At 46.5% G+C, this 285619-nt stretch overlaps 9 protein-coding genes across 33 annotated transcripts; 5 read left to right on the top strand and 4 right to left on the bottom strand.

Annotated features, from left to right (window-relative positions):
* Positions 1 to 57069: 57069 nt before the first annotated feature.
* On the top strand, positions 57070 to 64537 carry LOC308623557 (trem-like transcript 2 protein; the record flags this gene model as incomplete). Its single annotated transcript, XM_081246131.1, has 5 exons — positions 57070 to 57130; positions 59464 to 59784; positions 62540 to 62975; positions 64052 to 64158; positions 64443 to 64537. 5 exons carry the CDS (start codon positions 57070 to 57072, stop codon positions 64535 to 64537), a joined length of 1020 nt encoding a protein of 339 aa, XP_081102257.1.
* An 18639-nt stretch (positions 64538 to 83176) lies between these two features.
* On the top strand, positions 83177 to 87803 carry LOC308624442 (triggering receptor expressed on myeloid cells 2-like; the record flags this gene model as incomplete). Its single annotated transcript, XM_081247650.1, has 5 exons — positions 83177 to 83216; positions 84692 to 85042; positions 86494 to 86584; positions 87322 to 87512; positions 87595 to 87803. The coding sequence occupies 5 exons, from the start codon at positions 83177 to 83179 to the stop codon at positions 87609 to 87611; spliced, it is 690 nt and encodes a 229-aa protein (XP_081103776.1). The 3' UTR covers positions 87612 to 87803.
* A 3784-nt stretch (positions 87804 to 91587) lies between these two features.
* LOC308624103 (trem-like transcript 1 protein) lies at positions 91588 to 96630 on the top strand. 3 transcript variants are annotated; one of them, XM_081247040.1, is made up of 7 exons: positions 91588 to 91680; positions 91866 to 92198; positions 94424 to 94538; positions 94926 to 95011; positions 95497 to 95549; positions 95909 to 95976; positions 96101 to 96630. In XM_081247040.1, exons 1-7 carry the CDS (start codon positions 91638 to 91640, stop codon positions 96123 to 96125), a joined length of 723 nt encoding a protein of 240 aa, XP_081103166.1. In that variant the 5' UTR covers positions 91588 to 91637; the 3' UTR covers positions 96126 to 96630. The 3 variants fall into 3 exon arrangements, with proteins under 3 accessions (XP_081103166.1, XP_081103165.1, XP_081103167.1); XM_081247039.1 differs by having other exon boundaries at positions 94929 to 95011; positions 95909 to 96630; XM_081247041.1 differs by having other exon boundaries at positions 91623 to 91680; positions 95909 to 96630.
* A 3038-nt stretch (positions 96631 to 99668) lies between these two features.
* On the bottom strand, positions 99669 to 142777 carry LOC308623381 (adenylate cyclase type 10-like). Its single transcript, XM_081245673.1, is given in 35 exon segments — positions 99669 to 99843; positions 100366 to 100573; positions 101097 to 101295; positions 101910 to 102027; positions 102294 to 102412; positions 102865 to 102961; positions 103051 to 103255; positions 104668 to 104824; positions 105378 to 105550; positions 107876 to 108001; positions 108343 to 108562; positions 109776 to 109839; positions 112064 to 112393; positions 113248 to 113517; positions 115963 to 116088; positions 116763 to 116905; positions 117430 to 117701; positions 119942 to 120028; positions 121227 to 121416; positions 121577 to 121730; positions 122432 to 122487; positions 122982 to 123171; positions 123271 to 123347; positions 127711 to 127832; positions 128557 to 128748; positions 129339 to 129427; positions 129524 to 129614; positions 129894 to 130099; positions 134710 to 134743; positions 134746 to 134766; positions 137667 to 137810; positions 138127 to 138272; positions 138993 to 139031; positions 141588 to 141692; positions 142617 to 142777. Coding segments are annotated over 35 exon segments (4995 nt in total). The 5' UTR covers positions 142774 to 142777; the 3' UTR covers positions 99669 to 99775.
* A 985-nt stretch (positions 142778 to 143762) lies between these two features.
* Positions 143763 to 170755, bottom strand: NFYA (nuclear transcription factor Y subunit alpha; the record flags this gene model as incomplete). 15 transcript variants are annotated; one of them, XM_081246129.1, is made up of 10 exons in its annotated part: positions 169712 to 169871; positions 163193 to 163340; positions 161079 to 161165; positions 158210 to 158356; positions 154455 to 154586; positions 154147 to 154252; positions 152819 to 152985; positions 150632 to 150805; positions 149751 to 149852; positions 143763 to 146377 (listed from the first exon to the last, which is right to left on the bottom strand). In XM_081246129.1, exons 2-10 carry the CDS (start codon positions 163265 to 163267, stop codon positions 146324 to 146326), a joined length of 1044 nt encoding a protein of 347 aa, XP_081102255.1. In that variant the 5' UTR covers positions 163268 to 163340; positions 169712 to 169871. The 15 variants fall into 15 exon arrangements, with proteins under 15 accessions (XP_081102255.1, XP_081102244.1, XP_081102245.1 ...); XM_081246118.1 differs by having other exon boundaries at positions 152819 to 152967; positions 161082 to 161165; positions 169712 to 169870; XM_081246119.1 differs by having other exon boundaries at positions 152819 to 152967; positions 161082 to 161162; positions 169712 to 169870.
* On the top strand, positions 170053 to 176302 carry OARD1 (O-acyl-ADP-ribose deacylase 1). Of its 7 annotated transcripts, none has more exons than XM_081246134.1 (7): positions 170053 to 170273; positions 170791 to 170994; positions 171092 to 171171; positions 171518 to 171662; positions 172693 to 172751; positions 173774 to 173886; positions 175279 to 175605. In XM_081246134.1, exons 3-7 carry the CDS (start codon positions 171133 to 171135, stop codon positions 175379 to 175381), a joined length of 459 nt encoding a protein of 152 aa, XP_081102260.1. In that variant the 5' UTR covers positions 170053 to 170273; positions 170791 to 170994; positions 171092 to 171132; the 3' UTR covers positions 175382 to 175605. The 7 variants fall into 7 exon arrangements, 6 of the variants coding, with proteins under 6 accessions (XP_081102260.1, XP_081102259.1, XP_081102262.1 ...); XR_014016837.1 differs by lacking the exons at positions 170053 to 170273; positions 170791 to 170994 and adding exons at positions 170345 to 170473; positions 175630 to 176302 and having other exon boundaries at positions 175279 to 175593; XM_081246133.1 differs by lacking the exon at positions 170791 to 170994.
* Positions 176303 to 177938: 1636 nt separating this feature from the next.
* APOBEC2 (apolipoprotein B mRNA editing enzyme catalytic subunit 2) lies at positions 177939 to 189430 on the bottom strand (the record flags this gene model as incomplete). The annotated part of the gene is made up of 3 exons (XM_081246668.1): positions 177939 to 178352; positions 180759 to 181322; positions 189300 to 189430. The coding sequence occupies 2 exons, from the start codon at positions 189428 to 189430 to the stop codon at positions 180779 to 180781; spliced, it is 675 nt and encodes a 224-aa protein (XP_081102794.1). The 3' UTR covers positions 177939 to 178352; positions 180759 to 180778.
* Positions 189431 to 194511: 5081 nt separating this feature from the next.
* Positions 194512 to 215862, top strand: UNC5CL (unc-5 family C-terminal like). 2 transcript variants are annotated; one of them, XM_081246114.1, is made up of 9 exons: positions 194512 to 194535; positions 207609 to 208054; positions 208580 to 208880; positions 209622 to 209884; positions 210592 to 210693; positions 210954 to 211021; positions 211889 to 211989; positions 212141 to 212254; positions 214108 to 215862. In XM_081246114.1, the coding sequence occupies exons 2-9, from the start codon at positions 207670 to 207672 to the stop codon at positions 214328 to 214330; spliced, it is 1557 nt and encodes a 518-aa protein (XP_081102240.1). In that variant the 5' UTR covers positions 194512 to 194535; positions 207609 to 207669; the 3' UTR covers positions 214331 to 215862. The 2 variants fall into 2 exon arrangements, with proteins under 2 accessions (XP_081102240.1, XP_081102239.1); XM_081246113.1 differs by lacking the exon at positions 194512 to 194535 and adding an exon at positions 203748 to 203812.
* Positions 198663 to 201961, bottom strand: TSPO2 (translocator protein 2). 2 transcript variants are annotated; one of them, XM_081246197.1, is made up of 4 exons: positions 201544 to 201961; positions 199947 to 200159; positions 199455 to 199596; positions 198663 to 199216 (listed from the first exon to the last, which is right to left on the bottom strand). In XM_081246197.1, the coding sequence occupies exons 2-4, from the start codon at positions 200117 to 200119 to the stop codon at positions 199016 to 199018; spliced, it is 516 nt and encodes a 171-aa protein (XP_081102323.1). In that variant the 5' UTR covers positions 200120 to 200159; positions 201544 to 201961; the 3' UTR covers positions 198663 to 199015. The 2 variants fall into 2 exon arrangements, with proteins under 2 accessions (XP_081102323.1, XP_081102322.1); XM_081246196.1 differs by having other exon boundaries at positions 199947 to 200139.
* Positions 215863 to 285619: the final 69757 nt, after the last annotated feature.

Genomic DNA, 285619 nt, shown 5'->3' with positions numbered 1-285619 from the left:
GGTCCACCTGAGTTCAATTTCCATAAACCTGATGATGGGATTTTGATTGGAACTGTATTGAATCTATAGATCTGTTGGTGAGAACTGATATCATTAAATTATGAATCTTCACATTCATGAACAGGGTATATCTCTTCATTTATTTAGGTCTTTAAATTCTCTCAATAATGTCTTATAGTTTCAGTGTAGAGGTCTTATACATTTTTCATTAGATTTATTCCTAGGCATTGGATGGTTTTTGTTGCTGTTGAAAATTTTATTCTTTATACGGAATTTTTCTAAATATCGGTGATGGGTAGTATAGGAAGGGGAGCCTCTGTAATACCTGCTCTTAATTTTTTTTAAGAATAGCTTTATTGGGCTTCCCTGGTGGCGCAGTGGTTGAGAGTCCGCCTGCCGATGCAGGGGACACGGGTTCGTGCCCCGGTCCGGGAAGATCCCACATGCCGCGGAGCGGCTGGGCCCATGAGCCATGGCCGCTGAGCCTGCGCGTCCGGAGCCTGTGCTCCGCAACGGGAGAGGCCACAACAGTGAGAGGCCCGCGTACCGAAAAAAAAAAAAAAAAAAAAAAAAAAAGAATAGCTTTATTGAGATACAGTTCACATACTGCATTCACCCATTTAAAGTGTACAATTCAATGTTTTTTAGTATATTCATAAATATGTGTAACCATCACAATCAACTTTAAAACATTTTACCACTTCAAAAAGAAACCTCAGGACTTCCCTGGTGGTCCAGGGGTTAAGACTCTGCACTCCCAATGCAGGCGGCCTGGGTTCAATCCCTGGTCAGGGAATTAGATGCTGCAATGAAGATCCCACATGCTGCAACTAAGACACGGCTCAGCCAAATAAATAAATAAAAATAAATATTAAAAAAACCCCTCATATTCTTTAGCTATTTACCTGCCAATTGTATTCCTTTTATAATATTATTTTCTATTTTTTGTTACTGGTATAGATTTATCTAAGTGTATCACTTGTATTCAGTGATGGCTAAGTACAAATATTAATTCTCGTAGTTTGTAGAGTGTTTTGCATTTTCTATGTATGACATGTCATTTATGAATAATAATATTTCAACTTTCCCTTTTCAATTCTAAGTCTTTTATTGCTTTTTCTTGTCTCGTCTTGGCTAGGACGTCTAATACAATGTTGAATAGAACATTGTTGTAAATGGACATCTGTATCTTTTACTGATCCAAAGGAGGAACCTTTCACTATTTTGTCATTAAACATGATGATTGCCGTAAGGTTTTGTTTGTAGACAGTCTTTATCAGATTAAGGAAGTTCCCTATAAATTTACTAAGTGTTTTTTTTTTTTAATCATGGAGTGATCACCTGGTTTCAAATCCTGAATCTTCCACTAATTAGTCATTCTACTCTGAGGAAATCACTGACTTTCTCTGAGACACAGTTTCTCCATCTTAAATTGGGGAAAGGAATTCCTATCTTGAAGCTTCTTGTGGGGCTTCTTGCAGTCCAGTGGTTAAGACTCCGTGCTTCCACTGCAGGGGGCACGGGTTTGATCCCTGGTTGGGGAACTAAGATCTCACATGCCTGTGGGTGTGGCAAAAAAACCCCAAAACTTCTTGTGAAATTGAGAATATTTATGAAGAACACCCAACCCATAGTAGGTGCTCAATTAAATACTTAACATTACATTATATATTGTTTTATTTATCATCCTCCTGCTCACCCCAGCCCCCTCCCATACGTATGCCCCATGAAGTTTTGCTTTGCCTCTCTTATTCAGTGCTGTATCCCTGGTGCTGAGAACAATGCCTGGCATATAGAAATTGCTTCAGGAAAGAAAATTTTTGATTAACCAATGTCTATTTCCTCTTTTCTGGAACCCTATGGCTATAAAGCATGGTTTTAGAGCCCAGAATTATATTTGTCCTTAGAGAATCACATAATTCTCTTGGGCATTTCCAAAGTTCAGTCCCAACTCTCCTTCTGGCTTTTAAAAAGTTCATATTTTCTGCTTCTAGATTATTTAATCAATTTCTGCAATCCCTTCTCCCTTAACTTGTTGTACATCAAGAATAGAGCTTGAGGATCAAGTCCCAGCATCCCCAGCTGCACTACATGATGGTGGACAAGTCCCTCCCCCTCTGACCCCTGAGACCTTAGGGGTTTCCTCCAATAGTGGTTCCAATGAGACGTGATACTTGTGGCCTCACAAATCTCCTGAGAATCTGCTCTGCTTTATCCAAGTCTCTCCTAAGAGCAGCAAAGAAACCAGATCCAGGATGAGCCTTCTAAACCGTCAGCAAGTTCTGAAATCAGGGAGGTGGACAAGAACTTGCAGCCTGAGGGATGAAGATTGGAACAAGGGCATCTCTGAACATTCCCTAATGCTGCTTGGCCGCAGTTGGTATCAGGAATTCCTTTCCCCTGCTGGAATGCTTTCCCATTGCCACCAAATCCTCTCTATCCTCCAGATCAAGGTTTCTCAACATTGGTGCCATTGACATTTTGGACCAGATCATTCTTTGTTGTGAGGGCTGCCCTGTGTATGGGAGGATATTTAGCAGCATCTCCAACCTCTACCTTCTAGATGCTAGGAGCACTGCCCACTCCACCTCACTGTGAGTTGTGACAACTAAAAATGTCTCTAGACAATGCCAACGGCCCTTGTTGAGAACCACTGCCCCGGATCATCTTTGTAAAGCCCCGCTTTCATCAGCCTCTCCCAGTTCAAACCGTCTCTTACTCAGTAGGCCTTTCCTGCTTCCCCCAACTTAAACTCATCCCCCTCTTCTCAGAACTCTGAGAAGCCCAAGCCTGAGCTGCCACCACCCCAGGTGAGAACATTGTCTAACATCTACGGAGCACTTATCCCATGCTGTTGCACAGACTATCTGATGGAATCCTCACAACAGACTCATGAGTAGATACATGTATGATTCACTCCATATTTCAGATACTGGAGACCAGAGAGGTGAAGTCACTTGTCCAAGTCACACAGCTGGTAAGTGGTGGATCTGGGATTCAGATTCTGACTGACAACAATCATAAAGCACTCACTTTATGCCACTGGATATTTCCTCATTTGTTTCGTATGTGTTCATCTGCCTCCAAACCCAACAGCAAACGCTTTGAGGGTGGGGACTAAAATACATTTGTGGATTTTCTGCTGTGCTCAGCACAGGGCAGGAGGGCCAAATACAACTTTAGTGATTGATTTCCTGCCAGTATGGAGTCTGACACATTAGAAGGCATGAGTATGTGATAGAGACACAGATGTAGAGAACAAACATATAGACACCAAGGGGGGAAAGGGGGGTGGGATGAACTGGGAGATTGGGATTGACATATATACACTACTATGTATAAAATAGATAACTAATGAGAACCTACTATATAACACAGGGAACTCTACTCAGTGCTCTGTGGTGATCTAAATGGGAAGGATATCCAAAAAAGAGGTGATACATGTATACGTATAGCTGATTCACTTTGTTGTACAGCAGAAACTAACACAACATTGTAAAGCAACTGTACTCCAATAAAAAAAAAAGGCATGAGTATGTGGATGAGACTGAGGATTGGGAAGAAGAAATTCTCAATTTTAGGCTTAAATAAATATATTCATGAAATGCATTGAACCGAGATGCACATCTCAATGAATTTTCACAAATTAAACACATTGTGTAACCATATCAAGAATCAGAGCATCATCAGCCCAGACCCCTCCCTCATACTCCCTTCCATTCATCCTCTCTTGAAGTATCTACCATCTTGCCTTCTAATAACAAAGGTTCATTTTAACTCTTTTTGTACTTTTAATAAATGGAACCCTGTATTCCTTTGTGTCTGGTTTGTTTTGCCCAGCATTGTGAGAATCATCCACGATGTTGTATGTAGCAATAGTTCATTCTTTCTCTTTTCTCTAGAGTGTTCCGTTGTGTGACTATACCACAGTTTGGTTACTGTTAATGGACATTTGGTAGTTTCCAGTTTGGAGCTATTGTGAAGAGCGCTATGTGACATTAGTGTACATGTTGTTTGGTGAACATAGTATGCATTTCTGTTGGGGCAATGCTTACCTATGGAAGTGCTGGGCCATAGGTATGCATCATGCTTCAGCTTTAGTAGATACTGAAAGGTTCTCAAAGTTTTTATATTTGGAGGCTTTTAAAGCATAAATGATGCGCCCTTCCCCCACCCCGGGTGTTTTTCTGAAGAGATGGGAGGAGAGGAGTAGTATGACCTCCCTGGAATCTTCCAGATGACTACGCCTGTACTTTAGTTTATAGGAAAATTATGTCAGAGATGAAAAGGACCATATAGATCTTAAGTCCAAGGCTTTCATTATGCACAGGGAAAAACTGAGGCTCAGAGACAAGGGTTGACTGGTCCAAGGTGGTGTGGTTCTAGCCTGGTCTAGAAGCCAATCTTCTGGATTCTAGATCCTCATTTTGCTATCTGAGTACTTGAAGAGACTGCTTATCTGGAAGGTGATGGGGTGGAACTAGATGCTGGATTGGACCCACCAGGATTATATGTGATGCGTGAGAGGTGGGGGTGGGGAGGTGGGACTGGGGACTTGTCTTGCTCCCTACATTTTCCTTGAATCTGGGCTGAAGCCAAGGAAAACACAAGCCTGGCTGCTCCTCCCACCAGGGGAAGTCAAAGTGAGGGGCTTTACAATTAGATCCTGGAAAATCTTCCACCTTACAGCCTCCTCCCCTCTCCCCTCTCCCCTCCTCAGTCCAGGGAAAGGATGGGGTGGGGGAGGACTCTGCTGGCAGTAGGGACTGGGGTTCCAAGGTCTGGAAACAAGATGGGCTTCCCCTTCAAGGGGCTCACAGTCTTCAGCAAAGCCAGACAGACTTTGGGCATAGAGCAAAACCCCACTTATTACGTACTGAAGTTCCATCCACTAGGAAACTGGCCAGAGCCTTGAGCCAACTTCCAGCGGAAACGGCTAAGCCCACGAGACTACCAGCTGCAGCCTCAGTCCTTACCTGGCGCCCCAAACCCACCCCTATTCCTGCAGTCCTCAAACTTCCGCATCCAGGTCCCTGCCCCACGGTCCACATCCGCCCCGCCTGAAATTCACTTTCCATTTTCATTACAGTGGTTTAAGCCAACCGTCCGGAAGGAATAGAAGATGTCCCCCTACCTTGCCCCAACTTCTCTTATCTCACACCTCCTTCCCAGATCCAGAGGTCCCCACCAGGTAGATGAGACCTAAGGGAAGGAAAAAAGAGAGGGGTTGCTTCTCTTTGCAAATTCTTTAGGCACCCCCTCTTCCCTCCCCATCTGCCTTCCCGCCCTGGCTCCCGCGCCGGGCTGGGGCGCCAGCTAAATCTGATCAAAATGCAATTGCCAAGTCGTTAAGGTATTTGAATTAAAAAAAAAAACTCCCGAGAAAGAAAGTATTTGATGGCTAATAATCTCATTTCAATATAATGGGACCTTCTTCTGCAGAGAGCAAGACAGGTTAAGAGATATAATTATGACTTTGCAAACTCTCTCCCAAGCGCGGGAGACGCACTGACAGGTCTGCGCGCGGCTGCGCCCGACTCCGCTCGCTCCGAGGGGAGACGCTTTGTCTGCAGGGCCCGTTAAAGAGACACGGTCCCTTTTCCCCCCTCAGCCTACATTACAATTTAACTGTCAGCCGCGTCTTCACCCCAGGATCGGCTCTGAGTCCCACGCGAGGATCGGGGGTGGGGTGGAAGAGGAAGACCGGACTAGGAGGAGGGGGAAGGAGAACGAGGGCTGACCTGTCAAACGCTGCCCCCTGGAACTGCGAGCTGGGCTGTCAAACCCGCTCCCTTAGTGGTCTCTTTAAGGTCACGTTTACACGATAGGGTTCCGGTGCAGCAATGATTGGGCGGGGCGCTGGTCGTGGTGGTAATTCAGGAAGCTCAGATTTATCTATCGCCCGTGTCCAAAGTAGCCCTTTCTGAAGGACCCCAAAGGAACAGATTCCTTCCTGTTAGAATTGCTCGGTTTCAGCTGGCGGAAAGGAACCGAATTAGGAAACTGGGGAAAGATGGCAGTGGTGCTGTTCATGCCTACCTTTTCCTTTTTCCTACACTCTAAACAAACTTTTTTACTCCCCTTTACTATAACGGGAGAAAAATACTCCTTTGAAGTCCAGATAGGAAATCCTTGAAGAAAGAGGGATTTTCTCGGTTTCACATCTCGCCCCTTCAAGAATGTGCGAGAAAGAAAATCTCTAATTCGGTGTATACGTGTGTGCCGGGTGGGTGGGGAGGAGGCAAACGACCGGCCCAGCACAGTTAGAGAGTATTGATTGCAGTTCGGGTCAAGAGACCGGGGGAGAGTCAATGCCAGAAGCGCGAGAGGTGTTTGAGCCGCGGCAGCCAACGAGCTCAGCGGCACAGCGGCGCCGAGCGACCCGGGGCCCCGACTTGGACGTGTGGGCGAGCGTCTGTGCGAGCAAGTGCGCACGTGGGTGAGCACTGCTTCCAGGAGAGCTCTCCGCTCCCAACCCAGCCAATAGTTGGAGCCAGAAATCGAACGCAGGGACGCACTAAAGACACACCGACAGACTGACACGCCTGTCCCGAGAAAAGGAGCCCGGGCTAAAGGGGACCGGAAGCCCGTGGGGTCCCTGTCTTCGCTTGTCCGCGACTCTCAAAGCAGACGGGAGATTTACCCTGGGTATTTCCCGCCGATCTCGGCGCCGCCCAGTTTTGCGCTGAAAGAATTCGGAGGAAGCGGGTGCGCCACCACCTCTCCCCAACACTCCAGGCCCCTCGAAGAGTGGCCGGGGGGACGCCGGCCATGTGGTCGCAAGGGGTGAGGCTCCGGCGAATCCCTGGGCCACTCTGATGGGCGGGGCCGGTAGGCCCAGAGGCGCCTCGACCCCTTCTCGAGTTGATGAGGCCGTGGGGCCGGGGTCCCAGGATTCCCTCCGATCCTCGCGCCCGGCCCCGAGGACTGTTCGCGACGCCTTGTCGCACATCAGCCACAGCGACTCCCTAGAGTCATTCGCGCGGCAGTAAAAATGAGGTTGGCACTGTCGTGTCCTGCGTGGACAGCACACCTGGCTGCGTATCCTTAAAGTGCGGTTTGTACGCGAGCGGGGTCACCCTCATTCGCAAGACGGCTCCCCCTGGCGGCCCGGGACGCAGATTTCCCTGGCCGCGGAGGATTTGGGGAGAACCAGGCACCCGAGAAAGAGAGAAGCGATGCTCACCTGGTTGGTTCGGGCTGAGCACCCGCCCCAGCTTATGCTGCCCCTTCGGCTTTGTCGGGCCCAGGGGGGCCTTACCCTGCTGTGGCGACCCTAGCTTCTCCCGCCGCGCACCGGAGGATGGAGAGGGGACGTATCTGGAAGCAGCCCCCCAACCCTACTCCACTCACTAGTGAATACTTTGCTAGGCGGGTTTCTGACACCCCTGCCCATTTTTTTTTTCTTGGTGTTCAATGATCCTATACGACAGAGGCCTGGCGCGCGGCCGCCGCAGGGGAGCGTGGCTGACGGGAGCCATGTGGCCGCGAGGGCGGGGGACTCGGTTGGGATTCCCCGGGTGGCGGGTCGGCACTGGGGACCCAGCCGATGGCTCTGGGGGCGGGGGCTAGTTCGGGGCGCCGAGGACTGCGGGCCTGGGTCCTGGCCCGGTGGGGGGCGCCGGGGAAGGCGGGCGCGGGCCGGGCGCGCCGCCGGCGGGGTCAGGGGCGAAGGGGCAGGCGGAGGGCAGCGCGCGGGGAGCCGGCGCTGCGTCTCGGGTTACGCGGCCCGGCCCTCCCACCCGCAGCTCGGGCGCGGGGGCCCGGGCGGACTCGGGCCGTCCCCCGCTGTTTGCATTTCTCTGGCAGGCGGCGGAGCTTGGGTTGAAAGGAATCGCCTCCATTTGGAACGTTGTTTATTTTTCTTAACTAGCCAGCGCCGACAGACGACCCCGAAAGCACGGCGGCCGAACCCGGCCGAGCCCTCGCTGGGAAGGGGGTCACGACCGCAGGCGGCCCGACGAGGGGGGCGCTGCGAGCCCCCGCCCGGGGAATGCGCCCGGGTCCCCTCGCGGCCGGATTGGGGGAAGGGTCGCGGTAGAGAAGAGAACGACTTTCTTCCATGTAGGAAAACCTACTTTCTCCTGTGGCAGTTACCTTAGTTTTGACCTTGCTCGAGGCGGGGCGGTGAAGTGGTTAAGCTTTCTGGCTTGGGCGTCCCGCCGCCTTGGATTTCAATTCCGCTGCCTCCCTTTTTTTTTAACCTCCGTGACCTTGAGCAAGCTGTCTTTGTGCCTCAGTTTCCTCAGTTTTCAAATGGGTATAACGTAGTGCTTAGCTCTTTGCGTTGTTGTAAGGACTAAATGAGCTCCTTCACATAAACCCTTAGCGCTGGGCCTGGAACCTGCCAGGAGCTCAGGAGACGTTAGCCCCTCTCGTCGGGGCTGCGGATGGTTGTTGGTTCTCTGGCCACGCGAGGGTGAGTGGGGTGGGGGCCGCCAGCAAATGTGCGGCCCATCGGGAAGAGGCTCGAGCTGGAGGCCCACGGCTCTCAAGCTCCGGGAGAGGTGCGGGCTAGGGAGAGTTCTGAGCGTTTTGACATGAAATGAATAAAATGCAAATGATTATTCCAAGACAGATGCTAATGAGGATCTATGCTTTGAGCGTCCACAGCCCCGGCAGTGCCCAGAACAGTGGCGGAGCTGGTGTGAACTCAGAGATGGACAGGGTCCAGCAGCCCGGGGCTCGTGTGTGTGTGTGTGTGTGTGTGTGTGTGTGTGTGTGTGTGTGTCGGCGCGCGCCTGCTCCGGAATGTGCGTAGCCGGCTCCGGGTGTGCTCGCGCCGTCATGAAAATGAGGTCAGGGAAGGTCGTTCCACTCTGCAGCATAAATCAAGGAGGAAAGGAGAATGGATGTGAGAGACAGTCCCTGGAGACCGCCCCGAGAGAAGCTGAGCGAGGGAAGCGGGAGGGGGAAAAGTTCTGCGGAGAATGGGCAAGAAGCGGGCCCAGGCGCTCGCCCTCCCCGCGCTTCCCGCCCGGCGGGTCCCTTCGCCGAGCAGCGGCGCCCCAGACTGAGGCGAGATCGTGCCTTTAACCCCCGCATCCTCCTCCCCAGGCTCCCAACACCTTTCTCTCCTTCCCCCCAACCCCCTAATTTAAATGGTCCTCATCTAAGCGCTCTTTGTGTGGACGGTGAAGCGCCTGACGCCCAGCCTCCTCAGGAGCAGATCAGTGCTCCCGCGCACACGCCAATTGCACTGCAATCGCACACTTGTTACTCCCACGCACAACCTCCGGGGCTCCCGGGGACGCCCTGCGGGGATCGGAATCCAACGTCCCGGAGCGGGCTGCTCTCCGCTGTCCTCGTGCCGCGCGACTCCGGCCCCGCGTCTTTTCTCCACGCAGCCCGCCTCCCCGGTCTCGCTGACACTCACTACCACCGTCCTCCAGCCCCTCTGGCTCTCCGCTTTCCACCAGCCGCTGGGGGAGCGCGATGCTCCAGGCCGGTGTTTCCCTGCGCGCTGTCCTGTGACCCCAACCGGGAATCTCCGGAGCCTCGGTCTGTCCTGGGCCGGAACCGAGGCACAAGTCCCGGGCAACCTGGCTCTCAGGGAAAGGGGGACCAGTGTGGGGCAGTCCGGTATGGGGGAGGGGGAGAGGGGGTTAGCTCTCCCTTCTTTCTTCGTGCTCCAGGCCCAGAGGGCTGAAAGTGGGGCAGGGCACAGTGCAGAAGGACCGCAGCCCGAAGCGCCTCTGTGGAGCCCGGGGCGCTTTGCTCTCCGCTGGCACGGTGGGTACCCGTCGCTCCAAGAACGTGAAGAGAGCAAGAAGGAGGGTGGACTGGACGGCACCCACAGTTGGAGCTTTGGGCCTGCATCGGATTTATTTCCCACTGCATATTCTTTTTATGAAAATAACAACAATGATGCCTAAAGCCTGTACGATAGGCACAAACTCGGCTCACAATAATATATATTGAATTAAATTTACATAGAGCTGTTAACCATCATGATTCTTCCTGAGCCTCCACATTTTGTAGATTAATTAAGTCATGCATTCCTTCAACAAATATTTAGTGAGCTCCTACTAAGTGACAGAGAAACAGAATGCCAAGAACCTGGCCCTCCCGGCACTTACATTCTCCTGGGACAGAAAGACAGTAAAAAACTCAGACACATAATACGACTGGGTATTAGGCTGGGTAGCCCTGTGTGCTGTGAAGGAAAGATTAAGGTGGGTTAGAGAGGGCCTCTCTGGGGAGAAGACAGAGACCTGAATGAAGTCAGGAAGTGAGCCATGCAGACTTCTGGAGGGAGAGGGTCCAGGCAGAGGGACCTGCCAGTGCAGAGATGGAGAGTTGGAAAGTGCCTGGGGTGCAGCCTGACAGGGAGGGGAGAGGAAGGAGGTGAGATGGAAGGTCAGGCCTGGCTTTGTAGGTCTTGGAGGGGAGTTTGGGATTATATATACTTGGTGTGATTGGGAAGCCACTTGAGAAGTTTTTAAAGAAAGGACTGACACAACTTGTGTTTTATAAAATTATAAACAAAGACAGAATTTAACTACTTTTTCCATGGTTTCCAGGTTTGTGAGTTTCTTAACCCAGACCTCCAGCTTTGTCCCAGTCCAACATGTCAGAGATGCATGTCTAGGCAAGACGGCCCCAGAAGGAGCCCGGGAGACATCTTGAACGGTACTCCGTTCCTCCCACCCATACTTTTAGGAAGGTATCCAGAGTGGGGCAGTGGGTAGGGTCTCTAAATCTGCCAGCCCGGGAATCTGGGCTGTGGGCGAGGACTCCCGGGCCTCCAGCTTGAGGATTCCTGACTCCCCACCCCACCTGTTGCCTCTGCTCTGCCTACCCTGGGCGTTTTCCGGGCTGTGGAGACTGCGAGGGCCACTCTGGCGCGAGAAGGTAAGATCCGGTCTCTCCGCGACGCTCCAATTCCACTGCTCCGGCTGCAGAAATCTTTCTCCCAGAGCGAGTGAGTCTGCCTTTGCGCACAGCCAGCACCGTGGTCCCACACCGCCTCCGGGTGGCCAACAGGGATACTGCAGCCGGCGTCGGTATAGGGTGCAGAATAGTAACCAGAGACCGCAGGGGGCGCCGGAACAGGCTTACTGATGGCCTACCAGGTGCCAGGTGTTGTGCAAGGCGCTTCGCTTACTCTATTTAACCATCAGAGTAACCCCGGGAGAGAGAGCTAGCATTTCCCTCACTCTACAGTCAAGGAAATTGAGGCCAAGACAGGCAGTGTGCTTTGGCTGAGAACATATAGCTAGTAAATGGCAGAGTGATTTACTCACTTTTGCACTGTCTCTTGGTGCACATAGGGTGTGTGAGAAGGGGCAAATATTGGCCTCCATCCTAGGAAGCTCTCCCTCCCTTTGGCCTTGAAGAATCAGCTAGAAAATGTCTTTAGCAGGTGCACTGAGCTTCTAGATCCGTCCCTGGGAATGTCCCAAGGTCTTTTCACCTTCTCCCTCCGAGCCCATTTCAGATGGGTCCATAGTCTGCAGGTTGAGATCAGTTCAGGCACAGCCGCACAACTCTGTCTTGCCTGCTGCATGACTGGGTGGTGGTCAGGGTCTCTGTCCCCTCTCTGAGATTCAGGCTGGTCGAGCACCCTTGTCCCTCACGGGCAAGAGCAAGTGTGCACTGAGTGGGGAGTTCTTGAACCTTAGATAGCATGATGGAAGGGAAGGCAGAGGGTGACCGCACTGAGCCCACTCAGTGCTCCTTTTCTATCTTGAGTCCCAAGGTCGGGAGATCTCTGATTGGCATTAGGGGTCCCTCTTATCAGGCCCTGGGACTGCTCAGGCTGGTTTTGCACCTGCAACCGGTGGGGAGAGGACGCCTGTGCAGAGAGAGGCTGCCGCTCCAGCGCGGACGTGGGCGCCGTTCTCCATCCTCTGCTGCCCCCTGGTGGGCTAGGATATGGCTGCCGCCTCCAGCCTCCTGCCCACCCAGCGGAACAACCTTCTCGTCTTCTCACCTTCCTTGCCTGGACAAACAAAGGCTCCTTCCCAGAAGCCAAAGGTATGCTGGGAGAGAGATGTGAAATTTCTGGGAAGGTTAGTCTGCACAACATCCCCGAGCTGTGTCCACAGAACACCAGGATTATTACCCCCAACAAATGTTTAAGAAGAGGCTACGGTGCACTACCCTCCCAGGGCTCACAGTTTAAGAGAAGACAGACCCCAAATGACTCCTACAATCTTTATTATTATTAATTTTTTTTTAGCTTTTAACTTTATTTATTTATTAAAACAATTCTTTTTTTTAGGGGGGGCACGCTGTGCGGCATGTGGGATCTTAGATCCCTGACCAGGGATTGAACTTGTGCTCCCTGCAGTGGAAGCGGGGAGTCTTAACCACTGGACCGCTAGCTAAGTCCCAGCTTTTAGCTTTTTTTTTTTTTTTAACATCTTTATTGGAGTATAATTGCTTTACAATGGTGTGTTAGTTTCTGCTTTATAACAAAGTGAATCAACTATACATGTACATATATCCCCATATCCCCTCCCTCTTGCGTCTCCCTCCCACCCTCCCTACCCTACCCCTCTAGGTGGTCACACCAGCTTTTAACTTTTAAATAATTGTAGATTCAAAGGAAGTTCAAAGATAGTACAGAGAGGTCCTGAGTACCGTTCTAGAGCACATGTAGATTCTTGTAACCATCACTGCAATCAAGAGGCAGAACTATTCCAGCACCACAAAAATCGCCCCCATGCTACCCCTTTATAGCCACACTCACTCCTCCCTCTCTCAACATTCTTAAGCACTGACAACTGATGTGTTTTCCATCTCTGTAATTTTGTCATTTCGAGAATGTTATATAAATGGAATCACACAGTATGTGACTTTTTGAGACTTTTTTTCACTCAGAAAAAAATATTGAGATCCATCCAACTTGTGGCATATATCAACAGTTCATTCCTTTTTACTAATGAGTAGTATTCCATGGAGGTACACATAAACAGTTTGTTTAACTGTTCATCCATTGAAGGACATCTGGTTGTTTTCAGTTTGGGGTTTTTACAAATAAAACTGCTCTGAACAGTCACGTACAGGTTTTTATGTGGACATAAATTTTTATTTCTCTCGGATAAATGCCCAAGAGTGCAATTGCTTATGGTTTCTTACTATAATTGTTTCTTATGGCAAGTGTATGTTGACCTTTTTAAAGAAACTGCCAACTCTAGCTTTCTTGACATTCTCTTAGCAGAGGCTTTTGCAGAGCAAAAGTTTTCAGTTTTTTTTTTTTTTTTTTTTTTGGCGGTATGCAGGCCTCTCACTGTTGTGGCCTCTCCCGTTGCGGAGCACAGGCTCCGGACGCGCAGGCTCAGCAGCCATGGCTCATGGGCCCAGCCGCTCCGTGGCATGTGGGATCTTCCCGGACGGGGGCACGAACCCGTGTCCCCTGCATCGGCAGGCAGACTCTCAACCACTGCGCCACCAGGGAAGCCCAAGTTTTCAGTTTTGATGAAGTCCTTTTATCAATTTTTTTCTTTTATGTATTGAATTATGCTTTTGGTGTCATGTCTAAGAACTCTTCACTAAGCTCCAGGTCCCAAAGATTTTCTCCTAGGTTACCTTCTGAACTTTCATAGTTTTATGTCTTACATTTAAATCTGTGCTTCATTTTTTTTTTTTTTTTTTTGCAGTACGCGGGCCTCTCACTGTTGTGGCCTCTCCCGTTGCGGAGCACGGGCTCCGGACACACAGGCTCAGCGGCCATGGCTCACGGGCCCAGCCGCTCCACGGCATGTGGGATCTTCCCGGACTGGGGCACGAACCCGTGTCCCCTGCATCGGCAGGCAGACTCTCAACCACTGCGCCACCAGGGAAGCCCTCTGTGCTTCATTCTGAGTCAACTTTTGTATCAGATGTGAGGTTTAAATCAAATCCTTTTTTTTTTTCTTATGGATAGCCAATTGCTCCAGCATCATCTGTTGAAAAGACTATACTTCCTTCATAGAACTGCTTTTGCATGTTTGTCAAAAATCAGTTGGCTTGTGTGATGTTATTTCTAGGTTCTCTATTCTGTTCCATTGATCCCCTCCACCAATATCACACAGCTTTGATTACTGTATATATATATGATTCCTTCCACTCTATTCTTTTTCAGAATTGTTTTTGTTCTTCTAGTTCTTTTGCCTTTCCTTTCCCAGCAAAAAAAAAAAAATTCTGGCTGGGATTTTGATAGGAATTTCATTAAACTTGTTTATCAATTTGGCGGAAACTGATTACTATGTTAAATCTTCCAATCCATGAACACTCCGTTTATTTAGATCTTTGCTTTCTTTCATTAGTGTTTTGTAGCTTTCAGCATACAATTCCTGCACATGTTTTGTTAGATTTATATCTAAGTATTTTATTTTTAGTGAGTGATTGTAAATGGTGTTGTATTTTAAAAAACGATTTCCACGTGTTTATTGCTCGTATATAGAAATACAATTGATTTGTGTGTATTGGTAGTTTGTCCCTTTGCATTGCTGAGTAGTATTCCCTTGTATGGATGGACCACAGTTTGTTTAGCCATTTGCCAGCTGGGTTGCTTCCAGTTTTTGGCAGTCATGCATAAGGGCACTAAGAGCATCATGTCTGTTTTTTTTTTTTTTTTAATGAATGTAAAGCCAATCTACTTGCTGGGTTGAGTAGTGAGTGATAAGTCAGGGGTGGGTGCAGAGCAGGGCGTCAGTTGGTCATGCTAAGCTCACTGGACGATGGAGGGGGGACAGAACATATGTGTAATTAAAGTGTTAGGTTGCCAATGAGACCACACCACACAGAAGATGAGCCTCCAGAGAGGACACTGAGACTTCCTGCCACCAGGAGACTAAGTCAGGACCAGACACACACAGCCTTCCACTGCTGTCCTGGGGCAGGGGGAGGGGTGGAGGGAACAAGGCTGCTGGGACCTCTGATGTCCTCACAATCCACTCACTTCAACAGTCATGAAAATATTGCCATCTTATTTTACCCAAGTGCATTTTATTGTAAAAATATTCAAACAATGCAGAACACAGGGTAAAATGTGAAAGTCCCTCTTCACTCACACCCCCACCCCTACCCAGACTTAACTCCTGTTAGCATCAGGAGGCAATCCTTACACACTCTCCCCTGTTTTTACACACACACACACACACACACTGTATCTGTAGATATAGATTTATTTTCATTTTAACTCATATTAATGAGGTGCTATGACTATATGTGTTGCTCAGCAGCTTGACTTTTTTTGCACCTAAATGAGCTGATCTATGTACATCAGCACACACAGATCTGCCTCATTCTTTCCAACCTGCTGCACAGTGCCCTGTACTAGTGAGGAAACAGCACCTACTTAGTTCCTTTCCTTGTCACGGTCAGTTGATTTATTTCTCAGTTTCATTGTTATGTAACATGTTGTGACACATAGCCTTTTATTTACCTCGCTGTGCACACGTGACTATGTTCTCTCATGTAGACCCCAGGAATGACTGAATTGTTTGCAGGAAGGGGATGCCTGTTTAATAGTTGATAAATCTGGACAAATTGATTTCCTAAAAGGATGCGCTAATTTATATGTCCGCCAACAACTTTTGAGACTGCCCATTTTCTCACAACCTTATCACCACTGGAAATGACCAATCTTTCAAATTCTTATTAATTTCATGGGTGGAAAAATGATCCCCTCTCTCAATTGTTTTAATTTGCATTTTCCTATTTACCAATAAAATGGATCCTGTCTTCTGTATAACTTTTCCATGGGTGTTTTCTTGGATTGCCATGTCTGTCCTTTTCTGTTTCTTCTGTAGAGTTGTTGCCCTACTTATAAAGTAATTCAGACCAGTAAATTTGCAGATCTAATTGGCTTTATTCAGGGATTCATGAATTGTCAGCATTCCATCTAGAAGGGCACTCCAAGGGGCTGTACAGAATAGAAGGTTGTTATAGGAAGAAGGGTGGGGGGCAAGGGAGCTGTTAGCAAAAGAAAATAAAGTATTATCTTAAGTCCTGGGCATCTTTTTTGGGGGGAGGGGAGAAAGGGTTTTATCATGCAGACGGCCTCTTCTTCCTCTGAGGGATTAGCTCATTAGTGCTGACCAGAACATTCCAGACTGGTTGACTGATTGTTCCTGGGGGAGGTTGAGACTGCAATTAGGTCAGCTACTAAGTCTAGGTTAGTTGTCATGGGCTTTAGCACAAGTGGTGCCATTTTGGGCCTGTGGTTTTTCTCTTTAACACCCTTTACTTACTGATTTTATGAGTTCCTTATACATTCTGGATATTTTTTGTTTTTGTTTTTTTTAAGATTTATTTATTTATTTATTTAGGCTGCGCCAGGTCTTCGATGTGGCATGCGGGATCTTTTAGTTGTGGCATGCAGACTCTTAATTTGCAGCAGGCATGTGGGATCTAGTTCCCCGACCAGGGATCAAACCCGGGCCTCCTGCATTGGGAGTGCAGAGTCTTACCCACTGGACCACCAGGGAAGTCCCTGGATATTTATTTTTTGTATAACATATATTATTTTTCTATCCTGCCACTTTTTAAAGACAGTGTTTATAGCATCTTTTGTCATACGTAAGAATTGGTTTTCTAAGTAGAAAATCTGTAAGGCTTTTCCTTCCTGGCTTCTGTGTGGGGAGCTGTTTGCATGGAGGGGCCAGTCCTCTGTGGAAAGGGTGAGAAGCATTTCTCCTGGAAGCCTCATGCAAGCGGAGACCCATTTCCTCAGGGAAGGACTTCACTAGGGACACCGTGGGCGATTATGAAATTTTGGCAGCTTCAGGGAGCCCTGTGTTTCCCACCACTGTGCCTGAGCTCGCCTCTTGGAGCCCAGTTAGGGTGACAGTGAAGCCAGACCTGGGCTGAGTGTGGGGAGGACACAGTCTTGCTTTATACCTGGGCCCAGTGACTGGCAGGTCCCAGTGATTTGCTGAGACTCCCTCCTTTACCCCGTGAACAAAGAACAAAGAACTTTGCTCACCATCCAGTTCTACAAGGGGTAAGTCATAACCCACTGCAGTTGCCCATGACTGTACCCTGAGAGGAATTCGGGGTGAAAAACAGCGTAGGGCACAATGAGCTTTGGATAAACGGGCCCCTAGAGAGTTAGACGCACATCCCAGGGAGGAGTCCAGTGACCCCAGATTCTTGCGTCTTCCCATTCACAGGAAAGCACTAAAATCATTAACTCAAAATATCTGTTCTTTGTGATAAGCAGTGATCTTTTACCAAGATGTAAGCTTGACTGCACATATTCCCTGGCCAAAACAAATCACATATAGGGCTTCCCTGGTGGTGCAGTGGTTGGGAGTCTGCCTGCCGATGCAGGGGACACGGGTTCGTGCCCCGGTCCTGGAATGATCCCACATGCCGCGGAGCGGCTGGGCCCATGAGCCATGGCTGCTGAGCCTGCGCGTCCGGAGCCCGTGCTCCGCAACGGGAGAGGCCACAACAGTGAGAGGCCCGCGTACCACACACACAAAAAATCACGTATAAACTGGCTTCTCCTCTACCTCTTTGGAGCAGTTTCCTCAGGGCTACTGAGCAGCTGTCTCTCGGGCTATAGTCCTCAGTAAGTGTCCCTGAATAAAACTTAAACTCACAACTCTTATGTTGTGTGTTTTTCTTTAAGTTCAACAGCCCTTCATCCTGGGGTAGGCATGGCCCTGCCCAGAGAAACCCTTCCCATTCCCTGGGGCTTGGGTGTCTCTCCCCAGGAGCCTGGGATAGCTACATGGCCTCAGGTCCAGAGGGCCCTCAGACTGGGGGAGGGGAGTGGCCTCCCATGTGCCACACTGAAACACACCTCCTGGCTGGCCCTCTGGCCGCAGGGCCTCGTCTCTCAGGTCCACCCCTTCCATCTCCTACCATCTCTCCTATCCTCCTCCTCAACCCCTCATCTGAAGTCAAGGGCAAGTGCAGGCCAGGTGGAGGTGGTGTTAGCAGAAGGGGTCCTCCCAGCCAATCCGCCCCCTGCCTTAGGCCTTGGGTGGGGTTGGAGGGTTGGAGGAATGATGTGGTCCCTGGGGAAGGGGCCTGATTCAGCCGGGCTTCCCCAGCACCTCTGAGAAGAAAGAATTGAGAAGGATAAAGGCCTCCTTAAGAAAGTGGGAGGCCTGGGGTGATGGGCTCTAAGGGCACAGGAGAGAAAGGAAGCAGAGCCAGGAGAAGCCCCTGTCCCCCAGGTGCACAGAACATCTCAGGGCCCTTAGAGACCTCAGCTCTGCCCGCCCTACCCCCCACCCCCCACCACAGCAGCCACAGGAAACTGTTGTGCTCTTGGCTCTCCTTACCCAGCTACCCCCTCCCCCCATTCAGGTGGGGCAGGGGTGGGGTGGGCAGGCAGGGGAGGAGTTGAGAAGTCCCCCGAGAACACTGTGGTCATCTCAAGGCTGTCCACTCTCCCCCGCCCCCGGCACTTTCTACACGGTGTCTCTCATTTCCTGGGTCCTGGTTTTATCCCCCCCACCCCCCGAAAGTTGGGCTAAAGACAGTTGACAAGGTCAGAGCATCATTTGGATCCTGACCACTGTCCTAAGCCCCACTGGACCTCAGAGGCCTCACACTCAGGTCTAACTGGTGGGTCAGTGATGTGTTTCCACCCTGGGAGGTTTTGTGGGTACTGGAGGGGAGAAAAGAGCTGGGAGCAAAGGAGGGGGGGGTGTGCTGAGCAGGGGTCCCCAGGGGGGCTGGGGCTGGCTCAGGAGGAAGGCTGGGAGGAGGGGAGAGGCAGCCTGGGTGCTGGGGGTACCACTGAACCCCAGCTCCCCCGCCAGAGGACATGAGGTTGGTGAAATGCTGCTTGAAAAAATAAGTAGATGAAAGAATCTAACCTACTTTCCTTTAATGAAGCCGAGGAATTTTAGAATCAGGAAAACATTGGTGTTTATATGTAATTTACAAAGAAAAGAGAAAAAACCCAAAAAACCTAGTGAGGTAGGTGCAATTCGAGGTGTGGTAGGTGCAGTTTGAGGTGTGGCCATTGCAGACAGCAGCCGACCAGTGCCGAGTTCAAGGCTTCACTGAAACGGGGCACGTTGCTAGGACTGTGGCTGTGATGGTGGCTGCATTTACTGTCATCATCTGTTGATACCAGATGGGACTCCCCAGCTGTGCCAGTCATCGGGCCTGTCCAGGGGGCACAGATGAGGCTGGAATACCACAAGGTGCTGCCCGAGTAACCCCCTAAGAAGGGGATGCAGTTTTCTAATCAGCAGGCCCAGAGAGGTGCCTTTTTGTAACCTCCCCACAGGAAGGGGGGACCATGTGTCTTATTTCCAGAGAGGAGCACGATGTGCCTGCTGTTGGCACTGTCATCAGAGCTCAGGGCCCAGATATGCCACTCTGTTTCTTTATTTTTAACTCACTGTATTTTTTATGAGGGAGTATTTAAAAATAAATTGCAGATATCCTGACATTTCACCTTTAAATAATTCAGTAGGCATCTCTAAAAAAAGAGCTTCTTGCTACATAGGAAATTAATATTATCACAGCCAATGCAATTAAAAATCATTTCTTAGTAGCCTGCGTTCACTAGTCCATATTCAGATTTCCCCAGTAAATTCAGCACTTTAACTTTGAGCAGGAACCCATCTTCCTGAGACCTCTGGCTTCTCCAGAATCCCCTGCCTTGGACCTGGAGCAGAACCTGGTCCCCAGAGGAGCCCAGAAAGAAGGCAGAGAACTGGAAAGAGGAAGTGGAAGACTGGGGTTTCTAAGGAAAAGACCCCAAAGCTGGGAGCCCAAGGACACCAGCATATTGCCAGACTCTTAGAGGTGAGTGTCAATGGAATGGGGGCTTTGGTACCTTCCTGGGACTATGTACCCTCTCCAGGAAACTGTTAAAAGAAAAAAAGAGACCTATTACAATGTTTAAGAGTTTATTTGAACAAAAACAAATTTGAATTGGGCAGCATCCAATCTAGCAGATAAAGAAAAGCTCTGAGCTTTTCATAAAATGAAAGACTTTTATAGGGGAGTGGAAACAAGGAAGTTATACTGGCAAAAAAGCAGGTTGGTTATTGCAAAGTTGTTTTCCTTTAGGGGATGGCAGGGGTCTATCAGGCAGATAGCTTAACTAGGGGTGATCAGGTGATTCCTGATTGACTGGCTTAAGATTTCATTTCTGGGAGAGCTGAAACCGTAGATTAAGTTTTGGTTTGGTGACGTGGGGCTTAGCATAAGTGACTCCATTTTGGGTCTGTTGTCTTGTTTTAACAGAGCTCATGTGAAGTCATGGCTATTCTGACTCATCTTCATCCCCTCCATTTTCTAGAGAAAGAAACAGAGGTTCAGAGAGGGGTAGTGACCTACTCAAGCCCACACAGGGAGAAACTAACCCGGGTCTTGGTTCCAAGCCTTGTTCACCCTGGACCCCTCCACTCACTGGGCTTATGTGCAGAGCCCTTCCCTGCTTCCAACAGCACCCAAGGGGCTCCCAGGCTTCCGGTTGGCCCACAAGAGAACTGAGGATCTGAAAGGGCGATGATGGAAAAACAGAGGGCAAAGTGGAGAAGGTGGCCCCCTAGAGATCAAAGGTGGGAATACAGGGCAGAGTTTTAGAGCTTGAAGGAAATGTAGGAAAAAATATACATTCACATAATTTTATAATCTACAAGGCTTGTTCATTTGCACTGTTTATCTTAATCCTCACAACAGTGTGGAGGTAATACGCATCTCCCTACGGGTGAGGAAACAGGTCCAGAGAAGGTCAGTGACCTGCTGAAAGTGGCAGGTGGCTTTTTTTTTTTTTTTTTTTTTTGCGGTACGCGGGCCTCTCACTGTTGTGGCCTCTCCCGTTGCGGAGCACAGGCTCCGGATGCGCAGGCTCAGCGGCCATGACTCACGGGCCCAACCGCTCCGCGGCATGTGGGGTCTTCCCGGACCGGGGCAAGAACCTACGTCCCCTGCATCGGCAGGCGGACTCCCAACCACTGCGCCACCAGGGAAGCCCGGCAGGTGGCTTTATTGGCGTCCGAGACTCCTGAGTGCCATCAGGATTTTCCATTGCACCTCCCCCTGCAGTCAGAACAGGAAGCCAGGAGGGGGTCATGGGCTGCTGCAGAATGGCACACAGACGCAGAGGCAACCCCGTCCCCATCCAATCGTATATCAGGTTGGTGGCCCCAGCCTCCTGGTAAGGAGGAAGGCTGCCCCTGGCTCCTGCTGACCAGAAAGGGGTATCGGTGAGGATGCGTGTGCTTTGGGCCCAGGTTGGTCAGTTTCTCACCCTGATTCTTTCCAATGTCCCCTCTGCTATCCACAGAGAAGAGGAGCTGACTTCCTGTAGGTCTGCAAGTTCACCGTCTGCCCACACATTATCTGTCCCTCCAGCTGAGATCAGCTCTTTTTTTTTTTTCTTTTTTGCGTTACGCGGACCTCTCACTGTTGTGGCCTCTTCCGTTGCAGAGCACAGGCTCCGGACGCGCAGGCTCAGCGGCCATGGCTCACGGGCCCAGCCGCTCCGCGGCATGTGGGATCTTCCCGGACCGGGGCACGAACCCGTGTCCCCTGCATCGGCAGGCAGACTCCCAACCACTGAGCCACCAGGGAAGCCCCAAGATCAGCTCTTTTGTCTCTGCTGTGTCACAGGCCAGTCCTCTCTCTACTATACCTCACTCTCTCTAAAGCTCCTCATTTGTTCTGATGCTTCATGAATAGATGATCCTACTTAGTAATCCAAATAGCTTGGCAATGTGGATACTTTCAGTTCTGTTTTTAAGCAATGAGGAGATTGGAGGTAGAGACCATAAGAACGTAGACCAGGTTCACTTAGCCAGTAGGTGAGGAGGAAAGGGGTCCCTGTCATGTGGTGGCAAAAAGTTTGGCAGCACTGCCACCTGCAGTAATGTGGAAAGTGGAAAATGTACCTAATGATCTGGGTGGTATAGCTGAGATCTCCAGGCAATGTGATGAGGGCACTGCCTCGTTTTTCTTGTGGCTTATTACGAAATGTGAGAGGAGAGAGAGAAATTACAGGCAGGGCTATTAAATGTGAAGGGAGCTGGGACTTGATGGCTTCGAAAATTCTCAGCCTCTCCAGACAGTAAATGTTGCTAAAATCAAATCCAGAGCACTCTCAGGAAAATATGGTCTAAAGATGAAACCAAGGCTATGATTGTAAAATCCTTTGTGAAGACCTCAGAAAGATCAAAGATAGTGCCTCAGATCGAAGGCCCTTAATGAGTTTAAGGGCATGTGCCTCACAGATTCTTTCAATCAAACATGAGGTCTTCTAAGAAGCTTAAAGGCAGTATGGAGGTTTCTAAAAAACTAAAAATAAAACTGCCCTATGACCCAGCAATTCCACTCCTGGGTATATATCTGAAAAAAACAAAACCACTAATTCGAAAAGATACATGCACCACAATGTTCATAGCAGCAGTATTTAGAATTGCCAAGATATGGAAGCAACCTAAGTGTCCATCAACAAATGGACAGATATATACATATATATACACATACATACAATGGAATACTACTCAGCCATAAAAAAGAATGAATTTTACCATTTGCAACATGGATGGACTTGGAGGGCATTACGCTAAGTGAAATAAGTCAGACAGAGAAAGACAAATACTGTATAACATCACTTATATGTGGAATCCGAAAAACACAACAAACTAGTGAATATGAAAAAAAAGCAAAGTCACAGATATAGAGAACAAACTAGTGGTTACCAGAGGGGAGAGGGAAGGGAGGAGGGGCAACATAGGGATAGGGGAGTAAGAGGTACAAATTATTCTGTACAAAATAAGCTACAAGGATATTGCACAACATAGGGAATATAGCCAATATTTTATGATAACTATAAATGGAGTATAACCTTTAAATATTGTGAATCACTATATTGTACACCTGTAAGTTATATAATATTGTTCATCAACTATACTTCAATTAAAAAAAGAAAGAAAAGCACTATTCCTCAGCAGCAGAAGCCCAAGGTACAGAAGAGATCTTATCTTGAAGAGATTTGTGGGGGTGGCTTTTGTCTAATTGAGTGAATCCCAGTAAGATACACAGGAAACCCACACTTTTTTTTAATTTTTAAATTTTTTTAGGAGAATAACATTCACAGAACACTGCCAGCTTGGACTGAAAGGCACGAGGGAGCATAACATTTAAAAAGGCCTTTGTGAAGATATACAGATTGCCAACAAACACATGAAAGAATGCTCAACATCACTAATCATTAGAGAAATGCAAATCAAAACTACAATGAGGTATCACCTCACACCGGTCAGAATGGCCATCATCAAAAAATCTACAAACAATAAATGCTGGAGGGGGTGTGGAGAAAAGGGAACCCTCTTGCACTGTTGGTGGGAATGTGAATTGTTACAGCCACTATGGAGAACAGTATGGAGGTTCCTTAAAAAACTACAAATAGAGCTACCATATGACCCAGCAATCCCACCACTGGGCATATACCCTGAGAAAACCATAATTCAAAAAAGTCACGTACCAAAATGTTCATTGCAGCTCTATTTACAATAACCAGGACATGGAAGCAACTAAGTATCCATCAACAGATGAATGGATAAAGAAGATGTGGCACATATATACAATGGAATATTACTCAGCCATAAAAAGAAATGGAATTGAGTTATTTGTAGTGAGGTGGATGGACCTAGAGTCTGTCATACAGAGTGAAGTAAGCCAGAAAGAGAAAAACAAATACCATATGCTAACACATATATACCGAATCTAAAAAAAATAATGGCTATGAAGAACCTAGGGGCAGGACAGGAATAAAGATGCAGATGTAGAGAATGGACTTGAGGACATGGGGAGGGGGGAGAGTAAGCTGGGATGAAGTGAGAGAGTGGCATGGACATATACACACTACCAAACGTAAAATAGATAGCTAGTGGGAAGCAGCCGCGTAGCACAGGGGAGATCAGCTTGGTGCTCTGTGACCACCTAGAGGGGTGGGATAGGGAAGGTGGGAGGGAGATGCAAAAAGGAGGAGATATGGGGATATATGTAAATATATAGCTGATTCACTTTGTTATACAGTGGAAACTAACACACCATTGCAAAGCAATTATACTCCAATAAAGATGTTAAAAATAAATAAATAAAAATAAAATAAAATAAAATAAAATAAAATAAAAAGGCCTTTGTATCCCCCAAAGAGAAGCAGGAAGCAGGCTGAGAAAGCTATGAAGGTGTAAGCATGGTCTGCCTTTCATGGAAAGTGGGCAGAATCAGAACCCAGAGGGAGGAGCCAAGAGCCATGGGAAATTAATCCCAGGTAGGAGCAGGGCAGAGTCCTCATCAAGGAATTTCCAACATTTGCCAAGCTGAATTTTAGCTTTTCCATGGATCCGTGACTCCTTTTAGCCCTTATTTCCCGCTCTTTTGAACAGGTACATCTATCAGGGTTATCTTATGTTGGTACCACTTTGTCTGTTGGGTGTGTGTCTGATAACTTGTCCCTCTAGCTCACAGGTCTGCATGTCGAGAACTGTACCTGAGGAGCCTCATCCACACCTGGGCTGGATTCAAATGACAATTTCCTGGACCTCATGCTGATGCCATAAAGGGATGAAACTTTTGGAGGCCTTTCAAGTAGATAAGCATATTTTGCATGTGGGAGAAATGTAAATAATTTGTGGCCAGACCATGTACTGTGGTAGTTTTAGAGCATGTCCACGAATTCTTTGATATACGTAGCCAAACCCCTCTCCCTCTGAGTGTGAGCTGGACCCAATGACCAGCTTCTGATGAATAGAATATAGCAGAGGTAGTGGTGTGTGACTGCAGAGACTAGGCTGTAAAAGGCACCATGACTTCCTCTTCACCTTCTCTGGGATCAGCCACTCTGGGCAAGGAGCCGAGACCTTGTTCCGGCTATCGTGTGGGTGAGCCACCCCGGAAGTGGTCCTCCAGGCACTGCCAAGCTTTCAGGTGACTGCAGCTCTTGTTGACACCCTGACTGCAACCACAGGAGAGATTCTGAACCAGGAACACCCAATTAAGATACTTCCAAATTCCAGACTCCTCCAGAGCACTCCGTGAGATAATAAATATGTCATTTATTGTTTTAAGCTTCTAAATTTGGGGGCAACTTATTATGCAGCATCAAATGAGTCAGGAGGAAAACCACGAGTCTTTCCTTTGCTTTCCTTTCCTTTGCCTTCCTCTCTTCTCCTCTCCTCTCCCCTCCCCTTCCCTTCCCTTCCCTTCTCTCTTCTCCTCTCCTCCCCTCCCTTCTCCTCCCCTCCCCTCCCCTCCCCTCCCCTCCCCTCTCCTCTCCTCTCCTCTTCTTTCCTTTCCTTTTCACTGGAAGCCACGAGAAGAAAGCATTTCAAGAAGGAAGGAGATGGGCTTCCCTGGTGGCGCAGTGGTTGAGAGTCCACCTGCCGATGCAGGGGACACGGGTTCGTGCCCTGGTCTGGGAAGATGCTGCGGAGCGGCTGGGCCCGTGAGCCATGGCCACGGAGCCCGCGCGTCCGGAGCCTGTGCTCCGCAACGGGAGAGGCCACAACAGTGAGAGGCCCGCGTACCGCAAAAAAAAAAAAAAAAAAAAAAAAAAGAATGAAGGAGAGGTGAACCATACCCACTGTCGCTCATCTTTCCAACATGATGATGTTTGAGTATTGGCCACTGGATTCAGCAGTGTGGAAGCCATTGGAGACCGTGACAAGATGTTTCAGGGAGTGGTACAAACAAATTGGTGTGGGCTCAAGAGAGCACAGAAAGAGCAATACTGGAGGCTGAGAGTGTATGCAGCCCTTTTGGGGGGTTTTGCTGTGAAGGGCAATAGAATGTGGAACAGTAACTGGAGGTGCCATGGGGCCAGGAGAAGGTTTTTACTGTGTCATAGCCCGTCGTATTCTTTTTTTTTTTAAATTGGAGTATAGTTGCTTTACAATGTTGTGTTAGTTTCTGCTGCACAGCAAAGTGAATCAGTTATACGTATACATATATCCACTCTTTTTAAAGTTTCCTTCCCATTTAGGTCACCACAGAGCACTGAGTAGAGTTCCCTGTGCTCTCACTACTAGGTATAAAATAGACAACTAATGACAACCTATTGTATTCTGATTGTGACGACACATGAGAGAGGGAGAAAAAGATGATGCAGGAGATGGGAGAACTTCTAGAGTAATTTTCTCCCGTAGACAAGAGAAGAGGGGATTGGGGGCTGACGCAGAGAAGTCAGCCTGAGGTGGGAGCAGGAGAGTGGCGGGAAGAAGAGAGTGTGTGTGTGGTGGGTACAGAGGTGGGGTGACTGACAGGTGCGGTTGGACCGAATGGACATTTCTTTCTCAGGGTTGCACTGTTTTCAGTGAGGCAGGAGACACGGGCACCAGCCGGGCGCAAGGAGAGGGATGGGCAGCGGGGTTTGGGGGGCCAGGGGATGGTGGGAACTAGAGGTTTAGCCTGGAGACCACGGTTCACAGTGAGGTGTTTCAGCGTGATAGATTGGGTTTCCAGCCCCATTCAGCTTTGGGAAAGGATGCAGGACAGAGTAAGTGGGAAGCTGAATTCAACCAGGGTTGGAGTTTTGCTGGGGGTGTTCAGTGAGAGGGGAGACAGACAAAGAAATGGAGACTGTGTGCTAAAGCGTGATTATATGGCTGGATCATGGGATCCAAGGGGAGGGAAAGCATGAGTGGGGTGAGGGAGAGGGATAAGGTGGCAGGGCTAGTGGATCACGATCCCGTGGTGAGGAAGGGGCACTGGATCAGGCTAACAGGACTGAGCTAGGGAGACAGGCGCTGGCTGGAATGTGGGTATCTCAGAAATGAGCTATCCCAGGACGGCAGCAATCGTCCCAGCCTGGGTCCTCCCGGCTTCTTCTCCTTCCTCTCTCCATGGATCCAAGACTCCCTCTCCTCTGGCTTGGCTGCCCCCAGACACCAGGTCGCCGTGCCAAGAGCCTGCTGCCGTCAGCTCTGCTTGTGCTCCTGGGCTGCGGCCATCGGGTGAGTGGCGTGGGTTTGGCTTGGGCGCAGAGGGCAGGGTGATGGCCCTGCTGGGAAAGACAGTCGGCAGGAGGGAGCGAGGCTGCAGTCACAGAGGTGAGGTTTCACATCGTTTCAGATCCTGATTGGAATATCCCAGGGCTCCGCCCACCTCTGCCTGCTTGTTTGCTTGTCATAAGCCACCAAGGTCCTTTACCTCCAAACTCTCAGTTCTCTTGTCCAAATGTAGCCACGCCCACACAGGTTTTGTTTGTAGATTTTTTCAGGATGGCCATTCTGACCAGTGTGAGGTGATACTTCATTGTAGTTTTGATTTGCATTTCTCTAATGATTAGTGCTGTTGAGCATCTTTTCATGTGTTTGCTGGCAATCTATATATCTTTTTTGGAGAAATGTCTATTTAGGTCTTCTGCCCAACTTTGGATTTTTTGTTTGTTTGTTTGTTTGTTTGTTTTGATATTGAGCTTCATGAGCTGCTTGTATATTTTGGAGATTAATCCTTTGTCAGTTGCTTCATTTGCAAATATTTTCTCCCATTCTGAGGGTTGTCTTTTTGTGTTGTTTATGGTTTCCTTTGCTGTGCAAAAGCTTTTAAGTTTCATTAGGTCCCATTTGTTTATTTCTGTTTTCATTTCCATTTCTCTAGGAGGTGGGTCAAAAAGAATCTTGCTGTGATTTATGTCATAGAGTGTTCTGCCTATGTTTTCCTCTAAGATTTTTATAGTGTCTGGCCTTCATTTAAGTCTTTAATCCATTTTGAGTTTATTTTTGTGTATGGTGTTAGGGAGTGTTCTAATGTCAGTCTTTTACATGTAGCTGTCCTGTTTTCCCAGCATCACTTATTGAAGAGACTGTCGTTTCTCCATTGTATACTCTTGCCTCCTTTATCAAAGATAGGGTTACCATATGTGTATGGGTTTATCTCTGGGCTTTTTATCCTGTTCCATTGATCTATATTTCTGTTTTTGTGCCAGTACCATACTGTCTTGATTACTGTAGCTTTGTAGTATAGTCTGAAGTCAGGGAGACTGATTCCTGCAGCTCCGCTTTTCTTTCTCAAGGTTGCTTTGGCTATTCGGGGTCTTTTGTTTTTCCATACAAATTGCAAAATTTTTTGTTCTAGTTCTGTGAAAAATGCCATTGGTAGTTTGATAGGGATCACACTGAATCTGTAGATTGCTTTGGGTAGTATAGTCATTTTCACAATGTTGACTCTTCCAACCCAAGAACATTGTATATCTCTCCATCTCTTTGTATCGTCTTTAATTTCTTTCATCAGTGTCATAGTTTTCTGCATACAGGTCTTTTGTCTCCCTAGGTAGGTTTATTCCTAGGTATTTTATTCTTTTTGTTGCCATGGTAAATGGGAGTGTTCCCTTAATCTCTCCTTCAGATTTTTCATCATTAGGGTATAGGAATGCAAGAGATTTCTGTGCATTAAATTTGTATCCTGCTACTTTTCCAAATTCATTGATTAGCTCTAGTAGTTTTCTGGTAGCATCTTTTTTTTTTTTTTTTTTTTTTTTTGCGGTACACGGGCCTCTCACTGCTGTGGCCTGTCCCATTGCGGAGCACAGGCTCCGGACGCGCAGGCCCAGCGGCCATGGCTCACGGGTCCAGCCGCTCTGCGGCATGTGGGATCCTCCCGGACCGGGGCACGAACCCATGTCCCCTGCATCAGCAGGCGGACTCTCAACCACTGCACCACCAGGGAAGCCCCTGGTAGCATCTTTAGGATACTCTATGTATAGTATCATGTCATCTTGTTCTGCAACTTTTTATCTCTATATGAATGGAAAAGTGTTATACCCTTAAAGGTCAGAGCCTTGAGAATGGGCTATCCTGTATATTTCAGGCTGTAGGAAATCTTAACTGGAAACAAAGCAATAGAATACAAAGGTGAAAGTAAAAGAGACAGATCCAATACAGAGTCAGATTTGTTCTTCCCTACTACAGTACGAAGGTAAAGATTTAACACAAGCACACAGAATGCCTGAATTTAGAATTAATGGCAGTAATTCATGGGATGGGAGAGAAACTTCAAATAATTGAAATAAATATCCTCAGAGATATTTACAAAGACATTGTACCTTCTTACTACTCAGGCATTGACAAATGAAAGCAAATGGCAATATTGCTTTTATTTATTAATTTGACAAATTGTTAAAAAGATTCTCACACCCACTATTGGCGAGGGTGTGGGGAAGCACCTATTATCTATGTTTATAGTGGAATATAAGTAGTTCAGCAGTTTTGAAGGTGAATAGGAAGGATCTATGAAGTTTAATGTGCATATTCTTTGGCTTGCCGGTTCTACTTCTGGGTCTTCATCCCTGAGAAATACACACACACACACACACACACACACACACACATGGGCACAGAAGGACCTGGACAAAGATGTTCATCACACATTGTTTTTAGTAATTGTGAGCCCCTGTCGGGGGTTTAGCTAAACTGCCTGGTTGTCTTGCTGCCTGGACACCGATGTTGTTTGGCCAGGAGGCCTGTAGGGGCCTTAAACTGACGCCAGCCCCTCCTAGAAAGCAGTCCACAGAGTCACAAACAAACCTAAGTTCCCCATCTGACTTCCCTAATAGCCCTGTGGTCAAGAGCCTCCCCTGCAGCCCTGGGCTTTCCCTTTACCAAAACCCCATTCATTTTGGTTCGGGCTCAGCCTGGGTGCCCCAAAGCACTCCATCCACAGACCCTAATAAGGGCTTGGGCCCCAAGGTCTGTGCTCTGCCTTGACCTCCCTGTGTGGCCCCTCGAGGAACCTGTGAGTGATAACTTCTCTATTTCAATTTCCCTTGTGGCCTTTTGTTGAACACTCACTCACTATCCAGCATCCTTAACAACTGTTAATTTAACAAAGTCACAGCAGCCCCATGGGGCAGTAATAAGATAACCTGTGGTGCACCTCTTCCATTTGGTACCACGGAGCAGTTCAAAAAGAATGGGATTCATCTTAGATGTGAACGTAGCTCCATCTCTAAACCTCGTGTTGGATTTAATGGTTGTTGCAGAATGGCATGGATAGTATAATCCCGTATCTGTAAAGCAGAATCAACTCAGACTGTATATTTATTTGCCCATGCAAGCCTGTAGCTGTAGAAACCCAGAAATTGTCTGGAAAGTTACACATTCATCAAACAATGGGGGTACCTTTTGAGGGAAGGAGCTTGGTTAGTGTTGGGGGAAGGAGTGGATAAGGGAACTTTATCTGTTTACTACTGTGGTGCTTGTTTTTAAGAAAGAATCTTTATGTACATGGGGACTTCCCTGGTGGTGCAGTGGTTGAGGATCCACCTGCCAATGCAGGGGACATAGGTTCGATCCCTGGTCCAGGAAGATCCCACATGCCACGGAGCAAGTAAGCCCGTGCGCCACAACTACTGAGTCTGGGCTCTAGAGCCTGTGAGCCACAACTACAGAGCCCGCGTGCTGCAACGACTGAAGCCCGCGCACCTAGAGCCCATGCTCTGCAACAAGAGAAGCCACTGCAATGAGAAGCCCGTGCACTGCAACGAAGAGTAGCCCCTGCTGGCCGCAACTAGAGAAAGCCCATGTGTGGCAACGAAGACCCAATACAGCCAAAAAAAAAAAAAAAAAAGAATCTTTATGTACATAATTTCATATGTCACTGTGTAATGAAGATAATGTTTTAAATGTTATATTGTGTTATATTTTAAATGGTAAAGGAGGTGGGATGGGGAAAACGGGCATTTGCAGAGGACCCAGGAGCCTGTGCTCCTGGAGGCCAGTGCAGGAGGGGTGGGTGGTGACAGCCCCAGGGCAGGACACCCCGCCGAGGTGACAGGCTTCTCTGAAAGTCCAAGAAGAAGGTATAAATTGAATAAAAGCACAGGAGAACCAGTGAAAACACAATGCTCAGGAGATAGCCAGCAGAGAGGGGCTTTAGACAAACTTGAGACCAGGAAGTGTCATGGGGACTGGAGCCCTTGATGACCAGAAGAGGGGCTGGAGAAGGGCACGGTCAGTAGTGATGGGGTTCAGGGCAGGCCACCCCAAAATATGCCACTTTGGTATGACCATTTTGAATGAAAGTTACTTGGGAAACAGCTGGTACAAGAAGAACACTCTGACTGGCCTTTGTCTCCCTGACAGCAGGAAATTAATCTCCCATGTGAAGGTACCCTCCCCGTAGCAGGAGGAGACAGGGAGTTCAAGGCTGAGAAAGCTGTAGAAAGAAACTTTGTTACTTCTTCATTATTTGCAACCTCAAGCCCAAACCCCTTTGTTTTGTCAAACCTTCACAACTAATTGTTTCTTTGTCTAAAAGGTATAAAAGCTGCCTGCTTTGGTCACTTCTTTGAACCTCATGTCTTTGGAGTTCCCATACATATGAAATCAAATTTGATTGTTTTCTCTTGTTGATCTGGCTTCTGTCAATTTAATTATTAGATCAGCCAAAAAGAACCTAGAAGGGTAGAGGAAAATTGTTCCTCCCCTACAGTGGTCTGCTGGATTCTGCCTGGCAGAGGAAGAGAAGTCTGCGGCCAGGATCTCCACAGTGGAGCAGGAGTGTCACTAGGCCCTGCCCCAGGCCCTGGGGAATCTTTCCAAGTACCTTGAAGAGCCTCTGACTTGAGCCTGGCCTTGTCCCCAGTCCTCAGGTGCGTCCTGTGCTGTCCAGGTATCCTGAGTGAGAGGAGGTGACAGAGGGGGCACGGGGGGCACAAGGTCCACAATCTGGGACCAGAGGGGACAGTGCCCCTCAGCAGATGGCAGCCTTGAGAGACAAGGAACTCACGTGCTTGTTGGAGTCAAAGTCACGGGCAATTCTGGTTTTTTAAATGACTGCTCAGGGTTCCCCATGCAAATGGTTTAAACCCTTGCAATGGTCAAGATGGAAAAATTAAAAAAAAAAACAAATAAAATTATCTAATTAAAGAAAAACCCCCTTCAAGTATTTGTATGTTCCTCTGTCGTAGAATATTGGAAAACTTTGATAAATATGCAATTTGAATCAATTGTGTTAGAGCTTCAGGTCTGTCCCAATTTGTGTCGAACTTCAAAATTGCTTTCAAATACTCAGTTTCCTTAAGGAAATCTTTTTCAGTTTCTAGAATCCTTTTTCCGGTCTTCCCAGTTTCTGGAATCCTTGCTGCCTTGCCCAGGTCTTATCTCCTTCCACCTGGTTGACAGCAAGAGTCACCCAACTGGACTCCCTCCCTGCAGTGTGGGCTGTACCTCCTGTACCTGGTCTCTGGAGGTCACAGAATTAATGGTGAGCTTTAGAAGGAGCATGGAGGAGTGGAAAGAGCCCTGACTCAGTCTGATCGTGTGTGTGTGTGGGGGTGGGTGTTTGGGGGTGGAGAGGTATTGAGAAAGAAGAAGTTCAGAAGATCTGGTCCTGAGCACACTCCTCTGTGGGGGACCAGAGCAGAGGGCCCCAGGCAGGAAGACTCCAGAAAAAAAACATCTAAGGGAAGGCCACTGGAAGTGTAGCCAGAGGTATGGACCTCACGGACTTGATGGGAGAGACAGTGTAATATTCCTATTTTACAGACAGGGAAATTGAGTCCCCTCTGTCCCTGCAGCCTTACTAAGAGGGAGGAACGGCAGGTGGAGCTGCCTTTCCTCAGCCCTCCTGGGACTACTGTGGTCTCAGCTTCTCCCAGATTCCTCCCATGTCCTGAATCTTGGAGGAAGAAGTTACGGGTACTCCCTAGGTCAACAGAGTGGGTACGGGGGCCATCCTGGGCTGTTTCCTCTAACAGGGCCACAGACTATGCCACTCCTGGCAGTGACCCTGAGTGCCCCCATTTCCCAGGCACCTCCCAGAGTCCAGTTCCCACAGAGCCACCTGCCCCCAGCTCCTCCTGGGGGAGCTGCACCTGTGAAGAGGAGATGGATCTCAGAATTGGGGACAGAGACTGATTTTGGGCGTTCTCTTTCTGCAGCTTCTATTCCCAGAGATCCCACTGAGCTTCCAACAAAGGCACAGATATTCAGCAGAGTCTGCACCCATGGGGGCTCTGACACCTCGGCTCTGCATGAAGGATGCTCACCCCATTGACACTGGTGGGGAGACCACAGCTCAGAGAAATGGTGACCCCACCTTCCAAGCGCTCACTGTCTGTGGCGAAGGGAGGACCCCTTGTCACATAGCAAAGAGCAAGTCGGAAGGACGGAGGGCCACAGGGAGTAGGGTGTGGGGAGAAGGTGATCTTGGGACCCTGCTGGGAGGAGGGATCGGTGGGAAGCTGCGGCGCTGTTCACACACACACACGCACGCACGCACGCACGCACGCGCGCGCGCGCGCGCGATGGCTGTCGTAGCGCGCTTTGGCCAGCAGGGGGCAGGGCAGCCCGTCCATCACGCCAAGCGCACCCCAGGCTCCCTGGCGCTCCCCTGCTCTGCTGCAGACCAGCCCCGGCTGAGCTCCCTGTCCGGCCCGGGGAGGTACCGGCATGAGAAGGAGCTCTGAGCTCGGAGGCCTGGGCCCTGGTGATTCCACTAATTCACTGGGAAACCTTAAGAGAATCAACGAGACTCCCCGTGCCTCAGTTTCCTCACCGTGAAAGGGGATAGTGACAACTGCTTCACAAGGATTTTGTGGAAATCAGATTAGACCAGTGGTAAAAATAGATAGCTAGTGGGAAGCTGCCGAATAGCACAGGGAGATCAGCTCGGTGCTTTGTGACCACCTAGAAGGGTGGGATAGGGAGGGTGGGAGGGAGGGAGACGCAGGAGGGAAGAAATATGGGGACATATGTATATGTATAACTGATTCACTTTGTTATAAAGCAGAAACTAACACACCATTGTAAAGCAATTATACTCCAATAAAGATGTTTAAAAAAACAAAAAACAGAACAAAAACAGAAACAAAAACAAAAAACACTGATGCCTGGTCCCACCCCACTGGGATCATTTCATTGGTCTGGGTCTGGCGTGGGCATTGGCATCTTCTCACACCGCCCAGGTGATTCTAAGGTGAAGATTAGTTTGGGAATTCCAGAGTTAGATACTCAGGTGACCAGGCTTTGGAAACTCTAAGTTGAAAGTTTGTTTTTAACTCTTTCTCCTAAGATCCCCTTTTTTTACTACCTTGTTTTCATAAAATTCAAATTCCATCTTCTCTCTCTTTTTATCTTCCTAGCTCCTGCATAACCTCTCGAAATGGAAAATGTAGATTTCCCTAACAATCTGAACTCAAATTACTCAACTATGCACTCCTACCACCTATGATGTAAATAAACCTGTGATGTAAAGACACATGAACTCATTAGTTAGCCTGAGCTGAGGGCTTGTTTCCTAGGCTCCTGGGTGGTGTGGGGAGTGCAGGGCCAGATAGTTGTGAAATACCAGTTTCTTCCCAGGAAGGCGAGTATAAGAACAAAACCCGGGGTAAAGAAGTGGTTCCAGGTCATTGTTCCAGGTTAGTCACCAGCTCCAGGCCCCAGGAAATGGCTCAGAACTCTCATATTTTATCTGGGACAACCTGCTGCTGAGGAAGATGACAGACTCTAGTGGGAAGGAGAGACTTCAAGGAATGAAAAGGAACCTGGGCCAGGAAGAGGGTCTGATGGAGGAGAAAGCATGGAACAGGGAGTGAATGAACTTCACATCCTGAATTCCCTCCTCCTTCCCCTGCTCAAAAATAAACAAATGAGACCTAATGAAACTTAAAAGCTTTTGCAAAGCAAAGATACTACAAACAAGACAAAAAGACAACCCTCAGAATGGGAGAAAATATTTGCAAATGAAACAACAGACAAAGGATTATCTCCAAAATATACAAACGGCCCATGGAGCTCAATATCAAAAAAACAAACAGTCCAGTTAAAAAATGGGCAGAAGACCTAAATAGACATTTCACCAAGGAAGACATACAGATGGCCAAAAGGCACATGAAAAGATGCTCAACATCACTAATTATTAGAGAAATGCAAATCAAAACTACAATGAGGTATCACCTCACGCTGGTCAGAATGGCCATTATCAAAATATCTAGAAACAATAAAGGCTGGAAAGGGTGTGGTGAACAGGGAACCCTTCTGCACTGTTGGTGGGAATGTAAATTGATACAGCCACTATGGAGAATAGTATGGAGGTTACTTAAAAGACTAAAAATAGAACTACCATATGACCCAGCAATCCCACTACTGGGCATATACCCTGAGAAAACCATAATTCAAAAAGAGTCATGTACCACAATGTTCATTGCAGCACTATTTACAATAGCCAGGATGTGGAACCAACCTAAATGTCCATTGACAGATGAATGGATAAAGAAGATATGGCACATATATACAACAGAATATTACTCAGCCATAAAAAGAAACGGAATTGGGTCATTTGTAGAGACGTGGATGAATCTAGAGACTGTCATACAGAGTGAAGTAACTCAGAAAGAGAAAAACAAATATCATATATTAACGCATATACGTGGAACCTAGAAAGATGGTACAGATGAACTGGTTTGCAGGGCAGAAACTGAGACACAGATGTAGAGAACAAACGAATGGACGTCAAGGGGGGAAAGCAGCGGGGGGGTGGTGGTGGTGGTGTGCTGAATTGGGAGATTGGGATTGACATGTATACACTAATATGTATAAAATGGATAACTAATAAGAACCTGCTGTATAGAAAAATAAATAAAATAAAATTCTTGAGCATTCAAAAAAAAAAAAAAAGGCACTAATCCCATTCCTGAGGGCAGAGCCCTCATGACTTAATCATCTCCCAAAGACCCCCACCTCCTAATACCATCACCTTGGAGATTAGGATTTCAACATATGAATTTTGGGGGGACACAAATATTCAGGTTAATAATAGCAGCAATAGTTGTAGGTAGTGGTAGCCTGACCTTGGTAGTGGTAGGTAGTTTGACCCAGCATTACTGTCTAGCCCATTATTTGGTATTCCATGGAGGAAGGTATCCCAGGCCTGGGTGGATATACTGTAGTCTCTCAGTAAAGTTATAGAGCCCTGATGTGTCCTGCTGAAAACACAGACCTGGATCTTCTTACTCCCATTTGACTTGGCCCTCCCATCAGCAAGGCTCCATTAGACCAGACCAGAAAGTCATTCCAATTCTAGGTTCAACATCCTAGAGTGTGATTAAAACTTCTGTCCCTGTAATCCAAGGGTTCTCAGCCTCAGCACTGTTGACATTTTGGGTGGGATACATTTTTGTCATGGCGGCCGTCCTGTGCATTGGAGGATGTTCACCAGCATCCCTGGCCTCTACCCATTTGATGCCATTAGCACCCCCCTGCTCCCAGTTATAACAACAGAAAATGTCTCCAAGCATTGCCCCATGTCCCCAGGGGGAAAATTGTCCCCAGTAGAGGACCACTGCTGTGACTCCTTGACATCCTATAATATTTAGAACGCTTTTGGATGCAAGCAACATAAACCCAACTAAAGTAAAAATAGGAGGGGGGATTTCTTGGCTCAGACAGCTAGGAAGTATGAGGGGTGCTGGTTTGGAGCACAGCTGAGTTCCTGCCTCAAATAATGTTGCCAGGTCTCTGTCTTTCTCTCTCTCTTTTTACCTTTCTTTCTTTGCCTCTGCTTGGCCTCATTCTCAGGCAGACTATTTCCTCACAGTGGAAGTGTAGCAATTGAAGTTTCACATCCCACTGACCAATCAACACAGCCAGAAAGAGCTTTTTTCTCAATAGCGGCAGCAGTCTCAGGGAGGATTCTGATTGGCCCAGCCTCAGTCATGTGCCCATTTCTAGGCCAATCAGCATGGCCAGGATGATGAACTTCTTTGATTGGCTAAACCTGTGTCTGTGTGTCCATCCTGGAGAATAGGGTCAGCCCCATCAGTAAAGCTACATAGGATGAGAAAGATGAGCACCCTGGGCTTCCCTGGTGGCGCAGTGGTTGAGAGTCCGCCTGCCGATGCAGGGGACACGGGTTCGTGCCCCGGTCCGGGAGGATCCCACATGCCGCGGAGCGGCTGGGCCCGTGAGCCATGGCCGCTGAGCCTGCGCGTCCGGAGCCTGTGCTCCACAACGGGAGAGGCCACAACAGTGAGAGGCCGGCGTACCGCAAAAAAAAAAAAAAAAAAAAGATGAGCACCCTGAGAAAGAGGTGATCTGCTACCCAAGGAAGGGAGAGGGGAGAACCACACAGCCAGACATCAATGTCCACCATGTCCTTGTGATGGCTTCCTCACCGTTTTTCCAATAGTCTCTCGAACTGATCTCTCTCCCCTGACTTAGATGAAGTTCCTCTAGCTGTTCAGTGGAATCACTCTCTGCTAGTAGCATGTCTTCACATCCACTCTGCACCCTGCACATCCTTCCTCTATAATCTTTCCCTCCCATGATGCCCCTGTTACTCATGGTCTTAGCATGCATCCCAAGCTCTGTCTTTATTCAGGCGATTTCTTCCTCTCAAAAACAATCATTTATAAAAGTTGATTTGCACAAACCATATGCAGTCTAGCTCTTGTAGTAAAAACAAACAAACAAAACTCCATAAAACTACTCACAGTGATAAGATCTGGGGTCTAGTGCTAACTTGCAGGGAAAGTTGCATCTTCTCGGGACACCTTGAGGATCTTGTCTGAAAATTGGGTGATTGAACAAGTAAAAGAGGTGGCTCCTCTTTATTTTTTCCAAGAGAGATAAGCTATTCCTCACAGAGCCTAACTCTAATTCTCTGCTTACAGAAATCCAAGCTGCATCTGAACTACCCGAGGAAAAGTGTACTCTAGCAGAGGGGCAGACCTTGAAAGTGGACTGTCCCGTCACCCACGACACGGATTCCAACAGCCGGAAGGCTTGGCAGAGTCTGAAAGATAAAGGGGAGGTCCAGACGCTGGCAATCACAGAGAGAGTCTCGGGGGAGTTCAGTCAAATCCAGGTGGGGAGGTACTTCCTAAAAGACGTCCCCAGTGAGAGCATGCTGCACGTCCGAATGACCAACCTTCGAGTGGAGGACACAGGACTGTACCGATGCGTGACCTACCAGCCTCCCAAGGACCCCATCATCCTGTTCTACCCTGTCCACCTGGCGGACCAAGGGTGAGTAACCTGGGGGTGGGGGGTTGAGGGTGGGGAGAGCCAGGACGGGTGGGGGTGGAGCAGTGGTGGTAGCACCAACGGGGCTGTGGCTCAGGATTTCTAGAAGCCTGTGCTTCCCCAGAAGCTCCTTGTCTCTCATTTGAGGTCCTTGAGAGACATTTGGTCCAACAGTAAGAAGGGGCTTCTTTGTATGGGATTCCTCTTGGGGAGGAGAGCCTAACGTGCTGTGCTGTTGTAGGAAGAGGGTGAAAGTTGAGTGGTGGACTTGGGACAATTTAGTCTCCTTCTTCAGGTCTTCATGTAGAAGTCAATTCCTTGGGAAGCCTCTGTGAGTCCCCTCCCCCTCCTAAGGATGCATCTGAGGGCTCTCCTGTGTGCTTCCAAAGCAGTGCTCCCCAGACCTTACTGTGGGCATGAATCACCTGGGGATCTTATTTCAAAAGCAGACCCTGATGCAATAGGTCTTGGGTGGGACCTAGATTCTGCATTTCCGATCTCTTTGCAGACAATGCTGATGCTGCTGGTCCATGGCTCCCGTTTTGGGTAGCAAAGCTCCGGAGCTCACTTTGTGCCCCCTTTCATAGACAGCACTATTTCACTGGGTTTAGTAGTGGCCAGTTTCCTTATCTGTCTCTCCTATTCATATCTGAGAACATTGAGGGCAAGACCTGTGCCTTGTTCGGCTCTATAGCCCTAGCAACTAATGAAGTGCCTGGCACACAGTAGGGCCTCCATAGATGTTGATTGGATGAATTAAGGAAAGCAGATTAGAGGGAGGCGGGTTCAAATTCCTAGCACCTGTGGAATTCTAAGCCTAAGGAAGACAAGATACATATGCGATATATTAATAAAGATAACTTGTAAGGCAATATGCCACAGGTACAGGTGAGTGCAAGGCAGAGAGAATGGTATGAGGTAATCAGGGAATTATTCTTGAAGAAGGTGAGGGCATACGGATTGGTGAAGAATAGTAGGCAAGTGCATTTCTAAGGACATGAATAGCCTGGAAATTCCTTTCTTGTTCCTTATCCCCCTCCCTCCCTCTTTCCCACTCTTCTTCCCTTCTTCCCTCTCTCCTTCTCTCCCTCTCTTCCTTCTTTCTTTTTTACTGTCTCTGACCCAGACAGATGCCACACTATTTCTTTAATTTTAACAAAAGGAAACCTTGCTTCATGAATGGCCATGTTCATTTCCCTCCTGAGTTCCATTTACACTACCACTCATCCATCCATTTATCCAACCACCCAATGTGCCTTCTTACAGATCCTTCAGGAACCCCTGGCTCAGGTGAGAATCCTACCCAGAACTTGGCTCAGATTCCCACCCTTCCTCGTATCACCACCAAGTACTGAAGCAAGCTCCATCCCAGCCCCAGGACTGTGACCCAACCCTTCCCCATGTCAGCTACCAGCGTCTCCTCTCCTGGCCTCAAATTCCGCCCCCACAAATGTGACAGATGTCACCCGGTATGGTTTCCAGGTCTCTGGGCCCCTGGTTTGGACACCAAGCCCTTTGATTCCCAGTCCATGTGCTGAGAGTGAGGGATGGGAAGGGTGCAAGGCAGGGGTGGACTTGAGTCACCTCAGTTGGGTGGACCTTCCCAGGGGAGGAAGGAGGTGGTGCTGGAGTGAGGAGGCAATGGTGAGGCTGCCACTCTCCCCATGGTTCCCCTCTGTTTTGCTTCTTGCACACCAGAGGAGTAAGAGAGGAAAATAGCATCTTTGCTGAATTCCAGTGGCTCAGCCAACCCCTGATGGTGTAGTGGAAAAAGAGATCCTGGATTCTAATGTCAGTCAGACCGAGTGAAAGTGTAACTCTGGGCCAGTCAGGAGCCCTCTCTGGCTTCAGTTTCCTTGTCTCTGCAGTAGGGTGGGGTGGAGCTAGAAAAACCAGAGCTGGAAGCGACAATCTAGCCAAACAGCTCTGAGCAGCTGCTACATGTTAAGATTTCCTGGACTGTTAGCTTTGGCTATTTTTTTTTTTAATACTGATGCATGTGACCTACAGCAGACCAACAGAAGTAGAATTTCTGGAGGTGGGGCTGGTCTTAATATTTTTTCTGCGATCTTCAGGAGACATTTTTAATGTGCAGGCAAAGCTAAGAATCACTACCTTTGCATGCACACCCCTCTATACAGTTTATTATTAAATGTTGATTTATGTTAGAACATATTTATCATTAAATATTGAATTAACAGAGAAAGAAATATTCTTCCATATTCCCACTAATCTATCATGTCTTTTTTTCTCCGTCTTCTCTTCTAGTTTTTATTCATGCTTATACATATTTTAACATAGCAATAATTCTAATTATACACATTTTCATTATTTTTCTGTGCTAAAACTGTTCTCCAATGTTGCTACCTAGTCTTTGTAATTAGAATTTCAGCATACCTTTATCAATAGAAAGTCATATATAATCATTTGCCTGTTTTAGACATTGAGATTATTTTCATTTTTTGTAGCATTGATAACTCTGAGATGAACATATATTTGCAGATGTCTTTTCTTTTTTAAAATATTTATTTATTTATTTAGGCTGCACCGTGTCTTTGTTGAGACACGCGGGATCTTTAGTTGCAGCACGTGGGATCTTTAGTTGCGGCATGAGGACTTCCCAGTTGCAGTATGCAAACTCTTTGTTGCGGCATGCATGCAGGATCTAGTTCCCTGACCAGGGGTCAAACCCAGGTCCCCTGCATTGGGAGCTCAGAGTCTTACCCACTGGACCACCAGGGAAGTCCCCTTTTTCTTCTTTTAAATTGTTTATTCAAAAGAAATTCCCTTAAGAGAATTTGAACATTTATATTGTTCTGTATACATATTGCCAAATGGTTTTCCAAAGATTGGAAACAATTTGCAGTGGGATCCCTAATGCGTAAGGGAAGCAGCATCACTGCAGGCTTATCTACAGGGATTTGGTATTTTAAAAATATACTTGTCAAAATGTGGGGCTTCCCTGGTGGCTCAGTGGTTGAGAGTCCGCCTGCCGATGCAGGGGACACGGGTTCATGCCCCGGTCCGGGAAGATCCCACATGCCGCGGAGCAGCTGGGCCCGTGAGCCATGGCCGCTGAGCCTGCGCGTCCGGAGCCTGTGCTCCGCAACGGGAGAAAAAAAGATGTGAGCTGGGACCTGCTTTAATCTCTCTATTACTGTGGACTCTGAGCTCCAAAGCGTAGAGGCAGCGCCCTTTCCCCCTTATGTTGTGCCTAAGTGCCTGCTGCCTAGAAGGTGCTCATTAAATCTTTAAAATAAATGATCTAGTGAGAGTCAAAGTTTTTCTTTCTTCACTAATTTTCCAGCATGTAAATTGAGAGCGCAAACCTTCGCCTACATTCCTACTAAAGGCTGCATCTCCTTCAGCTATTTACCTGTTAACTAACAGGAACCATTCTATGAGTCAGAGTCCAGTCAGGGAAGCAGAAGCCACTGAGCTGTTTGAAAAAGAGAGAATTTAGAGGAGGGAGCCGTTTGTCCAGGTGATGGAAGAGCTGAGACACCAATCAGGGGATGGAGGGTGTGGTGCCCCTGAGGAAGCTACTGTCTCCCTGTCTTAGGAGGGTTCTGCTGAGGCAAGCCATGGGGAAAATCTTGTGCAAATGGTTTAGGAAGTGATCCCAGGTAAAGCCATTCAGGAAGTGGGACCGGGGAGGGAAGGAAACCTAGCAAAGGGTGTCATAACCAAGGCAAGTCACACAGGAAGAACCTTTGTTCAGTCCTGCAGGGGGTTCTGGGGACCACGGGAGTTGTCTGTATGGGGGCGGGCTGGGGAGCTGGAGTGTTCGTACTCCCAGAATTCAGTGAGGGGCCATCCCAGCGGCACAGGAATTCCCAGGCACTGTGGCTGGGGTAGAGGTGGGATGGGGTGGGATGGAGTGGGGGTGTCTGGCCACCTGCGTGCAACCTCAGAAAGGGATGCAGTTCTGGCCCTTGAGACCGGACACGTTCTAGGAGCTCCATGCAAGAAAATGTTCAAGGGCTGGGAGGGGATAAGGCAGGGCACCGGCAGGAGAGACTCGGAGAGGATGGAGTTAGCGGGGCTGGGACCTTCGCGCAGCAGGGCTGGAACCGGGCACAGGCTGGCAACGCAGAGGGCACAGCTGCGAGCTTGAGGGTCCAGAGAGCCGCGCTGCCTTCCAGGCCGTGCCCCAGTCCCCAGCCAGCGCTGCCAGCGGCGGAACTTGGCTGGGCTGCCTCAGACATCTAGTTCCCGGAGATGCAAGGCAGCGCCGCAGGCTGGGGGTGGATTTTAGCACAAAAGGACCTTTGCTGCTTTCTATCGCCATTCTGTCATTTCTCCCTTTGCTGGTTTGCACATTCAGTTTTAAGTTTTGCATAGGCAAATGTGCTGATTTTTAAATTATTGCTTTTATTCCTTAATTGTGCTTGATTCTATTTCCTGGTTACTTCTCTATTTTTTCCACTTTATTTTAATCTTAATCCATGGGAGGGTGTTATTTTACTTTATGGTATAAATTATAGAACAAATGCCTTTATCTTCATCTTTTTTTTTTTTCGGTACGCGGGCCTCTCACTGTTGTGGCCTCTCCCGTTGCGGAGCACAGGCTCCGGACGTGCAGGCTCAGCGGCCATGGCTCACGGGCCCAGCCACTCCGTGGCATGTGGGATCTTCCCGGACCGGGGCACGAACCCGCATCCCCTGCATCGGCAGGCGGACTCTCAACCACTCGCCACCGACGAGTCATGATTCTTGATGCTACCAACTGAATCCAACCCTGTCTAGCAAAGGAATTTAGAAAGATATTGGTAGCTCACAGAGTCGATGAGAAGGCTGAAGGACCCGTTTTAGAAAATGGCAGAAACCAAATTATAACTTGAGACAGTCCAGTAGTGTTGCCGTTGTCACTGTCCCCGTACACTTGAAGCCACCAAGTACTTGCCACCATACCATTCCTGGACTCTCAGTGCTTAAATTGCCTCTGAGTAAGTCACTTACAACTGGCCCTGCATCTTGTATCACACCCCTAGGAGCCAGAATCCTGGGCAGAATCATGCATTCGGCCGTACTTAGGTCAAGTCACATGTCTGTACCATAGGTGCCAGGGAGAAGGGGCAGGAGAAATATCTGCCTCCATGCTCAGTAGAAGGGGAAGTAGAGCTCTGTGGCCTCGTGAGCCCCACACATTGGGGCATATCCCCCAAACGGGAAAGGTATTGAGTGCTGGAGAGCCAAAAGATGACAAGTATTCATTACACAATCCCAAAGCTGACAGAATTAAATGAGATAACCTGAGTAAAGCACCTGGCACACAGTAGAAGTTCAATCCATGGAGGTCACTCCTAGTGCTGTTATAATTGTGGTCTCCAAGCTCATGCCTAGACTAGGAGCTCAGGGAAGCACACACCTCAGACACAGGGAGAGCACCTGAGGAATGCTTTGGGGCCCACCTGACTCATACAGAGCTTTTACAGGTATCCTCTGTTTGAACCACTTGCTTCAGAATCACCTGGGCTGCTTGTTAAACTGCTGGTTCCTGGGCCCTCTCCAGACTTACGAAATCAGTATGTCTGGAGTGGAGCCCAGGCACGTGTATGTTTGCTAAGCTTCCCGAGTGATTCAGCCACATGCCCACCCTTGGGAATTGTGGTGTGGCATAACATGAAAGGTGGTGGATCATCAGGAAGTCTTGACTCGGGCCTCAAAAGGCAAGTCAAATCTGGATGCACAGTGTCAGGCAGGCAGGGATAATGGTAGGAGGGGTTGTGGAATGCAGTGGTCAGTGGTCAATGATGCGAATGTCTTGGTGGCCTGAGGAAGTGCGTGGAGCAGAGGTGGGACGTCAGGTGGGTGGGTCTAGACCTGCTCTGGTAGAGAATGGGGAGCTACTGAGTGTTGCCCAATTGGGCTGTGACCAAATGAAAGCAGGAGGGAAGATGTCACAAGGGCAGTGATCTCTCCTTTCTTCTTCTTCTTCTGCATTTTCCCGAGCTGCCCCCTCTCATCACATTTTCCTCAGCGTTTCTCAGCTGCAAACTGACAACGAAGCCTCTCAGGGAAGATGGAAAACACCCAAGTGGGGCAACATCCTCCAGGAAATGGAAAAGGCACTGAAGCGACTGGCATACAGTGGGTCCAGGGAGCAGGATGGAGTGGAGGGGAAGGGCTCTGGGGGTGGCCATGGCTACTGCTGCTGCTGCTCTAGGTCTCAGGTAAGGAGAGGCAGGGAGAGGGATGTAGACGGCCAAGGGGCGGTACCTACTAAGAGGGGTTTTCTCTCATTTCTTAAGGAGGGACTGGAATGAGATCAGGGTATGTATGTGTTAGAGACAGGAAAGCAAGAAAGGAAGGTCATGAACGCAGACTGTGATGACTGACCCTGTCCCATCAGGGACTGGATGATGATATAGAAGTGGAGGTTCTTCTAGAGCATCTTGAGGTTGAGAAAATTAGGTGAAGTCAAACAAACAATCTCTCATCGCTGTGCTGATATCCTGGGAGATGTAAAGAAGTGTAAGGCAATCTCCCCCTAAAGGAATCAGGCGCTAAGGCATAGGAGCATTAATAGAGGAAAAGGCAAATAACGACAAAAGGGTCAAGCAGCAACATGAAGGCAAAACTACGATGGAAGTCACTCTAGCAAGCCACAGAGAGGGCATGTGGAAAGAAGGTAAGGGCAGACAGAGCTGGGCTCAAATCCTATCTCTGCCATTTTCTACATATGTGACCTTAGGAAGTCCTCTCTCCTCTTTGAGCTTCATTTTCATCATTTGTAAAGAGTACCTACTCAGAAGTATTCATTTGTAAATGGTACCTACTTCAGAGGGTGTCCTGAGAGTTTAAAAGCAGACTGATGTAAACTGCTGGCTCAGGATTTATAGCACAGTACGTGCCTAGTAAAAGTTATAGTGGATGATGATGATGTACCCAGGTGTAGGGGGATCAGTGGTATTGAGGGTTGAGAGGAGAAAGAGATAAGTGCCAGTGGACCTGTGCAGGTAGACTCCCCATGCTTTTCTTTTGTCTGTAGCTGAAGATGGTATTTAAGCCAGAGTTCTAAACTACCTTGGGGAGCTCCTCATTTAACCCTGGGTATTTCCCACATATACATGAGGTATACACATTTAAAAGCTTCTGTTTGTTTTTCTCTTATTAATCTTCTTTTATTACAGGGATCTCAGCTGAGAACTCAGAAGGGTAGAGGGAAAATGATTTTTCCTCCCCTACATCTGTCAACCTCTAGCTTCCTTCCTCCACTGAGGTCTCTCCAACTTCAGGCAGCCTTTTTGGACCAGATCTATGAAACCTAGGCTGGTGGTTTCACATAGGTGCAGCCCATATCTGGTCCATGGGACGTACCCATTTCATTCACCCCCAGCAAACTCATGGAGCCCTGGTGGATCCCCATACAGCCATCTTTTCTCCACTCTACCGTGGGGACAGTTAGCCATTGGCAGTCTCTGCCCATTGTAGTTCTCAGGTTTGAGTCAGACTCCAGTCTGCTGTGTTCCTCAAACTCCAGGGGACGCTTAACAAGCTCCCCAAGTTGTGACCCTGAAACCCCTCTCCCTAAGCTTGTGGTGGGCTGGTGTCCACTCCCTTCTGTCCCCAGGGTCACAGGACACCAAAACTGTCTCCAAAAGTCCTCTCCTAATCTTCAAAATCCCTACAACTTTATATCCTTGATGTGGGTAAGGTTTAGATACCTTTTTGCGTGTGTTACTCTGGTCTCCCAGCTCACTCTGGAATGTGGCATCTGTTTCCTTGGGACTTGCATTAGTCAAGGTTCGGTTGCAGACAACAAAATCCAATGTACCTATGTTAAGTAGAAAGGGATCCTTTTAAAATAGAATATTAAGTGGTTTATGAAATCAGATCCTACTCTGAGCTTCCGGGAATGACTGTCAAAGCCACACTACAGGGTGGGGAGATTAAGGGGTCACTGCTCTTCCCACAGTCAGGACTCGGAAGAATCAGCAAACTTGGCAAATCAGGAAGCTACTGGCATAGTTTCTCCAGACCCACCCCATGTCAGCCACACTCTATACCACCAAAATGGATACCTTTTTTCCTACTTAACTCAGTTCCAAATTTGTTTTATACAAATGCCTTTGATTGGTAAAGCCTAAATTATCTCTGGAGCCCTAGCTGCCAGAAAACCTGAGAAATGATTGTGCAGACCTTTCATAATAAAGAGGCCCACGAGAAGGAGGTGGGAATGGAATTTAATTCCACAGCATCTGCCCAAACAATCTCAGCAAAAACTGAGATGAAAATAGTTCAAATTTTAAAGATTTTCTTTCTTGCTGTCAATGAAAGACAAATTGAGTGGAAAACAAACACCCACTCTTTGTTGTGTTATGGCAAATACATTCTTTGATCTATTATAGAGTTATGTTATAACAGCAAGTTCCTATTCACCAAAAATAATATTTTGGGTATTATTATATGCTATATATCACCCTCAAGCCATAAAAAGATACAGACCCAGAGGATAAATTCCTCTGGGAATTTATAAATTCCAAAATTTATGGTACTTTTCTTGGAAACTTCAGTGTGTTCTAAAAAATGAATCCTATTTCCCTTCAATCTACTTTATGCTATTCCTGGGATACTGACATGATCACTCATTGTGCAGTGACATTTGGAAAATTCAGCTTCCACGGCAGTCACAAAAGTAAAAATAGTTCCACTTTAGCATCCCGTAAATTGAGAGTTTTCAGAACTCCATAAAATCAGAAATGAGTACTTTAGGAACCAAGTGCAGGTCTTTTGAGGTAGGGGTTGCTGTTTCTACCTATTGGGGCTATTATGCTCTGATCCTTCCTCAATCTTAATCCAGCCCCGTCTTTGAAAGACCTGCCTTGAACCAAACTTCCCAGTACATTCGGAACTTGCCTTATCGAAGACGCTCTCAGAGCTCTGTTGAGGCTGAGTTCTCCTTGACCTCAATCAGTTCAGCTTTCTCTTCTCAACACGTTGTGCTGGGGATATTTGAGAAGCCAGCATTGGACAATGTAATGAAATCCATCCATTTCCCCCTTATGATTTATGCTTTGGGATCTTATTTAAGATGTCCTTCCCGATCTCAAGCACAATACTATTCTCCGTATTGTCTCTTAGACAATGTATGAAGATATTCTCACACATTATCTTCTATTAGCTTTCCAGTTTTGACACAAACAGGACACAACAAAGAAATCTGCCCCTTAGGATGGTGGCGGGGTCTTGTTCAAGTCCACCTCCGTCATTTGGAGCTGTGCTAGTGCTCTAGCCATTAACCTCGTGTGCCTATTTGCATTTAAGTTAATTAACATTAAACGAAAAATGAGAATTCAGTTCCTCAGTGGCACTTGCCTCATGTCAGAGCTGAACAACCACACGTGGTGAGCTGTGCTACTGTGCTGGGTGGGCAGGTACAGAACATCTCCATTATTGCAGGAAATTGTGTCAGACAGCACTGCTTTCTGTATTTCTGTTTCAACGTAACTGGCCGGCTAACAAAGCTTTCAGTTCCTTGTTATCAATTTAGTGTCTTATTAACACAGAGCAAAACTTTTTATAGCACACGGTACTTCCACATCTGGGTAGTTTGCTTTAGTGTTTCCATTTAACTAAAGCAGATTTTCCTCTTAGAGAATCACACTTCTGAATGTTTACTTTCCTTTCTCAGAGAAAGGGTTTATATTATTTTGGTGCCTCAATCCTTTTGCCCTATTCCCCCCAAGTCTCCTCCAAAGCCTTCCTGCCCTCGCACAAAGCAAGTGCAAGTGCAGCCCATTTGGATGGATGAGGGGGATACACTGCCGGAAGCCAGGGTGCATGGGGGCTGCTCGGCAGTGGGCAAAGTGCTGGGGGGCCGGGTGTCGGAGGACAGGGTCCAAATGCCCAGCTCGGCTTTGATAGCTGTCTGTGAAGTCCATGAAACGTGGGCAAGTCACTGGCCTGCTCTTCAGCTCAGCCTCCACAAGAAAAAAGGCTGGAGACCCGCTCTGAGGTCCCCTCTGCATGCGATCAAGGCACATGCGTGAACAGCGATGCAGAGTTGAGCAAAGCAGGGCTCACGCGATTAAGTTAAGCCCCCTTGGCCCTCGGGGGACTCGCAGGCTGTCTAGAGAGGATGGAAGAATGTCCAGAACAGGGTGGTGACGGAACACAGCACAGAATCAGGGTCAGAGTGCAGCCAGACTATGTGCTCAGGGCAGGGTCGGATGGTGGCTGCAGGCTGGAGTCCCCTGCACCAGCTTCTTGCAAGAGGGCCCCCTTGTGGCCCAACACAAGTGAGGCTAGTTGGGGAGTAGCCCCCAGAGGCATTCCAGGGGCTGGAGAAGGGGACAAGCTCCAGCAGCCTGAGGCACGACCAGCATGGAGTGGGACCATAAGGGGACTGGACACCCTGGGGGCTAGAGACAGGGTGGGCACAGATAATGGGGTCTTAACGCAGACCCAGGCCTCTAACTGAGCAGAGAAGTCCAGTTAATGCAGGGCAGCTGAGCACTCTCGTGAGATAAGTAAGCAAGACACACAGTCAGGGACAAGTAGCTGTAGACCCCTCCCCACATTGTCCCCTCTTCTCTGGGCTGCCTAGTGACCACTTGGCCTCCAGGTGTCCTCGTTATTTTCTTCAGAAACTCCAGCTTCCCACCTCCTCTCTACTGTTGTCAGCCTTCTCCCTGGGGCTCCTGGAGGCCCAGCTCCACAGCAGGACCCGGGCAGGGAGACTTCTGCTCATTTTAGGGAGCTGAGATAATTATGTTACTTGAACAGGACACTGTGAATACCAAACACATCCAGGGAGAGCTGGGTTATAACCTACTGGGAAAAACAGTGAATTCAACACCCACTGGAATGTATGCCTGACCGGTGTACAGTGCAGCAAACCCACCTCAGGTAAACTAGTCACTTAAAATGACCCTAATCAGTGTTCTTTAAGCCTAATCAAACTAAGTGTTTTAAAAATGTTTTCTTTGTTAGTTATCAAGTACTTATACATATTTTGTACAAATAGTCTCTCTCCCTTTTTAAGTGAAATTTTTTGTTTTAGAGTAGTTTTAGGTTTCAGAAAAGTGAGGATATTACGCAGAGTTCCGATGTACCCCACACCCAGTTTCCCTTATTGCTAATATCTTACATTAATATGGTACATTTGTCATAATTACTGAACCAATAATGATATATTATTATTGACTAAAGTTCATACTTCATTCATATTTCCTTAGCTTTTACCTAATGTCCTTTTTCTGTTCCAGGGTCCCACCCAGGACACCCCATCACATTGAGTCTGCACATCTCCTTAGATTCTTCTTGGCTGTGACCATTTCTTAAAATTTCCTTATTTTTGATGTTTTTGACAGTTTGAGGAGTACTGGTCAGGTATTTCATAAAGTCTTTCATTTGAGAGTTGTTTGATGTTTTTTCTCAAGGGGTTTAGGGGCTTGTTTGTTTTTGTTTTGTTTTGTTTTTTGCGGTACGCGGGCCTCTCACTGTTGTGGCCTCTCCCGTTGCTGAGCACAGGCTCCGGACGCGCAGGCTCAGCGGCCATGGCTCACGGGCCCAGCCGCTCCGCGGCATGTGTGATCTTCCCGGACCAGGGCTCGAACCTGCATCCCCTGCATTCGCAGGCAGATTCTTAACCACTGCGCCACCAGGGAAGCCCGGGGTTAGGGGTTTGGGGGAGCAAGACTGCAGGGGTAAAATGCCGTTCTCATCACATCATATCAAGTGTTCATGCTATCAATGTGATTATCACTGTTGATCTTTTTTTTTTTTTTTTTTTTTGCGGTACGCGGGCCTCTCACTGTTGTGGCCTCTCCCGTTGTGGAGCACAGGCTCCGGACGTGCAGGCTCAGCAGCCATGGCTCACGCGCCCAGCCGCTCCGCGGCATGTGGGATCTTCCCGGACTGGGGCACGAACCCGTGTCCCCTGAATCGGCAGGCAGACTCTCAACCACTGCGCCACCAGAGAAGCCCATCACTGTTGATCTTAACCTTGACCACCAGGCTGAGGTGGTGACTGTCAGTCTCTCTTCCCCCCTTCTCCATGCTGTCCTCTTTGGACACTATGGATGGCCCACACTTAGGGGGTGGGGAGTTATGCTTTCCCTCCTTGAGGGCAGAGTATCTACATAAATTATTTGGAATTCTTCTGCATGGGAGATTTGTCTGCTCTCCCCCATTTATTTATTTATTCAGTCATTTCCTAGGAACCATCTTTACAGTTCCTCGAATTAAAACTTTGCCCCCCCAAACCTCCCAGGGTGGAAACACATCATTGACCTCCCCCATGCCTGGAACTGGGGGTCCCTGTATTGCCCCGGGGACCAGAGGGACTCAGGACTCAGCTCAGGCCACTAAGGGCCCCCTGACCACTCACAGGCAGAGCACAAAGTAAAAGAAAAGAGGAACAGCCTCTTATTTCACCATGGTTTCATTTTGGGCATCCTCAGGCTCCCCCAGCAACAGTGAAGGAGAGTGCTGGGGTGAAAGGTGTGAGCTGTGGAGATGGGGAGGAGTTGGGCCACAGGGAGCAAGTGAGGCTTTTTTCTTTTTTTAAATTTTTTGGTCACGCCACGTGGCATGTGAGATCTTAGCTCCCCAACCAGGGACTGAACCTGCACTCCCTGCAGTGGAAGCGTGGAGTCTTAATCTCTGGACCGCCAGGGAAGGCCCAGCTTTTTTCTTTAAAAGCATATTTTTTTTGAAGTATAGTTGATTTGCAATGTTGTGTTAGTTTCAGGTATACAGCAAAGTTATTTATATATGCTGGATTCAAGTTCTTTCTCCCAATCCATAGCTTGCCTTTTTGTTTCCTTAAATATGTGTTTGATGGGCAAAATTTTAATTTCTCATTAAGTCTAGCTAATCAAAATTTAAATTTTTGTGCTTAGTATTTTTTGTGTCCTATCTAGAAAACATTTGACTAGCCCAAAGTCATGAAGATATTCTCTAATGTGAGGTATTTTTTCCTTTTTTAAATTTTAAAAAAGAGGAACAGCCTCTTATTTTCTTCTAGAATGACATTCTAGAAGCTTTATAGTTTTAATCTTTACATTTAGGTTTATGGTCTATTTTGAACTAATTTTCATATATTATATGAGGCAAGACTTGAGGTTCACTTTTGTCCTTGATCCAGTTGTTTAAGCATCAATTTTTTAAAAAGACTTTTTTTTCTTATTTAATTACCTTTAGCAAACATTGATTTACTGTATATGTGGGCCTATTTATGGATCCTCTATTTTATTCTATTGATCTATTTGTCCTTACACGAATACCACGCTGTCTTGATTACTGTAGCAAATATTTACATCAGATAATGTAAGTACTTCAACTTGTTTTTCTTTTTCAAGATTGTTTTGGCTATTCCATAACCTTTGCACCTCTGTATAAATTTTAGGATCATATTGTCAATTTCAACAAATAAAATGTCTATTGACTGATGAGTGGGTAAACAAAATGTATATCCATACAATGGAATATTATTCAGCTATTTAAAGGAATGAAGTACTGATATAACGTTGCAGAAAGTACTGCTACGACATGGCCGAATCTGAAAACACTACCCTAAAGGAGCCGATCACAAAGCACCAATACTGTATGATTTTGTTTTCTTGGATTGTCCAGAATAGGCAAATCTATAAAGATAGAAAGTAGTGGTCGCCTGGGGCTACAGTGTGGGGAGAGGCAGGAAAAGGGAGAGTGATAAGCTGGAAAATGGCCTCCCCAAGGATATCCACGTCCTAATCCCCAGAACCTGTGAATGTTACCTCATATGGCAAACCAAGGGTCTTTGCAGATGTGGTAAGATAAGGATTTTGAGATGGGAAGATTATGCTGGATTATGTGGCTGGCACTAAATGCAATCACATGTATCCTTATAACGGGGAGACAGAGGGAGGTTTGAACACACACAGAAGAGAAGGTGATGAGGAGATGGAACAGAGAGATTTGAAGATGCTGGCTTTGAAGACAGGAGTGATACAGTCACAAGCCAAAGAATGTTGGCACCCACTGGAAGCTGGAGGAAGCAAGGGCTAGATTCTTCCCTAGAGTCTCTGAAGGGATCACAGCCTTGCTAATACCTTGATCTTGGATCAGTGATACTGACTTCAGACTTCTGGCCTCCAGAACTGTGAGAGAATACATTTCTATTGTTTTAAGCCACCACATTTGCAGTAGTAGGAAACTAATACAGGATGTGACTGCTAATGGGCGTGGGGCTTCATTTTGGGGCGATGAAATGTTCTAAAACTGGACTGTGGTGATGGTTGTACAACTCAGTGAATATACTAAAAACCACTGAAGTGTATACTTTAAATGGGTCAATTTTATATTATGTGAATTATATCTCAATAAGACTGATATACGATGTTTGTGGGGACTTCCCTGGTGGTGCAGGGGTTAAGAATCCGCCTGCCAATTCAGGGGACACGGGTTCGATCCCTGGTCTGAGAAGATCCCACATGCCGCAGAGCAACTAAGCCTGTGTGCCACAGCTACTGAGCCTGCGCTCTAGAGCCCGCAAGCCACAAGCACTAAGCCCGTGCGCCTAGAGCCCGTGCCCTACAAGAGAAGCCACCGCAATGAGAAGCCCACGCACCGCAAGTAGAGAAAGCCTGCGTGCAGCAACGAAGACCCAATGCAGCCAAAAATAATAAATTAAATAAATAAATTTATTAAAAAAAGACATATTAGACTAAAGAGCCCTCAACCTCATTAAGAAGAAAACAAACAAATAAAAATGAAAAAATCTGAAGAGACCCATCTCAAAGAAGATATGTTGATGGCAAATAGATACAATAAAATATACTCAGTATCATTAGTTATTGGAGAAATGCAAAATAAAATCACAATGAATACTACTACACACTATTAGAATGGGAGAAAAAATACCTGACAACAATAAAATGCTAGGAAGGATAGGGAGCAACAGGAACATCAATGCAAATGCAAAACGGTGCAGCCAGTTTGAAAAACAATTAGTCAGTTTTTTTTGTTTGTTTGTTTGTTTTCCGGTGTGCGGGGGCCTCTCACCGTTGTGGCCTCTACCGTTGCGGAGCACAGGCTCCGGACGCGCAGGCTCAGCGGCCACGGCTCACGGGCTCAGCCGCTCCGCGGCATGTGGGATCTTCCCAGACCGGGGCACAAACCCGTGTCCCCTGCATTGGCAGGGGGACTCTCAACCACTGCGCCACCAGGGAAGCCCAGTCTGTTTCTTTAAAATTAAACATAGGGCTTTCCTGGTGGCGTGGTGGTTGGGAGTCCGCCTGCCGATCGATAGTGGTGAGAGGCCCGCGTACCGCAAAAAAAAAAAAAAAAAAAAAAATTAAACATAATCTTACCATACAACTCAGCAATTTCACTCTAGGTATTTACCCAAGTGAAATGTAAACCTACGTTCACACAAAAACCTGTGTGTAGGGGGCTTCCCTGGTGGCGCAGTGGTTGAGAGTCCGCCTGCCGACGCAGGGCACACGGGTGCGTGCCCCGGTCCGGGAAGACCCCACGTGCCACAGAGTGGTTAGGCCCGTAAGCCATGGCCGCTGAGCCTGCGTGTCTGGAGCCTGTGCTCCGCAACGGGAGAGGCCACACCAGTAAGAGGCCCGCGTACCACACACAAAAAAAACCCTGTGTATAAATATTTGTAGTAGTTTTAAATTTTTATTTATTTATTTCTTATACAGCAGGTTCTTATTAGTTATGCATTTTATACATATTAGTGTCAATCCCAGTCTCCGAATTCATCCTACCCCCACCCCCCTGCTTTCCCCCCTTGGTGTCCATACATTTGTTCTCTACATCTGTGTCTCTACTTCTGCCTTGCAAACCAGTTCATCTGTACCATTTTTCTAGATTCCACATATATGCATTAATATACGATATTTATTTTTCTCTTTCTGACTTATTTGGAATAACCCCAAACTGGAAACCAAATCTGATTGTCCCTGAACTGGGAGGGATATGTATAAACAATTGTGATACATCCATACAATGGGGTCCTGCTTTTAAGTAAAAAGAAACAAAGTACTGATATACTCAACACACAACATCTCAAACGTGTCATACTAAGTGAAAGAAGCCAACTTAATATGCTTGGCTGGAGAAAAGGGAGCCCTCCTACACTGTTGGTGGGAATGTAAGTTGGTGCAGACATTATGCAAAACAGTATGGAGGGTCCTCAGAAAACTAAAAATAGAGTTGCTACATGATCCAGCAATCCCACTCCTGGGCATATATCTGGACAAAACTATAATTCAAAAAGATACATGCACCCCTATGTTCATAGTAGTACTACTTACAATAGCCAGGACATGGAAACAACCTAAATGTCCATTGACAGATGAATGGATAAAGAAGGTGTGGTACATATATAAAATGGAATACTACTCAGCCATAAAAAAGAATGAAATAATGCCATTTGCAGCAACATGGATGGAACTAGAGGTTATCATACTAAGTGAAGTAAGTCAGAAAGACAAATACCATATATCACTTATATGTGGAATCTAAAATATGACACAAATGAACTTATCAACCAAACAGAAACAGACTCACAAACAGAGAACAGACTTGTGGTTGCCAAGGGAGAGGGGGTTGGGGGAGGGATGGATTGGGAGTTTGGGATTAGCAGACGTAAGCTATTATATATAGAATGGATAAACAACAACGTCCTATTGTATAGCACAGGGAACTATATTCAATATCCTGTGATAAACCATAATGGAAAAGAATATAAAAATGTATATATGTATAACTGAATCACTTTGCTGTACAGCAGAAATTAACACAACATTGTAAATCAACTATACTTCAATAAAAAAAATATGCTACACACTGTACCAGTCCATTTTTATAACATTCTGGAAAGGGCAAAACTATAGAGGGAAAAAAAATAAACAGATCAGTTTCCTAGGAACTGAGGGTGGAGCAAGGGGAGGACTAAAAAAGGAAACGAGGAAACTTTGGCGGGTAACGAAACACTTCTATATCTTGATTATGGTGGTGGTTACAAGTTCCCATGGGTTTCTCAAACTCGCAGAACTTTCTACTGAAAAGGGTGAATTTTACTCTATGTAAATTAGACCTTAATTTTTTAAAATCCAAAATAGAAAGACACAAAAATATCCTGCTATGTTAAATTATTTTGTACATAAAAGCCTAATTAACGTATACACATTTTTAGAGATTTTGATAAATCCTTCCAAATTTCCCTCGGAAACATTGGATCCAGTTTTTACCTCTCTGTCAATGGAATGAGAGCATTTGGGTTTTTATATCCTTATCAACACAGCTATCAGTGACTGCACTTTTCACAAGGCCTCACTCAGGGCTAGGGACACAGCAGGGATTTAATAGAAGCATTTATTCCAAGCACATGAAGTCCCCACAAGAGATAAATGAGATTTTCCCTGAGTCCTGAAGCCATTTACTGTTCTGATGGAGGAAAGAAAGGAAGGAAGATACCATGTGTGTTGGGAGGAGAGACAGCCTCTGAACTCAGGGGTCTGAGGAGCAGTGTTAAACTGGGGGAGAATATGAAAAAGGAGGGGTGAATAAGGAAAGCATACCATGTCTTATGGGGGCTGAGAGGTCTGAAGCGACAACTGTATCTCATTTCTATACCCCAAATGCCCAGCACCAGGCACAGCACATAAGACTGTAAGAACAAACAAACTGATGAGTGAATGAATGAATGTTGAAACTAAAATTTGGGATCAGAAAAGATAAAACTTCCTTGCTTTGGGATTTGGGGGTTCAAGCTCAGTTTAAGACTGTGGCCATGCAAACTTGAGGACGTTTTACTCTTGAGTTCTATCTAAGGAGAAGAAAGTCGGCATAGGTGAGAAGGGGGAAAGGCACATAGTCACGAGGGTCCACCTGGGTCCCCACGCGCATATGAGACTACGACACAACTCCTGGATGTCAAAAGTCTATCCTTCTGATTCTCAGCCCTGGGGACTGAGTGAAGGGTGGGGTCTTGGGCCAAATGCTGGGTCATTTTAGCTGGAGCTGGGCGGCTGTATAGGAGAGATAGGGTTGGTTGAGAGGAAGTTGAGTGCGCATGCCTGCGTGCTGGCTGGGGGCTGGAGCAGGGGAAGAAGGGGCAGGGGGCGTGGTTTCTGGAGAAGAGGTGGGGGAGGGGAAGCATCGGGGCTGCTTTAGGAAGGCTGCAGCAGGGAGCCGGAGTCTGGACAGAGCTGGTGGGTGATTAGAAGTGTTGGTAGGAGAGGCAGAGAGAGGGATGAAGGTAAGGAGATGTGAGCATTGAAAAGGAGAAAAGGAGAGGCAGCTGCCGCTTGTGTAAGTATGAGACAGTGCGTGAGTGTGTGTGTGTGTGTGTGTGTGTGTATGAGAGTGAGCGTATGCATCTGTGTGTGAGTGTGAGAGTGTGTGAGTGTATGTGTGTCTGTGCGTGTGCGCGCGCGCATACGTGAAAGCACAGGGGCTCCTCCCTGAACCCAAACTTTATGCTCCGAGTCTTACAATTTGCATCTTCTTTTCTCCTGTCACTCTAACCATGACAAAAATAAGGTTGCATTTGAGCATATAAGGGGTCATTTGCAAGTGTGAGCATGAGTGACTGTTCTGATCAGCCAGGAGCCTGGGAGAGAGAGAGGCAGAGTGCTGGAACGAACACACACATGCACGAATGGGTGCATGAATAAACAAATGGGAGTTTACAAGAAGCTCCCTGTGAATGTGGGTTTGTGAAAAACGTTGGGTCTGAGATGCCCCACCCAAGCCCCATAGCCTATATCTCTGGGTCTCTGAGCCCAGAGAATTCCCGGGAAGTCTGTGCCTGAGGTTCTAGAAACTTCACACTAGCCCCCTAGATGAATAACTGGCTTCAGAGGATGGCATTCCTAATGGACCAGATTCCAGGAGGGAATCCAAAGAGGGTGAGGAGTCTTCTGACCCTGAGAGCCCTCCCTGGGCTGGGAGGCCCCGGACCGGGTGGAGCAGCCACACCTGCCTGAAGTTTTGAGTAAGAGGGGGTGGAAACTGCACCAGCACCGCCCTCTCGCAGGCCCTGCGGGCCCCTGCGGTCTGCTGGTCACAGTGGGTCCCACAACTTCCTCACTTCCCTAAATGGGCAACTTCATATTTAGAACCCCAGGTCTTCCCTGGCAGCCCCAAGTGGTACGTCCAGCATAGGCCTGGGGCCCTAACCTTGGATCCCTGCCCCCTGCTGGACTTGTGCCCATCCCCACTGCACGGAGCCATGGCTCCTGCCTTCCTGCTGCTGCTGCTGCTGCTGCTGTGGCTCCAGGGCCCTGTCGCAGGTGAGAGGGTGGGTGGGTGGCTTACGGGGGAGGGAATGGTCTGCTCCTGGACCCCCTTCCTGCTTTTCCTTGCTCAGTGATCTTGTGGGGTTGGAGGAGGAGGAGACGGTCTGGCTGACCTCGTAGCTCCCCAGCAGAGACCGGTGAGAAGGTGCCCTCCTAGTATCTGGCCCCGGGCAAAGCTAACCCAGGCCTCACAAGCTAAGATAAAGCTCTGGACCCTCTCTGCATGGGCCCCTTTATCTGCCTGTCTTCCTCAGCACCTCTGACCAGGGCCACCCCACTTCCTTACACACAACAAGCCCTCGTCCCGTGGCCTCTGTCGGAAGAACCCTGTTTGGTTCCTATGGGAATCATTACCTTACGTGTGTGCGCTTTGAACTTGCTTTTTCTTGGAATGTTGATGCCACGACCTCCGTCCCTATCCCCTGTCCTGGGATGGGGGTAGGGAAGCAATCCCTGAAGCAATCTCTCCCACCCCACAGCTACTAAATGCTCCTTGAGGGGGCCTCACCCAATCCTGCCTTGCTCGCTGCCATGACAACCAAGTTACCATTTCCTGTTCAGTTCTGGGCACCTCCTGTGTGAGGGGTGGAAGGTGGGCACACATAAACACAGTGCCCTGGAGACCCGTTCCAAGGTCGCCCTATCTGTACGCCTCTCCCAGAGAGACCCGCTTTTCCAGGGCAGAAGAGTGTCCCCTGGGGTCCCCCAAACCTGCCACCTGCCAAATAATTGAGTTGGATCGTTCTGTTTAACTTGCGTGGGACAAAGTGATACGAGAGAGGGCGTTACCTTACTCCAAGCCTCAACTCTAGTGGCAGCTGGGTTGGAAACTAAGGCGGATGTCTGGGGTGCTGGGCCCTTGGCTATCACAGCTCTGTGTTCCGTTGGGAAAGTCTGGAGCAACCTGCCTTTGGGAGAAGGAGACGTGCACTGAGCATGTACTACATTCAAGGCATTGTCCTGGGGCACAGTTTTCAGAGCCAGCCAGAGACAGAGAAGAAACAGAGACATTAAGTGATCTGCTCACATGGCTAGTCAGTGGTAGAACCCGAGTTTTAACCTATGTTTATTTAGACTCCAAAATGCCGTCCACTCTGTCCTACTGGGGAGAACTGTGTGCGTGTTTGCAGAAGGCTCGGAGGGTGTTAGAGGAGGAAACGCCAAGCTGAGGGTGGGTAGAGGGCTGGAGGGCCCTCACTGCAGCTGTCTCTCTCTCCCTGTCCCGATTCACCACCCCAGCCTTAGTTCTACTCCCTCCCCATCAGACCACGGGTTATGAAGCTCACTGACCACATCTTCTTCCTAGGCATAGAAGGCAACATATGAACAGTGAATAATTGTAGAATTCTTTGGTTTACACTCCATTGGGAGTGTATATAAATGTCTGAGCATATCGGATCTACGGGTTTTAGGTAACTAGAATATTTTAAAATTAAACATCACCGGGCTTCCCTGGTGGCGCAGTGGTTGAGAGTCCGCCTGCCGATGCAGGGGACACGGGTTGGTGCCCCGGTCCGGGAAGATCCCACATGCCGTGGAGCGGCTGGGCCCGTGAGCCATGACCGCTGAGCCTGCGCGTCCGGAGCCTGTGCTCCGCCACGGGAGAGGCCACAACAGTGAGAGGCCCGCGTACCGCTAAAGAAGAAAAATTAAACATCACCTAGAATGAACTCAGACAACTTGCTATTTAAAAGGTGACTAGAGTAAACCTGTTTGTGAAACAAATAACTACTCGTAATATTTTCAAAGATTGAATTTTCTTATCTACCTAAGTTCTTTGTGCTCTGGAATTTCAGAATGATGACTTGCGTTTTTGTCTGTGTCTCTGTCTTATTGAGGGCAGGACCTGACTCTTTCCCACAAGACCCTGAAGACAGGGCTTATTACTCTCCCATCAGACTAGAAAATGCCGCAAAGAAAACGGCTGCGTCTGCTGAAGTTCCCTGAGTGTAAGGGCTGAGTTTCCTTCATTAGACTAGGGACTCCCTGTGGGCTAGGCCTGTGTCTCCACCATCAGACTGGGAGTCCCCGTAGGGCTGGCCCTGTATCTTCCTCATCATTTTAGGATTCCCCAAGGGCACAGGACTACTGACTGTCTCCCCCATCAGTCTGGGAACTACAGGGCGGGGCTCGTGTCTCCTCCAGCAGACCAAGAGCTCCCTGGGGGAGGAGCCTGTGTCCCGCTCCTTCGGAGTTGGGCTGTATTTCTTTTCCACACTCTTGAGTTCCATGACAGCAGAGCAGTATCCACCTCCTCTCCCTTCACCACGAGCTTTGAGTTTCAAGATGCTTCCTTCCTCCTTTCTCAACAAGTCATGTCTCCCCAGGTGCCCCTGTCGAGAGCGTGTACTCCAAAGTGCGGTACTTTGAAGGGGAGACTCTGTCTGTGCAGTGCTCCTACAAGAGCCGCAAAAACCACATAGAGGGTAAGGTTTGGTGCAAAATCAGGAGGAAGAAGTGCGAGACTGTGTTCACCCGTGTTGGGGTGCAGGGGCCGCGCTATTTGCTGCAGGACGATACCCAGGCCAAGGTGGTCAGTATCACCATGGCGGCCCTGAGGCGCCAGGACTCGGGCCGGTACTGGTGCATGCGCAACAGCTCTGGCATCCTCTACCCTCTGATGGGCTTCCTGCTGGAAGTGTCTCCAGGTGAGCAGGCCTGCTGGGGCACTGGGATGCTGGGGGGGGGTGTCCTCCCCACCCTGTACTCCACTGACATCAAATATAACAACAATAATAATCCGGGCTTCCCTGGTGGCGCAGTGGTTGAGAGTCCGCCTGCCGATGCAGGGGACACGGGTTGGTGCCCCGGTCCAGGAAGATCCCACATGCTGCGGAGCGGCTAGGCCCGTGAGCCATGGCCGCTGAGCCTGCGCGTCCGGAGCCTGTGCTCCGCAATGGGAGAGGCCGCAACAGTGAGAGGCCCGCGTACCGCAAAAAAAAAAAAAAATCCATTAATAGGCATGATGTACAGTGGGGTTTTCACAATTCCTTTCCAGACACCTTCATGGGCATTCTTGTCACCCTTTTACAGATGAAGGAAATGAGATCTAAAAAGTCCTCGCGGCTCTGACTTTGTCCAGGGTCACAGAACTAGCAAGTGGACAAGATGAGATTAGAACTCAGGACTCTCTGTGCTTGTTTTATTCAATCATCTGTTCAATATATATTCACTGAGCCCTGATTCTGTGCCAGGCACTATTCTAGGCTCTGAGGATACAGTGGTGAGCAAAACTGGACCCATTCCTATCCTATGGGAGGTGACAGGCAATAGCACATTGTCAGATAAACAGTTGCAGATAACAATAAATGTTCTTAAGAAAATAAAACAATGTGATGACCTAGAAAGTTCAGTGGTGGGGGGGGAGCTACTGAGTTAGTGGGGAATCAGAGAAGACCTCCCTGAGCAGATGACATCAAGCAAAGCCTGCGTGTGATGAGAGCTTTCTAGCCCTGTTGAAAGTGGGTGATTCAAAGGGCTTTCCAGGTGGGGAGAACTGCATGTGCAAAGTCCCTGAGGTGAGAAGAAGCTGGTCCATACTGAGTGTGGGGCAGAGTGATAGAAGATGAGGTGGGTCAGGCAAACAGCAGCCCTAAAGTCCATGATTTGGGGTTTGAGTTTTATCCTAGGTAGAATAGGAAGCTATGGGAAAGTTTAGAGGTGGTGATACTGTGCCTTGTCTTTAAGGTTATCAAAACTCTCCCTTGAGTGTAGAAAAAGAGAGGAGGGCCAAGAAAGTAGCCCTGTGCTCCTGCCACATTTATAAGATGGGAAAGGGTGAGGAGCCAGACAAAGAGCCTGCAAAGAGCAGCCAGTGACTGTGAAACTTATTATTCACCCTTCCCTGTTCCCCTAACCCAACTGCATCCCCATCTTCTGTTGGGTCTGAGCTAGGGTAACTGCTATCTCTAAAATATGGAGCAAATCTCATTCCTTCCCTCTCCGGTTCTGATTTAGCCCTAGGGAAGTAGTCGAAACCAATTTATTGAAGTCTTAATTTGTAGGGATATAAACATGAAATGGTTTTATTTTTCCCTTAGTGTATCCCTCTGTTGTACTATGTCAGATCTCACTTTCCATCTCTTAACCACAGTTTGGGGCGATTCCAACTTTGCAGACCTTTTCAATTATTAGGAAATAAAAAATGCACAGGCAATTAAAAATGCGAATCTTCTAGCAATATATGCTCTTCCAGTCCCCCTTGAAAACCAGGTTTATGGCCCCAGGCACTTGAAGTGGAGAAGGGGGACTTCTGCTGTCCAAGTCCCCCTCCTTGATCTCAGGAGGTAGGGAAGGGGTACCACTCTCCATCACCTCCTCCTGGCCCTGCCCCTCCCAACGCCTTGGTATATTGAGGCAGGGATGAAGGACAGGGAAACGGTTGTGTGACTTCACTGACCCTTGTAGGAGGTCTCTCTCTGTTGGATGTCACTCCTTTTCTGCCCACTCTTAGATCCTCTGTGGCCAAATGCTGGCTCTCCCAAGGCACCTGTGTATGAGTTCTTTGAAAGGTCCTTTGGGGGTCTCTTCACACTGCTGAGTAGGATGATGTGGGAGATCTGGCTCCAGATCAGCCCCTTCCCCCATCCCCACCCTCACCAATGCCACTTGTTCTGGTTCCCTTGCCCAGAAAAATGGGTGCCTTCCATGGTGACCATCTGGCCCTCAGGAGTGCATCCTTGCGTGCATAGTAGTGGGATGCAGCAGCAGCCAACAGCAGCCCTCTCGCCCTCACCATCACCTCTCTCTTTATTTTCCTATTCCCTGATGAGAGAGACTCAACACTGCCTTCTAGAGCCCTTGCAGCTCCTACCACTCCCTCCTCTTCCACCATCCAAAGTCCAACCTTCTTCTAGAAAATGGGATGATAAAGGCCTGAACTGATGCATGAAGGTGGCAGGACCAGTTCCTGTGTCTCTTAATAAGCCCCCAAGGAAGGCACCTGGCCCTGCTGCTTATGGCGTTCTCTGGGATCTGGGCCTTTGATGCTTCCTTGTCTTCATCTCTGGATCCCAGTCGCCAATCATGGAGCAACTGGGAAAGTTCATGTTCAACATCAGAGCAGAGAAATCTCTGACTTACAGGAATGAGGAAGGTCCAGGCAGTGACAAGAGAGATGGGGGTGGGGAGGGAAGTGTCCTCTTGGCCCAGGTGGCCTGACAGGGGACACTAAAAATTTTATGCAAGACTCTTCCTTCTTTCCTGTGCCTACTTCCTCCTCCCTGACCTCACCCTCTGAACAAGCACACACCTGGTCCCTCAGCAGAGCAGAATCCTAGGTCCAAGGTCAAGGAGCAAGGCAAGGACAGGTCCTACCCAGACAAGTGTGGGGGCTGCCGGGAGCTGCTTCCAGCACTAAGGCCCCCGACTCAGTCTCACCTTCCTCCCTCTCTGGTCCCTCAGCCTCCACAACCAAGAGAAACACTCCTCTTACGAAGCTGCCCACCATCCTCCAGAGTGGAACTGTCGTCACAGCAGGCCCAGCCCTCACCTCAGGCCCTGATGCCCCTTTCACCACCAGCACGACGGTGTTCACACATGGACTCCTCACCTTGGCTAGACTCTTGCCCTTCCCTGCCTCAGGGAGCATCAGACTGACCTCTGTGACAGGCTACGGCTTCACTGGCACCAGCCCCTCTACCATGGGGCCCAGGAGGACCATGGGGTCCCAGACAGTGACTGCGTCTCCCAGCAATGCCGGAGCCTCCGCTGCTGGCCCAGCCTCCACCCCCACTAAGGCTGTGCACCTGTGCACCATGGGATCGCCCACCACGGGAATGTGCCCCACGGGAATGTGCCCCACTGGCAGGTCTCTCCTCAACCTATTATCCCCCAGCAGGTACCCGGGGGCCTGGGTTGAATGCCATTTTCCCAGACATGGCAACAGTTCTTGGTGCCTGAACAGACCCCAAGGTGAAATGTTGCAGCAGACCAGCCCCTTTTGCCCACCGGGAACTCAGTTTGGCCTGTTGCTGAACAGGAGGTGGGAGAGGGAAGCTGGGATGGACATGGGACAGAAATGATGGCAGCGGGAAAGGAGGGCAGGGGCTGGGTCAGCATAAGAGTCTGTGGATGAAGAGGAGAGGGTAGGGGCCAGACAAGGGGAGCAGCCTGGGGAGTAAGAAGTGGGAAATGGGGACACTTTAATTTGGGTTCCCTGAGGAGTGGACTCTGAGGCCAGGATTCACATTGTATTTGGAACACTGGAAAGAGCATGGGGAAGTGAGACAGGGAAGGGAAGGCAGCAGATAGAGACCTTACTGAGGCTGGTTATCACTGGGGGCAGCAAGAGCTCAATCCCATTGGGAAGACTCTAGGGTCCAGTGTCTAGCAGCCACCTGGAGGGCAAGGGAGCTGGGGTATTTATATACCCACTCTGTTGGTTATTGGTAGAGGGCTGCCTGCCATGTGTGGCATGGAGAGTGCCAGTGACAAGAGAAAGCCCTCAGGCCCCCCCAATTTTTAAATGGAGTTGCTGAGGACTGGTGTACATGGAAGTGATACAGCAAGGGAATATAGGCAGGGCACCTATAGCATCTGTTCCAGAGGACAAAGGTGGGAAGTGCCATCCTCAGTCACCACGAGGAGAGTAAGAACGTTGGTCTCTTCTGTCACAAATGGGGGTCTCTTAGAGCCCTTGTCCTCAGCAGATTTGGGGGAATAATGGAGGAGAGGTACTAAAGTGGAGAGGTGCTTCCCTTCTCTGGGGGGGGCAGGGGGCTTCATCCCCTGACCTCTGAGCATCTCACTTCCTTCTCCCACAGGTGGGTCCCCAAGGAAGAGAGGCCATCACTCCCCGCGGGGACTGGCAGGTTCCCCCTGGTCCCACTCCTCCCCCGTGGTGTGCAGAAAGACGTGGGCCAGGGTGGGGCACCCTGGTACTCACCTCCTGCGCACGCTGTCCTGTCTCCGCAGGCACCAGGACTTCTATCCTGCTGTGCTCGTGGCGGTGCTGGCCTTACTCCCAGTGCCTGTGATGCTGATTGTGGTCTATGGGTTCTGGAAGAAGCGACACATGGGAAGTGAGTAGAGCCCACCCTCCTGGCCCCCCGAGGACAGAGCGCTGGGGGGTTTGAAACCCTTTCCAAAGTGCCCGACTGCCCTCGGTCCCCAGACGGTGTGTCAGGAGGACTGTACAGCACCCAGGTGGGGGAGGTGGGTGGGCAGGCAGCGACAGCTCAGCGTAGCCTTCTGGGGCTGAGCCAGCAGGAAGCGGAGGGCAGAGGCAGAGGGGCTGCACTGGCCCAGGAGCTGTGGGTGGTGAGCAGGAGGGCCGGCTTTTTCATCTCTGTCCCCATCCTCGCAGGCTACAGCATATGCCGTGATCCTGCCAGATCCTGGAGGGACCCATCCACAAGACCGGAGCCTCCGTGGAAGCCTGCTTGGTCTGAAGCCACTTAACTGTACGGTGGGGGGGGAGCTTCTCCCAGAGGGGTCCCGGGAGACCAGAGGAGGAGTGAAGATGGGGACCTGTCTGAATTGGAGCCAGGCTGGGGATGAGGACTGTGCAATGCTGGACTCAGGCCTTCCCAGAACCGGAGGCTGCACTGCATCCTCTCAGTTCCCCTCGGCTGCCTGGAACATGGCGGGGGACAGAGGGCAGAGCAGGGGGCACCAGGGGGAAGTCCCTGGGGGTAGGGGGGAGCCACTGAGGTGATTCTGCTGAGAGCCACAGACTCCTGGCCCTGGCTGGATGGCAGAGAAGCCCCACGTGTGCTGTTTGCAGACAGAGACCTCATCTCCCATCGGCCTTGGAACCTCTTACTATCAAGCTGATGGGGGAGGGGTGACAGCTAGGGCTGCCCTCTCCCCACCCGGGGCTGTGTCCTCAGTTTCCCTCTGCTCTTTTCAAGTGTCTCCATGCCCTTGGGGGAAGAAAGAGTCCAGAAACAGCCTGTGTCCCAAGGGTCCCACCCTGGAGGAGAAGAAGGAACAGTGACTAAGAGTTGGGGGTCAACAGAGGTGTTGGGGATCCCAGAGCTGTCCAAGCCCCCCACCCCCTCGGCCGAGTGTCCTCTATGGGGCCTCTGGATGGGCTCTGACCTGACTGTGGCTGCTTGACGGTCGAGTCCTGGGAGCCAGCAGAGCCCACACTCCCGCTGCTGCTGCCTGCTGGCCGGCCCCTCCAGGGAAAGCTGTGACCAGGCAGCTGAGAGCCCCTCACCCGCAGGACCAGCCTGTCCCTAGACTTGCATGCAGAGGCTGATCAGGGCTCTCTCCCCCAGTTCCCACACCCTGGCTCCGGGTCTGAGCTCCTGAAGAGAACAGGGGGCCCTTGAGGGTTCACTGGAGGGGAGGCCATGGCTCAGAGAAAGGGGGGTCACCTTCCCTCTGGGGACTCACTGTCCCCTGGGAAGAGAGGACCCACTGGTGACACAGCAAAGACAACTCAGAGCTGACCACAGCCTGGAGGACTGCCTGGGCCGGGAGGGGCAGGAAGAATGGAGCCAAGGAGCCTGGGCCAGGGGCCCAGTGGCCGGGGGCGTCTGCCCCTGCCTCACTGGCTCGTGCCTCAGAGTTGGCTTCTTCTGCGGCGAAGGCTGAAGACTATGGACTGGATTCCTCCCCTAGGGAGGGGTATCCACCAGCCTGGAGCCACTGGAATGAGAGACTGGGGGGGGAGATGTGGCCTCTCCACCCTTGGCCGTGGGACACAGCCCTCCCAGGTGGGAGATCAAATGTCATAGTCAGGGGAGTGACACAGCTGGGGCCTTGGTGGGCAGCCAGCCTGCAGGTGCCACTGCAGGATGGAAGTGGGGAGAGAGGAAGGGGCAGGGGGCAATCCTGGGGGACAGCAGGGAGGCAGCACCTGTTTCCTATGTCCAGGAGAAGGCACTAGAGGGGAGACTCAGACTGAGGGACTGACAGGCCTGGTGCCAGGACACACACACACACACACACACACACACACACACACACACACACACACACACACACACACACACACACACACACACACACACACACACACACACACACACACACACGTCCTCCTGATCCTGGTGTGTAACTAGGACGGTGTTTATTCTCCACCCTAAAACCACATGCCGACGACCCTGCCCCGGCGGAGAGCGGGATGTTAGTGGGTGCAGAGGCTCAGGACCGGGACCCAGGGATGCCACTTGTCACTGTGGGACCCTGTGCAAGTCACTAACCGTATTGGGCCTCATTTTTCCTCTCTTGTGCAAGGGGACACTAATTCCTACCTCTCAAGACTGTTTTCAGGATAAAATGAATTAACACGAACCTCATACACTGAGTAAAAGCCTCATGCTGCTTGGTCCTCCAGTTCTTTTCCAGGTCTAATGCTTGTCACATTCTACTTTTAAAACCATCAGATCCTATTTCTCTGTTTTGTACTTGATGGGAAGGGGCTAGGGAGGGTGTCGGGGGCCATGGTCTGGTTCCAGCACCCACGGGATGTTCACTCTGTGAGCCCTGCTCTGATCCCACAGGACACACGTGTTCTTGCTGTGAGGCCAGCAGGCAAGCCTGAGGTTCACAGTCCCAGTGGCTGCAAATGTGCTTTTCACTCTGCATCACCCTGCGGGGCTGGACGTCGCTCTGTGCAGCCCGGCTCCTCCTTCGGGCTGATGGGCTTCTTGCCCCTGTGCTGGGAGTAGTGAGGGCGGAAGGCAGCCTCGCGCCTGGGGCAGACCCTTCCCAGGGCAGCCCCCCTACCCCCACCGATTGACGCAGGGGGTCTGAAGCCCCTGCACCCCCTGCCACCTTGGCAAGTTCTGAAGGGTATCCCATCTCCAGAATGGCTCCCAAAGTGACCTGAGCTTCCTGTGGCCCAAGGGCAGCCTCACTTCTCCTGCCTGTCCTGCTTCCCCCGCCCTTCTCTTCCCCAGCCTGGTCCCCGAGCACTTTAAACTTCCTGGTGCTAATGGCTGCCTCAGAGTCTGCTACCCACAAGCCCCATCGGCCCCTCTGCTTGTTGACAGGGTTGTCTCTTCTCTTTGTTGTTTCTCTATTAACCATAAACGGCCTGTGACAATTGTTTTTCTGTAGCTCATATAAAGACAATTTTTAAAAATGTGTTTGATTAGTGTGGCCTTTCAACAAACACTATGGAGTGACTACGGCAGGCTGGGAGCTGGGCCACAGGGATGACCTGAGGGGCAGAGATCCTTTCTCCTCCTCTCTCCCTCCCCCTCCTTCTGCACCCATCTCCCCCTTCCCCTCCCCTCTGATGTTCCTACCCCCACCTTTTTTCTCTCCCATCCTTGCCAGGGACCCTCCCTGCACCTCCATCCCTGGAAATGACTCTCCATCTCCCTTCCCCTCTTCCCTCAGTCCCCACGGAACTTCCCAATTCCCAGGCAGGCCTGGGCGGGAAGTTCCTGACCCCTGGGGACCTTGGAAGTGTCCCCTAACTCTGTCATTCACCTTCAGCCCCTGCTTTTCTTCGGTGTGGAGGAGAAAGTTGAGGCTTGGGAGGAAGTGGTAGGAGAGAAGGGAGAAAGAAGGAGGAAAGATAGGTTCTTAATTTGTTACCAAGTCCAAGCTTGTACTCCTTGCGATACGACAGGCCAATCCATGGAGAGACAAGTTGTTGGGACAAGGAATAGCGATTTCATTTGGAAAGCCAGCAGACAGAGAAGATGGTGGACTAGTGTCTCCAAGAACCATCCTAGCCGAGTTAGAATTCAGGCTTGCTTTATACTAAAAGGGGAGGGGGTGTGGATGGTGGCTGCAAACTTCTTGGTGCCAGCCAGACCCTGGAGGGGATGTGATAATCCTTTGTTCTTGTAGGTGTCCAGGCAGGTCAGGTCACCATGTTCCTGGAAATCTCCAACAAGACAAATGTGGTTCTGTGTTGTGCAACTTTGTATCTCTATATGAATGGAAAAGTGTTATACCTTTAAAGGTCAGAGCCTTGAGAATGGGCTATTATGTATATTTCAGGCTATAGACAACATTCTTTTTTCTTTTTTTTTTTGGGGGGGGTACCCCGGCCTCTCACTGTTGTGGCCTCTCCCGTTGCGGAGCACAGGCTCCGGACGCGCAGGCTCAGCGGTGATGGCTCACGGGCCCAGCCGCTCCGCGGCATGTGGGATCCTCCTGGACTGGGGCACGAACCCGTGTCCCCTGCATTGGCAGAAGGACTCTCAACCACTGTGCCACCAGGGAAAACCTATAGACAACATTCTTAACTCCAAGCAAAAGCAATAGAATACAAAGGTGAAAGTAAAAGAAACAGATCCAATATGGAGTCAGATTTGTTCTTCTGTATTACAATTTCACCATGGTTTCCTCCTGGGCTTTTATGGCTTTCTCCACCCCAGAGGGAGGGAGACAGGCTGACGGGGAAGAGGCTGGGCACAAGAGAGCCAGAGTCCCCTGGAGCCTCGATCTAGTCTCAGATGTAGCACCTGCAGCTGAGGGTCCCACCTATAGGCCAAGGTCTCCCCCTCTTCTCCAGGCAAGCTTCGGTGGATGGGCTGAATCCCCCTGGTTCTGGGTTTCTCTCCTCAGGGGCTTCCCTGCTCCCTTGCTTCCCTCCCTGCATCCCAACTCAAGAAGAGGGCCCATGGCCTGGGAGGCCACATACCTGCTGCCACCTGTCCTGCAGGTGCTCTTGGCCTCAGATGAGGGGCAGGCGAGGAGGGCAGAGGGAGCAGGGCAAGAGGAGGGGGAGATGGCTAAGTGAGATAGGTATGAGGGGGGCTATGGGGAGGAGAGGGCACGGACAGGGTGGCACTGTGGCCAGAGGCCGGCTCTGGGGCTCATTCTGAGTGTAGACACACAGAGGGTGGCTCCCTGCAGGGGGGAAGCCCTCACCTCACAGCCCTTCAGTGGCGGTTGGCGGGGCTCCCTGACCTGAGGGTTTATTCTCAGGCTACTGGGAACAGAAGCCACAGTTGCTGTGTAAACTAGAGGATGAGACAACTCTGTGAGATGCTGGTATCCACCCCAGCAAGGCTTAAAGATGAAAACCCACGCAGGGAAATATCAGCACATAGTTGTACTGTATTAACCACCGTTCCAGGCTCTGGACAAGCCCCAGTAGCTTTGATTCTCTAGCCAGGATGACCTCAGCTTGGGCTTCTTCATCATGGCTGAATTCAGGGTAAAGGACTGGGGGTTCTATTGGTGTGGAATCTACGAGTCTTCCAGGAACTCTGGTCTCAGAACCATCTGTCTGGTATATCCCAGGGTGAGTTCCTTTCCTCCTTTTGTGTGCCTCTCAGACTTCCTGAATCACAAGATGTTAGGGCTGGAAAGGACCCTAAAAATCACTTTCTTCAACCGTTTCATAGCTGAAAACTAGGGCCCCTTCCCCAAGGTCTTTGGTTGGTCGGGGGCAGAACCAGCACCAGAACTCAGGCCTGCTAGCTTTCGGTAGGTTCTTCTTTTCCCGTCACACACATTTCTCTGGGCCTTTTTGTTGCTACCAACAGGACTCCTCCATTGATGGGTGATGATTGCAGAGCTTCCTCAGGCTTGAACAAGACTGGCTTATTGGTCCATTCCCAGGCATCCCTACCTCGACCCTGACTCCCAACTTTCTCTCAAAGGGCTGTGCTCGAGATGGGTCACAGGTAACTGGGTGAGGGTCAAGAAATGTGGACAGGGGCTTCCCTGGTGGCACAGTGGTTGAGAGTCCGCCTGCCGATGCAGGGGACACGGGTTCGTGCCCCGGTCCGGGAAGATCCCACATGCTGCGGAGCAGCTGGGCCCGTGAGCCATGGCCGCTGAGCCTGCGCGTCCGGAGCCTGTGCTCCGCAACAGGAGAGGCCCGCGTACCGCAAAAAAAAAAAAAAAAAAAAAAAAAAATGTGGACAGACAGGAGACAGCCAGGTAGCGAGGCAGACATGAGGCCCTGGGGGTGGAGCTGAGAGGTGTAGCAGCCGAGGCCTCAGAGGGCCTGGACTTGCCCCTGATAGTAAGAGACCTTACATGTCAGAGTGGGAACTTTGGGGTCATCCCTAACCCAAGGCCCTCAGTATTCCTCCTGCAAACTTCAGAGTTGCAAAGCATCCCCTGCATTCTCTGCAATGGTCAGGGCTTGAATGACACCTTCCCAGACTCCTGCCCTATGGGAGCCTGTCCAGCCGTTTGGATGCCTGAGGACCCAGATCAGCGGCTGGGTCATTCACTGCCCAAGCCTTGGCTCATTTCCTTCTCCATGCAGTGCATGGGGCTAGGCTCCGGGAGGGGAATCAAAAACCTTGAGACCCCATCCTCAGCTGGAGGAGCCCACAGCCCAGCCAGGAAGACAGACAAGTAAATAAAGGATTATGATGCAGGGTGGTAGGTAACATCATAGAAGCATGTTGGGTGGAGGTCCAGTGAAGAGAGGAACAGGTTGATGGAGAAAGCCAGGGTTTGGACTCTCCTGGGGGACTCCCCAGAGGAGGTGACACCACCTGGGCCTTGTTGGATGAACAGGAATTTATCCAGGGGAGACAACACAGGTTGGGAGGGTGGAGGGAGCCATTAAACGTTGAAAGTGTATGACATGCTCAAATGAAAACAGAAGAGACTATAGAACACATCCAATACACAAGTGACACTGTGATGCCTAATCTAAAATTGTGGCACTTCGGGCTTCCCTGGTGGCGCAGCTGTTGAGAACCTGCCTGCCAATGCAGGGACACGGGTTCGAGCCCTGGTCTGGGAAGATCCCACATGCTGCGGAGCAACTAGGCCCGTGAGCCACAGCTACTGAGCCTGCGCATCTGGAGCCTGTGCTCCGCAACAAGAGAGGCCGCGATAGTGAGAGGCCCGCATGCCGCGATGAAGAGTGGCCCCCACTTGCCGCAACTGGAGAAAGCCCTCGCACAGAAACGAAGACCCAACACAGCCAAAAAGAAAGAAAGAAAGAAAGAATTATAAATAAATAAATAAATAAATAAAATAAAATTGTGGCACTTCACAGTGAAGGAAATCCAACACTACTGAGCATAACACCTCCATTCATCTGCAGGGCCATGTGTGGCCTCCTTTTACCCAGGCCTGGGGGCTAGAAGTGGGGAGCCCTGGAGTGTGGGGCAAATAGATAGAAGTGCTCCCCTCCCTGTCACCTCCTCCAGCTTCAACACTGCTCACCACCAGAAGCACCAGGAGGACCACTGGTGCCATCAGCCCTGTCATTGACAGGCACTGTCCCCTCACCCCTGTCCTCTCAGCCCTTCATTTCCTCCCACACACTGCTGACTGTGCCAAATGCCTCCAACTACCACATTCCCACAGATACCTGGCTCTTGGGATGAAATGGAGTCTGACAGTTCGCTTCCGGTCACTTCACCTCTTTGAGCCTCACTTTTCTCATCTGCAAAATGGGACCAATAACATTCCCACCTTCATCTGGGGTTCTTACCTTTGGCACTATTGATATTTGGATATTATTCTGAACATTTCTTTGTTGTGAGGGCCCATCCTGTACATTGTAGGATATTTAGCAGCATCCCTGGCCTCTACCCGTTAGATCGCAATAGCACAAATACCCCCAGACCGCACAGTTGTGGCAACCAAAAATGTCTCCAGACATTGGCAAATTTGTCTTGGGGGACACAACCTCCCCCAGTTGGGAACCACCATTTGACAGGGTTGTTGTGAAGATTAAATGAGATCATGGACTCAGAGGGCCCAGTGCCAGGCACGTGATCAGGGCTGCTTCTTTCTCCTCCTCCCCATTCCAGTCCTTCTCTACCTTTCAATACAAGCAGGGGAGCTATCCCGGAGCCGCAGGGGTCTAGGGAAAGGGCACACTCTGCGGTCACCACCACCCATGGCCAGATTTCTTCTCTAACCCCGCCTGATGGTTTCCAGGGGGATGATGACAGCGGAGGTGGCACAAGTGAGAGTCACTCACCCCGCCTTCCTCCTGGAGGAAGACCTCATCCTTACACACCTGCCCACCGGACCTCAGACCACCCTCCCTTCTCCTCTCCAACCCCTCACTCCATTTCTGGCCATGACACAGGTCCTATGGGCAAGGCGGACATCTCATTATGGTTGAGGGCAAGCAAGGTCCTGTCTAATAAAAACATTCCCAAACGAGCTGTCTGAGCAGGAGGCAGTGAGATTGCAGCAGAGGCTGCGTGACTCACTGGGATTTTGCCCAGGGGGCTTTAGCATCTGGTTGGCAGCTGGATTCGATGAGCTTTTACGTCACCCTGGAGAAGTGATGAATCTGCAGTTCCAAGTAATCTTTCCCATGATGTGGCAGAACATCACCCTTCTGCCCACATGGCCTGGAGTTCCCAGAGTTCTGAGTCATTCCTTGGGGGCACTTCTGTCTCTGTGTGTGACCATAGAAAAAAGAATAGGTGAACATACATCAAAATATCACTACGATTATCTCTGGGCAATGGGATCAGAGGAGGGAAGGAAAATTCCACTCAATAAAATGAAGAGGACTGGCTCTGGAGCCAGATTACGTGGATCTAAATCTAACTTCTACCTCATATGAGCTGTGTGATCCTGGGTAAGTTGTTTAATTTCTCTGGATCCCAGTTACCTGGAACAATAATATTATCTACCTGATGGGTAATAAGGTAATACATGTAAAGTATGTGTTTGCCTAGCACATAGTAAGCACTCAATAAATGTTAGTGTGTTTTAAGTGGTGGGATTATGGACAACTATTACCTTTTTAGAGTGAATTTTCATATATTTTTCTGATAAAAATTTACTGAATATAGCTTAAAAGCTATATAAATAAAATATAAATAAAAGCTATATAAATGCTGAATATATTTTACATAGTTATTCTTGTAATAGCCATAATCTCCCTTTAAAGCTGGGCACCACCTAAGTGTGGCAGCTGATCCTGGAGGAAATTGCATGTGGCTTGAAGGAATGGTGCTTCAACTGCACAAGAAGTATTTACCAAGTAACTGTTGATATCATTTGCTGTATGTCATCTACTTAGTAAGCATGGTTAAATCTTGAGTCTTATAATTTCAATACTAGGTCTTTAAAAATTATCAATTTTTTCTAAATTGAGACTTAAAAAATTCTGCTAAAATTTTTTTTCGAAACAAGCAAATTTCACAGCAACTAATTTGTCTTTAGGACTATTTTTGCTTTCTACTCTAATTAAGGCACAAATTATTGCTCCAGAACTCCTGTGGATGTCTCAAAATTTAGAGTAATTTTAAAAGGGTCTCATGGCCAGATAATGCTAGGAAGGGCTGATCTAGATGCACATTGGTCTCAAGATTTATTTCCTTATTGATCCCTGATTGCCCAACACACTCTGGGTGTAGAGGGAAGGACTTGTGGCTTAGCTTAGACCAGAGCATCACAGGGAAACAGTGCCACCATGTGGGGTCCAGTCTGTGCTGGAGGTGGGAATCAGCCCCTCCCTGGAGAAACTTTTTCTTTCTTTTCAGAAAGGCTGCAATTCTCTAATAATTCTCTTTCATTTTTAAGGCATTATGCATCCGACTATGGCAAGACCCATTTCAGTTGGCAGATCTCTTTGGTCAAAGCCTGGCCTGATTTCTACCCTGATGGGCATTCTGACCTCAACTCGATCTTGAACCAGAAGCCCAAATGTGCCTTTCTGGATGAGATGGCCAGATATGTCCCAGACTTTCTCTGATGACTCATTTGAGGGCCTTCCTTCACTCCCCAAACCCAGGTATTAACCTTCTAGAATCCAGCCACTACAGATTTTACAATATCAACATCACTTCCACATCTAGCAACAAAGAGGAACTACCTCTTGTTTATTGCATCTCCCTAGCACCTGGCGTGGTGCTTGGCATATGGTAGGTGCTTGGAAAATATTTGTAGAATAAATGAATGTGCCCCTGAGAAGAGTGCTCCAGCCTCTCCCATTCCCTTCTATAAGAGGGAAAGGAATGCCAAGAAGGAGGGGGCATTTGTAGGCCAAGTTCCCTTCCAGGAACAAATGGCTTACACAAAAGGGCTGAATTATCAATCATTTTAACAGGGTTCTTTACAGAGGAGTGGGCAAGAATAAGGGAACCAGTAAGGGAAGGGATCGTGATGCATCCAAAGACAGGGAGCTGTTAACACCCCCACAATTGAAAGAGCAGGGAGAAAGAATTGTGTTATTGGAACTGAGTGAGCACCAGAGCCATGGAAGAGGGACCACCAATAAGAGCTGTAGCTGCAGAGGAAAGCAGCCCCTGTTTAAACCACAGCAGATGTGGAGGGAGTAGGAGGAAGTAAAGACCCCAACTTATTTCTCCTCCTGGCCTCCAAACTCTTGCCAATATCTTCCCTTGACTCGACCCATCAGTAAGCCAGTAGGCTGGGAGCCTGGGTGATGCAGTCCAGAGGGGGTCAGTCTCCTTGGGACAGAGCAGGACTAAGCAGAAAGAGCATAGGTTGGTGGAGGGGGCAGGAGAGGAGAATAACCAGCACAGTGGTCAAGAATGTCAAAGGCAGCAGAAAAGCCAAGAAGGGGAGGACTAGGAGGAGGCCACTTGTGACTTCTAAGGATCAGATTCAAAGGCGCAGTTGAAGAACATGGACAGCAAAGCCATCTCTAAAATTTTTTTTAAATAAAAGAAATACAAGACACAGAAGCAAGAAGAACTACAATTCTGCAGCCTGTGGAAGGAAAACCACACTCACAGAAAGAGAGACAAAATGAAAAGGCAGAGGACTTTGTACCAGATGAAGGAACAAGATAAAACCCCAGAAAAACAACTAAATGAAGTGGAGATAGGCAACCATCCAGAAAATAATTCAGAATAATGATAGTGAAGGTGATCCAGGACCTCGGAAAAAGAATGGAGGCAAAGACAAAGAAGACGCAAGAGGGCTTCCCTGGTGGCACAGTGGTTGAGAGTCCGCCTGCCGATGCAGGGGACACGGGTTCATGCCCCGGTCTGGGAAGATCCCGCATGCCGCGGAGCAGCTGGGCCTGTGAGCCATGGCCTCTGACCCTGCGTGTCCAGAGCGTGTGCTCCGCAACGGGAGAGGCCACAACAGTGAGAGGCCTGCATACCACAAAAAAAAAAAAAAAAAAAAAAGATGCAAGAAATGTTTAAAGAAGACTTAGAGGAATTAAAGAACAAACACCTAGAAGAATTAAAGAACAAACAAACGGAGATGAACAGCACAATAACTGAAATGAAAAATACACTAGAAGGAATCAATAGCAGAATAACTGAGGCAGAAGAACGGATAAATGACCTGGAAGACAGAATGGTGGAATTCACTGCCACAGAACAGAATAAAGAAAAAAGAATGAAAAGAATTGAAGACAGCTTAAGAGACCTCTGGGACAACATTAAACCCAACAACATTCGCATTATAGGGGTCCCAGAAGGAGAAGAGAGAGAGAAAGGACCCGAGAAAATATTGAAGTGATTATAGTTGAAAAATTCCCCAACATGGGAAAGGAAATAGCCACCCAAGTCCAGGAAGCACAGAGAGTTCCAGGCAGGATAAACCCAAGGAGAAACATGCCAAGACACATAGTAATCAAACAGACAAAAATTAAAGACAAAGAGAAATTATTAAAAGCAACAAGGGAAAAATGACAAATAGCATACAAGGGAACTCCCATAAGGTTAACAGTTGATTTCTCAGCAGAAACTCTACAAGCCAGAAAGGAGTGGCATGATATTTTTAAAGCGATGAAAGGGAAAAATCTACAACAAAGATTATTCTACCTGGCAAGGATCTCATTCAGATTCGACAGAGAAATCAAAAGCTTTACAGACAAGCAAAAGCTAAGAGAATTCAGCACCACCAAACCAGCTCTACAACAAATGCTAAAGGAACTTCTCTGAGTGGGAAACATGGAGAAGGAAAGGAGCTACAAAAACAAACCCATAACAATTAAGAAAATGGTAATAGGAACATACATATCGATAATCACCTTAAATGTGAATGGATTAAATGCACCAACCAAGAGACACAGGCTCGCTGAATGGATACAAAAACAAGACCCATATATATGCTGTCTACAAGAGACCCACTTCAGACCTAGGAACACATACAGATTGAAAGTGAGGGGATGGAAAAAGATATTCCATGCAAATGGAAATCAAAAGAAGGCTGGAGTAGCAATACTCATATCAGATAAAATGGGCTTTAAAATAAAGAATGTTACAAGAGACAAGAAAGGACACTACATAATGATCAAGGGATCAATCCAAGAAGAAGATATGAAAATTATAAATATATATGCACCCAACATAGGAGCACCTCAATACATAAGGCAACTGCTAACAGCTATAAAAGAGGAAATCGACAGTAACACAATAATAGTGGGGGACTTTAATACCTCACTTACACCAATGGACAGATCATCCAAAGTGAAAATAAATAAGGAGACAGAAGCTTTAAATGACTCAACAGACCAGATAGATTTAATTGATATTTATAGGACATTCCATCCAAAAACAGCAGATTACACCTTCTTCTCAATCTTCAGGATAGATCACATCTTGGGTCACAAATCAAGCCTCGGTAAATTTAAGAAACCTGAAATCATATCAAGCATCTTTTCTGACCACAACACTATGAAATTAGAAATCAATTACAGGGAAAAAAAGGTAAAAAACACAAACACATGGAGGCTAAACAATACGTTACTAAATAACCAAGAGATCACTGAAGAAATCAAAGAGGAAATAAAAAAATACCTAGAGACAAATGACAATGAAAACACTACTATCCAAAACCTATGGGATGCAGCAAAAGCAGTTCTAAGAGGGAAGTTGATAGGAATATAAGCCTACCTAAGAAATAAGAACAATCTCAAATAAACAATCTAAACTTACACCTAAAGGAACTAGAGAAAGAATAACAAACAAACCCCAAAGTTAGTAAAAGGAAAAAAATCATAAAGATCAGAGAAGAAATAAATGAAATAGAAACAAATAAAACAATAGCAAAGATCAATAAAACTAAAAGCTGGTTCTTTGAGAAGATAAATAAAATTGATAAACTTTTAGCCAGACTCATCAAGAAAAAGAGGGAGAGGACTCAAATCAATAGAATTAGAAATGAAAAAGGAGAAGTTACAACAGACACCACAGAAATACAAAGCATCCTAAGAGACTACTACAAGGAACTCTATGGCAATAAAATGGGCAATCTGGAAGAAATGGACAAATTCTTAGAAAGGTATAACCCTCCAAGACTGAACAGGAAGAAATAGAAAATATGAACAGACCAATCACAAATAATGAAATTGAAACTGTGATTAAAAATCTTCCGACAAACAAATGTCCAGGACCAGATGGTTTCACAGGTTAATTCCATCAAACATTTAGAGAAGAGCTAACACCCATCCTTCTCAAACTCTTCCAGAAAATTGCAGAGGAAGGAACACTCTCAAACTCATTCTATGAGGCCACCATCACCCTGATCCCAAAACCAGACAAAGATACTACAAAAAAAAAAAAATTACAGACCAATATCACCGATGAATATCGATGCAAAACTCCTCAACAAGATACTAGCAAACAGAAATCCAACAGCACAAAAACGGGAATGAAGACGCAGACCTACTTGAGAATGGACTTGAGGATATGGGGAGGGGGAAGGGTGGGCTGTGACAAGGCGAAAGAGAGGCATGGACGTGTATACACTACCAAATGTAAGGTAGATAGCTAGTGGGAAGCAGCCGCAGAGCACAGGGAGATCAGCTCGGTGCTTTGTGACCGCCTGGAGGGGTGGGATGGGGAGGGTGGGAGGGAGGGAGATGCATGAGGGAAGGGATGTGGGAACAGATGTATATGTATGACTGATTCACTTTGTTATAAAGCAGAAACTAATTTAAAAAATAAATAAATAAACTTAAAAAAAAAAAAAATCCAACAGCACATTAAAAGGATCACACACCATGATCAAGTGGGATTTATCCCAGGGATGCAAGGATTCTTTAATATACGCAAATCAATCAATGTGATACACCATATTAACAAATTGAAGAAGAAAAAACATATGATTATCTCAATAGATACAGAAAAAGCTTTTGACAAAATTCAACACCGATTTTTGATGAAAAACTCTCCAGAAAGTGGGCATAGAGGGAACCTACCTCAACATAATAAAGGCCATATACGACAAACCCACAGCAAACATCATTCTCAATGGTGAAAAACTGAAAGCATTTCCTCTAAGATCAGGAACAAGACAAGGATGTCCACTCTCGCCACTATTATTCAACATAGTTTTGGAAATTTTAGCCACGGCAATCAGAGAAGAAAAAGAAATAAAAGGAATACAAATTGGAAAAGAAGAAATAAAACTGTCACTGCTTGCAGATGACATGATCCTATACATAGAGAAACCTAAATATGCCACAAGAAAACTACTAAAGCTAATCAATGAATCTGGTAAAGTTGCAGGATACAAAATTAATGCACAGAAATTTCTTGCATTCCTATACACTAATGATGAAAAATCTGAAAGAGAAATTAAGGAAATACTCCCATTTACCATGGCAACAAAAAGAATAAAATACCTAGGAATAAACCTACCTAGGGAGACAAAAGACCTGTAGGCAGAAAACTATAAGACACTGCTGAAAGAAATTAAAGATGATACCAACAGATGGAGAGATATACCATGTTCTTGGATTGGAAGAATCAATATTGTGAAAATGACAATATTACCCAAAGCAATCTATAGATTCATTGCAATCCCTATCAAATTACCAATGGCATTTTTTACAGAACTCGAACAAAAAGTCTTAAAATTTGTATGGAGACACAAAAGATCCCGAATAGCCAAAGCAGTCTTGAGGGAAAAAAACGGAGCTGGAGGAATCAGACTCCCTGACTTCAGACTATACTACAGAACTACAGTAATAAGACAATATGGTACTGGCACAAAAACAGAAATATAGATCAATGGAACAGGATAGAAAGCCCAGAGATAAACCCACACACTTACAGTCAACTAATCTATGACAAAAGAGGCAAGGATATACAATGGAGAAAAGACAGTCTCTTTAATAAGTGGTGCTGGGAAAACTGGACAGCTACGTGTAAAAGAATGAAATCAGAACATGCCCTAACACCATACACAAAAATAAACTCCAAGTGGATTAGAGACCTAAATGTAAGACCGGACACTATAAAACTCTTAGAAGAAAACATAGGAAGAACAGTCTTTGACATAAATCACAGCAAGATCTTTTTTGATCCACTTCCTAGAGTAATGGAAATAAAAACAAAAATAAATGAATGGGACCTAATAGAACTTAAAAGCTTTTGCACAGCAAAGGAAACCATAAACAAGACCAAAAGACAACCCTCAGAATGGGAGGAAATATTTGCAAATGAAGCAACGGACAAAGGATTAATCTGCAAAATATACAAGCAGTTCATGGAGCTCAATATCAAAAAACAAACAACCCAATCAAAAAATGGGTGGAAGACCTAAATAGACATTTCTCCAAAGAAGACATACAGATGGCCAAGAAGCACATGAAAATCTGCTCAACATGACTAATTATTAGAGAAATGCAAATCAAAACTACAGTGAGGTATCACCTCACACCAGTTAGAATGGACATCATCAGAAAATCTACAAACAATAAATGCTGGAGAGAGTGTGGAGAAAAGGGAATCTCTTGCACTGTTGGTAGGAATGTAAATTGATACAGCCACTATGGAGAACAGTATGGAGGTTCCTTAAAAAACTAAAAATAGAATTACCATATGATCCAGCAATCCCACTACTGGGCATATACCCAGAGAAAACCATAATTCAAAAAGACACATGCACCTCAGTGTTCATTGCAGCACTATTTACAATAGCCAGGTCATGGAAGCCACCTACATGCCCATCGACAGACGAATGGATAAAGAAGATGTGGTACATATATACGATGGAATATTACTCAGCCATAAGAAGGAACGAAATTGGGCCATTTGTGGCGACATGGATGGATCCAGAGACTGTCATACAGAGTGAAGTAAGTCAGAAAGAGAAAAACAAATTCCCTATATGTGGAAACTAGAAAAATGGTACAGATGAACTGGTTTGCAGGGCAGAAATAGAGACATAGATGTAGTGAACAAACGTATGGGCACTAAGGGGGGGAAGTGGCGGGGGGTGGTGGTGGGATGAACAGGGAGATTGGGATTGACATGTATACACTGATGTGTATAAAGTGGATGACTAATAAGAACCTACTGTATAAAAATAAATAAAATAAAATTCAAAAATTAAAAAAAAAAAGAAATACAAGATAATAAAAGAACACCAACTGAAGGGGCAGCAGAGACAAACGAGGGGTTTTCAGGACAGGTGAGACTGTGCCCATGTGAACACGGAGGAAAAAATGGCTCTGGGGTGGGAGGGTGGTAGAACTTAAGGATACTGGAAGAGAGAGGACATAGGTGAGAAAGCAAGTTCCTGGGGATTGTCAAAGGCAGGGAGGTGGGGAGAGAGAGACAGAAAGAGAGAGAGAGAGAGAGAGAGAGAGAGAGAGAGAGAGAGCAGTCATCTTAGAAAAGGAAAATGGAAATCTGGGATGGACATAGATAGGAGGAAGAAAGAAAGAATTTAGAGAAAAATATATTGAAGAGGGAGGAAAATAATGCCAGCTCCTTTTTTTGAGCACTTGACAATGTGCCACACACATTTACATACCCAGATAGTGAGGCCACCCGGAGAGTTAGGAAACCTGCCCAATAGCTAGTAAATAACAGAGCTGGGCTTACTCACCGTAAGAAGCAGAGCCTGTGTGCTTCACCCCTACTCTGTAGTTTCAATTTCTGTCCCACTCAGCCTACCAATCCTACACTCTGCCCCATGCTCAGGCTAGACATCTTCCCCTGCCCCTGCCAGATCTGGATCACCCCTGATCCAATCAAGTGGCAGGTGAGATTCCCTACACCTATGATGTCTTTCACCAGGTTCAGTGCCTGGGTCCCTTCTTCTAAGCTCCGGTGTTCTCAACCAGATCTTCCCTTTGGCTGGACATCCTGCCTCACTATGGCCCCTGGACAGGGGTTGAGATCTTTAGCTTAGAAAATATGAGATCTTAATAATGGGAGAATGGCCTCAGCTGGAAGTGGCAGAGAGTGACAATGCAAATACAAAGAGAGAGGTGGGAGCACGTCAAGTCTGTGAGGGATGAGAAGTGAGAGAGACTTTGGGGGTGAAAGGCAGGGGTTTGGATCCAGGAAGATGAGATCAAGCAAAAGCAGGACAGGACCAAAGAGGGAAGTGGGAAAAGGAAATCTTAAGTGGCTGCTTAGCAGCAGATGATGTTTGTAGGCTCTAATGTTTGTGGTTGGCGGTCCCAGCTAAGGGTGGAGTGGGTACCAAAAGTCACTCTCTCAAGCCCACTTCTCAGGCAGGGCTGGGCAGGGGATTTCCCAGGTTGGGCTGACGGTGTGCCTGGATAGAGTTTGAGTTGTTCCAGTTTTGAGAGGCTTATTTCCCTGCCAGTTGTTGGCAGCCACACCCTTCCCCATCCCAGGGCCTGTCTGGGTGCTGGCCATGGTCCTGACTGGACTCTTGTACTTCTCTGGCCGCCCAGGTTGGCGAGAGTGGGGATAACAAAGAATCTGAAAGAGGCTGAGGATGTTCACATATGTTGATCTTGATTTATTTCTAGGGAAGGAGGGGGAGGAGAGCGGTGTATTTGAGGATAGTGACGATTTGGAAGAGCTGCTCTAGGCAGTTTACTAGGAAACTTCCAGACATTCTGAAAAGGATTACCCAGCAGCTGTGAAGTCTTAGTCAAAGTTAGACATCAGGAGTATGTCAGGTGTCCAGTCATGCCTCTGGTTCTAGGGCTTCCCTCAGCAATGGTCACCGCTGTATCCAGGAACACTGAGGCTCCAAGAGACCTGAGTTCTCCAGCACATACATGGTAGTTGAATAAATGCATGCATCCGTGAATGATGGCGTTCAGCTGGACTGATGTAATAGAGAGGAAAAGATCTCTGTGCCCAAGTGTGAAGTGGCAGGTATCTTTGAACTCAGATTTAGCACAAGGAGAGGAAGGACCCTGTGCTTGGGAGTGGGGTGGTGCAGAAATGTTCCTATGCTCAGACATGAGAATTAGGGGATTGAACTACAAATGAGCACAAGCTAAGAGAAGAGAGAGTTTGATGTGCACATGCTGTGAATTCATATGCATGAATTGGCAAAGATTTCTTGGTGCCTGCCCTTTCCTATGAGGCTTAGAGGAATAAAAAATACGCTTTTCTCAGGTAGGAAGGATGTGAGAAGAAGAGGTCAGAATGGAGCACAAGTGGGCCAGAAAGTAAGATAAAGATTCATGGGATTTCTGAGTTCTGCTTCTGCCTAAGATACAGAAAGCTAGAAACATTTAAAATAGCACCAAAATCATGACATACTTAGATAGAAATTTAACAAAATATGTGCAAGATTTGTATGCTGAAAACTATAAAACATTGGTGAGAGAAACCATAGAAGAAATATGTCCATGGATTGGAAGACTCAATAGTGTTAAGGTGTCTAGTTCCCTCCAAATCGAGCTATAGATTCAGTGTAATCCCATCAAAAGCCTAGCAGGCTTTGGGGAGAGTGTAGGGGGGAGAAATTGACATACAGTGTCTAAAATTTAGATAGCAATGTTACTAGAACAGCTAAAACCATTTTGAAAAGGAACAATGTAGTTGGATTACTCACATCACCTGATTTCAAGACTTGTTATAAAGCTACAGAGAGTAGTCAAGATGGGGTGATATTGGTAAAAGGATAGACACATAGATCAATGGAACAGAGTAGACAGTCAAGAAGTAGACCTACATGTCAAGTGATCTTCAATAAAGATACTAAGGCAACTGAATGGAGAAACGGTAGTCTTCTAAACAACTGAGAAGGCTGGTACAGGCAGGACAGTGGACTGTCCTCTTGGAGGTCTGGGATCCGCTGCTGGGTTGCAGTCGTGGCTCCTCCTCTCCTCTCCTCCCCCACCCTACTCCCCCTCCTTGAATCATAAAGTCAGATCCCAGTCCTGCTGATTGCTCAACCTCCAGTAGCCAGTTCCTGTGGGCAGTGCCCGACGAGCCTGACCCTCTCCTTTCTGCAGTTCAAGGGAAAGACGAGATCTTGCACAAGGCACCCTGCGTCTGTCCTCCACAAGGGAAGGGTGACATGGAGCCTCTTGGGCTGCTCATCTTGCTCTTTGTCACAGGTAGGATTCCCTCCCTCCGCTGCCTCCTTTCCCTCTCCTTCCTTGAGTATATGGCAAGTGCATGGGTGGGTAGGGAGCACTGAGCCAAAGTGTGAAGATGGCTGAAATTCTCGGCATGTCCTGCACCCCCTCTTCTCACTGTGCCCCATATTCTTCATCATCTCCCTCTCTCCCCAGCATCAGATTCTTCATGTACACGGAAGTGTCAGAGGCTGGTGGATTCGGACACCTAGAAAGGGAAGGAGTTCTGATGGTGGCATCTCAGGCACTAGCTATTAGTTGGGGGAAGTTTTGGGGGGCACTGGTAAGAGCCCCTAAAATTATGAACCACTTAACTAGTCCCAGAAGAGTAGCAGCATGGGAGGGAGAAAAGAACCTGGTACTGGCAATCTGCATCTTTGGGGTGTCCCTCCCGTGCTCTGAAGGTCCTCTTGTCCTCAGCCCTGGATGGGAGGTGAAGGGGCTAAAGATTTTGTGATTGAGCTGGGGGGATTGGCACCCCAGGTTCTTGCACATGACGGCCTTTTCTCGTTGGGGAAGGGTGCCTCTTGCTCTCCCGGAGCGATAGACGTACCTGGGTGAGAGGAGAGACTGTTCCAATGGAGCTGGAGCTTCTTGGCTGGAGGTGGAGTAGGGGAAGGGGGATGCGTTGGCCTGCCCAAAGGCAGAGGGATGGTCTGGGTAGTATGGAGGGGGCACTGCTCACCAGGTCTCTCTGGTTACAAAAGACAGGTCACCAGCTCCCCAATCCTTTTTACAAGTTTCTGTCACCATGTGGTTGAAGATGTAGTTGAAGAGAGGGGAGGCTAAGGCAGAGGGCACTGGGCGATTCTCTTATAGCCCCTGCCCTGGCAATAGACTGGCACTCTAAGCCCACCCCAAGGAGGGTCCCTAAAATAGCAGCCTCATGTCTCTCCCAAAATAGTTCTGAGACGCATCCCTCTTGAAAGGGGAACAAAGGCACAGAAATAGGGAAGCTGGAAGCTAAAGGTCAGAAAGAGGAGAATGCAGTGCTGGTATGAGCGTGGGCAGCTGCAAAGTAAGCAAGGATGGTGGGCGTGGGGAGGGGGTGCCCAGCCCCACGTGGGACCAGGCCCAGGCCTGAGAGGGCCACTGGCCCTGCTCTCTTGAGATGGAGTGGGAGAGGGGAGGGCTTGATTTCATGTGACAGGAAGAACATGAGCGGACTAGGACTGGAGGGAACTTCAAGACCAAATGTCTCTGGAAATAGGCCCAGAGAGGGTCAGTTATTTCTCTAAAGATGTCCAGCAAGACCAATGGTGATAAAGCCAGATCCAGGACCCGGGTTTCCTGGTTTTCAGCTTCCTATAAACACATACCTGGGTTATGTCACCTTCTCCCAACCTGTGTAAAGGCCTGAGTTCCTTAAGTGCAGGATTTCTGTCTCTTCTGTTCATTGAACATAGTAGGTGTTCAATAAACACTTGGTAAGTGAATGAATGTCTCCTCCCCAGAGCTATCCCGAGCCCACAACACCACGGTGTTCCAGGGCATGGCAGGCCGGTCCCTGAGGGTCTCCTGCCCCTACAACTTCTTGAAGCACTGGGGGAGACGCAAAGCCTGGTGCCGCCAGCTGGGTGAAGAGGGCCTGTGTCAGCAGGTGGTCAGCACTCACCCCTCGTGGCTGCTGTCTTTCCTGAAGAGGTACAATGGGAGCACGGCCATCACGGACGATGCCCTGGGTGGCACACTCACCATTACGCTGAGGAATCTTCAAGCCCACGACGCTGGCCTCTATCAGTGCCAGAGTCTCCATGGTAGCGAGGCCGACACCCTCAGGAAGGTCCTGGTGGAGGTGCTGGCTGGTGAGTGGGCAGCTGACTGCAGCGTGGCCTGCCCTTGGGTCTGGGGTCGTCTTTAGTGTCTGAGCACAGGACCACCCTCAGGGCTTTCGGGGACCCTGGGAAATCCCACAGTGTGGATCTTGTCCCTCCCCACCCCACAACTCAGGGTCACCTCAGGGTCACTGTGGATGGTCGTGCAGGTTGCTAACTGCACAAGGGGTCACAGTCCACCCCTGCTGTCTCTCTCCAGGCTGTGCTCCCTGGTGGAGGACTGCATCACGTGCAGGAAGGGTACAGGTCTCTAATTTGCACAAGGCACCTTATGAGCTAGCTGTGCTCCTGCTTCCCCCAAACAGCGTTATCCACTTGGCATCTGGTTAGGACGTGAGCACTGAGGTGGTCCTTAAGGAGTAGGAGGATATTCATCTATTCCTTCACCCAACCACCCAATGGACCTACCAACATAGATTAAGCACCAACCTGGTACAGAGAAACAACCCTAGAAAGGAACACTGCTGTGACCCTGGGCAACGTGCTTCTCCTCTCTGGGCCTCCATTTCCCCATCTTTAAATGGAGGTGGTGGTGCCTGTGCTGCTGGCCCCACAGGGCTCCCATGAGACACAAATGACATGACAAAGTTAAAAGTGCTTGGGGGTGACAGTCGTTGCCCCAGCCTCCTGCTGCTAACTGCTTGGGATCCTCATTTTAGGCTTGACTAGGTGAGATGGGCAGTGGTGGGGTCCTTCTCATCCCTGAGCTTGCACAGGGGATGCCCTTCAGGAAAGCTTTCTGTCTGTGTCCCCAGAACGTGATTGTGTCCCAAAGGAGAACAGATCTGAGGTTACGTATCCCTTTTCTGACTCTCCCCTTGTCCAACTCCTCTCCCCAACATGGCCCCTCATCATGGAAATGAAGGTTGAAAGTAACATTTGTCTAAGGTGGGGAGGGTAGGGGACACTGCCTGCCTTAGACCCCAAACCCTACCTCCATGAGAGTAGGGGGCGAGGAGACACACAGATTTTCAGCCCTATCAGGGTCTAAGGCTCAGCTGACTCCCAAGAGGATAGCAGGAAAAGAATAACAACAACAACAACAACAACAACAACAATAACAATAATCCATAGCTGGTATAGGCAGCTTGACTGTTTACACAGGACTTTCAAAAACACCCATTATTTCGTTTGAGCTTCCTAAAGACCCTGTGTGATGGGAGGGTGGGAGTTGCAGTTACTGAGCTCCTGTGAGGGGATGGGCACTACACAGGATGCTTTCACTGTATCCTGCAACACTATTATTAAGAAGGTGTTCCTAATTGCCCCACTTTACAGGTGAGGAAACTGAGGCTCAGAGAGGTTAACAACTTGATCCACCCAGGGCCATGTCCCAGAGAGCCTCACCCCACCCAGAGAGGTTCTCCCCACTGTGGCATCAAGGAGGGGGGCTAGAAGCTCACAGGCTCTGTCTCCCACAGACCCCCTTAATTACCAGGACCCTGGAGATCTCTGGATCCCTGAGGAGTCTGAGAGCTTTGAGGATGCCCAGGTGGAGCACAGCATCTCCAGGTAAGGTGACAAGTCTTTCCTAAAATCCCTGGGCAGACCTCCACCCTGCAGAGCCAAGGCATGGGGTGGCAGCTGGGGGGTGGCATGTGCCAGGAGTACAAATTCCAAGGCAATTAGAACACTAAAGTGTCTGCATATGATCTTGTCTAAACACCCCTCCAACCAGCCAGCGTGTGTTGGTATGACTGTGCCAGTTGTTAAAATATTGCAAAACTTCCCTAACAGTTTGTAAGTAGCTGCTGCTCCAAGACTCCTGAACGGTCGGCCTCCCACCCCTTCCCCTGGCAGCCCTCAGACATCTCCACAATTCAGCAACAATGAAACTTTTAGTATTTTAGTACAAAACTGGTACCCTCAGACCCCTGCTTCCCTGATGGGACCAGAATCAGTTCCGACTGGTTCTTGATTGGTGTTTAAACACTGTGAGTATAACCATGAAGTGCACATGTGCACACAGACACACACACACACACCATACTACACCATCATGCAGAAAACTGCTCAGCAAGGGAGGTAATTGTTTAAAAGCAGTCAGCAGGCAGATCCATGCCTGGAACTCAGGTCTCCTAGCTACAGGCTCCCCCAAGCCCCGCAAAGCCTCATCCAGGGATGGTGCTGGATGGGGAGATATCCTCAGCCCCCGGAGCTCCTGGTGTCTCCCCATTCCTTCTATGAGGGCAGATTCCAGTCTGTGGGTCCCCTCATGGCCTCCCACATGTCCTCTTTTTTTCTCCAAGGAACCTTTCTGAAGAGAGCCCCTTCCCACCCATTTCCATCCTTTTCCTCCTGGCCTGCATCTTTCTCAGTAAGCTTCTGGCAGCCAGCGCTCTCTGGGTTGCAGCCTGGCATGGGCAGAAACGGAGGACACCCCATGCCAGGGGGCTGGACTGTGGCCATGACCCAGGTTACCAGCTCCAAACCTTGACAGGTGAGCTTGGCGAGCACAGTGGCGGCTGGGGGCTGGTGAGGTGGGGCTGAGAGGGGCCGAGTGAGTACTCTGTCTGTTGCAGAGCTGAGAGACACGTGAGAGGAGGACCCACGGTGGAGGAGAGGCCCAGGAGTGGTCTGCAAGGACCACCCCAGCCTGCTGCACACCCGCCCCTTGGCCACCAAGTCTCCTGGTTCTGCTTTCGCAAAAGGCCACTCTGCCTGTACCCTGCTTCTCCTGGCCCCTGGAAGCAGTGATTTGTGCATGTGTGTGTGTGCATGTGTGTGTGTGCGTGTGTGTGTGTGTGTGCATGGGAGGTGGGAAGGACATCTACCAACTTCTGGACATTGGACATTAAACACTCTCACAAATAAATCCAAGACTTCATGTTTAACCAATGGTTTAGGGCATCATGAAGGTCTTCTCTTTTGCTACAGGGCTAGGAGAGTGAATTCAGATGAGGAAAAGATAAAAGGTCTGGCTCCTTGGGGCCTAGGGTCTTAGGATGTCATGTCTCTCCATTCCCACAGGCTCCAAACTGGCCAATCGTTTTATTCTTCTCTCTCCCTCCCAGAGATCTGATTACCAAGCGCTGCCTCCTCCTGTGGAATTTCGCTAGCACCCTCTCCTCGCCTCCTCCTGCCTCCTGTCCATCAGTTCCCTAGGATGACTGCTGGGCCCCCTGCCCCAGGGCCCCTTCCTCCCTCCGCCGCCCTCAAGTCCATCCAATTCCCAGCTGACTCAAACCTCTAGCAAACCTAGAGGTCAGCTTTTATCATGTTACTCCGCCTCCGGAGAAATGGCAAGGGATTGGGTCGCAGAGTGCAGCGAGCCAGAGCTGGGGACTACTGGTGCAAGCCCCTTATCCTGTGGAAGGAAAACTGCGGCTCAAAAGGGAAAGGATTTACCCAAAGTCCCTCGCAGAGCCTGGAAATCCTACTTTCACTTGGCGTTCAAGGTGTCCTTCCCTCTAGCTCAATCCTACTCATTTATTTGTATATTTATTCAAGAAATATTTTCTGTGCCAGGTACTAGTCTAGGCATTGGAGACACAACAGTGAACAAAACAAGCAAAGATTTCTGCCCGCACAGAGCCATGTTCTAGTGGGAAGAGAGCAGACAAACAGAGTAAGTCAGTCAGTCAGATGGCTAGGAGTACGGGGAGTGCAGAAGGCACGGGGGATGATGCAGTTCTGAAGAGTACTCAGAAGGAACCACTTGAGAAACACTTTGAGGAAGCAAGGGGGGACGAGTATTTGGGGCACAGGGAACAGCCGAGGCAGCTCAGGGAACCTTATCTCTCTCTTCAACACACACATGCCACCTGAGGTGGAGTGAGGAGAGTGGGATGGAGACTACCCTGAGGGTGGGTTGCCCCGAAGAGGAGGAAACAAGTTGGCCACATCCTCAGGTTCTCTGTCCTGGGCCTCAGAGAGGTGGAAGCCCAGGAGCCCCTCTGGCCATGGCCACACGGGGCTGCGTTGCCCCCCAAGCTGGGGGTGGTTACCTGGGGTTTTGAATCACTGGGAAGGAGCCCCTGATGCAGTCCTGTGTTCCAGCCTCATGTCAAAACATCTCTCCCCTAATTGCAGTCCTGCCCCAGCCCCGCCTCACCCACTCCCTGCTTAGGCTGCTCCGCTGTCTCTGTCCCCAGCTCCAGGACTCTGGTCCAGTCTGTGTTTCCCTGGTGTCCCTGACTCAGCGGCACATGAAACTTCCCCATCGGGTCCTGGGGCAGTCGTCTCCTTCCTGCAGACACAGGCACAGTCTAGGAGCCAAGGCTGAACAGATCCCAAACTGAGCCCCCTGCAGCTCCCTCGCTCCCGCCCCGTCTGGGCACCGAGGGTGATGAGATGGAAGGGGAGGCTCCAGGATGTGCCTGGTGGTGGAGTGCCGCTGGAACTTTCCTCCCCTTGGGAGCTCAGCCTTTTCTCCTGCCTGCTGTGCCATGTCAGAGACATCTACCCTGGGATTCGGACTGCCATCGGGATCCCCTGCCTCGGACTCTCTGGAGTGCACACTGAACAGAAGGGCTTTTCCAATTTCAAGTTTGCCTCCTACTAAGAAAACTTAAGCAAATTCCTTAACTCCTCTGAGCCTCAGGGTCCTCGCATGTGAAAACAAACAAAAAACCCAACACCAAACCAAACCAAAACAACCCTACTTTGGTGGGTTTTTATGTGATTGAAAGGAATAACATTAAAGTCCTGGCCAGATGTCTGGCACATAGTAGGTCCTGGATAAGCACTGGCTTCCTTCCTCTTCTCTAATGCCCAGTGATAGGACACCTCCCTGGATCCTGGCCACCTCTGTCCTAGGCACCCAGCAGCTACTGTATCTGTTTTAGGCACTCAGTAAATATTGAAGAGAGGTCTCCTCCTCGCACAGCGCTCCCACATGGCTTGTTAGTGTGAAAACAATTTTCTTATGGGGAAATCAAAGAAAGCCTGATACATACTGGCAGGACAGATATACGTACTTCCATATCACTCACTGGGGAGACCCATCTGTCCAGTTAGCCAGAGACTCTGCCAGTGTTAGCACTGAAGGTCCTGTCTCCCAGAAAGACCCCCAGTGCCAGGTAAACAGGGACAGCTGGTCACCCTATCACCATGTCCATGAGGCTCAGCTTAACGTAGAAGCCGGCTTTCTCGGGCTCCTGCTCCCAGTTTCCCATTCTCAACTCCCTTGCTCCTGGAGGAAGGAGAGAGGCAGAGAGAGGGGAGGAGGAGAGAAAAGAGGACAGAGGAGGGAGGGAGGGTGGCTTTTTCATGCCCCTTTCCAGGTGTGACCATCTAGGTCAGAGCAGTGTGTCCTCCCAGCCATCCCCACCTTGACTGCTCCTGTCTCTCTGAGCACTGGTGCTCCCCCGGTGTCAGCAGGTTTATTACTCACATTCCATGCAGGATCCCCAAACCCCAGTTCTGCACAAGGTGACGTGAATGAGGGCCAGATGTTCCCTGTGCAGGGAGTGGGTTTGTGTCATAGGACAGGAACCCCAAATTATGAGACTTGGAGCTTATATAGAACATCTGGCACGTTGGCACTTCTTCCTCTCTGGGGAGGGAGGGAGGGAGAGAGAGAGTGAGAGAGAGAGATCTTTACTCTGGAACATGAACTAATCTTCTCCAGGGAGGGAGGGGAAGGGTGGAAGCAAATCTCTCTGGAGCTGACACACTGTCTCTAACTCCCAAGGCATGCTTGCTCTTCAGTCGCCCTGGAACAAAGCTTGTTCAGTGCCCTTTCCTGGGAAGGCCCGAAAATGTTCATAGAGAACTGTCTCCTAACAAAGAGGATAATGCATTCATGAAACAAAAATAATATGCTATAAATAAGAAATGCTTGGAGAATAAAAAGTCTTGTAAATTAAAAGCACTAAGGGATAAAAATCTGAAGGACAAGGAGAGAAGGGATGGAAGAAAAAGATGAGGCTATCTTCTAAGAATCAGAACAAAAAGATGGAAACTGAGAGAGAAAAGCTAGGAAGATGAGATGAATACATGAGGTTCAATGTCCAACTAATTATCAAAGCAATAACGCAAATTCTAGAACTGGAGCACGTGGTCCACACTCAAAGTGTCTAGGGAGCGCCCATCTGAGGGAATGAAGACAGGCCAGCCCAGGGCGCACCATCAGGGTGGGGCTTCCTGGAGATCTCCTGAGAGCTTGGGCGGGGCACTCACGCAGAATTTAAAATCAAGATGGCCTCGGGCATGAGAAGGACACTGTACTTCCCTCGTCACAGCTCTGCATCATCGGAGTCTATATTTGGAATACCCTGAGGATCATCTTCCCCCTTTCTCTAATGCTCTCTGGTTGTCACACTCCTCCTCCCCCTCTTCATTCCTTAGGGATGGGCAGGCTCCCAGCCTTCTGCTTTTCCTTGGGCCTTCTCACCCTACCTTGCCCATTCCTACCCTCAGGGATAGTTCCTGAGCACTGAACCAACCAGGGCTTGGAAGAGCTCCTTCTCCCCACCCACGGAGGGGCCCACCAGTGCCTGCTTCCCACCCCATGGTCACTGAGGACCCCACGTGACTGTCTGAGGCAAAAGTTTCCTGCCCCCAGGGGAATGCTGTGTCAGTGTCCAGGCAAGCCCCAGAGCTGACGTCTCCCTGCCCAGCCATGGGCCCCAACCTGCTGCTGCTGCTGCTCCTGGGACTTGCAGGTAAGGTTCAGAAGGAGCTGCACTCTGGGCCCCATGTACCCCGCTCCATGAGCAGGAATAAGGGCATTACCATGGCAACAATAACATGTAGGCCCAGAAGCTGGACCTCTAGATCCCTGTGCCCCTATGCAGTGGGTGGGCCAGGAGGTGCCCTGTCCAACATCCCTGCAACTTTCCTTCCCCAGGCCAGGGCTCGGCTGGGAGCCTCCCTGAGGTGCTGCAGGCGCCTGTGGGGAGCTCCATCCTGGTGCAGTGCCACTACCGACTCCAGGATGTCAAGGCTCGCAAGGTGTGGTGCCGGTTCCTGCCAGAGGGATGCCAGCCCTTGGTGTCGTCAGCTGTGGATCGCAGGGCCCCAGGGAGCAGCCGCGTATTTCTCACTGACCTGGGGGGTGGCCTGCTCCAGGTGGAGATGGTTACCCTACAGGAGGAGGATGCCGGAGAGTACGGCTGCGTGGTAGAGGGAATCTCAGGGCCCCAGACTGCGCACAGAATCAGTCTGGAGGTGCTCCCTGCAGGTGAGTTACCCCAGCCTGGTCACCACCGCTCTAACCTGCCTTCCTGCCCCACTAGCTGCTCTTGGGTCCTTGGTGGGTAGGGGCCCTTGTGGGGGAGGAATTGGGAGCAGATATCCTTTTGACAGCTCTGCAGGGAACGGAAACCAAACTGGGTGAGAAGTCTGAGATAAACCAGCCACATAGCAGTCCCCTTTCCCCTCCCGCACAAGTGGGTCTCCCCACAGGAAGGCAAATTCTCTTTCCCCACTGAGGGCCTTGGCCTCCTTGTCCAGCATTTTCAACATACTTGATGCTATTATTTTGCTTAGAAATGTTTTAAACAAAGTTTAAATCCAGACATCTCAACTGGAATTAATTTTTTTTACATCTTCCAGGTTTTTATTGCTGTAATAACAAGTCTGATGGCTTAAAAACTATTGAATTTATATCTTATTTAATTTTAGGTCTTCACTGAGCATCTAGTATGTGCCTCACCTACAGGCAGGGTACATTCAATGCCTGAATTCCTTCAACTCATTCCGTTTTAAAAACAGAAAAAAGTGTCAGCAATAGTTAATATTATAGGGTTGAGAATAGTTAATATTCTCAACCCTATTTTCAGTATAGAAACTATTTTCACAGGTTTCATTTTCACAGCCTGTAACTTTCTCATGTCTAAATATTTATTGAAAGTACATTTTAAAGTATTAATTTTTTTCCAGAAAAATAGGATATTGTAAAAAAATAAAGTGCTCTGTCGGGAACATGGTCAGCTACCTGAGGAAGCAGAAACTGTCCTACCTTGCACTTATGGATGCTGACATTTTTTTCATTTTCAGGTCTTCCTTTTTCAAGTAATTTGTGCCAAATGCCCAAAATAATGAAATTTAGAAAGGCATTTTTCCTTCTCTCAGTTTTTTCTCCATCTTTTAATTAGGAGGATGGACTAGGCTCTCATTAGAATCCCTCTTGAGTCCACAATCATTATTTATATTATAAATATACTTCTGTTAACCCTAGTCATCCTTTGTTCTCCTTCTTCCTTGACACTAAGGTTTAGTAACTCAAGGTTAGAACTCCCTAAATGGCAAGCTGTGACAAGACAATGCACTGGGAATAGGTGGCAGGGAGACAGGTACCTGCAGTGGGGCAGGTGCTGAGGACCCCAACAGCTGTAGAGAATGGATGTTCAGGCAAGCAGGTAGAGCATGGTATCCAGGGAGGATGTGGGTGATTTAAAAACCTCCAGGAGGGGCTTCACTGGTGGCGCAGTGGTTGAGAGTCCGCCTGTCGGTGCAGGGGCGCGGGTTCGTGCCCCGGTCCGGCAACATCCCACATGCCGCGGAGCCTGCGCGTCCAGAGCCTGTGCTCTGCAACGGCAGAGGCCACAACAGTGAGAGGCCCGTGTACCGAAAAAAAAAAAAAAAAACTCCAGGAGATCAGGACATATGCAGCAAGATTGGGGCCATAGCGTCTCCAGTTCCTGGATTGGAATGGGTTGGGTAGTGGGAATGGTGGATCTCTAAGAACACGGCAAGACTCTCCTCTCAGAGGGTCTAGAAGGACTGCCCGGGTTCCCAAGGCAGATCCTCAGGCCCAGAGAAACCAACCCTGAGTCCCACAGACAGAAGTTAAGCATGTTGTTGGGATGACAGAAACCTTGTCACAAAACTGAGTCTCAGGGTCCAAGCAAGGCTCTCAGCAAGGATCAGTTGGCATTGTGTCACATCAGGGCTGACCCTTAGCTCCTGAGCGCAGAGCTTGGGGTGGAGCTCAGCCAGCCTGCAGGGGCGGTCACAGGGTTGCAGGTATGTGGAGAGGTCTAGCAGGCTGGGCTGAGGCCCCTTTGGAGAACAAGTGATGAGAGCCAGGAGCAAGGTCTCCAATGAGATGAGTGAGGTTGGGTAGGGAGGTGGGCACAGATTACCCAGTAGGGTTTCTGCATAGTCTGAGCAGCTTGGGTACAGGTGGAGCAGATGGAGAAGAAATGCAGGGGGGGAGGGTTGGGAGCTGGTGGTAAAGGGGAAAGTGAGCATATTCACAACCAGATAAAGACATAAAGAGGCCATTCCCTGACCTCCAGAATGAGAGGCCCCTAAGGAATATCCCAAGCACCCCTTCTTTGTGCTCCTTACTTGGGACTTCTCCTTCCTCAGCTCCATCCCACAGTCCCTCAGATCTCAATAGGCCCTTGAACCCTGCCCACAATGGGTATGTTACTCATTAAGTATTTCCTTCTGACTCAGCTCCTGGCCTGAAAGAGGACGAGGAGAACCATCAGGTCAGCAGTCTGGCTGACATCTCCTCTTCAGATCCTGTAGGCAGTGCCAGCCCTTTGGATCCCAGCCGAGATAAGAAGAGGTACTGACAAGAACTGTATTTGGGCAGCTGGGAAGGGGTGGTGGTGAAGATACGGCTTGTTTAGAGCCCCAGACTAAATTGAAAAGCAACTTTATGATTCTTTCCACTCCTGGGGAATTTCTGACCAGGCAGGTAGGCAGACAGACAGACATACCTCCCTATCCCAGTTCAGCACTGACCCCCTTCATCCCAGATCTCCAGCCAGGATACCCTGATAGTGTCTCTCTCTGCCCTGCCTGAGTCTGTCCTCCTCATTCCATTCCAAAAATCTTTCTCCAACTATGGCTCACCAAGAACTGCACCTCTGTGCCACTTCTCTAGGATTCCTGGCAAGCAGCTCCCTGCCAGCTTCAGGGCTAAGTTCACCTACTCCTTTGTGTCTCTCAGCAGACCCTTGATTTGGGGTGTTGTGCTCCTGCTGGGCCTGCTGGTGCTGGCGGTGGTGCTGTTTGCTGTGATGGCCAAAAGGAAAGGTAGGTAGCTGTCCACCTGCCTATCTCAGGATGGCCTCCTGGTCCTGTATCAGCCAGTCTTGCATTCAAGGCTGAGAATCTAGGTCTGCTCCCCCTACAGATGGGCTTCAGTAAGAGTCTCCAGACCCTAGAATTCCCATGGCTAAGGGGTAGAGGAGAGCAGAGATTCAGTGGGAGGCGGCCTGGGGAGAAACAGGAATTGGAGAGGGTGAGACAGTGGGATTGGGGAGAGGTGACTGGAGGAGGTGGGGGATTTCGGGAGATGGATTGAGTGTTGAGGCAGGTTGAGGGGAGCTGTGGAAGCAGTAAGTGGGTGGGGGGAGAGTTAGGGCTGGCTGGGGAGATGGAAGGGGAAAACTTTGCTGGTGGGAGTGGGGAAGGTGAGTATGGGCTAGGACAGAGGTTTCCAAAGTTTCTGAAGGGCGTGAGGGGGGCACTGAGTCAGCACAAGAAGCAGACTGTGCGTCTGTCCTCTGCCCTGCCAGGGAACAGGCTTGCTGCCTGTGGACGATTTCAGAGCAGTGGAGTCTCAGGCTTGGTAAGAGACCTCCGCAGGCCCCCAGCCAAATTCCCCAGGCCCTCCCTCTGCCACAATTAATGAGAAGTCCCAGGATGATGGGGTGGAGAAAAGACTGGGACCCAGTAGAGGTCCAAACCCTCTCCCTAAATGCTGTAAACTTGGCAACAATGGGCTCCCACCTTCCCACCTTGCTATCCACCTCCCCAGATTTGTAGAGAAACCTGGGGCTTGAAAATCTTCAAAGTGAAGCCTTCTTGCCCACTGACATGCTCAGGATTGAAGAGACAGATCCAGTCTGGTCCTAGGCTTCCCATCTAAGGGAACTGGGGCAGAGGGAGGCATTTTCTCTTTGCCTGACTTGCCTGCTTCTGTTACAGGCCCCCTCCTCCGTGGTCCACCACATCAGTGACTCTGGACTGGCTGCTGACTTGCCATCGGATGTACCGTATGTTAGGCTCGACTCGCCACCTTCCTTTGACAATAACACCTACACCAACCTTCCTCTTGATTCCCTGTCAGGGAAACACCCACCCCCAGCCCCGTCCTGTTCGCCCCCTCTGCCTCCTAAGGCTGAGATCTGCTCCAAGCCTGTGACATACGCCACAGTCATCTTCCCTGGAGGGGACAAGAGTGGAGGAGCCTCCTTCGAGCCAGCCCAGGATCCACCTAATAGCGAAATTCCACCCAGCTAAGCTGTTCACCATCCTGTAAACTCACAGAGATCATCCCCAGGATTCTGTGTAGCCATCCACGCAGCCTGTGCCCTAGATCCCTAGGATATCAGAGCAACGAGGGTCTTTAGGATTTGATCTAATATCTTGACTTTTCTCACCTGGTGATACTTGGAACGACTGAGGTGTCTGGGGAAGCCCCCCCACGCTAGTTCCTCTGCCATTACACCACACGGCTAAATAAACTCTAAATGATAATATATGAGCTCTTGATGCTTGAGGGGGAAGGAAAGGGCCCAAGTTTGACTTCACATGGCCCGAGAACTGAAAAGACTGGTCCAGGGTTTCTGCTGTATGATCTCCTGCCTGTTCTGCTAGTGGGGAAGTGGTTTCCCTCCCTGGTCAGAATACTGCAAACAGTTTGAATTAAGGGGCATCAAGAAGACTTCTTCAAAAGTATTTCCTGCCTTTATCAGGATACCTGAAAGTATAGAGTCATTTGCTTGAGTCTAGAAATCTCTTCTGCTTTCTGCTCTATACCTTGTAAACAAGTGACATCTTGTGATGTAACGACATATGGTGGGAGAAGGGGGATAATAATTAGTTAAAGGAGACTCAGGACAGATGGGGTATGAGAGATGGAGTTGAAAAGAAACAGGAGTAAGATCAGAAACTGAAATAGATACCAAGCTTAATCCTTGGCAGGACAAAGGATTTTCAAGCACCAGGAAATAAAAGAACTTTGCAGACATCAGTTTTACCAGAGCTGGCTCTTTCTCAACTGGGTGATCATCTGGTAGTTCTGTTCCCTTTGGCCTGAACTCTGAGCCTGGGACGAGTCCAGTGGAAAAAGGGCATGGGGGTGAGGGGAGGAGGAATAAATGGTAAGGGTATGGCCATGGTTAAGTGTAAATGAAAGCTAGTCCAGGCTGGGGATAGGAGGCCCTTTAAGGTTTCTGCCATGATTTCTTCTCAACTGTTCAGTTTGAAAATATTTGCCCATACTGAGATGAGAGACTTAAATGGAGAAGATGAGGTGCTCAGGAACCCAGTCTTTTATAATCATGGAGAACTAAGCAAAAAGAGGTTTTCGCCATCTGGACCATCTGGAAGGGCCCTAAGCTTGGTCTAGGTATCTGAGGAGAAGGAACAGGCAGGGACTGTGTAAGTCTAGTGATGCTATTTTCAGGAAGCTCTGGCAGGATGTTCTGAGCTTCCTCTGATAAAGTCTCAGCCTGTGACAGAACCTAAATTTACTCTGTCCCTTAGGGAGGCAGGAGCTGCCCACCAATCAACTAAGCCCTCATTTCCCCTGGCTTAGATGACTGGGGACTTGCCTGGTGGGAAGGCAAGGTGGGGGGGGGAGGGCAGGAGAATGTGGGGGAAGGGCAGAATAGGTCTAAAAGGCACCCCTCTGGGAGAAACGTACCCTGGTCTGAATGTAGTTTGAACTTTTTAGAATGTGACAGAAGTAAAGGTATATTTAACAATACAAAAGAAAATACTAAGATAATCAATTGGCTGGAAGAGAAGAGGGAAGGAGAAATATATTAATTCCATCATTGCTTTGGTTGGTATTCATAGACTTCCAACCAGAGTCATAGGTGTAAAAGTAACTGCTAAGATGAAAATACTAAACTAAATTTCATTATAAGAAACACAAAAACAAAGCAAAGAAAATGCAGGTGACATGGTGAGATGACTGCTTCATATCAGAACCTTTGGAATTCAGTTAAAGAAGTTCTCAGAGGAAAATTCACACCCTTAACAAGAATTAAGCATCTTACTCAAATAGCTAGTTAATTTTAAAGGAGAAAAATGACATAACTAATACATAAATAAAAGAGCTTATTCTTTGAAGTAAAATGAAATAAAAGTGTTAGCTAACTTAACTCAAGAAGATGGATGAAATAAATGACAAGGGGGAAATCATCACAGATATAAACACAAGGAATATTGCTAAGACAGCAACTCTCTGCAAATTGATTTATAGATTCAACATAATCTCTATCAAAATTACAGCTCTCCTTTCTGTGGAAACTGTGGAAACTGACAAGCTGATCTAAAAGTCATATGGAAATGCAAGGGACCCAGAATAGCCAAAACAATCTTGAAAATGAATAATAAAGTTGGAAGACTCACACCTCCTGATTTTAAAACTTACTACAAAGCTGCAATAATCAGGACTGTGTGGATTGGCATAAGGATAGACACATAGGCCAACGGAATAAAACTGAGAGTTCAGAAAAAACCCCATACACCTAATAAAACCATAAATCAACAGAAGTGTTCAGTCATTTAAATGGGGGAAAGAATAGTCTTTTCAAAAAGTGGTGCTGAGAAAGTGTATATCCACATGCAAAAGAATGAATTTGGAAACTTACCATTCACTATATGCAAAAATTAACTCAAAGTAATCAAAGACCTAACTAAAAGCTAAAACTATAAAACTCTTAGAAGAGAACAGAGAAAAAGCATCTTTGTGGCCTAAGATTGGCAATGGTTTCTAAGATATGATACCAAAGTATAAGCAACCAAAAAACAAAAACAAAACAGATAAACTGGACTTCATCAAAACAAAACACTTTTGTGCTGCAAGACAGTACCATCATGAATGTGAAAAGACAATTTATAGAATGAGAGAAAATATTTGTAAATCAAATCTGATAAGGGTCTAGTATCCAGCATATATACGAAACTCTTCAAGCTCAACAAGAATGCAAATATTCCAACAACAAATGGACAGAGGATTTGAATAGACATTTCTCCAAGAAGATATACAAGTGGCCAATAAGCTCATAAAAAAATGATCAACATCATTAGTCATTAAGGAAATGCAAATCAACACCACAATGAGATACCACTTCACAATCACTAGAATGGCTATAATCAAAAAAACAAACAATAACAATTGTTTGTGAAGATGTGAAAAACTGGAATGCTTACACATTGCTGGTGGGAATGTAAATGGTACAGCAACTTTGGAGAACAATTTGACAGTTCCTTTAAGAGCTAAACAGAGAGTTTCTGTATGACCCAACAATTCCATTCCTAGGTATATACTGAAGAGAACTGAAAACATATGTTCATACAAAAACCTGTACACAAATGTTTATCGTAGCATTATTCATAATAACCAAAATGTGGAAACAACCCAAATATCCATTAGCTCATAAATGGATAAACAAACTGTGGCATATCCATAAAAAGGAATGTTATTCAGCCACAAAAAGGAATTCTACAACATGGAAGAACCTTGAAAAGATTATGTTAATGGATCTCACCTTATTATATAAGATGGAATCAGTTCATCTCAAAGCCTCCCGGGCCTCCGGTCTAGCTCTGGTTCTAATTTCTGCCATAGTTGCATTAATGACTGTTAAGAGTTAAGAAAGATCTAAGTTTCATGCTTTAGAAACACAGGCTTTTATTTTGACAAAGATATAGATAAAGGCTAGCATATTTAATATGTTTACTATACAGTATCTTAAAAAGGAGACTTGAGGGGCATATCTTTGTATTACATGGAATAAAAGAATCATGGTTCCTTCAGATGATTTTTGTTCGTTTGTTTTAACATATATATTCTTGAATTTCTTCTTCATCTTTATTCTCCTTGACATCAGCCACTCTGACAAATCCTGAAAATAGGAACATAAAGAGTAATACAAACACAAAGAATTTCCTCAGCAATTACAAATTTGACTCATGGCCTGGAATAGGAGGAGATTTGCTGGGCCCTAAAGCAAGAAACTATATTCTTTCCTCTCTTTTACTTGCCCATATCTTATCATTTACCTTCACAGACATTACATTGTGGTTTCTAAGGCCTTCTTTCTCTCTTAGTGACCATCCAGCTACTCCAAGGGAACAATCTATTTGTTTAAGCTGGGACCAAGGAGGAACTTCCTATGCCTAAGGGTTACAGATGCTGAAACAAAGGGCCAAGAGAGGCTCTTACACTGTTGAACAATATAAGGGGTCTCTGTCTAGGCTGGGTCTGGCACTGTGAGAGAAGGACAATTACCTCTGGAGCAAGGACTAATCCCAATTATCTGCATGTCCCTTCTTATTTGGAGGTACAGTCTTTGACTGCTTGTGAGTAAGAATCTGAGACTGTTCTTTATGTCTCTCAGACAAGGGTTCCAGGAAGGAATGCTTACTCTGCAAATTTCCTTCAAAGGAGTTATTTTCCTCCAGGAATTCTCCCTCTATCCAAATCCTGGTCAAGCAGGTGTCAAAAGGTCTGATGACGTTAGTCAAGGACATGGACTCTCTCTTTCCGTATCTCATTACAGAGGCTTTAAGCTCAGAGACCCACTGGTGATAGACAGGGCAGGTCACACATCGAGAGAAGAACTCCTTAAAGTACTGAAAGGAAGCGAAGGTCCATTAGCTCAGGGATTAGTACCTTCCTTCCTCCACTCCACTCCATCAGAACTTACAGCAGTCCCCACTCAGCATACTCACTCAGGGCTGGGTTAACAGAAAGGGGTACAAGTAGGCCCAGATGGTAAAGTAGGCCCAGAAAGTCTGCTTTGAGATACAGAGGAACTGGAATGTTTTAGACTCAGAAGGCAGGGATGCAGGGAGATGTGTCAAACTATAGACTGAGCCAGAGTGGTCCACTGAGAAAGGCTAAGGGTTAACATTTTAATGGTACTGGGTAGTAGCTGTGCAAATCCAGAAAGTTAAGGAATCCAGTCCTGACCATGCAAGAATATCTGGGAGGATACATGAGGTAGGTGGAAAGACTTTCTAGGTGGAGTAAAAAAAAGGGTTCAAGGGGGAAAAAAGGGACAGAGGCAGCAAGGAGAAGAGTAAGGGAGAGATGCAGGTGGCAGAAAGAGTACCATAACTTAGGTGTTAGTTGAAGGGTAACGGAGACAGGTACCTTGAGGGTTTGGCGGGGAGTCTCTGAGGGAGTATGCACGAAGACACCCTCTGGCATCTTCTGTAACATTAGCACATGGCATTCTAGGAATCGGACAAAGCCATGTGAACCAAATAGTGAGGCATTGGTTCTTTTCACCAACTGGCGAGCCTTGGAGAAGTGGTGCTCAAATAGCTTCCACTGTGAGTCCTGGGCAAACCTGAAAGGGAAGAATCACAGCTCTCAGCTCTCTCCCCTGCTTACCAACCATGGCTCTTTCATAGAACTGTCACTTTTTTAAGGCTCTAAGATCTCCTAGATAGTCAGAATTGTGATTCTGGTAAGTGGCCAAGGCTACTAACTCACATGTAAGGAGACTTAAAAGGAAACCAATGATACTCAGCCACGCCATGGGTTATCTTGCATTTAAATGTAACTATAAACCAAACCCTTAATCTATAAGCCCAAACCTGTTAAGGGACAAGAAGAACCCTACAAATAAGATGGGGGGTAAATGGGAGGTGGTCTTTAGAAGTGGGTTGGATGAGAGAAGCCGCCGCAATGAGAAGCCCACACACTGCAATGAGGAGTAGCCCCCGCTCGCCGCAACTAGAGAAAGCCCGCGCGCAGCAACGAAGACCCAACACAGCCAAAAACAAATAAATAAAATAAATAAATTTATAAAGAAACAAAACAAAAACAAAGAAGTGGGTTGGAGATGTGGAACAGTCCTGCCTGGGAGGGCAAAAGGCAATAGTTTAAATGAGTTCATGGTGTCCTCAAATTTCTACCCTTTCCCACAGCCCTGAGTAACACACTGGTACCCCACATTACCACATGGCTAGAGAGGAGTGGACCCCCAGCATGACATTGCTCTGAGAATTTAGAATGCAGCTGTGCTCATAATGTTGAATGAAATGCAGACATTCCCCAAAGGGCCGACACAGCCATCCTGTGGACAGAGAAAGTAACCAGGTTAGTATAAGTTGTCCAGGTAGGAAGTGGTATAGAAGGTGTGTAGTACAGGGGAGGAGGAAGCACCTGAAAGGCAGACATCCCTGAATCACAGCGTGGTTCCTAGACCTTAAGGAACCAGAGGCCAGGAGCAGAGGAGGCCATGCCTAAGGGACAGGCTCATGACTGCCTATGTTCCAAACCCAGGGCCCCACCTGAGGTCTGAATCCCTCAGGAGTACAGCAGAGCCCAGCACAAATTTACCTTTTCCATAGAGCAGCAGATCTAAGCAAGCAGAATAGAAGCAGGCCAGGCCAAGGACATCATGACCCTGGGAAATGAGCGCCCACTGACTCTCCAGCACACGGACACACAGGTCAAATCTGCCGAGAGACAGAGCCACTGGGACCGGCTAGAGAACGGGGAGGACAGTATAGGAGAGGAGGGGATCTTACACCTTCAAAGCAGACTAATATCCCCTAAATCTCCTCTCCATAACTCTATTTATATAGAGAGCATCTGTGCCTGGGATCAGACCTGTCTCTAAGGCAAAGGAAGTGGGAAAATGACTCGGAGACAATTTCCAGGGTCTTGATCAATTACCTACCTCCCTGCAGAAAAATGGGGGAAAAAAGGAATATTTGGTAGCTCAGACTCTGCATTTCTACTCCTGACGCCTCAAACTTAAGACAATGCTTCCTGGAGTGACTAGAGAAGAGACAGTCCTGGCTGTGGAGAGGGAACAGTTTCTCCCTCTCCACTCTAAGCTTCTCTGGAAGATCATACCCTCCCTTCTAAGGCAACAAATACAAAGGACAGAAAATGATCTTAATACTTTTTCTTCAGAAATGCAGATCTGAAGAGAACTGAGAGAACCAGATTCTCCAGAGCTGGTTTGTTGAGGTGTCTGCATATCTCACGAGCTTGAAGACCTAAGGAGGTTAAAGAGCGTCCTGTGAGGTCTAGAGGCGAACCTGGCCTCTCTAAAAGCCCTAGGCCCACCAGCGTCAGGCCCCATTACCCAGCCTGATGGAGAAGTCAAGATGGCCCAGGCAGAGCTTGGTGTAGGCCAAGGCCTGCACGAGCTGGGCTGTGGCCAACAATCCCTCCCTGGAGAACCAACATAGGCTGTTCTTCTGAATGGCCATCTGCTCACAATGCAGCCATTTCTCCTTGTCACCCATGTTCTGGGAGAACTGGGAGAGGGCCACGTAGGTAGAGACAACCTGCAGGGCAACAAACATGGGGTAAATATTCTGACTGTACAGTCAGGCTGCATCTCCATCTCGTCCCTTTCCTGCATAAGAGCCCCCTGCGTGCTTTGCGGCTCACTCAGTCAGCACTCCTGGGGGCCCCACCACTCACCTCAACTCCAGCTATGAAAACACACTCCTTCTCACCCCTACACTTCTAATTTGGTCATTCTCACTGCCTGTTCTTGAAACAAACCACTTTCTCCATCGGCGCCTCTTGTTTCTCCCCAATCCGAGACTTTCCCCTTCAAAACGCTGGCCAAACTGCACCTCTTCTATGTTTTCTCTAATTAAGTCCTCTGATTCTTGCCCCTTAGAACTCTTCAGAACTGCTGCCTAGATCTCTGTTATCAGTTGTGTGCACATGTGACATCATTGATGACACTCTTGAAACACTGTGTTCGTTAGGTTTCCAATAGAATAATCTTATTAAAATATAAGCAGACTCGGACACTCCACTTCTAAGAAGCCACTAACAGCTTCCCACCTTCTTTAGAGTAAAAGCCAAAACCCCTACAGTGGCCTCCAAGGTCGGCACCATCTCCCATCCCCCTCCCTAGACTCTGACTCATCTCCTGGGTCTTCCACCTCTCCTCCCTCCCCTCTAGTCACACTGGCCTCCTCACTGTTGCTCAAACACAGAGGACATGCCTTGTGCATTCGCTATGCCCTCGTCCTCTCCACTCTTCACTCTTCTCCCAGATAGCCATGTGGCTTACTTTCTCATCTCCTTCAGATAGTTGCCCACAAGCCACCTGCTCAGTAAGGCTTTCCCTACTATCTTATTAAAATCGCATCCCCCCCCCCGCCCCGCCCCGCACCCAGTTCCCAGAACTCCATGTCCTCTGGTCTTCACGTAATTTTTCTTCACTGTATTTATTATCACCTAACATAGGACATATTTCACTTATCTGTTTCCCTGGAACCAAGATCAGTGCCTGGCACAGAATAGGTGTTCATCAAATACTTGTTGAACAGATGGATAAAAGAGAGATATAGACAGATGGACACTAAAATTAGGAAGACATATTTCCCTTTCTTCTTTTTTCCTAAGTCAGCAATTCTGATCCTTTTTTTCGACCACTGGCTTCTTTGAGAATCTGATGAAAGCTATGATCCCTTCCCTACTTCCTATCACTCCCCAAATGCTCTTTTGAACATACACACACAAGTCAACATTCAGTGCAGTGTTCACAGATAGCTTCGTACCTGGAAGCCCATGTATAAACTGCCAATTGAGAACCCTGCTCAAACACAAGATCAGTGGTGTCCCGTTAAGTCTGGGTTACTGTGGAACCACACTTAACCAGGGACTTGGCAGGGTCTCTCCCCCTAGCATTTTAAGTTTCTGAGTGAGGACAGATGTAAACCAAGGGCTGGCTTACCTGGGCTTCACTGGCAGACTCCTTGGCTGAATTCTCCTGCATAAGAATGGCCAGGCAGGCAAACCTGCGGCTGCTGGCTGTGGCCTCCAGGTTGTAGAGCTGCCAGAGCAGGGAGAGGCATTGCACCTGCTGCTGCAGGATTGCCAGCTTCTTCTTACTGGTGTGAAGCAAAGGGTGGTTAGCATGCCCTTATTCTTCACCAGTGTCCGCTATCCTTCCCCACAAGAAATCTGAGTCTACTCACCCAGACTTTCAGACTCAGAAAGGTTCCTGGGATCCCACTACTTCTAGCCCAATATGCCTTTGAAATTCATCCCTCTCAACCAGGAAAAAAGTTTTCAGAGAGGTTTTTTAAAAAAGGTTTCATTCTTTGAATTGCTCTTTTGGTTGAATACATTTCCTATAAATTATTATAGCTCAATAACCAGGTAGCAACTTAGTATTATGTGTATATATATCCGAGAAATAATATTGATATTAAGTTGCCATATATGTGTATGTGTACACACAATACACATATATGTATCTTTATTTGAAAGAGACAGGATAATACCATACTCCAAAAACTAAAGAAGTCCTCATTCAGCTACACTGAATTGGCTGTAAAAAGAGCAGTCTTTATAGTCAAATAGGCAAAACTCCAGGCTGGGTCCTAGTTTAGTTCTCTGTGGCCCTAAATGGAAGCAGGACAAGTTGGCTAGGCTTCTCACTTCTCACTAGGATTGTCTGGGGGTTGGCTCTGGGAACAGGAACGCCAGCATTTCTCTAGGAATGTTTGGAAAATGACACCAAACCAGGTCCAAGGGAAACTCCTTTTCAGCAGACGAAGGGCTTGCCTAGCCAAGTTTTTGGCCAAGGTGATCTGTCCCATGTTGAAACAGACCTGGAGACGGTAAAATGAGAAACGGTAATGTAAATGTGGGAAGAGTATTGAGGACAAGGTTCTGGATGTAACACACTGGCTTTTATTTTGGAATGTGTACTTGGGGCCCTTGAGCTGCTAGAGTGAGCTGAGTTGGAGCAGAGCCTGGCCACGCTACCAGGCACCTGTAGGGCCACGAGCCAAGTAAAGGAGTGAGAAAACAGAATTAGGGAGAAAGCACTCTCCTTTCTCATCTCCCACACATTTGTCAGTGAGTAGTAGAGGAAGGCTGTGATTTAGAAAGTGATGCTGCTAGACTCAGATGGGATTATCATTTGGGCAGAGACTGAGATGCTTCAGGTGCCATGGAAAGCATCTGAGATATCACCAAATCCCATATCCCTCTTCATAAACAAGTTGTACCACCATAGTGCATTTGAGGGCAGGATCTGAGGAACTACCTTGAGGTTATCATATACCTGCATGTTCTACGGCTAAATCCTCCAAGAAAATGATAAAGTCTATGGTAATTTCTGAACAATCTTAGGAAGACTGCACAATAATTCTTTCTTATACAGGGAAAGAAATAATTATTTAGCTTTGCTCTAAAGACCTTTTGGTTGAAACACAAAGAATGCGATACCTTGGACAACTCTAACATTCCCTTTGGTGTTCAAAGGCATTTATACACATTAGGCTTACTCTCCTAACCAAGGTATCTTAAGGTTCACAGTGAAACTAGTTTTTATTTATTTTATTTTAAAGCTCGGCTCTCTAACAAAACATCCCCCATGGTTTTATGAAGTCATAATTTATAACTTGATAAATAATCATTCCAACATATTTTGTTCTGTTGGATTTAACAGTAATGAGGCTGGGAGAAGTTGCTGTTATGAGTTATTCATCCAGAATAAGTAAGTTTACCCTTATTTGTCTTTTGAAAATGCAATATCTCATGGCATGCTTTCCCCAGAGTTTCTATTTGATATACAAATCTCATTCCCTGGGGAAATTTGTTACAAATGATATAGAATGATCTACAAGGTATATTTATTTATTTATTTTAAAACAAGATGTGGAATGGAGTATAGAGAGCTCCTATTTGTATATAACGAAGGAAGGGGAAAGATTATATACATTTATGTATGCTGAGCCCCTCTGGTAGAATACATAAAGAGAGGACACAGTGGCTCAGTGGTAGGATTGCAGGGAGAGACTTTGAAATGTATGTTCTTTTCTTCCTCCTAGCTTTATTGAGATATATTTGACATATAACATTGTGTAACTTTAAGGCGTACAATGTGATGATTTTTTAAATTGAGGGATAACCGACATACAACACTGTATTAGTTTTAGGTGTATAACATAATGATTCGATGTATGTATATACTGGAAAATGATCACTACAGTAAGTTTGATTAACATCCATCGCCACATATAGTTACAATTTTTTTTCTTGTGACAAGAACTTTTAAGGTCTAGTCTCTTAGAAAATTTCAAATATACAATACAGTATTGTTAACTACCGTCCCATGCTGTGCATCACATCTCCAGAACTTACATCTTTTGACTACCTTCACCCATTTTGTTCACCCCTGCATCCCCCTGAATTAGTTTATATACACTCCAGTGAGCAAAGGACATGACAGGCAATTCACAGAAATAAATGACCAATAAACATTTAAAGAAGACTTATAATATCTGATGTTGGTAAGGATGTGAAGAAGTGAGAAAAACTCAAATTCATATAATACTGGACAATTTGGCATTATATTTATTAATTGTAAAATCATTCATATTGTCTGCCTTAGCAAAATTTCCACCTCTGGAAATTTCTCTTACAGAAACACTCTCACAAGGGAATAAAGAGATATTTACAAAAATGTTCACTGTAGAAATGTTTATAATAATCCCAAATTAGAGACAACCTAAATGTACATGAAGAAGGAAATGGCTAAGTAAATTTGATTTATGGATATAACGTAGTACTTGGCACCTGTAACTGTGATTGGATGTATGCCAATATGCAAATATGTTCCATCTGTATTTTTAAGAATAAAAACCAGATGCAGAAAAAAGACACTGTAGAATTATGATTCTATTTTAAAAATAATGGAAAACAATAATGATATGACTATGTGTGTACAGCTGGTGGAATTCGCACCAATTATTAACTATGCTGGGGGTGACATGGGATTAGTAAGTGCTCTTTCACTTTCTACATGTATTTCTGTTTTGAATTTGAATCACATTTATAACTGCACCCAGAAAAAGAGATTTTAGAGGAAATAACAGGATATTCCTCAAGGAGAAACAACCCAAACTTCAAGGTTACCCCGTCCTCACCTGTGACCGAAGACAGCAGAAAGTGGCCTCCTCAAACTGACAGATCTTCACCTTGTGCTTTTTAAAAAACGAGAATGCTGAGGGTTGGCCCAGAAGGCTGCCTGCCTTCCTCAAATAAAGGAAGGCCTCCAAACAAGACAAGGGATGGAGAAAATGGATTAGGATTTGGATGTTGCTAAGCGTGTGACTGGGGCGAGGGCTAGATCAAGGTTATGATGAATTTGAACTGGGGCAGGAGTTAGTTAGAACTGGGGAGCTGGACGGTGTGTGCAGGAGTTGGGGCAGGGCCGGCAGCACATGGTGCTCCTTCACTCCCACTTCATATTTTCTCCTAGACCCCTTACAGCTCCTTTCTCCCTCCCACTTTCCTCCACTTTTCATGGCAAGTTACTTGACGGGAAGAAATCCCTATAAAATTCCCCTAGTCATAGGGCTCAGCTCAGGGGCGGAGAGCAGGGCTTGCTCACCATGTAATTATCTGGCAGGTCCAAGGAGGCAGCGGCAGCCTCCAGCAGGTAGTACAACGCACACGTGGTGTCTCCAATGACCAGGCAGTGCTGGGTGAGAGGTGGCAGTACAAACTTCAGGACTTCCTTACAGTGGCAGGGCTTCGTGGTCAACACGTCTTTCTCGGGGCTGGCCTGAGCCAGTTTCCGGTTCACTTGATCGAGGAACTCTTCCTCTGTCCTTTGTGGAGAGACGATGAAGGGCTGAGAGTGGCCGCCCGGTAGCCACTCTTGCTGAGGCATTACCAGGTCTCAAAGCCACTTTGTCCAGGAAGCTTTCCGTTGTAATTTATTAATTCTGTGTCTATCTTTCTCCTCCATTGCTTCATAAGGTTTTGAAAGTCAGGGACCTGGTCTATAATGGCAAAGCCCCATTAGGGAGTTTTAAAAACCTAAAGCCAAAGTACCTCACAAACTAAAGGAAACGGCCACACCTGAAGAATAAACTAACACTGTTACATGGAAACATAAAAATGATACAAAGCAGTAAGTAATAATACCTTTGTCCAGTACCACATTTGAACTCCAGCATGGCATATCTGAATATTATTTTATACAATACCACCACCTTATCCTACAATAACCCTGCCATTCAGGGAGGCAAAAATTACCGCCCTCTTACAGATGAGGAAACTGAAGCTCAGAGAGGTTCAGTGACTTATGTATGACCTCACAGCTACTGGGTAGAACCAAAACTAGAGTTCACCTTTCTGACTACTAGTCCAATGCGCTTTCTAGAGGCACCACGAGTTCAAAAGAGGTCTGATCTCTCTGAGATAGAATGATCGAAAAAAGTGGGAACTGAGGAGGGCTTTGAAGGACGGTGAACATTCTGTTAACTGGAAGGATGCGGATGCCACTGAGTATGTTTAAAAGGGAGAACTGTGTGAGCAGAGACACAATACGTGTGGGGGTGATTCATGCAGAATATAGATTTTTGTCTGAAAACTGAAGGAAATCAGGTTGGATAAGTATAACAGGAAACTCGAGAGTGGCTGGTGAATTCAAGGTAGGAACATGTAAAACTGATAAGACAGGCATTAGAAAGCCAGGGAGTATATAGTTATGAAATGTAAAATCATTTTAATATCATCTGGGCTCAAAAGTGATTGAGAAGGCAAATTTATAGCTGAAAACAATCTGCTACATGTACAATACATTCGAGAGCTATTAAAGTTTTTCCTAATCACTAAAAAATAATTTCCCTACAAACAATCAAAAATTGCCTTTCTGATTCTCTGTTAACTTGAATTTTGGGCTGAGTACAAGAGTCACTGCTCCTGGGTGGTCAGATGCCTTCCTTGTCTGCAGGTAAGGTGAGTGCCCTAGTTTAATGGTTATCTGTCTCTCACTTCCTGGCCTCCTCCCCGCCCACTCTCAGCATCTCCATCTACCTGCAGTGTTCCCTTGTGGAGGCCTCCTGACTTCTGGGTGATTTTGTCTGGAACTGAAAACTGTCTGTAAGGAGAAAGAGATGATTATCTTTAATTGCGCATATTTGTATTAACTGAGAATATTTAAAATTCCTGACTACCTTTCCACTGCAGCTTAGTTCATGACCTAATTGCCTCCCCCGTTATAAAAATGATAAGTTTAGGTTTAAAATTAGCCTTACACACAAGATTAGGGTGCTAATTTTTTCCTTAAATGCAACTATTTGTGATTCAAGTAGTAACTCCTTTCATTCTCAAACTTCCCAAACCAATTCCTAATTCTGTTTGCAAAAGAAATGAATAAAGAATGTGTTCATCTGGTCTGATGACTAATTCTAATAGGAGAAATCCAAGAATATATCTTGATCAGATTTACGACTAGATGGGAGCGAACCACAGATCCTAAGACCTAGTGAAGCAAATCATGAGGGCGTAAGATGCCACGTCCCACCAGAGTCACAATGACCAGCAGAGGTTTTCAGCTTTACCTAGCTGGCCTTAAATAACCTTTATCTTCTAGATTTGCCTTTTTCTCTGCAGCTGTCTTCTGACCAAAAAGCAAAGACTGGGAATGATGTGGGGATGTTACCTATTTGGGCTCAGGAGCACAGGTGGTGGGACTGAAAAGAAGTCTAAGAGAATAATTATAGGGATGACTTGTGTTAAGTAAAAGGACTGGCTCTCTGGTTATTTAATGATGTCACCTAAGGTAAGGTAAAGCAAGGCTAAGGTAACTAAGGAAACTGGAATTTGGCAGCACTACTGCAATGCACAATTCTCAGGGCATCATCATATCACAGCCTGCGTGAATAACACCCTCTGTTCTACATGGTCAGGCACAACAGCCCTGGGTCTGAGAAGCCTCCTCACGGTTCGGATGTGCTGGAAAGGTCTTGGGCCTCTCTCACAGCTAGACTGACCAGGCTGTCGAATCTACAGCTGACAGTGACCTCTCAAAAACAAAAGGCCATATAGGAAATATGAATGATAGTGTGATTTCTTCATAATACCAACCAGGACATTCACTACTACTTTCCTCTTTCCCCTCAGAAAGTACAAAAGTGCAAATGACTGTAGAGCTCATCAGCCAGTGACCAATTTCTCCAAGTCACTGGTCCACCTTCATAGAGTCATAAGAATGTTATGGCCAGAAGAGGCAGGATCATAGATCAACATCTTCATTTTAGTCTTTTACCACCACCGATTCACCACCTCTCCCATATCCCTCTCCCCTGTCAACACCAACACCAACTTCTCTTTTATCAAAGTAGAAAAAGAGAAGATTTGCCTGGGTCTTGACAGCTGTCTTCAACTATGAAAGAAGGCACAACTCTGAAAAATGAGTGAAAAAGTTGCAGGAAGGTAGAGTTCATCTTGATGAAAGAAGCTTTCTAACAGCTACTGAGAATGAAATGGGATGTCCTACAAGGTAAGCTAGCTGAAAATGTTAAAACAAAGAGGGTGAACTCTTGGCCCTCAGCAGTGAAATCATGGAGTCCTAACCACTGGACCACAGGGAATTCCCGAGGGTGAACTCTTATCTGGGATGTGGTAGAGGGCTATAGGCTTTCGGGAACATCTATCCACTAATCCAAGCTTCTTTAAGTAGCTAACTCCTACTTATCCCTCAAATCTCACTCAAGGGAGAGTCTTATCTTACTCATTTCTCAGGCTGGGCTAATGGCCCCTTCTCTAGGTACCCCAACTCCTATGTAATCCGTTTTCATCACCTTTATCATGCCATATTGGAATTCTCTATTTATATGTCTGTATCACCCCCCAAAAGCTGATAATTTCATTTTATATTATTAACACCTAACTGCAGCATCTGATACACATAAGGGCTCCATAGATGTGTACTGAGCTGAATAATTACTGAGCTGAATAATTATAATAATAAAAACAATAACTAAAATGTATTGAGCACTAACCATGTGCCTGGCACTATTCAAAGCACATATTTTAACTCATTTAATCCTCACAACACTATGAAATGTGTATTGTTATTTTCCTCAATTAACTGAGGTTATGTAACTTGCCCAAGATTGCCAACCAAACCAAGAATAATCTCTAAAGTTCCTTTTAACTCTGGGATCACACTTTTCTTATTTCTGGTACTTCAGTGAGAAATGGCTCTCTCCACCCATCTTTCTCTTTTAATCTGCTTTCACCTTTTGAATAAAGAGCTCCAAGTACACGAATAAAGAGAAGCGCTGCCCACGTGTCCTCTTTCTGCCCCCTGGATTTACCTTGGGGAGAAGGCAGCTGCAATTTGTCTGGGATCACTTGTGTTAGTATCGAGCCAGTATCTTTGTAGCTACAGAATCGGGAGGTCCCACTGGATCTCTTAGTAGAACAGATGGCAAAACGGTGGAAGGGGACAAAGTCCCCCCCATGACAGCTCGCACAGCGGCAGGCCAAATCTCGAAGAAACCAGGCACATTCAAGGTGTAGGGCTGTCTGTTGTGCCTTGGGCCACAGCTCCCAAGCCGCTTCCTGCAATAGAGGCACTCCAAATTCTAGCACCTCGGTTTGAGGTAGGGATAGTTCCTCTTGTAGCCTGAGAGGAGAGCCAGCATCTGAAATATAGGAAAATCTAAATGAGAGTCTCCCTTAAAGTCCTTTTATGCTACCAGGCAGCAAACTCCCAAGCACATGCTGCTAGCGTATGAGAAAATTTTATTTATAATTCCTATTTGGTATTATGGCTTCCTTTGTATAAAGAATTTTATACCAATCTGAGAGTGATATTGACTGTATCTAGTATGAAGTACAACAGGGAAGAAACGACTAGTTGTAGAGAACTACACTGGATAGATTTCTTAGTTTTTCCTCCTAAATTGAGCTTTTTTACTGCAAATTATTATAAACATCAAATAATCAGAAAGGCTCTGCTCAAATATGAGGTCCAAACATATTTCAAAGTCAAAGGGAAATTATTTGTGGATTACATATGCTTTGGGTAGCCTATGTCACAATTCTATTCTTTTTTGTGGAGAATATGAGATTGCAGCTATTTAATTTATATCTTGCTTTGTTCATATGTTTCAATATCACGTGTGTTTAACGTCCTTGTGAATTTCTAAAATTAGAAACAGTTTATCCTATTTTCCTATTATTTATCCCAAGGAGCCAATAAAGGACTATGGCAATATTTTCTGAACCAAAAGTCAAAATACAAATACTTAACACATGGGGTTAACATGGAGCTAGAATTCTTGAAATTAAGACGATTCTGAAAAATACAGGCTATTCGTTCACTATAACCATGGGTCTTCCATGGTTAAAATAATTAATTTCCCCAACCTCTTAGACGTAAGCTTTAAGAGACTGAGGCCCATGATGTATGATATTGATACTCTTTCTGAACACAGATACCCTCACCCTGGGCTCTCTATTCAGTCCTGAGAACTAGGGAGCAGCTCTTCCTCACCTGACTTTCTCTCCTCTTTGGTTTGTTCAATAATCTCGATAGAGGAAGGCATTAACATTGGCTCAGCAGGAAGCTCTTGGCTCTTGTTGCACCAGCGGAGCACACGTATATCCACAAGAGCCCTCAGTACCTGAAGTAGCTTATTTTTACCCCAGCCAGGCAGGAGGTGCTGCAGCAGATCTATGTGGAAGGAGTGACCAATGACTGCAGCACACTTAACCAGCAACTGTTCCTCTGGGCTCAGTTGATCCAGTTGGTTCACTGCTATTTCTGAAGAAAAAAAAAATCTGCAATGAACAGGCTTTCTACAAACATAGAATACACTGTTAACAGTCCGTTAATTCAAAAAAAAAAAAAAAAGGCTTGCTTTTTTGTCCATCTGTTCTCCACTCAGCCAAATCTCTTGAAAGAGCCTTATCTCCATGTCCTCTTTTGTCCCCATTCCCCATTCATTATTCAACCAACAATCAGGTTTTCAGCACAACACTGAAACTGTTCCTCACGGTCACCAAAACCTTTTGCTGGTAGATCCATTTTCTTCTTACTTTCAACTAAACATGGAGGCTGGGCTTCCTGGTCCCAGAACTCTAATTAGTATAAAGATCTTAACTCCAAGCATTTTCGTAAATCTCTCCATATTCTGACCCATATATTAAAGCAGTTGGTATTGAACCAGTAAGTCATCAAGCCCAAAATCTTGGAATAATTCTAAACTTTTCCCTCTCCCTCACAACCAACTTGTCACCCACTCATTCTCTTTCTAAGTGTTCTGGAATATACTTCCTCCTAAACAATTTTAGTATAAGTAGTCATTTTCACCTGGATCACTATGCTACCCTGTTCTGAACATCTCTAATTTCCTCTCATTCTTATCTCAATAACACATTAACTAGTGGTAGAACTGTACACCTAAAGTACAAATATGGTCATGTCAGCTCCCTTCTTAAATACTTTTATAACTTACATGGCCTTTTACCATGTAGCTTTGGCCTTTCATTTAGACCAAGGCCTTGCTGACTGGACTGTTCATTTTAGCTTATGAATTAAATCCTTTTTCCTTCCCCGTGGACAACACTGATCTTGGGTTAACTTTCTAGCTGTTTCCTAGGATCCTTATAAAATTAGAATGTCAGCTGAGTTACCAGGTAACACTGCTTATGCAAAGAGTGATCCCTGATTGGAAACTGAATTTGGACTAGGAAAACTGTGAATAAGCTACAAATACCTGGTGGTAAGCCACAGCTTTGGGGTTCCTTGAGTGTAGTAATTCTTGTAACAGGTCACAGTGCCTAGAAACTATGCCTACAGGACTATTATAAGAGATACCAGTTCCTTGTTGGGAAATGGGGCGTCTAAGTACCCATCCATCATGGTCTCATCCCATCACATGTACGCTATTCCTTGAGGCTCCAGAGAATAGCAGTGGGAACTGCTGTGAGGACCCCCACTGAAGAAAGCCACTTGCTCCTGTTCTGCTACAGTGCTGTGTTTCCTGACCTGTACGCTTCTAAGTTAGTAAAGCCAATGCCAAGTGTGGCCTATCACAGTTGTAGGAATATGAACTGTCCAGGTGGACCTAAAACCACCAGAGTGAACAGCTTATAATAGCTAACAGTCATTGACTATTAATTATATACCATGATTTATTTCATTTAATCTTTAACTACCCCCATGAGGTAGGGGCTATCATTATCCTCACTTGAGTATGAGAAGACTAAGGCTTAGATAAGTTTATCTAATGTTTCACGGCTACTAAGTGGAGGAAGCAATGGTACCCAGGTTTTTCTGACGCCAGAGCCCTGGCTCTTAATTACCAATGTGTTCTGTACTGCTGTTTCACACGCGTGTCTTATATTCTCAGTAAGACCATGCTTGACTTGAAGACATGCTTATCCATCATAACATTCCTCAAGAAGGGTTAATGAAGTACACTGGCCACCAAACATTTGAACAGAACATTAAAAAAACCCTCCTCAGGGCCTCCCTGGTGGCGCAGTGGTTGAGAGTCCGCCTGCCGATGCAGGGGATACAGGTTCGTGCCCCGGTCTGGGAGGATCCCATATGCCGCGGAGCGGCTGGGCCCGTGAGCCATGGCCGCTGGGCCTGCGCATCCGGAGCCTGTGCTCCGCAACGGGAGAGGCCACAACAGTGAGAGGCCCGCATACCGCAAAAAAAAAAAAAAAAAAAAAAAAAAAAAAAAACCCTCCTCATCTCTAAAAAGAACGCCGCCTGTCTAATTATGCCTACCCAATTCTGACGACTTTATTCTTTATCTCATCAGTCATTATAAGCTTACTTTGCACTCTTTTTATTAACCCCCTGCTATGTCCCTAATACTGTCTCTTCACCAGCACCATGGATTTTCCTAAATCTCAGCAGCATTATCTCCCTTGCTTACTGTCTCCTCCAGCACAGGAATATGCACAAAGGGAAACTCAGGTCATAGTTTTTATTAAACAACTAGAAAACTTTCCCAGGTTATCAGGCAGCCTCAAAGAGAACAGTGGGCTCACGTACATAAAACATTACTCAAGTAGCATTACAAGTCTTTAAGAACTCTTCGGGCAGTGCCAGAATTTATTTCTGGAAGGCAGGTTTCTTTTTTGAAGAAATGAAGCTAGCATGATAATGAGGGATCTATAATCAATCATCCACCAAATTACTAAGTGCAATGACACCTGTAATTGATTCACTTGAGGTCTTCAAGGGACCTGCCTTTTAATAACAGTGGAAGGAGCACTGTATCCAAGTTCACATCATCCTTGACTGTGCAGACATAAAGTTCCTGGTCTTCAGAGCTGGCAGGAGAAATAGTATACATTGTGGATTTCATGGCATTGGCTGTAGAGAAAGAAGACTACGACTGAGGAAAACACCATGCTGAGTGACTGTAGTTTTAAAGGCACAAAACCACAAATATTTAGTCAAGAAACTGAAAGGATTAAGCTAAATGGAGCATACACGTTTAAAGTGGTTTACCCCACCCATCCTGCCTGTTCTCTCATTTTCTCTTAGGAACGAACATTTTCTGTTCTGTACCTAACATTCTCACTCTTCCTGTTTACCTTCCAATAGCCCTGTGTTCTATGACATCACAGCTCTAGGATGCCTTTGTGGGTTTACACATACTTCTATCTCTTTCTTCCTCCCTTCTCCCCTCCCCCACTCAAACCCTCAAGTCATCTTTCTCATCAGTAATGTGCAATTCTCCATTACACTGTCATGTTTATCAATCCTCTCTGATGTTTATAAATCCTATTTTCCTATCCCCGCCTCCTGGGCTGCTCAAAAAGGAACTAAAGTAGATTGACTCAATTACTTTATCTGAGGCAGGTAGTTGGTGTTTTCAACACAGCTGCCTATTATCTGTACAGTACACTTAGCCAGGAAGGTCTAATCTTGCTTATCATGGCAGCAGGGAAGAGGCACATGCCTAATTAGGACCAGGTGATGCCATGTTCAAGAATGAACTCCAGCAGTGGGATCAGGGTAGAACCCTGGGAAGCTCAGCTTACCTGAGAGGGTCTCCCACTTGCTGTTCTCCTCCTCCTCCTCCTCCTTTTGGAGGCCATGAAAGAGCAGTATGTTTTTAGAGAGAAGGTCCTGGCATAAGACCTCACAGTAAAGGGGGTTTCCAAAGCACCTGCGGAGAAGGTAGCTGTAGAGAGGTAAGCAGGGGATTGCTGACTAAAGATGCCCACTTGAAGAGAGCCAAGCGTAAGGGTATTTCATACTGAGGAATATTTCTTCTTTTGTTAAAGTCAGTTCTTGATGATATACACTAACAGAGGGAAGCAGCAGCACAGAAATGTACAAAAAGGTTTCTGATTGGTTTTGGCAGTAACTTTTCTCTCAACTATTTTGCTTCTGTTGATGTTAAAAGGAACTAACATCCCCTCGCTAAAGGGTCCGGCGGAAGTTGGCCTGACCGCACATAATGGACCTATTAAGCAAGCCATCCAAGTCCTAACTGTCCTGTGAAAACCTGGGTGAAGAGCCCAGGGGAGACAGCCCTTTACTGGGTTACTAGGAGACTGTCTACTCTTAAATGCAGTTTGGGGCCTCATCATGGTTTCTAATGCCATACTCTCCCCCAACTCCGGGGTGAGACCTGAGCCTTCTCTTACACTACGGCACTGGCTCCTCCCTTGATGAAGTGCCCAGCTAGTCCCAGCCACTCACATCTGCAGCTCTTGGGGGATGCTCACCACCCCCAGTTCCCAGCATGCCATTCTCAACAGTGAGGTCGCTGCCAACTTCGAAATGGGCACAGAGATAGCCCAGGGGCTCTGCAGGAAGTGCTGGGCCCAGCCACAAAGGGTGAAGGTAGGGGTCAATGTCATCACCATGATGATGGGCACACTGGAGAGCAAAGTTCCCAAAAACTCCCAGGAGGCTGCATCCATATACTGGGCCTCATCAATGAGGAAAATCAGTGGTGTTTCCCTCATTGCCTGGAAATAACAGTAAAGAAACAATGACAAGCTCTGATTCGAAATGAAGTCATCTGATTTTCAAATCTACCATGAATTTCCCATCAACAATTTAAATAAAATGTCAACAAAGGCTGGGATTTTCAGAGTAAAATGTATTCTCAGTCCAGGTAATATTTTACTTTATAAATATAAAATACAGCTTATATATCTAATTCCTAAAGAAATGTACTGAGTTTCTTTGAACAAGAAAATACTCTTAACTGAAATATGAAATAAGCATCAAAATATTCTCCAAATCAAACTTGAAGCTTTCAAATACTTCATTTTAGCAAAAGCTTCAAACTGTGTGGGAATTCACAGTATTTTTAAAACAGTAATTTCCAAACCAGGCTGCACACCAGAATTACCTGGGAGTGCTAGCTAAAGCTACCAATTATAATGCCTACTCATGTAGACTTTAAAACAAATGTATTCTCTCTTATCCACATTCCCTACTCCCATTCCATTCCTCACTGCCACAGGTAACCATGCCAATGTGTTTATCATATTACCTTCTGCTTGTATTATGTTCTTATAAAATGTGCATTGTTGTTTTGTCATGTAAAGTGTTTTTATGTAAATGGTACTGTATAACAGGTCTCATTATTTCTCTTTTTACTCAGGATTTAAAAAATTGGTTTATAACATTATATACTTTTTATGTGTACAATATTATATTTCAACTTCTGTATACATTACATTATACCACCAAAGGTATAGTTTCCATCCATCACCATACAGTTGACCCCCGTTACCCATTTTGCCCTCCCCCCACCCCCCATCCCCTCTGGTAACCAATACTTAGTTCTCTGTAACTATGTGTTTGTTTTTGTTTGGTTTGTTTGCATTTTTTTTTTTTTTTGATGTGGACCATTTTTTTAAAGGCTTTATTGAATTTGTTACAATATTACTTGTTTTATGTTTTGGTTTTTTGGCCATGAGCCATGTGGGATCTTAGCTCCCTGACCAGGGAAACCTGCACCCCCTGCATTGGAAGGCGAAGTCTTAACCACTGGACCACGAGGGAAGTCCCTGTTTGATTATTTATTTACTAATATTCCACATATGAGTGAAATTATATGGTATTTGTCTTTCTCCATCTGATTTATTTCACTTAGCATGGTACCCTCAAGGTCCATCCATGTTGTCACAAATGGCAAGATTTCACCTTTTTTTTATCCAGCTATTCCACTACTGGATATTCACTGGAAGAATATAAAAACCCTAATTCAAAAAGATATACGCACCCTTGTGTTCACTGCAGCGTTACTTAGGAGAGCCAAGATATGGAAACAACCTAAGTGCCAGTTGATGGATGAATGGATAAAGAAGACGTGGTGTATATATATATACACAATGGAATATTACTCAGCCATAAGAAAAGATAAAATATTCAGGATTGTTTTTAGATTACTCCATGTTGTTATGCTTTCATCTACTGCCTTACTTCTAACTTCTGCACTATAAACACTCCATAGTGTTCATCTATGAATTCATGCCAACACCTCCCTAACCTCCACAAACAAACACTGCAATGAACAGACTCCCCGGGATATATATGTCTAGGAGTGGAAGTGCTCAGTATAGAGGATGAATGTTATTAAAATTTGTCTGGTTACTTCAAGATAGCTTTCCCGAATGGCTACATCAGCATCTCCTCGTACAGATTATTGACTCTGTAATCCTAGGCTGGGGCCTGAGTATCTGTATTTTTAATAAATAGGAGGTAAAATAGCTATCAACCTGCATCCAGAAGCTACTGTTCTAAGTTACTAAAATTTCATTAAGAAACAGGGGCTTCCCTGGTGGCGCAGTGGTTGAGAGTCCGCCTGCCGATGCGGCAGATGCGGGTTCGTGCCCCGGTCCGGGAGGATCCCACATGCCGCGGAGTGGCTGGGCCCATGAGCCATGGCCGCTGAGCCTGCGCGTCCGGAGCCTGTGCTCCGCGGCGGGGGAGGCCACGGCAGTGAGAGGCCCGCGTACCGCAAAAAAAAAAAAAAAAAAAAAAAAAGAAACAGGATCAGGAAAGAGCAAAGACCTTTCCTTGTATGCTGTGCTGTAGGATGGATTCAAGGTTAAAGGTAGATAGAAACAATGAAGATATCAATAAAGAGGCAGGCCGAGAAATGCCCAAGTGAAGGTAAGATGTGGATAGATTGAAATGAGCATAAACCATCTCCACATATTAAGAGTTAATGGTATGTAGCAAAAGTACCCACCTTCTGCAGCACTTGAAAAAAACACGCTTTAACCTTCTTTTGTCTGGTCAGGTCATCCATGTGTGAAACTTTGAAGGATAAGGGAAACTGACCGGGAAAATTATTCATATATTATCATTCAAAATGACAATCTAATAAGAATATACAGGTTCTCAAAAGGGAACAGAAAATTATTCTATTTTGAGTGAGAATGGATTTCTACAGGATTAGGCATAGGGTTACAAATACCAATCCAATGTCAATATACAGTTCAGAGGGTGAGACTGAAAGTCCACAGGTGGTTAGAGAGAGAGAGCTCCTTTCCATACTGGACTCTGGCAAACTCTTAAAGGATCATGACTAAGCAATAAAGTGACAGGTCAGAGTTAGCAATGTCACTTTGGACAACTCCAGCACCCCAGTTATTCCAAGTATACCAGAATGAATGTGTGCATGAGACTTGTGAGAAAGAACTGCAATGGACATCTCCAACACTGTGCTAGGCTAAGGCACATGAGCTACAATGGACCTGAGAGCCAAAGTGAGGCTACTCCTTGACCACTTCGGCCAGGGCCCCAGGTAAGGCCCGTCTTAAGACAGGGCTATGCTGAGGGACTGGACAGATTTTTGTTTTCTCTGTTTTTCATTAGGTACAATGCCCTGCATGCTGGGTAGACTAGAAGTGATGGAGGATGGACAAATGGAATTGTGGACCAGGGAATTCTTAGCCTACTCGCTATTGGGTACCACATAAATCCTAGACCACTGGAAGCTTCTGAGTTTCAGATGCTGGTTCAAGTGACATACTCCATGACCCAGGAATGGAAAGGTAAGGTTAAAGAACAAAATGCTGCAACCAACTCAAGAACACATGCATATAATTGCTGGATATACGCATCTGGTCAATATCACACTGACAGATTTTAGTACTTTCACATTTACGATGCAGTCTCTTATGAACCACAATCCCCTAAAATCCATGCAAAAACCATATAAAGTACTACTACTGTCATTTCACAGGTGAAAAAAATTGAGGCTCAGAGAGGCCAAGTGATTTGTGCCAAGATATACAACTAGCAAGTTTCAGAGTCAGTCCTAGAATCCACTCTCCTCAAAAAGGAGAAAGCCTGGGACCTGGTGTCAAAGACTCTTCAAATCTCAATCCTGCCACTGCTGACTGTGTGTTCTTAGGCCGTATATGTATATGTATATGTGGGTGTGTGTTTTAGATTCGAAGACAATCCTGGGTCCAACTAGCCACCAAAGATATCAGTAATCCAGTTCAGAAAGCCACTGCCTTTGTTACCTTCACAAAGAAGAGGTCATTAAACAGGCAGTGAAGCGAATCCTCCACCATCCCATGGAGCTGTTTGTGGAGGCGCTCTTGCCGGTAATAGGCTGGGCACATATCAATCTCAAAGAAGATGGCCATGAGGGTCTGGATGGCATAGAAGCACTGCTTGGAATCTGCTTCCTTCAGCTTCAATGGCAACACCCTGGTGAATGTTACTATGGTCACTGGGAGTCCCCTGATCCAGAGAGGTTACTCAATCCGCCCGCCCAAGGATGCTGAATCTAACAATACAAGAGTCTCACCAACAAGGGAAAGGAGCCCCAGGAGAAAGAGACGCTAAGTCAGAAAGCCGGAGTCTTTACCTGTGCCCTTCTTTCTGGGCCAGGAAGTTTATTTCAGCCAACAGCTGACTTTTTCCATAGCCTTTTCCACCTTCATACAGAACTGCTTGACCCTTCTTCTGGTGCAAACTTCCCTGCTGTGCCATTCGGAAGGCTTCCAGTTCTTTCTCCCGGTCTGTAAAGAGACAAGGAGAACCTAACACTCCTGTGCTTTTTAGCAGACACTTATTTATTTGAATTAATTTGTAAAGGTAATTCTCAGAATGACTTTTTCCCCAGAATCCTTGACAGAATTCCATTATTTGATAAGCCTTCACGTCTTTTTCCAGAAAATCAACTCCGGACTATAAAGAAATGTATGCTGGGCTTGGGGGCTTGCTCCAGAGCCTACGTAATAACATTTAGATCAACTAGGCACCACATGGACATGGGGGCTACTACATCTTCTTAGCTTTTTGTAAAAATTTCCATTCTAACAATTTAGTGTTCAAGGTCTGTCGCTGCTATGTGAAACTAACGGACTAATGGATCTAGATAAAACAAATATAAAGATAGGGGACATATAGTGTGGGTGGAACAGTCTCGGTGCTATTGTCACTATCTCAGGATGAGGAATTTCCCTCTAAAGGTTTGTCTCTGAAGATGAGAATCCTTACAAAGATTTCGTACTAAATGTTGGAACCTGAAATTTAAACATTCAACATGGAAAAGAAATGGCAAGTCCTCTTCAAAATTAACATACATTCACTAAGGAGGTTGCTCTCTATTTTTTAATACAAGCTTAGAAGCATTTAGTCTCCAATTTTGCTTTTTAAATCACATTTAACCATGTACAGATGAAAACAATATGATTTAAGGTTAAAAAAGAAAACTTACCTAGCAAAGAGCGATTTTTATTTCTCTCTCTGGCCAGATGTCTCTTCCCAAACATTCTGGGAAAAAGGACAAAGGGAAATGTGTTAATTAAAAATAGACTGGGATAGACAGAGAATATGTTTTTAAATAGACAGAGGATGAGTTGTCCTTATAAATAAGTACTTTCAGACAACTAAAGAGGTCCAGAGTTCTGAAGCAAAGAGTTTTAAAAAAACAAAAAAATTTTGGAAGGGGAGAAAAACTATTCATTGTTCCAGGCTCAGGGGAGTAAATAAATTGTGAAGTACACATAGAAAAAAGAACATCTAGACTAGTGACCTACTGCTATTCTCTTCCTGTAGGACAGAAGTTGTTCCCTGAGGAACTAGCTAAGAGCTAAACTTAAAAGCTAAAGATCTCAGATATGAAACCCTCCTCTTATGTCTCTTATTCCATCAGGCCAGTACTAGAAGCATCTTTCTTTCTAATTTCATATAATCAAGCATTGATTATTCCTATGCCCTGATTCTATAAAAGAGATGGGACTGAACTATCACATGATGACACTCACATACATCTTCTATGGCCAAGGTATTCATACATCTTCCCTGGGTTGGAGATGTTTTTCATCATTTTCTCTGGCAGTTTCTTAAAGTTGTAAGCAGGTAGCATAGATCTTAGATACGTTACCTCATCACAGGACACCAAACCTGGATAAGCAGTTATCATTCTTGCCACAAGGCTTACTTTTGGGCCAATAACTGTATCAGGGAGACAGAAAAGGATGGAGAGTTTTTAGATCACCTCCTTTACCTTCACCCCCTAAGTCACAGAGCGAACAGTCCAATGTCCTATTCTACCTGCATATTCATGTCTTGCTACTGCCCCAACCATGCCACAGAATACTGGTCCACTGGTGATACTGATGGAAACACGCCTGGGGATCAGAAAAGCAACCGTGGGTAAATATGCACTCGGAAGCCACCAAGTCCAGCACTAGATCTGCCACTCCCTAGATCCAGAAGTCTAGTTTTAGAGCTCAGAATGCAAAAGGCCAGAGGCTGCTGTCAGTTTGCATCACATGGTGGGTACAAAGTACTGAATATTAGGGAAATAGTCAAAAGGAACAAAATGGTCCCCCTACTCTAGGAATTTTAGTTGAGGAGCTATTATTAGTAAAAACACTAAAAACACCTTATATCTGTCAGATACTCTTTATGTGCTTTTGGAAGTATTTTCAAATTCATTACCTCATCTGATTCTTTGAGGGATAATTAACAACAAACGTGTGAGGTACGTAGGGCAAACATTTAAAACCCATTTGACAAAAGAAAAAGAAAAACTGAAGCACTTAATTAACTTTCCCAGAGTTGTACAAGAGTTAATATTAGTGCCAGAATGAGAATCCAGGCCTCCTGACTCCCAGACCAGTGCTATTTCCACCACACCATGCTGCTTCACATGAAACCCCAAAATGAAAAGTAGATCAACAGATCTATACAGGGTTAATGGATCAAATAATGCCAGAATGTGAGAGTAAAGGAATACTCAGAATGTCAGGCTGTTGATGGAAGGCTTGCTGAAGCAAATTAGTCTTTGAAATAAAGTTTTTAAAAGGAGTAATATTTTTTCATTCATCCATTCACACATGCATACATTCACTCACTTAATAAGCTCTGAGAAGCATGTACAGTACCAAGTACTGGGCTAGGTGTTTAAAATACCCTGTCCTGGAGAAGCTCAGTCTGGGCTGGTGAAGGAGATTGAGGGAGGTGAAGAGATATATTCATAAGTTAGCAAGAAAATACTACATATTAGAGATCAATACCGCAATTAACAGAGCAAACAAAGGGATGCATTAACTGATACTGGAGATTAGAACTAAAGTATTCATAAAGGAGAGGACACACGATCAGACCTTGAAAGCTGAAGTACTGCCAAAGTGAGGCAATAGCATTCTGTCCAGTGGGAAAAGGCACAGGCTTTAGCAATCCTGGTGTATCTGTGCAAAACTAAGTAGTTCAAGATGGCTAGAACACAGGAGGTGTTTGAAATAGGAAGAGGTGGAAGGAAAAGTGGTCCTACCTAGGCCATGGATGGAAGAGCACTAGAAACATAAATTATTTTTAAAAAGGGCATATACTATTCCAGGTGAGGCAAAGGCTCAAAGGTGGCAATGAACAATTCATGCATAACAGAATCAGCAGATTTACTTGACTGACGTGAAAATTTCATGTGACAGGCAACAAGGTATACGTCTGGAGAAAGAAGGTGCAATGAAGCATAATTAACTTCAAGTTAAATTTACAAATAAACAATTTTCAGTTGTTCACGGAGAGCACGAAAAGTGGCAACAGTCCTAACACTGATGTCTCCCAGACCATCAAACTTTTCCTGTCTTCCTCTAAGGACAGGATTGAGGACTCCTACATTCACTCGCTGGGCCCACTGCCCAGGGTGAATCAGAGACACTCAAGACAAGAACTAGGCAGTTGGTTCTGCTACCACCCCAAGAATGACTGACCATCTGCTAATGTCTCACAATGCGTCCTTTGTCTAAAATACTCTTCCCCACTTTCTCCACCTGCTGAACGCCTTTCCTTCACAACTGGCTCAAAAATCATCTCTATAGTCAAGACTTCTCTAGTACCTCTGGGGAGAACTATTTCTTCCCATAGCACTTTTTTTTGTAGCTCCCAAGGCGTTTTATTCCTACATTTAAGTTTCACTGTATTAAAATTAGTTGTTTACAGAGCTGAGGAGGTAGTGTCTTATTTCTCTTTATGTCCACCACACCTAGCACAGTGCCTGGCTTGAGGCTTATTCAATGAATGCTTGTTGAATGAATGCATTTATGCATGCCAGAAACTCAGCTGTTAGCAAGACTATGATAATGAAACAAGTAATACTTTTTTTCACTTGGTTATTTCTTATTTCTTTCTGTTGTACTTTATAATTCCCCCTTGCTCTTCCTGGTGGTCCATGTTCTATCCTTTCCAAAAAATATTTTTAAAAGTGTTCTTCATTGAGGAAACATATATTATTTACTCATATATGTAAAGTATTTCTGGGGCTACAAAACTGTTATGATGAGATATGGAGACTGCACTCCCTGGGTCTCAAAAATATCCTGGAGAAACAGTCACAAACCAGAAAAGCCTGATCAATCACTGGACACAGGGAATCATCTTTCTTCTGTAAATGAACTGAAAACTGAAGGTTATTTCCTAGACTAGAAAGAGGAACTTAGAAGATGACCCAAGGTGAACAGGGTCATTGAGAAAGGAGACATGGAGGTGGTTTTGAGTCTGGGTGAGGCTGGTGCGATGCAGAGAGGCATGAGCAACAGTATCTGCTACCGACGCCACACAGGCACCTCTGAGACCCTGTCTCTAAACTTGAATTACAGGTGAAGAAGGCAAGCTTCAGCATCTGGTTAGTGCAGCATTTCCCAAAATATGCTCCTCAGAACATTCATTCTTCTGGGTGTTTACAGGTCTTGGTGTCTGGTGATCAAGTAAATTTGGGAAATGTTGAATAAAACAAAATATAACAAATTTCTTTACTGTAAGACTGCTCAGAAACTTTGATGTTAATGTATATTGTGAATCTTTAAGAAGGAAATATAGTTGCATCAATTCCCAAACATATTTGGCCATGAAAATATTTTTTTCAGGATTTTTTAAGGGACTAATGTTCTACCAAACACACTTCGGGAAATTACTAAATTAGTCATTATCTTCAAGGAAAAAAACACTGACCTGGAAACTAGCTTTTAACACTGTCAAACTATTTGGCTTTCCAACGTAACCTCTGGATCTTACTTTCCTTAAGTTAAGGAGGCCAAATGAGATGAACTCTTAAGATCCTATCTAGCGCCTAACATCTGCTATATTCTCAACTAAAAAAGACTGAAAAGACCAAGTTATGGTCTAAGAGTCATAGAAAGCATCCTTAAAGGCATTGTAAGATAGCCTCTAATGACCAAGAAATGACTGCCTTATTCAGGAGTAAGGGCTAACAGCAGGAATCTTGAAGACCAGAGGTCGAGGCAAAATTTGAAAACAGAATAGACCAGCACTGAAAGGAATGGCTTAGCACACTCACACTGGAGATGCGACTGGAAAGCAGGCTGTAGGAGTATCTGCAGATCTCACCGAGCCTGAAAGAAGTGCCACCACGTATCTGCTTTGGACTAAGAGTTTGAGTATCTATGAAGCAACTGTTAGCATCTTTGTTATCTATAAAATAAGGAGTTGGATCAGATAATCTCTAAGTTCCTTTTCAGTACTAATGTCCTATGAGTATGCCTCTACAATGGTATCACAATAGTAATATATGCTATCCTTTTTGGGGAATATTTGTATTTTATAAGAGGCAGCTGTGAGGTAATGAAAATAACACAGGATTTGAGGACAGAAGTTTTGGGTTTCATTACCAGCTTTGCTACATGCTACTAACTACTCTTCTGTGGTCTTAGTTTCGTGTGTAACAGATACAAATGTTCACACAGGTAGCATATACTAAAGTATTCTAAAAATGTTAAAGCATTATGTAACTATGTGAGATAATTTGTATTCATCTTGAATAAGTATGGCAAGCAAACAAATCTTTGACTCAGTGCTGACATGAGGAATGAGCGTTTTTCAAATCTATTCACGTACATGCTTTCCTCATAGCTTTCTAGTGAAAAAAGAAAAAAGGTCACTTGAAAAATTCCAACCAAATCATGTCATAGTTGCACTACAGAAAATGGAATTTTCTATAACTTCATTAGGGCTAGGCTTTTGTAGGTGGGAGGGTGGGGTGAATACGGAGGCAGGAGATCAGTTCAGTGTGAATTCCAAAAAAATCAACAGGACTGGGAAAGACCAAGAGTGAAAGCCAAGGAGAGCATTAACCAGCTGCGGTCCCTTCCTATCTAGGCAATTGTCCCACATCTGTTCCCACGCCTCCCCTCCCCATAGACAGGCAGCCTTCTCTTCACATACAGATGTATTATGTGCATATTAATTTATATGTTTGCTTGTTGCTTGAATCTTGCTATGCGTATTCTATAGCTCCCCCCTCCCACCCCACTGGACAGAAACTTATATCCATTTCCCCTGGCTATCTAGTACATAGTTCTGTACCTAGTAATTTCTTAATATGTCTTGTTTTCTGACTTCCCTCAGCATGTTCCCACTCCTTTAGGCAGACACTGGATGCCCTCAACCCGTGCTACTTGTTACTGCCTCCTACCCTGCCTGAAGAGCCCCCTGGGCCTGAGAAGCTCCTCTCTGCCCCACCTTCCTCCTCACTTGGTCTCAGCAAGATTCTCCCAGCAGAAGCTGAATATGCTGAAGGAGCTCTCCAGGGCATGTGCACACTCATCTGGCTTCTTATCCCCAGGAAGGCCGAAAACACAGAGGAACGTGCAGCCCTGAGATAGGTGACAAAGAAAGAAAAGGGAAATTGACCTGGGGAAGAAATATGGCTCGCCTCAACTGAACCAACTTCCCTAAATGAAGCCAGACCCCTTCCTGGCTGGTTTTCTATTAGGAATGTAGGATTCTATAAGATTCATGAAATGGACATTCTAGGCCACATCAACATGGACATTTTAAAAAAAGAAGAAAAAAAATCTTGATTTAACTATTTAAAGAACTGAAATTTAAAACATAAGAAAAATTGATGTTAAGAACTTTTCAAAAATTCAATTTCTAGTGTCTACCTTGAGCTAAGTCCATCTGCCTATATTTTGTTTACCTATAATGTCAAGTATGATACTGCTCTTTTTCAAGCTCCTAAATTACCTCAAAAGGATCTGATTATACTTACTTTACTAATAGAGCCAGAAAAACATTCTTCATGCTTTCATAAGGATTTTTCAACAAGAAGAGAACAAAAAAGATATGGAGGATAATACTCAGTTACCCTGAAAATTAAACCACCTAGAACATCCCGTTCCTTAAATATTATTACTTGAAGTTTTAATGTAACATAGCTTATTATAAAATAGGAAGCAGACAGTCTGACTTATGTCTGTGTTATGTGAGAGATAACATAAGATGTTATAATAATAACATAAGACTATTATAATTGTCTTAAGACTATTATTCCTCACTCACCTTTAATGTTGATATGTCAAGTTCCCTTGTACTTACTGTCTCAGACATAAAGATCCGGCTCAGCTGGCCACCCCCTTTCTCTATCACTGTGGAGATGTATAAGGCAGCCTCCTGGATAAGATGACACAAATGCAACATCCATGCTGTCTTGTGGAATTCTAGGCTGACCAAAACCATAGTCACAGTACGGAATTCGGATATATACTCCATAGGTTGGCCTTCATCAATCTACAAAGACACAGTGAGTTACCTTGACTGTATCTTCAACTTTTAGTATCATGTTTAGGCAGTTAAATTCTATAGTCCATGGTAAACATGAGAAAATGACTTAAAGATGTCAGACAAAAAACTTAAAATTCAGGTTCAAGAGGTATAGAAGATATACAACCAGTGCACTTGGAGTTAAAATCGTTTGACTTTAAACCTAATTCACTGATGAAATTTGCCAAGCTTTTATATTTCCTCTCTAAGACAGTTTGATGTCCCATTCTATTAGTCATTATATCACTTACTAAGGGATTCACATATAAACAATCAATCAACACTTATTTACCAAGCACATACTCTATACGCTGTTTACAGTGTACTGGTTTCTAGAGGGATGAACAAACAAAAACCAAATATGGTTTCTACTTTCTAAACTTATAAGACATGTCATCACAGTAATTGGTGCAGATGGGAAAATCTGCTGGTATTACAATGGGAAGCGGGAGATGAACTGGATCAATCAAATGGTTGTCACATTTGTACACGTACACTTGTTTACATAAACACACACACACAGTCTACACACAATGACTCAAGAGCTAGGAAATAACCTTCTTCAAAAGGTTTTTCATTATGTGCTTCCGCAGGGTTTGCTCAAGTGCAGAGTCTGGATCCAACTCCAGGGCAGTTCTTAGAATGTCTGAGAGAAGGAAAGCAAACAAAATGTCTCCAGCCATGTGGAAAATTAATCTTTGAAGTTTTGGGCATGGGTATAATAAAGGACAAAATAACTTACCAGCACTTGTCCGGTAATGTGGCAGGTAATCGAGGCACTTGTAAAAATGCTCATCAAAGTCAAATGGGTCAATGATCCGCATATCTCTTAACTACAGAAAGGAAACTGCTCAATTCTGTGCCCACCCACCGACTGGATTACCTTTGGTTCCCTAATAGAGGGGCTAAGGATGCCATCTCCCTTGTTTATCACTTATCTTTTCAGCCTTACTGTTCTGCCTCATCTGTCCTCCTGGGAGAATATCCCTCACCTCCCTCCAAAATAAAGTTCCAGTGGTTGGTTTGGTCTGGTGTTGAGCACCACCAGAGCACTGCCCTATGCAGTAGGAAGGCCTTTTCAGGACGTTCAACGGATGTGACCAACCTCTTACCTTCACAGCTTCATCCTCCCTCATGATTTCCACTTCAAACATGTACTGCTCACAGAGCTTCCAGCAGTTCCAGGACAAGACAATCTCATTTGCCTGGGCCAACCGCTGAGCTAACTGGACACCGTCTACATCGCGCCCAATCACCAAGAGGTACTGTCGCTGATCGTCTCCAACAATAACCTGGGAAATCCGACCTGCAGACAGACCTATCCAGAGAAAAGGAGACCAAGTGGTGAATAGGCAAACTCAGCTGGAAACTTATGCAAAGGCTGGGGTCTGGAATCCTCACACTGCTTTATGTATCACGCCATATCTCGTTATTACCCACAGTTGCAGAAATATTAGGTGAGCTCCCCCTCAAAAAGAATACCTTGCCCCAGATTTCCTTCTGTCTTAAACAGACCTAGAGACAGACATTCAGACCAGCCTGGGTTGTATGAGGGAAGAAACTCTTGGATCCTAGGCATCCAAGAGTCTTGTCTCTAAATTGCTCTTCTAATGGACAGCTAGGTCCTGACGGCAGAGACCAAATGATGATGCTCAGAAGCTGCTGCCACCGTGACCACACCAGCTCTCCTCATATGTAAACAGGGCTCGGTGAGTAAACAATCAGTATTTTACCACACATCGGCTTCGCCACACCCTTTATTTCTGCCTCCTGTTTTTCTTGTCCCGGGGGATTTCTTACTGCTAGTAACAGCTGAAAAACGGGTTTGCTTGCCAGGGAAGAAATTACTATAACCAGGAGAAGTATGCCCTTAGGTAAGTCACCCAATCCACACTAAAAACAAGGGAAAAAGCAGTTTTAAAAGAATGGCAGAGACATATACTTTTGGCCAACGTGCAGCAACAGACAGTGAATTTACTTTAATGCCTGGAACAACCAAGGAGCTGGAAAAATACACAAAACAACAGTTTTCAAGATACTGGACATTAGGTAATTAAGGATAGTATGCTTGAGAGATGAGAAACAAACAAGGCGAACTCTCTGATACCCCAGCTCACCACCGCCTAGAGGGAGTTTCCAGTATACATCTCAGGGAGGGTGAGCCCAGGTGCAGCCCCGAGGACTCCTTGAGTTGAGGAGACAGAGGTAGGAGTCTGAGGAGGCCAAGCTAGCTAGAGCTCACAGGGCACTGTGAGTGCTGGAGAGGAGAGTGTGTAGAGAGAAAATGCCACAGAACTCCAGAGAACTGAGTCCCCCTCAGGTCTTTAAGTGCATCAGTGTGAGGAAACAACCTGAGGCTAGGGAAAGAGCCCCCTGAAAAGATTAGAGGAAACAATCTTAGTATCACACGGGGCTGGGATATAGTTCCCATTTCCACTAGCCAGAGTATTAAACTTCATACTTCACAGGAATTAGGTACAGTACTCGGAAGTGGTCTGCCTCAGCAATGGGGCAAAACTAGCTCTGGACTAAACACTGCTCTGGTCCTATCCAACAAAATTTGAAAGCAAAACCTATTAAGCTAACCACATCTCAGAACTAAGTTCAAGAATATTTACAAAAATATTTAAAAATCCAGCACTCAACAAGGTTAAATTCACACCTGGCACCCACCAAAAATTACCAGGTATGCCAAGAAAAAGGAAAATATGACCCACAATGAGAAGAAAAATCAATCAATCAAGCCCAATGTAGAATAACATAGACGAAAGAATTAGTAGACAGGACGTTAAAAGTTATAACTATATTCCATATATTCAAGAACTAGAGGGCTTCCCTGGTGGCGCAGTGGTTGAGAGTCTGCCTGCCAATGCAGGGGACACAGGTTCGAGCCCTGGTCTGGGAAGATCCCACATGCCGCGGAGCAACTGGGCCCGTGAGGCACAACTACTGAGCCTGCGCGTCTGGAGCCTGTGCTCCACAACAAGAGAGGCCGCGATAGTGAGAGGCCCACGTGCTGCAATGAAGAATGGCCCCCGCTTGCCACAACTAGAGAAAGCCCTCACACAGAAACGAAGACCCAACACAGCTATAAATAAATAAATAAATAAATTTATTAAAAAAAAAAAAAAAAAAGAACTAGAGGGATACTAAACAAGTAGGGACATGGAGGATATGGTATCTTCATATCGATGAAAACCACAAGGCCTGAGATGAAAAATACACTACAAAAATACACAAGAAGATATATTAGATCAAAGGCAAATTAGACTTTTCAAAATAAAAGATCTGTAATCTTTAAAACATAGCAATAGAAACCATCCAAAATGAAACACAGGGAGAAAAAAGATAGAAAAACAAGGAACACAGCATCAGTGAGTCGTGGGACAATTTCAAGCAGCCTAATATGTGTGTAACTACACAGAGGAGGAAGAAGAGAGAAAAAATTATTTGAAGAAATAATGGCAGAACATTTTCTAAATTTTGTAAAAACTAGAAACCTATAGATCCAAGAATCTCAATGAGTCCCAAGTGTAAGAAAAATGAAGAAAACTGTACCAAGGTACATCACAATCCGATTACCTAAAACCAGTGATAAAGAAAAAATCGAAAAGCAGCTGGGGTGGAAGGGGAGGGACATTATATAAAAGAAACAAAAATATAGATGAAAGCAGATTTCCTGTTGGACATACTGCGAGCTAGAAGACAGTAGAACAACAGCTTTCATGTAAGAGGAAAAAAATACCTGTCAATCTAGAATTCTATACCCAGGGAAAATACCTTTCAAAAACAGAGGTGAAATAAAGATTTTTTTCAGACACACAAAAGCTAAACTAACCCATCTCCTGCAAACCCACACTATGAGAAACGTTAAAGGAAGTTCTGCAAACAGACAATAATAAATGTTGACTAGGACATGGAGAAATTGGGACCTTTACACATTGCTGGTGGAAATGTAAAATGGTACAACCACTTTGGAAAAAAGATAAGCAATTTCTCAACAAGTTAAACATGCATCTACCATTATGACTCAGCCCTTTCACTCCTAGGTATTTAACCAAGAGAAATAAATGCATAAGTCTACACAAAGACTTGTATACAGATGTTCATAGCAGCCTTATTTGTAATAGCCCCAAACTGACAACACTCCTATTGTAGATCAAAAAGTGTATAAATAACCCTAGTCAGAGAACTAAGATCCTGCAAGCTGGCTTAAAAAAAAAAAAAAAAAAGCAATGATAGAAAGATCTGTGGTTGCTTGGGGATGGGGAGGGGAGTAGTGGGATGAAGAGTCTATAAAGAGGCACAGGAAACTTTTTTCTTTTTTTTTTTAATGACTTTTTATTTTTTTTTGCTTTATAACAAGTTTAATCAGTTATACATATACATATGTTCCCATATCCCCTCCCTTTTGCGTCACCCTCCCACCCTCCCTATCCCACCCCTCCAGGCGGTCACAAAGCACCGAGCTGATCTCCCTGTGCTATGCGGCTGCTTCCCACTAGCTATCTACCTTACGTTTGGTAGTGTATATATGTCCATGCCGCTCTTTCACTTTGTCACAGCTTACCCTTCCCCCTCCCCATATCCTCAAGTCCATTCTCTAGTAGGTCTGTGTCTTTATTCCTGTCTTACCCCTATGTTCTTCATGACATTTTTTTTTCTTAAATTCCATATATATGTGTCAGCATACAGTATTTGTCTTTCTCTTTCTGACTTACTTCACTCTGTATGACAGACTCTAGGTCCATCCACCTCATTACAAATAGCTCAATTTCATTTCTTTTTATGGCTGAGTAATATTCCATTGTATATATGGGGGCACAGGAAACTTTAGTGAGTGCTGAATATGTTCATTATCTTGATTGTGGTGATGGTTTCAAAAGTATATAAATATGTCTATGTACAGTATCAATTATGAAATATCTATCAATAAAACAAAAACCAGAACAAAAAAAGGATGGTAGGATAGGAGAGATGCCATACAACTCACAATATGATTCTTCACTTCTGTTCCTCAAAATACAAATGAATAGCTAGAGCCAACTTTTGCCCTAACTTAGAAACCCCTTGAGGTTTCTGGACTCCTGAGAAGCAGTTTTTCGTATAGAGCTTTGCCTTCAATCCTGACTCTGTTGAAACTATGGCCTCTGTGTACAGCTTTTAAATTTCTATGGCATTATATTATATTTTTGATAATGTAATACAGTAACATAATTAAAAAACCAAACTATATAAAGAATATACATTGAAAAGTCTTGATTCCACCTATATACCTATCTACACTATTTTCCCCCAATAGGTAAATTTTATTCGTTTCTTATATATCTTTCCAGTGTTTCTTTATACAAATATAAACAAATAAGAAAAATTCTTATTTTTCCTCCTTACTCACAAGGTAGCATATATTTTTTTAAATTAATTAATTAATTTATGGCTGTGTTGGGTCTTCATTTCTGTGCGAGGGCTTTCTCTAGTTGCGGCAAGTGGGGGCCACTCTTCATCGCGGTGCGCAGGCCTCTCACTATCGCGGCCTCTCTTGTTGCGGAGCACAGGCTCCAGACGCGCAGGCTCAGTAGTTGTGGCTCACAGGCCTAGTTGCCTCGCGGCATGTGGGATCTTCCCAGACCAGGGCTTGAACCCGTGTCCCCTGCATTGGCAGGCAGATTCTCAACCACTGCGCCACCAGGGAAGCCCACAAGGTAGCATATTAAACACAGTGCTCTGCATCTTGCTTTTTCTCATCTATATTTTGGAGATACTGCTACATCAAAACAACTTTTTTTAAAGTGGCAGAGACTCTCATTGGGTAGACCTATTATTGTTTATTTAACCAGTCTCCTACAGATAATTTTCAACCTTTTATCACAATCTATGTTGCAATCAATAATCTTATACATATGATATTTTATAAATACTCAGGTATACCTATAGGATAAACGTTGGGGTTGAAGGATACATGTTAGGATTGCTGGGTTGAAGAATAAATGCCCTCTTGGCGCCCAGGGCTTCTCTGAGGTAAGGGTCGGCAGCCACGCTCTCGTGTCTCTGAGTGAGAACCTGGCCTTGTGGCCACCCAGTCGTGCTGTGAGAAGGAGCAGAAGCCTCAGCAGGGTAAGATGCCGGCAGGGCCGAAGAACAAGGTCGCCTCTGCCCCTGGCGACACCCGTGAGACTGAAAACCCCGATCCCAGTGCCTTGGTCCCCACAGTCTCGAGCAACCCATCTCCGTCAGGTGGCGGCGCCCCAGGCGGTGGCACAGCAGGTTCTTCATCCTGCAAGGTGGCTGCCGCCGGCGCCACTTTGCTCACCGGGGAGGACCCGGGGCCCCCCTCTGTGGACGGTGTGCAGGAAGGGGGGCGCCCCGACCTCCATGGCGGCGGGAGTCCCTACGCAGAGCTGAGCTGTGTGGTGCCCAGGACGGGCCAAGGCGTCCAGACAGTGCCTGTGCTCAGTGGGGCCGCCATCTGGCAAGCCGCTGGGGGCGCTGGCCAGCGTCCAACCCAGACCACGAGCCCAGGGGATGGACGTGGGAGGAAGCGGCCCAGGCGCGAGGAGGCTTCCGGGTCGGTGAAGCCATCTTCTCCAAGGTCTGAGCCCAGCAGTAGTGGCCATTTTCAGGTTTCTCTGGGGAACCACGCATCACAGCCGGGTCCTGTCCTTGAAAGCCAGGCTAAAGCACCAGGCCCTGCTGTCCGCAGTCAAGCAGTCAGACCAGGCCCAGCCCTCTGCCGCCACGCCACCCAGTCTGGCCCTGCTGTCCGCAGTCCTGCTTCGGTGCAACGCCCTGCTCGCCGCGGCCGCACCTCCCCGTCGGGTCCCGTTCTCCGCAGTCAGGCAGCCAGGGTAGGCCCTGCTCTCTGTAGCCACGCATCCGGGTCCAGCGCTGCTCTTGGTAGCCGTGCAGCTGAGCAGAGACCTGCTCGCCGCCACCACCGTTCACCCGAACAAGGCGCATCTCCTTGCCGTCAATACGTGCCAGGCGCTGGTCTCCGGCGCCGAGCATCAGTGCCAGGCTCTGCTCAACGCCGCTGCTGTACACCCAAGCCAGGCCTTGCTCATCGCCGCCGCCGTGCTTCCGCGCCAGGCCCTGCTTCCCGCCGCCGTGCATCTGGGCCAGGCGCTGCCGTCAACAACCACTCCAGCCCGCCAGGCCCTGCTCATCGCCGCCGCCGTTCTTCCGCGCCAGGCCCTGCTTCCCGCCGCCGTGCATCTGGGCCAGGCGCTGCCGTCAACAACCACTCCAGCCCGCCAGGCCCTGCTCATCGCCGCCGCCGTGCTTCCGCGCCAGGCCCTGCTTCCCGCCGCCGTGCATCTGGGCCAGGCGCTGCCGTCGACAACCACTCCAGCCCGCCAGGGCCTGCTCATCGCCGCCGCCGTGCTTCCGCGCCAGGCCCTGCTTCCCGCCGCCGTGCATCTGGGCCAGGCGCTGCCGTCGACAACCACTCCAGCCCGCCAGGGCCTGCTCATCGCCGCCGCCGTTCTTCCGCGCCAGGCCCTGCTTCCCGCCGCCGTGCATCTGGGCCAGGCGCTGCCGTCAACAACCACTCCAGCCCGCCAGGCCCTGCTCATCGCCGCCGCCGTGCTTCCGCGCCAGGCCCTGCTTCCCGCCGCCGTGCATCTGGGCCAGGCGCTGCCGTCGACAACCACTCCAGCCCGCCAGGGCCTGCTCATCGCCGCCGCCGTTCTTCCGCGCCAGGCCCTGCTTCCCGCCGCCGTGCATCTGGGCCTGGCCCTGCCATCGACAACCACTCCAGCCTGCCAGGGCCTGCTCATCGCTGCTGCCGTGCTTCCGTGCCAGGCCCTGCTTCCCGCCGCCGTGCCTCTGGGCCAGGCGCTGCCGTCGACAACCACTCCAGACCGCCAGACCCTGCTCATCGCCGCCGCCTTGCTTCCGCGCAAGGCCCTGCTTCCCGCCGCCGTGCATCTGGGCCAGGCCCTGCCATCGACAACCACTCCAGCCCAGCAGGCCCTGTTCTCCGCAGCCGCGCACCCAGGCCAGGCTCTGCCCTCGAAGCAGCAGCACAACTCCGGGCTTTGTGCTCCAGAAGCCATGCCACCCAGAGAAGATCAGGCCGTAGCATCCGCCCTTTCCTGCCTGGGCTTAATAGCCAGAGTCCTCCTTCATCGCCTGGGTTCGCCTTACGAAGGGTGGTCTTCCAGAGCAGCTCAAGCTCTTCTGATTCTGAGGTCCCAAACTTTCCTACCCAGCAGGTTTGGCATGCAGTTCGTATGCGTGCCTCCTCACCATCACCTCCTGAGCCATATGCTGACAGTTTCTCCTCCTCCTCCTCCTCCTCTTCTTCCTCTGCTCCTTGGTCTCCGGGCCAGAGCCCCTCCTCCTCCCCCACTAATTTTCCTGGCAGGAGTTCCCATAGGTTTCCTGGCCTGAGCTCCATCTCTACTCCTAGCCCCGCTAGCCTTAGGCGCATCTGGCTGCTCGAGTTTGATGCCCTGAACCCTCTCTCTTCAGAAGAGCTGGCTGAAATAGGGAGCATGCCTCCCTCTCCTACATTTCCTATGTTGTGATCCTCCATGAGCAGACTCATAAGGCCTGCAAAAGAAATCAACATCCACCTACTGTCCTGAATGGGCTGCCTGCTCTGCCCGTTAACTGTGAGGTTTCCAAATGCTCTAGCTATTAAGCAACATCATGAGCAGTTTTGAAGTTGTTGTTTGAAGAGGCAGTTTTGAAGCCTCCCCTCCCCATAATGGCAGTACCTAGCACTTATCTGCTGTTGGCACTTGATTCCAGCACCCCCTTATCCCCCAAAAGTGCCTGCCTTGGCCTCTGAGATTTCCCTTTTCCAAGTTGCCTTTCCATAATGAAAGTTTTGAGTGAACAAATTAAAATGTTGGTTTCATTTAAAAAAAAAAAAAAAGAATAAATGCATTTGTAATCTTGGGAGAGATTACTGAATCACCCTCCATGGAAGCTGTACCACTGTTGACTCCCAACAGCACTGTGTGAGAAGGCTTATTCCTCACAGCCTTTTCAACAGTGTGTTCAGCATCTGAATTTTTCCATATCTATCGGTAAGAAATGATCTCAGTTGGTACTTTCAATTGGCATTTTTCTTATTATGAAGTTGACCAGTGTTTCACAAGTTACAAGGGATGATTTCTGTGTTTATGTGTTATTTATTCATGTTCTTTGCTCATTTTTCTGTTAGAATGTTAGTCTTCTCTTGATTTCTAGGTGTTTTTTCTATGTTAGGAAAATTCACCCATTGTCTACGTGATATAAGTTGCAAATATTTTCTTCCAGGTTGTCATTTATCTTTTGAATTGTTTATACTGTTTTTTTTTTTTTTTTTTCCAACTGATCACTCTTTTAGTAGCTAATACCTATCTTTAGCTGCAGGTCCTGGCCTTCTCTGGTATGGTAGATCCCAAATTTCTCCTGTATCTCCAGACTGCATTTTGCCACCAGGGTAATGATGTCACTCAGTTGATCCTGTTCCACTGTCCAGAGTGCCAGGAGCACATTCCCTGTAGAGACACAAGATAGGCTGACAGAGATTAAACATCTGGATTCACTTGCCAGAGCAAAGCCCCCAATAATGCAGAAGATATCATGCAAGGTGTCAGACAAGGTTTCTTGGCCCTATACATCATACTAAAATACGGCCTTAGATCCTTAAAACTATTCAGCATATAAAAACATGACTAGGTAGAAGCTGAAATGTTCCTAAAACCTAGGGCTATTTTTGGTACTCTTCTCTCCATCAGTATACTAACGGATCTAAGAGGTTCACAAAGTGTAGGTTTACATTCAAGTTGAATTTTAAGATTTTAGGTGGTTTCTTTAAGTTTAAATGAAAAGATAGGCCAACTCTATGGCATATAGCTGTTAATAATCCTAAGAGTTTTCCAGATAGGAGACAAGCTAGACTTCTTACCTACTTAGCTTCTGCTATTAATGACCAAGTTTCTCATTAGTTTTCTCATGAGTGCTTTATAGGCACTTATTTTCCTGTCATTCAATGTAAACAAAATGTAAAGTACTTGGGAGCTTAATATGGACAAGGCTTTTCCATTAGACTGGGAGATCATTTGACGCAGAGACTGTGTCTTCCTCATCTTTGTTTCCCCAGGGCCTAGCAAATACTAAATAATCAAACAATGCTGAATAAACAAACATGCCAAATTCCACCTATAGTTTTCCTTGCTTACAGTGCTTTAAATATTTAGAAAAAAAAAGAAAAATACCTGTGATATTTAGGATATCCCCTCCAAAACAGAGCACATCTGAAATCAAGTAAGGGAGAGAGAGGAAAATGAGTCAAAATCAGAGACATGCCAGATCATGGCAGAATAATATATGATGAAAAGAATGGCCTACAGAGTTTTTCCTCATATCTTTTCTGGTCAATTTATTCACTCCAAGGCTTAGACTCCTTCTTCCTTTCCCCTAGCTTCTCCTCAAATCTGTCTGTTCCTATATCCATCTTCTCTAAAATGGAAGAAAAGTCCTCCTGTTATCTTCAAAGCCATCCCCCTATTCGTGCTCTGCATCCTAATCCCTCTCACCCTCCCAAGAACTTCACTCCTTTCCTTATCTTCTCTCTACTCCATCATTCCCAGTAATATCTTTTTTTTTTTAAAGAAAACAAAACACAACAAAATTAACCCACCTAGTCTTGACTCTGCCTTCTTCTCTAGTTACTAGCTCAATTTTTGTTACATTCCCAGCAAAACAACTCTCAAAAGAGCTGGCGATATACAAGTTTCTCCTCCTATCAAATTCATGCTTAATTTTCTTCCTCTACCATTCTCTTCTCAGTTTATTCCAATCTGACTTCCATTTCCACCACTTCACTAAAATGATCAGAATCATCACAGCATTCATTTTGCTAAATTCAGTATTTTTCAGACATCACTGTATTTGACACTTTTCATTTTCAACCCAGCTGGAATGGGCCTCTTCTTCTAGAGACACTACCTCCCCTTTGGCTTCAGGAATACCACAGAATCCTACCTGACTGGCTGCTTTATAGTCTCTTTTGTAGGTTCTTTCTTCCTAATCATAATCCTCCCCTGGACTTCCTTAAGCCTCAGTCTTAGGCTCTTTTTCTTCATTTACACTCTCCCCACGTGGACTCAATCAGTTCTTTAAGTAACATCTTTATGCCATCAATTCAGTTTTCATCTCTAACAGATCTATTCTCTGAGCTCCAGGCTCAATCATACCTACTAACTTCATTTCTGCAGTTGACTGACTTATTAACATCTTAAACTCAATATATTTAAAACAGAACCCTTGATTTTCTCTCAAAGCCATCTTTCCCATCTTGATAAGTGACATCACCATAAATTCAGTTATGAAAGGCAAAAAACTTGAGAGTCCCTTTCCTCACCACTTCCCACTGAAATCCAACACATTAGAAAATCCTGTCTGCTGAACTGCAAAATATATTTCAAATCAATTCATCTCGATACAGCTCCCTTCATTGCATATATCTAGACCAATGGTTTCAACTTTTACTGCACACTGAAATCGCCAATGAAACTTTAAACATCCTTATTCCTGGGGCAAACCCAAGACATTCTGATTTAACTGGGGTGAAGCCTAGACCTCAGGATTTTTAAAAGCTTCCTAAGTTGTTATCTAATGTGCTGCCAAGGTTGAGAATCACTAACCTAGATGAAATTGCCATCATCTCTCCACAGCTGCTCCAAATGCCTCTTCCAGCTTTCATTCTTACCACCTACCCTCCATCAGACCCCAATAATACAATCTCCATGAGGGCGGACACTGTGTCTTTCTTATTTTTCCATGTATTTCTAGTACCCAGCAACTCCTGGTGTTATAATACACACGATACATAATTTCTATTTCTTTCATCTAAACTTGATGAAATCAATTGAAAGACTTTTTATTTTTAAATTAAAAAAAAAAGTTTGGGCAGTGCCGCTTGGCTTACAGGATCTTAGTCTGAGCCCTGGCCCAGGGATTAAACCCCGGCCCCGGCATTGTAAGTGCAGAGTCCTAACCACTGGGACGTCAGGGAATGCCCAAGATATTTTTTATACTTGTTCCTCAGGGGTAAGGGGTGAGTCACATAGCCACTTTATGTGGCTAAAGAAGATGCCACAAAGTAATCATTCTGGTGAATCTCAGAATGATGGACATAACTTAACAGGATGCTGTCAGTACAAGAAGGGAATGTTATATTAGTACTAAAGGGTATAGGGCCAGAGTCATTTCTGTTAGGTAGACCTAACTAGACTGAAAACTCGAAGAATAGGTTTTTGCACTCCCTGCACCCATTACAGTGTTATGTCACAGAGTAGGTACTCAAAACATGTTTACTGTACAAATGAAAATGTTTTGTTTTTTCTTTCCCCTCAGATTAGGCACATATCCACAAGCTTAGTATTGATACATGGCAGAAAATAAAACACTCAGTCCTACTTCACAGGATCAAAATGCAGTAATACAATGGGAAGGTGTTCTGTAAATTATATCTGATATACACACGAGGCACGTTATATTACTGTTAGAAGACACAACCTGAGGAATACTTTATTTTGAAATAAAACACAAACATGCAAAGTAAAAACCAGCATTCCCCCCCCCCCCCCCTTTCTGAACACCGAGTCAACAGGATGTGCGACTGGGTAGAATGGCAGATACAGGCAAAGATCTAGCTTGTCAGAGGCAACCTGAAGAAATAAAGGATGGGTGACACTAATAAAGGATGTCACTTTAGTATGTTTTAAAGTGCCCCCGAGCCCCCTTCTGTTACAAACCCTCAAGAGCCCATCACCACACCTCCTTGCTCCCCTACAACGGTCACTCACGCTCCACGATGTCACTAATGTAATAACTGAAGATGTGGGCCAGTGTGTCCATGTCATGTTCCGACTTGCAGCTCAGGCTGAACCTGTCCATCAATGCTGTAAACCCTGACCAACAAAGCAAAAATTACTATGTTAGCTGCAAATCCTAAACTTTTAGGCTCTATTCCCTCCACACATCAGGCCAGTGGAACGGAAGCGGCTCTTTTCAAGATGAGTAATTTCATTATCCTTTAACATGGTGTTACTTAGCAAGTACTCAGGGCCAGGCCGGCTGCTGCTGCCTCTGGGAGTCCAGAGGGCCACCCTCCCCATGTTTCTAGAAGCTGCAGATGGTGAAGATTCACCCACAAGTGCCCTTTTCATTGGAATCCAGCTACTGCTTTCCCATCATACGCTCTTAAGGCTCCCTGGCCAAGGGAACCTGTAGGATTCCCCTCTCCCCACCCACGTGAGGGATAGAGAAATCACTGACAAGGAGAATGGATGAAAGCTTTATGGAGAACTCATATGGTGAGCTCCTCCGAGGACAGGCACCCGAATCACTCATCTTCATATCCGTGGCACATAAACTCCACAAATACCTGTTAAATGAACGACTCTCATAGTAGCTGCTAGGTCTCAACTCCTAGAACAATGGCGGGCACCTACTTATGGACCCAAAGAAGGAAATAACTGAACAAATAAAATCATTGGATGAAGCAGAATGCTTACTGGAAAATGCTCGGGACTGGGGAAGAACATGGGTCCAAAGCCTGCCATATGGCCCCGAAAAAGTCCTTTCCCCTTTCTGAGTCTCAATTTCATCATCGCTGAAGTGAACTCCAGGGCTACGACAGGTCGTCCGAAAAGGCGTCCTCCTGCTCGGAAAATGACCCTCAGGTTCCGGCGGAGGCGGCGAAAGCGCAATGAAACCGTGCCTTTAGCTCGCCCCGGGGCCAGGCCCGTAACCGCCGCGGCCCCTACCAGCTGTGGCCCAACGGCCGCCCCTCCGGCAGGTCGGGAAAGCGACGCACCTCCCCTCGCCCTCACCCGTCACGTGGACGCCAAGGAGGACGCCCTGGGCCGTGGCAAGCTCGTGCTCCGTTCCCCGGGGCTTCCTGAAGACCAGCAGATCTGGAAGCAGCGCCGCCAACCGGGCCTCTACTGGCCACAGAGGCGGCGTCGCCACCCCCTTGCCCGTCGCCATAGCGGTGGCGGCAGCGGCGAAATTTTTCGCCGAACAACCTGAAACAGCGTTCCTCCACGTAGTAGCCAATCCGCAACGACGGCCCTGACGGGTCCCTCCCGCCAACCAATCAGTGCGGGCTCCCTTGGGGCCCCGCCCACCTGTTTTCAACGCTTTTGCGTTCGCTCAGGATTCCGGGGGTGGAGGGGCGGAAGGAGGGCAGGGCGGAGCGTTCGGAAGAGTAAAGGCGGTTTTAAAATCTCATTTCAAACGTGAAGCTGCCATTACGATAAAACTGATTACCTGGGATAAGTATCAATAGGGTGGTCTTTTCCTCGTATCAGTTTCTAAGGACAAGTTCCACTGGCATCTGACTAAAGCAAACTCAGGATGGTTTTTAAATTTAACAGTTAGACTAAGGCCGTTTGACACAGGAAGTCTTGTTCCTTGTTAGGGAACGTATTCCACTTCTGTTGTCTGCCAGGACAGGTCATTTGGTCTCATGGGAGCACTCCCCCTGAGCCCTTTTTCTCACACTTCCGTGTGGTAATGGCCCATTTGAGGCTGCCGGTCTGTGGCTCAGATTGGTGAACACAAAGCAATAAAAGGACGAGCATGTTGTGGATTTTTAACAGTCAGAAATGCATCTATGTTTTTCTGCATAAATAAATCTAAAAATTACATCTTTACTATCTTTAGTTCTACAGTATATAACAATGCTGTTTTGTTGGTAACGTGGAATTAATTCATCGTGTTTTCATGAACACTTACAGTGGGAAGACCAAATGTATGATCAGTCCACAGGCGACAGAAAATATTTCCTCAGTAGGGTGGGAGGGCCAAAAGGGAAGGAAAAGAGATCAAGGGGAGACACAGCTGAAAGGCTGGACACTCTCAAGTTTGACACACTGTCCACAGAGCTTACATGCGTGTTTACAGAGTTCACAATATCAGCATTATAAACACAACCCAGAACCCAGGGGATGTAGACTCCTCAAAATTCGGGACACTTTTAAAGCATTTTATAAATTTATTTTAAAAAATAACAACTGAAGTGACATCAATGATCAATCACCTGTGCTCCCCCTACAGCTGAGGGAAAAAACCTTCTGTATAGTTGAGTCCCAAAGGAAAATCAAGACATTATTATCAGGCACCCATTAGCCAGAAAAATGCTGTTGGTCCAGTGGTATAGACACTGACATGTTCAATGTACCAGTGCAATTAAAATATATATTTACAATTATCCTGCAAAAAAAAAGCACTCAAGAAGTGAAATAACTATGCATTAAACCAGTTATTCACTCATCCATTCACTCTTTTTGCATCTATGAAGCCATCACTACAGTTACAAGGACAAATGAATAAAAGAACTTCTAGTAACAAAAAAATCCAAACCTCACCCCCACTTTGTGGGTTATTATGTGCTAAAATGACCGCAATAAAAGGGCCATGAGCCACCTGAAATGGCAATGACAAAATGACAACTGAAGCATTTCAAATAAAACCAAACTCAAACTCGTGAAAAAAAAAATCCGCAACAATATGAGGTTGGTATTACTATGTACAAACTTACAACAAACCCAAAATAAATAGCATTTTAGAACTGTTGTTGGCTTAAGTACTAGAAATTAGGTCTGAGGAATTTCTTTCTGAACTCTGCATCTTGAAGGTTCCTAAACAAACCAAAGGATATAAACTCTTCATTGTTTTTAGTAATCTATCATCTGAAGAACTTGGGGCTTACTGAATAAACTTAACATCTGAAACTCACACAAAGAGCCAGAAGTTTCTAGTGAGCCCACAGGTCAACCCCGCCTAACATCTGCAAGCCAGGACAGATGACTAGATTCAAGGGACTAGGGAGATACTTCACTTCCTGCTTTCTTTGCGTAGCTCTGTACCTCTATTTTGTACCATTACAGTGATTTCCCTTTGTGATGTTTTCTTTAGAGGGTTTAATTTCTTTTCCTTCTTAATACAGCTACAGTGAAATCAAATAAAGAGCCAATCTCTACTCTTGGTATTTAAATCAAACCCAAACGTTCTTCAAAAGGATTATGTTTTCTTTCTTTGTTTCCAAGAAAACAGTAACTCTTCTGAAATATCATCTTAGTTCTCCCAGGGTTCCACGTCTAGAAAAGAAACAGATTACTGAGGCACAATCCACTCTGGGAGTTGTGGCCCTGTTCCTGACCCTGCAGGAATCTCTATTTCCAGTCCGCAGTTTATCCCCAGAACACGGACGCAAATGTGAAAACCTTTCCGCACAATGCCTATGGAGAAAAGGGGAAACAAACAGAAACTGGCACCAAAGAATCAGCTGCCATGGGAAGAATGAGAACGTTCGCTCTCCAGGGCCAGCACAAAGCGCAGGAGTGAAGCCAACATACACTTCAAGCTCTAGCAGGCAACCTGGACTATGTCCAGGATAGCTTGATTGAACAGTGCTTTCCAGAAATTGTCAAGGACCAAATCTCAGACTTTTCCCTTTCCGTGCTTGTTAAAAGGTTATAGTATAAATGTAAATTATTCTCTTCATCTTAATGATCCATCCCAGGCATCCACCCACTGGTGGATCGTGCTATGACAACATGAGAGTATATATACTACCCTTTGTCCTTCTAGACTGAAACAAACATGAACCTTTCTATTCCCCAAATGCTGTCACAAAGCCTGTGATTGAAAATCTCTAGTTCTGCTGTTAAGTAATTACTACAAATGTCCTCAGCACTTCAGCACAGAAGTTCTATAATTTTGTTCTCTACTTAGGAAAGGCAGTGTCGAGGTCCAGCACACTCTAAATTGTCTTAAAAGTAACCACAGCAAGAACTACAGTCCATACGACCTGTCGACAGACAAGCAGACCACAACTTGTCAAAGCTAAGAGATTCAGCTATATTTTTAGTGCTTGAGTCTTTTATCAGTCTATCCCCAGAGTTAGCTTCTTCTTGGCTGGAGTCCAAAAATACCAACCTATCATCTGGGTAGAAGAGATTCTTATTATTACCACAGATTAGATGAATGTATCTCAGAGAATTTATTGTTTCCATATCATGAGATGAAGGTTCCTTGCCTGGAAACCATCTCTGAATACAAAGTGTCCATTAGTCAGCCTGAGATCCCCCATCAGAGGGATGGGGTGCTGTTTGGAATCCATGGGAAGGAGTGGGCTGCAGCTTCCCTGACTGCAGTTTAGGTTGAGAAGGTCGTTCTCCTCTGCTGAGATGGCTGGCTGGCATTACCAGTCAACATTAAGTGCTAGGTGTGGTACTGCTGGGCTGGCACGGGTCCCCTGCATCATCCCAATCCATGAAATGTCAATGTCACCAACAGTCTGAAATAAGTCCTGACTGAAAGGGTGAGACAAAGGCTTGCGACTTCAATTTGCCAGACATCCTTGCAATTATAATACTAAGCCACTTATTAAAAACTAAGTGGTTTCTGTCCTGTAGAAAAGGGCAGAAAGTAATCGTCAGTGTCCCATTGGAAGAGCTGATCAGTTTCCTTGGAACAGTGGGAAACAGTGCGAGGAACATGACCTTGATCAGTTCTATCACATGGCCTGGGGTTAGGACACGCGGATGATCTGTGTCATAGCCTCTTCATCTGCTTGATTTGGATCCTACAAAGAAAGCATAACAATTAAAGTCCTTTGCAAAAGAACTGGGAACTCATGGCTCTCACTACTTATCACCAAGGGAAATACACAAACTAAGTAAACCAAAGGCTTGTGATGTATCTAAGTCCGCACACAGGGATTGAAATGCAGCCCCATTAGCTAAGAAGAGACAATACACCTTATTCATAAAAAGATTCCAAGTCTGGCCTGGCATTCCATTAATAAACACCCCCGAGTTGAGAGTATCTCTCTTTTCTAAGCACCTATGCTGTGCTCTATGCTGAAGGATTAAGGGTCCTTAGGCGGCTAAGAAGACCCAGAGAAACCAAGTCATGTTGTATATTTTCTGATCATCATATTTAAATACTGAGCAGCAGGGCTGGAAAGGACGCTGGAATTTATTTACTTTAATGCACTCATTTTGTAGATAAACCTGAAGCCTGGATGGGTGAAGTGATTTGCCTGGACTAGAGTCAAAAAGTTAGTGAGGAGCCCAGCAAGAACTAACTCCCAAACCTCTTGGCTACGACTTAATCTTCTTTCCATTAAACTCTGCCTACTGCCTGCCTTTTACAAAAAAACCTGCAGTGTTAAGACAAGGAACAGTCCTTGGGAGTTCCCTGGTGGTCCAGTGGCTAGGATCTGGCGCTTTCACTGCCATGGCCTGGGTTCAATCCCTGCCCGGTCGGGGAACTAAGATCCTGTAAGCCGTGCAGTGTGGCAAAAAAAGGGGGAGGGGATCAGTCCTCGGAAGCTTTTTGCAACACTCGACAGTAACCACCTTCAGCTCCTCCACACCAACACACACTCTGAAGCCTCAACTGGTGTGATCCAAGAAAAAGCTGAAGGTGGTAGGACCAGAGGCTGGGTCTTGATCGGTGAGCATGAACAATAACCAGCCTCTACTGAGCTCTCACCATGCACTAAGCACTGTGCTAAACAGGTGCCTAAAGTGACTTACTGCATGAAATCCCGACATTCCTATAAAGTATCAATAGCGTCCCACTTTACTGGTGAAGGAAGTGAGGCTAAGTAACTTACAGAAATAGTTTGAGATCTGCTGCAGAAAGCAGTGAGCAACTAGCATGCATCCTTGAGCACGGGACTGACATGATTAAGAAGCACCACCTTACAAAGACAGATTTAACAGCAGTGCCGGTGGGACGCGATGGGTATACAGAACAGAAGCAGTAAATGGGAGGAACACATTAATTCAACAAGCACTTACAGAGTGCTCGTCCTTAAATGCGCATCATGCCAAGTACAACCGAGAACAACAATCCTCGACTTTCTACACAGCTTACGGTCTAGTGAAGGAGACAACTACTGCACGATCACACAAATAAAGCAATATGATTATTATCAATATTGCACTCAGAAGAAAAGGAAGATGTGAGAAAATAATGGGGTAGAAGAGACCTCTGGATATGGCCTCTTAGATTTAAACCAAGACCTACAACAAGGAGATAGCAAAGCAAAAGGATGGCGTGAAAAGCTTTTCAGACCAGCTATTCTGAAGACAAAGGTTCCTGAACACCACAGCGAGAGCATAAAGACCAAGCAGCAGGAGGAAATAAAGCCAGAAGTGGGCAGGAGCTAGATCATGCAGGGCCTTGCTGGCCATGGTAAGAACTCTGTATTTTAGTCTAAGTGCAAATGGAAAAGGGTGGGAGTAGAAGGGATTTAAGCGGGATGGTGATGTGATATGATACACGTTTAGAAAGATCACACTAAGATGTGGAGAGTGAACTAGAGGGGCACAAGAGGGGAAGAAGGGAGACTAGGCAGCTGCTGTAATAACTGAAGCAAAGAAGAGCAGGTTAGACCAGGCTGACAGCAGTTACGAGGGAAAAAAGTAAGGTGATTCAGAGTACATTTTAGAGTTAAAACCAAGAGGACTTCAAGAATTGGACAACTGTAGCTTTAATAACTGGGTGAATGGACATGTCACTTGTTGAGATGAGTGTCTGGTTTAGGCATAAAAAAATAAAATAAAAACCAACCGTTCTACTCTTGCACTGCTGGTGGGAATGTGAATTGGTACAGCCACTATGGAGAACAGTATGGAGGTTCCTTAAAAAACTACAAATAGAACTACCATATGACCCAGCAATCCCACTACTAGGCATATACCCTGAGAAAACCATAATCCAAAAAGAGACATGTACCAAAATGTTCATAGCAGCTCTATTCACAATAGCCTGGAGATGGAAACAATCTAAGTGTCCATCATCAGATGAATGGATAAAGAAGATGTGGCACATATATACAATGGAATATTACTCAGCCACAAAAAGAAACGAAACTGAGCTATTTGTAATGAGGTGGATAGACCTAGAGTCTGTCATACAGAGTGAAGTAAGTCAGAAAGAGAAAGACAAAGATAACACATATATATGGAATGTAAGAAAAAAAAATGTCATGAAGAACCTAGGGGTAAAACAGGAATAAAGACACAGACCTACTTGAGAATGGACTTGAGGATATGGGGAGGGGGAAGGGTAAGCTGTGACAAAGCGAAAGAGAGGCATGGACATATATACACTACCAAACGTAAGGTAGACAGATACTGGGAAGCAGCCGCATAGCACAGGGAGATCGGCTCGGTGCTTTGTGACCGCCTGGAGGGGGTGGGATGGGGAGGGTGGGAGGGAGGGAGACGCAGGAGGGAAGGGATGTGGGAACAGATGTATATGTATGACTGATTCACTTTGTTATAAAGCAGAAACTAATAAAAAAATAAATAAAAAATAAAATAAAAAAACCAACCGTTCTATTTTGGACATACTGACTAGAAATGCCAATAAGATACAATCAGTGAAATTAGATGTAAGAACCAGTATGGTTACAGACTGAGTTCTGGAATTACACTGCCTAGGTATGAATTTCAGTTGCACCATTTTATTAAATATTTTACCTTAGGCAAATGACTTAACCCCTCTAAACCTCAGATTCAAATGTAAAATGGAAACTATAATTCTTACCTCATGGGGCTTGAGCTTGTTGTAAAGATTCAATGAAAAAATGCTTACAAAAGAAAAGTGCTTAACATAATGGCTGGCAGTCAAGTGTTAGCTGCTGCTGCTGCTGCTACTACTAACACTAAGAAACAAACTTGTTCTTTGAAAATCAAGAAAAGTGAGAATTTCAAGAAGGAATTAATAGTAATAACTGGCAAAGACTGGAAGGAAAAAAGGCCACTGATTAAAGACCTTAGCTCTTTTAAGGTGAAAAGGGCTCTAAGACACACAATGTTGCATCTAGTTTAGAGACTGATTAGTCCCTAGTTTGAAAATATCAGGAGGACAATGTGAAGGCTTCCACCCAAGAAAATACAAGGCAGTAAGAGAAGAATAAAAGGTATAAATCTTCTTACCTGCATATGGGGACTATCTTTTTCCTTTGGAGAGAAAAATCGTCCACCTTCACCACGCTTCCGTGCCATGGCATGACGGTGCCGAGACTCATGCAGGTATTTCTAAAATAAGAAAAATAAAACTACTAGCTGAAACTAGCATAGCTGTCTAACGCTCAAACGTTTAGGACAGCTGTGATCAAACCCACCAGGGGCAATTATGACCTTGTATTATGGAGAAATCTTTGGAGAAAACACAAACAGCAGCTAACCATACCTAACTACCGTAAGAATGTAAATGCCAAATGAGTAATAATAAAGATTCCCCAAAGATCTGAGAGATCACTACCTACCTCCCAATATATACCCTCTCCTTCACTTTAATAACAAACCAAATTTTAGTTGGCTGCTCAGTAAAAAGACTGCATTTCCTATACTTATTTGCAGTTAAGTGTGGCCATGTAATTAAACTTTGGCTAATGAGATGTATGGAACTTCTTGAATGTTTCATTGAAAGAATGCCTTTCTTATTCCCTTTGCTCCTAGGCTAAAGCCCAGACAGTCATCTTGGACTACGGACAGCATACTAAGAATATCAGGACAGTAAGAAAGGAGGAGGATGGGTCTTGAGGACTGGAAATGTGCTACCACAGCCCAAGACAATTTATCTCTGGACTTCTTTTACGTAAGATTAAAAAAAAAACACCCTATTTATGTCATAGTTATTTTTTAAATATTGTAGTTGCAGCTCCATATAGCAATAATAAATGCTTTTACAAAAGGTAACAGCTATCTAACTTCAATGTTTGGAAGGTACTCAAGGAAACAAACTACATAAAAGATAATGTCAAAAGTAGAACCCTGCCGTTCTCATCCTGTATCCTTCCCAATGTTATACATACCCTTCTTTCCTTTGGAATTTTCCCTTCTGCCTCTAATTTAGCCCGGGCTTGCCTCCTCTTAAGTATACGGTGGTACTGTTTGGCATTCACATAGAGAGGCTCTTCTTCAAGCATCTCTGCCCCAGGGAGAGGGATTCTCTGGATAGCAGGCACAGAGCCAGCACCAGGTACCATCTGTGTGAAAAGAAAATCAGAGCTTATTAACTAGCAACATGAAGTATGGACATGGGAAACAGTTTATTGGTCCCTGTTAGTTTTCTTCTGAATGCTACAAAAAGCAGCTTTTATAGGACACTTATTTAAATGCAGATTCTTGGAGAACATTTACACCAAAGGCCTGCATTTTATTTTATTTTTTTTAACATCTTTATTGGACTATAATTGTTTTACAATGGTGTGTTAGTTTCTGCTTTATAACAAAGCGAATCAGTTATACATATACATATATCCCCACATCTCTTCCCTCTTGCGTCTCCCTCCCTCCCACCCTCCCTATCCCACCCCTCCAGGCGGTCACAAAGCACCGAGCTGATCTCCCTGTGCTATGCGGCTGCTTCCCACTAGCTATCTATTTTATGTTTGGTAGTGTATATATGTCCATGCCACTCTCTCACTTTGTCACAGCTTACCCTTCCCCCTCCCCACATCCTCAAGTCCATGCTCTAGTAGGTCTGTGTCTTTATTCCCGTCTTACCCCTAGGTTCTTCATGACCTGTTGTTTTTTTCTCTTAGATTCCATACATATGTGTTAGCATACGGTATTTGTTTTTCTCTTTCTGACTTACTTCACTCTGTATGACAGACTCTAGGTCCATCCACCTCACTACAAATAACTCAATTTCGTTCCCTTTTATGGCTGAGTAATATTCCATTGTGTATATGTGCCACATCTTCTTTATCCATTCATCTGTTGATGGACACTTAGGTTGCTTCCATGTCCTGGCTATTATAAATAGAGTTGCAATCAACATTGTGGTACATGACTTTTTTTTGAGTTATGGTTTTCTCAGGGTATATGTCCAGTAGTAGGATTGCTGGGTCATATGGTAGTTCTATTTTTAGTTTTTTAAGGAACCTCCATACTGTTCTCCATAGTGGCTGTATCCATTTACATTCCCACCAACAGTGCAAGAGGGTTCCCTTTTCTCCACACCCCGTCCAGCATTTATTGTTTGTAGATTTTTTGAGATGAAGGCCTGCATTTTCAACAAACATTCCAGATGATTCTGTAATAGGGACCAAGGAGCCATACTGAGAAATGACACAACCATGTCCAAATTTTTGTCCATACAACTGCTCCATTTTCTAGGAATGTCTGCTGCCATCTAATGGTCATGAACGGTAATCGTAAGGCAATGAAAGAGCACAAGGAAAACACAAAGGAACATAGGGTTCAGATTGACCAAGTGCTACTAAACGCTTTTAGTTATATAAATAATTCAATTAAATTGTTAACTTACTATATAATTCAACCCATATTTTCCTAAACAAACAAAAACAAAACACTGTACTAAATGTATGACGAAACAAGTAACGGGCTCCCGTGCCCCACTACCTTCCCAACTATAACAACTTTGAATGGTTGTATTGTTTTTTCTGGTAGCTCCTCTACTTCTGTGCAGGTCTGTACTACTCATTCTTAATTTATCCATTTTAGGTACTGTACAATGACACCCTACTTTGACATATATGAGGATTTAGCTTTCACTCACACCACCCAACTCCCCTTCCCTATCTTCCCAATATATTTACATCACAGTTTTTGGTTTCTCTATTGATTACAATCTTTCTAATTTTGAACTTACTTCTTGTTTTACCCACTCTGGGCAATATGCTTTCCAGTTCCCAAAGATCAGTAGCTAGTATCTCCCTTCATTATTTGAATTAGGAATAAGATTACAGAAAAGCAAATACATCTGTTTATCTTCTGCTCTATCTCTAGCACCTAGAATAGTCTCTGGCACATAGTAGGTGCTCAGAATGAATTATGGTTTGTTGTAATGTTTATTGTAAAAGTAGATCTCTGTAAGTGTCTTAAGGGATTAATCACAATCCCAAGAGGTCAGCATTATAAACAAGCTTTATGAGAGATATCAAATTGCAAGTTGAAGAAATTTTCAAAGACAAAGATACATGGAAAAACAAATTACAGATGAGAACAGTGAAATGAAAAATCAATTTTCTTACCATGACCATCCCTCCTGAATTGACCACATTGCCTGCCACTGGTAGTGTCACAGTGACAGTCCCTTGCCCACTGCTGGTTGTGTTGGTATTGGCTCCGGTCTGAACAATCTGTGCTCCTGCCAAACTGGCTGCAGGGATGGTGATCATGCCTGAAACAGGGACTGTAACTTTAAGAAAATAAAACATAAAACAAACAAAAAACAGGTACACAGAAAGGAGGGAACACAGTTAGTCCCTCTTCTATGTGGCACACACGTATTCACCCTGGAAAAATATACTCAATAGCACAAGGAGAAAAAAAGCACTCCTCCATTCTCTCCCTGGTTTGCTGTATATAATCCAAGTAATCACAATCTTAGAAATTCTATTAACTATCTGGGTTCCAGTTCTGAATAAAACTACCCTTGAAATGGATAATTCCCTGGGTATTCTAATAATAGTTTTCAATGGGTGACCAAAAAGTTTAGAGGCTTCCCTTTCTATGGGTCAGTATGACTCCAGCTGTATCAACTGTTCTTATATATATGAATAACCTGCTTCAGGATGAAGATTTTTATAAACTTTTAATTTGTTTACCCTAAATTTGACAATGAGTCAAACAGCTGCAGGACTAAAACTTCCAATTAAACCAGGTACTCCAAGCCCCCAAGCTATCAACAGCAGCACTTGAGGATTTGTTCATCATTCTCTGAGCTCCTGCCAGTTCAGGCCCGAGTCATGGGAGAGCACACTTACTGCACTCACTGGATCTTGTATGCTACTGAATTTAATCACATGTCAAACCTTTAGTCATAGAATACATACCTCTAATAAGGGCTATGCACTGTGTTTATTTGGTCACATGCATGTCTCACTAGATTAGAGGGTCTTTGAGAAGAAAACTACTTTAGTAATGTGCTACATATACACAGTGGGCATATAAGTCTTTTTGGAATAAATTAATAATGAAGTGGCCCAGAAAAAAAAAAAAAGCAGCAATAGCAATAAATGCCAACTTGACTTACGATGTATGTCTCTACCACTAAAGAAACTCCATATTTCTAATCTTCTATTTAGAAAACATTTCTTCCCAGAAAGAATAAAAAGCTTATATAATCCTTAGGGTCCTAGTGGTTGTCTTTAACAACCACTGTAGTTCTACAAATGGAATCAACGTTGGTCGCATATTGGTGACAAGGAACTAAACAATCAACGGAGACTTAGAGGAAATTCTGTTGTTTTTCAAAAATATGTCGTATAGAGGTCACCACAAAATTTCTAAAGCAGTCATTTGCTCAAGATAAAAAGGATGCCCCCCAAAATGCCACAGAAATGATGGGCACACGTACCTTGCTGGAGAATGGTGCCATCTGCGTTAACTGGCTGATAGACGATGGTCTGCCCTTCGGCAGTCTGTGCCACTTGCTGCCCCTGGACAGCAATCTGCTGTTGCGTCTGCAGGAAATAAATAATGCCACAATTTAACGGATTCCAAAGACACCACAAAGAAAAGGACTATGTAGTCCTTTTTAAGAAAAAGAAATTTTTTGGATGGTTTTCTTCCCCATTTCTACTACATGTGAAATATTTGACTCAGTTGTCTAACCCTCCCAAAGCAGCTGTGCTCCTGTGGTGACACAGTGGACAGTGGAATTACCTGCGTCTGGCCAGCAGTGACGGCTGTCTGGGGCTGCTGGATGATGATCTGCTGGGTCTGGCCCTGCTGGCCCTGTACCTGCACAGCCTGCCCACCCTGGATCTGGATCTGTCCAGGTGGGACCAACTGTATCTGCGGAACAGAACATAAAAGATTAGTATCCTGCTGACACTGGCCTCCTATGGTTCTGGAGTATTAGTTACCCAAATTCCTCTAGAAGGCAGGAAATGCCCTAAAGAGGAAAAAAAGAAGTCCTGTTTTGCTCTATTATGAATTAGAGATAACTTGTTTTCCATTTGTGAAACAACGGGGGAATTCTGACCACTGTCTAGATACTGGATGATATTAAGGAATCAATGTCAGTTTTAAAAACGATGATAGGCTGGCATGGGTATATATTTTTAAAAGCATGTTCATTTAAAAATATACCCTAAATATACCTAATATACCCTATTTTTAATAGATGAAATGGTACTACATATATTCAAAATAGCCCTGGAGTAGGGGACTACAGATGAAAATGGATTTACTTAAACATAATACTAGTTTGTGTGTTAAAATGGGTGATGAGGATTCACCATACCATTCTCTTTGTTTTTGTCTGTTTGAAGTTTTTTATAATATTGAAAAAAAATTAAGTAATTCCTAATTTTTCCAACTGGGATTCTATAAATATGCATATACAAAATCCTTAAAAGATTTTGTACAGAAAGGTTGAGACTATCATATTAGACACCCCTGCAGTCAACACTGAGATTTAACAAATTAAATTAGAAAGTGTTGGTAAATGAACAAGTAAAGAAATTTATCTGGTTATCTGGATCTTTTTCTACCTGTTTTGGATAGCAAGGAATACGTGTTACTGGTCAATAGGGTTTCCTCTTCTATCTATTCATATTCTTTGCCCATTTTTCTACTGGATTGTTATTTTCATATCAATACATAAAATTTTTTTTAATGTATTCTGGATACAAACCCAGTAAGTGTTAAAAATACCTTCTCCAAATTTTATCTTTTACCTTTGTTTCACGATATATTTTGATGTATACAAGTTTTTATTTTAAAGTAGTCAAATCAATTTATTTTTGTCTTTAAGAAATCCTTCTCTACCCCACAGCATAAAGAAAATATTCCTATAAAGAGAACATAAAAGTTTCCAAGTATGCTTTTTTCCATTTAGATTTGTAATCTATCTAGCAAGCATTTTTGATATAGCATGAGAGAGAGATCAATTTTCTTTTTTGATGTCGTTCTTAAACAATTTCTTCACTGATACTTTATACTATTTTTGTTATATACCAATTTCCAATATTCTTGCATCTATTTCTTGGCTCTCTACTTTAGTTTCATTGTCTATATCAAGCCAGGGATATTGATCTGAGAGCGTAGGTTTCACTGGAATTCTAAAACAGAAGATGCAATCCAAAAAAAGGTTAACTACACTTCTAAAAGACGCGGTTATTCAAAAAACACTAAAGCAACCTCTAATAAAAATGGATTGACATTTTAAGCATTCTAAGGGAGGCTATGGGATCTTACCTAGAGCCATATTATATAACATTAACAGAAAATAATTTTTCCAAGATGGTTTGATTAGTTACAGTCCTGCTTGGAGGGAGGGGAATAAAATAACAATTTCAATGTCTCTTAAAGGCCAAAAAAAAATCCCCAAATTTAGAGCTGAAAAATCACAGAATTTAGAGCTGAAATGAACCCTAGCAATCACCTGATATAAACTGCATTTTCAAATGAGAAAACTGACCCTCAAATGACTTGGCCAAGATCAGAAAGTTTGTTTAATGGCAGACCTGTGAATGAAGTCAGGTCATTGCACTCGTGGTACAATGTTCCTAGCACTGAATCACACTATTTCTATTCAACAGAGAAGAGGGAGTGGCAAGGGGGGGCTGGAGATGAGGCAATGACAGCAAGGACAGAAGTGAAATAGCAGTGTGAAACTGAGGCAAGTACACACACTAACATATATTTAAAGGCTCATACATTTATGCATGGAGAAACATGGAAACTATTTTTAATCCTAACTAAAACTCTATCTTGGCAAAAATATGCAATAGCCTTAAAAATGATCTTACCCTTTGCCTAACCAATTCTTCCACTCCAAAGAAATTACCGTAAGACTAAATTCAACTGAAAAAAATAAAGCTATAAAATTCAAATACATTTATAGTAATCTTACCCATAAAAGCAAAAAAAGAAAAATAAAACAAAAATCCCTAAGTACACTTTGTAAATTAGAAATTCTGATTCATCAAATTGACCATGATGAAGGAATTAAAAATGATAAGAAAATCATGTGGGGGAAAAAAAAGCACAGTAAAACAAACAAAAACACCAAACACACAACAATGAAAACTATATGCGTGTGTATAACTATGTCTGAAAGGTGTGCACAGGACTACAGGGGAATATGCAAAACTTAAAAGTTTGATTTATCAAGCATAGCCAAATTTTTTCAACTTATATTACATTCCTCCAGAAAAATGAAGACATTAATGAAATAATTGTAACTGTTAAAACAAATTAAAGATATAAACAGCTTTAGAAAATTTTAGTAAAAAGTTCGTAAACATATATACTCATTGGGATTTAGCTATTAATTACAAAGGTGAGATGACTTAAGTATATACTTCTCTGTAAATTATTTCTCACTAAAAATACTTCAATATTAACCCCTCACCCAAAGTCAACAGTTCATCCTTTTTAACAAGGACATAACACTCCATGTGAATATAGTATGATGTATTCAACCATTTCTTTATCCTTATTAACAGACACTCAGGCTACAATTTTTTATTTATTTTTTTTGCTAGTAGAATGCTGCAATAAATGTCTTTGTACATTTCTCTCTACATATTGATGCTTTTGTTCCTATAGAATAGATTCTCAGAAGCAGGACAGGTAGATCAAAAGGCTTATGTATTTAAGAGTGAGATACCTTTCCAAAATGACTTTAGAATTTGAAAATTACCAAAAATAATGAGTGTTTCATTTTCTTCACACCCATTCTAGCACTGGATATAATTACTATTTAAAATTTTTGCCAACAAGATAAAAATCCCTCTAAAAATTTGATGCCACAGAGTCGTGTGTCCTGTTTACTTTTGTTTTCTGTTTCTGAATCAGTCTTTCCAGTGGATTTACCTAACTATATGTCTGTTTAAGGAATCAGCTTTTATTCCTTTTCTACATTTGTTGGTTTTCTACTTCATTAATTTTAACCTATCTTTTGCTCATTTTGTTCTTTTCCTAACTTTCTAAGAGAAATACCATTGTTTATTTGCAGTTCTTTTAAAATATTTAAGTTTATAAATTTTGCTCTAAGTACAGCTTGAGGTGTGTGCGATAGGTCTGAACTGAAATATTTCCATCACTTGCTGGATAACTCAAGTTATAAATTACATGGAAGGAAAGGAAGACTATAAAATTCCCTTCCCCAGTGCCCAGAAGTGCCAACTGAGATCACACCAATGAATTACTTTTATTAAACTAGATTCTTTTTATATTCTTTACATTGATTTGAGATCACGTCTAATATCTTAGTCCTTACCAGAGATGTCCAATTTCTGTATAGCTCTGCTTTATATCACTGACACTACAAAGGTGGGAAATCAACTAAATGCGAACAGAAGGTAAGAAACAATTAAGTGCAATATCAATTTTCAGTTTGCAACAACCTATTTCTTAAAACCTGTTTCCTATTATTCTGTCTAAACATTTTAAAAAATACCACTCACCTGCTGCAAACCCTGTGTCCCAGATACAGGTACTTGCATGATGGTCTGACCTTGTCCACCAGGAACAGCCTGGACCATGATGGGTTGGCCAGTTGATGTGATTAACTGGCCTCCACTGACTTGTACCATTAATGGCTGCCCCTGGACCTGAAATAAAGTAAAATAAGAACAATGAAATAACATAAGACACAAAATGGTTTTTACCAAAAGACAATCACTGCATCTACTCTGCTGCCTTGCTAGAGGAGGAGAAGGTAGGAGAGACACTAAGAAAATAAGTCTCAAGTCCTCATCCTCAAGTAGTCTTCTTTGAAAATACAGTATCTTTGACTAAATGCCAAGCTGAATACTTTAAGGTCAGATATAATGGAGAATAAGCAGAGTCTTTGGGAAGTCTCAATAGATACAAGGCATTTATCATCAAATACAGGCTAAACCCATGAGAAGTATTTAATCAAATCATCAAGGCTATTTTCGTTTTTAGACCAATATCCAGGAATGGTCTCTAGTGAAGGCTGGAGAGGAGGCAATGAGAGGGAGGGCTGATGGTGGGGATGGTGGTTGACTGCAAATAAATTCTAAGTAACTTGTAAGGAGTAAATCAAACTGTACCTAGCAACCACTCTAGGTTAGGTAGTGAGCAGCTCTGGGAGCTTATATAGAATGCCCTTCCTCCCTATAGTTTCTCAAGCATAAATGAAACATATACCTTTTACCCTCTTCACCTCACTGAGAATTCTAGTCCTGTGGTTGTTTAAGGAGCCCACTAGCAAAAATGCCTAGAAATATACTGCTGGTCAGTTTACAATCTCTGTGGTGGAACTTCTCACACTGGACCCTGCAATACCTGCATAGTTATTTTAGCTTTAACAAATATGACAATTATACAAAGCACTCAAGTGTACCAAACAACTCCCAACTTTCAAGCTCCAATGAGTACATGGATGACTCTAGAAGCCAGGGCACTGTCAGTACTCTGTAACAGCTTGAGTCTCAATATAAAAATATCTAGCTAACTGCATTCTGAAAGCCAAAAAGTAAGCCACTTTAGTTCAGTAGAATAGCTGAAAGTCCAAGCTTTCTATCTTTGTTCTGAGGAATTATTTGTAACAGATCAGAAGAAAATCCGTATATCTGAAATAATCATTCTTAATGCTAGTGAAAGTATGTCCAAATAAGAGGAATTAGTTGTAAGACCAATCTGTCCTAGATTAGTAGATTAGATATTAAGCCTCCCCCCATCCCCAAGCATATCATAATCTTCAGGAACATTCAAATCCTGTATTTTGTTAAACTGTTCATGGAGAAATTCCACTTAACTTTTTAAAGACTTGCATATGCTCTATGAAGAAAGACTTTCCAGGATATTTATTGCATGACTAACTGAAAGAAGTATTTAAAATTCTCCAAAATAGTGAGAGCCCTAGAGGAAAGGTTTCCATTATTTTCATAAAGTACCTCCATTTCTTTAAATAAAATCTGCCTAAGTAGGAAACACAAGTTTTAAGGCACAACTATTAGTAATTTTCCGGCTATCCATCATCTTAACGTTTCCCTTCGTTGACACACTTTTCCCTATATATGCACATGATCAACTATTTGAGACTCCAAGGAACCCACTGTTTTTACAACATATGAATGAATACAAGCATACATGCATCAGACAAGAAGCCATACAGTTAAGAGCATGTTACATTCCCATTCCACAAGTGGTTAATGACAATACTGTTTTATATTTCAATAAGATGAAGCAAGCATGAGAAACATGAAAAACAAACTGCTGAACTGAGATTTGAATATAGTTTGGGAGTACCTATGAGCTCAGCTTAGTTCAGCTTAATTTATGTGCCGAATTGGCTGTACATCATCATCAAACACTATGAGTGGCAGGTTTGGGAGTGGGGCTGAAAGGGTAAAGTGAAATGATTACAATAAGGGGTAGTTCACTGCAGGATACTTGCTAAGCAGCACTAGTAATAAAGTGAGATGCCAGTTCTACAGTCTAGGTCCTACCCTGAATCATTTCCATTCAATGGAGGGAAAAAGGCAGGGTACTCAAATCTTGTCAGTTTCTCAAAAATATGGTCCTTTTAGTTAAAGTAACCTATAAACTCAGAAAAGACTTATGCTTCTTCACTTATCTTTACCCAAGAACCGGCCAAAATATAACCCCAATTTACATATTTAACTTGGTCATACATAATGTTAGGAAACTGCATTGTTTAAGTAGGAATTCTTACGGTGGCTATAATACTTAAGACTTACAGAAAGCATATCCCACCTCTGTCCAAGAGCTATGGGGCAATCTCTGCAGATCTAACAATAAGACAAGTCATTATTTCCCTAAGAAAGGTAATGAAAAGATAGCAGTTAAGAGGTTAACAAGATTCAGTGATTAGATCAATCTTGTCAAGTGCAATCATTATTGCAGGACAGGACAGCCAAGTTGTCCTTTTAATAAAAATAAAGCACAATCTACCCTAGTAAAATGTATATATTTTCTTCTCCACTATCATAATACAAACTCAAGAAAAGTTACCATGCAATCTTATTACAGTTTGATCTCTAAATAGGTTCTAATGCCACTTGTAAGAATTTCTTCCTGTCCCTTATACTGATTCTTTCCCAGACATTCCCAAAGAACATTAGCCAAAAGGCACTTTTCAGAAAATTGATACTGGGGTCACTACATGATTTAGCATGAAACATTAGGAAACTGGCATCTTCTAAGCCTCAAAGACAAGTTAGCAGCATCAAAGACATGCAACTGACTTTGCCATTTCTCCATGAGATCCTACCACAAGCAGCACCAAACATGAGGAGAGGAGAAGTTCATGCAGTGCTTACAGAGAATCAGAGAGGGCACCACTACCTGGAGGGTCTGGACTTGCTGGCCTGAGGCGGATGCCACCTGGGCCTCAGTCTGCAACTGGACAGCAGTAACACCACCCTGCTGCTGAGAACAGGAACAGGAAGAGCTTGAAATGTGTCAGGAAGGAAATGTATAGTACAAGACATGAGGTCACCTTACCTCTTGTGGGAGAGGGAGGGTCTTCTTTCAATAGCCCCACCCTACACAGGACTTTCAAACTGTAGACTCCCTATACTGAAGCTGTTTTGTTGAAGTAACAGATTACAGATATTAGCCCTTTGTCCCCAGAGTGGAACTCAAAACACACTTCCATGACTCAAAAAAACCAATATAGCTAACATCATTAACAAAAATTTTTTTTAACAGTCCTTCCCTCCAAAAATAGGTATTTGATCCTTCTTCGTGAAGTTATTTTAAAGCTCTTTTTATTTCCTCAAATGAATTCACAAGAACAAAAAAGTTAATCAGGTTTTAGTAGCTTTTTTTTTTTTTTTTTTTTTTTTTTTTTTCGGTACGCGGGCCTCTCCCGTTGTGGAGCACAGGCTCCGGACGCGCAGGCTCAGCGGCCATGGCTCACGGGCCCAGCCGCTCCGCGGCACGTGGGATCTTCCCGGACCGGGGCACGAACCCGTGTCCCCTGCATCAACAGGTGGACTCTCAACCACTGCGCCACCAGGGAAGCCCAAGTTTTATCAGCTTTGAAGCTTTGTAGCTTCAAAGAAGAATTTCTGGAACTTAAATGCAATCCCCAGAAAGGAAGAATGAAGGTAATCACTGTGAGCCAAAATCACCTTCATGAGGTCACTGCTCTCATGTCCCCAAACCAGGATCACTCCTACTCAGCTGGACTGCCTTAGAAGCAATGTGTTCACAGATTCAACCTAATTTTTATTACTCCTAATAGTAAGTTCTGACAGAACAAGAATTCCCCCACCAGGGCATTGGTATGAATGGAGGGTCCTCTGTGGAATCCCCTTTTCTACCAAGGCAGTTGAAGGAAGCTGCAGTTACGTGGAAGGAAAAGCCAGCAAAGGAATTTCGATAATTAATCTCTCTCTCTCTTTTTTTTTTTTTTTTTTTTTTTGTGGTACCTGGGCCTCTCACTGTTGCGGCCTCTCCCAATGCAGAGCACAGGCTCCGGACGTGTAGGCTCAGCGGCCATGGCTCACGGGCCCAGCCACTCCGCGGCATGCGGGATCCTCCCGGACCGGGGCACGAACCCGTGTCCCCTGCATCGGCAGGCGGACTCTCAACCACTGCACCACCAGGGAAGCCCGATAATCAATCTCTTTTAATCAAGAGTAGCTCCTTTCTTTGATCATTAGATGGAACAACTCACCATCAAAACATCCTCTGCCCTCCCTACTAACTACTCTTCTATATTATTTAAGTTCCATTTTAGAAATAAAACACTCCCAATCTTGGCCTAAGGGTAAATCAATGCACAATAAATTTCTTTTCTTCCAGGGAGAAAAAACAAGTGAAGTTTTCCTAAAATAAAGCCAGGTATAAATCATCAGAAAATGTAATCTGTGTATAAATTCAAGAAGGCAACCTATCTTAATTAGGATAAACCAGCAGCAGGGAATTCCTTTCTAATATGTGCTTATCCATAAGTGTGGCTATCGAAATATTATCCTCATGTTAAACTAGAGCTTTTCAAAATAAGCACTGTGATGGATCAAATCAAAGGACAGTGGATTTCTTAGAAGCTACCTTGGTTTGTTTCTTGTGGCCAAAGCCTTACTAGACCACAAGGTAGCTTAATCAATAAGAGAAACAACCAAATTGAATCCAGGAAGAACAAAAAAAACCCCTCCATAATTCCATCTGAAAACAGACTAGGTGTTGTATTTCTAATACGATGAAAGGGGGCGATTTACTATTAAACCAGGTTCCCATGAAATCAAATTCTAAGTGGTTATGGACTGGATATAGACTTCTGAACAGAGAAAATGAGAGAAACTGCAACAAATCTAATCTTTGAAAAGCACTTCAGCACAAGTCACCAGACCCGCTCTTATAAGATCTGAGACCTCTCAATTCCGCTACCGAGCAGTGCTATTATCAGCTCTTTTGCTGTGATGTTTAAAGCAGTTTTACTTCCATACCTGCTGCTGAATCTGTCCAGCCTGTACAACAATCTGCTCTGTTGAACTATTGCTGTTTGCTGTATACTGTTCCATGGTCCCTCCAAGTTAGAGTCTTGACCACAATGAGTTTCACTCTGGAGATCCTAGAAGACTTCAAGATGCACTCCTATTAGAAAGGTAGGAAAAGTAAAGTGAGGTTGTTAATAAAGGCTTCACCGGATGCTTAACCTTGATAACGCTATTTAACATATATAAAAAATGCTTTGTCATTTCTCATCAGCAAAATTTCCTTTCAATACTACTAGAGCAACACTTAAGAAATTCTCATTAAGCTACATCACTTTGTTACAAGGCCTATTTAACACTGATTTTCAGGTCTGCACATGTACTTTAGAGAATAGTTTCTTTAATTTGTAACACATTTGCACTACATATGGTAAGCAATTTAAAATTTCAGGGTTTATTATTTAGTAAGTAATTACCCAGACCTGAAGTCAAACACGTTGCTTATCAAAATTAAGTAGTGTTAAGTAAGAAAGACCCAGCAAAGGTTTAGGAGTTTGCGTTTTAATCCAGAGCAAAGAATAAAAAGGAATTACAGAAACAGCAGGCTATGATTTTCTCTGAAAAGAATTTAAGTTTTCCTCAGGCATGAATCTGAATGCCTAATAATACCCCACCCTTTATTGTATAATTTTAACTTTTACTATAATTTTCAAAATTGTACCAAAATAGTGAGAACATTATAATGAACCCCTATGGCCATTACCCAACTTCAACAATTTTCAACCCATGGTCAATCTTATTCCACGTACATCTTATCCACTTTCCACCCACCCCTGCATTACTCTGAAGCAAATCCCAGACACTTTATTATTCCAAAACTCCAAAAATACGTCAGCATCTATCTCCAAAGAGTAGATTCTTTTCTTTATCGTTTTATCACAATGACATTGTGCCTCTACAATTACTTCAAAACATTAAAAAACTTGTAAGCTCTTAATATCAAGTATGCAGTCAATGCCCAAATTTACTATTCTCATACACTTTAACAGCCGAAAGCGCCTTTTATTTTTTCCGGTACGCGGGCCTTTCACTGCCAGGGCCCCTCCCATTGTGGAGCACAGGCTCCGGACGCGCAGGCCCAGCGGCCACGGCCCACGGGCCCGGCCACACCGCGGCATGTGGGATCCTCCCGGACCGGGGCATGAACCCGTGTCCCCTGCATTGGCAGGCGGACTCTCAACCACTGTGCCACCAGGGAAGCCCTTAAAACTCCTTTTTGAAATAAGCACACAATTAGATAAACTGAAGTGATATTTGAGAACCTTGAATAAAGACCTGATTCAAAAATTTTAAATTATATAAATTATCAAAGGGTAATTCACCTTGGAAACATGGGGGAGGTACAGTTGTATATAAGCAAAATGTAGGTAAATCTTTCCCCAAACTTTTCTCCAGGGCTTCATGAATTCTAAAATTTGAATGACAAAGTTATGTGAGTTACATGATCTGCACATCACAGCAGCAAAGCAGTGCACCACTCTCCACAAATCCACACATGGTGGATCATATGAATCACCCACCATGATTGTAAGGTGTCTCAATATGATGTGAAGAAATCAAAATATATTCAAGTGCGTGCCCAAACATTAGGAAGAAGTATACTGATGGATGAATAGATGGAGAGATAGATATATATAGGTATCTCTCTGAAAAGGCAAGTATAGTACATTAACAGTAGACTCTAGATGAAGGGTATACAGGTCTTTATTGTAAAACACTTTCAACTTCACTGTATGTTTGAAAATTTTTATACTAAAATGTTGGGAGGAAAATCTAATAAAAATCGATTGAGCCTATTACTCATAACCAAATTGGTATGTAGTATAAGAGTGTAAGAGTTATAAACAAGTGACAGGATGACTATGTCATCGCAGCATGATGGTATGTGGTGACGTGGTTCTTCAACTCACTACCCTTGCTCTAATGGAATGCTCACCAAGCACACATCTAGCTATAATTTGGATTTACATATACAGTAGCCAACAGGGAGCAGATATGATCAGAAACACAAGTAAACTTGATAGTTATTTCTCATTGCATACTGAAAAACTGGCTTTCTGATTTTTATGTCTCTTCTGAATTGGGTGACTCAGTTGGCTCCTGAGAGATTCTGGGAACAGTACAGAAAATCAGATTTGCAGCCAGACTAAGTGGCTCTTCCGGGGAAGTGAATGGTCTTCCCTAAACTCTATCTTGTCTCTAACTGCAATATACACAATACATTTATGTTTCTAAACTAATAAAATTAAAAATTAAGGGTCATGATACAAAACAGTGGTGTGATTTCATTTATATGAAACCCTGAATAGGTAATAGTAATCTAGAGAGAGAAAGCAGATCAGTGGTTTCCTGGAAATGGAAAAGGGGGAAGAGGGGAAAGTGGGAAGTTGATTGGGATAGAGCATTTGGAACTTTTCTGGGGTGTAAAATGTTTTATATTTTCACTGTGCTGGTGGTTCCATAGGTGTGTAAATTTGTCAAAATTCGTCAAAATGTCCACTTAAAATGATTATCCTTTATGTCTAAACTATATCTCAAAAGAGTTGATTAAACAAATAAGGATCAGGAAGGAATGTCCTCTATATTTTAACAACCCACCCCACCCCAAATCCCCTTCCTGTATAAGATTTTTTCCTTGACCACTAATTTCCAGAAGTTTACATCGCACTGGAAGTGCAGGGAAATGACTAATAAAACGTCATGCAGATTTTCTTCTAAACTAGCTTATTCTGGTAATACAAATGCTTCAATTTAAAAACACTTAAATCCACTATACTTTGAAGGGTCAAAAGGAAGCAGCTTCAAGTCTAACAGCAATTCTATGTCATAGTAACGAGGGAGCGATTCAGCGTGGAGCATGATATTGAGACTGCTAATGGTGAAGGCTGGACGCAACTGGCTTCTATGAAGCCACATGTTCCCATTACTGTGAGCTTCAGTTAGCAGAACTGCAAACATCGTCGTCTTTCCTCAAGTGCCTTTCGGCCACATTCTGACAGAATTAAGCCAGCCAGCTTTAGTCTGTCTAGCTCTCACTCCTAACTCAAAGTTTGAATGTTTTTTCCTCAAAGAGAGAAAGTGAGTATGTTTATTCCGGTTAGCAAGAAAATTTCCCTTCCTCTTCACTTCAAGCTGCAGGACCTGAAATGCAGCTAACTACTTAGAAATCCATTCATTGTGGACCCACACACATTTTAATTTTAAACCTAGAGCTTCCAGAAACTCAACTATAAGCAAGTGAAAAACCCCATAGAATTATCATATTTGACAATCACTACCAGGTAAAAACTAGAACGGCAGCTTTCAAACTTTTTTGATAACTCACAGTAAGAAAAACATTTCACATCACAAATGCACATGTAACATATTAAAAAAGTAACTAAAAGTTTCATGAATACTTACCTTCATAACATAAGATGAACTGTGATATTTTCTATTCTATTGTAAAAAATTACCAGCATTGGCCCACTAAATGGACTTCACAACTCAACAAACAGGTTCTGATCTGTGTTTCATAAAAGGCTAGAGAACAAAGGGCTGTCCAGCTTCCCCATCATCCAAAAGGTTCTGGATTGCAGTTCCTAATTTGCTTCTTAATCTCCACTAATGATGTACCACCTGTCAGACACCGTCCTGAAGGTTTTAGAAATAAAAGTAAAACTGTGACTAAGATTTTAACTTCAAAGGGTCTTTAAATTTAGTAAAGGAGTAAAAATCTGTACTGAACCCCTAAGAGAAAAACAAAGTAATATGGGAGTATGGAGGACACAGAGTTCTTCCAGTTGGGGATCGATAAGAAGGCTTTAGAAAAATGTGGCATCTGACCTGGTCTTAAGCACGAGCAGGATTTATATATGTGATGAAGTGGGAGGGAATGGAGTGCTCCAAATGAGGATAGAGCATAAAAACAAGGACAGAAAAATTTCCACATAGGAACAGCATATACAAGGCCACGTGTCAAGAGAAAGCTAAGGCCAGATTACTGTATCTCAACATTCCCGGCTAAATTTTTCTGCAGATAGGTGGAGTCTCTAGAAGGGTTTAGCAAAAAAGTGACCAGACTATAATTGTCGTTTAGAAAGAAGTCTAGCAAAAATGTTTGCTGGTTTTTTAGAGACTAGATATAACCATTTTTAAGTACCAAGGTATTCATCCAGTCCAAAGGCAAATGTAAACATTCTAAAAAATATCTAAACCACAGTGCTCCATCTGTTAGATATTTTAAGAATTAAATAAATTTTAAAAATGACTTAAACAATGAAAAACTCATTACAGAAAGTGAAAACAAAAACTGTCCCCAGTGCTTCCCTGGTGGCGCAGTGGTTGAGAGTCCGCCTGCCGATGTAGGGAACACGGGTTCGTGCCCCGGTCCGGGAAGATCCCATATGCCTTGGAGAGGCTGGGCCCGTGGGCCATGGCCGCTGAGCCTGCGCGTCCGGAGCCTGTGCTCCGCAACGGGAGAGGCCACGGCAGTGAGAGGCCCGTGTACCGCAAAAAACAAACAAATAAACAAAAAAACTGTCCCCAAATTTTTAGTAGTGGAAAGAGCACTACTCCTCAGGAGTAGTTTTCTGTAACCTACCAGTTGTATGACCTTAGTAACTGTGATTATACTAAAGGCCTACTCTATGTGGCAAGGACTGCTGCACTCGGTGCTTCACATGTGTAAAAACTTCTGAAGTCCTAGGAGAAAAATCTTCCTTTCCCCCCCAAAGTCAGCTGCTATTGTGGAGCAGAACCCCATAAGCCAGAAACTTATTTTTCCAATCTTAGAAAAAAGTGTGTTTCTAGATTTCTCCTATCCGAATTTCCACAAAATAACTGCTTCCGAAAAGTTCCTTAGCAAGATATACAAGTGTTTGTACCAACTGGGCTTTCCAGCCTAAACTCTCACGGCAACTGCCCACTGCCCTATACTTTCTTCCCCCTTGAACGCACAGCAAAGCTTGGTGCCTCTGCACTTGCTTTTCTCTTTGTGAGCAATGCTCTTCCGTTCTTTCTTGTCCGAAGAAATCCCATTATCCTTCAAGGCCAATCAAAAGTGTGGCAATGCTGGCCTTCCACCAGGGCTGTTGGTAGCTCACACATCAGTGCACCACAGAACTGAACTTGGCCCCGTTACAGCACTAACCGTGAGATATTAATTACTTGTTCACCTGTCAATCTCCACCAGGCTGGGAAGGTTCTTATCGACCTCTAACCACTCCCTCCCCAGCACACAGATGGACGCCTGGTACATACTAACTGTTCGTGATACTTGGTTGTCAACGGAGATTTCCTTTCACCCTAACCAAAACCCCACAAGACTGTTACGTTTCTATAAATACCTGCTGAGAAAACATCAACATACTGGAAAAAAACAAACCAAAAGATGGCTGTGGACTGAGCTAATGAGTGAAACCTGACACGTTCAAAGTGACACAGAAAGGTTAAAAGAAAATAATTGTGCATTCCCAAGGGAGCGAGAATTCACAAGATGAGCAACAACAGATAAGACTAATGAAAGCAAATTGTGCAGCCTCCGGTAAAAGGAATGCACAGGGCTCGCCACCTTCTATAGTGAGGTAGGTCCCAGGCACCAAATGGACAGGCCTTACAGCCCGGGCAAGGACGGGTGACCGCCTGGCTGCGCTCCAAGACGGAGGTGTGCAGTTCTGCCCGGCGATCGGGGCGGGGAAGAGAGGAAATGACGAGCCAAAAGGGGGTGGTAACGGCGCCGGGCCGGAGACCCGGGCCGAGCGTGCTGGGAGGAGGGGCTCAGCGGGGCCCGGGAGTGGGTGCACTAATGGATCCCCTCCACCGATCAGGGGGACAGCGGGGACGGCGGGGCGGGCGGGGCCACCCCTCTCCGCGCTGCACGCGGGGCCCGATGGCTGCGGCGCGCGTCTTCCCCGGGCCTGCCTCCCGACCCACAGGGGCTGCAGACAGACAGTCCCGCTCACGGAGGGGTGGGGTGCGCGGGCCCCGCGGGGGGAGACTTCCCGTCCCGAGGGCCAGAGCGTGTTGAGTGCAAGGGCGGGCTTAAGTGTGAGGCCGGAAGGACCAGGAGGAAACCGCCAAGGCCCCGGGCCCGCGTGTGTGTATACCTTAGCGTAGGGGCCTTGGTGGCAGGCAAACCCAACACCCCCCCGGCCTGGGGTCTGAGAAGCTAGCTGCGCCTAAGGGTCGGGGGGACGGGGACGCATCGCATCCCCAACTGGCTCTGGCGCCCTGCGAGGCTCTGGACCCCGAGATGCCTGCTCCCGAGGGCGCCATCCCCGCGCGGGGCGGCCCCCTGCAGGCCTCGGCCGGGAGTGCCCCGGGGCGACCGCAGGCTCCAGCCTGGGCCGTCGGGAGCCCAGCTCGGCTAGGCTCAGCTCGACTCCCCGGGCTCGACGGGCGCCTGGGCCTCTCCTGAGTGGTCAGCGAGACCCGCCAATCGGGGCGCTGGGGCCGGCTCTGGGCCGCTGGATATTGGCTCCTCACACTCACCGTGCCTCGCTCCCCCGGTTCGCTGCCCGCGCTGATTGGCTCCAGTACCGGACCCCGAAACCCAATCAGAGGCTCCAGCCGCCGCTGCCGCCGCCACTGCCGCTGCCTAGCAAAATGGCGAAGCCGAACAAAGGGGAATCGGGCCTCCCTCCAACAGCCTCCGCGCAGGCGCCTCTGAGACCACGCCCCCTAACCCGAGCTCGGGCTCGCCCCACCCCCAGTTGAAGGAGCACTGCTCAGGCGTCCCCTGAAGCCGCGCCCACTTCCCTGATTGGATCACACCCCCGGCCGAAGGAATACGCAGGCGCCTTCTAGACACGCCAGACCCTTCAACCCTTCAACCTTCAAACACCGCCCTGAGCATAGTACCACGCAGGCGCTAACTAACTCCTTTGCCAACTGCCCTCCCCCGTCTATGGGGCCCCTGGAGACACGCTCCTGGGGCTAATGCGCAAGCGCCGTTCTACCCAACTCGCTGTCTCGTTACGCATGCCCGGGCGGCGGCGGGGTACTCTATGGAATTTACCACCGGAAGTTCGGCGGCCATCACCAAAGAGTGCAGGTTCGGCTAGCTAGCTAGAGGGGCTCGTTTCCGCCCCGCTCCCAGGTGGTGGGCGGCCATCTTAGGTGCGTGCAATTAAGAGCTTTGGCGGGATTGGCTCCACATCTGGGCTCTTCTCCTGCTCCCCACCTACCAGAGCCCTTCCCCGCGGGGCGGGACCTCCTAACGGCCGACTCCTTTCCAGGTGAAGGGTAACCCCGGTACGTTGGGGCTTTGAACGAGCCTCCCCGCTCCCTACCACGGGACCCCGGGACAGGCCCCACGCCCTCGCTGATCCGCCCTAGGGTAGGAAACAGAGAATGGGAGGCCTCTCTAAACTTCTTCCCCCAGCTCCCCCCAAAAGATGGGGGTGAGCCTTCCTTGAGAGGCCGCCTTCCCTCTCCACCTGCCCCCGCCTCGGCAGTACACTCCCCCAGGCCTGTATACTCCCTAGTTGCGGCTTAACGGGACTGTGGCCAAGTCCCACCTTTTTGCTTCTGGGCCAAATCCAATGGGGAAATACTTTTGCATCTTGCAGGGAAAAGGAGACTGTCTTGAATCAGCCTTACTCGGCGCGGGGAAAGGAGGAGGCGGGTCCTAGGACCGCCTTTCTTCCGCTCCAGGAAAGCGCGAAATGCGAGCGGGGCCCGTCCGCCTCCGAAACCAGGCATTCTTTCTTTTTCTTGCTCCAGAAGAGTTTTGCATTACTTCCTAGAGGCGAACTTACTTTCAGCGATAAACGGTGGGGGGGAAATGTTCGTACGTGGGTGGTCAGGGCAGTCTGAACGTAATATATTCAGGTTGCCTAAGCATTTTTACTTCTTTTCCCCTTTTTATAGCTGCAGAAACACTTAAATTCTGGAAATAGCGACTCAGTATCATGGCTGGCAGCCCTAATGAAGATTCAGAAGGAAGCAGAGTGCGTAACAACTATTAATTTATTGGTGAACTGAAATTCAGAATAATTGAGGTCAAAAGCATAAACACTTTTTAATTAATAATTAAATAATTAATAATTGAATTGTCTTTCTCTCTCCTGCTGATTTACTTTAGAAAGGCTGATACAGTCCTAGGCAGAGACCACCCATCACTTTCTTTTGCGCATGCTTTAATTCGCTTTAGATAACACCTTAAATTAAATTCTGAGGATTTGTCTTTAAATGAAGGAGGGACGGAGGAGAAGTGGTGGTGGGCACGGTAAAGGAAAAGAAATAGCTTATTTTTCTGTCACTAATGAAACTTTTCTTTCCCTTTGCACATTTTAGATTACTTATATGAAAGGAGACCTTTTTGCATGCCCCCAAACAGACTCCTTAGCCCACTGTATCAGTGAGGACTGTCGAATGGGCGCTGGGATAGCTGTCCACTTCAAGAAGAAATTTGGAGGGGTGCAGGAACTGTTAAATCAACGTGAGTTTTGAAAACAGCTGAACTTATCTGCCCTGGCTAGAGCATCTTTTGATGCTCTCGTTATACTTAATTATTAAACAAGATATACATGCACAGATGGGGTTCCTAACTACTGAGTCCTTTTAACTCTGCAGATTAAGTGTTTCCTCTACAAAAATGGCCTCTAGTTTGGGTCCTTATCACACGAAACCTGAATTCTTGTAAAAGTTTTAAATTTCTTCCCCCTCTTTTATAAATCTTTCTTGATAATATTACTCCGTTTCTCTGAAACCTTTAATAACTCTGAAGTGCTTAGCAAAGTCCACAGATTTTAGCTTGGCATTCAAGATCCTCTGTTTACCCATATTGTGCTTATGCTTCAAAGAGTTTAGAACCTTTTCCTTACAGACTCCTCCCATCACTTTCTACCAGTGATTTTAAACCAGAGATGTGTATCAGAATCACACGTGGGCTTCTGAAACAGTTTGCTCAGACCACAGTCCAGGCTTACTGAATCAAAGTTTCCACTGGTGATTCTAATCCCAGCCTTTAAAAAAGCAACTTCTTACTGCTTTGTATTATATTTATTTCTAAACATGACATGTTCTCCTGATTGAAAACTCTTTAATAATTAAGCACTTTTTAATACATCTATGTTCCCCTTAATGCTTAACACATTAGCTGTTTTTGTATGTAAAAGGATTATTATTAAACACACATTTGGCAAGTAAAAAGTGCTGTACATCCTAAAACATTTCACGGCAATAGACATTAAAGTTTTTTAGGTGAACAAGTAAGGGTATATTTGAAAATGCAGCAGGACCAAAGATGGGGTTTGAGGAAAACATGATTCAGAAAACATTAATAAGAAAGCTGGAAGTTAAGGAATACGGTATTTAGGAAGGCTGATAAGGATCAAAGTGTTCTTCAGGGTTGAAAATTAATTGTAGTTCTGAAGTAGACTCAAATTTATAAAGGTTTTTAAAAAATCTAAGAATGGAGATCAGTGTTTTGGTTTTCTTTTTTACTATTAAATAACTGTTTTTCTTAGAAAAAAAGTCTGGAGAAGTGGCTGTTCTGAAGAGAGATGGGCGATATATATATTACCTGGTAAGATGGGGCCAATTCTCAATAAGTTCTAAGGATTGGTAAACCAGTGGGCTGTACTGCATTTATGTTGATCACAACGTTTCATTCCAGACAAACCAGAGATGTCAAAAAGCCAACCTCATGCCAACTCAGATCCAGAAGTGGTGGCTATTTGGTGCACTGGCTTAGAAAGGAACATGAAGCTGCATCCCAGCTCCATGGGAAAGAGTAGTGATATTCACCAAAGACCTGTGTTACGAGACTTGCAAAAGTTAGGGATGCCTCCCATAGTTTAACTCCTTCCTAATCATAGTAAGATAGAGACAGTAAAGTCTCAAGAGGTAGATTGCCAAAGGAGTTTTTCTCTGTCTTCCCTATCGAATGCACTGCCAAGTAATACTCATCTCCTTTCCTGCCTGCTTCTTCAGTGTGGGATTCTTCCACTATCCAAATGGTCTTTGGCTTCAGAAAGAGTGCAGCTTCTTGGCGATGGTGCTGGATGACTTATAGCCAAGTCACTACAAGCCTGATTTGGACAGCACACTGAGTGGGGACATGTCCTAGCCTCTTTGAATGTCCTCAATGCTACTGTGACATCCAATCTTGTCGGGAATGCTACCAGTTTGTTCTTTTGTAGGGAAATAAAAGGCAAACACAGTTTTTAAATAAATAAACCTAACAGGAAATTTTTAGGTGTTATGGATTCTTCCTTGTTACAGATAGGCAGCTTATTTCTTGGAAGTGGCACAGAAACTTTCACCTACTTTGCTTAAAAACAGTAGACAATAGGCACACCTGCTAATCTGGTTTTCTTGGGAAAAGGAAAGATTATTATATGGCAGTGTCTGGGTTTCTCAGGCTCTATGTAGTGGATTCCTGAGGAGCTCCCGTAACTGGAAGGGACAGTATGACATTTGTCATCTAGACTATTCTATAAAAATATACTTAATATTTTAATTATCAGGATGTTGGGAGAATAGGATGACTTTTCTTTGGCTCTCATTTTGGACTAATGGAAATTTGAATTCGTTCTTCGTACTTAGATTACAAAGAAAAGGGCTTCACACAAGCCAACTTATGAAAACTTACAGAAGAGTTTAGAGGCCATGAAGTCCCATTGTCTGAAGAATGGAGTCACCGACCTCTCCATGCCAAGGCAAGGAAATCCAGGGCCCTAAATGAAGACTTGATTAGTGGGGTTTACTGTCTTACCCAAAGACAAGTGACTTAAAAGCTGAATGTAACCTAAAATACAGACTTAAAGGTGGAAAAATTTCAAAACATTTAAAAATCATCAGTAAACAAGTTGTTAGATCTTAGCCTAAGGCGTGCCCATCTTTTAGCCTGGGCTGAAAATCAGGATGATTAAACCACAGACCTGCCTCAGCCTACTTAGTAGGGAGGAACCGTTGTTCACAGACATTTGTTGAATTCTGGGCATCCTCTACCTGAAGCTTGGCCTCTATTTCTGAAGCAATACAACTAAAGAACAAAGACTGAGTAATTGTGATTTCTCTCTGGGCCACTTCAGGTGTCCCAAACCTGTTAATTCTGTGTGAAGAAAGTTGTAAGTTATCACTGCTTTTGAAACTGCATGCTTGTTTGTGTTCAGTGTGGACAATAGCCAGAGGAGAGGTCCCTTATGTAATGTCTTAGACCCTAGATATTGGGAACTTAAGGGACTGACGTTAGGGGTTCAATATCCCCTTTGTTTCCTTTTCAGGAAATAGGCTTGGGGTCCCTTCTTCTCTTCTTGTCAGACTAGTTTTGTCAGTGCTGAGCATGCATGCAGGTTTATTCCAAGGTCCAAGTTACTTACGAGCGTGGCTACATGGTCCCTTATCTTACGCTGGTCTTTAATAGGTTCATCGCTTATGTACCAGGAACCTTTTTTCAATCACAATTTTTTCAGGTACTTAACCGCATTTACAGAAAATTAGCAATTTTAAGCGTCTCTTTTTTCCCTAGGGATATTGAGGATCAGTTAAGTAACATCTTGGAAGAAAGGTGCCAGGTAGTAAGAGTTTTGTGGGCCCATTGAGGTTTCTCACCAGAGTGCTGCAAAGATCTGAATTACAATCAGCTTGGCATTTCCCAGCATTCCCTCTTGACTTCCTGTGTGCAGAGATCGTGTCCTTTGCCACTCTCCTTTTTATCTTCCTTAACATTTCATTATCATAAGTGTATTTTAAAAATACCAACCTTTTGCCATCCACCCACAGCTAGTTTTCATCAGTAGAAATAGAAGGATAAGTTCCTCCATCTCAGGGCAGTTACACATACATTTCTAAATGTAGCCTGAAGTAACTGGGAAGTGGTACTTCCCAGGCAAAAGAGAAGTGACGGCTGTTGGATGTTAGGCTGTCTAGGAAACAGCCTTAGGTGACTCACAATAGGAGTTAACGTCCCAGCTCCCACCATGGCTGCCTGTAGGTGTGAGACCAGATGATATCTTAGGCTTTGGGTGGATGCAGCCTAGAGGAAGAGGGAAGGAGTGTTTTCCTAGATACCTTCATCACAACCAGTGGGGATGTTTTGTCTTTTTCAGGATTGGATGTGGTCTTGATCGTCTGCAATGGGAAAATGTATCTGCGATGATTGAGGAGGTCTTTGAGGCAACAGACATCAGAATTACTGTGTACACACTCTGAACAGATGAGCATTTTGGATATGTCTACCTTCTGTGTCATCTGGGCCTTAGGACTGAGCAAACTGACCTTAAAATGGTCAGAGGAGAGTTTCATGTGAATTAGTCTGTGTCACAGGCCAGACTTCGGTTGCTGTATTCTCATGATTGGACTGGGACTCTGGAGGAGGGATTGCTTGGGAAGTGTTGCTGGGAATTTTTTTTTTTTCCAGGAAGGTAAGGCGTAGATACTAGGCCTGATACTGATACTAGGTGGGGAATACTGGCCTGATACTAGGTGGGGAAGCCACGTGTTGGGCCTATGACCCCTGTTTTGCTAGGGATGCTACTTGATTTGTTTGGGTTGCCACTAGGTGTCAGCATTGCTTCTACTTCTCTGCTGTTTAAGAGAAATTTCAGGAAGGATGAACATTTCAGTTAATTTTGCGTCATCTGTGCACTTACCGGGTATTATCCTTATGTCATAAAATTCATCCTAGGAGAGAATTATGGGTTCAGTTTTGTTTAAATTATGAGAAAGTTTTATGTTGTTAACAAGGAATTTGTGGTGACAAGAATGGAAAAAATAAGTTCTTGGCGGGGGGCAGGCAGTGAGGTTCTGTGCACATGTCTGTGTTGCTCTGGACTTGGGTAATGTAGGATTCACCTGTAACTTAATCCGGAGGAGTCAGAGGGTCCAGTACGAAGAGCAGCAAGGTGAGAAATAAGACATCAGAATGGGCAAGAACTGTGGGTCAGCACACTGGAAAGGCAGGCTTTTAGAATCTCCCCGTGGTGAACTCCTGCTCTCTTTTGTCCACCACATAGGTTCTGTGATTGAACCTGTTTGAATTCAATCATGAAACAAATAAAATACTATGTGAAATCTGTGGCAGAGTTCTTAGTGTGGAGTAATGACTCAATAAATCAATAGTTCTCAACAAAACCCGTATGAATCTCCTTAAAAAAAAAAATAAAGGTCCACTTCCTCCAAAAAGAATTCTAATTTGGTAGTGGCGGGGGGGGAGGCGGGGGAGAGTGGCCAGGTTTCTTTGTGTTTTTAAGCTCCGTAGGATTCTGATGTGTAGCCACCTGGGATCGAAAACAGTAAATATTAGTCCCCTTTTCTTCTAAGCTAAGAGAGCAGTGCTTTGTCCACTCTTGATTTCCATGGTGGAAGAATAAGGTTCATGGATTTAGCCAGTGGTTCAGTATCAGAGGTGTGGCGAAAACTAGTAGAGTATTTCAACCCTCTGCCCCCTTACTGTGGTGTTGAGTTCAAAGAGACAGACCTACTATTGATTTTCTCCCTAGAGTGAATTCTGGGTCTGTCATAGGACTTGCTGCTTTCCCAAGTGTAGAAGAACTGGATTTTAGAAGGGGCTTGTTAACACACCAGGAAAGCACTGGTTAAATAGAATCTTTGTACCTTAACCTTGTGTTTTCACCGCATCTCAGCCTGAACGAGGCGGCAGTTTCAAAGAGTATCTCACTTCTTTTGTATCTGTACGTGTAACAGACAAGCTCTCCATGTTGTTGGGGGCAGGGGCAGTGCCAGGGGCAAGTTCATTGTCAAAGTTTCAGACTAAGACTTTTCTTGGAGCTTTGTTTCTGTCCACATACACACAGTAAAACTGAAGGGGAAGAAAAGGGAGAGAATGTCTGTACAAAACAAAACGAGAGTGGAGTGGTAAGGGCAAACTTAGAATTAAAGTATTTTGCCTAACTATGCAAATAAATCTTAACACTGGGTCGAAACATTGATTTTCTAGGCTGCTTCTACATTTTAAGGGATATGGGTTAATTTTTTTCATGGAGTATGAGCCTCGTTCATCTTTCTTTAACAAAACCTAGTTTTGTGGAGGTCTGGCTGTGAGTGGAATTCAGCAGGGATGTGATAAAGTGCTTTGTCATTTGCAGATAGTCTTGGGGTCAAATTCCAATGGCTTACCACACTTGAAGCCTGGGGAAAGGAGGCATGGCCCGATTATCAGAATGGACACATTATTCCTGGAAACCTAGTTAGAGTCTGGGAAACACCCGGAAATTCACGTGTGAAATTTTGCTTCTACATAGGACTCAAACAAGCCTTTTAAGAAATGAGACTTTGGACACCATCCTACCGCTGCCACCAAGCACCACATACTGACTGTTCTTACATTATGTGTATCTGAACATTGAAATCCTGCTTGCCCTTTCCTCTTTAATCAAGGTGCTAATTGCCTATGAATTGGCACTTGGGATGTTTATATCCCTTAGAAACAGATTTCTTGTGCCTTTTGTTTCATCCTCTGCCATACTCCTTGTCTTCAGAGGAGGGAAAAGATACTCATTTACAACTAATCTCAGAATATTTCATGAAGGTCAAGACCAAGGTGTGAAGTCTGCATGGGAGAGTTAGTACATCCCGTGTTGCTTAGGCAAGTTCTGGTTTAAGCCTTCCTCCCACTTTATATATTGTCATGGCCTGGTTCATAGCCTGGGACATCCCTATTCCTGGGACATCCCTATTCCTGGGACTTGCTCACTGTCCATAATAACTTCTAAATGTCCAAGTTCCTTAAAAAACTTGGTCACAGAAAGACCACACCACCTCTTTTATTAATGTTGCTGTTTTTCTTAAAAAAAGATCCCAACTTAAGATGCATTTCTGGACATACTTCAAAGATCTGTGCAGACTTTGGGTCTGAGGCTCTTCGACCTAAGCAGCCCAACTGAGGGAATAATGCGGACCTTCAGCCCCACGGATGCCTGGTGCCCACGTATGGTTGCCGTTTCTCTCTTCGCAGCTCACTTTCCTCTTTCCCAAGAGCAGCCTTAGAGAGAGAGGCACAGCTTAAGTGATTTACAGCATAAGTGTATTTTGAGTCCTCGGAGGGCGTTGTGCAGTAGGATTGGTTCGTGTCAAATGTCCAGCTCCAAGTGGTATTGGGAAGTCAGGCATGTCCCAGATGGCCACACGTGTCATTGCTGTCTCTTGGTGGCAGCAGACAGACCTTAGCGAGAAAACAGAAAGCATGTTACTGAGAGCCCTGCTGGCCCTAAACAGTGAAGGGTTTTCTTTTTGAGTTAGGGTTTCTTTGTGCCCTCCCCAGCAAGTGCCTGGATTTCTCCACAGTCTCCTGTGATTTCCGGTTTACTCAGGACTGGATTTGTTTCATTCATGTTTTGGTGTGGTTCGCACAGAGAAGGCCCCAGAAGCGATCTGCTTTAAATGTTATCTTGAGTTAAATATATGGTTAAATCCTATTCTGTCATTTTTCAAAAAGACGGAATAAGAAATACGAGACAAATTTTCTTTAACAAATGCTCATTTCTTGAGAGTATTTTAATTAAGCAGAGTTCTTTGGGGCTTTTAGGTGACAACTTGATTTCATACCAATTTTTTTTTTTTAACTTGGTACATTTTAACCTTTCCCTTCAGGAATATGAGCAACTAAAATAGAGTACAGGGAAGCATGTTAATGGGTCCAGATAATACGGTTATGTACACTAATGGAAGGAGGCTTATAATGTGGAACATGTCCAATATTTTATTTAAAAATAATTTGACTTAGAAATGGACTTTTCCCTCAAACTGATTTATCTATTTTACTTGTTTATTTAGATTAGCAAAAGATATAACTCTCAGTTATCCAAAGTTAAAGGCTCTTTTTAATCCTTGAAATGCTTAATTTTTATAGGTTTAGCTATTTAATTATTTGACTTAATGGACAACACGCACACACATGCACACACACACACACATCCATCTCTGAGGTCTTGTTAGTTTGGCAGCTGGAAGAAGTGGCCTGTGACTCAAAGATGTTTAAGAAGAAAATACACTAGAGTTAAAATTAGGCTACCAGTCAACATTCTACAGAATCTATGTAGCGTTTATAATTACGAGTGACAGTCCCCATACTAATAAAATCTGTGAGGAATTTAAGTTAATTTTGTATTTTCAGAGGTCATCCATAGAAATCTGTTTGTATCACTACTCACCACCACTCAGAGTGGTCTTATTTTGTGTGAGCGAAGTACCATGTGGCATTACCTGACCATAGTCTCACTGAATTCAGTGAATGGGTCCTGCTTTTTGTAAGAAATGGCCAAAAACTGTGTCTTCGTGGATTGGTGAACGCTCAGCTGGAGAATGATCAGGCACCCTGTGTGCATGTCTAATAGCAAACACCTGCCAACATCAAGCCCCGGAACACTTAACGTTTCCAAAACGTGTCCATGAAGCAACATCTTCTCTTTAGACTATTACGAGTGAGAGACACCAAAAATAAGTTTAATATCTTCACGGAAGCATGCTTTCCTGTTTTATTAATATGTGAGGCGTTCCAGAATTAAAGTTGGATAAGAGGGTGGTGAAGACCCTTTCTCTGTTATGGGAAAACTGATGGGTAACTCAGGTCTTGTAAGGAGACTTAGCCATTGCACTTCTATGGGAGCAAACTAGATCAGATGAAATTCAAAAGGAGGTAGTAAAGGATCCGTTACCCTCCTTCCTGAGGGCAATCGTCCTGTTCTCTAAGGGTCTGGTTTACCCTCAGCAAGAGGCCACATTGTCCTTAATCGTGTCCTAATTATTTGCTTAAATAGCTAAGCTTTACTTCCAGTTCTATCACATCTTGGTTATTTGTAGGAGGCTACTTCTGAGCTGCTGCCTAATTTACAAACATCTTTTTAACCCTTTAAACATGGCTGTATAGCAGAACTTGTTGCTATATTATCCTCTTTCCCGCAGTCATCATTTTTCTGTGAGTTCTCATGAGGTCTTCTCAACATTAGGGAAATGTTCTTGCACTGTACATTCAAACAGCAATTATTGGTCTCCCTCAAAGCAGAACCATTTGTCTGAAAACATGAAAGCTTCTCTGGCCCCCAAAAAGTTGAATACAGATCCATTCGGGGACTTCCAAAAGTACCAAAAATGAAAAAAAAAAAAAAAAAAAAAAGCCCCTGTAGGAATGAAGAACCTGCATTAGAGAAAAATGGAATGGTAAGATTGCAAATGGGGGGGTGGGGGCAGGGCATCTAGAAGGTGTCCAGAGTTAGTAAGTCTGAACAGGTGGACATAGGGACATGCTTAGGGGACTGAAATATCTTTGCTGTTCAGTAACAGGTCCTTGCACCATCTAAATCTTACTATGAAAGTCATTCTGTCTCATCAAAGCTTCTGGATTCCTGTCACCCTTGAGCACTCCAAGTTATGGGGAAGATCAGTTTGCTATAAAAGGGTAGGAGAGAAAAGGATTTAGGGAGAGGGATTTAGAAGAAAGAGAAAAGGAGGGATCTTCTAAGAATGTTTTTACAACCAACCAAAAACAGAGATGAAATCCTATCAAAGGAAAATCAAAGGGACCACTCATTCCACCTGACCTTCTACCCAAGTTAACAGTGAAAAGACTCACGTGAGGCTGAGCCCACTCGCCTACTTCAGGATGTCAGCCAACTTCTCTTCATAGTACAGGAAGTTCTCCTGAATGTCCTCCCAGGGCTCAAAGGCCTTGGATTCACCCTCTTCTTGCTCCACGAAATTCTGCCAGACGTACTCGAAGTCTTGGGGCTTCATGATGCGCAGTTTGCAGCCAGCCTCCTTCAGCTTCCTGAGAGCTGCCTGGATCTCAGGCTCCTCCCACATGAAGAGCCGCCCTACCAGGAGGAGCAGGCGCAGGTTCTTGGTCTTGTTGAGGGTCCTGACGATGCGGTCAGCGCAAGCTGCGCAGGGGCTGGAGGACACGTACCAGGTGACCAGGTAGCGCAGGGCTGGGTCGAAGGCTGGCATGATGGTGTTGAAGAAGGCTTCCTCCGCGTGGGCGGCGGCGTGCTCGTCCTCTAGGTATCCCCGCGAGGCCTGCAGTTGGCCTCCCTTGCTCTGCGCTTCAACCACGTAGCAGAGGAAGGTCTTGTTCCGCCCGGAGCTGTACTCCACATTCCGGAACTGAAACTTAAAGAAGTTGGCAGGCAGCCGCTCCCTGTGGGTCAAGGAGGCAAAGGCCCAAGGGAAGGAGAGAGAATGATGAGTTCTTGTTCTAGGACTAGCATGGAGTGGATGGCTCTCCAAGATAAGTACCTCTGAGACACATCCACTCTCACTACCGAAACAGGACTTGCCTACGCTGACAGCAGTGACAAAAAGACACGAAGGAATTCAAATGTTTATCTAAAGGAGAGGAGAGAATTTGGAGTGAGGTGTGCATCCTGGACACCTCATTAGCACAGGTCTCCAAACACTCCACCTTCACTCCCAGCACACAGCACACGCTCACATTTCTAAATCAGTGACTCTTTAACCTGGCTGTACATTAGAATCTGCTCGAGGAGCTACAAATGTCCATACCCAGGCCCCAAGCCAAGCCAATTAAATGAGAACATTTGGAGGAGGCCCAGGCATCAGCATTTTTAAAAAAGTACTCCAGGGCTTCCCTGGCGGCGCAGTGGTTGAGAGTCCGCCTGCCGATGCAGGGGACGCGGGTTCGTGCCCCGGTCTGGGAAGATCCCACATGCCGCGGAGCGGCTGGGCCCGTGAGCCATGGCCGCTGAGCCTGCGCGTCCGGAGCCTGTGCTCCGCAACGGGAGAGGCCACAGCAGTGAGAGGCCCGCGTACTGCAAAAAAACAAAAACCAAAAAGTGCTCCAGATGATTCTATGTGGCCAGGTTTGAAAAGCAGTGTTCAAATAGTAATTTTACAAAGTAGCAAGCCTGTAAAATACCTCCTGACAGAGCAAGAACATTTCATGCTTTCATATGTCTCCTTGTCAGTCACGGATATTGCATCTTAGGTATGGGATGGCCGAAAACTTGCAGTCCCAGGCTCTCCCAAGGACTGTTTTTCTCAAGTCTGTCTTTTCCCTCAGGTGAAAGAAGGGTTGTCATGTAAGTGTCCAAGAATGTTTATCTTTGAGGCCAGACTACCTAAGGGTACCTTGATATGAACTAACTTGTATAGTATTGACACATTTCAAAACCATAAAAGACTTGGCCTCTGCCTTCCAGATGCTTGTAATCTAGCAGCTAAGTTATAGCTGGAAAGAGAAGATGTAAATAAGGCAGCTGAGAACAGTAGAGGACCACTAAAAATGAAGAGGTAGAGTGGAGGACATGTGATGAAGGTTCTTGAGAGTTTAGCCTTGACTCAGGAGCCAATAGAGAATTGTTACAGGTTCCTGAGGAAAGAAAGGTATAATGAAAGTGAGGTCCATGGAGGAGTACCGGGGTGGCTTTAGGCAGAGAGAGTGAAGCTGGGCAAAAGCCTGAAATTTAGAAAGCCCATTTGGTGTCTTAGAGCACCACACTTGGTAATGAATATGACCAAGGGGAGATGGATGATTAAGAAATGAATGCAGCATAAAAAGGCCAGGTGTTTTGAAACGTTTAGTAGTAATAAGGGGAGAAAAAAGGAGAGGGCCTGAAGAAAGCATCAGAGGTGAAGATTGTTTTCATCTTTACGTGTATGTGCATGTTTTTCTAAAACAGGGAAGATTTGTGCAGGTTTGAAGTCCAAGGAGAATGAAGAGGCTGCAACAGGAGAGATTGAAAAGGTCAGAAGGAGAGGAGTGGATGAGTACCAGCTGGAGAGGCTGAATGTTTTCTTTTAAAAAATGTGATCTCTGTGGTTGCCCCAGAACATACCCTATGGCAACCATTAACTCTGCTCTTGCTTCTCTACACCCCTTCCCTTCCCCCAGAGAGGTCACCCAACTCCCTGGGCTGCAGGGGGATCCCTGGTATCCCAGGGCCTTGGCTTCTTAGGGGTAAGTAGCAGGTGCCAAAGAGCTGAGGAAACTTGAGCTATTTTCCTGCAGTCCTTCCGTCCCCCATCACCAAATTTTCTCCAGCCAGCTTTCCATGTCCCTTGCTGTGAGGTTAAGTTTCCACTGTGGAGATGGATGTGTTTGGGGACCCAGCCCTGGGATTCATTCAGGTACTATCTTTAGCTCCCTAAGTCCCTCTGTCCCTGGTTGAATGTGTTTATATTTACTTAACATTTGGGGAGGGTGGACGGCCTGATGATTCCCCTGTCGGCTTTCAGTCCCTGCTGGGAATTCACTTACACTGGGCTTTCCCCCATTAAACTCACCCCACCAGACCACTCCTGAACTCAGCCAGTTGCTAAATGATCCCTTCACTTCCTAGAGTGGCTTTTTTTTTTTCTCCCGAGAAGCATAGAGCTTACCTTTCTTGCTGAAACTGTTTTTGTTTGTTTGTTTTTTAATTGGAGTATAGTTGCTTTACAATGTTGTGTTAGTTTCTGCTGTACAGCGAAGTGAATTAGCTATATGTATACATATATCCCCTCTTTTTGGGGTTTCCTTTCTTCAAGGCCTTTTGCCAGACCACTTCCCCAAGTCCAATCCAGAGCTACCTGTAGGATGGATTCTCAGGTAAAACTTTTGGAAGGATTCATGGCTGCTTGGTTGGCTTGGGGGCTTCAGCAATAGCTGCTTGTTGGTCCCTCAGGTTTCCTTCTGGAAACCCCGAAGTATTGCTCCAACTTTGCCAAGTACAGCCCAGCCGAGAGGACATGTGTGGCCCAGTGTGCAGTTGCACGTTGGCTGGATGGTCTACAACTGATGCTTCTCTCAGCCCATCCTCCTCTTCTTTAGGCAAGAGGAGAGGACCCAGAGAAACCGGAAACCCAAGGGAGAGGAAGAATGTTCACCTCTCTATAAATATCAGTTTCCAACCCCATGGGCCAAGAGCCCCATGGTCTACCCTGTCCCTCAGCAGGGCCTTCTGGACTAGGGACCTCAGGAACGGAAGTGCATTCAAGGGGCAAGGGAAAGTCACGGAAGGTCTTGGCTCCCAGTCTTTCCTTGGGCTTGCTCAGAGACTGAGCTTGCTTGGCTTCCCAGTGGGATTCTTGGTCTTCTAGAAGGAGCATAAAGGTTGAATGAGGTTCTTTGGGCTTCCCACAGACTGAAACAGCTCGGCCCTGGAGGGCTACCAGGAGAACAGAGGCAGTAGAGGTCTGAAATTTCTCCAGAGAGCTAGCCAACATGGCCATCTTGGGTTATATTATAGAATCACATAACACTATTATGCCCACTAGTGGAAGGAAGGAAATAGTGACAGTGATTTTGTAGATAATCACAAACATCTTTTATTTTCCAGTAGCATGATATGCCCAAGTACCACACTTACTTATATTATAGCCCATTGCTGTCAAGTCTAGCAGATATTTTATGGCTAAAGTGTGTGTGTGTGTGTGTGTGTGTGTTGGAGTGGTGGTCAGGAGAGAGATGCTGATGGTAGATTCCTTCACCTGGACTCAGTCCCTTCTTCAAGCACAGAAACCAACAGCATGATTCCTACCCCCTCCTGCCAACTTCAGCACCTCTTTAGGCACCACTTCCTCGTACTTTCTGCAGACAAGGCCATTCATACTTCATCTGCTTAGACCCTGGTTTCTGGGCATTGCAATTCTCTAGGCAGGAAGTGGAGAATCCTTATATCTAGAAAAAAGTGGGACAAAGGTCTGCTTGATGGAGGGAGAAGAGATGTGAGTCAATGTAATATATGTGTGTGTATATATATATATATATATATATGTATGTATATATATATACACTCTCACTTTCACATTAAAAAACATTTGCATTTCCTAAGCATAAATCTAGAGAGTGAAAGGAAGCAACCTGGAGGGCAGTGGAACCTAGTCCAAGTTTAAACATTTGCCTCCAAATAATCCATGGAGTGGAAAATCTACTCACAGGTAATTGAGTGTTGACTCGTTTCCGCTTTGCTCACGAGACCTTTCGTGACCTACCTGAAAGAGGCAGAATTGCCAGTTTCAGTTTCCTTTTCCCTTTTTCAGACCACTTTTCAAAGAAGATGCTAGGAGTGGGCATCCTCAGAAGGAGGAGTGTAGGAAGCAGAGAGTTCTAACAGCCGGACTTCCTAGAGCTAAGAAGGGGTTTGAGGAACTGCTGGCTCCTGACTGGCAGTTCTGGACGGGATTCCCAAAGCCCTGGGCCCGCCCTGTTTCCCGGGGAAACACCATCTCTGCACGTGAGATTCTGCCTTCCCCCAACCCTCAGTGGAGGCCAGGGTGGCCAGAGTCAGTGGCCGTCTTCTGTTCTTTATAGAACGAACTTTCCCAGGCTGCTCCAGACTCCAGGTGAGGGGCGAGGGGCCATGGCATTAACAGTGGTGTCGAAGGCCCCTCACTCTTTGCCTGGCCCTTCTCTGAACCCTGCTTCTTCTCTCTATTCCTCACATGGGTGGAGTAAACTACTGGGGGCTAGAGAAGTGGTTGGAAGGAGACTCATCGCCTGTGCCATTTATCTCTATTCTAGAATAATCCCTTTGATAGCAGGTTCAGCTTTGTAAAATCATACACAACATAACTAGAGATGAAGACAAACACACAGCAAGGGGAACTGCCAGGCAGAGTTGCAGCTGGGGTGGAGACATGGGGAGCCAACCCATTCCGGTGCCCCAGAGCTTCCCTCAAGCATGCTGAGTTCAGAGGCAGGCATGATCCAGTGGAATTCTCTTGTGAGCCTAGCGCTGCTGGATCTTCGTATATATATCCTGAACTTCTCTCCTCAAGAAGACCTCCCCCCAATTAATTCCCTACCCGAATGTCTGGCAGAGAGCCTACCACACAATAGGTGCTCAATCATGAGTTCACTTACTTATTCAGCAAATGCTTATTGAGTACCAGTTAGGAGCTGGGTACCATTCTTGGTGCTAGGGAGAAAGCACCTAAAAGGCAGAGTCCCCCTCCTCATGGAGGTTAAGTACTTCTGGGGGAAACAGGCAGTAAACAAATGACTCCTATTCAGGAAATATTTGTTGAATATAAAAGACTCTTCTTTATGGCCTTATTTATTTATTTATTTATTTTCTTTTTTTGCAGTACGTGGGCCTCTCACTGTTGTGGCCTCTCCCATTGTGGAGCACAGGCTCCGGACATGCAGGCTCAGCGGCCATGGTTCATGGGCCCAGCCGCTCCGCGGCATGTGGGATCTTCCCAGACTGGGGCACGAACCTGCGTCCCCCGCATCAGCAGGCGGACTCTCAACCACTGCGCCACCAGGGAAGCCCTATGGCCTTTTTAGATGCACTTGCATCACTATCAGACAGTCTGGGGGTTCACACCCTACTCCATCCACTAGCTTTGGACAAATTATTTCTCCCTCTGAGGATTGGTTTCCTCATCTGAAAGATAGGTTGAGTAATCCAACCTCTCAGGTTTTGGACAGCAGTCGACACTCGAGAAATTAAACCTGGTACCGATGGATGGTACCTTCTCCAGGCCTCAGATCTTACCCCTTAAGCACATCCCTCCTCTGCTCTCCTTCTCCTGTTCAGAGGGTTCTCTCTTTCAGTGCTGTGCTGGTTTAACACCCAGCTCTCTGAAAGAAATTTTTTTTAAAGGCACTGATTTCTAACATTTGCTGATTCCTGTAAACACACCCATTATGGAGATTTCAGGAAACCAACAGGATTTAGTGAACACAGATTTGGTAAGAGATGCACCCGATTGACTCTCAGCCGAGAGGCGTGAGCGGGCGTGGGCACACTGCCACAGTTGTAGACCTTTCTCTAGCACTTTCTACCCCATTATTTTTAATGTTCTTAGGTCTGCTTTCTATTTTTTTTTTTTTTTTTTTTTTGGCCATGCCACGAGGCTTGTGGGATCTTAGTTCCCCGACTAGGGTTTGAACCTGGGCCCTCGGCAGTGAAAGCTCCAAGTCCTAACCGTTAGACCGCCAGGGAATTCCCTTAGATCTGCTTTCTATCCCGAGTGCCCTATTCAAGCCAGAATCACGATAAGTGGGCATGTCTCTCCTTATTCCTACCCGGTACTCCCTCCTGCCCTCAGACTGTTTCCTGAAAAGCCATCTGCGGTTCTAGTCTAGGGCCCTGTTCTAAGGGTCAGTGTGGCTAGACCTCTCCTCCGTGGGAGTCTAGGCTCTGCTGGTCCTTTGACTCCAGGTCGCCTGGAGAGCGAAAGAGAGGAAAGCTCTTCCCTCTTCCTGTCCCCGCACAGACACAGCCACACCTCTAGGCTATTTTAAGCTGTCTGTTTACTTGGAGGGGCCTAGGAGACAGATCTCCACAGCTGTTCCTTGTGGCTGGGAAACACGAAGGCCTCCACCTCCCTCCTGAACTACTCTCAGAGCGCCCAGAAAGCTGCCCCACTGTGCCTTTTTTTCTGAGCCTGGGGTCAGGGAAGCCTCTGAGCCTCACCATCTCGAGGATGGAGAGAGGTGGAGCTCTGTTTGGGAGACCAGTGGAAAGGATGCTGGGTGGAGTCAGAAAACTTGCCACTATTGGTTCTGTGGTCTTGGAGCAGTGACTGGATCTCCCCTACTCTCAGCTTCCCCATCTGCAGAGCGGCAATGATATAGCTCCTCTCCTGGCCTTGTGCCAAGGCTTGAATGCACTCAGGCCTTTGAAAGTGTGCTGAGATTATAAAGCTCCAGACACATGAAAGTGACATCAGAGGATTTAAGCTTTCAAAACCAACCACCCTGAGACCTCAAAGCATGTTCAATTCAACAAACATACTCTAATTCTGTTCTGAAGCAACCCTGCCCCTGTGCCGGGGAGATCACAAGATCACAACACTGCCCAGAGTGGGTGTGCACGTGCCCGTGTGTGTGTGTATGTGACCAAGGCCAGCATGGACCAGCATGTTTAAGTGTTAGAAAAAGGATCTCCTTCCACAGAGAGCCACTGGAATCAAGGATTCTCCTGTGCTGGTGGCCCTAGGCTCTCCCTGTGAATGTATTAATCTGTGCCCCATTGCTCCTTTAATCCTGGGTTGAAGGTGACATTACTTGGTTGGCCATGGGCGAGTGCAAGTTCCGGGGCTCTTTCCTGAAGCCTTGCCTCAGGAACTAGGATGCATTTCCCTCAGGTTCTCTTAGAAATCGGAAAATATCTGAGTTGGAAGGGGCCTTGGGAATCAACTAGCATAACTTCCTCATGTTACAAATGAAAACACTGCAGCCAGGACTGGAAAAGCACTTGCTCAGCTCCAAACAGCAAGTCCAAATTGCCTCCCAGGGCCCCTCCTGCCCCTTGAAGGCATCAGGGCTCCGTTCTTCCTGAAGTTTCTCTTCCTGTGGCCCTTCGTCTGCTGTGGGCATGGTTGGAGACTCCCGTGAAGGAATCCTAGCGGCCCCACGTACTCCCTTCTTATTCTTTGATTAGGAACTTAGCAGAATCTTCTGCCAAAGGGACAGAGAGGGAAGAGGAGGAAGACAGCTTGGTTTCATTCCTGGAAGTGGCATAATCTGGAGAAGACAGGGGGACCCTGTGTGCAGCCCCCTCTTTGGAGCCTCAACACTCTTTGCTCTAGATCCTGCTTCCTCCAGCCTGTGGCTGACGGTGTTGGAACCCCTCCTCTGCCCAGAAGCTCTGGGCCTGGCCTGTAACTTCTCTGTTTCCCTGGGGGGGCGGATGTAGGCAGCCCCTGAGGAGACTCAGAAATGATTCAGCAAGCAAAAAAAAAAACGCTTCTCATTCTAGCTTGGGAAAGGATGGATCTGTCTTTCTTGTCTTAGGATCTTCTAAAGAAAGTGAGAGACATACAGGTAGAGGAGAGGCCCACTCAGCAGCAGAGACAGACGCTGAGGGAGGGGCTACTTTGGGACCACATTGAAATGTACCGGTGGCATCCCATGTTTTTACCAAATTCCCTGGGACTAAACAACCTCTACCCAGAGAGGCAAGTGATGCCTCAGGGGTAGTTTCCTCCTCTGGGCCCTGGCCTCCACGGAGTTCCCCCACCTCCCCCTGACTGGAGGTGTCTGAGAAGCCAAGAGAGATTTGCTGCTGCATCCCCTGCAGCCCCTGCTGTGCACACCTGTGCACTCTCATGGCTGCAGCATGGTGACCCCAATTCCTACTGTTACCATCCTAAGTCCCCCCCAGCCTGTCCCCAGCCGGTGCTCTTCTAGGGAGGAGGAGCCCAGTCCACACCCAGCTCTCACCCTGTGACGATCTCAAAGGGCGGCAGCTCCACCAGTTCCGTCAGCTTCTTGGGGTCCTCCAGGTTCTCCAGATCCTCGCCATCCTGCGAGGTAGGCGCCGCGGCCGCAGCGGTCTCTTCTTTCTGGGCCATGGAGGGGCTGAGGCTTGGGAGTCTCTGAGAGAGTGGAGAGCCGGAGGGTCTGGGCCAAAGCCTGGCGGCAGAGTCCCAAGCAGCTGTCAGCAGCTAAATCTGCCTGGGGGTGACAGGAAAAGGATCTGGCAGTCCAGGAGTGTGCTCACCCACTGGCCCACAGGCTTTATAACCAGAGGCCCCTCCCCCAGGCTCTCTCTCTCTGTCTTTTTTTAATTGAGTGACGGCGGGTGCCGGGATGGGGGGAATGGAAAATCTGGCCATCGGTATCCCCTATTTATCAGAAACAGACAGGAAGCTGGCAGGTGGGGATGGCTTGGCCTGCTCTCCCTCCCCACACCAGGTCACACATGTATTCCTATTCTCTTTCTTCTCCCCCTCCCTCACTATGTATCCTTCACCTTTCTTTCCCACCCAGCTCGCCTGGGGAGATTGTGGAAGGGACCTAGGGTGGGTGTGTTTTCGGAGGGAAGCTCTCTCAGAGGTTTAAGCAGGACAAGGCTTGTGTTGAACGGGGCATTTGCAAAGAGACCCAGGCCAGCTTGGTTGGGGAGACTTGGGTTCAGGGAAAGAGGGTGCTGAGACAGGGGGCGATGAGTAGTGCAAATTGGGAAAGAAACTGTGAGTTGTTACTCAAAGGGAGTGGATGCTGATTTACCTGTTATGATGCATAAGCAATGTCACATCGATGGGGAGCCTCCAGAAGTAACACTATTGCCATTTACTAAGCTTAGTTTTGGAAATAGGCCAGGCAGTGAGTTTAGTGTTTTTTATGTGAAATTGGACTTAATGCTCTCAATAGTCCTGGGAGGCATTGTGGATTATCCCACGTTACACATGAGGAAACTAAGATGCACAGAAGGGTTAAGGGCCTTTTTTTACGGTCATAAGCCCCAAAATGGCAGGGCCAGGATTAAAACCAGGCCTTTTCACTCCTGAGGCCAAATGTCCAACTGCCATGTATGTTCCCTCTCAGTTGGTCCTTTATTTATTTAACAAATATTTATTGAGCATCTACTATATGCCAGGGGCTGTTTCAGATACTGGGGTATGGCAAAGAACAAAACAAATGAAAATCCTTGCCCTCACGGAGCTTGAAGGGGTTGAATAATATACAGGATAAGTAATATATATGGTCCATTTGGTGGTGCTAAGGAGAAAAGGCAGGGAAGGGGTTAGAGTGACATGTTTTTATAGGGTGGCCAGAGAAGAACTTTGAAAAAGGAAATAATTGAGAAAAGATCTGAAGAAGGTGAAGGAAATAGTCATAGGGTCATCTAAGGGGAAAATGTTCCAAGGAGGGGAAAAGCAGGTGCAAAGGTCCTGAGGTGGGAGCTTTCCTGGTGTGTTTGAGGAACAAGTAAGGACATACACGTGGCTGGAGAGTCCTAGGAGATGAGGTCAGAGAGATAAAGGCTAAGTAGGCTGGGGCCTTAGGGGCTGTTATAAGGGCCTTGGCTTTTTCTCTGAGTGAGATAGGAAGCCATCATCTTTGAAAAGATGGGACACATGGTCCGACATATTTTTGTAGGATCACCCAGGCTGCTTTGTTGAGAACAGAGCAAAGGTGAGAAAGAGCAGAAGCAGAAGGACTGGTTTTAAGACTATTAAAACTAATGAGAGATGAGTGGGGCCCCTGGAATAATCCCCGAGCTGGGACAGCATCGGGAGGGGCTGGATGATTTTTGCAGTTGACACGGTGGGTGCTTAGCCAGGGCCATGGGTTTTCATGTCTGGGGCAGTGCAAACATTCTAGGACATTCTCAGGGCAACAGAAGTGTGGGTCAGAGTCACCTAGATGTTGAAAGTGAGGAACCTAAGAACGCTGGGGACCTGATCTGAACACAGCTCCCAGTGCAGGTGGGTGGTGGGAATGAGAAGGTAGGGGACCCCTTCCATGGTCGGGGTACAGGATAGGAGTTAGGATGATTTGGAGGATTTGGGGCTCTCCCCTCCAGAGAGTTCTGAGCAGCATTGTGTCCTATGAGTAAGATGTCCAAGCATTTTGATTTGCCCAGGATAATCATAGTTTATATCTGTTGTCCAGGCATAATTGCTACTGCCTTCCCTTTCACTCCCAAAGTGCCCCAGTATAGACGAACTATATGGTCACCCTACCTATTAGGCTTATTACTAAAAGCATTCTTATCCAGAAGTTATTATTATTATTTTTTTTTTTTTGCGGTACGCAGGCCTCTCACTGTTTTGGCCTCTCCCGTTGTGGAGCACAGGCTCCGGACGCGCAGGCTCAGCGGCCATGGCTCACGGGCCCAGCTGCTCCGTGGCATGTGGGATCCTCCCAGACCAGGGCACAAACCCGTGTCCCCTTCATCGGCAGGTGGACTCTCAACCACTGCGCCACCAGGGAAGCCCCAGAAGTTATTTTTTTTTATTCAGTCATTTTTCCAGGGATGTAAAGCACAGGGTAGCGGTAGTAGTGCCTGTGTCCACAAAAGGCAATGATAAGTGATAAATAGCAAACACACACATTATTATTATCATCACACAAACATACAACATTTAAATGCAAAGAGTTTACTTCGTTCTTCTATTTTATCAACATTTATCTAGGGCTCCTACATGCCAGGCACTACTGTAGTAAATACCAAGAATCCAGAGAGGAATAAGGCACTGCCTCACCAGGAGCAGCTCCCAGTTTTTATAGCATTTGGGGTCATTCAGGCACTCAGGCTCTCATTATCGCCTTTGGTCCTCATGCCAGTCTCACGCGGGTGTGTATTATTGTGTTCATTTTGCAGGTCAGGGCCCTGCAGCTCAGAAAGGTGATTTGTGTGAGATCACACAAAGATTTAAGTTCAGGTCTTCTGAGCCTACATTCTTATTTCTAGGGCTGCACCCAGCTAGTTCTGATGAATACATCTTTAAAGCATTCTGGTCGCAGCTACAGTGATGTGCTTGGATTGACTAAGGAAGAGTAAAATGTCTTGCAGGGAGGAAAGTGGGGAGAAGGGATCCTTTCAGCTCACTGTTCCCTTGTGGGGAAGACTTCCTCCCTGAGGATAGGTTCTTATATTTTGGCTGTAGTGTATACCCTGGATTGGGAGTAAAAAAAAAAAAAAAATCCGTGTTCATATCCACATCTCAATCCTTGATTCACTGTGTGATCTTGGCCAAATCACTTAGCCTCTCTGGGTGGGCCTCAGTGTTCCCACCTGCGATGCAGGCTGAGTGATTGCTCTCCATTCCAGGATGGTAAAGGGATGAAAATGAGGAAGCAGGGCTGGCTCCTGAAGACCTGCAGGGTGGAGATGAACAGTGTGGAAATTTTCTGACTCTGAGTGGTGTTGGGAGATGGTCCCCAAGCTGGTCCTCGCTGAAGGTGTGACCCCTCACTCCTACCACATCCCTACACTTTTACCTTTGACATTTGGGAGAGTGCCCTGGATGCTCCCTGGACTGAAGACTGACAGTTTCCTTTTCCACTGCTCCTTTCCAGCCCTCCTTCCCTGGAGGCCCTCTGACTCACTCTGGCTATTTATGGCACCTCCTGGGGGCACACATTCCTGCCTGGTCCGTGGCTCTCCTTTCCAAGTCAGTCCAGTCTCCCCTGCTGGGCCCAGAGCGCAGTAGCTAATCTGGGGGATCAGGTGCCAGGAGCCGGATTCCTGCTCCTGCAGCTGCCACTATACTCTTTTTAGTGCAGGCATTCCCCAACCCCCCGTGTTAACACTGCTGTGTACGTTTCTATCAATACACCCCTTTTGTAGAAGAGGAAACTGGGAAATAAGGTATCTATTTATTTCAGTGGGGTCAGTGGAGTGCTGGGATTTGAACCCAAGTCTGTCAGCCTCCGAGTTCCATGCTTTTCCCACTGGGTTATGCTGCCTGGAATTCAGTAACATGAGAGCTGACACGGGCCCATCCCTCCCTGGGGCTTGACGTGGCTCTAAGCAGGTCACGTAAATGAACTCACTTACTCCTCCTAGGGATGTCGGGGTAGGTACTATTATTATCCTCATTTTATTGGTGGAGAAATTGAGGTCAGAGAGGTTAAGTGACTTGCCCCCAAAGTCACACAGCTAGTGAGAGCAGAGCTTTGTGCTTCCAGAGTCTTAATTCCTTTACCATTGAGTCTCTACTGCTACCAGGACCCCTGAGGCCAGGCTCTGAGGGAGGAGGGGCAAGAAGGGGACAGGGGCAGAAGGAGTTCTTGCAGGGAGATTGGGCTCTGGAAGGAGTTAGTATATGAGGTGTGTGTGCGTGCGTGTGTGTGTGTGTGCATGTGTGTGTGTATGTGTGTGTAGGGGGTGTAGGTATAGAGACACCAGACAGCGGGTGAGTGGGGATGGAAACCCAAAAGGGAATTCTCCCAATCTGTCTCTGTAGGCCCCAGCCCCTCTCTGTGTCTGGGAGGAGCTGGGTTAGGCCCAGGGTAGGCTGCGGCCTGCCCCATTTCCCATGGTCATTTCAGAAAATATTCCAAGGTTCTAGGAGGTGGCTGAGAGGAGGAGACAGGGTCAGGCACGGCTATTCCTTGGGTCTCGGCGGGCTGCCGAGCTGCCGTCACTGGGAAGGGAGTAGAGAGGCCGGGGTGGGGTGGTGGGCTGGAGGAAAAGAGCAGCCTCACCAGGGGAAGGTTTACATTCTCACTCTGCGAAGGAAGATACCTTGGGAGCCCGTTGACAGAGTGGGTGTTTTATGTGCAGGGACAGCTGGGACCGCAACAATGCGTTGCCCCAGAGACCGAGCCCTGGCGTGCCTGCCCCTCGGTCACTACCAAGACGAGGTACACAAACAACGGGCCACGGGCACCAGGCACCACCCTGGCGGGCAGGAGCCTGCCCCTGCTAGCAACCGCTCTGTTGACATAAACACAGGGGTGTCCAAGAGCCTTGGCAGGGTGTGGGATGGGGGCCAAGGGTCTCCAGAGTCTGAGGCCAGGAAGGGAGGAAGCTCTGGAGTCACAGGGCAGGCGGGAGTTTCCAATCTCCTCCTGTGCGGGACATCACGGTTGGCTGGCCATGCAGGACACAACGCCCTGGGGAAAATGGTGACACCTGGGACTTTATTCCTGGTCACCGCGGTCTTCCATTCCAGTGGCCACTCCTGGCACCGCCTGGCTCCCGGTGCCTTGAGTCTTTGAGGTGAGCGATCTGATAAGAATCATGCCCATTAAGGTGACTAATAGTGTTCCCCTTTGAAAGGGTGTTTGCAGGGCCTAAGAACCTACTGGGAGAAAGCGATAAACTTAACAATCACCTTTTGAGAGGAGACTTTCAGCCCCTAGAAGTATGTTGGAGTAGGTGAAGGTGGAGGGGGGAGGGGCTTTTTCGGGTGCTCCTCTGAGCAGATCATTTCTGGGCAGGCTGGGGGACCTCAGAGATATAGACACTAGAGGGACAAACGGCGTTGATTAGATACCACTGAGGCTCCTGGCGTGACAGAGAGGGCTGCTCTTAACTCCCACGCCAGAAGAGGGGACCTCTGTTATGAAGGGTCCTTGAAACCTAGGTAGGGGGAAGGGGCCTCGGTGGACTCTGCTTGAGGATGGAAGTGGCAGGGGTGGTCCAGATCTGAGTGGATCCCCCCAAAGTCAGGCTTTGTTTGGATGGGTAACTAGTTCGTCACTGATGAGGATCAGCAATAAGTCTTTAAAACAAAAGGGTCTTGTGCTTGTTTTCTGGAACAACAGGAAAAGGGATCTCTGGGAAGACTCTGAAACTGGGTTTGTAGTGCAGGGAAACCCCAGGAGATAGAATGGATGGTGGCCACCACAAGGGAAGCAAGACTTTGAGGCCCTGGCCCGGGCCTGACAGTACTCGGGGGCCTTACGCCTCCACTAGGGCGTCACCTCTACCTGCCCGTAGGTAGGAGGGACCAGAGATGCACAGAGAAAACACTTCCTGCACTCTGCCCGCCTCCCAGCCCAGCCGACCAGTGTTTATCCACTGGACATACACCTACCGTTCTGCCCACCTCACCTGCCCCTATGTATCCCCATTCTGCAGACATTGGCAAAAGGAAGAAGAATGAAGGGATCAGGGGAGAAAAGAGGAAACTAGGATACAGTAGAATGAGACATCACACTGCCTCCCGGGGTTGCTGTTTCACCTGGAGCTGCTCCCCACCTCTCCAGACACTGGTGAAGGCCTTGTCTGTCCCCTACCCACCGAGTGAATCATATTCAGACACCAGGTGCCCACTCAGAGGCAAATGGAAAAACACTGCCCAAGGACACAGAAGCACACACACGTGACTTGGATGGTGGAATCCCGGGACACATCTGGCAAAGAGAGAAGGCAGCTCCGATTCGATCTGGGGACAACTCTAGGTAACAAGAGAGGAGGGGCCGAGGGCAGTGTGTGCTCCAGACCGGGCTCAGAACTGGGAGGCGGGGTAGAGGAAGGGCAAGAGGCCAGGCAGGTGGGGAGGCTGGAGGATTAGAGGCTCCCACTCAGGAACCAAGGAGCTGGTGCTGAGGGGGATTTTAAGGATGACTTTGGGGTCAGAGGATACGAGTTTGGGGTTGGAGATCCTGCCCTTTCTAGCTGTTTTTGCACAAAGCCAGGAAGCTGTGCCAGGCAGTCAGGGCTTGGGACACTGCCCAAATCAAGCTTCCTTCTAGGGCCAATATCCAAAACTAGAGGCATCTGGACCCCTGGACTTGTGGTATCGGCTTGCCCTGCAGAGGTCACAGTCACGTGACAGGCATGGTGCATCCTCTCGGAGGGCCAGTTTAATTTCTAGAATTAGTTGGCAACATGAATAAAATGTGGTAGCAAGTATCTGCAATGCCTACATGAGATGGTGATGGTAATGACAATGACAAATACTTCTGGGGTGTAGACTTGTTTAAGTGGAACTAGGTTAAGAATCCATGCAGTGTGGCTCCTGAGCCTGTCCTCGATCAGTATTTATAGATTACATTTATAAATTTAAAACAGTTACCTGGATCAATGGAGTTACCAATTTAACTGAAAGCTTTAAAAAATCTGATTGAGGGGAAGTCAAAATCCATGTGAATGTGTGAGAAAAAGAGCCCATCATTTTGTGTGTGTAACACTGGTCAGGCTGGCCCACAGACCTGCGGGGAAGGCCACTCGCTCTCCCGGCCCTTAGGAAGTCTGAGAAGTACTTCCGGGGTCTCAGAGCAGGGTGGGTCCCCATTGCAGTGTGAATCAGAACCATGGGTGCTCATTAAACAGGTGGCCTCCTGGGGTCCCCTCCTAGGACAGCTAACATTTATTGAACACCTCCTCTGTGCCAGACACATTTACTCTTAGCCCAAAGTCTCTGAGGTCCCCATTTTACAGATGAGGAAAATGAAGCACAGTGAAGTAAATTGTACCCGGTTACCAGTTAATGACAGGGTCAATATCCAAGCCCAAGTTGGTCTGTCTCCAAGGCTGGAACTGCAAACCACCGTACCTTATGGCCCGCATTCCTCAAGTTGATCTGATTCCGTGAGTCTGGAGCCAGGCTGGAGTCCAGGCCATCAACAAGGGTCCCAGGAGGTCCCTGGGCCGCACTTTGAGAAGCAACGCCCCACGGCAGCTGTTCTCAGTCTGCCCGCACATTAGAACCACCTGAGAAATTCCAACAACTATTAATGCCTTTCCCTCCCCCAAGAGAGAGGCTTTTTCAATTGGTCCAGAGAGGGGTGTAGGTGTTGGTGGGGTGCTGGTCAGCATTGTCTTTTAATGGGATCATGTGTTCTTTTATTCAATCAACCAATCAACAAAGGTGTATGAACACCCTCTCTGTGCTCTGTGCTGCTCTGGGGCTGGGGACACAGAGGTGGGTGGGACACTGTGCGTGCCCTCCAGGAACGCCGGTGACCCATGTGCCCAGCTGGGCAGAACACGCCCTTAGTGGAGGCGGGGAGATTGCAGATTCCTTCTCGCTTGTCCTCACTTGGTGAGCTCCAGGAACAGCCAATCTCCTTCTCAAATGATGATGTCCTCTGTCTATTCCCCCTGTGTGGTCCTTGGTTCCAGACCCAGAACTCAGCTCACAGAACCAAAGGTTGTCAAAGCAAAAATGGCCCTGAAAGACCATCCATGCCTGGAGCTCTCAAATTTCAGCGAGCAGCTGACTGAAGTGATGGGAGCTTGTTAAATCTAAAGATGCCTGGAGCCCACCCCCAAAGTTCTGATTTCTAGGTCTTGGGTGGGGTCCGAGGAATACGTATTTTTAATAAGGTCCCAGATGGCTCTGGGGCACCCTCAGCAGTGTTTCTCAGGTGGGCTGCACATGAGGGGGTCCTGGCCATTTTAAAAACACTGATGCCCAAGCCCCTCCCTAGAGAGTGTGGTTGGTATTTTTAAAAGCTCCTTCCGCAAGGCGCCTGGGTCTTCCAGCTGGCCTTGTTTAAGATTTGGGGAGCCAGCCCCGGGGCAGTCACTTCTTGCCACCATCAGGGCTTTGAGACAAGAGGAGAGGAAAACAAGAGGAGGGAAGAGAGGAAAATAAAAAAGCCAATAAGAAAGTTTAGAAAGAGAAGAGAGAAGGCTGGACAAGAAGCTCCTTCTGAATTCACTAGCCAGCACCGAGGCTTACATCTCTTCTTTTTCAACATTTTTTCTTATTACAATAACAATTAATTGATGTAAGAAACTAATAGTATAAGAGTATATGAAAACAAAAATAAAAAATATCCATAATCTTATCAGAGATAATGACAGAAGGTCTTAATACAACAAATATAATGTATAATATATCATAGAACCATAATATCCACTATGATACTGTTATTAGTGAAATTAATATAATATAGTAATTAAAATAAATTAATTAAATAAAATTAATATAATGTAGACTATATTTTATATGTGATGCATAATATATATATTTATATATGATACATAATACAAAATATATAATCAATATAATATATGCTTGACAAGTATAACTGGTATCCTTTTTTACTTTATCTACTTTTCGGTTTTGATTTTCTGTAACTTTTCAAAAACACTTTACTTTTCAGGTAATTAAAAATTTAAGTCCTGGGAATTCCCTGGCGGTCTAGTGGTTAGGACTTGCCACCTTCTGTGCTGGGGCCTAGGTTTCGATCCCTGGTTGGGGAACTAAGATCCCACAAGCCTTGCAGTGTGACCCCCCAAAAAAATCTGTTAAAAAAATCCGAGTCCTAAATTTTGGGGTCAGGTTTGTGAGGGCATGTGAGCGGAAATGGTGTGCCCACTCTTCCCACATGTGCACTCACACCTTCATTCACGTGTGCACATGCACACAGATGTACAGACACGTCTATTCCCACCCTGCAGCCCTGGACCTCATACACTCAAGTATACATTTCACATCATACCCTCACAGATAGTTAGGATTTTATTTATTGATACTACTCAATTAATTCTTATTAATACAGAATTTATTATTTTATATTAAGTGTGAAATAAGTTTCCTTCCTTTCCCATGTCTCTGAATCCTAATGGAGAGTGGCACCAGGGGACCTAGGACAGTGGCCACACTGGAGCGAGTCACCTTCAGGGACTCATCAAGCCCTGCCACCTCCCCCTCACCCCGTCCCCACCCTAGCTCCACAGCCCTGCCTGAGGTCTCCTCTATCCCCACCCTGGCCCTCCCTCCTCTCCCCTGCCCCCCGCCTCAGTCACTCTTCCCCCACGTGGGCTGGGGCTGGTGCTCTGGACAAAGGCTGTCCCTCCACAGGCGATAGGTGATGGAAGAAACCACGGTGAGCCAGGCCAGGTAGGGCAGCAGGAGCAGGGCAGCCAGCTTGTTGATGGGGTGCCAGATCAGCGCCGTGCTCACCACCAGCCCGAAGAGCAGCAGCAGGTGCAGCAGGGCCTGGGCAGGGGCAGGGCGGTCAGGCAGGCTGCCCTGGGAACCGGCCCTCGACCTTTCTGCAGCACCCTGGACCTAGCGAGCCAAGTTCCCAGCACTCTGCGCATGCCACGGAAGCTCAGAGAAGTCTGCCCAACCGTTACCTGCCCACACCTGATTGACCTGCTCTGCTATCAGCTTCTGGGGCCTGGTGGCCTCATCTTCCCCTACCCTATTCCACTGCTGAGCACTGGCGCCTTACCAGACCGGGGGTGTGGGCTGTGAACAAGAGAATCAGGACAGTCCAGCTGATGGCGAGCTGCACAGCATAGAGGCCGAGGGGCAGGGCCAGGGGCCGCCCAAAGCCCCCTCCCAGGTCCTTCCACACAAGGTAGGAGGCATATCTGTGGAGAGATGGTGGCAAAAACTCTCAGAGGAAGGTGTTCTATGGTAAAAGGAGAAAGCCCTCTGGCTTAGGGCCTTTTGGTTACCAAGAGGGAATCCTTGTGGGCTGAAATCGGGGTAAGTGGGTCTAGGCATCATTTGAGGGCCGGGGCGGGGGGAGGTGGGGGAAGGGATGGGGATACTGGGAGAGGGTAGAGGAAGAGGGTGGGGTTGGAATCCGAGGCAGGCACAGAGGGGACACCCCAGAAGAGGCAAGATGAGGTACCATCCCTTTAGAGGTCAGTGTACGGCAGCAATTCAGGGATAGGAGACTTGTTACCACCCCAGAGCATGAGAAACAGACACTCACCCCGTGACAGAGTAGATGGCTGTCCACACCAGCAACAGGACTCTGTGGGATGGGCACCAGGGCAGCTTTCTCAGGCTGTCACACCAACCAGACATCCAATGATGGGTGAGCAGCCAGACCAGGGTGGGCCCCAGGAGGGGCAGGGCCACAAAGGCGGCCCCTTGAGGCCACATTCTCCTCGAGGAGGTAGAGTCTGGGGAGGAAGAGAACACACTGATGGTAGCCTTCTCCTAGCCCTTTCCCCGTGTCTGCCCGTCTGTCTCCTCCTACCTGCCACTCTTCCCAGGCCTGGGCCCCTCATAGGCCTGGCCTGGGCCTCCTCCCCATGATTGACAGGATTAGAAGGAAAAAAAAAATGTGGTTATTCTCAGAGTCCGGAGTGACTGCCTACTCCATCCTTTCCTGTCAAGTGTCCATGAACATGTCCTGGAGGCGCTGGAGACAGGGCTGACCAGCCCGTCTGCCTGTGCATCTTTCTATTTATCTTTCACAGAAGCCCCACGGGGTGAGCAAACATCCTCCTTCTCTGAGCCCACACTGCCTTCCCCCTTTTCCACCCTCCATGGACTTCCTGTCTCCACACTGCTTATTTGGCACTGGAAGTGTACTGTCTAGTATTGATAACTGCTTCTTAGTGAAGGACTCCTCTCCCCTAGCGTGTGTCTGGCTCCTGGATCTCAGGTCCAGGTAGGCCCGTCTTTTCTGCCTCTCTCAGTGGGTGGCACTTGGCCAGGTACATAGCAGGCCCTCGATGGGGACAGTGTCTCAGACTGAACTCAACCAAGCTGACATAACCAACCTGGAAGAACCACATTTGGAAGGCAGGAGCCAGAGATCCTTGGGGGTCTTTTCTAGTCCAGAACTGGCCTGCCCAACTGCCCCGGGCTTATCTTGCTATACCAGACCAGCAAACCCCAGGGGCCCACCCTGCCCGAGCTCCCGCCCAAATGCAAACTCAGCCGACTGACACTGTAGATTCCTTTCTCCAAAGTTCTCATCTTCCCCTCAGGAGCTGGGGGAGGTTCCCCCTCCATCCCTCTGCTTCCAGAGGGTCGGGGCCACAAACACAGCCACCCAGATTTTTTTGTGGCCTGACTTCTCAAGGAAACCACGCTTGGTCTTTGATTAAAACACTGCCATACTCATTTGCATGTTGCTTTGCATGTCCTTCGCATGTGGGATGATGCACAGACCCTCCTCCAACCAAGGCCCCCACCCAATACCATACTTCTCATTCGCCCGTGATATTTCAGCCTCCTCCCCATGATTGACAGGATTAGAAGGAAAAAAAAAATGTGGTTATTCTCAGTGTCCGGAGTGACTGCCTGCTCCATCCTTTCCTGTCAAGGGTCCATGAACATGTCCTGGAGGTTCTGGAGACAGGGAGAACCACCCTGTCTGCCTGTGCATCTTTCTATTTATCTTTCTCTGCTTCTCACCGTCCATTGCTTCACCTGCTGCCTTCCTGTGTCTCTCTGTCTGTGTTTTCTACTTTTCTATCCAGTGTTGGAGGTCTCCCCTGACCCCCCTTCCCTTTTTCCTGTCCTCCCCACTCCTGGCGACCCTTTATTTATTCCCAGGCCCGTGTTCTCCTTACCTCAGGCAGCATACCTCGCAGACTGAGTGCCGGGGATGTAAGATGTGTGGAGGGCAGAGGAGGGCTGGGGATGGGAGGAGGGTGGAGGGGGGCTCCTAGCTGGCCTGCCCTTCTCCAGTGACAAGGGTGGTGACACTGACTGGGGAGTCCAGGATGCTGCCTGCATGGCCCGGAAGCCTTCCTCTCAGCAGGGGATGGTCTGCTAGACCCGGCCTCTGGAGGAGTCCCCTTGATGGAACTGTTGAGGCGTTGGTGCTGTGAGACCCAGACCTCTTGCGACAGCTGAGCCCCAGGCTGCCAGGCTACTCATGCCTGTAGTCACTGCATCCCATGAACCAGCTTTGTGTGCGCGGCGGTGGTGGGGACCCTCAGATTTCCCCGGAACTGGGGCTGTAACTGGGGCTGTCCCCAGTGAGGTAAGCACCAGCTTCGGAAATGATCTCATGAGACGTGGACACAGCCCCTGGTTATTGCCTGCTAGTTGGCTTGGAGTTGAGCTTGACAGTTGTTTCACAAACCCCTAGAACCTCATGACTCATAGGAAAAGGCAGCCAGGCTCCTGTGTGACTCAGACAGAGCTTTGTCCAGCGAAGTCCAACACGTCTGCCTTTCATTCCTATCAAAGTTCTGAGTACCTCTTCCTTGCTTGTCCTTTAGACATGAGGTCCTCTCCCCAGGCTGGCTGCTCACCACCATTCCTTTGCCCCATCTCTCCACTTTGGGGACCTGGGCACCCCTGGGAGGTGTTGATGCCCTCCTCCCGGGGAAGGCAGCCCAGGGGAGGGGGGTGCAGTCTGGGACAAGAGGCTAGAGAATCATTAACTAAGACGAAATCAGCAGCAGTTACTTATTTTCCATGGGAGACGATCACTTCGGGGCTGGGGGAGTGACCTCCGCTGCAGGAGGCCAGACCACAGTGACAAGTTACCACTTACTGAGTAACCATTTCGTGGCGTGCACTTTATATTTATTAGCTCAGTAATGACCATCATTATCCCTTGCCAAGTAAATATTATTATGTGCACTTGACAGGCAAGGGAAGTGAGGCTCAGAGGGGTTGAGCAACTAGCCTACGATTACACAGCCAGCAGGTGGGTCACTGGGTTCAGTGTCGGCAGTCTGGATTCAAAATGGCTCCCCTTTTCTCTCAGCTGGCCCATTCATTCATTCAAGTCTTTATTGAACATCTACTTTGGATCGGGCTGTACTGAGAGCTGAGGATACAGAGCAAATGGCTGGAAAAACATCCCTCTGCACAGGGAGCTTGCATTCCAGTGGCAGAGTGTCAAAGGAAGGACCAGGCTGGCAAACGGCCTGAAGCTCAACTCTCCCCCAAGGGGCAGCATCCCTGTGGGCCGTGGAAAGAGCACTGGGTAGGGAGCAGACACGGCTGTGCCCCAATGCCGCCAGCAGCTGTGGGTCATTAACTCGGTGCCTCCACCATCATATCTGTGCAGGAAGGGGGTAGAACTAGGTGTTGTCTAAGCCCCCTGGACAGGCCGCAATGGCATCACCTGGGGGCTTCTAAGATGTAGAACCTTAGGCCCCACCCTAGACCAACGGAATCAGAACCTGCATTCTAACAAGGTCGCTCAGGCGGTTCGTGCGCATTATAGTTTGAGGAGCCCTGGTTAGGGTTCCTCTTACCTTGTTCCGTTTTTTTTTTTTTTTTTTTTTTTTTGCGGTACGCGGGCCTCTCACTGTTGTGGCCTTTCCCGTCGCGGAACACAGGCTCCGGACGCGCAGGCTCAGCGGCCATGGCTCACGGGCCCAGCCGCTCCGCGGCATGTGGGATCTTCCCGGACCGGGGCACGAAACCGTGTCCCCCGCATCGGCAGGCGGGCTCTCAACCACTGCGCCACCAGGGAAGCCCCCCCTTGTTCCGTTTTAATAGTCTCTGGTGGGGACAGCCACTGACCAGCAGAGGGCACTCTAGAGAGGTCTCACCTGTACCCAGGGTGTCCCCCTCTGTCCCCTCCCTTCCAGACCTAGACTACTAGTCCTAGACCTAGTCCACTGACTCCTGCGATCCTCCCTCACCTTGGCTGGACTTTGCCAATAGACGGACAGACTCCCCACCCCTCCTTAGGGCAGCTGAGAGGCAGGACTTTGCCGGGAAGCGGGAAGTGCCAGGCCACTCCTGCCTGGATCCCCCGCCCACCTCCGCTTGTCCGCTGGCTTGGCGACGGGGTCTGGCTGACCTCTCTGTTTCTCAGAGAAGGAACTACTGTTCCTGGACAAGCCGGTAGCCTCTGGGAGCACCTACACGGTAATGTGAACACCGCCTGGGGCAGCTGGGGGTGGGGTGAGCGTTGCGATGGGGCCACCTGGGGCTCAGGGGAGGAGCCAGGCCAGCTAGTCTGGGCCTGGCGGAGTGTGGAGACCCTGTGCTGGAGGAGGAGAGGCGGAAGGGGCTTGGGAGAGGGCCACTGCCCAGTGGGTGTGAGGACCAAGGGGAGGCACTATGGAAATATAAGCTATGCTCATGAATGCTGCCCGTGACTTAGGTTTGGACTAATCCATCCTGATACCTTTTATGTACTTCAGTAACTGGAGATCTTTCAGGGACTAGACACAATAAGAACCAGTGACGTGGGAGAAAGGTTGAGAGTTTCCTTAAAGGATATGAGCAGAGCTTTGCAGCAGGAGGCTGGATCCTTGTGCTGGAGGAGGCAACTCCCTAGGGACAAGTGATGGCAGCACCCTAAAGGACCCTCATTTTGGGGAAGTGCTACCCCCCCAGCATGATCAAGGGTCTGGGGCAAGACAAACCAGAGGCCTGGGTAATAAAGGGTCAGCCATGGGGTTGGGAGGCTTCAGTATGCATTTACCTGGTTGCTGTGCTAATAGATTTGGGACCCTTCCCCTTCCTGGGGCAAAGGGGAGAATGGAGAGCTGTCAGCCTGGGAGAAGCGGGGCTGAGCTGGGGGAGGAGTTAACCTGCTTCCGGCCAGGTAATAAATGGGCCCCTGTGAGAGGCCCTCCAGGTTGGAATGTTGGGCAAGGGGACTCCTCTTCTGTGCCACCCAGTGGGGTGAAGGGGTTTGGACTCCGGTCTTTGGAAGCCCTGGAAAGGTTGTTGCTATAGAAATAGGGCAAGCCCCTCCTTTCTTTCCCAATAGCTGGCCCATCCCCTGCTGCTGGTGCCTTGGTGGGCAGGGGTTGGGGGGGAGCATCACTCGTTGTAACACCAAGGATGTGCCTTTAGTTCCTTATGTTTATTTTTCCTTGTATTTATTTTTGTTTCTTTCTCTTCTAACTTCATTTCCTCTAGAAGTGGAAATGAAGAGACCCTGGGGAAAAAGAAGGGGCAGGGAGAGAAAGGGAGTGTTTCTGGAAGCTCTTGTCATCTTTGCTCATCCTTCCCTTCTGCTTTCAGTTGTAGCTTAATAATCTACCCTCTGTCCTCCCTGGGGGAGGAAACTTGGTTTCTTATCTGGGAAATGGAGATAAAAATAAAAGCTAGCTCATAAAGCTGTTGTGAGAATCAAATGAGCTAGGCCACGTAGAGCGCTTTAACACACTGGCTCAGCAAATCTCCGTGAATATTAGCTATTATTATTACAGTTATAATTCCAATTATCTTTACTATGGAAGGACCGAAAGGATTGGATGGGACATAAAGGAAAGTGTGCGGCTCCGACCCCCATCCCCACCAGATTCAGGCGTCGCCGGCTCACTTACTTCACTTGTGTCCCCAGCCAGGGGCACAGTCTGCAGGGTTGCATGTTAAGGCCAAGGGAGCAATGCCACGCCTTCCCTTCTTGTCTACATTTTCAGTGAGGGCACGGGGGAAACAGATCCCGCCCCAGTGCTCCATCCTGACGGTACAGAGGAGCTGTGACCCCTGTTGGGGATTGGCGGGGGAGATGGGAAGGGGGCTTAGGTTTCATGGGTCCTGAGAAGGAAGGAAGAAGTTGGGCAAGGAAGGAGCAGGGGGCTTGGGGCAAAGCCTCAGCTCCGGGTGGGTGGCATAAGTGAAGGGATGATTCACTAGTGCGGATCCTAGTGAATCAACCATGGGGACCCTGGGGACTTTGAAGGAGGATATGGTGTCTCACAGAACTCAGCCTTGGAGTAAATGAACCCCATGCCCTCAGAAGCTCCGTGAGAGCCGAAGAAGACATCGCCGTTGGCAGGACTGAACTTCCCACAGTTCCTGGTCCACAGCTGGTGCTCAGAAATTGTTCATTTGAGTGGGAAAGCCACACGTGACAGCACATGGTCAAGAGTTACTTAGGGGCTTCCCTGGTGGTGCAGTGGTTGAGAGTCCGCCTGCCGACACGGGGGACAAGGGTTCGTGCCCCGGTCCGGGAGGATCCCACATGCCGCGGAGCGGCTGGGCCCGTGAGCCATGGCCGCTGAGCCTGCGCGTCCGGAGCCTGTGCTCCACAGTGGGAGAGGCCACAACAGTGAGAGGCCCCGCGTACCACAAAAAAAAGTTACTTAGTGTGGTGGGAGGCAGCGGTGAGAGATTTCAGAGGGCGAGACTGTCAAGGGCTGGTGAGTGGGGGCCCAGAGGGTGGGTGGCAGTTACTCCTGAGCAGGAGGGGTCCAGGCAGGTAGATGAGGCAGGTGAGGAGAGCATGAAACAGAGAACAGCAGGACCAAAGGCCAGAGGCTAGAATTAATGAGCTGTGAGGAGCCTGGTCTTGCCCGAGGGTGGGGATGTTGGAAATTAAGGGAGGAAGAGGGAAAGTAGGAGGGGGAGGCAGTGGATTCCGGAGGGCCTGGGGAAGAGCTGACGTCTTCACGGGAAAGTTGCTGGAAGGCCCCAGTCTGATGCTGGGAACCGGGTGAGCCTCACCGGAGGCCCCCACCTTTGGTTTTCTTTCTCTTTTTGCTTCCACTTTTAACTTTTGTTACTCTTGTATTTTACATATCCCTGTGAACTACGCTCCAACCTTTCTGGCAGAAGGAGGGGCATAAATAAACAAACATATTTGGACAGGGTTTTGTCATCGACAGAATGATTTCCACAAGATCTCATGCCATCTTCACCATCACTCTGAGAGGCTGTTTTTTTTTTTCACCTTTATTCGTTTTTAAAAAGAATTACAAAGTTAATATACAGACATCTTGGTGGGGGGATTCAAAGAGTTTAAGAAAATAGAATGTCCTCTTTCACACCTTCCAGCCCCCCAATTTTTCATCTTTCCGTAATGACCGATGGGATTAGTTTGGGGTGTGTCCTCCCAGACCTGCACGTCCAAGGCAGGAATCACTAGCACATGCGGCTACTGAGTCCCTGAAGTAGAGAGAATCCCAATTGCGATGTGCTGTGAGTGTAAAATACACATGGATTTCGAAGACTTAGTATGCAAAAAGAATGTGAAATATCCCAGTAATTTTATATTGATTACCTGTTGACATGATAATATTTTGAATATACTGGGTAACATAAAATATATTATCAAAATTAATTTCTCCTGTTTCTTTTTACTTTTTTAATGTGGCCCCTAGAAAGTTTAAAAAGAAAGCTGCATCTGTGGCTCACGTTATATTTTTATTACCGAGCACTGCTCCAGACCTTTCTCTGTCGTTTACATCTATACACCCATAAATATGTATCTACAGTTGTATATAGTTTTGTTGTTTACACTAATGAGATCAGAGGATATCTAGCTCTTTGTGACTTGCTTTTCTACTTTAAGATTTTCCTATGTCAGCCCATGTAGATCAAGGGAGCTATTTTGACAGATGAGGAAACTGAGGCACATTAAACAATAGGACAAGCTCACTCAGGCAGTGACCAAGGTGGCATTTGAACTCACATTCTCTAACTCCAAACCCAAGCTCTTTCTGTCTCATGAGAGAGAAATTTGATGTACTAGGTCATGGGGAGCCATGGCAGTCTCTTAAGGAAGAGAGAGAGGGAGAGAGGGAGAGAAATTAATAAAGAAATTAATTTCTTTAATTTCTGTTAAAGAAATTGATCTGACCGGGGTGCATGGGTGCACTGGGATGAAGACAATTTGATCCTTCATTGCAGCCGCTTAGAAGTCAAGTCTTAGCCTCCACGACCTTGAAAAGGCTAACCTGACACTGACCTCTTTTCCCCCCAGGCCCTTGGCCTCGGCTGGCACAGGGGTGCAGGGGAACTGGCAACATCAAGTGACCAGGCGGATGTGCTCCTATGAGAGTTCCTTCCAACCCGCCCAGTTCCTACTGCTGGTGGGGGTTCCAGTGGCAAGTGCTGTCCTTCTGGCCCAGTGCCTTCAATGGCGCTGTCCTCGCCGGCTGCTGGGCACCTGCTGGAAGCTGGAGAGCCAAGAGGAGCCAGCGTCCCATCCCACTCCCCTACCTGAAAGTGAGTCCCCCGGGGAGGGCCCTCCAGCCTCGCTGCAGGAGATGGCTGCCTTCTACCAGGAACTGCACACGCCCACCCAAGGCCAGACCGTCATCCGACAGCTGATGCACAAGCTGTTGGTGTTTTCAGCTCGAGAGGTGGACCACCGTGGTGGATGCCTGATGCTCCAGGATACGGGCATTTCCCTGCTCATCCCGCCAGGTAAGAGCACCCAGCTTCCTTCTCAGTGTACAGTTGTTCACATTGCACATTGGACAAGGGCACCAACTCCAAGGGAGCACCATTCAGAGACATCTTCATAATTTTGAAAATTGCTTATATGTTTAGTATGACATTTTGACTCCAAAGATGGATATATGATATATTTTTTATTTTTTATGGATATGTTTTTGATGACAGTTTTGTGGCAGGTGGAGGTAAAGGGCCTTGTTTTCGTGAACAGTGTGTTATGACGAGTCTCCCATAAAGGGAAGTAAACTGTCTGGAGGAAGAGCACCTTTTGCAAATTCACACAAGGCCCTGCGTAAGCTGGCAGCAGCCCTTGGAGGAGGGGGCGACTTGCTCAGGGTCACATCCCAAGTCAGTCACGGTCACCTTGTTCTCCTTCTACACTGCCTCTCCATATGCCCTGCTGCACGCCTGCTCCTGGCCTCCCGCCCCACCTCCTCTCCCACTCGCAGGGCTGTGCCTGCCTGCTGGGCCCATCTCAGCTCTCCCTCTCCCCAGGTGCTGTGTCTGTGGGCCGCCAGGAGCGGGTGGCACTGATCCTGGTGTGGGATCTGTCAGACGCCCCGTCGCTGTCCCGAGCCCAGGGGCTGGTGAGCCCCGTGGTGGCGTGTAGCCCCCATGGGGCCTCCTTCCGGAAGCCCTGCACCCTCACCTTCAAGCACTGTGCCCAGCAGCCCAGCCAAGCCCGTACCTACAGCAGCAACACGACCCTGCTGGACGCCAAGGTCTGGAAGCCGCTGGGGCTGCCGGGAGACCACACCTCCCGGGATGAATGTCGCATCCACCTCTCGCACTTCAGGTAGGCGCCAGCCCGTCAGCCTGCACTTCCTGCCCCCTTTCTCTGTCTGCCCGATCCTCACCTCTCTGTAGGGGACTGCCCCTTTATCTGTCCAAGATGGCCTGCAAACCCCGTATCCCCCTGTCCTTCCCCAGTCCCTCTGTCCTGGTGCCTGTGGCAGCTTATCTTGCTCCAACCCCATCCAGGACCGTGTGTCCCACCGTGGTCCCTCTGCCTGTCTAGAAGGGTCTGGCCCAACCCTGGTCCTGTGTCTAGATGGGGCCTGTCCCATATCCAGCTCTGTGTCTAAAATTGTCTATCTCTTCCCTGTGTCCCAGTTCAGGACTGTCCCCAAGCTGTCTAGGGCACTTTGCCCCTCCAGTTCTCTGAGACTCTAGCCCATGGCACGCCTGTCCTTAGCTATGTCTCTCTAGGGTCTTAGGTCCCTCTGCCTCCCAGTCTCCTTGCCACCCACTGACCAGAGCAGGGCCATGCATGGTGGCCCTGAGCCCAGCGTCTTTATTTCCCATGCTGGCTCTTCTCCGGACCCAGTGACAGTCACTGTGCCATGACTCACGTTCCTTCCCCCTAGCTGACCCCTCCACCCCAGTGCTGCCCTACATGCCCTGGAATGTTCTCCTCGCCTCCTTGGGAGCCGGCACAGAGGCCCCTGGTGCGGTGGGAGCCCGGGGGCAGGTGGGCTGGTCTCCCAGCCTCCCTTGCCCCACTGTGCACGGTCCCTGCCACCGTCTCTCCCCGCAGCCTCTACACCTGTGTGCTGGAGGCAGCTGTGCGCAGGGAAGCCCGGAAGTGGCTGCAGCTGGCCGTGTTCTGCTCGCCGCTGGCCCCCGGGCAGTCTCACCTGCAGCTGCGCGTCTACTTCCTCAACAACACGCCCTGTGCCCTGCGGTGGGCTGTGACCAATGAGCAGCCGCACGGCGGGCGCCTGCGTGGGCCCTGCCAGCTCTTCGACTTCACCGGGGCCCGAGGGGACCAGTGCCTGAAACTCAAATACATCTCCGAGGGTGAGGGGGACAGGGCCAGGCGACGGCGCGTCGGGGAGCCCGTTGGAGGGAAGGGTCTGCGCCTCCCCTGTGGTGGAAACCTGGGGCCTTGAGTTTCTTTTTGAGACTCCTGGGCAGGCAGCAGCTTCAAGGGGGCCTTCTGGCTCTTGCTGCTGCCTTTTGGAGACCCCGGCTTTCCCACTTCCTCCCTCTGCTGCCCACGGAGCCCCGGTCCTTCCGTGGGAGGCCAGCCGAGGCAGGTGGGTGGTGAGAGGAGAGGCGTTGCACCCGCAGGGGCAGGGAGGGAGCGGGAGGCTTCTCTTGTCCCACCTGGATGGAGCCGGTGTCGGAGGGGGAGGCCCAGTCTTCTCTTCCCTCGTTCTTTTGTGGGTCGGCTGCGGGAGTTGACAGTGGGGCTAAGGGTGTTTGCGGGGTCGTGGACAGGGCGCGCATGCGTGGCTGCATCTCGGCTAGTGGATGGGAGGGAGGGGGTTGAAGGGGACGGAGGAGAGGTGGGGGGAGGAGTCTGTGTGCCGGTAGAAGTAAGACCGCTCCCGGGGTCCCCACCCAGGCTCTGGGGCCTCCCATCCACTTGAGTCACCCTCCTGCCTTTGCTCCCTCCCCATCCCTCCCCTCAGCGCCCTGCACAGTGCCTGCCACAGGGTGACCTTAAACCCTTGTGGAAGTCTCCCCTCTAGAGGCCCTCTGTCTCTCTGCCCCCTCCCCAGGTTGGGAGAACGTGGACGACAGCAGTTGCCAGCTGGTTCCCCATCTGCACATCTGGCATGGAAAGTGCCCCTTCCGCTCCTTCTGCTTCCGGAGAAAAGCAGGTAGCCCAGGAGCCCCGTGTCTACCTCCTGCCCTCTCCTCTCCCCTCCTGGTCACCCTGGAGCCCTACAGCTCCTCATTCGGCCATGCCTGCAGACCCTCTCTTAAAGGTTGGGGCCGCAGCAGGTCTCTGCAGAGAGAAAGATGGGGGGCGACGCAGCTGCTTCAGATTTCCAAAGCCTTACATTGGAGTCCCTTTTGCTCTCCTGCTGTCTTCTCCTGGGCCTTTTCCTCTCTCACCTGCTACGTCTCCTCTTTGTAGCCAGTGAGAACGAGGACTGCTCAGCACTGACCAATGAGATCATTGTCACCATGCACACCTTCCAGGATGTGAGTTGGAGCTGAGGGGCAGAGGAAGGGCAGGGCCTGGGGGAGTCCTGGGCAAAGTGGGCGAGGGTCTGGTGCCTAGGAAGTATGGCTCTAATCACATAATCAAGCAGGTGAAGAGGGCATTCTTCCAGGGGCAGGGACTGCCTGGCCTCCAAGTTACCCTCCATCTTTGACTCTCCTGTCTATCCCTGGATGAATCTAGCAGGAGGGTAAAAGAACCAAACCCTACATGAACCCTTTCTTCCAACCTGGAGGAACTTGGGCATCAAAGAGAAGTGGTTTCTTTCTGGACAGATTGTCTGCATCTGAGAGAGGGTGCTGTGTATCTTCAGGTGGAGAGTGACCCAGGAAGGGGGTCTTGAGTAGGTGGGATGGGAGTTAGAGATCCCACTCTCCCGAGGGAAGACATGAAGAAATCAGGATTGGAGAGTCTTTGGGGAACCATGTGCCATCTTACTGGAGAGTAGGCAGATACCCCTCGGGGTATCACTTGGGGAGGAGGAACCAAGGAGAGGAGGAATGGAGGAAGGGGGCACGTATGCCCAAGATCAGTGTCTCTATTATTAGATGACCTCCCCTGCCCTTGACCCCACCCAGGACTTCTCCTGGTGTCTTAGGATGTACCTTGTTTGGTCTTCATGTCCCAGGTCCCAAAGAGCTCTGAGCAAACTTAAGGCTGAAGGCTGTGGGGTTGGGGAAGCAGAGGGTAGAGGGTATTGATTGGGGTAGGGCTGTGTCTCCTGGTTAAGTGTCTCCGGTGACAGGCTGAAGGAGAGACATGAGGCATGGAGATGGGTGCCCCAGCTTCTTGTTCAGAGGGGTGTCTCATGATCCCTAAGAGTGTTCCCTGTCCCTCTGTTGGCTCAGGGCTTGGAGACCAAGTACATGGAAATCCTCAGATTCCAGGCATCGGAGGAAGAATCCTGGACAGCGCCACCCGCTGTGACCCAGCCACCCCCATGCAACAGGTGAGGTGGTGGTTGCTTGAGCTGCTGCCCGGGGGATGTTTGGGATTCCTGCACCTGGGCTTGCAGGGCGAGCATGGCATTGAGGTGTCTGTGGAACCAGGCTGGGTCTCTTGATCCTCCTCTCCAAGGACACCCTTTCCCCCTGCCTCAGGCTGCCCCCAGAGCTCTTCGAGCGGCTGCAGATGTTGTTGGAGCCAAACAGCATCACTGGAAATGACTGGCGACGACTGGCCTCCCACCTGGGGCTCTGTGGTATGAAAATCCGGTAAGAGGGATGAGGTGTGCATGGTGGTGGTGGGGGGGAGGGTGGACTGGGGTGGGTGTTCTCAGGACCCCTTGGAGACTGGACCATTCACAAAAGAGTGACTTAAAAGTCAGGGAGCGGCTACTCCCCACCCTATTTCTCAGAACAGGGTTGATTTTATTGACAATGATCTCATTGGTTTGGGCCGAGCAGTCCTCGTTCTCATGGCTACAAAGAGGAGAGGACAAGGCAGGTGAGAGAGGAAAAGGCCAGGGGAGAGGAGCAGGGGGAGTGAAAGGGACTCCACAGGAAGGCTTTGGACATCTTTCTATTTTATCACTGTGTTCTTGGTACCTAGAATGATGCCTGGCTCGTGGCTGGTGTTCAATACATAAATATTGGTTCAATAAATATTCAAAAATGGATCGGTTGACATGTAAGTCATTGGTACATACTGAGTGTTTGACATTCTGTGCCCTGAGGGGCAGAACGGCAGACTATAGGATAATGTGTATAAAGCATGTAGCTGAGTGCCTGGCACTAGTGGGGACAGCGCAGCCATGGTCTCAAGAGAGATCAGTAAGCCAATTCTGAGCTAAGCCCCAGCACCCGGAAGATGACGGGTGGTCAGGGAAGACTTCGCCCAGGAGATGGGACTAGAGTTGGATCTGGAAAATAGGGTAGATTTTAAAATCACCCATTTATTAAACCTTTATCAAGTACCTTCTAAGTCCTGGAAAAACTATGCTAAGCATTGGGATACAGGATGAATGAGACATGGTCCCAGAATCAAGGAGGTCACCCTGTAAGGGATACAGAGAGCTTAAAAAAAAAAATCAAGGCAAGTGCTCCTTTGACCTTACGGTATGTATCCCATATTGCATAGCAAGTTGAAGACAGAGACACAAAATGGCTGAAGCAAGAATAATGAAGACTTATGTCAATTACAGTTGACCCCTGAACAATGTGGGAGTTAGAGGTGTGACCCTCCATGCAGTCGAAAATCGTAGTATAACTTATAGTCGGCCCTCCATATCCACGGTTGGGCCTCCACAGATTCAACCAACCAGGGACCATGTAGCACTGTAGTATTTACTGTTGAAAAAATCTGCATATAAGTGGACCCACACAGTTCAAAGTGGTGGTGTTCAAGGGTCAACTATATATCTCAATTAAATAAAAAAGAATAATAAAGAATTGGTAGGAGCTATGACCAGAAGTCTGAACTGAGGGATGCAGAATGGTCTCCTCCACCTGGGAGGTGGGAATGAGGGCTTCAGAAACAGGTGCTGGGGAAGTAGGGGATCCACCTTCCTGTTTTGGGGGAGAAGCAGAGGAGGTGGTGGGTCTGGTGTGTTTCAGGTGAGAAGGAAGCTTCACGATGGGAGCAGGCAGAAAAGGTCAGAAAAAACAGGGCAAGGCCAAGTGGTGGGTAAGCCAGAAAGTCAGGGGAGGGGCCTTGGTTAGTAGGTGAAAGAGTCTCTGGAAGGTTTTTGAGCAGGGGAGGGTCATGCCTGGGAGCAACTGTTTCCTTGGTGGTGAGCAGGATGGGGCCTGGGATGGGGGGTAGGGGAGAGTGTGTTTGGGCTGGGGGTGAGGGGTTGAGAAGGCAAATACAGAACATCAGAGCTGGAAGTGACCTTAGAGGTCCTCTCGCCCAAGCCTTCGTGTAAGAAGAGGAAACTGAGGCCTAGAGGGGAGTAGGCTTTGAGCCAGGGCTCTCTCCGATTTCAAGTCCTGGGCCCTCCCACCATCCCGAGTGCCCTGGAAGGCAGTTAAGAGCAGGATGAGGACCAGAGCTGGGGGAGGGGGTGGATGTCCCTGCAGTGCCCCTTTGCCCGCCCCTCACCTGCTCCCTGCACCCTCCTGGCCAGGTTCCTGTCCTGCCAGCGCAGCCCCGCGGCAGCCATCCTGGAGCTGTTTGAGGAGCAGAACGGTAGCCTGCAGGAGCTGCACTACCTCATGACCATCATGGAACGGCTGGACTGCGCCTCCGTCATCCAGAACTACCTGAAGGGGACGCAAAGCGGCAGCCCAGCCCGGGTCTGCTGGGTCTCCCAGGAGAACCAGGGCCTGGAGCTGGATGAGAAGCTCTGAGAGCCCCGCTATGGGGCAGGGTGGAGCTCTGTCCACCGGGATGTACCCCTACACCTAGGAAGAAAACAGCTGCAGTTCCTGGCTGTGCCCACCGACCTCATCACCCTTGGACGGTGCCTGGGGCCACCGCGAGTCCAGACGCCTCCTCGGGTCAGGACCACCCTTTCGGCCCACGTCGTCCTGCGTGCAGATCCCTTCCTGGCCGGCAGGGGGCGCAGGAGCCCAGGAGATGGCCCCAGCGTGGCCAGCCTCCGGGAAGCTATTTAATAGACCAATGGACTGTTAGGCTGCCCTGTTGGCACTCCTTGGGGACTGGTTAGTCCACAAGTATTCACTGAGCACTTAGTGATACCCGGCACTGGACTGGGTATCATGGGGACTCCTGGAATATATGACGTCGGGTTTGGAGCCTTGTGGAAACCACAGTTCTCTTGTGGGAACCAAGATGCCCTCGTAGGAGCCGAGGGCAAACGCTAAACCAGCAGCACATGCCTTGTGGTTAGGGGATGTGGATGTGGTATGAATTGTACCTGCATTAGGAGTTGGGAAGGGAGGGAGCTGAATATGGGCTGGAGCAGTGAGAAAGCATCATGGAGGATGTAGGAGAGATGATTTACAAAGAGTGAGATCTTAAGGTGGGGGAAGGCGGGGATGTGACTGGACTTACGGTAGGAGCCCGGTGAGCATGGGGTGCTGAGTCATCAAGGAACCCAGCGTGCTGGGTGTGAGGTGAGAACAGGACAGGGGTTCAAGGCCAGATCTAAAGATGGACAGTCATAGCTGGCTGTCCACCTGTCTCCTTTGGCTTTCTTTGTCTCTTTATCCTCCCATCCTTGCCTTGTCTTCCTCTCTCTGTGCCATTATCTCTGTCATAAAATGTCAAAGCTGAAAAGAAACTTCAAGATTATTATTGTTGTCCAACCTTTTAATCTCTTTATCTTGAACTGTGTGAGTTTTAAGTTTCTCTGACTTCATTTTGCTGTCGCTGGCCCCTGCAGTGGCTCCATCCCCGAATCTGTCTCTCTTTTACTACTGGTCTTAGCATCTTTTTGTCTCTACCTACTTGCTGTACCTGCCCTTGTGTGTTTCTTTCTTTCTCTGGAATCCTCAGTCATTTCCCTCAGGTAAGTGTCTCTAAACCACGGTTAAGTATCAAAGGCTATTGAAAGACAGCAGTCTACCCTAGGAATGGATGGGTGAGGATTTTACCCCATGAGTCAAGATCCACTTTAGGGTCAGGAAATAGAGGCTAGGGATTAAAGAACATCCCATTCAGTCAACTCTTTATTCAGCACCTACTGCATGTTAGACACTGTATAGAAAATAAATCAGTAGGCTGGGTCCTGAAAAGAGAACAAAAGATTTGACTCAATTTAAGCAATGCTTTTGTTTGCAAACAGGTGTTGTTAATTTTTTCAAGGGCAGACAAATGATCCCTCTGGCAACACTAACAATTTCTTCTGTATTTAATTAAAAAATATTAAAGCTTTTTCTATGATGAACAACATTGTATAATAAAATATGAAAACTGCCTTTCTTTGTTACTAGCTGTGTTTTGCTCAGACTGATAAATTTGAATGTGGGTATGAATGGTTTTATGTGGTAAAATTGTACCGATGGGGGCCAGCTGGAGAGAAGCATTTTGTAGATTGTGCTTCCAGCGTGGTAAATCAGGGAGGTTCTCTTCCCTTTCTGTTAGAAGCAAGTCTTCGGGGGGGGGGCCCTCTCCCCCTCCCCTTCTCCCCCTAACCCCATCCATTCTCTGTTAGTCCTCCCACCGCATCGGGGGCTGCCAGTCACTCCAGGCTGGTACCCTGGCCTTCTCCCTCTTCATTTGGCTCAGGATTGAACTACTAAGAGCATCTTTCTCCCCTGGAGTCTGGTACAGTTTTCCCCTTTTCTCCTATTGTCTCTTCCTTGCTTTCCATGCCAGCGAGAGTCATCTTTATTTTGTGTTACTCCCTACCCTGGAACAAATCACTTTAAGAGTTTCAAGTCTTTTGGAATTTTAAATAAAAGCCATGAAGGAGGGACTTCCCTGGTGGTGCAGTGGTTAAGAATCTGCCTGCCCACGTAGGGGACACGGGTTTGATCCCCGGTCTGGGAAGATCCCACATGCCGTGGAGCAACTAGCCTGTGCGCCACAACTACTGAGCCCGCGTGCCACAACTTCTGAAGCCCGTGCGCCTAGAGCCCATGGTCTGCAACAAGAGAAGCCACCGCAGTGAGAAACCTGCGCACTGCAGCAAAGAGTAGCCCCTGCTCGCTGCAACTAGAGAAAGCCCGCATGCAGCAGCAAAGACCCAATGCAGCCAAAAAAAAAGCCGTGGAGGAAGAGGGGTTCTAGGATGGGAGAGACTACCTTCTGGGCCCCACCTTAATCCGTCAGAATGGGCTCACAGTGCAGGGAAAGGAAGTCTTGGATATCTTGAGGTAGGTGGCAAGCTCCCTGATGCCTGTAAGGTGGATCCTTCCTTTCTCAAATCAAACCTGATTGGCACACATTTGCCAGCACCTAAAGCCAAGAGATGGCGTGTTCCGGGGGCATTGGGACACTTAGTGGTCAGCCCTGACTCTAGTGCTAATTAGCCTGGCTCTTCCCTTCTGGCTTCAGTCTCTACTTTGGGATGAAGGGACCATGTTCAGGGCTCTCCAAGGGCCCCCCCTTTTTTTTTTTTTTGTTTTGTTTTGTTTTGTTTTGTTTTTCAGTATGCGGGCCTCTCACTGTTGTGGCCTCTCCCGTTGTGGAGCACAGGCTCTGGACGCGCAGGCTCAGTGGCCATGGCTCACGGGCCCAGCCGCTCTGTGGCATGTGGGATCTTCCTGGACCGGGGCACAAACCCGTGTCCCCTGCATCGGCAGGTGGACTCTTAACCACTGCGCCACCAGGGAAGCCCAAGGGCCTCTTTTGATCTTATGGGCCTGTGCAGAGATGGCACACAGATGATCCAGGGAACATCCACTTGGGGATTTTTCTTTGTGTGTTGCCTTTAAATAGAGCAATTGGTCACTGCTTGTGGCCTTACCTCCAGCCCTTTCCCCAGTAGGTTACCTCCCTGGTCCCTAAAGACACCAAATTTGTGACTCCTCTTATGCATGTTGCAGAAGCCCATGCCTAAACTTCCACCTGTTGTGTTTAGAGCCGGGAGGAGAATGAACAGTAAAGGTTGTGTCCAGGTCTGCAAGGTTAGAGGCTCCAGTGCCCAGAGGTAACACATGTCCTTGGGACGTCATCTGCCTGCGAGTGACATTCAAGCCAATGTAAGATCCAAGCTGTCCATCAGAATACAGTGCAAGCCACATAGTGAAGCCTACAGTTTCTAGTAGTCACATCAAAAAAGGTAAAAAGAAACAGGTGAAGTCAGGTTACAATAATATATTTTACTTAACCTAATATATCCAGAATATTATAATTTCCACATGTAATCAATGTAAAACTTATTAATAGCATATTTTACATTCTTTTTTCATAAAGTATTTGGAATCTGGTGTGTGTTTTACAATCACAACACATCTCGATTTATATCAAGAATGTGCTAAATTTTCATTGGAAATATTTGATCTGTACTTAGCTTTCATAAACTTTATAGCTGAAAAAGTACATTTACATACACAAGTTAAGCAAGGTGAAAGTTTTCCAAAAATGAAATGAGGTATGAATTTAAAAATTTAAATCAATTGAAATAAAATAAAAATTCAGTTCCTCAGTGGCACTAGCCACATTTTAAGTGGTCAGTAGGCATGTCTGGCTAGTGGGTACCGTGATGGACAGTGCAAGTCTGGATTATGGACCCAGTTGGGTATAACTTTATAGTATACTCGCCTATTCATTCATCAAACATTTGCTGAACACCTGCCCTGCACAACGTGTTGGTTATAAAACTTCAATGAAGAAGAGCATTCTTGTTCTGTTAGAAGCTCCTGGGATGGTGGGAAGTCAGAGAAGAGCACTTGCCTTCCATCCCTCCCTGCACCTGACTTAAGAAGGAGATAGGGGATGAGGCCCAGGCAGACCCTCTGTGCTGCAGGAATGGCTCAGACGGCAGCGTGGTACTGAGGCATGGATTTAGAGTCAGGCGTTCCTGGCTCACCCAGCACATCAGGTGGGTTCTCAGTTGCTGACAACAGCATCCACTCTTGCTGGGGATTACAGACAGGAGATCTTACCCTGAAGCATAAAGAATCACTTGGAGGGCTGAGAAAGAGGACTGAGGTAAAGTTTCCAGAATGATGCCCTAAACTGTGTGGTAGCATCAGCCCAAGGGGGGAAACTGGTATTACTGTGGCTGCTGCTACCAGGCTCTGGAGAGCAGGACCTCAACTTTACTGCATCCCCTCCTGCCACCACCTCTGCCACTTCTGAGTTGGGAACCAGACCTCAGCACCACCTCTGAGAGCTGAGGCCTCTGCTGTCATCCACGTCGGCCGAAATGGAAGCTCCAGGCACTGCCCACATTTTCATACTACCCATGTCTGAATCAAACCTCAAGTGGAGGGGGAGAACATCAGAGAGTCAGAGCCCAGATCACACGGTGGATCCTAGCTGCAAAGGAGTCTGGAAATTTGAATTCTGACTTTAAAACTGGGAAGATGGGACTCATTACCTGCAGATATCCCCAAATATGGAAAAAACTACTCAAAAGGTGACGGACAGCTGTGAATATGATAGATGTCCACCATAGCCAAGGTGTGGTTAATGCTGTGGTTCCAGGGAGCAAACGCTCTTCACGAAAATAGTCATGCCCTCAGCAGGTGTCAGCCTTATTCCCTGACTTGCAGAATCTTCTCAATAAAGCACAACTGCACACATCCCTCTGATCCCTGCACAAGCCAGGATCAGACTTGGACACGTTTCATGAGCACACAGCAAAAGCTCACCAGCAGTAGTGAACTGATTTACTCAATGCCTTCTCCAGCCCCACTTGCCTTCCTGTACTGCAGAGGCTGAAAACGAAACCTACATTTCCCAGACTCCCTGGCAGATGGGGATCTAGATGTGTTTAGGTTCTGCCAGTCAGCTGAACTCAGGTCGGACTCTGACTTGGCATTGAATAATGGGGGGAGTTGAACAGGGCAAGAGGCTGGTGCCTGTTTTGAGGAGTGGATGGAAGCGGTCCAGGAACCAGCAGCTGTGGCTACACCTTCCTGACGTGGCAGCTTTCTCAGTGGCGTGGTTCCGTGGTGTGGTTTGGGGACTCAATACTGGAAGTCCTACTTAGAGTCTATTCCTTTAGCCCTTCCAATGATTCTGTGAACTATCTAGACTCCATAATATATTGCTTTCTGCTTAAACTAGCTCGAGGGAGGATCTATCATGTACAGCTAAGACCCCTATCCAATGTGCCCATGAGTCTTTCTCTGGAAAGACTGTCCTTTGTTCTGTGATCATATCCCTTCTTCTTTGCTGGTGCAAAAGGGCCTATTAGCTTATGAAAGAATAGTAATGGAGATGATAGTTTTATTAAAATGCCCTTTTACTTGTCAAAATAAGAAGGTAGTGATCCTGTGTTTATTTTGCTCTTCCCAAGTTAAAAACAAAACAAATAAATTTATCGGTCTTTGAAATTCAAAAGCCTGGGAATATTCTTTTATGAGAACTGTCATCCTTACTCATCCTTTTTAGAGCCTTACACAGGTATGTTTGTTCACCTACTCGGCACATTTTTGACCATTTATTATGTGCTTAGAATCCCTCATTTAGTTCCTTATCTTCAGGTAATCTTTCTCACACTGGCTTTGTTCTAATCTATGCTAGTTTCTTATTGGTAGAGATGTTATGGCTCCTGGCCAGCAAAAAGCTATCATCAATACTAGCTGGTTAGTATCATGTCATATAGACATTAGCCTGAGGACAGGAATATGCTTTATACTAGCTATCAACCCTCAGGTGGGAATAGATTTGTTTTCCAAATAAACTAGGAAAGATGCACTCCAAAAATGAGAATAATATTTATGAAATGCTGAAGTGGGTGAAGATGGGATTGTAGAAAATTCCTTAGTTGGGTAGAGAGTAGAGATGGGAATAGGGAAGAGTCTAACACTTGATTCAGGGAGGAGCTGGCCATCCTGTCCCTGGGAATCCCAGAAAAACATAAGGAGAGTGTGTGACAGAGAACGGGACCCAGTGGCATTGGTCATCTTGGAGATCTACCAGGAAAACGTTCACATCTTGTTTGTGCCCATCCACGGGGCTTCCCCAAAGTTGGGGCTCTTGAGCTCTGGCTGAAGGGGCCATCTGTGGCAGAAGCGGACCACTTTCAGTGCACACAACCTGAGCCCTTGGGAAGTTTCAATTTCTGGAAAGTCTCCTTCTTTGTGTGTCTGTGCTGTCCTTTCTGCGGATGACTACCCTCTTCTTTCTGGGCCAAGCTGGTCAGATATGACTAAGGTACATTCCATCCTGGGGAGAAGATCAGGTGACCTTTTTACTTCAGCCTTCGTTTCTCTCCCTTAATGAACTTTTAGTGTTATTAGATTTTTATCAAGGCATAATGTGGTTCCATTCCCTTGCGGCCAAATCTTGGAAGACTGGAAATATGGCCTGACTCTGCTGTTTACTAGCTGTGTGACCTTGAGTGAGTGGATTAACATCTATCTGATTCCATTTCCTCATCTGTGAAATGGGACTAACAGCAGTGCCACAGTAATAGTGCCAGTCTGCAGGGTTTTCAGGGTTAAATGAGATAGCATATAGAAAACACTTAGCTTTGTGCCTGGCACTCAATAAGCCCTCACCAAATGTGAGCTGCTGTAATGAGTATCAGCTTCATCTAGACAGATTCTATATTTTAGTAACTTGCACAATGAATTGGTTCGTCTCACTGTGAGCACACCCATTGGCGCTTGGAAACAAGAAGGCTCTCCCTTCTCCAGTGTTTGCTCTTTCTTCCCCTTCCTCCTCAGCTATCTTTTGTACTATTCCAATATTTGAAGAATGCGGGGTTGTAAAAATTTATAGGGTTCCTGTATAGCATCCAATTTACTGCAGGCTTTCAGGAAACTGTGTTCAATAAGTACTTGTTAACTCAATCAAAAATCAAGTCATCCATGTGGATAAATGACTAGTTGTCCAGCTGGCTGAAGCACCTGCACAAACACACCCACACACCCACACACCCACATAGAGGCAGAGGTGTTCCTGCCATGCTCCTCCAGGCTCACCTTTGGAAATCTACTCATCTGAAGCCCAGACCTTGGACAGGGTTTCCAAAGGCAGCTTTGGTGGTAGAACGCACAGGTCCCCTCAGACCAAAAATAGTCCCAGACATGTGACAGCAACTCTCAGCTTAATAGGCCATGTGACACCCATTGTCTTCCTGGATTGTCTTCTACAGAGGACTGAAGGCTGAGAAGTTTAGTGATTTTTCCTAAGTGAAGGCCCTGGGCTCAAACCCAAGCCTCCTCATTCTAAAACCTGGATTATAATGCTGCTCAAAAAGGTCTGCCCAATTCCCCACTCCCGTTAGAGCTATACTTCTGGGTTAAGTCTTGCATCTGCATTAGATCCCTCTTAGCGAAACATGCAAAACACACATTTTATCTGAAGGGGACCCAGCTCTACCTCGATGGTTAAAATTAGTTTGTCAGATTGGATAGCTGTTACCTAGAGTGAACATTTATTCATATGAGCATCTCTGAGCGTAACTGAGTGGAGGCTGACAGCTGTCTCTCAGAACACGTTTCCCTCTTCTTCACTGTAAAAGAATTGCACTGGGCACACATTTCCCAGCCTCCCTGAAGTTAGGTGAGGCCGGGTGACAAAGTTCTCACCAGCAGAATGTGAGTGGGGTGGGGCATGAGACTCCCAGGCCTGGTGCCTTAGGGCAATCAGCATGCCTCCTCCATGCCCCCTTTCTCCTCCCCACTGGCTGCAGACAGACCTGGCAATGAGCCAAACTCCACTGGGAGGATGAGGACCATGTCTTGAGGGATGGCAGAGAAATAAGACAGAAAGAACCAGGGTCCCTGACTCTGCCTGAAGTAGAACATCCCACTGACCAGGAAGACTCCCTCAGATGTTACGTAAAAGAGAAATAAACTTCTAACTTTTTAAAGCCACTGGGTTATTGTTGGATCTCTTTGTTACAGCAGCCTACCTATCTGTCAGAATTAGATGTGTTTACCCACAATAAATACTTGGCATGGGGCCTGGAACATAGTAAATGTTAGCTCTGCCTATGACGCTATTTGGGTTTCAGAACTTTGCATTCATCTCTGAGTCTCTGAGTGGAGACTTCAGGAGCGGTTTTCACAAGGGCTCTGTTGGGCCTGGGCTGCCCTGCGCTAGTGCCCAGGTGACCAAGTGTGGCCTGGAGTGGCATCTGCCCTCATACCACATGGAACATTGAGAGGCTTCAGGCAAGGGGAGTCCAGTGAACTTAGTTGGGTTTGCTGATATCAGGAGGTAGCTTCTTGAACCCAGGCCCTGGTGACCTCCATGCCTGCTAGAGGGGCCCCAATGAGGCACAGCTGCAGATGGGATGGGAGTGAGCAGCAGAAGACAGTGGAAGACTGGTGGGCTCGTGTGGGAACCTCCAGAGGTTCCCAGCAATAACCGGGTGAGATTTGGCTTGGGGTAGAAGCTCTGTAATAGTAAGTAGGGGCAAAAACTGGTGAAACATGGGCAACATATGTAATTGTGAGTCCCTGGGTAGACAGGTAAGACTGGAAAACTTGGGTTACCCTAAAACAAAATTACCCTAAAATAAAAGAGTCTGCTAAGTAAAGGGGAAGCTATCATGTTTTATACTTGTGTTTACAATGAGGGCCAGTACTGCACTCTTAATATTCTTGGGCTGGTTTTTACTTGCTAGGAGCTATTTAGAATTTCCCCACCCCCACCCCTGGCCCTATATATTCAGCAGGATGTTTCTACATATGTATACATATTTTTTTAGATTTTCACTTTTAACAAATTATAGACTTATCAGAAGTTGCATAAAGAGTCCAGAAAACTCCAATAAAGTCATCACCCACTCCCCCCAATGGTGGCATGTTACTAATTATCAGGCATCATTAAAATTAGAAAATTAACATTGGCACAGTACAATCCACAGATGTATTAGATAACAGACCTTACCCAGATTTCACCAGTTTTTGCAAGTACGCATTTTTTGGGTATGTCTTTGGGCATAATTCTATCCTAGTTTATCACATGAATAGATTCCTAGAGCACCACTGCCACATCTAAATACCTTTTGCTTCATAGCAGCAACAAGTGTGTTAAAAACCTACCATGCAGTGAGGAATAGCAGGAGTTTTGTCAACAGACAGACGTGATTTCGAATCCTGGCTTCTCCACTGGGCAGCTGTGGGACCTCGGGCAGGGGTGGTAACTCAATCTTCCTGAGCCTGTTTCCCCATCTGTAGAATGGGGATGATAAAAATAGTACCTGCTCTCTGGATCGTCTTAAAGGTGAAATGAGATCATTCCCAGCAGAGCACATGTATATGTTCTTCTATTATCAGTATCCTGGTGTCAATGTCTTTTGACTTTATGACTCAGGGTTGTTGACTCAGCTTCTAGAATAATTTAGTTCATAAGACAAAAAAAAAAAAAAGAAGCTGCATGTGACATACTCAGCCCACTGGGGCTACTCTTCTCAAATCCCCTCCTTAAGATTCTTGCCTGTGACAACCCTATGCCAGGGTCCCTGGCATCAGCCTCACTGTCACACATCCCACTCTACCTGCTCCTCACAGATGCCCCATAAGGGAAGCTCCTCAGAAGCCCTGTGTTTTTTTTTTTTTTTTTTTTGCGATACGCGGGCCTCTCACTGTTGTGGCCTCTCCCATTGCGGAGCACAGTCTCCGGATGCGCAGGCTCAGTGGCCATGTCTCACGGGCCCAGCCTCTCCGCGGCACGTGGGATCTTCCCGGACCGGGGCACGAACCCGTGTCCCCTGCATCGGCAGGCGGACTCTCAACCACTGCGCCACCAGGGAAGCCCAGAAGCCCTGTTTGACTCTTGCCCATCTTCCTTTATCTTTCCAAGTATCTTTGCAAAACCTCTCCTCTGCTTTGCATCTGCCTTACCACCTTTTCCCCCTCCTTACCCTCACCTCCTGATTTTTAAATCATGGCCAATGGGAGCAACTTACATTGCACTTATGAGACATCACATATAGAAATACACATGTGCAAACCAGGATTTTATTTAAGGGGAATTTGGTTGGAGAGAGATTACGATACCCATATGGATCTCTCTCTCTCTCTCTCTCTCTCTCTCTCTCTCATTAGACTGTGAGCTCTTTGAAGGCAAAGATCCTTTGAGTTGTTCAGGCACATATCGGGCACCCATGAACACTAACCTTCCAAATAAAAATCCCACACAAATAATGGTCGCTTCCATTGATTGAACCCCTACCACGTCCTTGTCGTGGTGCTTAAAGCTCTAATTCATTTAACATCCTGCAAAGTAGGTATTGGGATGATCTCCATTCTGTGGACGCAGAAACTGAGGCTCAGCATGATTCAATGACCAGCCAGAGCTTGTTCTGTTTTCTCCCCAGAACCGATGCACTCTCCACTTTGACAGGCTGCCTCTCCCTCCATGTCTGCTTGATTAATAACGTGAAACTCCTTATGCAGCTTCTTTGGTTAGTGACGTCTGTGAGATGGTGCTATGCGTCTCTGTCTTGTTTATGTCACGGGACCCTTAGTGAGGATCCAATGACGGGTTGGGAACGGCCCACTGCAAACCATGGCACAGTGAACAGGATGCATGCATGAAGGGACCTGCCATCCTCCACTACTTGTAGGGGAGACACTTCCTACTTTTACATCCCTTTTATTCCGTCTCCTGTCCCTAACCTCACCTGCAATGCTCTCCTAGGCACATAGGAAGAAATACATTCAGATTCACCGTACATGATTGAAAGCCGTCTTTGTTGTAGCCACTTCCACACTGCTTTTTTTTTTTTTTTAACACATTCTAAGTGAGTGCTAACAATAACCCTGCCATATAGGTATTATTCTCACCCTTGCTTTACATATGGAGAAACCAAGGCTCAGAGATTGAAGCGACCTGCCCAACATCACACAACCAGTGGATTTGGGTTTTGAACGCAGGTCTGCCTGACTCCAAGTCCAGTGCTCTTAAGCAAAAGTCTATATATTTTTAACAGTTTAACATTCAAAATGTATAAAAGGGGACTCAGTGACTGTCTTGTCTTTTGGACCCTTGGTTTGCTTCCTCAGAGAAAATATTACCATTTCTTGAGTTTTCTTCCAGAGTGATTCTAAGCATGTTAACTAGATATGGGATTATATTACTTTTTCTCGCTTTTCCCATATTCTTCCATACTCTACTTTTTTTTTTCACTTGACAATCGATCTTGAGACCTTTTCGCAATCAATTTACAGAAATTTCTTCTTATTTTTCTACAGTTGCAGTTTACAAGCGATTCACACCCAGAGCATCAGTGAACCCTAAGACCCTTGGCCAACTCCAAAGGAAGCTCACGGCTAGAGACGCTGGTGGTGGAGGTAGGCTACAGGCTTAATTTAAATATTAATAATAATATTAAACATTTACTGTGCCTTAATTCAGGGCTGGGAACTGTGCTCAACACCTTACATGGACTACCTCGTTGAAGCCTCCAGATAACACTGCAAGACGGTACTGGCATTATCCCTGTTTTAAGGATAACTAAATGGAGATAATGGGATTGAGTACGTTTCCCAAGACCACATAGTGAGCAATGACACCGCTGGGGTTTGAGCCCTGGTTGTTTGATTTCACTCTCAATCACCGCCCCAAAGCACAGGAGAGCAGAGGATGACCTTTCTGAATCCTCCCCTCTTCCATGCTTAGTTTCCATCTTTTCAAGAGACACCCCACCCTCCCCAAGGCTGCCTCTTCTCTGGCAAGACTCAGCTTCCCACCTCTCTCTCCCTTCCCCAGCACAATTGATCTCTTCTTTGTCCCAGCCCCCAGCTTCCCAGAGGGGCCATGTTTATATTGATACAAATAATAACAACTACGTAGGTCTCCACTGGACCTAAGCCTGGGGAATTTCAGGTGCTGAGATGAGGCAGTGGGGTGGGGAGAGGTCGTTTTGTGATTGTGTGTGTGTGTGTGTGTGCGTTTTCTGTCCTCTTAAATCACACTGAGCAGCTGCCACTGTGAGAAGCTTGGCCGAGAGGCGACTGACACAGTCAGGTGTTAGTTCAGGAAGCCTCTGCCTCTGTAGCAGAGATCTGTGAAGAGCTCGGGCCGCTGACACCACCCTGGGGGGCGCGTACTGTTCTCCTTGCACAAAGGGAGGCTCTGTTTCTTGCCAGGAGCTGTCTGGCCTCCTTGGAGGCTGAGGGGCAGTAAGGCTTTCCCGGGGAGGCAGTGCAGTGGAAAGGGGCTCTGGTCTGAGAGTCTCGGGTTTCAAATCCTGGGGCCATCACTTCCTGGCCCCAGTATAACCCTGGGCACGTCACTCCGGGTCCTATATTGCATAACTCTGGGGTGTGTGTGTGTCAACAGACTCTGGGTGCCATTCACACAGAACACAATGCAGATGGTGTGCCTTTTAGCCTTGGACAACATGATGGAATGGAATCACTTTATCTCAGAGTCCATTTGCTGAGCTTCCTCTAGAGGAGAGGATAAGATCTGCTTCATGGGGCTGCAGAGAGAATTCAACAAGATAACATCTCTGTAGGTGCTTGATAAATATCAGCTCTTGTTTCCCTTCCCTTTCCTTCCAGCCCCCATGTAGGCAGTAAGATACAGCACAGTGGTTAAGACTGTGGGCTTTGGTCCCAGATTACTAGGGTTCAAGCTGTGTGATACTGGACAAGTTAATCAACCTTTCTGGGCCTCATATGTCATGGCATAAAATGAGGACAACAGTAGCACCTGCCTCCTGAGGCTGGGCTGTTGGGTGGATTTCATGAGATACAGTGGGTGCAGCATGACTGCAGCGCCTGCACCTAGAAAGGCCCAGTGTGAGCTAGTGAGACCCTGCTCTCTGTGAAAGACTGTCTTCCTTCCCCCTTCCTCTCTTTTCTTCTTTGATCTTCTGCCTCTGGGCTGTTCTTGGCAAAGGGAAATCCTTTCTTTGAGATCATGTGCTTTTTCATCTCTCCCACTGAGGGTGACTGTGGGGGACGCAGTGTGAGTGAGCCCACCTGGCAGATGTTGGCTGAAACTGTGACCAGGAAGCAAAGCCCTTGCTGGAGGCCGTGGGAGCACAGCGTAGGAAGACACGGCCTCTGGCCTAGGGGTTCTCAAAGGCAGAGCTGAGGGGCAGCGTGAGCCAGTGCCTCAGAGGGCAGAGGTGCTGGGGAGGGGGCCGTAGAGGGGAGAGGCCGTCCTGCTAGAGGGAACCAGAAGGACCTAAAAGTGGTCAGGGTTGCTGTGTTAAGTGGAAACTTCAACAAAATTGAAGGAAGTTCTACTTCCTCACTCTCTCCTCCTCTGACTGAGCTTCTGAGTCAGAGCTGCAGAGGCCAGCTGGAGACTGAGATGCCCCTGTGACCTCTAAGGTCCTTAAGATGCCTCTGTGACCTTATTCCTAGAGTCCTTGGAGGCTGAGGGCAGATGGTGGGGGTGAAAGATGCCATCATGAATCATGTAGGTCAGCAGGTCCTCAACCATGGCCGCACAGTAAAAGCTTCTGCAGAACTAGAGATTGTGATTTAAATGGTTTGAGGTGGGATCCAGGCAACCCCTACTTCAACCTGTAACTTTCAAAAACTTCAAATGTGTAGATAAGTTGAAAGACGAGTACAATGAACACTTAGTACCTTTCACTTATATGCACATATATTTTTATATACATATATCTACATATATACTTCTTATATATGTACTGAAAAAAATCGGAATCGTTTGAGTATAAGCTGTAGACATCATAATACTTCCTCTTAAATACTTCAGCATGTCTCCTAAAGATACTCTAAACCACAATACCATATTACACCCAAGAAATGTAATATTGATATAACATTATTTAATATATCATCCATATTCATGTTTCTATTGTCCCTAGAGTATCCTCTATAGACTTTTCCTGCCAAAGCAAGGATCGTGGGTTTTTTTATTATTCTTGAATAGAGAATAGTTTCCTCCAACTTTCTGGTCCTTCTTTTTTTTTTTTTTGCGATACGCGGGCCTCTCACTGTTGTGGCCTGTCCCATTGCGGAGCACAGGCTCCGGACACGCAGGCTCAGTGGCCATGGCTCATGGGCCTAGCCGCTCCATGGCATGTGGGATCTTCCCGGACCGGGACACGAACCCATGTCCCCTGCATCGGCAGGCGGACTGTCAACCACTGCGCCACCAGGGAAGCCCTCTGGTCCTTCTTGACATTGACATTTTTGAAGAATCCATGTAACTTCTATTGTGGAGTGCCCCTCAGTATGGGTTTCTCTGATTGTTTCCTCTGATTGAATTCAGGTGAAAACTTGGGTAAGAACACTGCAAGGATGGGGTGTGCTTCCCACTGTAGCACACTGGGGGCCGCTTCATGTCAGTTGGTCCTGCCCTTAGTCATGCTTCTATGATCCTTTGGTCAAGTGGTGTCCATCGTATTTCTCCATTGTACCTTTCTAATTAATAATTAATCTGAGGGGCTTGTACTTGGATTGTCTGAATATCCTACCAACCTCTTACCCAGTTGTAAGATAGCACACTGATGACCGTGATAGGGTAAATGGTAATTTTCCTAATTTGATTGTTCCTTCTACTTCATTAACAGACTTTCTTCTGTAGAGTTTCTCCACTCTCTTGAATATCACCATGAACTCAAGGACTTAAAAAAAATTCAGTGTGTCATAATTCATTACAAATATTAAAGCTCAAATTGTCCCAAATTTGGCCAATGGGAGTCCCTTTCAGACAGGTTTCTGTGACATGTCTTAAATTAGAATTTAAGCACTTTCTTGATGTTTAGTATAACCTGATATTCTAGGCTCACCTTGTACTCTGCTGCGGAATTGAATTAGTCATTTCTCCAAAGAGCCCTGCCTGCTTTCTTTTAATGGAGAACGGTATTTAAAAACCAAGATCTGGGGACTTGGTATGATCACTATTGTTTGGGGTATTGTTATCTCTAGGTCTTCTCTGTGCTAGGAAATACTCTTTTCTTTCTAAAACAAATCTTGAATTAACTTTGATATTTCCAATCAAATCCACACCACAGGCTCTTCCTCCCCTTCCTGCATTCCATATTGAGGTTTCCTTTCTCTCACAGTGAGAACCTGCTTCTCAGCAATACCAATATATTTATTTACGAATTTTCTCTATTCTAAAATACACACAAAGTCATTTTAGAATTACTACCACATAGAATAGGTAGATCAGCTCAGTGCTTTGTGACCGACTGGAGGGGTGGGATAGGGAGGGTGGGAGGGAGGGAGACGCAAGAAGGAAGGGATATGGGAACAGATGTATATGTCTAACTGATTCACTTTGTTATAAAGCAGAAACTAATAAAAAAAAAAGAATGACTACCACAGAAATACTACTAACAACAAACCTACCAAATCAGCCTAGGTTTGAGGCTCCTGTGTAGTTCTTTTTCTCTTTAGAATATATCCCACTAAGGATGTATAGTCAGAATACTGTGTCCAAAATTACTTGAAATTATGTTTTGTTCCTATATGACTTAATATAGAGTTAGTTGTTGATTTTTAATTTAATTTTTGAAACATGTAAAACATTTAAATAATTGAAAACTCAAAAATACATAAAGAAGTGTAAATGCAAAGTCTCATCCTTACCACTCCCGCTACATTTCTACCCACTTACTGCAGATAACTGTTTTCATTAGATTCTCACTTACTCTTCCTGGCATTGTTGTTTTAAAATAGCAATGATCCAGCTGAAGAGGAAAAGGGGACTTTAGCTAAAGAACTGGGTGAATCTCTTAGTGTCTAGGTTAAAAGAGACTAGTACAAAAATGGAAGGAAAAATAGTAGTAGGAAATGGGGGAACACATAAGGCAGAAGCTGGGAACCAGGGGGTCACTCGGGCTAGAGAGTCTCAAATATTCAGAGGACCCTAAAGACAATTGCCTGGGGGCCAACCTTGCAAGAGTGAGTGCTTCCTGAGGGCAGGGCACATGGGTCTCCTCTCAAAGTGATGGAAGGGAGCAATTTCATGAGCTCTGCCCTCAGGAATAAAAGCAAAAAGATTGGAAGTATGGGCCAAGGAAGATGACTGAGAACTTTTTAGTCAGGCTCTTAAGGAGGGAGATGACAGGGAATAAAGAAGGAGGAACAGCTGTCAGCAGAAGAAGCAGCAGGCTGGGTCCCAAAACAGTTGGCCTGGGATTCAGAAGTGGCCATGGAGGTTAGGTTTGTGTAAAAGGGCCCACAGGGTCCCCTGATGACACAGGGGGAGGGCTGAATCCAGCTGTGCATCCCCATCTGTAAGAACCAAGGTGGGAAGTCTGATGCCTTGAATGAGCTAAGAGTTATGAACTCTATGAAGAATCCTATTCATCTCTGTTGAGCATGCAAAGATTAAGGGCAGGCGTTGCTTAGAGAAAATGATTTAATGTTTGGGGCTGAAGACAAAGGGAGGGCAGTGCTGCTTACTTACTATTTTACCTCCTCTTTCTCCAGGGGGGAAAGAAGTCTTCCAATCGGAAAGGGTGGGAAAAGCATTGCAAAGAGGGGAATGAAGTCAAGGACAGGTGAGGAGGCTGGAACGCCAGGCACAGCAGCTATGATGAACTCGGGGCTCTGAGCCTGGTGAATTATGTCCTGCGGTCCTGGAGGGACTTGACAAGCAATTTCAGAGCCACTGTCATTAATCTTGATAAATTATAGAGGAGGAGATTTGTGCTCAAAGACAAGAGATGGGCATATGCGCTCTTGACATTCAAAAAGTGGAAAAGAGTGGATTCTGGAAGTCATAGCACGTGGGCTGGGATGTTCTCACCTCAGGGTTATGAGAAGGTGTGTGTGCCTTCAAGAGAGTTGGTTTTGAGTTCCAGCTCTGCTCCTGGACTAGGGCAGGGCTGGGGAAGAAATTTGGAGGTTATATTCCCACGTTTAGGACCAGGATGGGGGAATTCCCTGGCAGTCCAGTGGTTAGGACTCCGTGCTTTCACTGCCGAGGGTGCAGGTTCAATCCCTGGTTGGGAACTAAGATCCTGCAAACTGCGCAGCATGGACCAAAAAGAAAAAAAGAACAGGATCAGAATGGTCTGGAAAGGGTCAAACCAGGGGGAAGGTGGATACTTTGAGGTTTTCTCACTGCTGCTTCTTTAGTGATGCGTGACTTACCACTGTGGACCTCTGGCAGCCATGTTTGTCTGTCTCAGTCTGGGTTCCCCAGAAGCAGACCCTGAGATGAGGGTTTGTGTAAAAGTGTCAGGAAGTGTCCCCAGGAAAAATCAGTAAGGGTGTGGGGAAGTGGACGGGGAAGAGAAGGCAGTATACAGCAAGTCCCAAGGGTAACTTTGGACAGTGTAGGTCTCGCTTTGGAGTTGTCTTTATTGGGAAGGAGGCAGAGTATGTTTACTCCTCATATTGTCACTTAGTGGTGAAGGGATGCCCCAGGAGGATGTGAATTCCCAGGCATGAGGCAGCTTGAGATCAGCCCCTGACAGAGACTCAGGTGCTGGCTGACTCAGGTGGCTGCATGCCAGGAGCTGGACAAGGGTTCTGAGGGGACGTGGGTGGGACGCCGACAGCCTTCACACACTGCCTGACCCCACAGCCCTGGCTGCACTAGCCGAGGGGAGAGCACCCATCCAAGGTCGGCCAGGTTCAGCCAATCAGGTTCCCTCTCCTGGGAACTTGGAGCACAGCCTGAGATCTGCAGGGTGGAGCCTGGGCTCTGTGCAACAGCCATGCTCCACTATTTGGGCTCCAGGGACATTTGTCATGTTGTCTGACTACATGGAACCCATCGAATACTCTTCTAATGCTTGCTGGAATTCCCAAGGCAGAACTCAGAGAGCTGGGATTTTTAGCATCCCTTGTAGCTGGGGCCAGGCATGTGACTCAGGCTGCACCAGTCAGGAGAACCTTACACGAGGCTTCCACTCAGAAACAAATACAAAGCTCTGGGTGGGGCATTGTTTTACTGGTGCTGCTGGCAGCCTAGGCTTCTCGCTTTGGGGATACAATGTCAAATTCCTAAGGCATAGGCGGCAATAGCACGGCTGCAGGAGAGCTGAGTTCCTGGCGTTCAGTACCCATCTATTTCCTTTTGTGGGAAGGCATTAAGAGTGACAGGTCTGAGGAATGTTGTGGGCAGAGATTCTTTGGAGTCCAGAGAGGCATTTGATCAAGTCTCTTGGCTATTCCAGTGGACAGATGTCAGGAATGTGATGGACTATCCACTGATTCGACCATATCAAAGGAAAAAGGTGACTCTAGTGGCATACCACAGGGATCTGCGTTAGCTTTGTCCACCCAACATTCTTATCAATGACTTGGACGAAAACATAGAAGGTGTGCTTCTTGACACTGTGGAAGACACAAAGCTGAGAGGGCTGGAAAATGCATCAGGTCACAGAATCAGTTTTCAAGAGGATCGTGATACCCTGGAAAACTAGGATGAAAATAAAACTTATTGGAATACATCAGTTCTACCTTGAGTTAAGAAAAAAATGCCAGTGGGTGGAGAAACACTTTGGAAGAAGATGGAAAAAGTATTCCTCTTTCTATATTTATACCCCACTTATTCCACAAAGGATTTCAGGGGGATTATAAAATTACGTGAAGTGGAAAAGAGTTAAAACATAGCTGATAGAATTGAGGCAGAATTAAAAGCAGAAAAATACTAACAGCACAGTTAAGATGAAATCCGAAACATGTGTATCACCCAGTTCCGTAGATGTTACAAGAGGTCCCCTGAGCTCCCTTGTGGCTGAAGCAAACAGGGAAACTTGATCTAATTTGAGACTTTTTAGTACACATAAAAGACATATAAACCATTTATCCAGTAGAAGCACTGCTTTTCTTTATAATGAGACCTGAAAGAAAGTTCTCCTCTGGGTGCTTAAGAAAAGAACACCTTATGAAGCAGGGGATGAAGACCTCAAAAAGTCAGGGTATCAAAGCAAATTCAGTGAAAGCAATTCTACTCAGGGTCAGAAAAATGTCTAAGCACCAACTCTGAATTGGGGTGGGATGCGGTCTATCTCTCAAATTCAATGTTTCAAAAACTTTTCCTCATTATTGCTCCACTAAGGAAATAATTCCACCCTATTTCAGTTCATTTCTCCCCATCCTACACAAATTAAATACTAAGTAATAGTATTTTGCTGGGTAGAACTGACCTTTGGAGAATCATAAAACTTTTAAATATCTCAGTTTTTTTGGTCTCCCCCTCTAAGAGCCAATTTTCACCCCCTTGGGGGTGTTCTACTGTCCCTGAGAATGCATGCTCTAATGGGATGGAGGATGGCATGTCCTATGGTAGTTCTCCTCAATACTAATTGCTCAAGGTGTACATTTCTCTCTTAGGTGCATTTCCCCTCTTGGTGGTGTTTTTTTTTTTTTTTACCAGTTTGACTCAATGAGGTACAACTAGGAAATGGCTTCATTTTTTTGTTTGTTTGTTTTTCTTCCCCACCTCCTGTTTTCCAGCTTTCTGTTGCAGGTCCCTTCCTCATCCCTTGATATAGTCTCAGGCAGAGGCTACAGCTTTTTTGCCACCTTCAGTTATAATAACTAGCCTTATTTTGGCTGTCTCAACTTTCTTTCAGGCATTGAAAGTTTCAGCCCAGGCTAAATAAAAACTTCAATCTCACACCCAACTCAAGGCTTCTCCCCTCCCCATCCTTCAGCTGGTGTCTGAGCTGGGGACCTGCCTTGGAGAGGCAGGATAGTGTGCTTTTTACCATCCTGTTCCCCACCTTCTGGGCTTCCCCTTTGGGTGGAGGACTCATCACACTCCTGGAGGAGGGATACATTCTGTGGAGGCCACGTGGCCCGGGTGTCACAACAAATGGTCAGAGGAGAGCCGCCCCCATGTCCTCTCTGCAGCTCTGCCACCGCAGGCAACTCTGGCCAGCCCCCGCCGCCCCCAATCCCTTCATAGCTCTCTGGGCAAAAAGCAGCTGCCAGCCTCCCTGTTCCAGAGCCTGGAGGGCAAGGACAAGGATGCTCCCCAAGTCCTGTCCCGTGGAAACACTGTGTCAGTCTACTGGTTTCTGTGGCTTAGCCAGCATCCACTTCGGTGTTGGACTCACTCTCTCTGCTTTGAAGGCGTCCCAGCATCCTAGCTGTTCTCCTGGACCCCCTTTCCTCTCCTGAAGGCTGGCAGAAGCCTCGTGGGGAGGGGAGGGATGGGGAAACATCCCAGCCTTTTTCACTACTAGGCTGACGACTTCCTACTCTTAGAAATGCCCCTAGTTCAGGGGACTCTTCCTACATTCCTCAACTTTTCTTGGGGTGCTGGAGGTGGAGGTGACAGGGTTGTATGATGCACCTTTGAATAAGCCCTTCAGGTATGTTCAGATCACTTCCTCTTTAGAATGTGGGAGCACTTTTGCCTTCTGCTAACTCCTCGCTGGGGTGTTAGCAGAAATTCCTAGTGCGGGAAAATTCCCATTCAACACCCCACTAAGTGTTCAAACTTCCTCTTTGGGTGGGCCCCCTTCCCAGGACGTGCTTGCCAAGGCATAACCATAACAAGGCCAAGGCCAACCCCTGGCTCGGGACAGCCCTCTCCAGTGGCCACAGGAACCAGATAAAGAGCTGTGGCCACGGCTGTTCCCGGGGTTAGGGATTGCTCCAGACACTGCCTTTCCACAGTTTCTCAGGAAGCGTCTCTCATCACTCCCTCTCTGCTGCTATTAAGGAAAATTTCCTACCTGGGTTTCCCCATTTTCCTGTGCCTACCAAGTTTGTTAGGAGCAAAATTCTAGAGGAGTTCAGAGCTTATCCTCTCTGGTGCCCTCTAAAGGGGGATGTATGTTGGACCAGCCCAGTTCCCGCGACCTCACCTGCTGATTGGGACGATGGGTGAGGAGGATGGAAGAATGTGAATGTAGTATCACCTGGAAGAGAATGACAAGAAAGGAGCTGGGAAAATAGTTGCTGGGGGTTTGAGACATAGGTTGGAGTTCTGGGGAAAGAGAGAGAAGAGAGAGCTTGGGCAAGGACAGCAGCCCTGATGAGTGGGATGTTGTGGGCTATGGAGGGATGAAGAGCCTTTCGGGGAAGAACCCAAGTTTCTTCAATAAAACCTTTTGTTATTTCCTATGTCTTTGGGAGCCAGACTTTTTTTTTTTTTTTTAAATTAGGAACCTCTAGAGTCCTAAAGGTAGACGAAAAAGGTCTAATTTTGGGGCTTCCCTGGTGGCGCAGGGGTTGAGAGTCTGCCTGCCAAGGCTAGGGGACACGGGTTCATGCCCCGGTCCGGGAAGATCCCACATGCCGCGGAGCGGCTGGGCCCGTGAGCCATGGCCGCTGAGCCTGCGCGTCCGGAGCCTGTGCTCCACAACGGGAGAGGCCACAACAGTGAGAGGCCCATGTACCGAAAACAAAACAAAACAAAAAAAGGTCTAATTTTGTTGTTTCGTTTAGTTTTGGGTTAAACTGGAACTAGTGAGCCTGCTCCAATCTGTCATTTTGAGACATGAAGTTCATGTTCTTCCCGCTTGGCTCCAGACACTGTGCCGTTTTCTGGGCACAGTGTGGTTTCTGAATCACACTAAGCAGCAGGGTCTCAGAGCCTCCAGCCCTGATTCCCTAGAAAAGAGAATCAGCTGGTTACCATGTCTGAACTCTAAGTGGGCTGTCAGGAGTGTAATGACTTTTTTTTTTTTGGTCACACCACGCAGCTTGCGGGATCTTAGTTCCCCGACCAGGCAGCAAACCCATGCCGTCTGCAATGAAAGCTGAGTCTTAACCACTGGACCACTGGGGAATTCCCAATGACTTTCTCCTCCTGGTAAGACTGCATCCCTGTAGTGAGGAAGTCTGGGTAAGGAAGACTCTGCCCATTTTAGTCCCATGGGAGACGCATTAGTCAGATAGACTAAGTTTTGCTGGAATCACAGCACAAATAACCTCAATTCTGTGGCTTACGATGGAGCCTTATTTCTCACCAGTACTACATGTCAACTGCAATCCAGTTGCAGCTCTGTTCCATGTTTTCTCCTCTTGGGGACCATGGCTGTTGGATAAGGCACTTTCTAGAATATTAATGGTCATCATGATAGCAGGGGAAAGCAAAGCCAGATGGCCACATGCTAGCTCTGAAAACTTACCCAAAATTGACACATGGGACTTCTGCTCACATTTCCTGGGCTACAAGTCATATGGTCACGTCTATGTACAACAGAGTGGAGGTGCATATTTCTCCCACAGGGAGGGGCACTGAGTATTTGGAACAATAATACAGTTTTTCATGGGAGGCTACCAATTCTGCCTAAAACAGCAGTTGCATGCCGTTTAAAATCTGACAAAAAGATTGTCAGAAAAGATCTGAAGGAGGCTGCCATGTGGGGAATTGTATTTTTTCTCCCTAAAGATTATTTCATGCTTGTTGGATCCATCATATTCTGAAATCCTTTTGTTGTCTAACAAGTATTGATAAGTAGAAACAGTTTGGTCACACAGCTATTAGCCATATCTCTCCAGAACTCCCTGACATACATTTACTGGCTGGCTTAAATTTCTCCTAATTTCTATCTCCCTGATCCCCTACCTTTTTGACCCACTTTATGTCTTCTCTGAGCTCCAAAACCTAGATGACTGTGACTCCTCTGAGGTCACCTAAGATTTTCAAACTCCTCTCTCAAGAGGCTGGTAATTTCCACTTATGGGATTTTCCTACTATTTGTCCAGCAGAGCAGTGGAGTCTTAGGAAGTCTTTCTGTCTGAGGAGCTGAATTTCCACTATAGACGTGATTCACTGAGAGAGATTAGCATGCTTTTTGCTCTTCATCATCATTACCAAGAATTTTAATATTTTATTAAATCATCTGGTCAGAAAAGCAATGACTAAAAATCATAGCTGTAAAAGCACCTTAAGGAAAGAAATACCTGGGACCCGTTTGGTGTTTCGTCATTGTTCTTTGGGCCAGTCCCATCTAACGCTCACCCTGGATGTATGCCCAGATTGAATCCCCAAGTGTCTGTCCTACTCCCGAGGGGCCAGCCTGTGTCGTGGCTCTGGGACCCTTCACCAGCTGTGACCAGAAAGCTCTCTTGGGGGGAAGATTTTGTTTTCTTGCAGAGATGTTTCTGGACCACGGCCACAGGCAGCCCGTTCACCCACCTAGTGGGGAGAGCTCATGAAAAAGGCAGCCTTATTCATGTTTTTCTTTGCCTCCTTATCATCTGGGAGAGTTTGTTTTTCCCTCTGACTCAAAGATTCAGAATTTCAGGACTGGAAAGGGGCTCCCCTGCTGTTTCCTTCAAGTGACAAAACACAAAGAGCGTAACTATCAACAGTGCCTCGTTACATTTCAGCGTGAAGAATATTTATAATTGTCTTTTCCAATCAGACATTTCCCCAGCCAGTATATTTACCTTATTTTTGATTTGAGGAGGCCTATTTCCTACTTTGTTTTGTTTTGTCTTACCGGCCTTAGCTGGGTCTTTTGTGAGCTGGTAATTTGTTCTCTGGTCTCTTAGCAACCAGGAACTTTTCCAGCTTGCCACTGAATCAGACCTTGGAGTTGCAAAGTTTATAGCAGAACCTGCTGAAGGACAGTATCTCTCCCAGAGCCAACTAAGTTAAACCAATGTTTGAACAAGAAAATTAACCGGGGTTTCAGGACATGTACGTTCCTAAAGGCGACAACTGACAAAACACACGTCTGGCTCTCCGGAATGTCTCCCCTGGTCCCAGTCCCAGCTGGCTGAGTTCTCTTTATCCTCTGCTGCAGCGCAAGGCATTTCCTCATTTCTGCTCCTGGGCTGATGTGAAGCAGATGGAGCCTGCCTGGAGAGGAAACGGCCATGCCCTCCCTGGAGGAGGACAAGGCGGAGGAGGTCCCTAGCGCGACTGATCACGTGGCCGTCTCCAGTTTCACTCCACACACATTGATTTCGTGCCCAGTATTTGCGAGGCACTGGCTGGAGAAATGCACAGAACACAGCCGTGCCCTGTAGAGCTCACAGTCTAGTGAAGAGACATCAATAAATCACTTACTATCCAGTGTGCTCAGTCTGACATTCACGATATAAACAAGGACTCCTGGAGGACAGAAGAGAACTTGGCCTGGGAATGGGTGAAAGCCCATGCGAGTGACTGCACTGGAGGCAGGATGGGGGGTGGGGAGGGTGAGGAGAGGGGGGCTACCTCTCTCCACCTGCAGCAAGTGTGCTGTGAGTCCCGAACTCCCAAACTCCTGGCATTGGCCACTCAGGGGCAGGAAGCCCCAAGCTCAGTTACTAGCCGGTGTGAGAGCCGACTGATTCTTGGAGTTACCTATGGCTATGTAAAAAAACCACCCCAAAGCTTAAGGGTATAAAATACCGCCGTTTTATTGTGCTCTTGGATTCTGTGGGTCAGGAGTCAGAAGAGGGCAGGGGGAGGCTCTTCTTTGCTCCATGGTGTCTGGAGCCTAGGGTGAGGACTTGAATGGTGGGGGGTACCTTCAACTGGGGGGGGCTGGACCACTTCGAATCTAGTTTCTTCACTCATACGTCTGGCAGCTGGGCTGGACTGGCTAATGTCTCCATGTGGCCTCTTCAGCATGGAGTTCTCAGGATTGTTGGATTGGAGGCTCAGGGCTCTAAGAGCAAGCAGATGGTCTCTGAGGGCGAGGCAGAAACTGCATGGCCTTTTTTGCCCTCGCCTTGGAAGTCACATAGCATCACTTCCATACACCCTATGCATCAAGGACCCACCCAGATGAAGAGTAGGGGGAAAGAGGGTCAAACTATTTGCAGTCACGCTGAAATCACCATACAAGGAGCTAAGAGTTCTAACTTCTTGTCTGACTCTGCCCCTCACTTGCTGTGTGACCTTGGGTTAGCTGCTTCTCCTCTCTGGGCTCTGGCTTCTTCATCTATACACTGGGAGGGGTTCACCAGATTAATCTAAAGTCCCTTCTCATGAGGAGCAGCAGCAGAGCAAGTGCTCCTTCTTATCTATTGATTCCGAGTGAGCTGAATTTTAATTATAGGAATGGATCTCCAATTGAATCATGTGGATCACTGGGTAGACATGATCGCTAGAATTTTCACACTGATGGAAACCTGAGGAACCTTGGTCTAACTCCCTTGTTTTACAGATAGGGAAACTGAGGTTTAGAGAGGCTAAAGGTCCAGGAGTAATATAATGATGGACATTAACTAAAGAATAGAACCTGGGCCCCTGAACCAATCATCCTGTGTGCTTTCCACTTACCTTATTATATTTGGAATTATGTATGACATTTCATTCAAATAACCACCTTCAGGAAGACATGGCTTACATAAACTGAAGGATATCTGTAAGTAGCCATCTGGAAATTTTCCATTGTGTCCAATCTGAGTAGTTGTTAACTGGGCTTTGAAGGTTTATCTGCCAGATCCATGCTCACTGGTTGGCCCCTCTCAGGGCCTTGGCCCAGGACTGGTGCAGAATGACAGTGGAATTAGGAGGAAGGTTGAGAAAAGAGGTGAATTTGCTTCTGGTTTGGATCCTAATTTTTTTCATAGCAGCCATATTTAGAAATGGCTCCTGTGCATATATAATAAGGTGATTGAGTTAAATAATAAATGACAAGAGAGGCCACTGGAGGTGGGGAAGCAAAGGCAAGGGAGAAGGAGTCTGATTTCAGCTTAAATTGGAAAGGACATTGAGCTGCTGAGAGAGGGAGATGGGAAGGCAGAAGGGCCCATGGTAACAGGAACAAAAAAAGAACTGACAAAAAGAGCCATGTGGCTCCTTGCAGCCTAGGAAGGCTGAGAGAGCAGGGACAAACTCAGTGTGTGGAAATATAACAACAGGACATTGGGCATTTAAAAGTAGAGGGAGCTTGGAGTCATATTTAGTGCTGGGGAATAAAGCAAAAAAAAAAAAAAAAAAAAGAAGAAAGAAAATAGAGAGTAGGCCATGAAGCACTGACTCTTCATGATAAATGGACTTTTCCAGAGCTGGATCCATCACAAACATGGCCTTAAACAGAGTCAACCGGGCAGGACTGATTTTGTCATGTTGTTTGAACATTGACCTGGAATAAGGCTCATTTGTGCTTGGCCACAGATGGATGCTGGGAGGACGGAGGAGAGGAAACACCGAGGAAGCCACATGGGCTTTTGGAAAGAGCCTGGCTTCCCTACCCCATCCACCCTGTTCTCAGCACACACGAACCCCATCCACTCTCTCTCTAACCCATCACCCCCTGTTCTCGGCACAATTCACGCTGGACCTGCCTCCATGCTCATCCCCTCTCATCCATACCACCAAGTCCCAATCCAGCACAACCTTTCATCACAATTTTTAACCAGCCCATTCCCATCTCGACTCCTTTTTATCCTCTCTCATTGCGTTTACAAATCTCTTTATTTGGTGCTCATCCCTATGACAGTCTAAGCCTTTATAGGATCAAAGTCTCAAGACACTTAGACCTTAGGGGTCTAGGAATTTGACATCCCTAAAGCAGGGCATTTCAGCCCTTTATTGTTGTGAATACATAGAAAATGATATTTGTACTGCCCATTAGGGTCGAGAGCTCCAGCCTGATCCAGGCCCCAACCTAACTACCCCATGGATCAAGGTATCCAGGCAAAGCTGAAATCCATTCTCAGAACTCTGTTTTGGAGGTTCTTCAAAGGACTATAGGATTTTGCACACTCCCAATCAAACATGTTTCCCCTGTAGAGTTGTGTGTTGCCTGTTTGCCCTTCGGCTGATTCAACAAATGACATCCGTTCCAGTGACATGAAAACCTCATTCTTCTTCTGGCATCTAAGATAGCAACAAAATGGAATAGCTGGGTGGTGGTGCAGTTCACAGCAGGGCCAGCTCATCTTCCTTGATCTGGAAAAAGCAGCCGGGATGTTCAAATACATTTAGGGGGAAAAACCATCATGATGGTTACAGAGTGAGTAACAGTGCTCGGGTCTGAAAGGGAGACGAAAGGGAGTCTCAGGTGGTCCCTGCTTTTGTGAGCTTTTATTCTAGTAGCAGGGTCCAGACAAGCCTGGGAGAACGGTAACAGAAGGCCAGAAAGATGAGAACTGGAAGAGAGGTTCACAGCCCCTGGGGGGTTGAAAGGAGGCACAGGGTCTGTCCAGCTGGGAGAGAATCCTACAAAGTTCCTCCAAAGTCATGTCATTTCACATGGGCCTGAGGGAGGGACAGGATTTACCCAGGAGTAGAGAGAGCTGGAAGAGTGCATTCCAGGCCCGGTGAGGAATATGAGTAAAAGGCTAGAGGGGCAAAAACAACAAATGGGGTGGAGAAAACCTTGTAGGCCAGGAAACAGGAAGAGTGTGTAGACTGCCCAGGGATAGTACAGGGACGTATAAGTCAGAGGCAGGTGAAGAATGGGATGAGATTAAGAGGCAACAGGGAACCACTTGTTTGAACTCTCCTCTGGACCCAGGAGAGCATTGGTTATCTTTAAAACGCGCTTCCAGTGTGTGGCCAGAGTTGAGAGTGTCGACCGCCGACCTACAGGATGAAGTCCAAACTCCCGTGCATGGCGTGCAGGCCTCTCTCTCTGCAAAGCTCCTGCTTATCTCGCCCGACTTATCTCCCCCTGCTTGCCCCTGGAGCTCAAGCCGTCTCCTCCTCTGCCATTCCCTGAACACTCCATGCAGTTGCATGCTTCTGCGACTTCACACCCGCTCTTGCTCTGCTCGGGAAGCCCCTTCTGCTTGTTGGTTACATGGATGTATTTATTCCAGACTCACTCAGCCTAAGAGCTCATCTCCATCTGGAGGGTCTCCTTGGCCTTCCAGGGTGGAGTGAGTGCTTTCTCTTGGGCGCCCTCACCTGGTCCTGTTCTGCCCTTACAGCCCCCATCACCAATGGTACAGATATGTATTCATCTGTCTCGGGGACTTTGCTCACTCACTTAACGTGAGACTTTGGGCAAGTTGCTTCAGTCCTGTGGGTCACCGCCTTAGCTGTAAAAGGGATAATGATACCCACTGCGTGAGTTTATTATGAGGATTGAATGAAATGATGTGTGTCCAGTGTAGACCATGCGTAGAGCATGCTACACACATGGTAGTTATTCTCATCTGACTTGCTATCTCTAGACCAGCACTGCCCACTGGAAACAGAACACAAGCCATAGAAGTGAGCTGCATATGCAATTTTTAATTTTCTTATGGCCACATTAAAAAGGTAAAAAGAAGTGAAGTTAATTTCAATAGTATATTCTATTTAATTCAATATACTCCAAATATCTTCTAACATTTAATCAATATACAAATTATTAATGAGCTATTTTTATTTTTTTCATCTAAGTATCATTTGAAACCCACTGTTCTTTTATAGTAATAGCACATCTTATTTTAGATTAATCACAACTCAAGTGCTCAGTTGCCGTATGTGGCCAGTAGCTACTGTCCTGAACAGCACAGTGCTAGATTCAAGAGATTCTGTGAACTTCTTGAGGATATGCATTGCACAGTGTCTGATTTTTCTCTGCGTCACTCAATACTTGGCACAGAGTAGTGTTTAATAAATGTTTATGTAATATTATTGAGCTAAGTCAGGTCATTGGGCAGGTTGCCAAGGACAATAAACTGATAAACAATCACAAGCTCTAATGACAGGCTAGGGAAACCAGGCGGTGACCAAAACTGAGGTGCTGCCTTGTGCTGACAAAGCTGGGGTGAAAGAGCATGAGCTATCTCTGCAGCAAGCCTGGGGTAAAAAGCCTAGAATGGGAAAGGTTTAGATCTTGGTCTTGATGCTATAGCCACTAATACTTGTGCTCCCTTCAAATTAGAGGCAACCAACTTTACCCAATGATAGAATGGCTGGTCTTTTTGGAGGGTAAGATCTTGGGACCACTATAAGCAAATCACTTCACTCCAGAAACCTCCCTGACCAGGCTGAATTCCAGTGAATGGTTATAGAAATATATTTGTGTTTGAATTCTGCTTCCACCATCAATGAGCCGTATAACTTTGGACAACTTACTTAACCTTTCTGAGTTTCAGCTTCTGCCATCTGTGAAATGCAGAGAATAACAATAGCATTTATCTCATAGGGTTACCATAGGAGATCATGTATTGAGACCATGTCTTTAAGAGATCATGTGCTTCTGACAGAGCTCCCAATTATCCCTGCCTCTGGGTGTTCGCCCTCGTGTATCCCCTCCTTTTGAGCGTGTGTGGACCTAGTGACATGATTCTAACCAATAGAATATGGCAAAGTGATAGGACCTCACTTCCATGATTCGATTATAAAAGGCTGTGACTTCCTTCTTGCTAGTGCTCTCTCTTGCCCTCTCACTTGCTTGCTCTGATGAAGCAAGCTGCCATGTTATGAGATGCTTTATGGAGAGGTCCACATGGTAAAGAACTGTGGAGATCCCAGTTGTGAGAGCTCTAGGAGGAACGGGGTCCAACAGCTCAAGAAGAAGTAATTCTTGATGACAACCACGTGAGTGAGCTTGGAAGTAGGTCCATCCAGTCGAGGCTTGAGATGAGACTACAGGCTTATGAGAGCTAGTGGACCCAGCGAAATTGTGCCTGGACCCACAGAAACTGTGAGACAATAAATGTGTTTTGTTTTAAGTTGCTAAGCCCTTGGGTAATTTGTTACACAGAAATGGATAACAAATACATGCATGCAACAGCTTGACACAGTATCTAGAATATAGAAGATGCTCAGTAAATTTAAATATTACTTTTAGCAGTGGTATTGGAAAATTCTGCCATTGGTAAGGGAGTCTTGTCCTATACATAGAAAATCTCTAAGCTAGGCAGACGATCAATGGCCTTCATGAGCAGCCAAGATTAAATCAGACTTGCTTAAGTGGAGTCATTTAGATATTTTAAATTACAGTTCATTCTTTTGCACTGGAATCAGCATCTGCCTGTTCACTCCAGGCACGGTTTCGACCCCATCCCATTACTCTCCACTTCCAACCAGTGCTAGTATATTCACACTGTGAGGACACAAATGAGACCTTTTCCTGGGATGGGGAGTCACAGCTTACTTGGGCGCCAAAAGCAGTGACAGGCCTGAGAATAAGGTATAATCAACCCACAGGTCAGAGTAGTGTTTTGTTTTTTTCTCTTTTTTTTTTTTCCTTAGAACTTGGTTGTCCTCTGAGAGAAAAACTAGTAAGAAGAATCCACGCATAATGGAGTTTAGCATCTGTGATTGTGAAACCTAACCAACTGTGAAATATAATCGATCACAATGTGCCTTGTCTGGGAAACAAATGTGTTAACTAAAGGGGGGTGGTCTGTGCATTGTCTCGAGGAAGAGGACCCTAAGGAACAGTGATTTGTCAGTGTTTTTTCCAGCGTGGTTCAGAGCAAGGGTGCCCGTCTGGCTGACAGAAACATCCACTCTGCTTGACAGGTGGGCCCGAGAGGTGCCGGGAGCATCAAGCAATCATAACTCACAGACACGAGCCATTAAGATCATCTTGCTGCTCTTAGGCATGAAGTCCTTGCTTACCATGCAGCCTTCTGATGAGAATAATTCATTTCTCTTGTACGTTGGCCTCCCACCAGTGGACATGAGGTTCTGGTTTTCTCAGAAGTTATGGTTTTCTCTGGAACTAATGAAATGATGTTCTGACTTGTTCATCAGTCTATGGAGAGTTTGCACAGCCTGGGTCAGTCTCTGACCTCTGACCTCTGACCTCTAAGGCACTGACCAGATAGAGCTACTGCCTCTCCAAGTGGAGAGCAAATGCCTGGGACTTAGGGACCTTCTGTATTCCCTCCACCTTCCATCCCTCCTTCCTTCTTTTTCTTCCTCTTTCTCTTTCTTCTACCCCTGTCCACCTTCACCAAAGATAACCTTGAATTACAGTGGCCACAGTGGGGAAGTTTTTAACCTAGATAAGCTTATCTATTTATGAGGTGTTCTAGAAAAGAAAAGCATCCTGAATTTCCCCAAAACAATGGGATGCATTTTTTTTATTGGTATGCAAAAGCTTCTAAGAAACCAAATGAATTAAAAATTGCCTCTTTAAAGATTCTTTACAAAAGGCAAATGAAAAGCTTACCATGGTGAATCTAAAAAGACATGTACACTGACCAACTTCACTCCGACTGCTCCTTCCCTTCCTCTCCCTAAAATCTTCAGAATCTACTAACCCCTTCACTCACTGCCTTTCATGCTGAAGATGAGCCAGATGTTAAACCAATGGCTTTTAAAGTGAGGCCCTTCGATGAGCCTGGAATATCAGATGTAACCATCTTTTCTACATGGTCAAAGGCAGATCTTAGGTCCACCATCTGATATTTTTCAAACCCTAAAGAGAATCCTCAAAGATTTTATGAGGACTTTAGAATTCTAATTGGAGCTTATGATCTGGGACTCCTGGATCTTTCCCAATTTATTCATATGGCATTAGGATCTGGTGATGCCTGTAAACCGATGGCTGAAGCCAAATGGGAAGATCTAGGGAGTGATATTAAAGACCCACATAATAGGGCCTCCCTGGTGGCGCAGTGGTTGGGAGTCCGCCTGCCGATGCAGGGGATACGGGTTCGTGCCCCGGTCTGGGAGGATCCCATATGCCGCGGAGCGGCTGGGCCCGTGAGCCATGGCCGCTGGGCCTGCGCGTCCGGAGCCTGTGCTCCGCAACGGGAGAGGCCACAGCAGTGAGAGGCCCGCATACCGCAAAAAGAAAAAAAAAAAAAAAAAAAAAGACCCACATAATAATCGCTCTGCCAAGGATGGCCCAAAGTGCACTAGAAAAAAAATAGCCCAACACCTACTTGAAAGTATTGATAAGGTATTTCCTCAAAAGACTGACTGGTCTATCCTTCAATCTTGCAAACAAAAAAAGGACGAACCAGTTAGACTGTAAGACGAGATTGGAAACCCTTTTTGTGAAACATTCTAGGCTTTCTTTTTTGGATGCGGGCACAGAAAATGCCCTGAAGTCCTTATTCATGAGTGGCCTCTGGACCAAAATAAGGAGCCTGATAAAGTGACACAAGCAGGGCTGGGAAGCCACCCCTCTTGCTGAATTAATAGCCCTAGCATGTTGAAAAAACTTCGGAGCAAGATAAAATTCAAAAGCTAACAAACATATGGCTCTGCAGTTATAGCAGCTCTAAGAGCTGGGAGGACCTTCAGGTACACTTTTCAACCCAGAACATAGAGGTCCTCCAATCAGGAATCCTGCACCCCGAAATGTCTGCCTTCACTGTAAACAACTAGGGCACTGGAAAAAAGGAACGCCCCTTGCTGATTGGGACATTAATAGACTTCCACCTACTAATCCAGACTGTTTGTCCCTGGGGGGAAGTCTTAAAAAATTTGATTACTGAAATAATAAGAAGCATTGATGGGACTCAGGGATCCTCTGGTAAATTGCTCCCCATGATATCTCTAAAGGAGCAAAGGGGAACTACGATAAAAAATAATAGGGGGACTTCCCTGGTGGCGCAGTGGTTGAGAATCTGCCTGCCAATTCAGGGGACGCGGGTTTGGGCCCTGGTCCGGGAGCATCCCACACGCCGTGGAGCAACTAAGCCCGTGCGCCGTAACTACTGAGCCTGCGTGCCTGGAGCCCCGGCTCTGCAATGAGAGAGGCCACAGCAGTGAGAGGCCTGCGCACCACAACGAAGACCCAACACAGCCAAAAATAAATAAATGAATGAATGAATAAATAAATATATATATATATACATAAAGAATACTTAAAAAAAACCCATAGGGAATCCTGTACCGTATTGGTGAATACTGGAGCCAATTTATCTACCTTAAGCCCCATTTTCATAAAACAGCAAATCCCTCAGAGTAAAGAGAATGTTTCTGTAGTGGGGGGGGGGTTCTAACGACATTTTGAGTGTACCTGTGTCTAAACCAGTCAGGATGACACGAGGACCATTTTGGGGAAACTACTTTCCTTCTGTGTGACCCCGCCCCAGTAAACCTGTGAGGACGAGGTTTGCTTTCTAAATTGAGGAGTCATATAAAATTTAACTCAGAGGGAAAATTATCTGAGTTAAATTTCCTGTTTTCTTTTTTTAAATAAATTTATTTATTTATTTTTGGCTGCGCTGGGTCTTCGTTGCTGCGCGTGGGCTTTTTCTCTAGTTGCAGCGAGCAGGGGCTACCCTTCGTTGCGGTGTGCGGGCTTCTCGTTGCGGTGGCTTCTCTTGTTGCGGAGGACGGGCTCAAGGCATGTGGGCTTCAGTAGTTGTGGCACATGGGCTCAGTAGTTGTGGCTCACAGGATTTAGAGCACAGGCTCAGTAGTTGTGGTACATGAGCTTAGCTGCTCTGCAGCATGTGGGATCTTCCCAGACCAGGGCTCGAACCCGTGTCCCCTGAATTGGCAGGCGGATTCTCAACCACTGTGCCAACAGGTCAGGAGTAGAATTTCCTGACCCTCCTGAACCTGAGTTGCTCTGCTCTCTGCAAACAGGACTTGATGAAATTGAAGCTCTAATGCATGAAAGCTCTAATCTCTCCAAGGTTCCTGAATGCCTATGGGCTTCTTCCTCTTCTGACATAGGCAAAGTAAGAGTGCTGAATGCATAAAAATCCAAATAGATCATTTCAAACCCCAGCCTAAATTGCCTCAATATCCACTAAAACCATAAGCTACACTAGAAGTTACCAATCCACTATCCAGAAACTACCAACTGTAGAAGACTTAGTTGACTTAATTAAGCAAGGACTTATAATTCCATGCACTAGTCCCTATAACACTCTGATCTTACCCACGATAAAACCAAATGAATGAGGTTGTAGATTTGTCCATGATCTAAGTGCAATTAAGAAAATTGTGATACTGGAACTTCCCTGGTGGTCCAGTGTTTAAGACGCTGCGCTTCCACTGCAGGGGGTTTGGGTTCGATCCCTGGCTGGGGAACTAAGAACCCACGTGCCATGCAGGGCCGCTAAAAAAAAAAAAAAAAAAAAAAAAAGAAAGAAAAAAAGAAAATTGTGATACCAAGTTTCCCTGTAGGTCCAAATCCCACTACTTTGTTATCTGATGTACCTACAGACACAAAATGACTCACAGTGGTGGATCTTTGCTTTCTTTAGTATTCCAGTTGACAAGGAGAATCAATATTTATTCACTTCCACTTGGAAAAACCAACAATATACCTGGACTCTAAAGCCACAAGGGTTCACTGAAGCCCCATCCTATTTTTCACAGATTTTACATCAAGACTTGGCAAGCTTACAGTTCCCTAAGGACTCTATACTCATTCAATATGTAGATGACTTATTTCTATGTTCCCCTACAGGGTAGGACTCAGAAGTAAATGTGATTTATCTATTCTAGCTATTAGCTTGTAAAGGCCATAAGGCCTCCAAGGAAACACTTTAATTTTCAAAAAAGAATGCTTAGGACATGATTTGACTGCAGAAGGTGTTTCCCTCTCACCTGAAAGAAGAAAGACAATCCAAAACGTCCACAGACCTACAACTAGATAACAACTAAGGAGTTATCTTGCACTTGCAAGACGTTGTAGATCTTGAGTTCCAAATTGTTCTCTGAGTGTAACTCCCCTGTATGAACTTACAAGGAACTCAATTCCAGAGCCTTTGCCCTGGGAAGATAATCATGAGCCAACCTTCAGCCAAGTAAAATTAGCCCTGCAACAAACTCCAGCCCTAGGGCTCCCAAAATACACTCAACCTTTCACCTTATTTGTCCACATGTGTGGTAACCAGGCTCTAGGGATTGTAACAGAAGAGCGTGGAGGAAAGCATAGACCTATTGCTTAGTGTAGCTTACAGTTAGACCCAGTAGCCAGAGCACATCCAAACTGTTTGAAAGCGGTAGCTGCAACAGCTAAACTGGTGGAAGCCTCAGATGAATTGGTTATTAGGATGTGACTTATATTTACAAGTACCTCATACTGTTGAGTCTATTAAATTCTGATCAGACCCAACATTTTTCAGCAAACAGACTAACATCTTATGAGATCCTTTTTCACCAGTTTACCTTCATCTTAAGCGCTGCAACTTGCTCAACCCTGCTGCCCTAGCCTGATGATGGTACAGATCACTGTAACTTTATAGACGTGGTGTCATGGCTATTGACCCCCAGCACTGACTTAGAGGAGACACTAATAGAAAACCCAGATTTGATACTCTTAGTTGATGCTAAGAATGCAGAAGGGAAATATCAGACAGGATATGAGGTTACAGCTCAATATGAACTATTGGAAAGGGGACTCCTTCCCCAGTTTAAGACTGCTCAACCAGCAGAACTACATGTCCTCACTTGGGCTTGTCAGCTATCCAAAGGAAACTCAGTAAACATTTATACTGATAGCAGATCTGCCTTTGGGTGGGTCCATGACTTTGGTATGCTGTGGAAACAGAGAGGGCTCCTCAGTTCTAACAGGACCCAAATCAAAAATGGGCCACAAGTAAATGAATAGCCCTCTGCCATTCTATTGCCTAACTGAATTGCAATTATTACAATTGAAGCTCATATTAGAAAGACAAAACCCGAGTATCAGGGAAATGCTGTAGCAGACTTTCATGCTAAATCAGCCAGCACTTAAACTGTTCCAATATGCAACTTGAATGAATTCCATAAGACTGATTCTAATCAAATTATTTATGATCATTTATATAAAAGACAAAATCAGGCATCCTAGCTGGAGCAACAATATTGAGACCAGTGAGGGTGGAAATTTAATATTAAATGAAGACACTGAAGGCCCAGACAGCCACCTGGTTCTTCTTGAGTCCTTAAAAATGCGATTACTAAAAGCTCTATATTCTGCAGTGCATCATGGCACAGATAAAATGATCCAAATTATGAAAAAGTATTGGTGCGGTGACTGCTTCAAGGTTGCAAAATTGGTTTATGACCAATGTCTGATTTGTCAAACCCATAACCCTGGAAAGACCATTAAGGTATTAGATGGAGCATTTCCACCACCTACTGGGTCATTTGAACACTTACAAACAGATTTCATTCAATTTCCTCCTGCAATGGGTCACCGATACGTTCTTGTAATTGTTTGTGTGTTCTCGGGATGGATTGAAGCCTTCCCGTGCGGAAAGACCGACGCCACAGTCATGGCTAAAGAATTTTTAGAAAATATATTTCCTTTATGGGACATCCCCAGAGAAATCTCCAGTGATAAGGGAACTCATTTCACTGGACAAATAATTAAGCAATTAAATAAGGCGCTGCTGACACAATGGCGTTACCATTGTCTTTACCATCCTCAGTCATCTGGTAAAGTCAAATGGACGAATGGTAACTTAAAACTAAAGCTATCTAAATTAAAAGAATCAACTGGACTGCCAAGGCCAAAAGTTCTACCATTCGTTTTGATGACAGTTAGATCACCACTTAGGTGAAAGCGTAGATCAACACTTATGAGAAAGCATAAATTAACACCTTATGAGATAGTAACAGGAAGACCTATGCCTTTGATGATAGAGTCACATGTGTCTCCTGTACTCATAAATTCTGATATGACTCAATATTGTAAAGCTTTAATGCATTATGCCAAAGTGTATTTCCACCAAGTAAAGGAAGCTTTCTGTGACCCTCCTGCAGATGGTCGAACCTTCCACAACTTAGAACCTGGAGAGTGAGTCTTCTGAAATGACACCTAAGAAAAGCTATCCCTGAAATCTCGTTGGAAGGGACCATTCCATGTTCTCCTCACTACCCAGGAGGCAGCAAAACTTTAGGGACCTGAACTTTGGGTCCATATCTTCCAATTGAAAGGGCTCCTCTAAATTCTTGGAATTGCATAGCTGCTGGAGATCTAAAGTTAAGATTGACCAGGGAGATTCAGCCCCAGAAGCAGGCAACATCTTGAGGTGAACAGTTCTCCCAAGATGATGGATCAAGATCATCTCTAATATGAAATCTTTACCTCTTTAGCCTATTTGCTAGCTGCTTTTTCTCTCTGTTACTGCATAGGAAGACAATGCTATAATTAGGATTTTACAAACAATAGCTGCTGCAAGAAACTTAACTAACTGCTGGATTTGTAATGCTAGACCAAAATCAATATGTGAATGGAGAGACCTCATAGTTCACCCTATAAGTAATTCCAATTTCACTGGAGTACCAAATGCCGTTTAGTATGCCTAAATTGTTCCATAGTTTCCTTTCGTAAAGTTAAAATACTAAATCCTCATATACCCAGTCCTTGACTCAATTTAACCCACCCCTGGGATGGGAAAATGAGATCCACTGAATATATATATAAAAGACACTGAAGAGCAGGCAGTGCAAATCAGACCATTTGTAGGCTTGCTGTCAGGCTCATATATTTAGGTGGTTTTTCCATATGTAATAACGCAGTATTTAAGCTTGGATGGAATGATGCTAAGAATTCTATACCAGTGGATGGGTCCATGAATGTAATATTTATGAGGGAGCCCTCTGTACACCTCCTGGCTACTCCTTTCTATGTGAAGGGTTTGGCAATGGTTCCTATGGTTGGGCAACTCATTGTCTTGACAGCTGGAGGATGAAAGGACAATGTGCTCTTGCTGTTTTTACTGTTCCTTTGTCCCTTCACACTACCTCGGAAACTCAACATTGGTCCACTCCCTTAAATGTACACTATCAATTAATAAGTTTACCAGCAGATGATAACCCCTCTGGATGGGTGTCATTTGGACCAGCCCTTCTTCCTTGGCTTGGAGTTAGTACAGATGAACATATGACAGGAAACTTACCCTTAACTCTGGCAACCAGTGCTGGATCTACTGCTAAGTAGATTCTACTTAGAATCTACTTCTACTTCTACTTCTACTTAGAATCTAACTCTACAACAAAAGTCCCTAAGCTCTCCTGCTAAGATGGTTGTAGATCATAGAAGTGCTTTAGATTCCTTGTTGGCTGAACAAGGAAGAGTCTTGCCGTAGCAAATACTTCCTGCTGTACCTGGATCAGCACCTTGGTATTGCAGACACTCAAATACAAGAAACTAACAAACAAGCTACTTGGCTAAAACAGGTTGATACCTCATCAGGTGCACCCCTTGATTTCTTTGATACCAGCTGATTTGGTTCATGGGGGCCTGGCTAAGGAGTATACTTCAGTTTCTTGGTTTTATCCTTCTAATAGTCATCATTATAGTCTCCCTGGTGTGCTGTGTTCTCTCAAAGATCCTAAATGCACGTTTGCAGCCATCAGTAGCACATCAGATGGTCTCACTACACTTGGAGAAACAGAAACAAGATGAACAATGGGATAAACAGCATAAGCAATTCTTCCACAGATCTGACATCATAACCTATGAGCGTCACAATGAAACAAGAGCATTTAACTCTCATAGTGACTGAGAGTGGCATAAAAACCACATTTTTGGTCAATCTTTCATGTATGAGAGGGTGACCAAAAGGGGGGGATTGTTAATTAAACAAGGAGGCCCTTAGACTGAGGTGACTCTGATGCCCTGGCACCTACATAAGCAAACCAAAATCTGAGCCTGTAAATACCTTAGGGTTATGAAAGTGAAACCCAGGCAGAGCCAATCACAAATAGGCAACTAGGATTTAAGCTCTAGGCTATCAGTAATTTCCTTACTTTTCTTCCACTTTTTCTCTAAATTGCGGTTTCCCGCAGCTTCCCCCGACAGAGTACTTCTAACTACTTCCAGTTTGGCGTTGCCCTATTTGAATCGATTTTTGCTCAAATAAATTTCTGAAGTTTTAATATCAGTTTATCTTTTAACACAGGTCTGTGCTGGTGATGGATGATTCAGAGACACCCACCTGCCTCAAGAGCACTTATTGGGAAGGCAGGGAGGCTGGGACATTGACAGGCCCCTTCAAAGCATCCTTTGACCAGGTGCTCGCTCGCTCTGAGGGCTGGGGTCCTTCGGTATATCATTGTTTCTTAATTTCTCACTGCCACAGTGGTCACTGCCCAGGTCTAAGGGGGTGTAGCATGAGGGTCCAGGAGCCTTGTGTGGGAGGGGGCCTGAGAGAGGGGCAAAACCTACAAGGAAAGGTGAGGAGGGCATGAGAGATGAGGTTTGCTTCTGTCCCAAGGTCCCCTGGCGTGATGAGGGCTGGACCTCACATCCTGTACTGGTTGGGTAATAATAGGCTCAGTGGTGAGGTCTCCTCTCCTGGTTTCTGGCCACTGCAGCTCTGGTGGGTCTCACAAGTGGGCAGGAGGGTGTGATGGTGAGTCCGTGAACGCCACATGATCCTGATGGACCTTTGTTGACACTGGGACTGACAGTGGTCTGCTGGCTGAGACTGGCAGTGCCCAGGGAGACCTTATGCCATTTCCAAGAGGAAATGAAGAGATACGATTGCCTCCTTAGAGTTATGGGAAGGGAACCAGAAATCTCACACTACTCTCTCCCAGGGGCTTTGAGCCCCTCCCCTGAACCTCCCACTAAGGGGTTTGATGCCTGAGCCTGCTCACCTGAGAGCTCTGTCATATTCTATTCTTCTCCATTTTGTCAAATGCTTGAATTCTGTGTCTTTGCTAAAAGATGTTGCAATTTAAAACAAGTTTTAAAAATCAAATTAATTTCTTTTCAAATTATAGGTGTTAGGAATAGGTGATGTGTTGGCATGCATAACATTTAAAAAACAAAAGGTACTAAAGGGCATGTGAAAAATGTCTCTACCATCTCTTTCCCCAACTACCTGGTTCTTCTCCCCAAGACAACTGGTGTTACCAGTTTCTTGGGCAATAATAAAATCTTTACATAAATGGGACCAGGAGTTATAAAATGTATATCAATTCAACAGTTCTTTATTGAGCATCAGTTAGATGCCAAGCGCTGGGGATAGGAAAACCAATGGGAATGGTCTCAGCCCTCTGAGATCCCATGGTCTAGCAGGGGAGCAGCCAGGTGGGCCAGAAATTATAATCTGGTTTTATTAAAGGAGAAATAGAGATATGTGTGGGGTGCAGTGGTAGCACCAAGGGGTGTAGAGAAGAAGATAATCTAGCAGTGGAGACAGAAAAGGGTCCATAACCCACCTTTTGAGCAGTCCACACCCACTAGGATTGGGGGTATTATAGAATTCACTTCTTCCTTAGTGAATTATTTTTTGATTCTTTCTATTAGCCTGGTTTCAAAGATTGGAAGTCCAGGGTTTCCCTGGTGGCACAGTGGTTGAGAGTCCACCTGCTGGTGCAGGGGACGCAGGTTTGTGCCCCAGTCCGGGAGGATCCCCCATGCCGCGGAGTGGCTGGGCTCATGAGCCATGGCCTCTGAGCCTGCGCGTCCGGAACCTGTGCTCCGCAACGGGAGAGGCCACAACAGTGAGAGGCCCGTGTACCGCAAAAAAAAAAAAAAAAAAAAAAAAAAAGATTGGAAGTCCGTATTGGACGATCTGCCAACTTTTTAAAAAAAACAGCTTTATTGAGATATAATTCACATACCACACAACTCACCATTTAAAGTGTACAATTCAATATCTTTTCGTATATTCATAGAGTTGTGCATTAACACCATAATCAATTTTAGAACATTTTCATTATCCCAAAGGGAAACTTCACACCTCTTAGTTGCTACTCACCAATGTCCCCATCCTCTTAGCCCCTGGCAGTGACTAATCTACTTTCTGTCTCTATAGATTTGTCTATTCCGAACATTTCATTTAAATGGAATCATACAATATGCGACCTTTTGCATCTGGCTCCTTTCATTTCACATAATGTTTTCAAGGTTTATCCATGTTGTAACACAGATCAGTACTTCCTCTCTTTTTATGGCCAAATAATATTCCATTGTGTGGATACACCACATTTTGTTTATCCATTCATCAGTTGATGACATTTGGGTGGTTTCCATGTTTTGACTATTGTGAACAGAGCTGCTGTAAACATTCATGTACAAGTTTTTGTTTGAAAACTTGTCTTTAATTCCTTTGGGTATATACCTGGAAGTGGACTTGCTGAGTCATATGCTAATTCTATATTTAACTTATTAAGGAACCACCAAATTGTTTTCCACAGTGGCTGCACCATTTTACAATCCTACCAGCAGTGTATGAGGGCTTCAATTTCTCATCTTCCTGCTTTTAAAATTAGACTTTCCCCCAAGATGCTCATCCTGGAATCATCCACTTAGCTCATCACTCTGCTGCCCGTGGACTTGTGATCCTCCTGAAGTCACCCAGGCCTCAGCCGCTACTTGTCCGGTAGCAGGCCTGGACAGAATTCTTAAAATGTGTCTATTTTTAAACTTTAAATGTGTTATCCACAGGCCACCATGCCAGTACTCACTTCTGGAGAGCAGAAGGAAAGACCTTAGAAAGCAGAGAAAGGGAGGTGGGGTCTATTCAGTAGCTGTACTGAGCTTCCTCTTTGACCCCAGAGGAGTGACTAGTTTCTTCTTTCTCAATGGTAGACAGAGTCCACTCTGGGTGAGTCCAGTGGGCAGGAGAGGGTGAACTGGTCAAGCAAGCAGAAGGTTGAGGACCTTGTAATCATTCAAGGTCAAGCCAGGACAGACATGGAGGCCAGGCAGTGTCTGGAGGGGCCAAAGAATGTGCTGGCTTGTGGTCAGCAGCAAGCCAGGAACCTGGAGACAGGGAAGAGCAAGGTCAGGCCATGGTCTACAACGAGGAGACCGGGCAAGCCAGTGCTGCCCCAGCAGAGTACTTCACAGAGGCTGCTGGCTCTGGAGCCCGACTTGATTAAACACCCAGCTGTGGGCTGCTGGGTTTGGGGATGCAGAGGTGATTGCAGATGTTGGGAAGGAAGACTCTTGTTGCTACTGGCAGGGGCAGAGGGAGGGGACCTGGGGTGCTGGGGATGGACAAGTGTGACTGTTGGGGAGAATGGTTGTCCCCAAGAGACCCCATGCCACTTTCCTGCGCCTCCACCCCAGGCAGTCAGCCCCCAGACATGATATGTGGCTATCCAACAAGGCACCGACTGACAGAGAAGTGGCAAACCCAGCGGCTCCGGCCAGCCTGGCCTTTGAGAAGCCACTAGATAAAGGTAAACACCAACGCGCAGACCCGATCTGGCTCACCTCTGCACAAGATGGTAACTGACATTCCTATGTGCCAGGCACTGTTCTAGGCACCTTACATGTGTCCATCCATTTAATCCTCAGTAACATACGAGGTGGATTCTCTTTTAATGCTAGTTTGAAGACGAGGATACTGAGGCACAGGGTGGTTAAGCAACTGCTCCAAAATACCCGGCTGGTAAATGCCAGAGCAAGGAATTTGAACCTAGACAGTCTGGTTCCAGAGTTGGTGTTTTTCACTGCTAGGCTGTACTCTTGTCTCTTAACTGTTGTTCCCTGCTCTCTGCAATGCCCCCCGCCCCACCCCCCAAGTCTTGAGGACCCAGGGCACGTGGTCTCATAGATTTGGGTGAGATTCTTCCTCCTCCAGTGTCCTGTCCAACATCCCTCTCTGCCGCCCCTTGGCCTTCTCACATGGCTCTTCCAGCTTCCCTCCATATCTCCTTGTCTAAGGTTACAAGACTTAGCAAAAAACAAAATTAAAGATACACAAAAAACAACAAAGCAAACAAACAAAACCCACAGAAAACCAGAACACCCAGTATCAGTTCCATTTCAGAGAACCAATGAATACTTCTGTAGTGTAAGTATGTCCCCACTATTGCATGGGGCATACTTATACTTGAGATCTACTTATACGACACAACTGTCTGTAGCCTCTCTGAAATGCAAATATAACTGGCAGTCCTGTGTTTTATCTGGCAACCCTATCCCTGTTTTCTGAGCTTTGGGCTGGGGTCATATGTAGATGAAGGGTTGCTGAACTGTTCACTTCCTGTTGGTCTCAGTGACATTCCTGAGGGAGCCCACCATTAACAAGTCTGTATTAAGTCATGTGCATATTTAATCTTACCTCCAGTTTTGAGGCCACAGTCTCACCGATCCCAGAGTAGATGTATGTTTATGAGCCTGTGTTTTAAAACCACACCACAGATTTTTTGGAATTCCACATATGACCTGTCCACTGGTCCCTTCCTTCTCCCTCCCGTCAGGCTTCTCTAACTGCTCCCTTTGAAAAGAGAATTTGCAGATTAGCCTTTTCTGAGTCTCCTTTAGGAAGAACCCTGCCAGCTTTCCACCAAGTTCATGTTCTATAGGTGTCCTGTGATCTTGCTTACAGATTCTATCAGCATGTTTGGAACAGAAGGCAGACCCATTGCTCTCTGGTTCTCAGGCTTCTCTGCAGGCAGTTTTGTAGGTGGGAAGGACTTTAACCATCCTCCAGGCTTCTGGGACCTGAGGCCTTTTATATTAATAGGTCACACATTTTGGCCAACATTTCTGCAATTACACCCTTCAGAGCTCTTGGGTGGGTGCCATCTGGTAGGCAGGATTTATTTACATCAAAATTTTCAATTAGGTCTAGAGCATCTCATTAGTTTACCACTATTTCATCTATTTCATCCCGTGTCTTGTCTGCTTCAATAGACACTTTGAGGGGTAGAAAACTCCCTTGGTTCTTTCCCAACTGCTAGCAGATGGTTATTAAGGTTGATTATAGGCTACGCCCTATATTACATGCTGGAGGAAGCAAAGATGTAGAAGATATGGTCCCTGCTACTAGAAAGCTCTGTCTGGTAAGGAAGATGATTTGAGTTAGGAATGCTTTTTAGATGCAAGTAACAGAAAAATTAACCAAAAGTAGATTAAACAAGTAAGATTAAAAAAATTTTTTTTTATAATAAGTAGTCCGAAGGTGAGTGAATGTTGATGTTGGTTTAGCTGCTTAACAATGTCCTTAGGGACCAGGCCCTATATGTCCATTTGTAGCGACTGGCTTCTCATCCTTGTGCTTGTTTCCTCATGGTCACAAAATTGCTGCTGCAGCCCCAAGCATCATGCCAATGTTTGAGGCAAGAACAAAAAGGAAGGATAGGATACCAACTTTTCCTGTCTCTTTTATTGGGAAAAATGCTTTTCAGAAGCACCCCCTACCCCTACCTATCCCACTCCCACCAACCCCATGGTGTAAGGCTTGAGATTATCTATCATTGGCTACAACAGGGTCACATGGGCATCCTAGCACTAAAAGAGGCTGGGAACATGAATGTTCAGGCTTTCTGGCCTCTCTGGTGGAGGTAGACACGGTTGGAAATGGGTGGTAGTTAGCCAGCTGAGAGCATCTGCCTCGGAAGGGAAGCCAAAAACATTCAAAGGTCACTGACAACCTAAGGCAGTTTCACTGACAAAGGAGTAGCACAGATCCAGATCCAGCAAATCCTTTATTCCCCTGGTTTCTTTTTTACATGGAATTCAGAAAGAAGGAAATTTCTCATGAACTGGGTGTAGATGTGGGACTTGAGCTGTGCCAGAAAGGTTGGATGAGAATCAAACATGGTTGGGTCAAGGACATTCTAGGCTGGGGAAATGATGGAAAGGACTAGAGATGGGGATACACAGTTGTTTTAAAGGGCAGTGAACATGGAATGGTGAGCTCATGCAGAGGAGAACATACCAAAAGAACTAATTTTGGTTAATTTTCAAGGAGCTTCACTCTTGTCTTTGTCAGAGGCTGCAGCTTGCCTTACATGCATGGAGAAGAGTAAGCACCGCATGGGGAGCAAGTGCCCAGCAAAGCTGGCTTCAGATGCGTCATGTTGTCCAGCATCAGCCTCTTGGGCTCGGAGCAAACACGCTTCTCACAGTTCATGCCAAAGGGCCTCTTTGGCTCCAACTCCAGCACTTCTGCCCATGTGGTCCTTGTTTCTGGGACCCAGTCTCTTGCTTCTCCTCTCTGTACTACTTCTATCTCTAGAATGATTCTGTTGCCTTGACCCACTTTGGGAGGTTGTCCCTTGTGCTCAGATGTTGGCCATTACATTCCCTCCTCAGTCTTGACCATTTTTGACCATTGAAAACCCTGCCCACACTCCGTTACGTCTTGGCAACTGGTAACCTAACTTCACGCTTGAAATCTAATCTTGGCCACCATCTTGGCCCAACCGTTCAACTGGACTTGGCCAAGCCATTCATCCAGCCCTTCGTGAGGGCTCAAGAGCTTTGAATGTCAGGCAAAGCATTTGCTCTTTATGTAATAGACACAAGGTAGTCAGTGAGAACCTCAGTTGGGAGAATCCAAGTCAGGAGAGGGTGTGGTCTTGGGAAGCTCTCTTTGACAGTGACATTTAGAAGGGATTGGGGAGAGGAGATACAAGGATGACCAGACCCGTCGGGAGGCTGCTGGAGTAGCTATAAAGATCTGGACTGGGTGGGGGCAGGGGAACGGTTGGATAAAAGAAAAATATGAAAGGATGTGTCAACAGGATTTGAGACATGATGAGGTGGTTTGGGAAGAGAGGAGGAAGCACAAGAGGAAGCCAGTGTTTCTAGCAGATCTATTATCAGGAATAGCAGATGAGGATCCACTGAAACAATTTTTGTTTGTTTGTTTGTTTTTTCGCGGTACGCAGGCCTCTCACTGTCGTGGCCTCTCCCGTTGCGGAGCACAGGCTCCGGACGTGCAGGCTTAGCGGCCATGGCTCAAGGGCCCAGCTGCTCCGCGGCATGTGGGATCTTCCCAGACCGGGGCACGAACCCGCGTCCTCTGCATCGGCAGGCGGACTCTCAACCACTGCACCACCAGGGAAGCCCTGTTTGTTTGGTTTTTAAGAAGCTGCAGCTGCATTTGGCTTTAGGCCATCTTAGTAGGAAGGAGCAGCAGGGCTTCTACTCAGGGGTGTGTCCACGAGGCAGTGGGAGAGATGGAGTGAGAGTTGAGGAAAGACCCCCTGTGGAGGTGGAACTTTGTCGGTGCCAGCTGGGAATGGGGAGAAAGTGTGGGTAGGAAAGAGCAGAGAGAAATAAAGGACCCTTGGAGCAGGCGCTGTGTGGAGGTCGGGAAGAGGAAGGAAAGTCGGAGAAGGAGCTACAGGACGTCAAGGGGCTCAGAAACTAGAAGAGGAGAGTGTTTCAAACAGGACGGAATGGCCAGTAGTGGCAGACCCCAAGTGTCTTCCTTCGCAAGGTAAAGGATTTGAGTCCTTTTTCTGAGTCCTTGTCATTTCTGAGTCCAGCCCTGGCCCTGTGATAATTAAGTCCCCTCTCCCGCTCTCCAGTTTTCTCCCTTGGGGTGTTTATTTTTACTTTTGAAGTTAAGTCAGATCCGGCAAGACACTTTTCCAATACATTGTGACCTGAGTTAATTCTCATTTTCACCTGCCTGTCACAATGAGTGAGCTCCCCAATTCTCCTGATTTGATCATTTCTCTGTTTTCATTTTTTTTTTTTTTTTTAATGAAGACAGAACATCTTATGTGGCTTGCTAGTCAAGCAGTGCTGTTAGCATTTGCTTGCCTTGTAAGGGTTTTTTTTTGGCTTCTTGTTAAACTTTTCCCCTGGGCTTCCTGAGAGATGTTGGTGAACATTATTCAGGGTTCCTGTGGCCTTTTTCTTCTTTCCATTCTTAGCTCATTCTTGTATTTTCCTCGTTCCTATGTCAAAGCCCGAGGTATCTTATTATGGATTTCTTTTCTCTTACATTGTTGGAGTTAATTTTGTGTTAACAGCAGCTAACATTTGTACAGTGCTTTACAATTTACAAAGCATGTCACATATGTTTTCTTATTTTATCTTCACAGCAATTCTGTGAAGCAATTTAGGTACAGTCGTCCTTATTTTACAAACCAAGCCTCTGAAGACTTGGCTGGTAATAAATAGAAGGATTCAGGGTGACTTTGACTGCTTCCTTTTTTTATAATAATACTGCAAAAAGAAAAAAAAAACCCAATACATGACCATTTGAGGAAATTTAGAAATTCTAGGAAAGAATAAAGAAGGAAACATACATTGCTGGCCAGCCTAGTCTAGAAACTGCTACTGACAGCACTTGTGGTATTTCTTTCCAGCCATATTTCTATGAATTGGTAAAGACTATATAATTAGAAACTAACTACATCTTGATGTTGGACTCTGATTTTTAATTGTAACAGATTGTGAGCATTTTCCCACGCCAGTCAACCACTTCAAAATGTATTCTAGCCTATGGCTATACCATCATTTATGTAACCATTCCCCTCTTCAAGGTCTTGGAAGTTGTTTCCATTTTTGGCGCATAAAAAAAAACATTAAATGGACAACTTTATACCATAAACACCTGTCTGAGGCTCTGTTCTAAGCATAAGGGTGGAATGGCTGGGCTAAAGAGCCTAGCACAGGGAGATCAGCTCAGTGCTTTGTGACCACCTAGAGGGGTGGGATAGGGAGGGTGGGAGGGAGGGAGACGCAAGAGGGAAGAGATATGGGAACATATGTATATGTATAACTGATTCACTTTGTTATAAGGCAGAAACTAACACACCATTGTAAAGCAATTATACTCCAATAAGGATGTAAAAAAAAAAAAGAGCATATCGTTCAACTGCATTACACAGATGTTTTTATTCCAACAAGAAGTATGCATTTGTGTCTATCTTCCCACACCCTTGCTAACATTGAATATTATATTTCAAACTCATAGTTAATACTATGGATGAGAACCCAAATCTCATGGCTTTGTTTTACATTTCTTTGATTGCTTATGAGACAGAACTTTTTCCCTTTTTTTTTTTTTTTAATTTATATTTTACTGTTTTTATCCCTTTTCTTTTAATTAATTTATTTATTTTGGCTGTGTTGGGTCTTTGTTTCTGTGCGAGGGCTTTCTCTAGTTGTGGCAAGTGGGGACCACTCTTCATCACGGTGCGCGGGCCTCTCACTATCGTGGCCTCTCTTATTGTGGAGCACAGGCTCCAGACGCGCAGGCTCAGTCGTTGTGGCTCACGGACCTAGTTGCTCCGCGGCATGTGGGATCTTCCCAGACCAGGGCTCGAACCCGTGTCGCCTGCATTAGCAGGCAGATTCTCAACCACTGCGCCACCAGGGAAGCCCCAGTTTTTCCCTTTTGATGCTTGGAAGAAGTTAAACTCTTTCTGGCTCTTAAATCTTAGCTGTGCTGAATCCTCACAGATGCGGTGACAAAGACCATCCAGTAAAAGCCCCCAGATATCTCAAATGCTGTTGTCAGGAGCAAGGAAGATTCCCAGTGGGAGGACTGGGCGAGGTGGGACGGATGTGATAGAGCTGGAGCCAACATGTGTCTCTCACGATTCTCTTCCTTAGGAAGACGCGGCGAGTGTGAGAAGGCCACTTCATTCTAACTGTATTTATTGCACTGATTTCCACTGCTTTGATGAGGAAACCTTCCAACAGGAGATGCAAATTGCCTCGGAACCTACAAATCCTGCTAGCACAACCCTGGCATTCTCAGACCAGACCAACCAGTGTGGTGATTTCTTCTCCTATGAATAGGTGTCTCTGAGTTTTGCAGTGGCGTGGGAGGAGTGTCCAGGGCCATGGGGTGGGGTGATCCAGCCTTGTGGTCTTGGCCTTGGGAATCTCCACCAGTGAGGGTCTCAGCTTCCCAATCTATGGTCACAAAGGGCTACGTCTACCAACATGCTGCTGTGAATCAGACAGCTGGCTCCACCACTAACTTTGAACAAGGTACTTAAGTTCTGTAGCCTCAGTTTCCACATCTGTGAAATAGGGATAAAAGCAGTACTTACCTCATAGAATTACTCTGAAGAGTAAACGAGTTACTCTAGCTAGGTAAAGCACCTAGAACAGCAACTGGTTCGTGGTAAAATGCTATGGAAATGTTGGCTCTAAAAATGTTTCCTTGCCAGACTGGAAGCTTTCTAAGGGCAGGATCTCGACTACCTGGTATAACATCATGCCTGCAGTGCCTACCTCCGTGCCTGGTCTGTAATAGAGCTTTAACAAATATTTATCAAGTAAATGTTGAGTGAATGAGAGTGCTTTCAAAACTGATAACTGTAACCCAGGAGTCTGGCAGAATTATTATCTATTACTAGTTGTTATCTCCCAGTTTCTTTTGGGGAGTCTCCTGTAGCTCAGAAACTGGAGGGTACAGGACACCTTGGGTCTGGTTCATTGATCTGATGCTTTCTGTCAAGATGTTTAGGATCTTGGGACCCATCCACTAGTAGTCACTGGGCAAGGTCTTGGACACATAGATCAGTTGAGAGGGAAGAGGCGGTGACAGAGTATTGTAGACTAAGTGCATACTTTTGGTCAGAAAACTCCTTGTTTAACCAAAGCAGGCATTTGAAACAAAATCTCCTAAGGGCCGGAGAGGTAACATAAAGGGTAGTGCTGGGGGAGGGGTTGTATTTTTGCTGAGGCTTATTTGGCCTGTACTGTTTTGAAACACACATAGCATATTAAGCCCCTGCAATTATTCTTCTCTTCCACCAAGAACTGCACTCACTCATATGATCTCATTCTGTGCTGTCCTGTGGTCCAGGCTTGGTGTTCCTGGTTCTGATACAGACACCGACACAGAAACACGTGTGTTCACTGTTGGAAGAACAAGGCAACACCTGACGTCTGACTCCCAGTCTCCCAGGGTTGGCACACTGGAGAGTATGGCAGCTCCAACCAACTGATGCCAGTGGATGCTGCACAGAACCGTGGGACCAACATGGCAGGAGCTTCCGATTTTTCCAGAGAAGGTAAACATCTGGACTCTTACATGGAACCTCGTAATGTTCACGCAACAAATGGAAAACGTGTTGTAAGCGCTCTGCAAGTCAAACAAAATACCTCTGTGTTCCCATTCGGTCTGCAGCCTCTACTTTTTGATTTTGCCAGAAGGTAGGGAGGTAGTTCAAGTTCAGATGAGGCAGCCCAGAGCAGCAGCCATCAACCCCTGTTTGTAGAGTTGTTCTTCTTTAAGCAGTTCCAGGGGCTTTTAACTGTAGCATCTCACACCTGGTTATGGAAGCAGAATGACAAGGACGAGGGAGCTGGGGCTTGGAGGAATCGGGAGGTGGCTTAAGGTCCAAAGCTATATATGCAACACAGGGCTGAGACTCACCTCAGGTTTTCCGACACCAGGCCAGGGGCCTTTTGCTCAGTCCCTCAGTATTAGCACCCTGGGTGTCCTTTGTGAAACGAGGGGCTGGTTAGCATTCTGCCCTCCCTCTCCGCCCCCCACCCCCCGGCCCCCCGGCCCAGGATGTGTGTGTGATCTTCGACAAGTGACTTCCCTCCAGTCAAATTTTAAATAGGAGCAGCAATAAAACCTGCCTTCCCAGGTGGTAGCAAGAATTAGACAATGTAACGTGAGAAAAGGGCTTAACTCAGAACCTGACACAAAGAAAGTGTTCAAGCTTTCGTCACCAAGCAGCCCCCTTGCCGTACATTGCACACCGAGTGTACGCACAGACAGATCCCGCACCAGGATGGGGTTGGGGGGAAGCCATTCCTGCCCTTAGCAAATATTTACTGAGGGTCTACTGTATACAAGGCCCAGTGCTGAGCATTCAGGAGACAATGGTGAGCAAATGGGGCTGATCTAGGCCCCATGGGACTTAAATTCCAGCAAGACAGGTAACTGTTAATGAAATATCCATATGGAAAAGATACCCTGATGATGGGTGACAAGGTTTGTGAAGGAAAATCTGGGGTGTTTATAAAAGAGAGTATATATATATATACTCTTCCTTGATGTAGATATAAAAGGACCCCTCCTTTATACAAATAAAATACGATACTTAAAATATATATAAAAAATATATAAAATTCTGGAGAAGTGATGCCTAAGTTAAGACCTGAGGGATACAGCAGGACACGGAGGACCACAGCTGCGTTCTGGCCGTGTGAAGCTTGAGAGAGACGTGGTCAGCCAACCAGTCCGCTGGCTCTGTGATGACGGAACTCAGCAGAGAGGCTCTGGCTACAGATGGAAATGTGGGAACTCTCCTCACACAGGTGGGATTTAACCCATGGGATTGGATAAGCTCACCCAAGGAATGAAGAGCTACAAGAAAGTGGCTCAGACACAAGAAATGAGAGACCTGGTCCCTCCCACTGTGGGGAGCTTGGAGTGCATTTGGATGGGGCGTGAGTTCCCACACTTGGAAGATGGCCAGAGGCAGGCAGCAAGTAACCTGAGCTAGAAAGTGAAAAGGGAGTTGGAATCCAGTAAGGTGAGGAAGATGGAGAAGGGCATGATCTGTCAGCTGGGGTTAATCAGGAGGAGGGGAGGCTGGGGCCAGGTTAACGATGCAGCCCGTACCCAAGATTTCCTGTTGCCCCAGCAACAGCATCCGAAGGCTTTCTGGCACGGAAAAGGACGGATGGTGATAAACGAGTCAGCACCAGAGGCAGAGGACTGTGTGAAAGCCGAGTGCTCTCAGGTGTGTGTGTGTGTGTGTGTGTGTGTCTGTGCGTGTGCACATGCACAACTCATCTATTTAAAACAAACAAGTTTTTAAGAGCTCTCTTTGAACCTTTTTTTAAAAAAATATTTTTGGCTGCATTGGGTCTTCGTTGCTGCACACGGGCTTTCTCTAGTTGTGGCGAGCAGGGGCTACTCTTTGTTGCAGTGCATGGGCTTCTCATTGCGGTGGCTTCTTTTGTTGAGGAGCACGGGCTCTAGGCGCGCGGGCTTCAGTAGTTGTGGCCCGTGGGCTCTAGAGCGCAGGCTCAGTAGTTGTGGTGCACGGGCTTAGTTGCTCCACGGCATGTGGGATCTTCCCGGACCAGGGCTCGAACCCATGTCCCCTGCATTGGAAGGTGGATTCTTAACCACTGAGCCACCAGGGAAGCCCCATTTTGAACCTTCTGATGTCTAAACGGCCTGTGCTATGTGTTAATGCTGTGCAAGTTCAAAGTGTCCTTAATTTGAAAATGTTACTATCTCCCGCCAGTGCTGTTTTGGTTAAATACATTTCACCTGCATTTGGGGTAGACAGTGGCCGTGCACACTGGCTCTCCCTTCTCACACGCCCAGTTCACTTCTCTGGGTTTTTCAGGTACCATGGGAGCTTGCTCAGCCTGGGTACAGAGTGACCCAGCGGGGCTGGAGGTGAAAGCCCCTGGGAGTGAGTGAATGAGTATTTTTCTGCCTTCCTTTTCAGCACTGGGTGGCATAATTCTCTACAGTGTCTCCTGGTGGGTATGAGCTATGAGCGCAGTACCTGCAGCAGTGACCCCCTCGTTAGCAGCCCCTGCCCCCAGCCACTGTGGGTTTTCTTCCCCTCCTCATCTCATTTCCCCTCCACCTCACTTGGTGTCTTGGGATCACCTCTCAAAAAGACCTCCAGCACCCACGATCTGGTCTCTGGGTCTGCTTTCAGGAAACCAAAACCAAGGTAGGCAGGGTGGGATAGAGGCACTTCCAATACTATAGGCAGAGGCATTTCCAATACTATAGAAAAAGTCAGTAACCCAGAGATTTTCCTGCGGTCCTGACTCTCCAGCAATCTGCTGGCACCATTGCCCTTGATCCCTGGTGGGGAGGTGGAGTTGGGGGTGGGGCAGGGAGCAGCAGAATGCAGGGAAAAGGCAAAAGTCCGGGTGTCAAGGGTCCTGGGCTCTGTCTCAGATCTGCTACTAACATGCTGTGTGCCCTTGGCAAAGTCCCCTTCCCTCTCTGGACCTTAGTCTAGTCACTGGCCCAATGAAGTGGTTGGGCTGAAGCTTCCTTCTTGCTCTGGGATTCCAGCCTCACGGTTTGCTTTTCTTCATTTCTCTCCCCCTCATTCAATTTAATCATCTGCATTTGCCTCCCTGTCTCTCTCTCTAAGTTCCCATGCCGGGCCAGTTTTGGGGGGCTGGCTGGTAAGATACCCAGCTTTAGCTGTCTCTGGTAATGAGAGGTGAGGCTTAATCTGTGCAGCATTCATTGGGAACCTGGAGAAAACCGTTTTCTCTACACCTGAAGTGTCATTATTGTTAATAATGATGACATCAATCTACCTCATCAGACCCACAAGTGCTTAACTAAGAAAAATGCTTATGTCACTGTTAGTAAGTATGAAGTGTGTCCACTCAATCAGAATGACACTCCCCAGACAGCGAGTTCGTTCCCTTCCCCACACCCTGACTGCTCGTTTGCAATCCTGCCCTTCTTCAAACGACACTGCTTATTTTTTATTGATGTTTCAGCACTTTGACAAATATATTTTTCCATGAAGAGAAACATAATTAACTTAAGTCATTTATATTAATCACAAGGGGGGGGGAATCATGCAAAACAGGGGTAATTTTGTATTGAACAAGCCACGTTATCTAATGAATATAGATGATGCTGATTTATGTGTTTATCCAAAAAGCATCAGCGAGAAAAAAAAAGCCATCACTAAACCCCACCCCATCCCCCCCAAAAAGCTGAAAAAAAATCCTTCAATGATGCTTCCTGGTTTGGTGGCATCCTGCCCACAGATTGAAAAATAAAATGACTTTTCAAGTTTTTACGGAGCTTGAACAGCAAGAGAAATTCTCTCCCAGCTTGGGTGTCCTCTGCATGAAACCCAGGGAAACTGTAACTTACTTATTTCTGCAAACATTGTGCTGATGGGGCCGGGTCTACACAGGTGGGATGGTGGGGACTGTTTCCCCACAGCTTTGGGACAGGTCCTGTGGTCCTTCATTGCAGGGTGTGGTCGGCAGGGACCTGGCCACATAGCTCAGATTCCCCAGCTTCGTCAACCGATGGAGGTGGCTCATTTGATGGCAAAGTTGCAGTTGGAACAATTCCCCACCGTGAATAAGAGTGTAATGTCTCTCATTTATGTCAAGCAGGTGCCTGGGGCTCAATAGATACCAAGTAGAACTGTGAGTAGGAGGAGATAAGGAAGCATCACAGGTATGTCACTAAATCACAGAGAGTTCCAGCCAGAAGTCCATACCCAGCGTGAGACCCACCCCCTCATTTTCCCATTGAGGAAACTGAAAACCAGGGAATAACAACAGTTGGCATTTATTGAGCACTCACTCTGTATCAGGCTTTGTTCTCAGTATTTTGGGGGTTATAATCCTTGCAATCATTTTAATGAGGTAGGTGCTATCATTGTCCCCATTTTACAGATGAGGAAACTAAGGCTCAGAGAAAGGAAGGTGCTTCTGCACGGCCCCACAGCAAGGGATGGTCTGAACCAGACCCCAGATTGTGATCTTTCTAAACCTCATGCAGAAGGAGAAGGAAGCTGGTCATCCTGTGTGTATGAAATTCCCATGGGGAGATTTAGAGCAAGACTTTGGAAACTTTTTTAGAGCTCTCTTCTATTTCTCTTCTTTTTGTTTTATGTGGTCTATTCCCTTTTGCCGTCACTAGCCATAAATATCCCTACAAAATCTCAGAGGACTGTGAGCTTGCCTCAGGGACACAGAGGTGACGGTTTAATGAGCTGTAAGATGGTATTGCAGGGGGGAATCGGGGTTGAAGCTATGGGGCGGCAGTAGCAAGAGGGTGGAGGCAGAGGAACCAGGGCCTGGGGTTCCCAGAAGAAGAGAGGGGCCAGCCTCCAAGCTGCTCTGGCTCCACAAGACCCTGCAGGAGCAGCAGCAGCAGCTACTTATTTTGCAGGTGGAAACCTGAGACAGGATGGCAGTACCTGACTGCTCAGCAGGTTGGTGGTGAGCCTGGCAGGGAAGCTGGATCCTTTGTCTCTTCTTCCTGTTGTCTGTCCTGGGCCCACAGTGAGCTCCCCTCCACCCTAGGCCCTCAAATAGAAGTCCCGAGGGGCAGGGGATGGTGGAGCCAGACTATCTGGATTCATATCCTGCCTCTGCCATTTGCTGTGTGACCTTGGAGGAGTCTCCTAACCTTTCTGGTCTCAGTGTCCTATACCTGCACTAGGGGATGGCTAAGGACAAATGTTCAGATTTAGGACAGTGCAGCATATATGAGTGCAGGCTATTATTATAATTATTATGAAAAGGACCAAAATCTCATGAGCATCCTCCTCCTTATCTATGACCCCACACAAGTCCTAAGTGCGTGTCAGGTTTGACAGGCGTGTGCGTGTGAGGTGTGGGAGGATCAGGGAGAGGGCAGGGAGGGCCCAGAAGGGTTTCTGGCTGGGAGCAGAGAGGGGAGGCAGGCTCTGAACCTCCTCGCCCAACCGCCGACCAGGCCGCAATTTGTCGCTTGCCTGGTCTGTGGCTCCCTGCACAGGCGGACTGAACGGGTGCCAGGACTCCATCCATCCTCGGCTTCCTGGACAGCGGCGCCAGAGAGCACATCTGTCCCTGTCTCTGGTGGCATGGATGACTGGCTTGTCATCTTTGACAAATGTCTGTGCCAGCGAGTTCTGCGCGGCTGTGTGTACTTACAGATGCCGAAAACTCACAAACACAGACAGGAAGCTCCACACACCAGAGAAAACAAATGAGGATGAGGGCCAGGATTGATTGGAGGGGTGGGGGCGGGGAGGCCTCAACCAGACGACCTGGGATCTGCCTCACTCTTCATGAAACTCTGGGCAAACCATTTCCTCTCCCTGTGCCTGGGTTCCACACCCCCTCCCCTGCCCCCCATGAAGGGGGGATAAAGGTCCCTGTCCTGCCCTCAGTGGTCTTGTAGGAATCAGTCATAATTTTCATCAGACGGTTAGCAATTAACCCTTATCAAGAAACTGCTTTGGGTCTGGTATTTTATGCATGCATATCCTAGCTCGCCAAATTCCCCAGAGGAGCCCATTTTATAGATGAGGAAATGGAGATACAGAAAAGCAACTTATCTGATTATCCAGGAAGGGATTTCTCTCTACTGCCTGGGTCTGGCAAACACAGGTGGGAAGAGCAGAGACTGAGGCCAGCCTCCTCCTGTCCAGACACAAGCTTTGGAGACCCTTCTGTCTATCCAGGCACCTGAGACCAGCTCATTCCCAGCCCAGGACCTTGTCTCCTTGCTAGCTGCTAGAAGCCTCCATATTCTGGTCTGGAATGTTAATATTCCACCAGGGTTATTAAGAGGAGAAGATGAAATAGTGCCCACGGCAGGGCCCACCTTAAAGAGCCACGTATCACATTTAAAGCATCTGAGTCTCCACAGGACTCAGGGCTTGGCTTTCTTGTGTTTCACCCCCTTCCCACCTCATCATTTGACACTTCTTTCTCCACTTCGCTCATCCATGTTTCAATACCGATAAATACGTTGATAAAGCCTGTTGCCCAGAGATCACCAGGAACCCTCACAGAGTCAAATAAAGTTCGATTTCTGAACTTGCTGCCACGAGGTAGAGCGTGGGCCATGGGCAACCGTGGAGCAGCCTCAGTAAGAGGCCGTTATAGGGTTTGGGCTTGTTGTGCATGATTTTAGAGAGGGTTGAGGGACCAAGGGTTGTCCTTGAGTGGGTGCTGTCAGGAAGTAGGAGCATTTTGCCAGTTGGGTATCATCATTCTTCTTATCTAGGAGACAACAGGAATGAAGCAAGGCCAGAGCTGTCAGTGGTAAAGAAAGAGGAGTCATCTTTGTCCGCTGAAAGGAAAGGATATTCACGCATCCTTTGCATAATGTGCTTGTGTTTATCACGGTCACAGAGAGGCCTTGTCTGATGCTGATATTGTGTGAAGTTGTTTATTTCAACAAGAACAACTGGGGCCCAGGGCCAACCTAGTAGTGGCCAGGCCAGGTGACTGAACTATTTTTCTTTTTCATTCTCAATATACAATCATAGGAACTAACCTCTAGAGAACTCAAGTCCCCCCTGACCCAAGGGTGATTTGTCTGTATATTCCATATTGTGTCTATTCCCAGCTTTTTCCAGGAAATGTGACCCCTAAGTCATTCCCCAAGGAGGGTTCAACAGACCTGCTTCCCTTGTTTTAGGAGAACCAGCAGGCTGGGCCATTGGGTAGAGAAATGTAGACCAAGCACCCAGGCACTGTTCCTGGAGAAAATGGTGATGTCACCCAAGTTTGGACATCCATTCTTTCAACAGACAGAGGGTGTGTTCTGTCTAGTCATGGAATTTTGATGTGTTTCACCAGTCTGTGTCCTTGAGGAATTAGAAAATGTGTTTCTCTAATTACACAGACCTTTGGAGTCCCTGACATAGTGTGGTTTCAGGCTGAATAATCCAGATTGTGGGAGAGGATCTATCAGCTATTGTGATGGCTTTGTCTGGTCTTGGGAGTCAGCCCAGCCCTGTGGGTTCAGGTGTGGGGTTTGCCTTGAAAAATGACATCATCTCAGCTTTCACTGGGTCTGAAGGTTCTATTGCAAGGGTGCTCAGCTGGCCCACCATATGGTGCCTGCCAAGGGCGGGCAGAAGCCCTGAGCTGAGGGCCAGGCCTGTGAGTGCAAGAGGAGCAATCTAGGGCAGCAGCATAAGTCACCTCCTGTGTTGTCCTTGTTAGGCCACAGGTGTTCAATGAAGCTTTGCTGGACACCTCTAATCTGGTTGCAGCAACCGGATAATAAACGTCTTATCCTCCATCACTCCATGGAGCACCGGCCTTCTTGAGCTGTTTCTCCAGGACACATGTGCCTGCCCCATGGTTGTCACACTGCTGCTCCCAATGCCTAGAATGTCCTTCCTGGCTCTTTTTTCAGCTGTTATTTCTTAGTAACATTTTCCCTGACCGTCCTGTCTGACAGTCTAACTTCCTACCCCTGCTATAATTTTTCTGTTTAGCATATATCTCTAACATGATATATTCTTTCCTTATGCATCCTGTATGTTGCCTGTCTCTCTTGCTAGAATATGAGCTCCCTGATGGCAGGGAATTTTTGTCTGATATGGTCATGGCTACAATCCCTGGAACCCAGTTAGATGCATAGTAGGCGCTCAGTACATACTTATTGAAAGAATGAATGAATTTCTTCTATTTTGATTTTACTTGGAGTTTATATTTCATCAAACACTTTCATCATTTATTGATAGGATCATATTTTTCCCTTGGATTGTTAGTGTAATGAATTATGTTAATTGATTTCCTGTTATAAATCTGTGTTACTAGGATAAATCCCACTTGATCATGATGACATTCTGCCAGATTTCATTTACTAGTGTTTTATTTCAAATTTTTACGTTTCTCTTCAGAAGAATAATTGGTCTAGAGTTTCCTTTTTCTAAGCACTCTGCATCAGGTTTTTGTACTAAGGCAAAGTGGGCTTCATAAAGTGAATTGCAGTGCTTTATCTTTTCCTATGATCTGGAAGAGTTTAAATAACATTGGAATTATTTGTTCTTTAAAGGTTACACAGAACTCAACTGTGAAACCATCTGTTCCTGGTGCCTTTTATACTGGTAGATCTTTAATCACCTTTCTAGTCTCTTCCATGGTAACTGGCCTTCTCATTTTCTACTTCTCCTTGGGTCAACTTAGGTAATTTGTATTTTTCTAGGTAAATATCCACTTCTAGGTTTCCTATTTGGTTTCTGCTGAGTTGATGTAGAATTCCTTTGTAATCTTTTAATCCCTAGTGCATCTAGGTTTATGTCTCCTTTCTCATTCTTAATTCTGCTTGATTTTGTTCTCTTTCTTTCCCTTTAATCAGTCTCCTAACAACTTTGCCTGATCTCAGTACTTTGGAGAAATAGAAAGGCCAGTGCCCCTGCCCGGAACCCATAGGTTCATGGGGAGGGGCACCTGCAGGATGCTGGCATGGAACAGTTCCTGATGGCAGCAGTGGCAGGACCCCAGCAGGTGAAGGAACGTGGCTGGAGCTGATGGCTGGGTTTTGACTCTCCCACTTCCCGGTTGTGTGACCTTGGCAAAATACTTTGCTTCTCCACATTTCAGTTTCCTTATCTGCAAAGGGGGATGATGGTAGCAGTGCCTAGCTCACATGGGTGGAGAGGAGGGCTAGATGCGTGTATACGTGCAAAGTCCTGGGCACAATATCTGGCAGAGAGTAAATGTGCAATTAACATCAGCCTTCACTATGGAGGGAACATGGTGGAGGGAGCAAGAGGGCACAAGATTTTCCAGAAATCACTGGGAGTCCTATAGAAGAACAGACTTTGGACCCTCATCCTGCAGATATTGGAGAGGAGTAGTGATTCAGGTACTAAGGGGAAGGTGACCTTCCTCTGTGGTCCTAAGCTAGTTAGATATGGGGCCACAGCAGTGACACATATACTCTTCTCACTAAACTGTTCCTACAGTCCTACAAGGTAGGTATTAAGTGGAACCTAATATGAAAGTGCTGATATTCAACCATTTTTAACCTACAAGAAGGCTCTTTCATAGGGTTTACCCTACGGTTATTATTATCATCTCCATTTTTCTAATGACCGGGTCAGAGGGGTTAAGCAGCTGTCTGAAGGTCACACAGCCTGTTACAGGTAGAGATACTTGGGTCAGACCAGGGCCATACAATTCCAAAGCCTATTTTACACCTCACAGCGTGGTCAGAAAAACAAAAAACCCCACCAAACCATGCAAAGATAGACTGCAAATGCAAGTTGAATGAGGTGGCCGATACTGATGGCTGAAATATGGTCAGTGTATGTGCACCTGGGAGGCGGATCGAAAGAGGAGGGGAGCAGCAGGGCTCCGATGAGGGGAGCTCCAGGGGTCTAAAAATCCAGTCCCCAAAGCTCTGGCCTGTGTGTGGAGCCACTGCCATTCTGACATTCTATTTATGGAACTATTTCAGCACGTACCTGACTAAAGAGCAGGTATTTATTTGCAGGACCTGGAAACTCTTGAAAGGCAGGGATCCTCTCTCATTTATCTTGTAACCACCTTACAAGTAACAGTTTCCTGACAAATGGTCAGCCGTACAAGTTTGAGCTGTTTCATAAGGGACTGCTCATTCAGATTGAATTTTGGGGAGGGAGGGATGGGTGCTGTTTATCTAGTTTTATCCAATATGGGCAATAGAAAATGGGGTCCAATAGTCATATAGGATCTATCCATCCAGAGGTCTGTGAATGACAATACTTAGGGTGGGCTCTTAAACTTGGGACTTTATGAAGATGACAAAATGATTTGCTGATGTGAATGTCTGTATTTTCTCAAGGATGCAGGCAGATGTATAGTACACATGCACATAGGATAAACTGACAAGGATACAGAGGGTGTGATGTCAGTCTCCAGGCCCCTACACTAAGGAATGGGGCTAATCCTTAACTAGAACGCTAGAATGCTAACTCCGTGGTCTGGCTTGCAGCTCTGTGCTCCAGAACCCTCCTTCCTGAGCCTCAGCCACTGCTTATGTGCTTTCTTAAAACGCTCCACTAAGAACCCAGAGAACTGGATCTCAATCTATTTCCGGGGGAGGGTTGCCTCTCCCCAACACACTGCAAAATTCTGACTCTGTTTGGGCATTGCCACGGCCCTGATCTCCAATCTGAGAGGTCCCAAGAGTGCCTTCCCTCTGTCGGGGCCGGTGAGACTCTGTTCCGCTCTGTTTTCTAGCTCTTCTTACAGGAATGAGAAGAATCATTCATCTCAGTCCTGTTTTCTGGAATGAAGACGGTTCTCGGAGTCTGAACTAAGGATGGAGAGCCCAGGCAGTCCCTGTGGAACCCACCGTGGTGCCCACTCACCCTGAAGTGTTGGGGAGTTAAAGTCTATGGGAAGAGCTCTCAACCAATCACAAATGAGAGTTAGAGGGTAAATAGCCCAGTTCCTTGCCTCTCAGGTGGGAGAGCCCTGTGACATGTTCTATGCAGTGTCCTGGAGGGTACCCATTGGAACCGAGCTCACTAAGACACTCCTTGCCTGTCTTACCTCCCCACTCTCCTGCTGCTGCTTCCTGGGCTCACTTTCCAAATTAACTACTTCCAGCCACATCCTTATCTCAGTGTCTGCTCCTGGGGAATCCCACTAAGACCTCCCTTAAAATATTCTTCCCTCTCAACCCAGCGGCCCTTGTGTACCTGCTGATGGATTGGGTGATGCTTTGCAAATACCAGCAGGCAGCTTTCCTCCTTAGCTCATCTGTCCTCTCTGTAGCTCGGGCCTTTGGGGTTTGTGGATCTAGAGAATATTAACCGAATGTGCTTGTCCTGCTGTCTGAGCGAGGCTTAAGCAAACCCGTATCATTCATTGCAAAGCAAGTTCTCCTGTGAGCTCCTGGGGGTCTTCGAGGATGGAGGCACCTTGGGGAGGAATTTACCTTCACTTTTTTCTGGACGCAGCATGGGCTCAAGTTGAATGTCAGTGCTCTAGTGTGCTAGTTCTTCCGTGGCTGTGATCCCTCTGTGCAGTCTTGCCCCAAGGACCGCGTGGAGGTTCTTCATCACGAGCCCAGCCTTTCTCAAGTGATAGACTTTTCTTTCTTTCTTTCTTTTTGTTCATTCTTGAAGGAATAAGTAGGAAAGTCTTAGCTAGAGAGAATTTCTGGTTCGAAAGATGCCAGATAAACTAACATTTATTAGAATTTTTGAAACCTACTTGAAAGCTTAGTATTGTATTCAGTTATGATTTCTAAATGATGGCGTTTTCATTTTGGAGCTCGGGGAATTGGCACTTCCCTCAGAAGCAGTGTGGCCTGTGAATTCTTGGGTTCAAGGCCTGGCTCTGCCTCGTGACCTCGTCTCTACACTGACTCCTGTATCTGCTACCTCCTGTCCACTGTCACCTGATGTCCAAGGGCACCTTGCGTAACACGCTCAGGCCAGAACCTGCTTTGCCTCAGTCTCCTCCATCATGGTGAATGGCAGCTCCTTCTTCTAGTAGCTTGAGACGAAACCCTTAGGGTCATTTTGATTCCCCTCTTCCTCTCACGCTCCCATCCCATCTTTCAGTAGATACTATTGCCTTAACCCTCCAATCTCTGTCTGATTACATCTCCCACCTCCACTGCTGCCCCTCTCTTCTGAGCCATCTTTCTTTCTGGCCTAGATTTGTGCAGTAGCAAAATCTCTTACACTTGTCTCACCTTGTCTCACCTTACACTTGTCTCACCTTACACCCAGTCTCACCCTTGCTACCCTTCTGTCTACTCACAACACAGCAGCCAATGAAAACCCAAGTCAGAGCAGGTCTTTCCCTGCCCGGAGCCCTCCAGTGGCTCCCATCCCGCTTGAGTCAAGGCCACGTCCTTACAACGGCCTTACGATGGCCTCCAGGCCCCGTCAGAACTGCCTCCAAACCTCTCTGTACCTCTGACTTCAACTGCTCCTGTTCCCTCCTGATTAACTCTATTCTAGCTATACTGTCCTCTTTGTTTCTCTTCAAACATTAAGCTGTGCCCCTGCCTTAGGGACTTTGCACTTATGGTCCCCTTTGTCTGGAACATTCTTCCTCCAGAAGAGGCTCCCTCACCTCCTTCAGGTCTCTACTCAAATGTTTTCCTGCTTAAAATTGTCCTCACGGGCTTCCCTGGTGGCGCAGTGGTTGAGAGTCCGCCTGCTGATGCAGGGGACGCGGGTTCGTGCCCCGGTCCGGGAGGATCCCACGTGCTGCGGAGCGGCTGGGCCCGTGAGCCGTGGCCGCTGAGCCTGCGTGTCCGGAGCCTGTGCTCCGCAACGGGAGAGGCCACAACAGTGAGAGGCCTGTGTACCGAAGGAAAAAAAAAATTGTCCTCACCTCCAAAGCACTCTCTATCCCTCTCTCCTGCTTTGTTTTTCTCTCTGACACTTATTGCCACCTGGCATCCATGTACTTTACTTGGTTATAACTAACTAGAACTGAAGCTCCTTGAGAGCAGGGACCATTCTTGTTCACTGTTATATCCCCACCATCACAACAAAGCTTGTCAGGTGGTAGGTGTTCAGTAGGTGTTTGTGGAAGGATAAATACACGTACGATAGGATGGGATTGCAAGGGAGCCATTCAACTTCTCTGGTCCTCAGTATCAGGGAGAAGCCACACTGAGTGATCTCCAAGGTCCTGTTCCTGCCCTTGATCTCTGGCATCGTGAAGAGGCCCCTCTGAGAAGCTGTTCTAAGACCTGGGACATCCCCAGCCTTTGTCAGCCATGTCAGGATGGAGCTTCTGGCTTTCTCAGCTGAGGGATCATTTACTGGGAAGAAAATGTGGCCAGGGTCAGGGCTGTATTTGCCCTGATCATCTGTTGGAATGGATAGAAGCTGGGGTTCTTACAGTCCAATAGGCACCCCTGAAGTCTGTGCCCACTGGCCTCTATCTACTTTGCTCTAACCCTGGAGTTGAAATTTTAAGTGCCTATAATAGCTTTCTTTATGCCCCAGGCAGGCGCATGCACGCACGTATGTGTGTGTGTGTGTGTGTCTGTGTGTAAGGACCCACTAATCTAATGAGTAAGGACCCGGGAGTATGAGCCAGTATAACAATGACAGCAAGAATGCAAAATGCAACCGCGATTCCCCAGCCTTCGCCCAGAACCGTGGCCCCCAGCCATTTCAGGTGTTCTGACCACTCTTCCCACAGCCGGGGGTCTGTTCCCCTCACCTGCCTCCTCCGCTGGGTGGCCCCTCTTTCTGTGACTCTGACACCAGGCCAGCTGTGCCACCTGCATCCATCCCAAGTCCATGTCCTACCCTCCCATGTGCACCCCTTTCTCTTGGATGCTATCACGGGGGCTGCCTGGGGGTCTGAATGGAGGCTGAACTTGCCAGTTGAGGGGCTGAACTGAGAGTGAAGTAGTTTGTCCAGGACAGGAAGTGTCTCCCCATTATAGTAGGGCACGTCTGGGGACAAGTTGGGTCTGGCCTCCTCTCACCTTGCTCTGGCTGAACTGGCTGAGCTTGATAACTGCCGAGCCCTTACTGGCCATCCACCCCTAATCCGTCCTCCACACAGCAGCCAGAATGGCGTTTCCAAATAATAATCTGGGATGGTTCATTTTACGCGTCAACTTGACAGGGCCAAGGAAGGGATGCCTAGATGGCTGGTGAAGTGTTATTCCTGGGTGTGTCTCTGAGGGCGTTTCTGGAAGAGATTAGCATTTGCAATGGGGAATGAGTAAAGCAGATGACTCTTCCCACTGGGTGGGCACCATCCAACAACTACATCCGGGGCCTGAATAGAACAAAAAGGTGGAGGAAGATTGAATTATCTCTCTGGCTGACTGCTGAGCTGGGACATCCATCTTCTCCTGCCCTTCATGTCCTTGTTCTCAGGGCTTCAGACTCAGCCTGGAGTCTCTACCATGGGCTCCCTGGCTCTCAGGCCTTCAAACTATACCACTGACTTTCCTTCCTGGGTCTCCAGCTTGCAGACGGCAGATCGTGGGACTTCTGTAATCATGTGAGTCAATTCCTTATAATGAATCATGTTCTAAATATATATATATATATAATATATATTATACATATATATATTATATATATAATATATATTATACATATATTATATATATAATATATATATTATATATACATATTATATATATAATATATATTATACATATATTATATATATTATACATATATATAATATATATAATATATAATATATATATTATACACATATATATTATATATATTATACATATATATAATATATGTATAATATATATGTATAATATATATAATATATATTTTACATATATATTATACATATATTATATATATTATACATATATATTATATATATGTATAATATATATATGTAATTTGTTTTGTTTCTGTGGAAAACCCTGACTACTAAAAAGTCAGTAATGTCACTGTCCTGCTTGAAACTCCTCCCTTGTTCCCCACGGCCCTTAAGATGAAAACCCAACCTCTGTAGCATCAGTTTGGCCCCCAAGGCCTTTCATGAGCCGGCCCTTGGCTGCCTCCCGGGCTCCCCATCCTCCTGTCCCTTGTGGGGCAGCATCAGGCCTCCCTCCTCTGCTCCTCTGTGCCGCCCTGAGGCACCTGTTAGCCTCTCCCAGCACGATTCACGATTCATGTTACATTGTAATCACCTGCCTCTCCCTCTGGACCATGAGCTCCTCCAAGGCAGGGGTTGGGCTATATATATTTTGAAACTGACACTTGGCACTGTGAGTAGAGCTCAGTGTGTGTGTGCATGCACGTGTCTATAAAATGAATGGAGAAACCTATCTTCTCAGGGTCCAAGATGTGAACCTACTTTCCCTCTCTCCATTTTCGGCCTGCTATGGGTGGAAGTGGCCAGCGTGGACCCTCCAGTCCCCTCTCCAGCTTCCACCCGAGAGCTGCAGGCTGCCTGCTGCTTCTTACCTCTCTGTACAAAGCCACTGCAAAACCCACTGCATCTTCTTCCTCCCGACTCACCCATCCTCAGAGAGCTGGTGGCTCCTCTCCCTTCCTTCCCAAGCCCCACCCCACACAAAGAGTTGGGTGGCCTCTCTTCTGCACGGCTGTGTAGCAGATGCAGTTGGCGCTCTGTCACCGACTGGCTCTGTAACCTTGGGCAAGTCACTTAAGCTCTTTGAGTCTCAGCCTCAGGGAGACCACACAGGGCCCCCAGGCTGGGCACTGCACAATCTCAGACTATGCAGCCTGTCCCATGGCGCTTTTGGATTGAGCAATGCAGTGACCTGCCTCAGGTTCCTCCCATGAAGGTGGTAATACTACTGGGTGGACGACTATAATAGAACATGTGTAAAATTCCTAGAGCATACACTTAGAACTGAGCACTTAATAAGCACTTAAGTGGCAATCTTTAGAGTTGCTCTATTATCATAACTATTGTTATTATTGCGTAAAGAGTGCTATCCTCCTTCTCCTCTGACCCATAAGGTGTGGTTGTAGGGTTGGTGGGAAGTTGAGGGTTTCAGCGCCGAGTGATGACTCTGGGGGGCCACAGCAGTATGGACTGTTTTGTCTCAAGGAAGGTGTCTCTATTGCCCATCTGTGACCCAGGAACCGAGCCTGCTGCCATGATGGCCTGGGCTGAAATGAAACACATCCACAGACACACACTAAGAGAAGAACCGTCTGCTCTTTACTCAAGGGATCCAGTGATGAATGCAAACACACAGGGGAAACTGGGTATTGGCCCTATGATCTAGTGGACTTATCTCCCTGCACCATGCAAGGGGAGACTTGGTGCCCATTCTTTTGGGGCAACTCATGATGAACATTGCCTAGGTTTTCTGAGTGCCCCATAAATATGCTCCCTTCTTTCCTCATGCAACCACTCTTCCTCAGGGTCAACCTCCCAGGTTTTAGGGGCCTCTACCCTTCTAAGTAGAAGTTCCCTTTTCTGATGAGTCTGTAGTTCTGTGACCTCAAAGTGAGTGCCTTTTAAAATTTTGTGCCCTAGATGCCTCACCCTACTTCTGACCCCACTTCTGCCTGGCATATATTCACCATCTGTCTTGATTTGTGAATCAAAGTTGTTCCTTCACTTCTTGACATTTTTTAGGCAACAGTTGGTTTCTCCCCAGACAAGGAAAGTGGGGAGAGCATTGAGCCCCAAAGAAAAAGAGTGTCTCTGTCAGTTTGGGCTGCTATGACAAATACACTGTAGACTGGGTGGCTTAAACAACAGGTACTGGAGGCTGGAAAGTTCAAGATCAAGGTGCCAGTAAATCTGGTGCCTAGTGGGGACTCTCTTCTTGGTTTCAGATGGTTCTCTTCTAAATGTATCCTCACATGGCAGAGATCAGAGCAGAGAGAAGAGAAGCAAGCTCTTTTGCCTCTTCTCCTGAGGGCACAAATTCCATTCAGTAGGGCCCCACCCTCATGACCTAATTACCTCCCAAAGGCCTCACCTCCTAAAACCATCACATTAGGGGTTAAGATTTCAACATATGAGTTCTGGGGAGACACAAACACTTGGTCCATGGCAGACAGGAAGGAAACCCTTCTGGCTATCCTTCATATTGTGCTATAGTTGGAATTTTTTTTCTTGCCCTCAAGTGTCTAAATACACATAGACCATCTTGTACCACAGGGCTGATTTCTCTGCCAAAAACCATGATCAGATCTACATGGGAGATTCACATTCCCCCTACTGCCATTACTCTGACTTTATTATGCTTAAAATTGAATGTGCGTCAGAATCATCTGGAGGACTTTTTAAAACATAAATCGCTGGGCTCTGAATTTCTGAGTCAGTAGGTCTGAGGTGGGGCCTAACATTTGCATCTTACACTTTCTAGGTGATGCTGATGCTGCTGGTCCAGGAACCACATTTTGAGAACCACTAAGCTCCTCCCCCAGCCACAAAATCCTCTTCTTCAAACTTGGAGTCAGGATTCTCTTGACTGCAAAGCGTGCGTTGGGTTGGGGAGAGGGATGGAGTGGAGAAGGGAAGCTTCCTCACATTCTTATTATAGTTGCACACAAAAATGTTAGCTCTTTATGAGCCATATAATGAACAAGGCATTGTGCACAAATATGACTGGGATGAGATCGCTGGGTTCAATAAAGTACGAAAAATACTATATATTATTAGCACAGTGCTTTATAGTTTATAAAGGGCTTCCACATGCATTTTCTACTTTGATCCTTAGAGAGACCCTGGGAGGTGAGAACGGCATATATCATCACCCCATTTTACAGATGAGGAATCACAAGGGGAATTAATATTTTTGCTTGCCTGCTGTATTCCAGGCACATTCCATAAAGATGCTCATCTAGGCCTCATAGCAACCCTCAGAAATTGGTATCATTACTTATCATGTAGATCAGGAAGCTTGGGGCTGAGAAGCTGAATGATTTGTCAAAGGTTGTGCATTTAATTAGTAGCAGAGCCAAAACTAAAATCAATTTCTCCTGACTCCCCATTCAGGACTCAGAAGACACAGTTACACATATTTTCTGTGTGTAACTGGGGTGAAATTTATAACTATTCAAGTAGTTGTAACTCTTTTTAAGAGAATTTTTTTGGTCCTTTCAGATTCTGTCTTGACGCCTCTCTCTGTGTTCAGTTTTTTCAATCCAGGTTTTCAATCCTTTGTGACACAGAATCAAGGTACTTGGAAGAGAGTGTTGGAACCAGAGGCTAAGCTGAGTTACATTCAGAAGAGGGAGTAAGTGGAGGGGAGGTGGTTGGGGAATGCCTTCTGGGCTAAGTGTTGAAGGTTTTGTGGGTTTGGCAAGTGGGAGACACCAGAGCAGCTGCCGGGTGGGAACTGAGAGAAGAGAGAGAGGGAGTTCACAGAGTTTGTCTCTGGATTTAAATTGGATCTCTCTTACTATTCTTAAAGAGATGCAGGGAAAACTGACACGAATGTAAAATTACTTTTGGCTGCTGAACTGTGCTCATTTGTATGTGATGCTTTGCAGAAAATGGGTTACATGGGACCCCATTTTATATTAAGGCTATGTATGCCTGTGTTTGAAAGTGAAGATATTTGAATGTGAAAGATAAGGTGTAAAAAAATGATTCAGTGGCAGAGACACTAAGGCTGGGAAGGAAAGAGATAAGGGGAGAAGGAGAAATAAAAGGGACAGAAACAAAGAAGAAAAAAGAAGGGGGGGAGGTATTAGAAAAATGGACAGATAGGGGTAAATATACAGAGAAGTATCTGGAAAATAGAAACCAATTGGCATAAAGTAAGTTTGTCTTCTACTCGTTTCCCAAGGCTCTCTGCTACTGTGTTTCTCAAACTGTGATGAACTATTAGGAATATATTTTCCATTGTTACTCACTATTTATACACATATATAACTGGAAAAAAACATTTTTTTTTCAGGGACTAATGCTTACCTTACAGTCCCCCATGAGCCACATTTACCAGTATTCATGTCCCTCCCACAGTGACTGGCTTCAACTAGCAAGACATTAGCAAGGGTGATGCAAGGGGAGGCTTGCTAAGCTCTTGCACAATGGGGCCTGTCCTCTTGGAATTGTGCTCTTGTGATATACTCCCTTGGAACCCAGAAATCATTCTGTGGCTGCCCAAATTAGCCATACGGAGAGGCCACTGGTTGGAGCACTGAGGCCCTAGCTGACACCCAATCTGAGCTCCCAGTCAATAGCCAGCTTCAACTTGCCAACAATGTAAATGACGCATCTTGAAAGTGGGTCCTCCAGCCCCCATTGAGCCACCACAACCGGTGCCTATGGAGCAGAGAAGAGCTGTCTTCACTGAGTCCTGCCTAAATTCCAGAATTATGAACAAATAAATGTTGTTTCAAGCCTGCCAAGTTTTGGGTTAGGTTTGTTATGCAGCCATAGATAACATTCTAACTACACGCAGCGCACCGTGGTAGTTTCTATTGTATTCAATTCTATCTTATTTTTCAAGATGGTAAATTGATTTCATGACTTACTGATGAGTCATGATCCACAGTTTGAAAAGTGCTGCTCTAATCAATGGTAGATGTGTTTGAGACAATCCGTTTTCCAACCTCTCCCTCTATCCTGTTGCTCTTAGCATCTGTGACATATAAGAGATGAGAGGTTATCTCAAGATGTCACCCAGTCCAGAGTTGTGTCTCACAAAGGGCTGCCCCTAAAGCCATCTGGGTCTCCAGGTAGACAATTCTATTCAGTAGATAATTTTACTCAGGCAATTATTTAGCCCTTTTGTATGCCTGGCTCTGAATCCTGCAAGCACAGTTTACAACCAAGCATGGCCTACTGGTACCCAAGATACTAAATTTTTCACTACAAAGGGAGGATGGATATCACTCCCCCAACACCTGCCCCATATGCCCATCCTACGCCCTCTATTTCTCAAGACTCTGGGTTAAGATGAAGCAAGCATCTTTGTATGTCACTAGAGCTTCTTATAACACAGTCCTGCCATTTACTTGTTTCCCCCCAAATACAGCAATCCTTGCATCATATTCCACAGAACAAAAATATCAGGACCACCAGGGGAGCCTTTTAAATGCAGATTCCCAGGCCCGACTAAGTGATATGGGCTCAAAAATGATCCCTGGAGAGTGGTACCTGGAAATATGCATTTTAACGAGGTCCCCAGCCAGTTCTGCTGCACATGGATGTATAGGTTTAACTATTCTAGGGGCTATGGTCTGGATCAGTGCATTTCAGCCTTTCCTGCCTCAAGGCATAGTAAGAAATATGTTCACATTCTGTTCCTACACACACATATGTATCTATAGAGGAAACAGAAGTTTCATCAGACTCTACCATTGATGTATGCTGCACTTTGAATTTTCTATACTGTTTTATTTTTTTTCAGAGGCTGATAGTAACTCATTAAACTGATTTTATGATTCACCAGTGGGTCACACTGTACCATTAGTAATAAGCCTGGCCTAAGCAGGCTATGTGTCTATCCAGTAGACATGGCAGATTCTCCAGAGTTTTGCTGTAAAAATGATTGTTTGGAGTTGCAAGCCTGGTCTCCATCCTTTTCCAATGTGCCTTTTGATTCTACTGCTACCAGGGCTTATATTCACATAGCACTTACTTAACCACATTCCTCTTTGTCATTGTCGGGTCTCCAGCTCAGCCTAGGCTGGGACTCAGGGTGCAGCTCAATCAGGGCTTGGGGCTCCCTCCAGGGCTCAGTTTGCAAGAACCAGTAGCTCTGGGAGCTTTTGGTTGCTGGGAGAAGGACATAGGACAGGGCTGTGACAGCTAACCTCTGCTTTTTCATGATGCCCATGATGCTTGTTCCTGGGTCCTCAGGAAGCAGGAACTGGAGTTCCAAGTCCATGAATGGTATCTACGAAGGGCTGTGTGCACCTCCTGCAAGGGCAGAGCTTCTCCAACGTCCAGCTGCTCTAAGGACCTAAGAGGCACCTCTCAGGACTCCCAGAAACGAATTGGAGAAGACGGTGTTATCCAATAATTTAAGTAACTTTGTCTTGAATTTGTATTTTCATCTTACATCACTTCTTGGGCTGAGAAGTTCCCTAGATTCGTTGCCTTCTGTATAAGTAGGGCTTGCTGGTCCCTAACTCTTTCAAGTGCAAAGTGGGCGACTATCACAGGCTACTCCAGGACTGGGCACCTGTCCTTATTCCCTGTCCCATCCTCTCTGGGATGCTTGACCTGCTTCTCAATTTCATACTTCAGCCAGATTAGGCCCCATCTTCTCTGTCCTCAGACTTCAGCCTTTCTACCGCCTCCATCATTTTTGACATTTGAGACAGCCACCAAAATCAAAGCAGATTCAAAAACTTGCCATTTATGGTGTCCAAGAAAGCCAAACGGATCCCCAAATGATTGATTTAGTGGTTGCAGCTGGGCCTGGATGCAGACAGACAGCTAATGAGGTAATTTTTCTAAATGCAAAGTGTAAACAAGGTAACAGCTCCCTCCCTTTCTCTGAGTCTCTCTGGGTTTCTCTCCCTTTCTTTCAATTTTCTGCAGAGATGCACACACCAATTTGTATTTTATACCATTATGAGTTGAAATGTGTCCCCTCAGAATGATATGCTGGGAGTTCTAATGCCCAGAATGTGGCCTTATTTGGAGATGGGGTCTTTTCAGAGGTGATCGAGTTAAAATGAGATCATTAGGGTGAGCCCTAATCCAGTATGATTGGTGCCCTTATGAAGAGGAGACAATTTGGACATAGAGAGAAGCATGCATAGAGGGAAGATGATATAAGGAGACACAGAGAAGTCATCAAGTACAAGCTAAGGAGAGAGCCCTGGAACAGATCCCTTCCTCACAGCCCTCAGAAGGAACCAATACTCTGACACCTTGATCTTGGAATTCCAGCCTCCAGAACAGTGAGATAATACATTGCTATTGTTTAAGCCACCCAGTCTATGGCACTTTGTTACAGCAGTCCCAGCAA

Source organism: Mesoplodon bidens (assembly GCF_964165515.1).
Source record: "Mesoplodon bidens genome assembly, chromosome: 10".
NCBI classification, from domain to species: Eukaryota; Metazoa; Chordata; class Mammalia; order Artiodactyla; family Ziphiidae; genus Mesoplodon; species Mesoplodon bidens.
Note: the sequence above shows the minus strand (reverse complement) of the source record. Positions and strands in the feature narration are given on the sequence as shown.

Excerpts from the sequence above, each read along its gene's own strand:
- OARD1 (XM_081246133.1), top strand. The coding sequence starts at position 171,133 with ATGGCTGGCAGCCCTAATGAAGATTCAGAAGGAAGCAGA. Across the intron at positions 171,172-171,517 it reads AAGATTCAGAAGGAAGCAGA|ATTACTTATATGAAAGGAGA; the intron begins GTGCGTAACAAC and ends TGCACATTTTAG. Across the intron at positions 173,887-175,278 it reads ACCGACCTCTCCATGCCAAG|GATTGGATGTGGTCTTGATC; the intron begins GCAAGGAAATCC and ends TGTCTTTTTCAG.
- TSPO2 (XM_081246197.1), bottom strand. The coding sequence starts at position 200,119 with ATGTGGCCTCAAGGGGCCGCCTTTGTGGCCCTGCCCCTCCTGGGGCCC. Across the intron at positions 199,597-199,946 it reads GCCATCTACTCTGTCACGGG|ATATGCCTCCTACCTTGTGT; the intron begins GTGAGTGTCTGT and ends ATCTCTCCACAG. Across the intron at positions 199,217-199,454 it reads CAGCCCACACCCCCGGTCTG|GCCCTGCTGCACCTGCTGCT; the intron begins GTAAGGCGCCAG and ends GCCCCTGCCCAG.
- LOC308624103 (XM_081247041.1), top strand. The coding sequence starts at position 91,638 with ATGGGCCCCAACCTGCTGCTGCTGCTGCTCCTGGGACTTGCAG. Across the intron at positions 92,199-94,423 it reads TCTGGAGGTGCTCCCTGCAG|CTCCTGGCCTGAAAGAGGAC; the intron begins GTGAGTTACCCC and ends CTTCTGACTCAG. Across the intron at positions 94,539-94,925 it reads CCCAGCCGAGATAAGAAGAG|CAGACCCTTGATTTGGGGTG; the intron begins GTACTGACAAGA and ends TGTGTCTCTCAG.
- UNC5CL (XM_081246114.1), top strand. The coding sequence starts at position 207,670 with ATGTGCTCCTATGAGAGTTCCTTCCAACCCGCCCAGTTCCTACTGCTG. Across the intron at positions 210,694-210,953 it reads CTGCTTCCGGAGAAAAGCAG|CCAGTGAGAACGAGGACTGC; the intron begins GTAGCCCAGGAG and ends TCCTCTTTGTAG. Across the intron at positions 211,022-211,888 it reads CCATGCACACCTTCCAGGAT|GGCTTGGAGACCAAGTACAT; the intron begins GTGAGTTGGAGC and ends CTGTTGGCTCAG.